Source organism: Dermacentor albipictus, chromosome 2 (genome assembly GCF_038994185.2).
Source record: "Dermacentor albipictus isolate Rhodes 1998 colony chromosome 2, USDA_Dalb.pri_finalv2, whole genome shotgun sequence".
NCBI lineage: Eukaryota > Metazoa > Arthropoda > Arachnida > Ixodida > Ixodidae > Dermacentor > Dermacentor albipictus.
The window spans coordinates 50,199,741-50,471,868 of record NC_091822.1 but is presented as its reverse complement, the minus strand read 5'-3'; the positions used below and the strand labels follow the sequence as shown (position 1 = coordinate 50,471,868).

At 46.5% G+C, this 272,128-nt stretch overlaps 2 protein-coding genes and 1 long non-coding RNA gene across 10 annotated transcripts; 1 reads left to right on the top strand and 2 right to left on the bottom strand.

Moving 5' to 3' along the window:
• The first annotated feature begins 16,950 nt into the window (after positions 1-16,950).
• LOC135904291 (arylsulfatase B-like) lies at positions 16,951-99,258 on the top strand. Of its 2 annotated transcripts, XM_070532865.1 has the most exons (8): positions 16,951-17,050; positions 34,864-34,976; positions 41,278-41,388; positions 42,819-42,944; positions 43,412-43,538; positions 46,293-46,589; positions 98,231-98,664; positions 98,898-99,258. In XM_070532865.1, the coding sequence occupies exons 2-8, from the start codon at positions 34,926-34,928 to the stop codon at positions 99,021-99,023; spliced, it is 1,272 nt and encodes a 423-aa protein (XP_070388966.1). In that variant the 5' UTR covers positions 16,951-17,050; positions 34,864-34,925; the 3' UTR covers positions 99,024-99,258. The 2 variants fall into 2 exon arrangements, with proteins under 2 accessions (XP_070388966.1, XP_070388967.1); XM_070532866.1 differs by lacking the exon at positions 46,293-46,589.
• LOC135904274 (uncharacterized) lies at positions 77,698-81,970 on the bottom strand. Its single transcript, XR_010565076.2, has 4 exons — positions 81,891-81,970; positions 80,641-80,694; positions 79,391-79,581; positions 77,698-78,105 (listed from the first exon to the last, which is right to left on the bottom strand). It is a non-coding gene; the product is annotated as an uncharacterized lncRNA (long non-coding RNA).
• Positions 99,259-136,678: 37,420 nt separating the features above from the next.
• On the bottom strand, positions 136,679-256,147 carry LOC135904311 (monocarboxylate transporter 13-like). 7 transcript variants are annotated; one of them, XM_070532864.1, is made up of 7 exons: positions 256,046-256,120; positions 251,222-251,296; positions 152,896-153,079; positions 152,595-152,738; positions 149,494-149,838; positions 148,424-148,972; positions 136,679-139,012 (listed from the first exon to the last, which is right to left on the bottom strand). In XM_070532864.1, exons 3-7 carry the CDS (start codon positions 152,969-152,971, stop codon positions 138,744-138,746), a joined length of 1,383 nt encoding a protein of 460 aa, XP_070388965.1. In that variant the 5' UTR covers positions 152,972-153,079; positions 251,222-251,296; positions 256,046-256,120; the 3' UTR covers positions 136,679-138,743. The 7 variants fall into 7 exon arrangements, with proteins under 7 accessions (XP_070388965.1, XP_065291008.1, XP_065291006.1 ...); XM_065434936.1 differs by having other exon boundaries at positions 251,232-251,296; XM_065434934.1 differs by lacking the exon at positions 251,222-251,296 and adding an exon at positions 240,205-240,264 and having other exon boundaries at positions 256,046-256,118.
• Between the last annotated feature and the right edge of the window lie 15,981 nt (positions 256,148-272,128).

Sequence of the window (272,128 nt, the reverse complement as noted above, 5' to 3'; positions counted from 1 at the left end):
AAGTATAAAACAAATACCCTAGTAATTTGGAACTAATTACTATACATCACAAGTATTTCAGATCGTTGCCGATTTCCACACTATTTGGAAAGATTTAGAATAAAGGAACACATCACATGCCAGCGCAAAGCAGAAGTAGAATCATTCGATCACTTTTTGGATACATGTCCCATTGTCAATGTTGGAAAAACTAAATTGGAAGGAATAGTTGGAAGGAACCTATCTAAAAGAAAACCAGAAATCATAAAACATGAAAACGACAGCAAGTATACTGGAAAAAATGACAAATATAATCAATAAAAGGATTCCAGATTATTAAACTAAACGAACACTTAATAATTGAATAACTACACAGCTCTTGAAATCCTAAGCGGCAGATTCTCCTTGCTGGCAAGCTAGAGGCGGAGTTTAGATTTGTTACTCAGAAGATCTATCATTAGCAACACAAAAAGGGGAACAAGAAGGAAAACAAACGAGGAAACAAAGAAGTAGCATGGAAGCACAAGCAAGCCCCAAGAAGCAATATTGTTCGTCAAGATTGAACGTCAAATCCCACATAATTTCATTTCCTCTTTTCTTTTCTTTTAAGGTAATCAATAAATGCTACTGCTGGTCCGGTCCCATCACTGTGGTCGCCGATGATGGTAGAATCAATACTTCATTCATTCTCTTTACTCTTACCCCTTTTCTTTCTGATCTCTAATTCGTTATTTCACATTCCCTCCGAAGTCGTTACCTTTTTTTTCTTTTCATTTTAACCTTTGTCACCATTTTTCACCTCTGCCTGCGATACCTTGGTAGTGCAGGCTGGGCATCCTCTTGAATCCCTTTTCACATACTGTTCGTCCGTCTGTCAGTCTGTAACCCATGGCACGATGCGTTCCATAAATATAGATACACCGAGTCCTTTGTGGTTATCTATATGAGAACGCCTTATGACTGTGTATGACCACTGAAATTTATGATTATTGCTTTTCGGGAGTACTGAAGGGCTACAAGGAGTAATCAAAGGTAAAAAAGACAAAAAAATGGCTGTGGCTTAGGTAAGGTTAAGCCCAGGATGCGAAGCATACTAGCCTTTATTTTAGTTGTTGAACCACTGTTTAGCCTGGTGAACTGCTGTTGTTTGGCTATATTTGGTTCGGCTAGACGAAGAAACAACTCATGCATTACTGCTTCGCCTTCAAGAGTGGAACGCGACAGCATTCCCGTCGACACGCCAAGGGGTGTAAGACAATGGGCTACAGGGCAGCGACTACGCGCCCCGCATTGGACGCGGTGAGCGTCGAGCAAAGCAGCGTTCGGCGCGGCAACGAAATGTGCGCCTGAGCAAGAGACGCACGCCTTAGAAAGAGCTCGTTTCTAAGGCAACACCGCGTTCTCTAGAGGCGCTTTTGTACCGCTTTGAAGCATCGTACTCGTGGCTCAGTGGTAGCGTCTCCGTCCCACACTCCGGAGACCCTCGTTCGATTCCCACCCAGCCCGTCTTGCAAGAGTTGAGCCAAAGCCACTTCTCCCCTGTCGTGACGTCACGGTGTCACGTGGTTTCAAGGCGACACCGCCGCGCCTGAGGAGCTGGGTTGAGCTCTCGTAATATGCTTCGCATAAAAATGACGATGACATTAATTAAGCCTCAATAAGACTCCTGCTACTAATGAAGGATAAGGAAGTCGACTGAATATTAGTTAGATCATACGATGAAATTATTTAAGTGTAATGATGTATAATTAAGGGTAATGAACCATATTGAGTCCAATGAAATTGATTTAGTTAATATAAATAGCATAACCAAGAGTGCCTATGTGTAAAGCAATTACGCCTAACCAAATTTGTCAGGAGCCTTAATAATACCTAAGTCTAAATAAGTATAGTTGCCTTGATTCTTTATTTAAATATTATCGATTACTAGAATTAGTTCTTCAAGTATTATTACCAAACAAAAATAAAGTGGAGCAAACGTCGCTACTACACGCCGAGACACGTTAAGATGCGTCAGAGGCGTGTAAGCGCAAGATGAGTGGCTGGAAGGAATGCTAACCAATGTCTGACAAATCCGATTAACGAATTTCGGCTTTAATATTTTGCGGGGACTATTCGGCCTTGTATTCAGTGTGTTCCTCTTTTTCTCCCTACATTGTGACATCTGTTACTGGAAAGGCTGACTGTTTTGTCTGCTAAAATCGCCCTGTAGAAAAAGACGGCTTTCGGCCCGTGGACATGCACTCAAACACTCAAACAACCATGATACACAGCACGTTCCGTCGGAGACCTACTTAGCTGAAATGTCCCAAAGTAGGGTGTTGTTAGGCCCATGCAGGGTGCATGAATGGGCTTACGTGTTTTTCAGACAATATTCTGTCGGAGCGTTTCAGGAAACTCGCCTGGATCTACTCCATAAACCTCGCCGTTCAATAGGTCGTCGCCGGAGGCGAGTCGCAGTGGGACAGCGATGTATTTCTCGAGTACCACTTCAATATCTTGCAGAGCTGCCAGTTGCAGCACCGCGGTCATTATTAAGAAGAATAGTAAACTGGGTGAATTCGTAGCTGGCCATGGAAGCAAGGGTAGCACCTAACTTACACGGCACGAAAGAAAAACGTAATAGGACCGACACAGCGTTGTCCATCCTAGTCTGTATTTTTCTTTTCGTCCCGTGTCAGTTTCTCGCTACCCCTGCAACTCCAGTTATATCCTTCAGAGCCACAGACTTAGAGTTGTTGAATTTTTCAATACTGAATCCGGCCAACTACCTGTATTAAGGCATGCGTCCCGTATACGCTGTATGTTCTTGATTAGTCGGGTCATATAGTTTCATTCTTACGGCTGGATTTTAACTTTGTAGCTTTTCTCTCGCTCGTCAAGGCCAGTACCCAGCAAACAACAAATCTTCATCAGATGTACCACAAAAGACCCAATATTCAAGATATTAAACTACGTCTAGCTCAGATCTATAATGTCTTACACTACTACATGGCAGTCAAAGTTCATCCAAAGGACGTATAATGCCTTTGTGATTGCGCATCTCCTGCGAATCCAAAGCTTTCGCACATTGATTGTACATTGTGTCTTGTGACTAGTTGAAAGCCCCACGCTGCAGAAACACAAGCAAATTTTCTCTAATGCCTAACAATAAGATGCTGGGAAGGTTTCCGCACTGTGGCTCGATATTTACTTTGTTTTTACCCATCAGGTCATGTGGGAGGTCCTACGAGAGGGAGAATGTGTTGTCGAATTGCGAATAATCTATTTGTTCATTTTGAAAAGATTCAACTTGAAGTATGAAGGCCCAGATTTTCAGTTATGACTGCATTTACCTTTTGTAACGTGGTTATGAGTAGCAATTTCACACGACCTCTGCACGCACTGCTGAACACTCCGCGTCAGAAATCAAAACTTTCGGTTTAAGTGACGTAATTTTATTCTCACACATAAACGGTTTCTTTTTCGGCTGTATCTATTAGGACACTGTTAAATATGTGTACTCTTTAGCTTGCAGGTCTATTTGGACAGATTATAAAGAAAAAGAAATCTTGAATTCGCAATGTTTTTGACTTCACATCGCTACGGATATCAAATGAGCACGCGCCTCGGCGCAAGTGCAGGTTAATTTACCGCACGCGAGCAGCATGAAGCGCCCTTGATTGGTGTGTCTTTTCGACTTTCGTTAGGTTGGCCACGGCCCAACTACGTACATACTAGTCGGAACTGTACAGCTGCGCGCGGAAAGTTAGAGCTGTGCTTCTGGCTGCTATTTCTGGTACGGCTGTTCGCCTTGCGGTGCGTTTATAGAAACGTCCTGAGGCCAACGTTGGTAGTTAGTTTTTAGACATGCTTATATTGCTTGCTTTCTAGTGTTCTAGTGTTCTAGTACTCTTCAAGCATCAGATATATTTCTCATTTGCAATGCCTAATCTCTAAGTCTTTAGCAGCAGTATGTTTTGGCAATTTGTGGTGTGACAAGCTGCCAGAGGAAGTAGGCTATTAAGATTAATATTCCAACTCGGAACCCTGCTCGCGTGGATTTTGTTTGTCACTACTTTTGTTTTAGTGAAATTCAAATATCAAGAATTTTTTCACTGACGTTACATGTCTTTTTTTTAGATCGACGTTTAACCTTATTGTATAGAGGTAGAACTTGCAATGAACATCTTGATACATGCACCTGGCTGGGTACTAATGAATTGTATAAATAAAAAGTAACGTTGATGTGGCATTGTGAGTCTCACTTGTATGCTTTAAATAGTGCTTACTGAACTCAGTTTTTTTCATCTCCCCATTGCGGGATTTGTGATTATTCATATTGATCAAAATAGATACCTAGTACTTTGTTATCCAGTCTTCACCTTTTGATGAATGCTAGTACTATATATAAAAGTTGATAAACACCTTAACACACGCTAAAGATGATAAATGTGACAGCCTGGGCATTTATAAGGCATTATTTAAATTAGTAGTCATTATCATTCAAATGCATTTATTATTACTTCTTTTCTCCCACCAAAAGTCATAGGTTCGAATGCCTTATTAGCCCGACCTTATATACCTGCGCCTTCATTAACGTTGCCCTAATTTACACCAACAGTCGTAGGTTCGGCTCCCAGTTTTCGTGCTCTTGAATTTTGGTGCCATAAGGCCGGACATCGGATTTTTCTAGCCATGAGCCATCTAAGAATTTCGCCCTAGTAAGCAAGATTCCTCATCAGTATTGCAATTCATATTTTGCCATTTACGCCGTTAAGAAAACATTTCAAATAAGGCCGACTGCTACTTGCCGAAAATGTAGGTAACTGCGGCCTTAGTACGCTTCAGCAGATGCACCATCGAGGACAAATGAAGTGCGAACAGTGGACCGTGTAGCCAAAGCATAGCTAAAAGTACAGTCCATGTCGTCGGCCAGTCATTGTTCACGTGCGTGGGCATATGTTTATCGCACTGAGTGCAGCGCTGCTCGCTCTACTGGGATAAACGTTAACCGTAGTTTGTCCGCAAGTTGTTTTGTCATCTCTCTGCGGCAGTGCCCTTCCCACCTGGAAGTACACTGTTGTGGTGGCTAGCAAAATCTCCACATTTGTAGCCTGGTATAGCTGGTACACGCCCCGTTTCCTAACATGCGTTACTTTTGTTTTGTTACCATCATCAGAGCAGTCAGCGTCTAATCGTAATTTGAATAACACCAAAAATGTATTGCACTGGAGGAGCAACAACAGTGCTAGCCACATTAACACTAATTTCAGACAGGAATGGCATTGTAATGGAGGAGTGAGAATGCGAGCTTCTAAGAAAAAACAGGTGACGTAACAGCACTAGGGACCAGCAGCTCCGCATTCCGCGTCGAAGTCACATGCGCGTGCATGTAAGCAGTGATGGCTGGCCGACGCCACACGCTGTGCTTTCAGTTATGCTTGTTCCATTTGCTCTACTATTCGCATTTCATTTGTACTCGATAATAAATTTGTCGTGGCACTTGCAGGTATGCCGCTCATTATTGCGGGAACAAGAAAAGTTCATTGATTGCGCTATGGACCTCGTGCATCCCTAAAAGGAACCTTTATTAGAGGTCACTTAGGTCCAGCTGCGACATCCTTTCAACAGCAACGTGATCTGTATGAGACTAAGGTTATCCATAGCACGTTTTGAGATGTTGTTTGGAGAAATACCGATACCTATAGAATGTGTTCCATATCTAAAGCATGACGTTCTATGAACATCTATTGGACATAAATGCTTCACTGCGTATAGGCATGATGGATAAAGCGTTCTAAGCGTTTGGGAGTTGTTCACGTCGCCACATTCAGAAGATGCCCCAATCAGTTTAACAGGTGAGTGACCACGCGCCTTCGCCCTGTTTCGTTTAGAGATTTGACATTACCCTTCTTCGCGGTTGTCTCTATCGGGCAATTCAGGGTGAGTCCATAAAAACCTAATGTTTCACATAATGGCTTGACGTTATGCGTCTAGAAGGCGGCATCGCTTGCACATTTAATGGAGACAGCTGCATGGGGCCAGCAACCCTGCCGGCAAGGAGCTGGAGTGCAGCCGCCGTACTAGGCCTAAAGTAACACTAGATTGACCATACGTCTACTCAACTGAAATAGAAGAAATGAAATGAAAACTTGCGTAACAGGACTCTTTGAGGTCGCTTGATGGCAAATCCAAGGTTGTAGCACACGTTGATGCTGTTTGGCAGAGCGTCTTGAAAGTGCGTGCAAGCTGCTCGTCTGCGCCTCAGAGATGAAGGCAAAAAATTCTGCTCCGTGTGTGATCTCAAGCGGATCCGCGACTGAAGCACATGCTGGAAGCAGAGTACAAGGCCCCAGCAGCATCATCCGATAGGAATGTCGCATCTGGACAGGACCTAGGCGTGGTCATTTCGGCAACATCGTATATCGTCATTTTGGGGGCCGTGAACACCAGAGCGGCCACAGAACGGTGCTGTGCACTGTGCGGGTTTGGGACCGCTTGAGTCGTAGCGACGACACAGGCGTTGTAAGCCGGGGTAGTAGAATTTTTTCCGGAGAGCAGAGTTAGTGGCGCTCATCTACATATGAACCAATCTGGTGCCTTTATACTCATGAGAGCAGCGTTGACAGATAGCACCTTACCGCATGGTGACAGTTCCTGGGGTAGGACTTGGTGGGGAGGGAGGAGAGCAAGAAAAGGCAGGCGACGTTCGTCACTTGCGGCCCGACGGGAATGAGAGAGACACGCTCACCACCAAAGATAGGGCAGACAGCATCGATGATCAGAGTCATGGAAGCTATTCTGTTGACTACGGTAACTTAGAAATCTAGGCCTCCCATGTGCGTAACGCAATGAACCCGAGAGAGGCCAGGTACTCAAGCCGTCGCATCGACTACCATCTAGGGACCAGTCCCCGAGGTACAAAGACATCGAACACAAGGGACATCGATGGAGGCCACCACGTGCCTTGCACCATTGCGTAAGAGTCGGAGGCCTCTCGCCCTCTACACGACGCAGAACCATCAGCAAAGGCTTGCTGTCTTTTTCTTACGGACGGCCGGAATTCACAGGATAGCTTGCAACAGAGCATGTCAACTTCAAAGGGGATGATTAGTGCATGTTGTGTTACCAATGCCAAATAAACATACTCTAATTCTTTGCGACGTTTCATGATTTTAGTTGAAATGTGGCATTGAAAACAAAGAATGCTTTCACAAAGTAAGCAGTCTTACGAGCTCCCAGCTGGCCTCCAATATAAAGTCGGTAAAGGGCGATCTGACAAACGAATATTAGGAATTGTTCCAGAAAAATCATGCAATATGTTTAACTTGTGATGAACAATGCGAAAGTAAATTTTATTGTTATAACCACTGGTACATGCGTTCCGAAACAACAGACAGACAGACAATGAACTTTTATTGAGGTCCTGAGGGACTAGCCGGTGGAGACCCGTTGGGGCCCGGCTCGCCGCTGGCTGCTCCCATGTCGGAATCGGGAGGCCAAGCCTCTCCGCTCTTTCACGAGCCCTCTGGACGGCCATGGACTGGAACTTGAGTTGCGTACTAGATATGGCCTCGTCCCAGTCCCGTTCGCTGGTGAGGGACGTATCCCGTAACGCAGGACACTGCCAGAGCATATGAGGTAGAGTGCTAACCTCCCCACAATCCGGGCACTGTGGGTCAATTTCTGGATAAATCCTGGTTAAGAAACTTCGCGAGGGATATGACCTCGTCTGAAGCATCCTAAGCGTGATCGATTGTGATCTGCATAGATTTGGATGTGGAGGCGGGAAGCGCCTGCGTTCCTCTTTATAATGGGAGACGATCTCGTGAAATGTTGTGATCTCGTATCCAATGTAGCCCTATCGCCGTCGCGGCGCGTTAATTCTCGCGCACGGCGGTGAGCAATTTCATTGGGGTTCGGGCGGCCCGGCAGCACGTTGTCGCCCATGTGAGCTGGGAACCATATAATATAATGCATGGGGTCACAATTAGTTCTGGACTTGTTTTTCAGAATCACCTCCACCTGTCTCGCAACCATTCCCGAAGCGAAAGCCCTGACGGCCGCGCGTGAGTCAGTGTAGATATACGGCCTTTGTGAATCCTGCATCGCCAGCGCCACCGCCACCTGTTCTGCCACGTCGGCCGTCACAGCGCCTACCGAGGCCGCAGATAGGAGCTCGCCCTTTTCGCTGACCGCCGTGACCGTGAATTTACCGGAGCGCCCATATTGAGCTGCATCCACGAAGGCTTCCATGCCGACCGTTTTCTTCAATATCGCCCTGGCAGGAGCTGCTCGCCTGCCCGCATTATGTTGCGGGTGAACGTTTCTAGGGAAGGGACTGACGACGTAGGTCCCTCTGGAGTTCTCGTCCAGCTGAACCACCTCGCTGTGATTGTAACGTGGCTGCAAGCCCGCAGCCTCCAAGAGGCGCCTACCGGCGCTGGAGCCCGAAAGCCTCGTGATCTGCGCCGCTCGTTGCGCCTCTATGAGTTCGAGGGTCGTGTTATGAACGCCGAGCTGCATTAGCCTGTCCGTGCTCGCCGTGATCGGAATACCCAGGACCTTCTTGACGCTTTTCCGCATCAACGTGTCAAGCTTGTCCCTTTCAGTCTTTGTCCACTGCAGGGCCGAGACCACATAGTTGATGTGGCTCATAAGAAAAGCGTGATGCACCCTAAGTAGGTTGTGCTCGCCTAGGCCCCCCTTCTTATTGGAGACTCTCATGATTAATCTGAGAATATTCTCGGTTTTGGCGGTCAGATGCGCAATGGTTTTGGCATTACAGCCTCTGGCATCGAGCAACAATCCTAGAACTCTAATCGAATTCACCCTGGGGATCTTCTGGCCGTCCCGCGTGTATACATCTATGGGGATTCGCTCGAGCGGCACGAGCCCCCGAACCCCCTGCCTTGACGGTCTGTATAACATGAGCTCTGACTTGGTCGGGGAGAGTTGGAGACCCGTGCCCTCCAGGAAGGACTGGGTCACGTCCAAGGCCTCCTGGAGTGCCTGTTCCACGGCTGCCTCCGAGCCTCCCGGAAACCAGATCGTAATGTCATCGGCGTACAGCGCATGTCCCACGTTTGGCACGGCGGCCAGCCGCTTCGAGAGTCCGTGCATTGCAATGTTAAATAGGAGGGGGGAGATCAGCGCCCCCTGTGGCGTGCCTCTGTTTCCTAGCGGGAATGGTTCTGATTTGGTCTGCCCCACCTTGACGACCGCCGTCCTGCCCCTCAGGAAGGACTCCACAAACGCGAAAAATCTACCTCCCAAGTTCAATGCCGAAATCTCATTTAAGATGAAGTCGTGCGACACGGTGTCGAAGGCTTTGGACAAGTCTAGTGTAAGAATGCCCCTGACGTCTCTAGTCCTGTTGTCAATAACCTGTCTCTTTAGCAGTAGCATGACGTCCTGCGTGGAAAGAGATGGTCTAAACCCTACCATATTGTACGAGAAAAACCCCTCCCGCTATATGTGTTTTGAGATCCTGTTATGTATAACGTGTTCGGCAACCTTACCTAAACATGACGTTAGTGAAATGGGCCGGAGGTTGTCCAGGCTTGGGGGCTTTCCAGGCTTAGGAATCAGTACCACCGTCGCCTGCTTCCACGAGTCCGGAACACTACCTTCCTCCCATACCTTGTTGATTTCCTTTGTAATGGTGCTAATGGAGCGGTCGTCCAGGTTCCTCAAAACCCGGTTGGTTAAGCCATCCGGCCCAGGGGCCGACCTACCATTGAGATTGTAGAGCACCTCCCTGATATCTGCCTCAGAAAACGGATCATCGAGCTTTGGGGCGTCCTCCCCCACGTATTGAGGGCATTCCCGTAGTTCATCCTTTCCTACCGGAATATACTTTCTTGCCAGGTCTCGGAGAAGGGACGTATCGGAATGACCTTCCTGTTTTTGCTTATGCACAAGTCTATCTACGGAGAGTCTCTGATTTCCCTTGGTCTGTTTATCATCGAGCAGGTACTTAAGAAGGTTCCATTTTCCCCCCGTGCGCATTCGCCCGTCTGCTGCACAGCAGGCTTCGTTCCATTGTTGCCTGTTGAGCTCCAGACAGTGTGCCTCTATGCTGCGATTAAGCTCCGCGATCTTCTTTCTCAGCCTGCGGTTTAGCCTTTGCGTTTTCCACCTCTCCAGCACAGACTTCTTGGCCTCCAGGAGATGCGCCAGGCGCGCGTCCATCCTGGGGGTCTTAAGGTCTGTGGATATTTCCTTGGTGGCCCTTTCAACGTCTATCTTGACCTGCGTGAGTAGATCCTCCAGTGCACCGCACTCCGACTCATCTTCGTCCCGTATCTTTCGGAAGAGATCCCAATCAACGTACTTAAATATCCTAAGCGGGGCCGCTCTGATCCTGATTGATAACGCCACAATGTGATGGTCGCTCCCTAAATTTTCTTGCAAGTTAGTCCAGGCTGCGTCAGTGTTTCTAACAAAAGCCAGATCTGGCATCGTGTCCCTCGAGACCGAGGTGCCTATCCTCGTGGGAAAGCGGGGGTCCGCCACTAGGGTCAACGCGCAGTCTTCTGCCGTACTCATTAAATTGTAGCATTGCCATTTGTTGGGCGTGTTGGTAAATTGAAAGCATATTTAGCGCCAGCAAACAAGGACGTAAGGGAGACGACAACACAATGCGCTTTGCGTACTCATTAAGTTTACTCCCTTCGCCGTTTGTCTATTATAACCCCAGGCCATGTGCGGGGCATTGAAGTCCCCTGCCACTATCAGAGGGCTGTCACCCGCTATGGCGACTGCCCTGCCTAGGAGTCCGCGAAAACTCTGCCTCTGATCTGTCGGAGGGCTGTACACATTGAGGACGAATATGCTCTGTTTTATCCTGCCACTAAGGATTATCTCAACCAGCTGCGCCTCCAATCTAGTGCTAGCATCAGCTCTGCCTATTGTGATATCGTGCTCCTGGAAGGAAATTGCCTTCTTAACCATAGTGATTACCCCTCTCCTACCGTCTCCTCTCGTCGAGACAACGCGGTAACCCGAGAAGGTCGCTTCCTCACAAAGGGTCTCCTATAGGAGCAGGACATGCGGTTTGTCCGCTTGTGCTTTCACGAACTGTTGTAGCGAGGCCTTGCGCCTCTTGAAGCTGGCACAGTTCCATTGCCACACAAATAATTTGCCTGTGTTGTCCGCCATTGTGTCTCTATATAGTTAGCATCCCCTTGAGCGTGGTGCACTTGCCCGACGCCTCGGAATCCTGATGTGCTTTCTTAACTTTACCGGCCACCTTCAGTCTGCTTACGTCAACAAGCTTAGCCTCCATTATCCCCATTCTGCGGTTGAGGGTAGCAATGGCCTCAGACTGTTTGTTGATGGTCTCGGATTGCTGCTCGATAGCTCCGGACTGTGTCTTAATCGCCTCCGCTAATCGATCGAGGAGTTCTGCAAGCGATCCTTTCGCGATGGTCGCGGCGGGCATGGAAGCCGATACGGACGCCTCCTCCATCAGCTCCACCGCAGCCTCGATCGACTCGGGAGGGGGCGCCTTACGCTTTGCCTGACCCAGCACTGGTTTTTGCGCTGGTGCGGGCGACGTGCTGCCATGAATGTGCTGTGCTTTACGAATCGATTCGAGGTCTGCCCTCAACTTACGCATTTCCGCCTTGAGCTGCGCGTTTTCCTGCTTTAAAGCCGCAAGACGCGGATCCTCCATCTGCTCTGGCAGTGTACCATGCGTTACCTTCTTTACAGTCGTCGTCTCCGTGACCTTGTCCACCCAGGTAGGCCCCTCCTGGATGCGAACACTGGAGCGCGAGCGTCCCCTAGAACGGGAGCGCGCTCTGCTGACGGGACGCCCGCTGGATCGGGAGCGCGCTCTCCTGTCGGCGTGCTCCCTGGATCGGGAGCGCCCTCCCGTTGCCGAAAGGCCCCGGGAAGGGACCGCGCCTGCCACGCTGGCATCACGTGATCCTGCAGCCACTTGCGCCTCCCGGGCGCGCCGCCGGCGCTGCCGCCTCCGACGCACGATGTACGGAACCTGGAAGCGCTGGCTGCACCTGCGGTCGGCCGTCGGGTGCGCGCCTCGACAGATGGCGCACTTTGGGTCGCACTGATGATCTTCTGGTGGGGAAACCATGGCACAACCACGGCATTTCCTTTTGTCCTCGCCGTTAGGGCAGACGTCTGCTCTATGGCCGAGCTCTCCACACGTGTAGCAAACGTCTACTTGCCTGCGATACAGGGCGCAAGGCAACATGACCGTCCCGCAGACCACGTGATTCGGCACCCTTTGTCCTTCAAAGAGCACAACGATCGCGGGGGTCTTCTTGATTCTTCGTACTTCTAATGCCTCGGGGTTTCGGTGGTTGACAATGAGCGCCTTTAGATCGGTGTCGCTGATCTCGGGGTCCACCCCCCCGCACCACTCCCTTGCAGGTGTCATCCGATGCCGCCACGTATGCTGCCACGTCGAAGGGCCCCTCCTTCGTGTGGATCCTCTGGATCTTGGCGTAGGCGCGCGCATTCGCTTCATGCGGCGTGGAAATAACTAGGATGTTCTGGGTGCCATTGGGGCACACCGTGTCATCCCGCACTAGCGTCGGCGCCAGGGCCGCCGCCATGATGCAATGACCGGTCAAGCATTACGGTTTAACATGTTGACAACCATTACGAGGAACGCAGTTTGCAAACACCAGCCTCTGCTGCACGCTATTCTTTCTCAACTCTGCTGTATTTGCATAGCCGTTCTTCGTCTTGACTGCACTGGCCCCCATCGAAAAAGGACTGATCCTGGCGACCTTGTACACTGAGTATCATGATACGGCTAAAACCGCAACCTGTGGACATGACGCGGCTGCCGGATAGCATGTTAAATGGCGGTAAGAGCGCCTCAATAAAATGGTTAACAGGAGAAGTACACTCCATAATACGGTGTGGATCGCCACACTTAGGAAGAGGTTAGGTTTCCGAGTGAGCCCTGTTTTACGGTCAGATACTGACAGCCGCCCAAGGCAGCCCCGGAGGAAAATGCAGAGTTTCCCATATCGAGCTTTGCTGTTTGGTAGTTTTGGTCGGCCGAAGTGAAGCGGCGAGAGAGCCGACGGCATTCTTCTGCACGTCTCGGGGTCTCCAAGATTAGGAGGCAGTCCGCAGAGTCCGCTCAACAGGGCAGAATAGTACTTATTTACAATACCGCCAGTCTCAGTGAGACCAAAGCAGGGGGGCACATTTTTACAGAAAGAAACAAACAGGTCATGTTACATGGTACAGTAAAACAAAGAAAGAAAAAAGAAAAAGTTTTCTTAACTACAACAGAAATCACCAATGATACAATACTTTTGGTTAGTGCAACAATATGGCTATAACAATATAACAATGTAGCTAGTATAACAATGTAGTTGGTACAACAATATGAATTACATGCGAAGAGAAAGAACCACTTTATTCGCCCAAGGCAGAACTGGCCTTGTGACTCATTAAGTACCAGGCGGATTTAAGTACCAGGCGGATGGAAACGGCCGGCGAGGTCGTGGGCATGTCGGATGATTGCGGCCGGGATAAGGGCTGCCGGTTGATCGCAGGTGGCGGTCCTACGCTTCCGGTGAAGCCATCTACGCTTCCTCCGTAGCCGTACATGTTTATTTGGACAGCGTCGCCAGCACAAGTAAGGGATTCTGGAGTTGCCAATAGGCGTTATGACGGCACTGTCGGGAGAGGGCGCATACGCAGCCGTCTTGAAAGTGGGGTCATCCATGCGAAGCTTGCGAATAATAGGGATTTTCAGTTTAGGGGACGCAAGCGGCTTGCGTACGCAAAACCTAGGGGCCCCGGTACTGCGCATGCGCAGAGCCATGTGCGCATGCGCAGTACCGTCGCTCCTAGATCTTGCGTACGCAAGCCGCTTGCGTCCACTAAACTAAAACTCTCTATTGAGATACGCGAGAGCTCGGTGCTCGTTCGGAGTGCTGAGCGTGCAGGTGCTCGCCGGGTGGACCGGTACTTGATCTGCAAATACGTCGTTAGCGTATGGTAGCTGCACACAAAACCGCAACCTGTGGACATGACGCGGCTGCCGGATTGCATGTTAAATGGCGGTAAGAGCGCCTCAATAAAATGGTTAACGGGACAAGTTCACTCCATAATACGGTATGGTTCGTCACACTTCGGAAGATGCATCAGCTGCACAGCGCTGATGCATGGTTCTACTAGGTGGCCCAACCTTGTCGCTGAAGATTCTGTGCGTCCTGGGGCCTGAAGATCATTTTGAAGTTTTCCGCTGGCAAGCGGCTCAAAGGCCGGCGCTTCGAGGTCGGTGGCGATCTTGTCTTGCGGGTCGTTGACTTCCCTCGCGGCGCTGCGTCCTTGGTTTGGGAGGCCGCCGGGCTTTCCGTGGCTGGGTTCCAGTGCGTTTGCTTGGCGCTGGCTTACTTATTCATGGCTTTAGCATCACCAAGGCGGCCACAGCCTATGTTCCATCTTTGAGCTCAGCGTCCGTAACGGGCATGCCCTCCGCAGTGCACTCGGTTGCCCGACGCGGCGGGCGCTGCTGCACTATCTAAGGCTCGCCGCCACCGCCTAGACTCAGGACGGCCCAGTGAGGTGGCATGGGATGAAAGACAAAAGACGACCTTGCAAAGGCGAACATCGACTGGCCCGAGAAAAATGGGGCGTCTTCGGAGAACTTGGAACTTCCAGCCACAGATGGTGATATGCGTGTGGAGAGGTCAAGCACTGGGACGCTGGAAATGCACATAGATTCCGGTGCCAATTTTGACTCGGCAGCTCGCTCCGGCGATGCCGGCGTTCCACTAAATATGGATCAGGGATTGCGGTCGTAAATGAGGGAAAAGTAGACGAAACCGCTGGCTCCTAGAGTAACGGTATTGCTAGCGTAGGTGATAAAAGGAAAAAAAAATATGTCACACTGTTGACTAGCGTAGTGAAGCTTTTCGCTTCAAAAAGGTAGGGCTGCCTCTCCCCAGGCAATGACCTCGAAGACGTGCAAGTTTGCTTGCAGTGCCAGTGCCAGGTTGCGTTCGCGGTCGGTGGCCCTCGTGCCCGACGCATCGCGCATGTTTGCAGTCGCGTCCAACTACACATCAAGATCCGTGGATATGTGTGCAATAGTAGGACCGAGGTAGTCAATGAGGATCTAAAAATGCTTTTCCTGTGTCTATACCTGAGGTCACACCTGCATGTGCTTAGAAACCTTCTTTTCTAGCGATGGTTATGGCGTCTGAGTCGATTTCTTCTCACAATCCTGTAACAAGACGGCATTGACGTGCTGCTATTTCCATGTCTGCGTCTAGGTGGAGTTCTAAAATTTACTAAAGCTTTCCCTCTGTGTCGTAGCTTTGCCTCAATTTGAGGTGCTTTAGCTTTCTGTTGTGTCATTACCAGGAACTTCCCCTGATGACTGTTCTTTTACCTCGTCTTTCTTTCACTCCTTCCATAACGCCGAAAGCAGTGCCCTGCAGACAGTGACAGCCGTGCGTCACGTTGATTTAGTTGGGGTAGTTGACGTCTTCAGTTATGCAGAAATCTTACGTTTCCTTGGAATAACGTGTTGTCAATCCAGATGTATGCGGGCATAAGCCTTTCGAGAGCTGAGGTGTGTGAGCGTCGATTTCGATGCTTGCGGCTGATTCTTTTGACTGGCTTACTTGAGTTATTAGCTTGCGACTTCTCATGGGATTGCGAACGAGTGGTTTGTATTCCTGGTTGTGTTCGTTGTATCCGCTGGTTATTCAACTCATCTAAGGACATCATCTTTGAACATTGCTCGGATGCTTGTACATTCAGAATAATTAGGAAAAGTATATTCTGTTGGTGCTGCTAGGGAGTTTACAGCTGCACATTAAGGAGTTCCGTTTGCTGCACTTGGCATGGTAGTAGACACGGTTTCCCTGATACCACAGGGGGAGGGGGGAGAGGAAGGCAAGCGGCACCTTGTTGTCGTTATTGGTTGGCGCTGGAGGCAGTGCTCTCTCGGCCAAGTTTCTTCACGCAGCGGTGCCCTCGAACAGCATGACCCAACTGCAGGCACCCCTTCCTGGTGGCAGCGCATCTCTGCAGTAGCCATTACCTTTATGCTGTGCAGCTGCGTGGCAAGTGCACATTTTGACATCTTGGTGCATGAGAGTTCGGACGCCCTGTAGATGCGTCACTGCAGAGTTTTGAGTATTGAGTAGTTTGAGCAGACCGGAGATTGTATAAGGCTATTTCCATTGCGCATACAGGTTCATTAAGAAGGCTTGTATTTTATTGAATAATCGAAATTGCTTAAACACTTCCCATACCTGAAGTGTATTTTGTGGTGAGCGATAGCACAAAGGCAATAATTTCGTGAACGCAGTTACCGAGAAAAGTGAAAAATACACTGCCCTTAGCAAGATGATGTTGCAGTTAGCCTACCTACAAACATCGTAATAAAAGGAAATTTTCGCGCAGGACTTCAGTAAAATTACGTAAACGTTTGAGGCCTTACGTGCCAAAAACACAATGTGACCATGAGGCATGACGCAATCGCGGTCTCCGGATTCATTTTGACCACTTGTGGTTCTTCAGCGTCCACGTAAGTATACGATAGTTGTTTGCATTGCGTAGAAATGCTGCCAGCGAGGCCGGATCAAACCCACTACTGACTGTTAACGTAAAATGTGTGTCGAGGTGGCATCGAAAGCGGGAAGCGTGCAGACGTAAAAAAGTACAGTGCCCTACATGCCCTACAATCGCAAAAACTGCCATCCTATTTGAGGTCCCTATGAAACATACGTATAACTACTGTTATCGTTCAATGTAAAATATGTTAGAGTAAGAGTATTCGTTCTACTTTGGTGGTTTAGCCACATCTGATAAAGACTATCTGCAGGGGCACATTGCTGCTTTTACTACTTCTCCCCCTACAGTTACTGCCGTAATAACTGACGCTACACGTACACTGACGTTTCCTGCTACACTGCGGGTGTGGCCTAGAAAACGCAGGGTTATGACAGGACGTCGAGAATTCGAGTGCACACTGATGAAACAAACCGACCAGACGGCAACTGATCTGGCTAGGTGCCCAGCTTTTTAAACGTCACCGCTTTCCAAGCTCTTGGTCTTACACCGCTTTCATACAATGGTAAGCCTTTATAAATTACGTGCGATTTCTCGCTTTGTGGTGCAAGGCTACGTACAAAAGTCAGCAAAGGCAGTGTGAATGCATGAAGCGCTTCTGAAACTAATCTTACGCTTCTTTGTTTCACGAAGCCTATAGGGTAGCAATTTTTAAATTCAGCTAACCTTATGAACGACGACAAATATATCGCAAGAAAGCCATACAATTCCATTGGAGAACGAAAACGCTTTTATTCGCAACTTTGCATTGTTTTACTGTTCCGCTAAGTAAGCCTCGCTTGTGACATCCGCAAAGGCACACGTTTTGTTGGGTGGCCGGTGCCTTGAGTCTACGTACTTTGTTTCATTGGTGGCTTATTAAGAGCTATTTCGTACAACAATACGTTAAGATTTCTAAGCTTTCTATGTAGTATGTGCCATCTGACGTAATTTCTCAGTGTAGAGCTCGTGTACGCTCACCGCTTTATGGTCAACATTACGCGCATACGTACATGAACATAGCTCAGAGCAGGTTTTTGTGCCAGGAAAACGACCAATTTAAGAGAAAATAGCATCTGAACTGCCCGCATTTCTCTAGAACCACTGAAATTACCCGCCACACCCGAAGAGGTTTGAAGTTGCATACGCCATCACCGCCCTTCGGTGCTGTTTGGGAGTAAAATGAGCCCCACAGCCGGCGCAGCAGTTTTTTGCGTAAAACGCGAAAGCGCGTCCAGAAGCCAATACGCAGCAACCATCGTGCCAAAACCAGACATCTACGTTGCATTTCCTCCTTTTTGGAGAAATCTCGCTTGCCACCCATACATATAGGCCCACAGCGAGAAGCTACCGCGCTACCAGGGTCTGTCATAACGGCGGTATTGCATAGCGCACGAATGTAGGAAAAAAGGACCCAGGAGAGTAAAGAACGCTGTGGTCCCCGAAATGTGGAATGAGTAAACACTGGCGTTCTTTACTCTTCTCTGGTCCTTTTTTTTCCTTAAGTACGCCCACTACGCAATGCCGCCTTTATGAACTACGACTAACTAGCGCAAGCTTCTACCCTGATATGCTGCCCGTCACGTCGCGGTCGCTAGAATATCGCGCACATGTGTGTTGGTAAGACGGCCCCGTGGTAGAAGTGCCAGACCTGCATCCACCGGCCACATTTCGCGTACTGGATGCGTTCGATGTCGTCCGAAACCGCCTGGCTGTGCATGATGACGACGTCGCGATGCAGCTACTCACCGAATGTGAAAATCGTGTCATGGTGCTTCTGGGAAGAAAAGGGAAGTAGTCGACACTGGTCAACTTTTGGAAATAAAACTTTGTGGTTTACCAGTTCAGGTATGCTATATTTTTGTGAATTTCACAACCATTCTTTTCGCGTGCGCCGTCAATCTTGTTGTAGCGGTACTCGACTGTAATAGTTCGGCTACCGTGGTGCAGTAATGTATGGTGCAAGTCAGAACAGAATACTGTAGGTGAATCCCCTCTTAGAAAACATCAATTGCCACTATCTTAGCAAATCTCAAGTAAGCCCTTTGTGCATCGATGGACAAAAGTGAAGCCGCAAATTTTGCGCGTAGACGTATCTGTGGTTTTCTTGTGTTGACACGACAGTTTACTGCAATTTGAATCCTGCAAAAAGGCTATGCGAGTTTTCAAATGCAGCTATATATATATATATTTATATATATATATATATATATATATATATATATATATATATATATATATATGTGTGTGTGTGTGTAGTTCAAGGTATAGAAGCACGTAGGAAAAATATCCTGACTTTACTGACGTTTCGGCGGGCGTCCCGCGTTCATGAAGAGTGCGACTGCAAGCTCAGAGAGAGTTGTCTGAGCTTGCATTCGCACTCTTGCTGAAGGCCAACGTCAGTAAAGTCATGTTATTTTCCTGCGCGCTTTTATTAAACGAGGAGGTGGGCTTAACAGGCGAATAATCATACATGATTATCTACATACATACAAAACACGGGGAATGAACTCAGAAATATACGAATACACGCCGAAAAATTATTACTTGTCTTTCTTTCCTCGTTTTTTTACAGCGAAGTCATAATGAAGTCTGTACACTGCACAAGGTGACGCAGAAAATGCGGATATACGCCTGGTCCACTTTCGCGGCACGGGAAATTGTACATGATGGAGCAGCTAGTGACAATATATATTACCATGAACCGCCCTATTGAGGGAAATATGGTTTCATATAATACGTAATTATTTTCGAGCTAGGGGTTGAGATATATTTAGGACGGCTGGACTACGGTCGGAAGATCGGCAAAAGCGGTGCTGGAATACAGTTATGAATTTATTTCGGACGCATTCAACGCGATCAGAATTAAATTTGCAGGTTCCGCACCAAACTACAGAGGCATACTATAGTAGTGGAAGGTGCACAGTTGCACACACCTTCAGAAAACCAACAGTGGAGTGGAAGTCATGCAATGTCCAACAAGCAATACCAAGAGTCCGAAGAGCGTGCTGTTACGCTAATTTAGCGTCTTTAGGGATGTATAGCGTTTTTAAGAATTAGGCGCCAATATCTTTTATTGCATGGATGCTGAACATAGAGCTTCTCGTATGGTGTATGAGAATCGCACATGGTGTATTTTTCGAGTGTAACTTAATACCACAGTTTTGGAAGCCTTTGGAATCCTTTGGACGCCTTGGAAGCCTACCACACTTTGGAAGCCACAGTTTTGGAAGCCTCGGCAGCACTTTGAGAGCGACATCTCCTGTACGTTGTTGCAGTCGTCAAGCCTGTTTACAGTCTCCAATAGTATAAGTTGTCAGCATATAGAAGGAATGAAGAGCGTTGAATTGCTTTCTAAATTTCTGAAAGCTCAACCCATGTTGCTCCGGAAATATGTTGAAATTAAATTACGTGCCATGCTGGATTCAACACGTTCAGCGTGGCTATAGTGATCAACGTTAAACGAAATTCGCAAAGACAAGGAAAGCGCCTTAATTCAAATTTTGGCTTATCCAGGCCTGCTTGCCCGGTTTTTCTTGTCTACGTTCTTCAGGTTTTTTTCGTCTTTTGTATTTATTGAGCGAAGCAATCAGGGCACGGAATCTTTAGAATTTTTTTTAGATATGCGCGTGCCATCTCCAAAGGCTTATGCAAGAACTAACTATAACAGCAACAATAATAATAGTAGTAGTAGTAGTACTACAAGTAGCAGCAGTAGTAGTAGTGATCATTATAATAACAATAGTGATAATGTTAGCTTCGTCGGCCATTGGTAAGCCTTCCCTGAAATCGCATTGGTAGGCGGCCAGCATCTTGCTGGTCTCCCCGAAGTACAGCAGGCGCCGATTTCTTAACCTCTCTGACAGGTTGCGAAGGCACCTCGTCAACGCTAGTATCATTTATTTATTTGTTTACGTTACCCTAAGGCCCCAGGGCATTACAGAGCGGAGTGTTAACACGGGAAGTACAACAATGAAATACAAAAAATAAACAATGCAACAACGTGATAATTCCGGTTAATGCAATGTTAACTAGTGTCATCCTTAATCATTCCTAAGTACGGTAGATAAAATATTACCATGTTAATAATTTCTAATTATAAAACGTTCGCTAATACCTTACGAAACAGTTTGTTACCGACAATGGAGAAAATTTCACCGCAAAGGTGGTTCTACTGTTACAATGATCTGGGAAAAAAATTGTCCGACAGTGTTAGTGCTGCCTGTTTGAAATCCAACATTATGGCAATGATCGATGCAGCTTGATAGGTAATATGACTGAAAAATGAAGTTACTGTGAAGGGAGGAGTGGCAATAACATTTTTGAAACAGGGTCAAACGTGCCAGTGTCTTACGAGATGCAAATGATGGAAGAGATTGTCTTTCATTGATGTTATGTTAGCGCTACGGTTGCCACTTGAAAATATCAATCGGACTGAATTATTTTGAACAAGCTCAAGTGATGAAATATGGTTTTGTGATACGGGTCCGGCATAGAAGCCGCGTATTCTAATTTAGTACTCACTAAAGACTGCTAATGTAGTAGTTTTAAGGATCATGGTGCTTTGAGAAACTTGTCAGGTAAGTAATAAGCCATGCTATTAGCTTTACTTATGCACTCAATGTGAAAATTGCAGGCTAAATTTGTAGTTATAAGAACTCCTAAGTATTTGTACGAGTTTACGTGTTCTGGAAGAATTTTCATCAAATAGTAAGTTGATAGGTTATTGGTGCTCATGTTCACGCGCCCAACTCCACAATTATTAATGTTAAATTGCATTAGTCAAGTGTTAAACCAATCAATCACATAGTCGAAGTCAGACTGAAGAGAATTGGTGTCGTCGCTAGTAATTATTTCCGAGTTGTCACGCAGTCATCAGCAAACAAGTGCACATGAGACGTCAAGGAATATGGTAGGTCATTATTATAAATCAGGAAAAGGCAGGGGCCCTAGTACTGATCCCTGAGGCATACCACAGCAAACCTTTGTCAATGATGAGTCATAATTATTCGCAGTAAGAAATTTGTATCGGTTATTAAGAACATTTTCAGTCAATTTCAGAAGGTTATTGCGATGATTTAAAAGACTCACCTTGTGTAGCAGCATCTTGTATCAAACCTTGCGGAACGCTCTGTTAAAGTCTAAATAAGCACAGTGAACGAAGGAAGTACGATCTGAAATACAAAGTAATCTATGATTAAAAGGCATTAGTTGGGTTTCACATGACAATGTTTTGCGAAAACCATGTTGAGCTATGGTCAACAAGTAGTTTGAGTGAAAAAAGTAAAGGAGATTTGTAAATATTACATGTTCAAGAAGTGTTCAACAGCTGCTGGTAAGCGAAATCTGGCGGTAATTCATAGGGGAGCTTTTTGCTAGCGCACTTACGCATTGGAACCTTCTTCCTTATTTTTCACTGAGAAAGCAGAGTAGAAGTGTTAGTTGATTGTTGGAAAATATTAGCAAGCATAACAAAACTGAATGCGTTAGTGCTTTTTTAAAATTTCCTATTAATACTATCATAACCGGAGGCTGTGTTCAAACGAAAATCATCAATGAGCTTAGCCACACCAGAGGAATACAGATATTCTAGCTGCATAGTGAGATGATAGGTGATGGTGTGCCGATGTGGTGGTGACCGGTGATGGCTGTGCCGATGTGGCAGGGAGGCCGAAAAAATCGTCGAACGAGAAGGGTGGTATTGTGGCTGGCTCATCCCTGAGATATGCATTGGTCAAGCGCAAGGAACAAGGCAGTTTCACAGGCAATAAGCAGGACGACCATCCGAATATGGTCGTAAGCAAAGGATGTATAGCGAAAGCAACACGACTAGAACTGGTGCCGTAAGCACCATTCCCGTGTCCGCTGAAATGTTGGCCAATGGGTCTGCAGCTTAAATCAGCGTCTCCGGTGATGGGTGTGTCGATGCGGCTGGGAGAACGAAAGGATTGTCGAACGAAAGGGCTAATAGGAGTCTGGGGTGCAATGTAACTGGAAGGCAGTTGCATTGCACCGCACACTCCTTGTCACCATTTTAACTACTTCAAAATTACTCGACACAGTGCTGCTATGCTGCTCAAGTCACTATTTAAAATCGTGCTTTTTTGGGGTCTTTTGTGTTACTCGCGCACGGACCGGCTGACCGGCTCTTCCAATGCCACAAAAAACATGCCGCCAACGACACCCCTGAATGCTCCCAGCCATCTCGCTTCCCCAACACCCTAGCATGCCCCCTTTCTTTCTTTTTTTCTTGTTCTTCTTCCTTTTTTTCCTCTTGGTGTCCTCCCGCCCCCCGTTTTTCTCACTTCTTTTGTTTCTTTTCTTTTCTGCCCGCCTTCCCACTCTCCCGCTCTTGTCCACTCGTCTTGGGAACGACGCTGAAAGACGTCAGGCGACAGCGCTCCTTACCTCTGAAGTCTCTCCCTTTCTAACCAAGCGCCACCGAAATAAACTGCACATGACTTCATCGCAGTAACCCTTTAAAACTAACATGCCGAAGGTGACGAGGCCGCCTTTGACGAAAATAGGTCCTCCTATCGAAACGTTGGCCAGCCTTTCTGAAGCAGCTTATCCCTGTTTACAAAATTATTTATACCAGTGAGCTATTTCACCTGTCAGCCCCCTTCTTGATTTGGGAATACCTTGTCCTGTGCACTCTTATTTCGCCTGCACGACACCCATAGCTCAAGGAATCTGAGAACCGCATTCGCTTTCAGTGCACAGCACTGTGGCTGAAGCTCTCAAATGACTATTTTCAGCTTTGCAAAACAATTTTGGAAGCCAGTGATTGCTCGTAAGGATGTTTAATTTTGAGGTGTTGCATACCATCGGCTGCGGTGATTATAATATTACCTCATAAATATTTTCGCGCTTTCTAAAATATTTACGGCGTCCCAGCAATAATCTGAAAATCGCCCCTGACTCTTATAATTGCAAAGACGTTTGAGTTGTTAGAAATAAACGCTCTTTAATATGGGGAGTATTCAGAAAAAAACTCTTTCTGATGCGGATATGGTTTCAGTCTCACTGAAATTAGCCGTGCACTCTACTTAGTGCGAGCGTAATGCATTTTCTGACACCGAAAAGTCTTCAGCATCTGCGTGTGTGCTGTGTTCACCAATACTACTCTCTGGTAGATTATGCTGATCAGAACTTCTGTAGTTTCACAGGAATAATTAAAATGTGCAAATGGGAGTCCGCCAAGAGCAACCAACACGCATCTTCCTCGCGCCCCTTCGTGTATTGTCTCTTTCAATGACATCTTTAAAATGTCTTGTTAGTGGCATAATAAACCGAGATGTTTATAGTTTACGGTATGCTTGGTATGAAGGTATTTCAGTCTAGAGCAACCCGTCCTCGGACCTGCATAAGGAACAAAACACATAGAAAGAGTGCTATGTTCCTTCTCTGGGTCTCTCTACTGGTTGTGCAACACAGAAATACCTTCAAATGACGTGCCAGCGCACCCATATTCCAAGTCTGTGGTCATGAGGTGTCACTTCTATTGCGTGAAGGTTACGTGACTATCCAAGCTAATTCATGTTGCAATCAGCCCCGGCGCTCTTTATAGAAAACTGCGTTGTTCTAAAAACTGTTAAAAACTGTGTTCCTGATCGACGTAACGCACCGTAGCGTTGTAGGGACAGTGGAGAACCAGACAGTAGCAAAAACTCCAGGTCCCGAAGGTGGCGCTCTATTGGGCGAACTTGCTTCCAGAAAAGCGAGTCCCTCGCAAAGCACAATGATAGTGGCGAGGACAGTTGGCGGTCCTCGAAATCTGATCTGTGGGCCTAGCGCGTCGGTTATCTATACATGAGCCATCGTACATTCGAACGCAATCGCTGGTGCACACACAAGAATCCGAACTAGTATTGGCGTCGTACATGCACTCTGATCTCACAATATTAGCCCACCCGACAAGAGAGACAACATATTCACACGTGTACATGTTTATCTTTATCGGGTGACCTCGTTTCACCGCCTAACAAATGTGATCGCAAAGCGCAGGAGGCGCCTGCATGTACAGGAAGTTTGTGAAATCTTACCAATGCTTCGATCTGCTGTGTGTCAACGAATCTCGCCTAATTCGATTGCATGTGTGCGCGACGCGAATAATGTAGAAATTTGTGGAAGGCACGCGGATCTTAGCGATTACTCTGGAACATTCGCCGACTGATGTATAAAAGCCGACACGCTTCACCCTCTGGTAGGATTTTGACTATCGCAGGCTGTGTTCGCCGCTGTTGCCGTTCTTTAAATGTAGCTTGCTCTTGTGGGCACAGGTTCGCTCAATAAAAGTTAATTTCGTCTTTTACAGTATCGCTACTGTGTTCTTTATACGTCACTACCCCGTGACCTCTGGTGGAGGTGCTTTTCGTTCATGTACCAGACTCCTCCGACAAGCCGTGACCAAGCCCAGACCGCAAAAGGGAACACCAACGTAGTCCCGGACCATCGAGCAAACCGCCGGCTACAACAGCTGCCCAGGAGCACGGACTTCTATGTGAGAAGAGCAAGAAGATTGTGGCCAAGACAACTCAAAGGGCAGCCGCAGCGTCCCTCATCATTCTGCAACAGCCCAGAGAGCCACCGGCTTTCCATGGATCATCGTCTGAAGACCCAGAAACATGGTTCGCGACCCATGAACGAATCGTGACTTTCAACAACCGGGACTCGGACGACAAGCTGCGGAATGTATACTTCGCCTTAGAAGACGCTGCCAGAACGTGGTTTGAGAACCGGGAGTCAACCCTAACAGCATGGGACCTGTTCCGTTGCGGATTCCTGGGAAGATTTACGAGCGTTGTGCGCAAGGAAAGGGCCGAAGCTATGCTGGAAGGCCGATTACAACTACCGAACGAGCGATCTTCACCGAGGAGATGACGCCCCTACTCCGGCAAGCCGACCCTGAAATGTTGAAGTTGAAGTTTATTTTCACCACTAACAGTACAGTGTGTTTTACACAGAACAGTTGTGGCGTGGAAAGTGGGAAAAAAGCTGCGCTGATGCAGCTTGACTAGCCCCACCTCCCATCCGTACAAAGCAGCAGAACGACAGCACAGCAAACTTCATACAGTCTGAGCATATCAAAGAAAAATAAGTAAAAACGTGCACAATAATTGTCAAGTATACATAATTATATGCGCCCTTGGGTGCCTACAAGTACATCAATCATTCACGCACAAAATAACAAAAACCAACGACAAGTAAATTATTGCAAGGTAACATAACAGTAAGACATATTGTAAACAGAAAGGAGGGCTTTAGATAGAATTTTTCTAGGCTTGTAGCAGATTATGTAAACATGTTGAATAGCTCCCTGCCTGAAAGGACACGCAAGTGATCTTCTGACTGCTTGAACGTATTGAGTATGTGTGGAATGGTGAATTTTAACATTTGGAGACCGTAGTTCGTTCGTGTTCGGGGAATGTGCCGGTATTCAGAATTTCTGATGGGACGCAATGATATGTTCGGCTGTAATTGCGCTAAACCTCTTAGGTTTTGGCTATTTCTACGAATTTCTGACCTTAACGACAACAATTGATGTTCATAGGCAACACTGAATTTTAAATCTTAAATTTTATAAATAAATGAGATGTATGATCTCTATAGCCTAAATTGGCAACAGCCCCCAAAGCACACTTCTGAAGTGTCTTATTATCTTATTCTTTAATGCTTGAGTTCCAGATGCCCATACCAACTGGCAGTAGCGTAGGTGGGAACTAAGAAGCGCATTAAAAATATGAAGTTTCTGGGGAACCCTGCGTGAAAAGGTGTGCAGCGTTTGAGTCACGTGAACTTCGCTGCCGCTACCGCTGCCAAGTGAAGAACGGAGATGTTCTTCGGTCAATTTGTAGACTCAGGTTGCGGGGTTGGACCAATGCGAAGCGATGATCCAGGCAGCGTCACAATCATACGAGGGCTGACGTATGCTGGCCGTGCTCGATGCAGTTGAAGATTGCTTGACCTATATCAGGGCATCGGAACCGCCACAGCAAGCCGGACACGAAAGATTCCAGTAGCCCTGCGTGAAAAGGTGTGCGGCGTTTGAGTCCCGTGAACTTCGCTGCCGCTACCGCTGCCAAAGTGAAGAGAAAAGACTGTGCTTCTTTATGCGAGGCGTAAAGCAAGAACTTTTTGCCGGACTGATCCGCAACCCGCCGACGACCGTAGCTGAGATCTTGAAAGAGGTAACGACGATTGAGAAAACTCTAAAAATGCCCACTAGGCAGTATAACCGCCAAGTGCTCATGCCGCAGCGCGCCATCCAGCACTGGGCTCCGGTGACCTCCAAGAAGCCATCAGGGCCATTGTGCGCGAAGAACTGAGCAAGATGTTAACTTCGTCGCAATCTCAGGTGTCCTCAGTCACTGACATCATCAAGGATGAACTTCAACGATCACTGGGCGTTACCGAAGTGCAGCCCAAATCGCCGCTTCCCATTCCCGAAGCGATGACTTACGCCGCCGTCGCCCGTCGTCAAGGTCCCCCTCCGCGACCACGCCAGGGCGTTGAAACGCCGCAATTCCGTCGTCCACCGCCGCCGCCGCCAGCACGCCTACCCATCGCCGAGCGCAGCTACGCGAGGAAGACGGTCATTTGGCGAGCCGCCGACCACCACCCGCTCTGCTATCACTGCGGGTAAGCCAGACATGTTTACCGCCGATGCCCATACCGCGAAATGCGACTACGAGGTTTCGCCGTCAACGCTCCGCGCCAGCAGCAAGGTGAACGCCTTCGCGATATCGCCGACTACCTCACCGCTAAGTGGAGCTTTCGACGACGGTCGCGTTCGCCATCACCAGGCCGCTACCTGTCGCCACAGCGCCGTTCATACACTGGCCCAGCTCGGGGCCGCTCTTCGAGCCCAAATCCGGAAAACTAAAAGCAGCTACCGATGGAAGTGCGGTTGCTGTTCGTCGAACTGGCGAACATCCTCCGCCGCCGCCAAGGACACCGAAGCGACTGTCTCGACGATATAACTACGACACGCCGCCATCCCGACGAAATCTAGAAGCAAAGAATACGCCGACAAAAGACGACCTGAATACGCTACGTACCAGCCACAGGTCAACGCAACGCAGCCATGATCCTACGCCAAGACCTTACTGTAGTGCAAGACAAAGAGCCACCGACCTCGACGTATTCACCACTTTAGTGGACACGGGGCCCGATAACTCCGTCGTGAGTGGACACATCGCCGCCCAGTTAAAGAAAGTTAACACTGCATGGGAAGGCCCTCAAATTCGGACCGCTGGAGGACACCTCATTACGCCGACTGGAATCTGCAAGGCAAGAATTACCGTTCGTGACCAGACTTACCCTGCCACCTTCGTTATCTTCCAACAGTGTTCACGAGACGTCATTCTCGTATGGACTCCCTAAACCAACGCGGCGCAGTCATCGACCTGAAGTCTAAATCGATAACGCTGTCGGAAGATAAAGCGTTACCGCCGGAGAGCTCTCATAGTAACCACGCCTTGAGTGTGCTCGAAGATCAAGTTAGCATCCCACCGCACTCTGGCATTTTAATTTCCGTCGGCACCGAAACACCCGCTGACGTAGAAGACCTCAACGAGGGTGACCAACGTCTGCTACTCGACTATGAAATTTGTGCCGCAAGAGGAATCGCAGGACTGCATCGAGGAAAAACGAAGCTGTTGCTGAGAAACTTCAGCCAGGAGTTTAAGCACGTCAACAAAGGTACGACAATCGCGTACATCGAGGAAATTGTGGAAATCAGCAATGTGCTTGTTCTCTCGGATTCTACCGCATCTGCCCTGACGACCATAGTTCGCGAGCCAGACTTCGACATAAATCCAAGTCTCCCCATGAGTAAGCAGCAACAGCTCAGAAGTCGTCTCCAACGATACAAAGACTGCTTTTCGACGTCATCGAGGATTCGACAAACACCAGTCCCAAAGCATCACGTAATAACCGAAGAGTGCACTAGACCACTCCGCCAGAGCCCTTACCGAGTTTCGACCCGAGAACGTGACGCTATAGGCAACAAGTGGACGAAATGCTGCGCGCCGACATCATACAGCCGTCGAAAAGCCCGTGATCATCTGCTGTATTCTTCGCGAAGAAAAAGAACGGATCCCTACGTTTCTGCGGCGATTATCGTCGACTTCACAAGGTCACAAAGAACGATGTATAACCCTTTGCGCCGATTGACGACGCATTGGATCGGCTCAGCAAGGCTAAATACTTCTCATCGGTGTACCTCAGGTCTGGCTACTGGAAAAAAGAAGTCGACGAGAGAGATCGCGAAAACACGGCCTTCATCACCCCAGACGGGGTGATGAAGGCCGTACGTCGACGTCGAGCACAAGACGTCGGACGCGGTCCTGCCTACTGTTACGTTTCGCCTCCGACGTGCAGTATAGCCGGCGCGGATGCAACGGACGCTGGAGCTTCGTTCACAGCGGCGGACATTTTGGCCAGTTCAGCGCTGTCCCAACGCCTGCCAAGCGCGTCCAGGCATGTTTCAATGCCACGTGTCTTCGTGTGTGTCTGTGTGTGTGTGCATGTTGGTGCCCACGCTTGTCAAAGCGCGGCAGCCGGGGAGAGGAACTCCCCAACTGTGAAGCGAGGAGGTCTGATCGGCGCCGGCCGGGCGGATACGTCACTTCTTGTCACAACGTGTCCGTGCGCCGCCATCACGGGCGTCTCTTCCGAGCCGTTCCTTCTTGCCCTCGATTCCAAGAGTATAAAAGCACCTGCCTCAGACGCCAAGAGAGAGGCTTTGATTTCTTCCGTCGAGTAACGTGGTCTCCCATTTCTCCACTTTGGTCGACCTCACCGGCCGCTCTTTTGCGATGCTAGAATAAACAAGTTGTTCTGTTAGCAGTCGACTCATCCTTTGCCAGGACCTTCGGATGCTTCCAGCTGTGCCGTTAACGCATGCAGATCGTTGACCTCCTTAACCAATTTCCGACTTCTTTCGACCTCCAAAAACAATGTTTAGGACGTACCTCCACAGTCGTCCATCACATCGACACCGGCAGCCATGCACCGCTACGCCAACGTCCATACCGTGTGTCCGCGACGGAGCGCGGCGTCATCGATGAGCAATTAGGAGATATGCTTCGACGAGGCGTGATACAGCCATCACACAGTCCCTGGGCTTCCACGGTAGTGCTGGTCAAAAAGAAAGATGGGACTATTCGTTTTTGTGTGGACTATCGGTGTCTAAATAAGATAACCCGGAAAGATGCCTAGCCTCTTCCCAGTATCGACGACGCACTGGACTGCCTTCAAGGCGCTGAATTCTTTTCATCCTTAGAGTTACGATCCGGTTATTGGCAGGTCACCATGGCTGACGCAGACCGCCTGACAACAGCATTTGTTACGCCTGATGGCCTATATGAATTTACCGTGATGCCCTTTGGCCTCTGTAATGCGCCTGCAACATTTAAAAGAATGACGGATAACATCCTCCGGGGCCTCAAATGGCAGACATACCTTTGTTATCTCGATGACATTGTCATCTTTTCCCCAGATTTTCCTTCTCACCTGTTCCGCCGCAAACGCGTGCTCACTTGCCTTGCCGATGCTGGACTCCAGCTTAACTTAAGAAAGTGTCGCTTCGCCACCCGGCAGCAAATCATCCTTGGCCACATTGTTTCGAAAGATGGTGTGCTCCCAGATCCAACCAAACTCCAAGCCGCTGCCGAATTCACACGACCAAAGACCATAAAAGAACTCCGCAGCTTCATCGGATTATGCTCCTATTTTCGTCGTTTCATCCGCAACTTCGCCACCATAATAGCGCCTTTGACGCAGCTTCTCGCGGGTAACCACGACCTCTTGGCCTGGCCGCCAGTTTGCGATGCTGCATTGACGACGCTGCGCCGTCTTCTATCCTCACCCCCCATACTCCGACATTTTGATCCAAGCGCACCGACAGAAATACACATGGATGCCAGTGGCGTCGGCATTAACGCTGTTCTTGCACTACGAAAGACTGGCTTCGATGAATACGTTGTTGCCTTCGCTAGCCGCGCACTCACAAAAGCGGAAGCAAACTATTCCGTTACAGAAAAAGAATGCCTGGTTATCATTTGGACCCTAACTAAGTTTCGTCCTTACCTCTACGGCCGCCCGTTCGACGTCATCACGGACCACCATGCGCTTTGCTGGCTGTCGTCCTTGAAATATCCCTCAGGCCGCCTCGCTCGATGGGCGCTTCGCCTCCAAGAGTATGATATTCGAGTGCTGTACCGCTCTGGCCGCAAACACTCAGACGCGGATGCCTTGTCTCGCTCCCCAGTGCCAGGCCAGCCCAATCATCAGAAAGTACAAATATGCGAGTTCTCCCTCACCGCCACGGATATGCTTTCGGAGCAGCAGAAGGATCCATGGATTGTTGCCATGCTGGCTTTTCTGACAGACCCATCAGGGCCTTCTACTGGCCGTGCATTGCGTCACCAAGCACACCATTTTGCCGTTCGTGACGGGCTCCTATACCGCCATAACTACCTTTTGGATGGGCGCAAATGGCTATATATGCAAACCGATATATGTGCAGCGTTTCACGACGACCCGCAATGCGCACATGCAGGAGTACTCAAAACATACGCGCGCCTTCGAATTCGCCATTACTGGCGCCGGATGTGCCGATTCGTCCACCAATGTGTCCGCTCCCGCCTCGCTTGCCAACGCCGCAAGAATACCTCTCATCCCTTAGCTGCTCCACTGCAACCATTGCCTTGTCCAGGACGGGCCTTTGACAGGGTCGGAGTTGATCTTTATGGGCCCCTTCCGAGTACTTCAGATGGCAACCGCTGGGTGTTAGTGGCGATTTACCATCTCACACGCTACGCCGAAACTTCGCCTCTGCCCAACGCATCTGCGCGCGATGTTGCCTGGTTCCTTCTGCGTAACATCATACTTCGCCATAGAGCCCCCAGAGAGTTGCTGAGCGACAGAGGCCGCGTTTTTCTGTCTGGTGTTATGGAAGCCTTGCTCAAGGAATGCAACGTAATTCCGTACCTCTACTGCATACCGCCTGCAAACCAATGGCATGACTGAGCGCTTTATCCGCACTCTTGGCGATATGATAGCCATGTACGTCGCATCTGACCAAACTAATTGGGACCAAATTCTCCTCTTCGTAACGTACGCTTATAATGCCGCCACACAGACCACTACAGGATTTTCCCCGTTCTTTCTTCTTTACGGACGCGAGCCTGCCTGCACAATGGACACCATCCATCCGTATCGCCCTGACACAACGGAGGCTACTACCCTGTCCGTGGCTGCTGCACACGCGGAAGAGTGCTGGAAGCTCGCCCACACATTTACTTCGGAAGATCAGCAGCGAAAGAAGCACCTTCGGGATATTCCCTCTTCTCCGTCACCCTATGCCCCTGACTCACTAGTCTGGCTTTGGGTTCCCGCTACCAGCCCTGGACTTTCACCCAAGCTTGTGTCCAAGTACCAGGGTCCCTGCCGTGTCATCAGTCAAATGTCTCCTGTGAACTATATGGTAGAACCCCTTGAGCCGCCTTCCGATAAGCGCCGCCGAGGGCGCGAAATCGTGCACGTTCAGCGACTCAAGCCGTACTTTGACCCACCTGTGCTATCTTGCCCGTAGGTCGCCGAGACGGCTCCTCTTCCCCGGGGAGGCAATTGTTCTGAAGAATGAGCAGTAGGCACTGCTTAGAGAAAGACGACGACGACGAGTGTTTGGAAGGCTTGTGCCTGTGTCGCCGAAGCTCTGTGTACTCTCGCTGCGGTGCTCTGCCATCTGAACATTTTAGCAATCGAACGATAACGCCTCTTGACAACATATATATATATATATATATATATATATATAATGCGTGTGTGTGTGTTTGTGTGTGTGTGTGTGTGTGTGTGTGTGTGCGCGTTTATGTACCGAAAGGCAGAGAATGTGTTCTGACTATAGCTGGCTCTGGCCTGCTGCTGTACACTGGGAAAAGAGACAGGGAAAACACAAATAACCAACCGTCGCGATGAACGCCGTTAGGTACAAGGGTCAGCGTGGTCCGCACAGAGTCCTGCGCACATTGGAACATACCGAGACGAAATGTCAGGTGAGGCTGCACTGCGAAGTATGCCGAGTTTAGGAGACGTACACAAGGGCTCTTTGTGCACATGTGTACGCTGTGCAGGCGAGGTGTACATTTGAAGAAAAACAGATAAAAAAATACATGCACATTGACACAAAATCAAAATTCATCATCACAAAAGCTCACGAAGATGTGTATAACTTATATATTAGACAGTAATTGCACATCAATACATATTCTGTAAATGGTCTACAAGACGTAGTCTACCCGATACGCCTTCAAACATTCGGTATACCTGTTTAATAAACAAATGTTCGAGCGCTTTCAATGCTTTTTGCTTTGCTATTTTCGATGGCCAAGTACCAAGCAATGTTTCGAATGACAGAGGTTTGGGATGACCTATTTGCTATGGTGTTAGGCTGCTGAGCACGAGGTCGCGGGATCGAATCCCGGCCACGGCGGCCGCATTTCGATGGGGGCGAAATGCGAAAACACCCGTGTACTTAGATTTAGGTGCACGTTAAAGAACCCCAGGTGGTCAAAATTTCCGGAGTCCCCCACTACGGCGTGCCTCATAATCAGAAAGTGGTTTTGGCACGTAAAACCCCATATATTATTATTATGGGATGACCTGTTTTGCGTGGTTCCTCTTCTACCGCTGCAAATGCATACTGCGTTTTAGGCCACCCATTAGTAGATAGCGAACATCTTAATCGTCATTAGCACTTGAGCAAGCCACATGTGGCACATGTTTTGTGACCCACCGTGATTGCTTAGTGGCTATGATGTTGGGCTGCTAACCACGAGGTCGCGGGAACGAATCCCGGTCACGGCGACCACATTTCGATGGGAGCGAAATGCTAAAACGCCCGTGTACTTAGATTTAGGTGCACGTTAGACAACCCCAGGTGGTAAAAATTTCCGTAGTGCCCCACTATGGTGTGCCTCATAATCAGATCGTGGTTTAGGCACGTAGTACCCCATATATTAAATTTAAGCGCCTGCTTTATGCGATTTAGAAAGTGTTTTGTGCTTGTTGTTCCAATGGGCTTTGTCGAATAATTAGCGTCTTGGTATTGCTCGAAAGGTCAAGAACAAACTGCTATTTCAGATACCGGTCAACTTTGTCAGGCATTGATTCCTTGTTATCATACACGTTTTCACGACATTCTTGCTGATTTCTTTATTTTCATGTTGCTGTTTATCGAAATAGTGTTTGTGTATGTTTTCTGACGTGTGCCAGTGGGAGCATGTTTTGCCTGTACGTGAGCCATTTATGCTGCACTGCATATTTCCTTTTTTATTTGTTTTTTTCTTCTTGCTACTGCCGTTATGCCAACGTGTGTGTAGGGTGGCCAGCTCCTCTCAAGCTATTTCAACAGCTTTTACTCGTGGTCTGCAGTAACATTGTAACAAATAAAGTCAAATTCATTCAGTCGTTCATTCTGAAAGGTTGGTGATTTAGAAATATTGTCCTTAGTGCTTATTATAAACATCGAATATCCTTGTGCCTTACCACAATAACGTGAGTTTCCGCTTTGGAATGGGCCGATTTCGCCCTCCATCCGCTAACAGGTTGCCTCTTACGCCAGCATACCCCGGAACCCGATGCAATACCGTTTCTTGTTTTCTATGAGCAGTATGAGGTGTTAATATAACGCATCATTGGATGATGAGCTATACCGTATCTCACCTAATACGAAGTGCATAGATCAGCTTTAAAGAGTACAAAAGAACACAGACGGTACCTCTGTACACTTGCGAAATGTGAAATTTATGTACGCAATAAACGCAGCCCAGTATGCAAAACAAAATACGTTTCCGCTCTAGAGCCCAAAAGAATAGCCAGCTTTCCTTAAAGGAGTCGCTCGCACAAAACATGCTTTAGAGTGAGGCAGTAAAACGGGAGGGGATCAGATGTTTGTTGTGGGATTCACAGGGTTACTCAGCGGCATGGAAGTTTCTCAGATATTTATACAAATCCACCTACACGTGGTTTGTAAAGTAATTCGATGACCGTGTATTGGCACAACTTTTTTTACACGTCCAGATTCACTTAGGAGGAACCATCCACGTAAAAAGGTGCCAGCCCGCTATATTTAAGATATTTTGATGCACGCAGTTGCTCTACAAGCAAGATAGTGAACCAAGAATACGAGCCAGGCGCTACATTATGCATTATATATAACCAGGTTTTCAGGTTGGAATCCTAGTAAATCTACTCACATTCTTCGGAAAATTACCTTCAAATAGTGGTTATACGGTCCTCAGTCGACCATCTTATCCTTGTACCATGCAGGTCTCCAGAATGGTGTGCTGTATCCCGCACAAGTAGGAGGCTTGCCACTTCAACAGAAGTTAATGCCGGAGTACTTCAAGAACCTTGGATACGAAACGCACATCGTCGGAAAGGTACTGCAGTGAAAAACAGACGTTTTAAAACGCGAGAAATGAGCGTGTAGCATGATCCGCTGGTAAACACAATAAGAGATTCTGATCTTTCAAATACGTGAACACGGTTCCCGAGCAGCGATAATTCACGGTGTAGGTTCCGTTATAATGAAGCTAGTCATGGCTGTGGCAAGTCATTGACAGTTGATAAAAAGTTCCGGCACAACCCATCTCTCAATGAATGTCAATGTAAATGCATTTAGCATGTGATCAATGTAGCGACATGCAGTACTGCTGAAGACATCTTTGTTAAGAATTTGTCGTTCTCGTTCTCAGATTTTAATGGCTTTGGCTCAATGTAACATCAACTGTCTCCGGGATTGGCACACTTTGCAATGGCACCCACTCTGGCGGGTCGGCCGTGACCATGTTGACGACGACGTAGAGAAGACGACAGAGTGACCAAGAAGAAATTGCATCTGTAGAGTATGAATGCGGTATGATGACCATGGCATGAAGACAACGCGATCACGATATCGAAATAATGACGAGACGCTGTAAAGACGACTGCGTGATGACAACAGCATTACCACGACAAGATGACGAAGAATCTGTGACGACTATAGCGTAGCGGCGCCTTTGTGGTAACAATGGCGCAATGACGATGACATCACGAAGGTATGGCGAAAATGGGATGACGAACCTGGAACGACGGCAATGGAATGACTACAGGGCATCACCAAAACGGTATGACAACGACGAGAACTGTATCACGACGACGCCACGGGGATGATCGCATGACAACGGTGGCATAGTCACGATTATATGGCGACGGCTTTATTACGATGGGATGAGAAAGACGGAAGGACGTCAATAGATTAACGAAGGAGGCATGAGAACGACGGCATTCCAATTACGGTTCCAATTACAGTTCCAATTACGGTTGCCCCCTTGCGAATCGGGTCGGGGTGACCGAAGAAACCCAGTTCGAACGCCCGTGCCATTCGTTACTGGAAAGTACCGGGCTCGCAACGTTAAAGAAAGGAAACGCATCAAGGCAGATAACGATTATTGTTGTGTGGCAGAAAGGGCAAGCCAAAGGGTGTAACTTTGCCTAAGAGTGTAGAACGCAGTTGACGAAGACGTGATGATGAAATCGTAACTGACTACAGAAGACATCTTCAAAGCAAGCCATCGAAGGAAGCGAAGACTTGAATGTCAACAAATCAACAGGGATGAAGATCAAGGAAACCAACCAAGACTTTTGTCAGCAACAGAGGCGATAGCACCTTTACGTGATCTGCAGCTGCAGTTCGCGTTACTCGTGCATTTCGCTGCTAAGCATGCAGTGAACATATGTGCAATAAGGATGGTGTCAGGTGCACAATATATCAGGAAAGTGTGCACACGAAAGCGACTTATTTCGCTAAATCTCTTCTTAATTGCTGTCAAATAAAATGTTTGAATTGTTGAACGATCTTAGCCTGCTCTATTGCGAGCGGTACGGTACGCGACCTTTTGAGCAAAGTGTATGTATCTGTATCTGTATCTGTAAGTTACCTGCATGACGAATTATTTTGGACGTCCCGAGTATATTAGTGTAGAGGCCCTCGACTACTACAGTCTTTAGTGTATTGCAATATATTGCAGCTATGAAGCAATGACATTTATAAGTTTTCTTGGTGTTTGTTTGTTCCAATATCTGCTGTTTCGTTGTTCTGAGGTGGGGGAGTGTAAAGGCATGTAAATATGGAAGGTGATTCATAGGGCTTGTTCGTGAACAAAGAAAGCAATATAAAGGATTCTAGGAAAGTTAACGTTCGGCGAGCAATACATAGAGGTGTAGCCAACAGATAGCTCGTGTGCAAACCGAAAAAGACTCACGTAACAGGCGGATTCTGCTGCAGAACACTACATGTTGTTTGTTACGGGTGACTTGCTATACTTTGTTATTAATTTTTTTGCGACTTCCAACCGCATTTTGAAATGGAAAGTGTCTATGGAAAACGAAATCCTAGCTGCACAAAATTTGATTGCACAGGTGGCTCATGTGCTTTGACGAACACAAATTTCGTAAAACAACTAGTCATGAAACACCCTAATAAGAGATTCTTTAAAATACATTTTTGCTATCACTTATGGTATACGGTTACGTTTTAATATTTTAAACGTCAAGACAATCGTTTTTGCCAAGAAATTCTGTCTGTTTCATTCCTTTGGAGTACTTCTGCTCCGAGATCTGCAATCTGACACTCAGTCACGTAATTTCACATTTAGGGCCGTATATGTAGACCGAACGTCAAGCCGTTAGGGAACCTCCACCTGTGGGAAACGAAAAAAAAAAGCAGTTGAGGATCCATTGCACTCTGTGAAGGGGACTTGCCAGCGAATCTGTAGCAAATCAAGCAGGGTGAGGGAAAAAGCCCATGTACTTATTTTCATCATTTGGCAATGCTAGTTACGATAGCTTTGTGGATACTGTGATATATACACTTATTGGTTTGGTTACAACCTCAGGCTAAATCTTTGTCAAATTTAAATCCATACACGATCGTTGCTAAGTAGTGGAGTGGCTTGGGTTGGTGTGGCACTTCAAGCCAAACTCTTCTAGGACAAAATGAGTGAACCATTTCTTGTCAGGCTTTAAAATCTCCCCATTCAAGGGTCAAACGATGATCACAGGGGTAGTGTCACCTCCGCTAAGCCATGCAAAGTGCATGGCCATGAACTTCTTGATATCACACTTGGCTGTGCCTGGAGATATCTACGCTATGGATATCACAATTCGCGATTTTGTTTATACGGCACATACATCCCCACAGCCAGTGGCATTGCCCTCTTGAGAGTCAAAGATAAATGGTTTGCAGATACATTTTTTTTCCTTTGCCTATACGCGCCGTGCACGCCGACGGACACGCCACTGGTTGCGGCCTTGCGCAGAATACGCGGGAGAGGAGCCTGGTACGCCCCGCAGTTTGTTGTGTCGTTGATCGTGCTTCTCTGTCTTATTCATGTATTCGCACGTGTGGGGTGGCCAAAGCTTCAGGGAATGTCGAAGAAAAATTGTTGCAGGGTGGGGGGCTCAAATACCGGCGAAAACGTGCCCGCGATACGGTTCTAATCATTCCCGGCAAAGCCTCATCAGCGGGAGCAATGGTAGCAAAAATGGATCGTCGCTTCGAAAGGAAATTTCTTGTTCTCTTCCTTTCCTTTGTTTCGTCGGTGTTTTTTTTCCACTAGATCATAGACTCGTGAGCAATGAAGTTCGTCTGCAGTACAGCATGAGGTTTAAAGGCATTTTGCTAATGTTCGGTATGCTGTTTGCCGCCTATATTTTTTTCCGCTTCTTTACCGCGTTGCGCTAGCTAGGCAGCACGACTGCACGAGCGCGTTGCGTTGTATGTTAAAGCTGCTGAAGTTTGCAAGAACTGAAATTGTTGGTTTCATGTGGGGCGGCAAATCCTCGCACCAGCTGTCGCGCACTTCATGTTTTTACATATATTTTATGCGTGGCTTCGCCTATGTTTAACTGTTGCTAGTTGCTCCATGCATAACTCTTGTCGATTCTTTTTACCTGCGAGGTTTTCGCCCTGCGCTGTTTGTAAAGCGTATAAATCACGCTGTCTCTTATCGGAATGATACCAAGGAAGTGCTTCTTTAAGATCTTCATTCTTTTCGCCCGAGGGCATCTTAGATATTGTTTGCGTTTTTCTAAATGTGTTTAGAAAATAGGTAGTTCAGGGCGAGAATTGCTAATAGCTGCTGCATATGGTATTTTTGTTCCGTTTCTCGCTGAAAATTTCGCGTCTCGTTTGGGAAGTCATCACACCTCGCTGCTGCCTGAGCAAACTTAACGCGCCGAGTGATTTGTTTGTTTCACAACGTAGTCCCTTCTTGCATGTGAGTTTTGTACTCAACTGAATTCTTTCTTATACTAACGCTGCAGACGACTAAACCGGGCCTTGCCGCCAGCGCTCATCTACTTTGACTGGCGCTGCTCTGCCTTTAAATATATCATGCTGCACCTCTCTCTAGTAATATAAAGAAGTACTGAAACGTTAGTCAGTCTTTAGCTTTGTACGTTTCCAAGCAGCTCCCTTGGGGAATTTAAAATTGCACAAACTGCAGCGGGAACGGTAGTTCATCGGCGTATGCAGCAGAATTGCATTGGCGGTACAGCACTAACATGCGCTTTTATTCACCCCTGTGTTTCGTGACTTCGTTGGCTAGTGTACACGTTACCATCAATAAATTGGCAATTACTCTTCTTGAGGCAACTTCGACTGCACTTATTCGACGATGTCACATGTATTAATCGGCAGAAAAATCACAACGGCATATAGAGCGATTGCACCGTGCGGATTTGTTTGATATAAATTGTGTCTGCACTAACGACGGGTGCTTATTATTCAGGTACAGAAGCAGCATTGCGGCAAGGGTAGAATAAAAAAAAACCATCGAGAGATCGCATCACTCAACAAAATTTACCGGCTAGGGAACATGAGCTCCACGTCATGTAAATGGGGTTCATGGCGTTTTCTGCGGGACACACCTTGCACGTATGTGGGCCATGTTGTCCCAAACACCGGCAACATCATGTTCATACCCGCTCGCACACAGGTCAGCATCTTCCCTACAGCTGTCATCGCAGAAGAAGCAGCCTGGCACCCGAACAAAGGAGAAATCGCAACCGCGAACTTCAGCTAACCTGGCTGCAAAGGGTTGTCGTCTGGTACTGCTCCCGCGTGTACTGTTGGAAGCGTTCGCTAGGTGGCTTTCAGTGGCGCCTCCATAGGCGGTGCACGAGGCGTATATTGCAATGCCTCCTGCAGGTGAGTCAAGGTGCTGTTCACAAAAAAAGTCCAGCATACCCATCGACTTGAAATAATGTATTTTCATTGATTTATTTCATTTATGGGTCAATAATATTAATAATAATAATAATAATAATAATAATAATAATAACACATTTGCATCATCGCTGTAAAAGGACAATCGTTACTTCTTTTCGTCAGCCGATAGAAATAGCTCAGCTGTTACCAGCAAAGCCCAGCTTGCAAATATTAGCCTACACGTAGTAAGCTACTTGACAATAGGGGATAGATGACGTGTCGACATCCATGCCCTATTAGCCGATTGTATTTCGAATTTCGTAATGAAGATCTCTAAAAAGAAGTCCTGAAGGGTGCTATACATACAGTATGGCCCAGGTTTGGCAAAGTTCGGCATCGCCCCGAGCTCTGGCGATGTCCTAAGATGAATGAGCTAGGCGTATCAATACATAAAATTCAACACTGGGCAGCCTCCAGTTTCATGTGATTATCTGAACTCAGCCTTGCGTTATCAGCACGCGGACATTGCCTGATCAGCAGTGGAAAAATTTTCAAGCCCTCTTGCTGCGCAACCTTGACAACCTATTCTTAGGCTAAATGATTGATAATGGATTACAGTCGACGCCGATGAACGCCAAAGACAAGCAGGAATACGACGCCTTGCCGTGGTGATAAAGTGTCTTGGTGTCTTGCTAATTGTTTTTCGTGCTCTGCAGCGCCATTTGAAAGTAATTATTTTGGCAGATTGCGTCACGATCTACGCGAACTAACCAGGAATGACGACGTAGCCCGACAGCCTTCGGCTATGACGATGGCCCTAGAAGATTGTTAGAAAGTCAAAGGTGACCAAGAAACAAAACTTGATAGCAAATACTTGGTATTTGTTATCATGGAAGTACACCTTTGTGTCGCATCATGGGATTCAGCTCCGTCGTCAACTTCACCCATGTATATGTGCTCTCTTATTGGCCGTACGCCCACTGCACGCCAGCAACGATAGCACACCAGAAACAACTGGTAGACATATTTAAAAGTGCTTTAAAGGCTTGTGCGTACATACTGCGGGTTATCTACGCTTAGAAGTCCGTCAGGACATAATTGATGCCTAATTCACGAAGGTGGGCACGAAAGTACCATAGACTTCATCAAATGAGTGCTAGCAACGTAAACCTAATTTCATGCGCATAGAGAGCTAGCATGTTCTTTTGCTTCAAAAATAGCACAGGGAGATTTAGCAATAGCATTCATCCTTGGACTTATTCTGCGATTTTCAGGAATGTTTCTTCGCAGGCGATAACAAATCCAGCAGCGCGCTGTCTTGCGCCATGCCTTCATCTTTAAACTTCACTTGGTCGTAACTTCTGATGAAGGAACGTATCCTGTTCTGTCACTTTCGCAATTATTGCTAATTGTGCATTCTCCTTTAAAGAACCTGAGAATGTATTGGACGGAAAAATATGTGTGTACAGCACAACGACTTTCTATTTCAGTGGCACATTGGATACTCCAGCTTGAAATACACGCCTACCTGCCGAGGCTTCGACAGTTTTCTCGGCTTTTACACCGGCCCGATTGACTACTACAGCCACTTTATGAACTATGTGAGTAACTCGGATCTCCGACTACTGTTCGCATTGCGGTAGCAGTGCATTTGTATATCATAGGAGGAGGGCAATTTGATGCAATGCGTGACGTAAGGCCAACATTATTAAATTTGCAGTAACTACTAGTATGTGTCCACCCCGAGTAGTGTCCGCTAAATTTGCATATAGCAAATGATGAAGTGGTTGTGATGGAAATATTATGGCGCAAATGAGTAATAGATTAGGCAAGCGAGTATAACATCTATTGGAACGCTGAATGCCGACACTGCGAAATTTTTCTTGTGAGTAATGTTCCATAGATAGATAAGATTAACCATGCACAGAGTATAAAAAACTTTAAGAAAAGATCGTATTTTTAAAATTCACAGCTCCTGCTATAAACCGCATGGCAACAATTATACACTAAGCCGCCGAGTAAACCGCCATTGCGACTGCTGAGTTTAGGGGTACTAATGGTTCAAAAATATTTGTTGCGGATGAGACATAGATGCGCAAACAAATACACAAGAGACGAAATTCCCCACGACACGTTGACGTATTGAATAAAATAACAATATGTTAGGCACCCGACCATCCCTTTCCATGTTATAAAAACCACTGCATCGCCTCACTCAGGAAGGAGGGAATAAATCATAGGTCAACTAACACAACATTGGAAAGTGCCGGCTACTATGAAGGTACATTCAACTAGTCTGAGCACCATCAACACGATATCCGAGCGTTTTGGAAGGGCGCATAAGCCGCTCTTCCAAAATGTTAATTCTCACAGCCGCGTTGTCTTTGTGATGTGCGAGTACAGCACAATCGGGAAACAAAGGTGTGAAGCAGCAGTCACGAAAACCTGTACGAAGCCAGCTGTGTGCTGATATTCCTGGCGTTCTTGTTGTGCCACGTAATCAAGACGGGCCATCCAGACGGCAGATAAAGAATATCTTTAAAGCTTGCATTTGATCCCACAAATTATTTTCAAGAAGCGCGCACAGAGACTTATTCGGCGTTCGTTTCTCCGTCTCACTTTTATGTGCTTGAATGCGTTCGATGTTTGCCCAGACATGGAATTTTTCGCTTGTTTTGCCTGTTTGTTTATCAAAGGCAGGTACGCGCTTATACATACTCCAAACGCACTCGCGAATTTCGCCCTGTTAACTTGCACTGGCCATATGAGGCAGTACCATGATAACGAATGCGCACTTCTGCTTCGCTGTAGACATATCTATGTCAATGTCCCGTGGTCGTCAACTGAATAAACGAATGTTGGAAACCAAGCATACATAAGGAATCCCCGCTTCTTACTCTTGAAGACACTGATATTTTCCAGGAGCAAGTTTCTTGCCATACAATTACCTTTAACGAAACCGCTTATTTTGTTCAGAACTGTATTACATTTCTGATGACACTGTTACAAGGTGGTCCTACATGCCGTGCAGAGTGGCTGCAATGGACTGGACTTTTGGAAAAACACGACGCCTATGACATCTGGAAACGGTAATTATGTGACAACACTTTTTACGGAACGCGCAAAGTCTATTATAAAGAACAGAAACAAAGCACAGGTAGGTGACCCATATTTTCTGCAGATACCACTGTCTCTGAAGTTGTCATCAGCATCTTCCGATGGGCACAAGCCTGTGTACACTCACCACTGCAAGCATCTGAATCATCCGTTGTCCAATGAAGCTCATTTCTAAGATGGGCGCAGGGGCAAATCAGAGAAGAATGCTTCAGTGCCGCTAAACGCCTCTTTGTGTTTTTATTTTTACATAAGATGTACGAATAACTGCAGCCCAAGGTCTTTAAAAGTGGCAGACTACCATAGGTTCAGAGAAACATGACTGGCTAAATGCCTATTCGAGGTGTTACAAATTACTAATTATGAGCAATAGAGAGCTGAAAACATTTGTACTTTGCTGATTCATTTCCCTAATGACTAGTTGAAAATTGGCTTCTGCTGAAGCCCATGGAGCAACGACGGCAGTGTTATGCACGCAGTGAACAACTAAAGGTTTGTCTGCGTATGCAGCCTCTATTACTCTATCTGGCGCATCAAGCACCGCACACAAAAGGAGGACCAGAACCGCTTCAAGCCCCTGCAAAGAATGCGGCCAAATTTTCGTACATCGGAGATCACTATCGGACAATCTACGCCGGTAAATATTTACTTGTATAACTTTCTAAACCTGAAGCCTGCCGTGATGCCGTTGTGGGGAAAAAATTCCTAACCCATGAGCCATGCTCCACGTGTTGGAACGAGATGTGCCCAAGGAATGACGCAGCGTTGTTGCGATAGCTAACTTGCTGTCGAAACCCCAATCGTACAGGCACGGCCGCTGCTAACAGGGACACTCCAGCCTTTGACAGCGTTCCGCGGAGCGACAACGGCGCCTCGTTAAGTATTAGCAGATGACTCGCCGGACTTTTTGCCAGTCGATTTGATTGCGCCAGCGCCACAAGTCTTCATGAGGCGCCGCTGGTCGAGCATTGTGCGAAGCTACACAACGCGCTCTTTTTCCCGCCAGTATAGTGGCCGCGCCTGTATAATATAGCTAAGTATGGACAGCTGGGCTAGTTGGTTATGATTAGCATTGTGAAACATAGTTCCAGCGCACTACACAGGGGGAGGGGGTGGGGGACTGCTACTGCGCAGGACCACTCAAAAATTTTTGAGTGGTCCTGCACAGTAGCAGTCCCCCACCCCCTCCCCCTGTGTACATAAAGCCCTGTTTCCAATGAATAAAACTCAGTTGAAGTCCGGCGTTCGTGTTGTCTTTCTCGCCTCGTCCTTGTTCAAATGTGCGCTGGAACTATGTTTCACAATCCTGTATATTATAACGGCCCCAAAAACGCTGTCACTTCTTCCCAAGAAAAAAATCCTTAGCCTATCACTGTGTGCCTCACACATCCCCTGCATAAGTCACAACTACGAAGGCTTGAAAATGTTTGGCGCCATTACATGTTGGTTATTAAAAACCATGAATGCCCAAACTTGGCGATGTGTCAGAATACGGTAAAACTATTATTGCACTTTTAAAAACGCATGTCGCAAATAGCCGTATTAGCATGCATCGCTACTCCCTCATGTAACCTCATTTTGTCCCCTTCATCCACTTTCATGCTACCCTTCTGCAACGCGCGGTCGCGCTTCACCCTCACCTCGCTGCGTGGTGTTAAGAGCTAATAAGGGTAAGGGCGTCCTAGTGATCAAACCCGCGTCTAGTCGTCGCAATTCAATTTGCTCATGTAGAATGTGTCATCAGATTTCCAGAACGAAGTAGATTTTGCCGTATCAACGAGAGCTGTCGATGCTTCGCTTCCTTTGTTTTAATTTTACAAAGAGCCATCCACCAATACGTTTAACGGTGGTTATTTTGGGCAGGGTGTCGCACTGTGAGTAATGGTTGGCGCTCCTCTTACCTCCGTGCCTAACGCGTACGTGGGAGCCAGACGGTACATCGAGCTGTACTTCCGCGAGAACGACTTCGAAACCCTGTGCAGTGTACGTGACCAGACGAGTCGCATCTCGATGAGAGCATCCGAAAACACCAGCTGATCCAAGCGATGCATTCGACAACGTTCCACTTACTACCATGCCACTATGCTGTACCGTACCACCATGCACTTTTTCCTGGTTGTTAAAGTGCGTAATCTTCGGGATCCGAACACATGAACACATGACAGACATGAAATACACAAAAAATTGGTTAGGTCGCAAAGAAAGCGAAATTATTTAAAACCAATTTTATGTGCGGTGCTACCTGTATCCAACAATACAGTTATAACATACTCGGATACACGATCCTGTCAGAGACATTTGCGCATGCGTGAGCCCTCCTTTTGCTGCGGCTGTGACAGTGCCGATGCGGCGAGGTAAGTGCGCATCTTAGGTATATGCTGCTTTAGCGTGCATAATATGAAGCGTATACGTTGATGCAGCTTTAACGGTGCCAAAAAAATGAAATAATGACACGTTGTTACTGTAAATTCTTTTTTTTTGTAAAATACACATTTGCTGCGTATAATACAGCTCTTGTTCACGGCTGGGCAGCTCATACGCGGAGCGTGCCTTCGTGCCACCTGCTCCTCCCGTCACCGACAGCCCTGGCACTGCGAAGCAGCAAACCTAACATTGCCTGTGCTTCAGTTACACGGGTCAGCCACTAACGATGAAAAAGAAACGTACGCTTCACCATTACGAACACTGTCTCGCCTGCAATGGAAGATTAAGCTGCAGTTAAGCCGAGAAACGCGCTTCATGCTAGGCAAAGTATCTAGCAAAATACCCATTTAGTAACAAGATGGTCCAGCAAAAAGTCATAAGGGATTATGTAAAGGAATGTTTAGAAGGAAAATTTCATAGCAAGACGTTTCTAAATTTCTCACATCGTAAGTAACTTAACCACTCGCGCCTAGCAGCGTGGCATCGCGTCGTCTGCATAACTTTCGGGCGCGCCATGCCAGTGGTATGTTGAAGCGGATTTCACTCGCAAGAATAGGACGAATTACTGCGTAGTCAGCCTTGCGTTTGTACGTTTCCTGTTGGTTGGCGGAAGGTTCCTCTCTTAGCCTTACTAATTGCACCGGATTCAGCAAACTTTTTTTTTCTATGAGAGAAAAGGGTTCGTTTAATTCCGTGACCTACTGGGAGCAGTGAGAGAGACCAAAGTGGTTTTCTCCGACAAAAAGATAGCTGGCATCATGTGATTTATTCGCCTCATGACGGAATCTTTGAAGTGTTTAACGATGTGCCAGCTGGCCCAAACAGCTATCCTTGTGGTGACAACAGCATTTCCTATCTTTGCGAATGTCGTTCCAACCTGAGCAGCTTATTAAGTGCCGCCGCACATAGCCACACTGGCATCTCTTCCACCTCCAGCCGCTTAAAGCAGAGCAGGCATTTCAAGCAGGAATGGTGGACGCCCTGGCCCAGTCTGTTGGCGCTGTGCTCGAAGCGCTGGAAGCGGCATTGATGCTGGACGACACCATCATTGTGTTCAGCAGCGACAATGGTGCAGCTATCTTTGATAGCGCCACGGTCAACCTGGGCAGCAACTGGCCTCTGCGCGGGGCGAAGAGCACGCTTTGGGAGGGCCGCGTACGCTCAGCGGCTTTCATGTGGACTCGTCGGCTGTTTCCACACCGCAGGGTATCACACCAGCTGATGCATATCACTGACTGGCTTCCCACGCTTTACTCAGCAGCTGGTATATGCCTAACAAGGTTTCCTATCTACATTACAAATTTCATTTTTTGAAGGTGTCATCTATTCTGCTATTATATGTGTGAGGCATTGCAGCTTAGATAAAACCTATGAATAACCAAATTTGCATATCCTCCCTGGTTTGGCGGGGCTACTGGCGCCTGCTGGGCCAATATCTTGGCGCATATATTGTTACGTGTGGAAAGACACAGATTAAAGAGGCTATATACAGGCTATTTACACTGGAGACAGATCGCCAGGCCGACACTCGCTCGCGCCAAGGGCACAGACCCACTTCGTCATCGTCCTCGCGGCGGCTCGTCCCTTGAGCATCGCTCGATGATATCGTAACAATACCCTCCTGCGGCAAAAGCGCCGTCACGGTGCTGTTAATTATCCAAGGCGCGTGGAGAGCTGTAGGGTTTGAGTCGGGCGACGTGGACAATGTCACTGGTTGTCACAGCGGAGGACGTAGTGGGCGTGGCTAGAGCGATTTCGTAGGTGACATCGGTTACTTGGCGAAGCACGCGATATGGGCCTGTGTAGCAGGAAAGCAGTTTTTCACAAAGGCCAACTTTACGTGATGGTGACCAAAGCAACACGAGGGTGTCGGGCACAAAATGGACATCACGGTGAAGGAGGTCGTAGCGTTGCTTTTGTTTGCCTTGAGAGACTTGTATACGAGTGCGCCCAAGTCGGCGAGCATGGTCAGCATGGGCGATAGCATCACGGGCATAAGCGCCAGTTGAAGCTGTGGTGGACGGAAGCACAGTGTCCAGTGATAGCGTTGGTTCACGGCCATACAAGAGGTAAAAAGGCGAAAAGCCAGCAGTTTCGAGACAGGAAGAGTTATACGCAAATGTAATGTAAGGTAGAGCCTGGTCCCAGTCACGGTGGTCGTCTGAAACATATTTGGAATACCATATCTGCAAGGCTGCGGTTCAAACGCTCAATGAGGCCGTTCGTTTGAGAGTGGTAGGAGGTGGTAAATTTATGCTGTATTGAGCAGGCACGCATGATGTCGTCAATGACTTTGGCTAAGAACGCACGACCACGGTCTGTTAGCAATTGACGCAGAGCACCAAGAATCAAAATGATATCATGCAGGAGGAAGTCCGCAGCATCAGTTGCGCAATTGGTCGGAAGAGCGCGGGTTACGGCATAGCGGGTCGCGTAGTCCACCGCGACTGCAACCCCCTTGTTTCCTGATGTGGATTCCGGAAATGGGCCGAGAAGGTCTAAGCCGACACGATGGAAGGGCTCGGCAGGGATGTCAAGCGGCTGCAGGTAACCAGCGGGGAGCTGGGAAGGTTTCTTGCGTCGTTGGCAAAGTTCACAAGTGGTGACGTAACGTCGTGGTGACGTAACGTAACACTCTAAGCCACCTTCAACGACTTTATTCCACCTTAATTATCCTTAGTATGCCTTAATCCACCTTATTAACTTATATTCATTTTAGTACAATTACTAATCAATCATTACTTTGTTGAGACTGGAACTCTTCCAGATTCTGCTGTTCGGTCGACATCATTAGCTGAATTCCTACGCCACTTAGATAATTTCATTTATGGCACTAGCACAGGGCGATGAGATCAGATTGCTGCTGTATAAGATTGCTGTTCTCATTTCTGAGTGGTGCATTTTTGTTTCTGTTTATGGGTGCATTTATCGAGATGATCTTTTTTTCCCTTTAACTAATGTATAACTACGGTTTTCAATATGCTCTGTACTACTTATTTTGCTGTTCAGTTCCGTTTTTTCCACTCTTGTTATAGCCCCTCAATGAGGCTGACAGTATTAATAAACGAAAAAAAAATGAAATGAAAAAAATGAGTAATAATCTCTTACACACAGCTGCACATACAGCGTGACCTTGAAACATAAATGTCTAAGACTTTCGCCTTAAAAGTGGTAGTTCTTCCCCTCAGTTAATGTGGATTATCAATGGAGCTGTAGAAAAAAAACAAAGCACACCACTGCGTATACCAGTTTACTTATTTTGGGGTCTTTTCCCTCTCGCGTCTGTAGAATACCCTGCGAACACGCACCACTCGCCGTGGTTGCTTAGTCATTAGCGTTGGGCTGTCGAGCACGAGAGCGCGGGACCGAAACTCGGCCACGGCGGCCGCATTTTGGGAGGTGCGAAATGCGAAAATACCCGTGTGCTTAGATTTAGGTGCACGTTAAAGAACCTCAGGTGGTCTAAATTTTTTTACTCCACGCTACGGCACGCATCATAATCAGATCCTGGTTTTGGCATGAAAACCCCATAATTTAATTTTTGCCACACGCGCCATCTGTAATAATAGTGGCTCAACTAGTCAATGTGTCGAAAGGGAATTGGGCGAAGTGTCTCAAGACCCTGATCATCGCATGCGCTTGCTTGCCGCCAAGAATTTCAGAAGAGTGTTCTATGCCACGTGTCAATGCATGCGCCCGTGGTGTGGTGGTTTCAATGTCGGAGTCATGTCCTAGAGGTCCTGTGCTGGAATCCGGCAGGCGTATAATTCAATAATCTTTAGTTTTTTTTCTGAAGGTGACGGATTGGCGATGGTGAAGAGACGTTTAAAGTAAGAATCACGAAGTTTTTGGCAAACTCTTGTGCTTCCTACATTTTCCATGCTGGCTGAAAAGCCCTGATTGCAGCTCCGGTGGACACTAGCGCCAGCGTTCGTTATAGTAATTACTGTATGAAGCTGTCTATTGGGTGGTCTCTAAGCTTTTCGCTTGCTACGCCACGTGTTAGCACGCGCCTTGTTTGTTTTCCCTCCTCATATAGGGCGCAGGAGCTTCTAGTCAGGGAGATTGAAAATGTATGGGAGTGCCGACATATACAGCGCCGCTGTAATAGAGTAGTGGAAAAAAAAAAGAGACAATCGGACCGTCTCCAGGATGCCTGTTTACTTCTGCTTCTTGTTCTGTGCTCGCGACTGTAGTACAAGCACCTGGGTCCGAGTGCATCCCTTTCTTTTCATTAAACGCGATCACGCTGCTGAAGATAGCTCTGGCTGTCAAGAGGGTGCGCTGTTGATGGGAGCGCATTGCAGAAGATACTTAGGAATGCAAATAGTCGTCATTAGGACCGTCCAGTGCGCAAGCAACTTCTGTGACGGCCGGCACTGACTGTTGCAGTCTGGTTGCAGGCCTTGTCGAAAATTATGTCGTCACAGTTAAAAAAGACTGACTCTCCTGTAATCGAGAATAGATGTAAGCACCAAATGTCTTCAGGTGGTAGGAAGTGGTCCTCCAGTGACTTCTCTGGTTATACTACAGCTTGGGTTGCGTAAGCTCTGCTGTGAAAGCCGCTCCTCGGTCAGTAATGCGGAGTTCTGGCGAACCATATAGTGGCAGGATGTTCTTGCCGAAAATTTTTATTACTTCCGCTACACTATCATTTGACAGAGCTTTCGTTTCGATGTAGCGGGTAAGGTAATCGATGGCCACTAACATCCACTTGTTTCCAGACGTTCACGCCAGAAAGGGTCCCAACAAATCCATCCCGATCTGCTGGAACGGTAGACAAGGAGGATCGACCGGCTGTAGTAATCCCAGCGGCCTTGGCGAGGGAGTGTTGCGTCACTGGCAGTCTCGACATGTCTTGACGTAATGCGCCACGTCAGTGGTGAGATGCGGCCAATAGCTCTTCTCTTGTATTCTGGCAAGCGTAAGGGTAATCGGAGGTACCCGGCTGTCTCAGCATCGTGCAGGACGTGCAGAACTTCTGACCAGACTGCTGCGGGTACAACAATAAGGTACTTAGCGCGGGCTGGCGAAAAGGTTTTCTTCACCAGGATGTCGTTTCGTAACAAAGCGAGGACGTTCCGTGCCTAAACACCCTCGGGAAACTTTCGTCTCGCATTGCAAGTACTCATCAAGGCTTCTGAGCTCCGGGTCCGCTCGCTGCTGCTCGGCAAAGTCGTCTGCACTTATTGTACCGAAAAAGGCGTCCTTGTCTTGGTCACCTTGGGGCAGCGTGTCAATGGGAGTGCGAGACCGGCAGTTGGCATCAGTGTTTTCGTCCGAACATGTAGATTACAATTAGGCCGTATTCTTCCAGTCTGAGGCTACGCCATCCAGGCGTCCTGAAGGGTCCTTTAAATTTTCTAGCCAAAACAGTGCGTGATGGCCGCTCACGAGTTTGTACGGCCTGCCATAAGGTAGCGGCGAAATTTTGCTGTAGCTGTAGTGATGGCTAGGCATTCCTTTTCGGTTGCAGAATTATTGCCTTTTGACAGCGACTGGCTAGCATAAGCTTTAACCTCTTCAAGTCCGCCTTTCCCCTGCACTAGGACGGTATCGAGGCCTAGGCGTCTGGCGTCAGTGTGGAATTTTCTTTTGGCGTGCTCCCGAAGCACGCAATTACCGGTGGCGACTTGTTTGAGTTCGTCTAAGTTCATGAAATGCATCGGCCTGTGGCGTTTCCCACTTGAACTCGACATCACATTTAGTTCGAAGTGCCAGAGGATCAACTATGCGCGAACAGTCATTGACAAAGCGCCGGTAGTAGGCACACATGCCGAGAAATCTATGCACTGCGTTCTTGTCGACAGGCAGCTGGAACATTGCGATGGCAGCTGTCTTCTGCGACTGAAGGCGGATTCTAGATTTGCTGATGACGTGGCCCAGGAGTAGAAGCTCGTCGTAAGCGAACCGGCAATTTTTCGGCTTCAGAGTGAGTCCTAATGGCTTCATGGCCTCGAGTACTGTCGCAAGCCACCTAAGGTTAACAAGAAGCTATCCAAGTAAACAAGACGTGTTGTCCACTTCTCTACTCTTCTGTCCTGTCTGCACGCCTCACCTCTTTTTTGCATAATGAATCCTTACCAACTAGCTCAGCTTTCTGTCGTTCTAAACAAGACAGGCCTGCCACTTCAATGCGGCTAACACCGTATCCATTACGCGCTGGAATGCTGCAGGCGTCGAGCTCAGTCCGAATGGGATCCCCTAGGAGTCAAAGAGACCGTCGGGCGTGATGGAGGCGGTCTTTTCGCGATACCTTTCGTCGACTTCTATTTGCCGGTAACCAATCTAGAGATCCATCAATGAGAAATGTTTATCGCTGCCGAGCCGATCCAATGCGTCGTCTATCCGTGTGAGGAGGTATACGTCTTTCTTCGTGATCGTGTTCAGTCGACGATACTTGAAGCAGAAACGTAGGGTTCCGTCCATTTTTTTTCTCCAAGACTACAGAAGATTCCCACAGGCTTTTGGACGGCTGGATGATGTCGTCGCGCAGCATTTCGTTGACATGTTCATAGCATCACGTCACATACCCGACACCCAATTGTCGCTTTTGCCCTGTCGCGATAGCAGATCTCTCCCATATCATGTGTCAATGTCCCACCAAAGCTCCACCCTCCCGCACCTTCAGACCATTAATTAATAGCGAGGAGCTGTGCGGGACTGCCCTGCGCAGCTCCGATGCTACCCATCAGGACCGAGTCCTGAAGTGGGCTGAAGAGGTAGCAGAGGCCTAACACGACTAGTAGACCGACGTCTAGCCACATAATGCGGTGACGGACGCCTGCTGGGACTGGAGTACACAGACCTCCTTTTCTCCTCCTTCGGCCCCTCCCCTCTCTTAAAACGAAAATAAAGTTTATTCATTCATTCATTCCTGTCTTCGCAAAAAACCTCGGTAAGGGCTCTATCGGAGTGGTCGAGCGCACGCTTCGGTTATTATGCGATGCTTTGCATATAGTGCTTGTGAAATCCTCGATGACGTCAAAACGCTGTATTTGTATCGCCGCTGAAGCCTTCTCAGCTATTGGTGCTTACGCATGGGGAGACTCGGATTTATGTCGAAGTCTGGTTCGGGAACTATGGTCATCGGGGTTGGTGCGGCAGAATCCCAAGGGATAAACGCATTGCTGGTTTCGACAATTAACTTGATCTATGCGATCGTTGTGCTTTTGATGATCTACTTGAAATCCTGGCTCAAGTTTGTCAGCACCACTTTCGGATCGTCGGCGGTGGAGGATCTTTATTATTTCGACGTGCAGCAGCCGCACCTACATCGGTTGCTGTGTTTACTTTTCTGGTTAGGGGCCTACTGATCACCCCAGTGTTCCGCCAGTGTGTTGTTGGCACTGCGGCAGCAGGTAGCGTCCTGGCGACGGCGAACGCGAAGGTCGTGGGCGTCTCCACTGCATTGGAACTATGTAGTCGGCGATGTCACGTCGCCGCTCGCCAAGCTGTGGACGTGGCGCGCTGACGGCAAACCCTCGCGGTCCCATCTCCCGCATGGGCATCGGCGGCACACGTGAACATTTTCTTTCATCGAGTGACCACATTTCACCGTCGAACAAATGTTATCGCCCAACACAAGCTGAGCCTGCATGATTGGAACTTACTTCAATGTTATCGATAGTTCTATGTATTGTCTGTTGTCACCAAAGCTGGTGTAATCGCATTGTATACGCGACGTGAATTCTGCAGCAGTTTCGGAAAGATACGGGGCACCAGCGATTGCTCTAGAAACTTCAATTACCTATATCTAAAAGCCGACGCGCTTGACCGGTAGATCAGGTTTTCGACAACCAGCGACTGTGTTCGCTGCTATCGCCGTTCTTTGAGTGCAGCCTGTTTCTCAGGGCCCATGTGTGCCGAATAAAGAATTGGTTTCGGCATTCACAGTTTTGCTACTGTGTCTTTGACAGTCAATACCACGTGACATCTGGTGGAGGTGCTAGTGCTTTCATGTGCCTAACGCCCCCGCAAAGCCATGAGCCAAATCTGACATCCGAAGACAACACCAACGTCGCTAAGGAAGTACCAGCGAGCTTGCCGTAGGCTTCAAGGACTGCTATCGGTCCATGGACCTCTTTCAGAGAAGACATCAGAAATCAAGGACAAGTCAGCCCCAAATGCTACCTCAGCGTCCTTAATCCTACTGCAATAACCTAGGAAGTCACTAACCTTCCGTCGATCCTCGGTTGGAGATCCAGAAACCAGGCTGGAATCCTATGAACGAACTGCGGCTTTCAACACCTGTAACTTCGACTACAAACTGCGGCTTGTATACTTCGCCTTAGAATACGCCGCCAGCATGCGTTTTGGGAACGGGGAGTCGATCCTTAGAGCATGGGACCTGTTGCGTAGCTGCTTCCTGCGGACTTTTATAAGAGTCGCTTGTAAGGAAAGGGCCGAAGCCATGATAGAAGCCCGAACGACACCATCGCGATTTTTACAGAGGGCATGGATGCCAGAAGAGAAAAGAAGTTCGCTTCGTGATGAAGGGTGTCAAGCAAGAGCTCTTCGCCGGATTGATACCCAACCTGCCCTAGACCGTTGGTGCATTTGTTTAGAGACCATAATAATTGAGGAGACGCTCGATATGGGCACAAGGCAATACAACCGCCGATTGCTGACCGCATACTTCACCCATATTCGACCACTCGACAGCGACGACCTGCGCGAGACCACCAGAGTGGTCGTTCGCGAGAAACAGCGGAACCTTTTCCAAGGTCACAAGCTAAGATGGCTACAGTCACCCACGTTGTCGAGGGAGTTAGTCGATCACTTAATGTTCCTGAGGTGCAACCCTAATCGCCGCAACTACAGCCGGAAGCGATGACACACGCCGCCATCGCACGCAGCCAGGGTCCTCCTCCGCGCCCGTGCCACTCCCCCGTAACGCTGAAAGTCCTTCGTCCGCCGGCACCACCAGCACAACCGCCCGTCGCTGCTTTCCCAGGAAGACAGACGTGTGACATGCTCCCGGCCACCGCCCGTTTTGCTTCCACTGCGGAGAGGCCAGTCACATCTACCGCCGATGCCCATACCGCTAAATGGGACTTGGAGGCATTGCCGTGAATGCTCCGCTCCCGCAGCAAAGTGAAGGCCCTTCTTATCAATCCATCAATCAATCAATCGATTCAGTTGATCGGCCAAGTAGTACTGGATATCACTGACTAAGTCGGCGCCACTCAGTGGAGCCCTCGACAACCATCCCGTTCGCCGTTCCCAGGCCGCTACCTGTCACCGCCGCGTCGACCATGCACTGGCCCAGCCGAGGGCCTGTCCGTCATCCCACATCGGGAAAATTAAGAGCAGCAACCGATGGAGCTGCGGTTGTTCGTCGAACTGATGGAGATCCTCCACCGACGATGCAGACACCAAAAAGACTATCTCGACGACATATTAACGAAACGACGCCACCTCGACGACGTCTAAAAGCAACGAATATGTCGACATAAGAACACCGCCGACGCGATCTTCCAGCCACAGGTCAACACGACGTAGCCGTGATCCGACGCCAAGGTCTGCCTCCGATGCCACACAAAAAACCATCGACCACGACGTGCTTCTCGGCGGCCACGCAGTAAACTCCTTAGTGTACACAGGAGCCGACTACTCCGTCATGAGTGGAATATTCGCCGCCAAGTTGAAGAAAGTCAAGACTGCATTGGACGGCCCTCAATTAGGACAGCTGCAGAACACCTAATAACGCCGACTGGAATCTGCACGGCAAGAATTACCGTTCGTGACCGGCCCTATCCTGCCACCTTCCTTATCCTCCAACAGTGTTGATGACACGTCATTCTCGGCATGGACTTGCTTAACCAGCACGGCGCAGTCATCGACCTGAATTCAAACACGATAACGCTATCCGAAGATCAAGCGATAGCGCTGGAGGGCACCCGTAGTACCCATGCCTTCCTTGTGCTCGAAGTTCAAGTCAGCATCCTGCCTCTCCAGCATTGTCATTTCCGTCGGCTCCGAAACACCCGCAGCCGTGCAAAGTGTCATCGAGGGCAACAAATGACTGCTACTCGACCGTGAAATATGCGTCTAGAAAGGTATCGCTCGACTGCATGGATGAAAAGCGAAAGTGATGGTAACAAACTTCAACCAAAAATTCAAGCACATAAACAACAGCACGACGATCGCATACACAGGCAATTGTGTAAACCAGCTACGCGCTTGTCCTTTCAGATTCTAAAGCATCTAGCCCAGTGATCATAGTTCGCGTACCAGACTTCGACAGAAATACAAGTCTCACCATCAGTGAGCAGCAACAGCTCAGAAGTATTCTCCGACGATACAAACACTGCTATTCAACGTCATCGACGACTCGACAAAAACGTGTTGCAAAGCATTGCATAATAAAAGAAGAGTGAACTCAACCACTCTGGTAGAGCCCTTACCGAGTTTTCGTGAGAGAAAGTGAACGTATGAGGCAAGAAGTCGACGGAATGCTGCGCGACGACACCATCCAGCCGTCAAAAAGCCCGTAGGAATATCCTGTAGTGTTGATGATGAAAAAGGACAGAAACCTACGTTTCTGCGTCTATTATCCGCGACGAACACGATCCCGAAGAAGAACGTATACCCTCTCACACGGATAGCCAACGCATTTGATCGACTGTGCAACGCTAAATACTTCTCATCAATGGATGTCAAGAACGTCTACCGGCAAATAGAAGTCGACGACAGGGATTGCAAAAGACCGCCACCATCACACCAGATGGCCTCTACGAGTTCTAGGTGACCCCATTCAGATTGCGCTCGGTGCCTGCAACATTCCCGCGCGTGATGGATACGGCCCAGGCCTGTCTTGTTTACTTGGATACCGTCTTCTTACCTTAAGCGGCTTGCGACAGTAATAGAGGCCATCAAGTCATCAGGACTCACTCTGAAGCCGGAAAAGCGCCACTTCGCTAACGGCGAGCTTCTATTCCTCGACCACCTCATCGGCAAATCTGGTGTCTGCCCCGACTCGCACAAGACAACTGCCATCGCAAGGTTCCAGCTGCCCATCGACAAGAAGACAGTGCATAGAAACCTTGGCATGTGTGCCCTCTACAGGCGCTTTGTCAATGACTTTTCATACATGGCTGTCTTCTTGGCTGAGTTCTTGAAATGCCTCTGGCACATCGAACTAATTGTGATGTCGAGTTCAAGTAGGAGAGGCCGCAGGCGGATGCATTTCAAGAACTCAAACGAGCCATGCAGTCGCCACCGGTACTTGCGCACTTCGACGAGGACGGCAAAAGTGAAATCCACACTGAAGCCAGTGGCCTAGGCCTCGGTATCATCCTAGTGTAGAGGAAAGACAGACTTGAACAGGTTAAAGCTTACGCTAGCCGGTCGCAGTCAAAAGTGCAAGGCAATTATTCCAGAACCAAAAAGGAATGCCTCGCCATCATTTGGGGTACAGCAATATTCCGCCCTTACCTCTATGGCAGGCCGTCCAAAGTCTTCAGCAGCCATCACGCGTTGTGTAGGCTAGTGAAGGTAAAGGACCCTTCAGGACGCGTGGAGTGGTGGAGCCTCAGACTACAAGAACACAAAACTGTAATTTGCAAGTCCTGAAGAAAACACTGTGCTACCAACTGTCTGTGTTGCGCTCCTGTAGACCCACTGCCCCGAGTTGAGAAAGATTAAGAAGCCTTTTTAGGTACTACAAGTGAAGGCGACTTTGCCGAGCAGCAGCGAACGAACCCGGAGCACGGCAGTCTTGCTGAACATTTGCAAGGGAAGACTGACTTTGTCCCGACGGTACATGGATTTTCGTCGTTTTTCTCAGGAAATGACATCCCGGTGAAGAATATTTCGCCAGCTCGCACAAACTAACTTCTATTTGTTCCCACAGCACTTCGGTCAGAAGTCCTGCATGCCCTGCACGATCATAAGACAGTCGGCCGCCTATCTCCACCACCTATCTCCAGCGCACCGAAGAACCCCGACAGATCACCAGTCTGCGCATCAGGAATCAGCAGAGGACCAAAAGCCAGCCGTGTAATCTTGGACGATGCTACGTGGATTATCAGCCCGGCGACCGTGTTTGGTTTTGGACACGGATACGCCAACGAGGACTCAGCGGGAAACTATTGCGGCGCTATTTAGGACCCTACAAGATCATCCGACGTATTGACGCATCGGTCTATGAGGTCGTGCATGACGGTATTTAGCAATTTTTGAACCTCGTCCCAGTGGCGTATTCCGATGCGAAAAACAGATGACGTAGCTTGCCGTCGCTGTCCCAGTTCTTAAATTTAGCGACCCTTTCACCTGTATTCAGCCAGCTTTCAGGCTCCTGAAATTTTGAACCCCGGAACGTTGGCAGCTATCTGGGCTGCTGCAGCACGATCGGTGTTCACGACATTGAGGCTGTCGTAGCTAACGTTGTGGCCGCGCGCTTCCTGGACTTCTCAGTCAAAAGTCCGTGCTGCGGGGGCAATCCTTGCAGCCAGTGGCTAGCTCGCTGGTCCTTGGCGACGTTGGTGTTGTCTTGGTGGCTCGGCCTTGAATAACGTCTCTGCGTGGGAATTCAGTACATGAACGCACTAGCGTCTCCACCAGATGTCACGTAGTAGTGAATAATACAGCCGTAAAACTGCGACTCACGAAACTAACATTTTATTGGGTGAACTTACGCCCACAAAAGCAAGTTACATTCAAAGCACAGCAACAGCGCCGAACGCGGTCGGCGATCGTGCAAATTCGAGCAGTGGGTCAAGCGCGTCGCTCTCTTACTTGAGCCACCGAAGGTTCCACAGTAATGGCTGGTGAAAACGTGTCTTCTTGGAGTAACTACAGATTTCGCGTCACGCATACTTGCAGTCAGATTGCGCGAAGTTTGGTGACAATAGACAGCGGATAGACCCATCGATAGCATTCGAGAAACTGCCGATGCATACAGGCCCGTCATGCGCTGAGCAATAACATTTATTAGACGATGAACCACGGGCAGCCAATAAAGGTAAACAAGTACACGTATACTTGTAATGTATTACACGTGCACTGTATAATGCGCCAGCTTTATTCAAACCGTCACACCTGACCTTAATTTATCCTCTCCCATAAAATATGTACTTTGCCGCTTTGTTATTACAACCCTTGGTCATTAAGTACTGTTTTTGTCTTTATGTTTTGTATTTGGTTTGGTAGTTCGTTTATAGTTTTAAAAAGTAGAATTTATGATCTCACTTTATATCTTATATTGCAGGCCTATTGTGTCAATGTTTGTACTGTCCAGTGTTTCTTAGACGGAAAGAGTTTAAGTTTTTCTTTTAATTTTGAATTGTTAGCTTATTGTGGAAATGTTTGCATTGCCCAGTGGTTCTTGCCGACGAAAGTTTGTAATCAGTTTGCAATATCTTATTTGTTAGTTCGTTGTAGAAATGTTTGTGTTGCCCAGTGTTTCTATCACTTTGAATAAGGGCGTTATGAAAGTATACCAAGAGTTTACGTCGTTTCAGTTTATTTTTTGCATTTATGAATATACTATCTTAAGAACGACGTGGTCATTCCTTTTACCTTTCGCACTCAACTTCAGAAACAAATAAATGTGATGTTTGCATACATTGTCTTAGTAGCGGTTCTGGGTTGCCTTTTTACCAACAAGAACAAGACGTGCTTTCTGCATTGGGACACCGCCGCTGAAGACGCCTTCATTAAGATCAAGGGTGCACTGGCAAGCGCTGAACTTCTTGCACATCCTAACCCACAGCATCACTGGTGCTCGTGGCTGACTGGTCCAGCACATCCGAGGGAGCGGTTCTTCAGCAGTGCATCGAGAATTCATGCAAACCTGTCTCCTGTTTCTCCAAAACGCTCACTCCAATCCAAGCTCGTTACACTAGTTTCGCTCGTGAGTTGCTTGAAATTTACCTCGCCATCCGCCACTTTCGCCATATCTACGAGGGCCGACCTTTAGCACCATCACGGATCACAAATCACTACCGTATCCGCTATGCAGAGAGTCATCGACACATACGACGCTGTAAATCCACCATATCTTGCTTATATCGGGATTCTCCACCGACATCCCACATTGCAGTGGCGACCAGGATGTACCTGGTGAAACTCTGAGATATGTGCACGCCGTGACACCATTTGCACGACCTGCGAAACTCTATGTGCAGACACTCACCACACATCAAGTTAATGATCCTGAGCTTCTTCATGTGCACTCATCCAAAACAGCACAGTGGTCGGACTATATCTTGCTTGATGGTGTCACACTCATCTACGATACTTCTACAGGCACACCAAAACCATTTGTCCCAGCGCGTAACGCAAGCAGCTTTTCGACACACTGCACCAGCTCGCTCACCTCAGTGTTCATGCCACACAACGCCTTAAATGGTTCCTCTACGTATGGCCCCGGATCAATGCCGATGTACGCGACTGGGTTCGTGCATGTACTCCCTGCCAACGGTCGAAAATTCACAGGTATCCCGTTCCCCTGCACGGCAGTTTCTGCAACACGATCATCGTTTTGACGTTGTTGACATTGATAGGGCTACGGAACAATACGTGCGATCACGAAAAGGCGAGCAGTGCGAAGATGACGACGACGATGAGAAGCTAGCGCGGGCTGTTGCCTCTTGGCGAAGCGCAGCGTATTTTCTTGTAAATATACTTGTACATAGCTTTTCGTCTGCGTCTTCCTACGTAACATATCTGGCGGAGGTGGACGTTCCCTGTACCTCGTCACGGAGCTTCGCAGTGGACGGTACGTCGAGCCTTCCTTCATGGCTCCCGGCGATGACAACCGGACTCCCCCGGCGCCAACACCTGCTGCCACTTCGACGACCTATATCACTCTCCCCGCTCCCCGTGATCCTGGCGTATTCTCGGGTAAAGATGGGGAAGACGTCGATGACTGGATCAGCCTGTATGAACACGTCAGCCGCAATAACCGGTGGGACCCTACTATTATGCTCGCGAACGTAGTCTTTTACCTCGGTGGCACACCTAGAGTTTGGTATCGCAGGCACGAAGATGAGCTCACCAGTTGGGATTCACTTAAGACACAGCTTCGGGACTTGTTCGGCAACTCCTACGGTCACCAACTTGCCGCGCAGAAGGCACTTTCCGGCCGTGTGCAGACGTCAACAGAGCCCTATGTCACGTAAATTCAGGACGTCTTGGCTCTGTGCCGCAAAGTTGACAACCACATGACTGAGTCAGACAAGGTTGCCCACATCCTCAAAGGAATGGCCGATGATGCCTTCAACTTGCTCGTTTGCAACAACGTAGCGACTGTGGATGGTGTTATAAAAGAGTGCCGCCGCCTGGAACTCGCTAAAAGCCGACGTATTGACCAGCAGTTTGCCCGTCTGCCCAACACCACGGCGACATCTTCCTGTGCCGACACTCATCGTCCCAACAACACTGCCGATGTTACCAGGATCGTCCGGCGTGAGATCGAAGCCACCTATCCGGCTGCCTTCGACTCCAGTCCCACCAATACATCTGCAGTCACGGTCTCACTGATCCAGGCAGTTGTTCGCCAAGAGTTCGAAAACATGGGTCTTCACACCATCTGCTCAGCCCATCGTCCTGATACCCGCCCGGCTTCTTCGATTCAGCCCGGTCCCGCACCTTCTTACCGACCACGTTTCCGCAACCCATCTGAACGATGCACTGCTGACGACAAGCCCATTTGTTTCCACTGCCATCGAATCGGGCACATTTCTCGGCACTGTCGCAGTCGCTGGAGTACACTTTACCACATCACCTGGGAGTGCGAAGGCAACAAACCATTCCACAAACACGAACACCCGAGTGCGGAGCAATGGGAGAGTCGGCTCACCAGCAGCGAGCTCACGGCCCAAAGGGCCCTAGTGCAGCACGCGAGCGATGCAGCGCGACTCAGTGGAGCCTTGGAATAGGGGCCCACCCTTGCTGAAGAGAAGTCTCCAGTCGCCAGCGCCAAGAAGATGAAGACGACGGAGACCTCATAACCGCGAAACTCTCGAAAGACTGAAAAGCTTTCCCTCCCTCCTTCCCTCCCTCCCTCCCTCCCCGACCCGGCCTACTTATACCGCATACACTCGCCCCCCAATATTGTTGTAACACATCCGCCATGTCAAAGATTTCGTTACCTGCTGACCTCTGTCGATGGCTCCACCCGTTGGCAAGAACCAATGTCACTTGAAGACAGCTCTGTTGCAGCGGCCGTGGCAGCTTTTTAACGCGACAGCGTTAAGGAGCTCGTGTCGCAGAAAAGCGGGTGTCGTCGGTGTCGGCGTCGGCGGCGTTGGCCGTGAGCGATATATCCCAGCAGGCACTTCATGAATAAAAATTGGAGGACGCTTAAGCTTCGCCTTCAAGAGTGGAACGCGACAGCGTTCCCGTCGACACGCCAAGGGGTGTAAGACATTGGGCTACGGCGCAGCGACTACGCGCCCCGCATCGGACGCGGTGAGCGTCGAGCAACGCAGCGTTCGGCGCGGCAACGAAATGTGCGCCTGAGCAAGCGACGCACGCCTGAGCCTTAGAAACAGCTCGTTTCTGTGACAACACCGCATTCACTAGAGGCGCTTTTGTACCGCTTTGAAGCATCGAACTCGTGGCTCAGTAGACGACTTCCGGCCACCGAGAGTGACGGACGTGTGCTTCATGGGCTCCCAAGGAGCGGCTTTAGCGGCCCAGCCGGGTCGCGGTATCAGGAGCACTGAAATGCCTGCCTAGGATTATGAAATGGTTGTTCCGCATCTGCCATCAGGTTCGAGTGTTTTGAACACAGTATTTTTGCATGGTGATGTCACCGCCAGGCCATATCGCGTCGAGCATTTTCGCGACGCCCTAGCGCGTCTGTCATTGCTGCCGGATGTGGTTGCCCTTGGGGCATATCAGATGAACCACCTGTGGGCCGTTACTTTCAACAGCGAAGGAGCGAAGGCAAAGATTCTGCAGGCCGAAGCTTTGAATGTGAAAGACCGCTGCGTGGTTATTGACCCGACCAACCGAGGTGTCAGGCTGAAGCTGTTTTGTCTGCTCCGCGGTGTGCGAGACGACGACGTGCGAGTGGCATTAGCAGCGTTCGGAAAAGTGACTGTAATAACCCGCGATAAATGGAGGGTTAAAGGCTGCGTCGACAAGGTTTCCACAACACGGTTTGTTACACTGAAACTTAAGGTGGGTGTTACCATCGAGGACTTGCCCCATCAGTTGCGTGTTGGTGAGGACGTTGCTCTCGTCCATGTTCCTGGTAGGGCTCCGCTCTGCCTTCGGTGCCGTGGAAAAGGACATATACGCCGTGAGTATCGGGTGCCACGCTGCGGGCTATGCCGGCGTTTCGGCCATGATGAGAGCCAGTGCGTGCGTAGCTACGCTAATGTTACGGGCCAGGCACGAAGTGATGAAGTGGCCGAACACCTCATAGATGAAGCAGACGCAGTCGAAGCAACCCACGGAAGTGAGGGAGATGATGCCATCAAGGAGTCAACATCCAAGGAAACCGCAACCGCACCCTTTGCAGATGCCAGCCAAGCCGGTAAGGACCAAACCCAGCCGGCCGTCACATCAAAGCCAGCGTTCCTTCCGGAAAAAGCGGATAGCGTGACTGCTGTAAGTCCGGTTACGACTGGGCAGCAGGGCGACAACCAGCAAGACGCCGATACCGAGATGCCCGCCGCATCAAGCGTACCAGTGAAGCGGGCTCACGAGGATTCGGATATTCAGGAACCGAGATGGGTCGGTGAACGCGGCGAGCAGCCTCCGCCGAAGGCACCTTCAACGCGCCGCGGACCGTTCAAGCCCAAACCGAAATTGCCACCGGAACGCAGTACTGCGTCTGCTCTTCCTCCGCCTTAGCGGAGGCTACCTTTGCCACAACGGTTGAAGCCCGGTCTTTGATCGGGTCAGTACTAAGCTCAAACGCCTTAATGGATATGGTTTCACCCTGTTTGATGTGTGAGTAGACTGATCGGCGTCTCCCTTTTCCTTAGATGGCTACCAACCTCACTTCCAGCCTACGTGTTGCTACGCTTAATGTAAGGGGCCTGTCGGCGCGTAGAAGGCAACTACAACTGAACCGCCTTCTGCTAGAAAACGAGATTTGCTCGCGGTTCAGGAAACTAAAATTGAAGACGAAAAACAAACAGACAGAATGGTAGCGGTCTATCGTAGCAGATACAGCGTTTGCGTATGTCATGCTGTTGGAAGAGCGGGTGGATGCGTTATTTTTTTAAGAAGTGGTATTGGGGCTGTTGATACTGTGTTCTCGTGTGAAAGTGGGCGCCTTGTAATGTGTGATTTTGAATCGGATGGAGTGGCTTGGAGAGCTGTGTGTGTATACGCTCCGAATGCAATTGCTGAAAGGGAGAGTTTCTTCCGACAGGTGAAGCCTGTCCTGCTTACTGAAAGGCGGGTGATCTTGCTTGGTGATTTCAATTGCGTCTGTAGAGCAGAGGATAGGAAAACAAACCGTTCCTTTCGAGATCGGAGCACCGAGTTACTTTCCGAAATTGTAGGGGAGCACGACCTTGAAGATGTAGACTTGATATCGACGCATGAAGGCCAGGCAATGTACACTCACTTTCAGGGAGGCAGTCATGCTAGATTGGACCGTATATATGTTCCTGTCGAATGTTCGCTGTTATGTTCTGACTACCAGACGATCTATGTCTCTTTTAGTGATCACTGCCTAGTCATGGTCACAATCGGTACGAAGAGAATAGCTGAGAAATTTAATTGGGACCTGTGGAAGTTTAATGATAAATTACTGGAAGATGAAGAGTACGTGACTAAATTCAAGGATTATATAGCGAACATGCTGCGAAGTAACTTCGGAAGTTTTATGCAAGTATGGGAGCAGTTCAAATGTGGTATTAAAATAGCCGCAATTGATAGATCATGTGCACTCCGGCGAAAAGAAAAACAACGAGTTAAAGAGCTGCAGAGTGCCCTAGATTTTATGCTAAGTACGGAGTGCTACGAGCCGGGATTGTTCACAAGGGAAATTAAAGAGACTAAAACTAAGCTCGAGGCAATAGACGAAGAAATGTACCGTGGCGCAGTGATAAGGGCGCGTAACGAGAAACTGTGGTCCGGAGAGACGCCTACCAAACGCGCGCTCAGTGATGAAAAAAGGCACGCTTTGTCGAAAGAGATAACGGAAATATGCTATCAAAACGAAATCCCAAATCGAAGAGAAATAATCAAACAGGCATTCGTCTGACATTACACAGATATTTTCAGCCTTAATACTCCGGACACTGACTACTTCAGAATTCCTATCGCTGATGCCGAGATTAAAGGATGACCTTGTGCACGCTCTAGAAGCCAGTATTACGGCTGAGGAAATTGAATCAGCGATTCTGGAGCTTGGTTCACACAAGTCACCTGGGCCAGATGGTCTCGGTGCATCTCTATATAAAGCCTTTAGAACAGAAATGGCAGTCGCACTTGAAAGACTGATTAGCGAATTCTATGAAACGAAAACAAGTCCTCCATCCTTCCGAGCGTCCCACGTAGTACTAATTCCTAAAACGACTGATCCGATTAGGTTACAGTCTGTGGAATCATACCGTCCCATCAGTCTAACAAACGTGGACTATAAGATATTCATGAAGATTTTAGCTCAACGCCTTCAAAGTGTTATTAAGTCACTTGTAGGGCCACATCAGACATGCGGCATAAAAGGCAGGTCAATATTTACCAATGTTCACACAGCTAGAACTGTCCTTGAATTCTGTGACGGAATGTACGGGCGCATGGCCATGTTGCAATTAGATCTGCACAAGGCGTTCGATAAAATCGTACGCGAAGTTCTGTTCTTGATCCTAGACCATATCAATGTTGGAACTGTTATTACAGAAGGTGTTAAAATGATGTACAGTGGTTGTATAGCGAAGCTGATAATTAATAGGCAATTAAGTGATGGTATTCCTGTGCTGTCGTCTGTGAGACAAGGCTGCCCTTTATCCCCCCTGCTTTTCGCTCTCTACCTCGAGCCCTTTCGTTTGCGGCTGCTGAAGAGCCCAAACATTCGGGGTTACACTTTTCATAAAACTGAAGTTCGAGTTTTAGCATATGCTGATGATGTAGCAGTGTTTTGTACGGACCATGACAGCGTTAAAGCAGTTGTACAAGAGGCTGTAAAATTTTGTACTGCAAGTGGAAGTGCTATTAACTGGAACAAGTGTCGGTTTTTGGCATGGGAATTGGCAATACAAGCCCGAGACTTTTTGTAACATGCAATGGGCGGTAACTCCAGGCACCTACCTAGGTGTCCCCCTCGAACATTATCGAGATAGCAAAGAATATTGGGACAATGAAGTAGTGCGAATGAAAACCCAGACCGGCAAATAGGGAGGGCATACATTTTCAATGCTTGCAAGAGCCACAGTGTGTAATTTGTTTTTAGTCGCGAAAATCTTTTACGTGATGCAAGCGTTATGTCTGACGAGGATGTCTGTGCAAAAGCTACATAGAGTATTTGCGATGTTCATTTGGGCCTCAACATGGGAACGTACAAGTCGTAGTAATCTGTTCTATAGAGTGTTGAATGGGGGGCTGGGGTTGTCACATTTGTTCCTCAAACAGATTGTAAGCAGGTTTCTTTTTTTGCGTGATCAAAAGGATGCTTTTCTGAGAACAATGATTCAAGCTAGGCTGCGTGATTCATTGCCTGATTATCTAGTATCGTCCATGTATACGGGGCCAATGCCTTTAAGTGCTTTTTTGCGTGAAGTGGTCGCGTCTTTCCGAATACTAAAAGCAAGATTTTCCAGTGAATATCTGGCCGTTGTTAGTAGTAAGAAGTTGTACAAAGATCTTGTTGATGTATTCTTGCCTGTACCGTTGTATCGTACAGTATTTGTTTTAGGTTCAGAACGAGATGTTCTTAAGAGAGTTAAACGAATGCCGGTAAGAGCTTCTGTTAAATCTTTCTTTTTTCAACTACATACAGGCACTCTCCCAGTGAAACCGTGGCTGCAAAGCAAAGGCATTTTTGTACCTTAGTCTGTGAATTCCTTTATATGCAAAAAACCGGAGACGATTGAGCGTATCTTTTTGGACTGTCATGACGCAGTGTTTTTGTGGGATATTCTAAAACGTAGTCTTAAAAAGGAATAGCCGTTAGGTGCTTTCGGAATACGCTTCCTGCCATGCGCGGAACCAGAGGGAGTGCCTGTCGATCTGTTAATGCTTTTGCGCATGCACAGTGTGTGGCGAACGCGTATGGATATTAGACATGAGCGCATTGTTCAGGCCCCAGCACATGAATATTTCATTGAAAGTGTGTTATATATACGCGAATTTTTCTGTGCACAGAGTGACCCTCCTGATTGGCTAAGTGCTTTGGACAAAGTGACTAGCCTACATCGTTCTTATCACACCACATTGATCCGCCATTGACTTCAGTGAAAGCTCGTTAATTCGAACTTCAATAACTCGAACTAATGGACAAGTCGAACTGTACGATTTGGTCCGGCCAAGCTCCACAGAAGTCTATGCATAAAAAATTCCGTTAATTCGAACGCGAGAAGGTTCCCTCACGGATAATTCGAACTACGCTCGCCTGGCACACGGCCAGAGAAACGCGCCTACTGCCTACACACAAGGCTGTATTGCCTCCGAAACGGAGAGAACGGCGAGAGAAGGCAAAATCGGAAAAAAATCTAACCGACGCGGGGTCAGCCAGAAGGCAGCGGCGGCTGCCGCCTCTCCGTTCTACGTAACCTCCAAGACTTCTTGCCCGTTGCGAATCTCGGAGGCTTTGCAAATCTTGTACAGCTGCTAATGTTGTGCGGAGATGGCACGGCAAGCGCCAAAACACAGTGAATCAAGTACGTCGCAGCTGCGCTTGCAATCAAGAACCAACGAATCAGGGCCTTCGCCACCTTCACATGCTCAGCATCTTTGTCTCGGCAGTCTTCATCGGTTGTACACCTCTGTTTTCAGCTTAGGAGTTATCGGCCGTCGCGATTCATTGTGATGGTGTTAAGCCTCGGCTAACGTTAGTTTCGGTGGACATCGGTGGTGAGGCACAGTGGGACCCAGAGCATCGACTTGAAGATGGCGTGTGCCCGCGGCATGCGCCATCACTTTCTGACTCGCCAAATTTCTGACTTGCCCTACTACTTCCAAATCGCAGTGTACTGTTGCTCTCCTTCACTTTCGTTAGTTCGAACTTTCGTTAATTCGAACTGAAGCGACTCTCCTTGCGGTTCGAATTACCGAGCTTTTACTGTAGTTGTTTTTATGGACATGTAATACATTGTACCTTCTTTTGCCAAGCCGGTAATAAAAAAAAAGCTCGTGGCTCAGTGGTAGCGTCTCCGTCTCACACTCCGAAGACCCTGGTTGGATTCCCACGCAGCCCATCTTGCAAGTTGTTTTTTATTCATGAAGTGCCTGCTGGGATTTATCGCTCACGGCCAACGCCACCGACACGGATTCCGACGACACCGGCTTTTCTGCGACACGAGCTCCTTAACGCTGTCGCGTTAAAGAACAACTTGCATGATGGGCTGGGTGGGAATCGAACCAGGGTCTGCGGAGTGTGAGACGGAGACGCTACCACTGAGCCACGTGTTTTTTTTTCTTTATTGCCGGCTTTGACACACACAAACAATACAGAAAAAGGAAAAACATGTCAACAAGGATTTTGCTGGCACGACATATCAACATTTTTTTCAATGCTGCAAGTTTATCTAGCATGTCAATCCATGTTGGTTGTTCAGGGAGTGCCCGATGGACATCCCTGAACCGTACTACAGATTCAATGAAGTGATCACGTGTAGGTCGCGAATTGACATCAGCATTGTTGAACTGCGTTCTAGCTTTCTACAAACTGTGGAGGCCCAGGAGCATTATAGCGTCATACGGGAAAGCCTCCGTTTCTACCGGTAAGAATCTTATTCCATGTGGATCTATAGGTAACTCTTTTTTAAAGTCCTTTGTAGCACATCCCAGAAGAGGAGGGGATCCCAGCAATCTAGAAACGCATGCTCTATCGTTTCAGGTTTCTTGCATAAGAAGCAGTTAATGGACCACGGGACAAAAATACCCCTGTTATGCATCCATGTTTTAACTGATAATGTGTTAGTGTGTAGTTTAAAGAAAAAAGTTTTTACCGAAGGGTGTACTGGCATTCTTTTAACGCTTTTGAGGACATCTGCTGGGCCTCCACGGTTTGACATACGGTAAATCGGTACAGGGAGCATAGTGTCAATTAGGTCCTTATACAGTTTTTCCTAGTAATATTGGCGAGGTACTGCACAGAAAACCGCACATGCAACATTCTGTACGCAAGCACGACTTCTCGCAGGTAACCTTTAACGGAACCATGCATTGCTTCACACGAGCACACAACAAATCCTGGAAGCTGGCGGCTTAAAAGCACTTGCATGACTGTGTGAAGGAACACATCATTCTGATCGCGAAGGTACATAAAGCATGACACAACTTGTCGCACAAATAAATGTGCCAACCCAAGGCCCCCTTTCTTTACTGGCAAGAACAAGTTTGTGCGGCTGGTCCTTTCCCAAGTCGATGCCCATATGAAAACGGCGAAGATACGGTGAATTTTTTGGATGTTGATCCGCGAAGCACACAGCACATTCATGACATACCATATCTTGGACGTAAGAAATAGGTTACAGACCGTGGCACGCGAGAAAATTGACAGCTGTCGCCCCTGCCACGCGTTAGTCTTTTCCTTTGCTCTCGCCACTTGTTCATTCCAGTACGGCTCCGGGTCGCGATAAGAGTCGAGAGGCACGCCTAGATAGGTTGTTGCAGTGGTTGACCACCGAAGTCGAGCGAAGCAGTCTGGCGTTTCTTTCCATTCACCATGCCAATACCCATAACTCTTCTCCCAGTTTATTTGCGCCCCGGTGCACTTGCAGAAGGATTCAACTACCGCCACGGCCTCACAAATACTATTTCTATTTGAACAGAATATGGCAATGTCAGCGGTATACGCCAATATTTTCACCTGTGTGGACTGTAACCTGAAGCCAGTTATCCGTTCATTGTGTTGGATGGCCTTGCACAAACGCTCAAGGTAAGCCGCGAATAGCAGGGGCGACAGAGGACATCCCTGCCTGACAGAAGACAGCACTTGCACGCAGTCTGTCAGGTCCCCGTTTACAATGACCAGAGTTGAGCTGTTAGCATAGGCCATCCTGACACCGTCTGTTATTACGCTTCCCACGTTGCAATGCTCTAATATGGCGAAGAGAACATCGTGGGAAACACGGTCGAAGGCTTTAGCGAGATCTAGTTGCATCATAGCCACTCGATCGCCAAATACATCGCAACATTCTAGCACACTTGCAGCTACGTGTATGTTCGTGGCGATGCGTCTACCCTTTATACCACAGGTCTGATGCGTGCCAACCAGCCTCGTTATCACACCTTGCAATCGTTTGGCCAATACCTTCATAAATATCTTGTAGTCTACGTTGGTAAGGCTTATCGGGCGATGAGACCCCACCAACTGACGTTTTTCAGGCGCCTCAGTTTTTGGGATGAGAACGATGTGCGAAGTTGTGAAGGACAGTGGTATATGTTTTTGCTGATACGATTCGGCGATAACTTTGAGTAGAATCTGGGCTATAATTGTTTTGAATGTTTTATAAAATGCTACACCTAGGCCATCAGGGTCGGGTGCCTTGCCGACAGGGAGTGCATCTATTGCATCCTGTATTTCTTTCATGGAAATTGGCTGTTCCAAACGCGTTATTTCTTCTTCTTCCAGCTTTGGCAGTAACGACAGAAATTCCGCTTTAAAGCCCCCTACAATGGTGCGCGGTTGACCGAGCAATTCATGGAAATGATCGGCGACGACGCGTTTGATTACATCGCAGTCCTCCGAAACGTCATTACCGTTTCTTATTTGCCGTATTTCCTTATTGCAAGCGTATTGTTTTTCGTCCGATAACGCACGTTTTGTGGGCGTTTCACCGGCCCACAGCTTCTCGGCCCGTGCACGGATAACCGCCGCTTTGTACTTTTCTGCATCGATTCTCTCTCACTGAATTTTTATGTTTCTTAATTCCTTGGCGTAAGTACCTGGTTGGGAGCATTCTATACCCGTAAGAAATTCAAGTTGCTCACGAAGCAGTGTTTCTTTTCGTTTGTCTTCATAACGCAATGTGCTACTTCTTTCGATGGCTTTCATTTTTACTAATTGATTAAACTCCTCCCACTCTACACCAATACTTAAAGATTGCACTGCGAGTACACACTAAGAAAAAAAAGAGTACCTCTTACTCTTTTTGAAGAGTCTGGACTCGCCACGTATACGACACACTTTGTGGAAGACACCCGAACTCTCTTTTGGCAGAGTCCCGAGACTATCTGTGCTCCATACAAGGTGTTTGCGTGACTCCGCACACAATAGTCATGCATACTCTGTTGTAGTAGTCGCCTATACTCTCTCAAAGGGGTTACAAAACTAGTGCTGAGGGAGTCGGTTAACAATCTAGATGAGTCAGACGACTCAAGATAAAGTGTCACATGAACACTGCAAGAATGATTCCGGTAACTATTCTAGATGAGTCTGATGACTCCAGCAGTGTGTGTCAAGTTACCCTTAGAGCGTGGTGCCGGTCTCTTGCAAATAAAGTAAAGCAACTGATCCATGTAAGTCGTTTCACTCTTGGATGGCAGTGTCGAGCCGCTTTTCAAAATGTGTCCACAACTCTTGCTGTAAGTACACACGACTACGGCTACTTCTCAAGAAGACTACTGTGAAAAGACAACATAGGATAACAAAGAATCCACAGTAAACATGCCAAAAAGCACATGGCAGGCTAGCAAGAAAAAGTTAATATTTCATCAATCTTTGTTATTGTCTTCTGGAAAATTCAAATGTATCAGTCAGCACAGAATCACTATGAAAGCAAGACAGTTCTCATTACTATTAAACTGGAATCAATAGCCAAGCAAGCAAAATGTAGCAAAAGCCAAATCCAATATGTAGCCTGCAGCTGCATATGCATGACACTGCAATGCCACTCAGAACCTTGATGAGACCCCAAAATATTATGTAACTCATGTAGAAGTTGAATTCACCACCGCACAAGTCTCTTATAATATGTCAAAAGATTTATAAGTTCAACCTATTTCCCTGTTCTAAACTTACGACTTAACATTCTAAGCAAGTAAGCTACGCATAACAAATAAGAAAGGCTGCACTTATGTGCAAATGAGACCCACATAAGGAAGTGCAATAAAAACAACATTCCAACTTAGATTAAATTATCTATGCATTATTCTATGCTTGTTAGAAACAACTGGTTGGCAATTGATAATCCAATCTAACAGTAAAAACAGCTGTCTTACCTTATGGTACTCTTGTTGGCACTTTTTCCCCACACAATTTGTGCATGTTAGCGTGAAATGAAAATTGATCTGAAAAACACCACATTAAAAAGTTGTGCATCAATTTTATTCTGTAATACAACATGCAACAGTGTATAAAAACTTCATAACTGACAAAATTACAAAAATAATTACAGCAACACTTATACGGATCATTTATTTATGTTGAGAAACATACTTTAGCAAGACTAATTATAATAGCTGACACAGACAATTTCACAGGTAGAAATAACCGCTAATACAAAACTTTCCATAATGCAAACACATTGACAAAATAAGTAGCACAGGTAGCTGTATTTTGTTACGGCAAAGATGGCGCATGAATTATGAGGACAAGGAAGGAAGCAGAACACAAAAACTATACCCAGCTACATGCACGCAGCTGTAACAATACACATAGTGCACAAAGATCCAGAAGAAAGAAAGAGGAAGATGTGAGGAAGGCTTCTTTTACTCAGTGCAGTGGGATGCAGATTCTTTTACTCAGTGCAGTGGGATCACTGCAGTGGGATGAGCATATCAATGCGATATTACAAAAGTTAGGTGCAATAACGGGAATTCTGAACAGAAACCGCTACTTAATTCCGAAGTCAATAAAATTGTTAATCTATAACGCCCTCTTCGCTTCCTATCTAAACTATTGTCATTTGGTCTGGGGGAATACAACACAATCGAATTTATCGCGGCTATTAGTCATGCAAAAAAGAATTTTGAGAATAATTGAGAATGTGCCACTCCGGCATTCTACTGAGGAGCTCTTTAAAAAATTTAAAATAATTAGAGTACAAGACACATATGAGCATAAATTGTTGCGTGAATATCGCCTTAACTATGACTGTCATAATTCTATCTTCATGGGTTTGGTGAATCTCCATTTGAAGGAAGCATCATATGCCACTAGAACAACAGAAATATGGAATGTTCCATATTGTCACACTGGCTATGGTCGGCAAATGCTCCAAAATAAACTTCCACGTCTACTAAATGAGTTTAATAAAAAACAAATCGATATTCGCGAAGCAACATTATCTGACTTGTACACATTCCTTCTAGCCTAACATTGACCACTAGAGCTGTTTTACGATTGCTATTTAATTATATTGTTTCAATGTCACTATTACTAAGCGTACATTGTTATGAAATGTGCTGTCATTCGATGCTGAGGTGAAGTAAGGTATGTTAACGCATGGTGCCCTACGTAGGACAGTAACTAATGTGTTTAATTTTGTGGTTTCGTCAAGGTTTATGGCAATGTTGTGCTTAATATGTTTTGTAAAAGTGTACGACCATGTGAACAGGACGTGCGTGCCTCTGCTGTTGTCTTTGCCAGCGTGGGGGCGAAGGACTCCCTCAAGCCATCCTTGAATGGCTTTTCCCTTCGCCTCCCATCACATGTATATGTGATAAAGCAATAAAGAATCAATCAATCAATCAATCATCACACGTCATCCTGTACGAGCACATTATGCACTGGCTATAATCTATCGTCAGCCCATACATGAATAAGATACATTAGGTGCCACATTTACAAATCACCCATACAATGTTCTTGTGATTTCCCTTATTCCAATCTTTAACTAAGCAAGCATGACTGAGTTGCATAAAGCCTCCCTACGGCTTGGCACATATACAGAAAGAAGTGTTTCTATAAACAGTGGAGGTCACGGACGGATGACTGACACATACCGCTTTTAATTCTTTTGTCTTTGTCATTACGATTATCTATCACAGTAGTCTTTTGTAGAGTGAAACACTTCCAGATAATACACTGTGTGCAACCAAGTGTGAATACCTGTTCTCGATTTTATTTGTACTTTTTCTGGTGTCCCGCTAAGGTAACAATGGCGCAAAGGATTGTCTTCCCAATGTATGCGTTCCCATACAACAGGAGCAGATGATAAGCCACATTAATGGTGCGTGAAATAAAACATCTGTGCTTAACTTTGCGCTGCCGCTCCAATCTGGAGTGATTTTTTTTTGCTTTCTGTACACTAGCACAGGTGCTACGTAGTCCCCTTGGTGCCCAAAGCAACTCTCACACCCGAGCAGGATGTCCATTTTTTTAAATTCTAAGCAAAACTCTGGTTATGGGGGACAATTGCAAACTTATATTTTTGCTTTTTATCTTAATTATGTTGTTGACCTTTAACTTTAGCCACTTCACTACTTTTCTGCAGGTGCAGACAGGCCATTGCACCAATGCTAGGTTTTGAAAACACCAGAGCAGGGTAAAAAGCAAGAACAGATATTTATAAATTGGGTGCCCACTCTGCATTGCATGGATATGTTTCAATGAACGACAAAACTACTTGGTAGATAAACATATGAAAGATAAGGGAATTAAGCTCGAAGCCTACCATATCAGTAACTGGGAATTTCATGCGGAAATGAAATTTTGCGATTCCCAGTGATGAAGAAAAAGTTTTGACAATATGTGCCAAGGTCACCAACTCACTCATGCTCACAAAGGAAACAAAATAAAAACAAGCAAGATTAAAAGAAGTTCGAACTTGCAACCTAAAGTGAGACACCTCGCATGACTGATTTATGTATTTACTGAACATAAATTACATCTGGCGCATAATCTGCTTGTACAAGATGACAAACAATGAGTTCTGTAAGCCTTGAGGGACAATTCTGTGTGAAAGAGAAATCTATTTGATCATTACCTTTTGGGTATGTGTATCTCAGAACTGGTGCTAGTCTGAGTTCTTACAAAGCAGACGTCATTGAGTACTGTAATTCTAATGCCTGCCACTGCTATAAATTTCTGTTAGTCGCACTGTCATGAAGCAGTTATGTTAAATAATTAGTGGCAGTCACCACTGAAACACTCAGTACAAAACACGAAATAAATATATGCAGTCGGAATGTAAATGTCGAACAGTTATAATCAAGTCTACATTTCACAGAACTGTCTCTTTTTCTGTTAGTGTGCCAATACTATTTCGACATTCACAAACATTTTTGTATTGCTCTCCTGACAAATGCAGGAAAATGTAGTCTTTAACAGAAGCCCTTGGGAAGACAGCCCAGAGTCGCTTTGACAAGAGGACTTCCCTTAAACTTTTGTCGCTATGTTGTAGGTCACTGTAGCAAGGGGAACATTTTGCTGATTGAATATTACTCGCAATATTTTTATTATTTGTACTAGAGGTTTGAAAAGAGAGCCAATTGTAGAGTTCTTCATGCAGATTTTATATATTCCATTAGTTTTTGTTTAGCTGCTTCTCGAGTTATGTCCTACACAACAACAAAATACATAGTCATATTTGCAAGCACTTTCTTGCGTATTAAATTTTCACAAAAAGCAGTGTGCTGGAGCTAACTCAGCTCTTTGTAGACTGCAAAGTGCCAATATCTATTCAAACAGCATGTAAAGTTACTAGAAGTATGCAAGATTAGTAGGCAGGCAGACAGGCCTGCCTACTAATCTTGCATACTTCTCATGCTATTGTGAAAAAAATAGAATATACATCAAAAACTTTTTCTCACAATAGCATGACAATAACCTTATGCACTTATAATTGTCCTATACTAACGAAATTTGGCATACATACTATTCAAGATATGCAGAATGCTGATATCTAATTGAAATTGCAATCTGTAAAATTATTTGATGTGGCCTAATATTTTTTGCACAGTTCCAGTAATTGTACAAGCCGTTTCCATAGGTGTCATCATTTTGCAGTATATAACTAGCTAAATAAGATACAGCATGAAGCTATTTCTGAAAATTTTATACACAAGAAAGTGCCCACAAGAATATTTTGCCACTGTGTAGGACAGTAACTAAAGAACAGCAGCTACACAAAAATCAATGACAATTCAAATCTAATAAAACACTTTATGAATGACAGTATATTCAAATCTCTAGTACAAATATATAAAAAAGTTGTTTTGGGGAGTATTTCCCCTTAATAAGTGGGTGTCAGTGTTTTCTACCAAAGTGTTAGAAAATGCCTTCAGGCATACCATGGGGACGTTTATAAATAGCACACGCACGCATCTGCCTAAAAAGACCCACGCCCTGCTTGCATTCATTAGTCATTTTTGCATTCTGTTGGATGTCACCATTTGTATCCCTTAATATCGAGTGCGCAAAACCAAAAACAACCTAATAGCGTATTTACTCGCATAATGATCGCACTCGCGTAATGATCGCAACCCTAAATTCTGATGTCAAAATTCGATTTTTTTATTTCTCGTGTAAGATTGCACCCCAAACTTGCCGCAGCGATATGTCATGTGCCAAGTCTAGCTAATAATGATCGCGCTTACCATCTGTCAACTGCTATGCGAACAACTCTTCAAGACAAACGAAGCAGTCTGCACGCACCAAACATTCTTAAGCAGATGCCCCATTTCATTCCTTCCATCACTTTCCGCACTTATATGACAAAAAAAGCTACAACCAAACTTGCCTTTACTATGCGTAGGCTTTGTAATGGTTGTGGTCAACAAAAACAACAAAAAAGGCGTCTTTCGTTTCTTCTCGTCTGCACTTGTGGGCACGCAACAAATCGCGAGTGGCAATGATAGCAGCCACGTTTACAGTGATACGTTAGAAGTGTACCCTATTCATTCGCCAACGTTTGTAACGCAGCTAAGATATTCGCCCACCCTTAGCGGAAACGTGCCATATTAGGATAGTGGTGAAGACAAATGCCGCAGTTTCCGCAGCATGCCCGCCATGTGTTCCTATGTCACAGGCAGCTAAGCGCGCCCATCTGTTTCTGTCCCCTTAAAGTGGACATGGCTATGTTATTGCCACAAACTTGCAGATATTATTCATTACTGATACGGAAGAAACTGTTTGAATGCACGTAATGTACTCACGAAAAGAAAAAAAAATCGTGTTCGGCGCGTTCGGCTTGCTCTGCCGGCCACCATGTTTTTTTTCTTTTTTTTTGTCTCCCGCAGTACATACAGAGGCAGCCACCTCTTTGTTGACCTGTTGTCATCCCGTAGCAAATGCCAGAGGATATATTTTTTTCTTTTTGTGGGAAATTTACCCAGCATAATGATCGCACCTCCGAATTTGAGTCAAATTTTTTACAATAAAGTGCGATCATTATGCGAGTAAATAGGGTAACACACTGAATTTTTAGCCTGTAAAGGGGTTATATACAAATGGGGGCAGCCAACTATAGTGCGACAATAAACAAATATTTGTTCTCACAATAATGAAACCAGATATAAGATATATCCTACAAATTTGGAAATGAATGCCCAAAGAACCTTGCTGATTGTCACATTAATTTCTTAAACAAGATATTTTGATGTTTATAATTCCTAGTTTAATTCACTTTCTCTAGTAAATGGGCTCTGACCTAGACTATTCAGTGTAGGAGACTAACCCAGACCTGGAAGCCAATATTTAAATCTGAAACAAAGTCATTCATCCCATGACCACGTCACTGCTATGTCATCAGAAGCGTGCATCCATCGACATATAGTCTGTAAAATAATTTTTACCAGATCTGTACTGTTCCTCTTGCACTAATAAATTAGGAAATACATTTGCTATTTAAAGCACTGCTGTAAACCTTTGTGTTTGAGAAATGGAATACTCAAAAGTGTAACACAACCAATGTGTACATGAAACCTACGATGCCTTTGACATTCGTCAGTATGACAAATAGGCACTGAGAAATGCCAAGGGCATCATAGCTTTCTTGTATCAAACCTTGTATGCGAGTATATTACTGGTATCTTTGCAGTGAAGGGAAGTTACATTATTATCAGACTTATGAGGGGAACTCATGTTTCTCTAGTTTAATATTTTCTTTTTTGTGCTCCTATATTCTTTACTAAAATAATGGGTGTTTGAAATAAGTATTCTATATTGCTCTTAAATTTTTCCTGCACCAGAGCCCACGTTGGGTTGCATTTCTTGAACTCTTTGCAGTGCTGTAGATTATCAAAAGAAAAAAATGTCGTAAGTTTGCATTTTAGCCTTCTGTATAACAAGAAGTATGAACCTATAAATTACATAGACAAGTACAAAAGAACTATGAAAAACTGTGCATAAAGACAGACATACATTATAATAGCAGGAATCGATGGCGAGAATTCTAATAGAAAGGAACCATTAAAAACTAGGCACTAAAGACACATATTAATTATAATAACACAAGTATTTGCTAAGGATTTGAAGAGACAAAAAGAATGTCTCTTCAAATCACTCCACCCCAACATTCATCCATGGTTCGATGAGTGACCACAGCTGGTGATGCGGTTTGGATAGGTGGAAGCTGTGTGCAGCTGTGAAATAGGTGGAACATGTTCAGGGTCACCAAAGGTTGCACGCTGGTTGCACAGCAGGTTGCCTCGATCTCCAGACTCACTCGACATCATGCGTTGAGCCTGGTTATACGTCGTTTGCAAGAGGCCTCGCCCAAGTGTGTGGCACGGCTTGGGTAAAATTTCGAGGCAACCTGAAAAACAAAGATCCATATCTATAAGCAACAAAATATTCTCCATCATAGGGCAAACCTGAAGTTTACCATCGGCACATAGCAGATAATGAAAACAGACACAGGTCACCAGACTTGAGGTATACAGATGTGCAAAAGTGTAAATGAATGTGAAGAGCTGCTTATAGGACAGAATGTTTCATTCCGTCTTTTGTAGATCAATAATAGTATCTTAACATAAAGTCAAGTGTACTGGGCCCTCCCTAAAAATTCAAATAATGGGGTTTTACGTGCCAAAACCACTTTCTGATTATGAGGCACGCCGTAGTGGAGGACACCGGAAAGTTCGACCCCCGAGGTTCTTTAATGTGCACCTTAATCTAAGTACACGGGTGTTTTCGCATTTCGCCCCCCTCGATATGCGGCCGCCGTGGCTTGGGTTCAATCCTGCGACCTCGTGCTCAGCAGCCCAACACCATAGCCACTGAGCAACCACGGCGGGTATGGCCCTCCCTATTTCTGTAAGTAGGCTATTTCATGCGAGTTGTCCCGACCTGGCACACGACCACTTGAAATTTCTTTTCGAAAAACTGGAGGCCCTTCAATATAGGACAAATGTTAATTTCAAGAAATACTTGTGTAACGCACCAAACTATGCATCATAAAAGGCATAGCCGAAAAATTGGTTCCTTCATTAAGGGGGCCAAATTTTTCAGGACAATAAAGAGAGGCCTTACAACAAAAATTGAACTGCTTATTAGCCACTGCTCAGTTTATAATGGGTCATTAAAAATGGACAAAATGGCCTATTAATTTCATTTTCATAGAACTCGCTTACAGCAAAAGCTGCAATCCACATATTTAGGACTTGTGCTGCATGCAAAAACTGGTTTCAGGAAGATAAATTATGCAGCAGTGCACAGAGATGAGGATGAACTAGTGAAAAAAGTCAGTTTTGGTGTAAGTTTATCGGCATACTTACAATTGAGGCAGTCCTAGTAAATTTATGCCCAATAACATGTATGAAAGTACACTGTATTGTTTTTAAAATGCTAAAGCTTTATCAGAGCAGTTTTGTGTCAAGCAAGAAAAAAAATTGTACAAGTGGTCTCCTACTAGTTTCAAAATTTGCATCGCATTTCGTCTAATCCACATAGCCTCTTGGCGGCTAAGGCAAAATGGATGGACTTGAGCATTCCTGCACCGATAGCAGGGAGTCTAAACTGCTTCGAAGTTAATTCTTTCATTGCTGAGTGGCTACAAGCCACTTCACTCAAAAATTTGCCACTTAATTACATGTATTTACCTCGATCTTTCTGTCAGCTTCCAGCCTGCTTGGCATCATCACGAAGGCTGCCAACTCCCTAGTGGACGTAGTCAGGACACGGTGGTGGCAGGACGCAGTGGCAGGAGCCGCCAAAGGCTTCGAACTCCCTAGTGAACATAGTGAGGACACGGTGGTCGTAGGATGCAGGGGCGGGAGCCACCAGAGTGTACCTGCAGCAAATTTGCACAAACGCTCTTAGTCCTACCATGTCATAGTTTACAAGAAAAATTCAGCTGTCTGTGTAACATGGATACCAATACAAATAAATGTAAACAGTTAAGTGCTACAACACAACTAGAACATCGACAAAGAAGAAATGGTACTTATGTTTATGAAAATCCAAGCAATGAAAAAAAAATAAGCATCCGATTTGTGCGTGGAAGATTTATGCGGTAACCTGAGCACATACCATCAAGTGATTTGCTAGTCAACTGGAAGCCTCTTAAAATGTCGTATATTTTTTTACATGCACTATGTTAAGCTGCATTAAACAAGTTCAATATCTCTGAATATAAGTAAATCACGAAGCAATTCAATTAATGAATTCCAGGGGTGATTAATGCAACAAAGTGCAAGCTCTGAATGAAGCTGGCCAAACTGGGTAGTGACAAATAAGAATGTGGTTCTCTACATCTTGTTTTTCTGGCTTTCGCTGTAGCATTAAAATACACAAGAAATTTCACATTCCTGACATTTAACCCTGCAAATTTTTATTCCATAATGCATAATACTTCAGCAAGAGCACTAATGCTGTCTTTTAATCGTAAATAATGATAGGACAAGAAATTTTACTGGAGCCAATGTTTGGCAAGAAAACTTATCTCCTTTTCTTTGTCGAAACATTGGCTCCAGCGATGCTCCTTGTTCTACGGCTCTTATCATTTCAAGTCTCTGTCTTCCTGTGAACCTCTGTACTTTCAATGGTGTACCAATTAAATTGTAATAACGGAGAATTAGTAAATGTAGCTGATGAAGAATTTGTGCTTGTTGGTAGATAATGACAGAGTAACTGCGCAACATAGAGATACGGACAAAGGAGGCTTATGTGTGTCGTCTCCTACAGCCATGTTTCTCTCTTTTGGACGATTACTCTATCTAGATGTAAAAGTATTACACTTTGCACAATAATGCTGAAATGAAAAAGGCCAGGAAAGTGGACACAAAAATTAAAACTAATAGCGTCATATGCTAATGAGATATGCAAAAGTGCCTGCTACGATCTGTCTCACCCATAACGTGCTGGATAAGATGGCGTCTTCTGGATGTTGCCATTCCTTGAATACCTAAAATAAGGTACATTTCAAAATTACAAAGATACACAGAACAACAGCAGTAGCAGAGGAGATAATGCATTGTTTAGTAAAAGAAAGTAAACTAATCTCTGATACACCGGAGACGAAATTTCCTTTATTAAATTAGTAGAAAAATACACCACACCTCATGTCATTCAATGATGTGAGCGTTTCTTGGTACAAGAAAAAAAGGTATTACTGCATGAAAACAGTAAAATAATCATAGCATTCTACTTTTACAAAATACGCTACAGTGACAAAGCCAACTACGGCTGTATATACTTAAAATTTTTATATGCACCTTACAATAGCCAAGACAGGATAAACTTGGGTTCATGTGCAGCTCACCGGGAGATACAACTTTGCAATCAACTCATTTCTGCTTGCCAAATACCTGCACTAACATAAGACTACAAATAAAAAGACCCTCTTTTTCATAAAACACCGGACTCAAAATAGAAAATACAGTAGGAATAGCACAAATTCTCTACACAACACAGCCAGGTTTTGTGCGCCTAGTAGGATTTACTATATAAAGGTTGCAGGAAATTCATGCTTTTAAATATTTACAACCATGAAAATAAAGATGACATAAAAAATAATAGCATTATACATCGGCTTATATTGTAAGCCAATGTGTTTCCGACTTGACGCCAAATGCACATTTAAATTGTTCTGTTTCAGCGCTTTTAAAGGGTTCTGTATGTTCGCTCGTGCATGCAGCCGCCTTACTGCTACGAAAATATCTGTGCTGCCACATCGCCTGACACTGCCATACAGCGTGGTAGCGTGTTTATTATTCGCGGTAATATACCTAAAGCGCTAGTAAATCTTCAGAATAGACTACTGTTTTTTCGACAACCTGTCTTCGCCAGCGAAAGTCACACTGGTCACACTACACTTCAAGTTACGCAGTACTTGGTATTCTACGGATTTTTCGATGCGACAGGCCACTCGTCATTGGAGTCGTTAAGAGCGGTGTTTATCTACGGCAGTACAGCTTTGCTATAATTTCAGATGCTCTCCTGAGGCTTCCGTCTGCCAGTAGTATTTTCGCATACATACGCCCACGCATACTTAAGAAACGTCTGTGAACTGCCAAGAGAAACGTGGCGCAAAATGTAGCTGTGCCAGAAGGGCCGATTACGCGCCGTTTGTAAACTCGGAACAAAAGCTGATATGCTTACCTGAGAGGTTAAGAGAAATATGGCACAGGTCACTCTCCGCTGGTAGTCTCTCGTATGCATCTGGTCGTCTCTGCGTTGCGATCTCCCATATCACAAGGAAAATGCAGTGCAAAACGCAACACCTCCGGCGCTTGTGACGGTCCGGCGTGCCTCACTTGCTCGATGTCGGCAAAGACGAAATTGGCGACACGCCGCTGCTGGCGGTAGTCGTCCTCGTCGCAATCACGCAGCATGGACAGAAGTTCCCACCGTAACTTGCCGCAACGCCTGGTTGCAGTCGCCCCTAACGCAGCGCTTTCAGAACCACTCCATAGAATAAAGAACCACCACTCGACGACAACGTACTCGCGCGAGATGCTACGCAACTGAAAAATGGCGTCATACTATTGACGGCTTCGGCTTTGGATGATTTGAATCCGCAAAACTAGTTTCGGTTTTCTTTCCTTGCGCTGAAACAAAACTGTTTTGCTCACTGATAATTTTACGTCACGTAAGTAATACTCACGAATGAAACAGCCGCGAATTTAACACGCGTCTTGAAATACCAGCTACGTTCACTTCGCAGAAGCAAAATTTGCTCGTCCGAGTGCGGTTACGTTTGAAATATCTATCGTTGGGCTGTCGGAGCGTCCTCGAAGTGGGAAGACGCGGCGTAATTGTTCTTAATTTGCTTAGCTATAACGGTGCGGCTGCCCTTGATCTCTGTCGAGTGCAGTTTGCTCTGCTGTAAGGTATAACTACAAAGCCGCCGACGTTACTGAATAATCTAGTGCACGTGAAGCTGCCAGAACTCCGGTATTTTCTCCACAATTTCTTGCGACTGCGTTCCGCTGTCACCGAATGCGAGCGTAGTGTTTGACGGAGATTTAGCAACACATTTTCCCGAAATATCGTTCACCGCTGTATCACGACGTGGAGAAGCAGCGTCGTTGGTCCTCAGTAAAATTTTCTGTTTATTGCGAATTTTGCGATAGCAGTTATATGGGCACAACCGTCGAAATATATCTGTCGGTTTTACCGCGAGCTTACGTATAAAGTCAAGTGCGATAAGATCCCATCCCGGGCCGTTGACTGTGCGCGTTAAAGGAAGTGTTCGAGGCTGAGGCGGGCTGGATGGGCGCCCCAAGTCAAGTATCTAAGGAGGTCACGTGATAAAACGCGCGCAAGCCGGGAGAGGGAGGCGCTAGTTTAGCGCGCTTCTCCTCCTCTAGCCGTTGCTCTAGCCCGGTCTTGCGCCACCCTCGCTCTGTTGTGTGCTCAGATAGCGCACACGCTCAGAAGGGTGTGCTCAGATAGCGCAAATTTTCGGACACGCTTTGAAGGAAGAGGCAGCAGAAGCGTTCGGTCCGCTCTGCTCGCGCCCTTCATCACGCCAACGCTGTGACAGCGAGTGTTCGCCGTCATTGAGTGAGATCTGTTGATGTTTGCACGTGCGCGCGTGACCCAGTGCTTGCTAATTTCAGGAGTAAGCGAATGTTAACTGCAGTTTACTCAGCCGATGAAACTAAGAACCTTGGTTCGTGCAATAGTTCGTGCAGTGGTTCATGTAGCATTGGGGTGAAACTGCTGTGTTATTGTTTTTATATTTCTAGGGGGTTCCAAAGCAGTGTTGCGTACACTAATATTTGTTTCTGGTCGCGGAACACAGCGCACTGCGGTAGCCCAGTGGCTTTGGTGTTGCGCTGCTGAGCTCGAGGTGACGGGTCCAACCACAACCGCGGCAGTCACATTCCAACGCGGTCAGAATGCGAAAATGCGCGTATACCGTGGATTCCGTACACGTTCAATAACCCGAGCTGCTGAAAATAAATCTGCAGCTTTCCATTACCATGCGCCTCATAACAAGATCTTGATTTTTGAACTTAAATCTTCAAAATTTAATTGTCGCGAAATTACACTTACAATCGACACTGTTGAGGGCGCCTACTGAACTTGTTATCTCGTTGCTCTGCTCTCTTTAGTAGCCAATACTTTTTTTTAGATTTACTTATGGTCAGAATCCAGTGTGGCAAATCCAGGTCTTCTTTAGCATAGGAAACCAGCTATCGCTTAAGCGTGCGAGGTATCAACAAACATGGTCAAGGAAAATCAATATATAGAGTTCGAAGTAATCGCAGAACATGACAAGGATGAAAGAATGATACACCGCATTACAACCAGGACAGGAACCCGAGGGCCTGCGTAAAACAGAAGAGTTTATCTGGTATTTCTTCTCCTGCATTAAAATCTTTCTCTCGCCAGACTCATCTCAAATATCAGAGGAATGGCGATTTTCCACGACTACTCTTCGCGTGCTATTGAGAGTCAAACGACCCATGCGCAAATGTTGACTCTTGTTTTCTGACTCTACTCGCGTAAAAGTGGGTCTTCGGAAGAAAAAAGAGAGTCAAGTTGCCATGACTCACTTTTTACTCTCTTTTTTCTTAGAGTGTATCTTTAGCTTCTCATCTACATCCTTAACGAAACCCTGATCCTCCATTAATTTCGCATTAAGTTTCCAAAGTTCCTACTTGAAGTACTTGTTTTCTTTTATGCGAAGCATATTACGAGAGCCCAACCCAGCTCCTCAGGCGCGGCGGTGTCGCCTTCAATACCACGTGACACTGTGACGTCACGACAAAGGAGAAACGGGGCTCCAACTCGCGCCGTCGCTCGCGGCGTCGCGGCGGTATATAAGCAGCTGCGCTTGCCTCTGCTAGACACTCACGAGGTGAGGTGCCTCCTGGAGACAGAGCTGCTCGTTGGAATGAGAAGCGAAGGTTGCGGCGTGCTACAGAGACTGATTTTCTAGGTGCTCTTGCAAGATGGGCTGGGTGGGAATCGAACCAGGGTCTGCGGAGTGTGAGACGGAGACGCTACCACTGAGCCACGAGAACGATGCTTCAAAGCGGTACAAAAGCGTCTCTAGTGAATGCGGTGTTGCCTTAGACACGAGCTGTTTCTAAGGCTCAGGCGTGCGTCGCTTGCTCAGGCGCACATTTCGTTGCCGCGCCGAACGCTGCGTTGCTCGACGCTCACCGCGTCCAGCGCCGTAGCCCATTAGACAGTTTTAGTACTGCGTCATGACGATACGTACGCAGCACGCAAGGGCTTTGCGAAACGTAGGAGCGCGTGTCGCGTTGGGGCTTTTAGTACTGCGAAATGCCTACGTACGTAAGAGGGCGAGCGTTAGACGCCGGGCGCGTCGGAGCGTATGGCCGTGTCCGCCAGTACGTCAAACCGTCGGCCAAACTAGACGCTGTTGATCTCGCTAACGTGATGTAACGTGTGGGCGCGTTACCGCTTCGTCGGACTATATTTAGGCCTTTAAGAGACTCTACTTTTAATGCGGATATAATGCACGAATCATATCGAGAAAAATAAAAAAACGAGTACTTGCTTTCTCAGGCTAGCACGGTCATTTGCGACAAACTGCGCCAAAAGCAGGTCGAGCCTTTCGCGCAAACAGCACACACTGAACACTTCCTCAAAAACAAAGTTCCTATTTTTGCTATGCATTCCCAATATCAAAGTACAGGGTCTGGGAATGGCTTCTGCGCGTTCACTTCACGCAGCAAAGCCAAATCGTAGGCCATTGAAAAATACAGCCTTCCGCTAGTCGCCTCTGACGCTGCCATTTTGGGAAACTCCTTTGTCTCGCGCTCTCCCGAACAAACGAGAACCACGAGAGCAGCACGCAAGGCTCCCTACGTACGCACGCAAGAATCGGATGCGTGCGTACGCAGCGGCCGCGTACGCATCTCGTAGCGTTTGTGTTGCGTTCTGCACATGCGCAGTTTGCAGAACGCAGCAATCTTACGTACGCAACGCCGTTGCGTACGCTACGTACGCAGTACTAAAACTGCCTATTGTCTTACACCCCTTGGCAGGTCGACGGGAACGCTCTCGCGTTGCACTCTTGAAGGCGAAGGAGAGTAACGCATGAGTTGTTTCTTCGTCTAGCCGAACCAAATATAGCCAAGCAACACAGTTCACCAGGCTAAACAGTGGTTCAACAAGTAAAATAAAGGCTAGTATGCTTCGCATCCTGGGCTTAACCTTAGCTAAGCCACAGCCATTTTTTTTTAAAAAGCTTGCAATAACTAGACAATGGTCACTGAAAGACACTGGCTTAACCTCGTACGATGTGCATAGTGGCGCAAGTTCAAGCGACACATACAGCCTGTCCAATCGTGCATGGCTATCGCCTTGAAAATGTGTGAATTGCGGACGCGCACCATTTGTGACAACACTTCCGATATCTTCTAAGTTGTGGTCGTGAACTACAACATTAAAGACCTCAGAACTCTTATCTCGCACTGGCAAACCTTTTACACGGTCTACCGAACGACAAACAGAATTGAAGTCACCCAACAAAACTAGTACTTTTGTACAATCGAGATACATCTGAAAACGCTCAAAAAACTCTTTTATCTCCGCCTCTACATTTGGAGCGTAAGCACAAATGACTCGGAAATTCAGACCATATTGGAAAAAAATCGACAACCAGGAGGCGTCCACTTTGGCACGAAAAGAGCGATTGCACAGTTATACCGACACTATTGCGGATGAAAAGGGCACAACCACCAGAGGCACCGACAGAATGACACACACAAACATCATAATGCTGACTGAAAGTGGACACCATTCGATCAGTCGCTTCCTGGCTATCAATTTTGGTTTCTTGGATTGCCACCACGTGTAGATTTTTTTCTAAGAGAAGGCGACTAAGTTGACACTGTCGCCTTCTTGCTCCAAGACCGCGTACATTCAGAGTCGCTACACGTAGTGCTTCAGGAAGGTGGATCGCCATATCGCGAGCAATGAAACCCTACCTTATGGTGTCTACCCTCACGACAACATCGCACGCCCCCATAACCCATTTCGGGATCTACATCACGAAACTACGGAGGCGGTTTCCCGCCTGCCGTGATTCGGCCGGAATGTTCGGCCGCAGTTTCCAGGACGCTCGCCTCACACCTGCGGCTTTAAAAGGAGGCTCATCACAGCCTATTTCCTCCGGTTGCGACACCTTGCTCACGGCCTCATCGTGCGACCGCTTTCCGGCCATGTGGCTGGACCCTTCAGTAGAAAAGTCCATGGGCTCCGCCACTGGTTCGGTGGCGTTCTCCGAAGACGCGTCAGGCGTTTCCGCTGCGTTCTTTGACGCCGCCTCGGCGTCCTGTGGCGGAGGTAGAGGCGTCTGTCTAGGAGATGCGCAAGCCTTGGATTGCGCGTCCAACTGATGCGCCCTAGGAGCAACCGACGTGGTCTTCTGCACCGCTGATCCGCTAGCTTCTTTCGATGCTTCCTCCGCGTCAGCCTCATCCATGAGAAGTGCTGACGTCTCATCACTGCTCACTGGCCCGGCGACGCTGGCGTACGTCCGTGCGCAGGGGCCCTCGTCGTGTCCAAAGCGACGGCACGAACCACACCGTGGAATTTGACAGTCACGCCGAATATGACCTGTGCCACGGCAGCGAAGGCACAGGGGTGGCCGGCCCGATACGACAACAAGCGCCAGCTCTCCAGCAACGTTCACCTGGTGCGGCAGGTCGTCGAGCTTCACGCTAGCGTTCAACTACAAGGTCACCATCCTCGTAGTTGACCCCTTATCAGACACGCCGTGAGTGCGCCACAGCTCTCTTGAGACGTGCGTCACCTTCCCAAATGGCGAGAAGGCAAGACGCACGTCCTCGTCTGGTACGCTGTGAAGGAGCCAGTGCAGCTTCATTCGAACATCCCGGTTTGCAGGGTCGATCACGAGGCATCTCGCATTTTTCACTTTCAACTCGCCGATGTTGAGAATCTTCTTCGCGGCGTCGGCATCTTTGAATGTAACCGCCCACACATGACTCATGCGGTACGCGCCTAAGGCGATAACTTCCGGCAGGAGCGAAAGTGGAGTGAGCGCATCACGAAAATTTTCCACCCGGTATGAGTGGGCACTGATGTCCCCGTGCAGGAAAACTGTATTTAAGACAAGACGACCTGTAGGCAAAGTAGGCAGTATGACCTGATATTCGTTGTCCGATGCAATAGCCCTGTTTCCGCAACCAGGCATGGATGCTGTAGCCGCTCCGACGGAGCCCGTCATCGCACGTCCGTCACGCTCGGTGGCCGGAAGTAGACTTAGCCACGAGTTCGATGCTTCAAAGCGGTACAAAAGCGCCTCTAGTGAATGCGGTGTTGCCTTAGAAACGAGCTGTTTCGAAGGCTCAGGCGTGCGTTGCTTGCTCACGCGCACATTTCGTTGCCGCGCCGAACGCTGCGTTGCTCGACGCTCACCGCGTCCCATGCGGGCCGCGTAGTCGCTGCGCCGTAGCCCATTGTCTTACACCCCTTGGCGGGTCGACGGGAACGCTGTCGCGTTCCACTCTTGAAGGCGAAGCTTAAGCGTCCTCCAATTTTTGCTACAACATTGGTTGCCCGCTTCGGTTTTGCTATCAAAATTGTTACTGACAGAAGACAGCAATTCTAGACCGCTCTTTTTCGAAAGCTCCTCCGCTTATGACACAAATCGTGTGTGCACGGCTACCTACCATTCCAACACCAATGGCCTCATGGACCGCTTTCATCGACATGCCAAATTAGCGCCCATTGCTCACGGCACGACATCGCAATGGCTTCAACGTCTACAAGTAGTTTTTCTGGGTCTCCAGTGTGCCTGAATATCGGACATAGGGTGCTCGAGCGCAGAACTCGTCTACGCTACTACGCTCCGCCTACCCAACACTTTATTTTCACTACAACCACCCTAGACTGACCTGCCTGCTAACGAATACGTGCACTTTCTTCACGACCTCTTCTGAGATCTTAAACACCGTCCGACGCGCCTAGTTTCAGCACACACACCTTACGTTTCAACTGACCTTGCCAACGCAGCCCACGTCTTCCGCGCTATGAACCCGTTTGGCCTGCAGTCCACGCACACCCTTTCCCGTCATGGAGAGACGCGATTCAAAATACATGGTGGACATCCATGGCAAACCCGCCACTATCGCACTTGACCGGCGGAAGCCCCGATACTGTGAGGCGAATCCCACAGTCGCATCCCTCAATTCAGTCTCGGATGTCTCATTTCCACTCGGTAGTCACGCTACTTCAGTCCGCCGAATTTCATGGACTTGTTGACAGCAGATCGTGCTGCCCTCTGGAGGGGGAGCTCGGCCGGGTCACCAATTGCAGAGCAGATGAGAGAAATACAACTAGACGTTGTTCCAGCACCAAGCTCAAAGTGAATTGATGTTTCTTTTTTTGTTTCCCAGCCAAGTAAGCTCCCGCGCCACTCATGGCATCGGCTTACCTTGTCTTCTTTTCTAGGTCAATCGCATCGATCTCGCTGCTGCTACACCTCTCCGCATGTTGTATACATCTTGCCAAGGAGCACACGCGCAGGAGGGAGGGTGGGGGGGGGGGGGGGTGGAGGTGAACGAGTGAAAATAGCGAAGGTGCAGATTAGGCCTCCTCCAACCCCACGGCAGATTGAAAATTCAGCGCCTATCCGCGCCAAGACATTTGCCGATTGTCGCGAAACGATGATGCACGGTGGGAGGGATCGGGGGGGAGAGGTATTCTGCGAGAGTCCACCTATTGGACTGTCCATTTCCGCCGCTGCTGATTGGATGAAGTTGTACGAGTGAGGAGGAGACAAGTGGCCCTAGCCAATCCGCTGCCGCCAAAATGGACAATGCACTAGGTGGACTCTTATATCTTCAGCAGTCCTGGGCGGGGGTTAACCTCCCTCCCCCCCAGGACTGCTTGCGCGGTAAAAATTTTCAGCGCTTTCCTAGGCCTTGCATACTTATGTATCGCCGCTCTTTTAAGGCACTGCCTGCTGATGTGAGAAGAACCATCATTACTTTTGAAGCAAAATTGGATGTGCGCAATTCCATACTCCAATATTTACAAAACAATGCTACTTGTACTGAATGCCGTACTGACATGGTTAGTAGCCTTGTGATGAAACGTTTTACAACTGCACTGGGCATATGCCACTCTTGAACGAACCTTTCGCCGACTTCGATCACTGAGGCAATGAGTATGCGGCAAGTGATGGAACAATTCTCAGCGCTTGCAGGCACCGGTTCGCCATGGTTCTTGTCTCGGAGGCCATGTGCAAACTTCTCGCCAGCGCAACCACCTGGTGCAGCGTGTCATGGAAGAACTGCGAGACTGGCGCCCGGCTGCCGCATGACGCATTTCGCAGCAATTTGCACGCACCGGCACCTCGTGCATTTCGGAGGCCACGAGCAGGCTTCGGGGCGGCACTTCCGCTAGATGGCGCCAAATTTTGTTAGGGAAGCGGGAAAGAGGAGTCCCGCTGCAGTTCACGCCTCATATGTTGTTTCGACGGTGGGAATACGTTGTGCCGCTATATTTATTCAAGGCTAAACTCATTACCATCGACATTCACCGTGAAATGGTTTCTGCCGATTTTTATGCGATTAACATTCTTTACCTACGTAACCGTTTTCAGCATATCTATCTATCTCGTCGATACAATTATGCATAGTACGTTTTTAAGAATAATACGTTTTACGCCCTTTTTCCCGGCCAACCGGCCATAGGAGCAATTTATTTGCATTAGCCTCCGTGGTTGCTCAGTGGCTATGGTGTTGGGCTGCTGAGCACGAGGTCGCGGGGTCGAATCGCGGCCACGGCGGCCGCATTTCGATGGGGGCGAGATGCGACTCTTGGTACTTAGATTTACGTGCATGTGAAAGAACCACAGACGGTCAAAATTTCCGGAGTCCTCCACTACCCCATAATTTATTTTCATTGAGTTACCGAGATCGTGTTTTTACCGGAAATTGGAACATACCACTGCAGAATTTGCCTTTTAGTGGTACCTTTAGAGCTCATAGCTTTACAGTCCAGTGTACTACAGGTTTTCCCGCTCAATTTAATCCAAGCGCCAGTCAATTTAATCCGAGCGCCAGTCAATTTAATCTAAGTGCCAGTCAATTTAATCCAAGTGCCAGTGATTTTAATCCGAGCGCCACTCAATTTAATCCGAACGCCAACCGAAATAATCCAAACGCCAGTGAATTTAATCCAGACACAACGGAATTCAAGAACCTTTGGATTTCAAGACTTCTGAAAATTTTTGGACATATTATGAGTTAACACCTTGAAAATGAAAGAGCGAGGTGGTAGACCAGTAGCTATCCTGCCACGGGACGAACAGCAACTTTTGGAGGTTTTGAAGTGAAAAGCTTCAGCCGGCGTATGTCTGAATTGGCTCCGTAAGCATGTTCGGAGTCGAATTGGCTCCGTAAGCATGTTCGGAGTCGAATTGGCTCCGTAGGCGGGTTCGGAGTCTGCGCAGGTGGCCCCTGCCGCGCGCTTTGCGTCATCGTATGACGTTCGCCGCAAGCGCGTGTTTATCGCAGAGGCGGACTATATAACCGCTTGCCGGAGAATAGACGTGCGCATTCAACATGGAAGGAAAAGAGAGTGATACTACCGATACAGAAAGCTGTGTTTATCGCTGTACAGAAATCGCAAGAGAATGTGCCCAACAATGATGAATAAAGAAGTTTAATAATCTTGCATAACTTATGGTTTATATCATTGATATCATAGCATAAACATAAGCTAACCAAAGTATATACATAAGTGAAACCGTGAGCATAACCATAAGCTAAATCATAAAGCATAACCATAAGCTAAACCGTAAGCATATCCATAACTTTAGCCTTAAGCATATTCATAAGTTAAACCGTAAGCATATCCATAGGTAAAATCATAAAGCATAGCCATAAGCTAAACCGCTAGCATAACCATAGGCTAAATCATAAAGCATAACCATAAGCTAAACCATAAGCATCAGCGAACGTTTTCCCTTCAAGATATCTAGGCTTCACCTTAACTAAGCCCCAGCCAATTTTTTTTTAATTTTCAACTTCGTTATGGAGCGACTCAGCAGATGACAATTCTCGAAATTAATTGAGAGGAAACGTCAGCATGAGTACGTCGAGTTAACCGTACACATGCGATTTGGTCATGGCTATCAAACGAAAGAATAAAGGTTGATTCGATGATAATCACTAGGCCCTCGCCAGGAGGCTTCGGTCGCTAGCGAATACGATTCACTATTCTACTGCGGTGTCCGCAGCCTCCAATCAAAGACCTTGTCATCAGTACCGCTAAAACAGTCATGAATACCATTTAATTGCATAACTGATATGGTCGAGTCACTAGTGATCACAAGTGAAATACAATGCGCAGTTCGGGGTTCTTGGTGTTTTGCGCAACATAACGTCACTAGTCGCTAGTGATCACTAGTGGCACAACATTGTGTCGCTAGTGATCGCAAATCACTCTGCACTATCAGGTAGCAATGGTAGCAGACGATATGCTCACTGATCGTAAATGATCATAATTGGATTATTGCTTAAAAGTTTCATTTGACATGCATGGCGCTATGCATCATAAAGTGCACGAACACGGAACAGCTTATCGCTAGTGATCATTAATGGCTCTGCAATGTCAGTTAGCAATGTTGACTGATTAAAACTATCATTTATTGAAACTTTAATTTATACTATTGACGGCGTGCATGAATGATGGCTGTGACCATCAAACTACACAAAGTAATTATTTATCACTAGAGTGAATCAATCTTAGTATCTCCTATAGTCATTAAAATATAGTTAGTGAATAGCCGTCTGAATGACATTTCATTTGATATCTCTGATGCTATTCGGCATGAAAATTCGAGAACATCGCAATGAGCGCATCACTAGTGATGATAAAAACTCGGCGGTATCAGTTGGCAGTGGTAACGCAAAAATGCTTATCCTTCTGCAGCTTCATTGATACTACTGACAGCACTCACGAGGGAAAGTTGTCTCAGGGATAGTAAAATAGGCGAATAATATTCACCAGTGACTTAAGAATACGAGTTTATAGTAGGCACAGTGAGTCACTCGATTCATGGTATTTCATTGCATGTGTATGACGTTATGTTGCGCGAAACACCAAGTACCCCGAACTGCACATTGTATTTCACTTATCACTAGTGACTCGACCATATCAGGTATGCAATTAAATGGTATTCATGGCTGTCTTAACGGTACTGCTGACTAGGTCTTTGATTGGAGGCTGCGGATATGGCAGTAGAATAGCGAATCATATTCGCTAGCGATCGCGAAGCCTCCTGGCGAGGTCCTAGTGATTATCATCGAATCAACCTTTATTGTTTCGTTTAATAGCCATGACCAAATCTCATGTGTACCATTAACTCGACGTGCTCATGCTGACGTTTCCTCTCAATTAATTTCGACAATTGTCGTCTGCTGTGTCGCTCTCATAACTAAGTACAAAATACACAAAAAAATGGCTGGGGCTTAGCTAAGGTTAAGCCTGGATATCTCAAAGGGAAAAGGTTCGCTGATGCTAATGATTTAGCTTACAGTTATGCTTTATGATTTAGCCTATGGATATGTTTACGGTTTAACTTATGAATATGCTTATGGTTTAAGTTATGGATATGCTTACGCTTTAGCTTATGGTTATGCTCACGGTTCCACTTATGTATATACTTTGGTTAGCTTATGTTTATGCTATACATGTGCCTTGTGCAGTTAAGCAAATTGCTTATCAATGATATAAACCATAAGTTATGCAAGATTATTAAACTTCTTTATTCATCATTGTTGGGCACATTCTCTTGCGATTTCTGTACAGCGATAAACACAGCTTTCTGTATCGGTAGTATCACTCTCTTTTCCTTCCATGTTGAATGCGCACGTCTATTCTCCGGCAAGCGGTTATATAGTCCGCCTCTGCGATAAACACGCGCTTGCGGCGAACGTCAAACGATGACGCAAAGCGCGCGGCAGAGGCCACCTGCGCAGACTCCAAACATGCTTACGGAGCCAATTCGACTCCGAACATGCTTACGGAGCCAATTCAGACATACGCCGGCTGAAGCTTTTTACTTCAACACCTCCAAAAGTTGCTGTTAGTCCCGTGGCCGGATAGCTACTGGTCTACCACCTCGTTCTTTCATTTTCAAGGTGTAACTCATAATATGTCCAATAATTTTCAGAAGTCTTGAAATCCAAAGGTTCTTGAATTCCGTTGTGTCTGGATTAAATTCACTGGCGTTTGGATTATTTCGGCTGGCGTTCGGATTAAATTGAGTGGCGTTTGGATTAAATTGAGTGGCGCTCGGATTAAAATCACTGGCACTTGGATTAAATTGACTGGCGCTTAGATTAAATTGAATGGCGCTCAGATTAAATTGACTGGCGCTTGGATTAAATTGAGCGGGAAAACCTGTAGTTCGAATAACAATCAAATGACCCGCGAACAACGTGTTAAGCCCCAGCCACACTGGAGGAAATACGCAGGTGATCATTATATATTTGTAGAAAAGTTAAAAAATATACACGATTAGACAATTAAAAATAACTTGAAAACAACCTACATAATGTCGTTAAATTGAAAATAAGGCGGTGTTCTATAATATACTTCGACTGTTATGCGTTGTCAAGTAAGTAGTTACGCAGTAGAGAGTTCAAACCGGGATCCTATGTGGACATTTATTTCTCGGCTCAAATTCCTGCTGCGGACACCATTGGTTGTACGATGGCGATGTATTCTCTGATAGCCGCTATAGCTACCATGCACATAGGCTGCCAGAGAAAGGGGGGGTGGCTGTTTTTGAATTGGAAAGGAGGACAAATATATCGTTGGAAAGTGGCCTATTGGCGTCTTGCGCTGGAGTTTGAGGCATAGCGCGTGGTGGCGGCGCGCGAAACGTTATCTGGGTAGTACCGGCTTGGTTAGTATTGAGCCCTGGCTGTGGCGAACCACGGTTCTAGTCCGAGTTGTACGTCGATTCGCACTTTTTTTTCTGCCCTGTTGCGAGTGCTAAAAGGCTCGTCACTTCTCACAGACCCCGCCGACCACGCTGCGAGCTAGCCGCAACCTATAGTTTAACGAAAACGGACTTTCCGCGAGACGAAATGCTCGAAGCAGAAGGAATCGGTTATGGCGATCCGGAGAGACCTAGCTCAGCATCGAAAAAGCATCACCGTCGTTACTTCTGCGTCGTGGGCTGCCATGAACTAGAAGGCCTGAATCCCAACATCTGATTCTAGTTCTAGTTCAGAACTACATGTTTTCCCGCTCAATTTAATCCAAGCGCCAGTCAATTTAATCCGAGCGCCAGCCAATTTAATCTAAGTGCCAGTCAATTTAATCCAAGTTCCAGTGATTTTAATCCGAGCGCCACTCAATTTAATCCAAACGCCACTCAATTTAATCCGAACGCCAGCCGAAATAATCCAAACGCCGGTGAATTTAATCCCGACACAACGGAATTCAAGAACCTTTGGATTTCAAGACTTCTGAAAATTTGTGGACATATTATGAGTTAACACCTTGAAAATGAAAGAGCGAGGTGATAGACCAGTAGATATCCTGCCACGGGACTAACGACAACTTTTGGAGGTTTTGAAGCGAAAAGCTTCAGCCGGCGTATGTCGGAATTGGCTCCGTAAGCATGTTCGGAGTCAAATTGGCTCCGTATGCGTGTTCGGAGTCGGCGCAGGTGGCCCCTGCCGCACGCTTGGCGTCATCGTTTGACGTTCGCCGCAAGCGCGTGTTTATCGCAGAGGCCGACTATAGAACCGCTTGCCGGAGAATAGACGTGCGCATTCAACATGGAAGGAAAAGGGAGTGATACTACCTATACGGAAAGCTGTGTTTATGGCTGTACAGAAATCGCTAGACAATGTGCCCAACAATGATGAATAAAGTTTAATAATCCTGCATAACTTATGGTATATATCATTGATAAGCAATTTGCATAACTACACAAGGCAAATGTATAGCATGAACATAAACTGCGCATTGTATTTCACTTGTGATCACTAGTGACTCGACCATATCAGTTGTGCAAATGAATGGTATTCATGACTGTTTTAGCGGTACTTATGACAAGGTCTTTGATTGGAGGCTGCGGACATCGCAGTAGAATAGTGAATCGTATTCGCTAGCGACCGAAGCCTCCTGGCGAGGGCCTAGTGATTATCATCGAATCAACCTTTATTGTTTGGTTTGATAGCCATGACCAAATCGCATGTGTACCATTAACTCGACGTGCTCATGCTGACATTTCCTCTCAATTAATTTCGAGAACTGTCATCTGCTGTTTCGCTCTCATAACTAAGTAGAAAATAAAAAAAATTGGCTGGGGCTTAGCTAAGGTTAAGCCTGGATATCTCAAAGGGAAAAGTTTCGGTGATGCTAATGATTTAGCTTACGGTTATGCTTTATGATTTAGCCTTTATGCTAAAGGTTTAGCTTATGGTTATCCTTTATGATTGAGCCTATGGATATGCTTACGGTTTAACTTATGAATATGCTTATGGCTTGAGTTATGGATATGCTTACGGTTTAGCTTATGGTTATGCTCACGGTTTCACTTATGGATATGCTTTGGTTAGCTTATGGTTATGCTATACGTGTGCCTTGTCTAGTTATGCAAATTGCTTATCAATGATATATACCATAAGGCATGCAGGATTATTAAACTTCTTTATTCATCATTGTTGGGCACATTCTCTAGCGATTTCTGTACAGCCATAAACACAGCTTTCCGTATAGGTAGTGTCACTCCCTTTTCCTTCCATGTTGAATGCGCACGTCTATTCTCCGGCAAGCGGTTCTATAGTCGGCCTCTGCGATAAACACGCGCTTGCGGCGAACGTCAAACGATGACGCCAAGCGTGCGGCAGTGGCCACCTGCGCCGACACCGAACACGCATACGGAGCCAATTTGACTCCCAACATGCTTACGGAGCCAATTCCGACATACGCCGGCTGAAGCTTTTCGCTTCAAGACCTCCAAAAGTTGTCGTTAGTCCCGTGGGAGGATAGCTACTGGTCTATCACCTCGCTCTTTCATTTTCAAGGTGTTAACTCATAACATGTTCACAAATTTTCAGAAGTCTTGAAATCCAAAGGTTCTTGAATTCCGTTGTGTCTGGATTAAATTAACTGGCGTTTGGATTATTTCGGCTGGCGTTTGGATTAAATTGAGTGGCGTTTGGATTAAATTGAGTGGCGCTAGGATTAAAATCACTGGCACTTGGATTAAATTGACTGGCGCTTAGATTAAATTGACTGGCGCTCAGATTAAATTGACTGGCGCTTGGATTAAATTGAGCGGGAAAACCTGTAGTTCGTCGCGCTGGGTAATCGAAACATCGCGCCAGGCTGACTGCTTCGCCTGTCAGCTTGCTTGATTATCTGCGTTCTAAAATTCAGTCTTTTGCACCTACAGTCCCGACGGCAGACCGACATAGCAGTAGGCATGGCTGGTGATTCACGACTCGAGACCCGGTCACAGCGACAATTAACAATCCGACTGGTGCTAAGTGGTGGAGTAACCACGTGTGCGCAAATGACCACAAATGGTCGGGCTGATTCGGTGACAATTCACTACCCCACTACGAGCAGCATAGGTTAGAGAGTTAAATGTGCTCATGCTTGACCTCAATCCAGCACGTTGAGGCAGCGCAGCAAGGTAGTATTGATTGCAGCACGTGGATGTTCGAGCGCTGTCATTAAAAGCTACATCAAGCGAGCAGCGAACGAGCTCGCGCTGTAGCGCGATTTGCACGTACGTTTCTGCGAGCTCATATATGCATTGCATCAGTTATTTATCAGTTGCTAAAGGGACAGATGGCCGCTACTGCAGTGCAGGCATAACTACTTGCCTAGCGGCATGCAGTCAACAAAGATTGCAGGAGGCCCGCCGCTTCGCGACATGTCGAAAGACCGCTGCCTTAGCGGCGCGTACAATCGTGCGCTCGAGCAGTTCCGTACACGTGATGTCTGCTTATCGCTGCTGTGAATTAATTTATAGCAAGCACTTCCTCGCGTTTGTGCGCCTGAATTACAGCGTGCAAACCTTACCTGAAGTTCAACTTCGTACATGACTCCCTTCATTTAGGGTTGACACCGCGCTAAAACTTCACCGCTTATTTCTTGAACGGTGTACACGTATTCGGCCTTGTATAATTTATTGCCTTTACGCAGCATGCGACCCCTGAAAAAATCATAGGCGCCCGATATTCGCTGCAAGCCGTGGTAGAACAAAACCGAAAGTGGCGGGTCCATATGGTAAACGTGCTTTCCGAAGCAGACGACCGAGCTTGGCACTACCGAGTTCAGGACACAGGGCACTTTTTAGCGCCATTTTCGCAGCGCCCCCTGGGCAATGCAACAGCCCCATGCCCAGGACATACACGTTTTGCTAGGACGGCCTTCTGCACACATTACAGCTTCACTCCTAGTCAAGAAAAGCACTGTCTGAAATCTCTCCATGCTCTACGCAGGAGGCGACGTGAACGATCTAGGCTCGCTGGACGGCTTGGACATGTGGGAAGCACTTAACGTCGGAACACCGTCCCCGCGGACGGAAATCTTACTCAACATCAACCAAGCGAGGAGCAACGCTGCCTTTCGCTACCGAGGGTTTAAGCTGCTCGTGGGCGACCTGTCCAAAGCTAACGAACGCTACGAACGAATTGGAGGAAGCCGCCCCTGTGAAGATCTGGACGTTCTGCTACGGCAGTCCCGCGCCGCCGCAGCTCTCAGACGCATTTACAATCAGGACGTTTTCAAGCACGGGGGATGCTGGAGGAACGAGGCGACTGTCAAGTGTCAAGGTATCTCCAACTCAAACTTTGTGTCGGGTCGCAGTTACTACCTGTACGACATCACCAACGATCCATGTGAGCTTCACGACATTTCCCAGGAACGACCACGGGTAAGCTTACGTCAGTACAGATGATGTTAGATCCCTGTAAACAAATACAGAGCGTCGAACATTTTCTGCGACTAAAGAAAACGTGTTTCATGGGTTTTTATTAAATCGGCTAATTGTTCACCTGGCACTTTGGCGTAAGAATAAAAATAAAATAATTTTTCTCTATGTACAAACAGATTTTCGACATTGCTGTATCAGCATTATATCATAATTATTCACATTTTTATGCGCAGCTCGTCGCCATGTTGATGGACAAGTTGGCCGCCTACAATAAAACCGTCGCGCCTCCTGTGGACACTACAATAGACCCAAGGGGTTATTCAGAATACAACGGTGGTACATGGGCACCCTGGATGTGAGGTTTGCAGTCCGGTGACCAGCGATTCGTCAAAAAAAAAAAGAAATGTCAGCGCACGCGCTCGGAGGGCAGCTAATTTTGTGCAATGTGCAAACCCATTTGGAACTTGGCGACCAGCGTTCCCAAGACTTCGACGCTGGCACTAAATTTCACCATCACATCGGCACTCCTAGTGACGATAAACAATAACGATGACTCTCAATCCTTCCTAATAAAAAGTACAGGTCGAATTCAAATTCGTCTGCACTGGACGTCTTTCTGTTAAGGCGTAGAGATGTGCCTGCATGTAATAATTACGATGGACGACACTGATACACTGTAACAACCACCATTCTGGCAGCGTTTTATCTGTGAATTGATGTATCATCACCCGTAAGAAAACCGTGTGGTAGGTGTTGTAAGCTGCGGTGTCTACGTGTATATTTTTCGGTGGGGTAAAACAGAGGGGAGAAAATCGCCGTCCTCAGAAGCGTGTGAAGCCTATAAAACACCACGTTTGTATATCAGTCATCGGTTATGTCTAACTAGGAATAGGAATTTCTAGATTACGGTAGCTAGTTGGACAAGTCGGTACTTCTTCATAACTATTACACACAGCACACACAAAAAAACCACGGACGAAGGATGATAAACACGAGCGCTGACTCACGACTAAAAGTGTATTGTGTTTAAACAATTATATATAGGAAAATTCAGACATGCGTACACCCGCGCACCAATATTCCCCAAACCAAAAGCAAAGCGAGAAATGCAGTAATAAAGCGACAGGTGACAGGGTGACACGTGCGGAAGCCAGGCGTCACTCGCACTACACAACAAAGAAAAAGCTTTTTTAGACTCATCTAATCGTTAAAATTAACGGACTTCTTGCTTTAGCGCTGCCTTTCTTGCTTAGGTTTTGGTTTGGGGAATGTTGGTGCGCGGGTGTACGCGTGTCGGAGTTTTCCTATCTCTCTCTCTCTCTCTCTCTCTCTCTCTATATATATATATATATATATATATATATATATACATATATATATGTATATATATATATATATATATATATATATATATTTATATATATATATATATATATATATATATATATATATATATATATATATATATATATAAGTTCATCCCCAATAAACCTTTAGTCGTGAGTCAGCGCTCGCATTTGTCTACGCTTTGTCCGTGTTTTTTAGTACGTCCGGTGTGTAATAGTTATGAGGACTCTCTAGAGCCGCATAGTCAATATATTAATACTAATCGAGAAAAACAGTTCGGGATTTAGGTTACTACGCCAATCACGGGTGCATTTATATACACTTCTATGCTGATTTAACAAGAATAATTTATTTCTCAAAATGGGTATGGCACTAGGCAAACGCACCGTCTGTCAAACTTCGTCCGCACAAGGAAAAATTCTTTAATGTGTTCTTTTTTATTCCACGATCTTTTCCAGAGTGTAATAAACTAAACGACAGGAAATTTTTCGGCCCTACAGTGACATGCCTTACGTTTACTTTGATTTGACTAGTTGGGCTTCTGCGTTCAATTGTTTTTTGTTTTTGCATCATAAATGCAGCAACTTGTATTTAAGTCTTTTGTGTATATTGTAAATATCTAACTGTTCCATACTGCCACTTTTGATGAAATAAGGTAACGCCCGCTATCCGCATCGCCATCTAAGAATTCGAGCAGGTACGCTGTAATTAAGAGTGCACTGCATCTGCTTGTCGAGCCGCGCATTCAGTCCGACACCTCCAAATTAATTAAGACGAAATATTTCGAGAAAAAGTGCGCACTCCCAAGAAAGCCTGGAACCGGGGATCGACATATAGGATCAGAAACTTGTCCCTTGATTACTATGTCGCCATCACTTCCTCGCCAGTAATAATACCTCAGGACAGCTACTCTTCGTTTCAAAGAGAGCGTTGAGAGAAGCGCTACAGACATAGAGGAAGCGATAACATAACATTGTTAGTTCCTGCTAAACTCAGTCAGATAATGACTCCAGTGCCGGATTTTGGAGGAAGTGCTCATTTTAGAAGCTGTAAATATTGTCATCACGATGGTTTTCCGCATATTCTCACTATAAAAAACAAAAAAACAAGAAAGACATGTAAATTGAAGCTTCCACATATTCCAAGCCCCACGTAAACGTGACACTGGTATTAGAGGTTTTCTTTTTAAGGGCATGCATTCACAGTTTCGGGCACCAAGATATATTAGAAGTAACATGGAGCGTGCGTGTCATTGTTATGCTCACCAGAGCAAAGCAAACCGTTCCTAAGAAGATAAATATTAGGAACGCGGCGTCCCGACTTTTCATATCAAATCGTTTGTACAACTCCGTACGGACAGGTACCCGGAATGAGGTTCTTTTTGCAGGAAAGCACAACTTCTGCCTTTGTTGCTGCCGGTCCCACGTGACGCCTTTGCAGAGTTCGAGCATTACGTAGATCTTGTTAGGTACAGGACGATCTGCGTAATATTTGCTGGCGCCGTACCTTAAAACAACGCCGGCACCTGATGAAAAGCGCCTTGTTTTCGACGGCAGTGCTGCCAGTGCGGGGAAAGCACAAGAAGAACGCTGTTTCACCACTCCAGACGTTAGCAAAGTGTATACAGGACTTGTCTGCTATCCCGTAACGTAGACGTGTACAGTCCTACCACTTGGAGATATTTCAGACGCTTGCTGTGGCTTTCTCGACATTATTTAAAAGGAGGTCAGCTAATCGCTTACAGTGGCGTTTTTTTTTTGTCAGATATCGCATACGAGTAGGAAAGTTTAGCTTCCTCGGTTCCGAGGTAGTTATGGGCAATCAGAAGTTACTAAAATATGCCACTGAAGTGTATATCAGAGCTCACGAGTAAAACGTGCAACAAAGAGACTAAGCAAAATACTACGCTAAACAAAATACATAGACTAAACAAGTGACGAGCACGTAGCGTAAACCTCAGCTTAGCGCATTCGTTCTGCGCTAGCCAACACGCCTGCCACCCCGTGGTCTCATCGCAGCCTGGCGCTCCTTCCCTTGGCGGGAGCGAGATGGCGCCACAGGTATCATATGGGTAAAGCCCATGTAGGCGATATGTTTTTTGTTGTTGTTGTTGTTCGTCGTCGCTGCAGACAATGCGAATTCCGGTTCATTCGGCCAGAATTGGCCAAATATGTGGCTCAAAACTTCGTATAAACGACAAATTACTGGCAAACGTCACCTCTGCACAAGGCTTCAACGTGAACAAGCCAGTCGTTCACGTGAGAAGCATTCACGAGAGGAACGCCAGATAGTAACGCTGCTTGCTGTTTTCATCATGGGCATGCGAAAAGGGGAAACAAAACCACAATCCTCTTTTCTCCTTCTCTTTTCAAACGCGCCTCTGCCGCTTTGTTACTCGCGAATTGGACGGTCGAACATCAGAGCAAACTCGTCGCAGCAAACGTGAAACTCGCACGTTCGCGCGCTCAGTGCGGGCGATCGCTCCGGGAAGCCGTGAGACAGGTAAGTCTGGCGCGACATCCGGTTTTGCCAGAGCCTTCACAGGAGGCCGCTAGTGTGGCCATTTGAGAAATATTCATTAAAATCACTACTTTTCGCTCTTTTCTGCTCAGACAGAGTATTGTTTTGGTCACTCTCGGTGTGATAGCTATCATTGGAGCCAGAAATTTCAGCGACATATTTTTTTATTCCGTGGCCCTTTAAGTGGCCAAACAAAACCGAATATTTAGCGCTAGAGCCGGAGACTTCTCTGTTCCGAAAGGAATAGAAGGTTGCTGCCCGCCGATCGCTCTGACACAGGTTAATCGAAGCTGCTGTGGAGAATAGATTTATCTCGGTGTAACAAAAATTCGAGGACGCTTAAGCTTCGCCTTCAAGAGTGGAAAGCGACAGCGTTCCCGTCGACCCGCCAAGGTTGTAAGACAATGCGCTACGGCGCAGCGATCACTAGCGGCGTTTACATGAATACGACAGTAGCGTATCATATTAACTTTCAAGCGTATCGCATCTCATGTAAACGATGTAATTCGCTAGGAAGACGTATCGCATTCAATGCGCCAAACAGGGGTAGTTTGAGATGGAGAATGCGCATTTCAGCGGCGCATGTAAACAGAAGCGTATCGCATCAGGAATTATGGGAAAGCATTCGCTGCGGGATTACAATTGGCCAACCAACCAGCTCCGCGGCCGCTGCCGCACTGCGAGACATCAAAGCAAAATGGCGGCTGAAGGAGCAGGTGCGTTGCACGGTCTTGTTGCTCGCGAGGAAGCGTCAACTCGCGTTTCCTTTACACGCGAGGAAACAGCATCCTTTTTAACTATAGTTAGTGAGATGAATATAAGTGAATTGTTGGATTCCCGGCGTGAGCGAAATCAGGCACACTTTCAAAAAATACAAACCGAGATGGCCGCGCTCGGCTGCCATTGAACTTGGCAGCAACTGCGGACTCACTGAAAAACCTGAAGTCCAGGTACAATAAGGTATGTTTCCAATTTTAGTTGTTCCCCTTCTCGGCCTGTGCCATAGTGTTGGTCGCTTAGAACACTTTTCCTTTGACATGCCCTAGGAGCTGCTAGAGCAAAGCAAGAGCGGCGTGGGAAAATCCACTTGGCAGTGGTTTTGTGAAATGAATGCTCTACTCGCACATCGTCCTATGAGCCAAGCGCTGCATTACGGGATCTACAGCAACGAGCCGGACGAAAGTGAAGACTCCCGAGCCGGTAAGCGAATACAGCATAACATTCGCGTACTTTGCGGACTGCGCGAAAGCAACGACGTATGTGGGTACGAAGCGCGTAAAACTTCGCGTGAACGTTGCGTACACACGGCAGCTCGCAGCTGTGAAGAGGCGCGGCCAGAAGGTGCGAGAACACAAACCGCAGGGGGCAAGGGTTATGTAGACAAGCTCCCCGCGAAAACGATTAAGAACTGCGATTGCAACCGAAGATATCGATATCCCTATGTGTACCGCCCGATGCTGCCCGCAGATCCCACTGCGGTGGGCATCTGGCGAATTCACGAACTTATTTTCCTAGCGTTGTAGGCTCGCGTCTAGGAGTATGGTCGTCGCAAAAGAATATGTGGTCATTTGCATGCCTGGCGTTCGTCACTTTGTTGGAAAACCCTAGCTCTGTTTGCGCCAGTAAAATAAGATGTGCCACTGCGGACATATTCACCATAACTGGAGACGCAAGCACATTGAATGTAATGGTGCCTTTGCAGGTAATACCTGATATGTATTTGTTCCGCCTTATTTTTGTAATTAAACGTGAAAACTAGCAGAAGACTCTGCGTAATGTGCACTTACTTATAGGGCTGTTTGTATTTATTTTTTTTTCGCAGACACGTGTGCAAGTGAAGCTGATGACGCCGAAACGCTCCTAAGTACACAGTCCTGTAAGTCACTGGTTCCTTTCTGTCTAATCACATACGCCCGTTAAGAAACCTTTAAAATTATGGGATTTTACGTGCCAAAGCACTTTCTGATTATAAGGCACGCCGTAGTGGCGGACACTAAAAATTTAGACCACGTGGGGTTCGTAACGTGCACATAAATCTAAGTACACGGGTGTTTTTGCATTTTGGCCCCACCGAAATGCGGCCGCCATGGCCGGGATTCGATCCCGCGACCTTGAGCTTAGCAGCCGAACACCATAGCCACTAAACAACGACGGCGGGTTTTAAGAAACCTTTTTCGTGCTCACCTGCGCAAGAAATGAAAAACGTCGGAAACATTCTCTGAACGTTAACTTGGGCAATGCGACTGTGCTGTGCATAAAAAACGTTTGCTAAGAAATATATACAATTTTGGGTAAATTAGCACTACAATTCGAGGTCACAAGATCTGCGATGCTGAAATTGCAGAATATTAGGGAAAACCAAAGTGCTCCTTTTCCTCGCAAGCAAGTCTTAAAATTTCCATGACGTGACAAGCGAAAAGAACAAACGGTTCTGTACTGGAATAGGTTTCCTATGACAAAGTTAAACTGTCCAACTGCTTGTCTTTGCGTGCAGCCCCAGAAGCCAGCTGTTCACAGCCACCAAGAAAGCGCTCCGGATACAGCAAGCACTCGGAGCTGCGTGAACTGTTCGCTGATCAGCAAAGCAGAAGTGCTGAGCTCTTAAGACAGCACACAGACATGATACTTCAACAGCAGCGGCAGCTTTTGCAGGAGGAGCGGAATAACATGAATCAACTCATGGCAAACATTACAACTTCCTTCCTTCAAGGCACTCAAGCCCTTTTGTCACAAGTGTTCAGCCAACAGATGCAAATGACAGGCCACCAGCCAGCAGTGTTCAGCTTTCCTGCACAAGGACCTTTTGTCACAACGGGGGTGGCCTACAACCTCACAAGCTTCCAACCATCTCACCCGTCAAACTCGACGCAAGAAATGCCAGTGCAACCGAACTTTTCTGGCTCAACCACGTCAAGGTCGCCTCGCTCATAGGCGACTCATATTATGTGTGTTTCATTGAGTGCTAGAAACAGCTGGTGCTTTCTGATGTTCCTTTGAAAAAATTGCTCACAGGCACTGTAGCACTCTAGTCACTTTCGTTGTTTTTCTGTGGGTCTGTGGTGCTGTCTCACTCACATTTTGTTTTTCTCGACCCATACTAACTTTTTTTTTGCACATTTTATCTCAGTAAGGGATCTGTGGTGTCTAGCCATTGGTTATTTTTTGCTCTGGGTCGGCTAATTTGTAGGTGGCTCATGTTCAGTGTGCTATGCTAAGTGCTGGAAACAGCTGGTGCTGTCCGACATTCTTTGTACTCTAGTCACTCTTGCTATTTTTGGTTGTAGGTCATGTTATTGTATTGCCTGCATTTCTTACTATTTCATCAGATATGAAAAGCTGGGTTGTCTCGCCCGTCTGGTCATTTTTTGCTGCCTGCCAGTCAGTTTATGTTGTACCTACATTTTTTGTATTTTATCTATTTTATCACTGGTAACAGAGCTGTGTTGTCTATTCACTCCTTTGTTTTGTTGGACCAAATACATTGCCTGCATTTTTTGTGTACTGTCTCAGATAAGAAAAGCTATGTTGTCCAGCCTCTGGTGAGATTTTGCCTACATACAGTGCCTACATTTGTTGTATTTTGTGATAGAGCTGTGGTGTCTAGCCACAGGATTTTGCTGTGTGACACTCTGTCAATTGCCTACATCATTTATGACTTTTATTATAGTCAAGAGGACCTGTGATGTCTAGCCAGTCTGGCAATTTTTTTGTTGTGAACGACACTTTATACAGTGCCTGTATATTTTGTGTACATTTTCTCACGGATAAAAGGTGCTGTGGCGCCTAGTCACTCTGGGTATTTTTGCTGCGGGTCGCACTCGATTGTGCCCACATTTTTGGGGGGATGTCCTATCACAGTTAAGCAAAATTTGTTTTTTGTCCCATGTGTAACAAACATGTTTACCAATTGTTGTACACAAAGACAATGTATTCCACTAGTCTTGCATTTACTGTTTAAATTTTTTGTATATATTACATGGAAGTATTGGCCACTTTCATTGCTTAATGAGAAGCAATGCTGCCTTCTTACTGTTGTGTACAAAGTGTAAGCTGAATTTAGCAGACAAGACGGTGCTTCCAGTTCATAATAAACGTTTTATTTTCACACTTTGTTGCATTTTATCTGTGATATGTTGAAGGTGGAATGAACACCTTGAGCTTAGGAACTTATGTTCCTCACAACCACCTTATAATTTGAACATATAGCATGTGATCTCCAAACAGGTTGCAAGTTCATGAATGAGTAGCTGCTTCTTACTTTTATAGGCGTATTGCAGTTCATCGTCTAAGACAGGGCCAGTGTACTTATGCTTAGGTACATGTTCAAGATGTGTTAACAATTGCCATGTTAACTTCGTGACCTTTATTAACGTTCTACCATGAAGCAGAGCGCAAAAGGAATTCTTCTGCCATGTACTGCTTCAAAAAGACTCTCATAGCATAGACGGCATTCCGGTCCTGAGGACTGTTAGACGGCTGCACATAGATGTTTTGCTCCGTATCTTGAACAGCTGACAGCCACGCATCTATGATGCTTTTTCGCCTTCGTTCATAGAAATTGTGCAGTACACACGTCGCTGGTATTACCGTTGGCATAAACTTATAGCTGGTATCTGCACGTTTTAAAAGTATGCGCCATCGTCCCTTTAGCCGCCCAAATGCGTGTTCCACTACATTGCGCCCTGAAATATGGTAAACGTTAAATGACTCCTGTTCCTTAGAGAGTGCCCCTGTATAGCCTTTTAATATCAGTGGCAAGCATAGGTACGCAGGGTCGCCAAGCAGCGTAAATGGTATCTGGAAGCCGCGCAAGGTTCTTTCTCCCTGTGGCAGCAAGTCGTTGCTCCTCCGGTACAAGTTGGACAGCTTGTGGCATCATGCGCTGATCCAGGCGCGTTGCAAGTGATGCTGCGAAACCTGAAAAATTAGGCATCATTTAGATCATGCTTTTTTTTTTGCAGAAGAGGTTTCAAGATATGCCAGGCTTTGTGTTGTTATCTAATCTCGCTAACATGGGGAGGTGTTCAGCTATGCATGAGAAAAAGTAAGGCAAGAATGCACCATATGAAACACGCAACGGTTGCACAACTTTGTACAGAAATCACTGAGGAAATATCGCACTTAGTGTAGCAGAAGTCCTTAGCTGTAAATTAAATGAAGATGCAAGTCCTGGTCATCTACAGCAGCCTTCATGGTATAAAAGCATAATTATAGTAAACAAGGTCGTCAAGCCCTTTCTTCAGAACATGGGTGCAGTGACTTGCACACAAATGTGAGCTAAATGGCATCATGCTGCATAACTCTTAGCATTATATGTTGACTTTGAGCTGAACTATGAATAACTACAGCTCTGGAAAACTATATTTTGTTGTCTAGGTGTCTTAGGTTTAGAAAGCATAGCTAAAACACACTTACAGGCCTCTGTCATCCACTACGGCTTGTACATTGTGCGATGTCCAGGCGTTCCTGCTTACGAAGTCTCTGTAGCCTTTTTTCGGGGCAGTTATTGGAATGTGAGTCCCATCAATCGCCCCGAAAATTTGAGGCAAGTGGCACCTGAGCTCAAAGTTTCTGGCTATTGCTGTGGCTTCTTGTGCTGATGGTAGCATTATGAATGTGTTCAAGTAATGCTTGGTAAGTGCACGACAGAACATGTAAAAGCACTTTTTTAGAGTACTTTTGTGCACGCCAAATTGGTTTGCAACATTCCTGTACTCGCAGCAACTAGCTAGCTTGTACAGTGCAGTGGCCACTCTCTTTTCCAGGGGCAAGGGAGCTCTCACCCAGCCAGATTTGGGTGACATATAATCTCCCATGAGAGACAAGCTCATAAAATGAAGCCCGGCTCATGCGGAAATTTTCCTTCCAGTCGCTGTCCGGGAATTCTTCTAAGACGATGCGACACCACATACATCAGATCTTGTTTTTGCCTAGAAAGACCGCTTGCGCCACTCCTTTCATAAGCGATCTGTAATATAATGCACGAATAAATTAGCGGGAACACTGCAAGCATTTTTATATATTTCTACCTAAAACATGCAGTATTCTCCCCAGGGAAGTACAGTGGATTGTTACTTCATATTCAATTTTTTTGTTAACCACAGCCAAAGCTTGTGGGACATATAAAAGCACGCACAGAAAGCTAACGTTTCCTAACAATTTCTTAGTAGTGAAACGTGTTAACGAAACATCATGTCCTACAAAACGCGGCTAGTACTTGGCAAAGAAATAATAATAAAGAAAATAATACCATGTTGCAATAAATGCGGTTCACATAGATGGAGGAGCAATGCCAGTAGATCATTAACAAAATTGCTGTTTTCACAGCACCGTAAAAGTGTGACAAACCATTTTTTAAGTTTTTTTTTAACAATATAACGCTCGCTTTCCTTTCAGTGCATCAAATCGATCACGGTACGTGCAGATTACAAAACAATCATATTTCCAACTCATGATGTTATAAGTCGTTTCTTTTTTTTAAAGAACACGCAATTCGCGTAAACAAGAGTGGGCCACATAATTAGGACGTTTTTCTTACCTTGCATCAGCCCCAATCCGCTGAGAGTCGACTCCGTTGTGGCACTGGCGCCAAGTTGCAAAGCTTGAGTGTGCAGCAGCCGTATTTGTCGGCAACGCTCTTGGTAGCGGATAAGTGCTAATGCAAACCAAACTACATCCAAATTCATCCACGCAGACAAGAGAAGCAGACTAGTGAGACATAGCTCACTTGGTGCGTATGGTATAGCTTTAGGATTGTTCGCGCGGGACAGCGGAAGCATGCTTACCGGAAGTAGGGGGGCTCATTTTCGAATGTGACACTAGACGGCGCTAGCTTGCCAGCCAGAGAGATGCGCATACATGTAAACGGAGGTGCATCCGCGGAATGCGATACGGCAAAATAATACGATACGCTTCTACCGTATTCATCTAAACGCGGCCACTTACGAGGCGCCCGGCATCGGACTTTGCACCCACCAATCACGCGGTGAGCGTCGAGCAACGCAGCGTTCGGCGCGGCAACGAAACGTGCGCCTGAGCAAGCGGAACGAACCAAAGAACTCGGTGTCTCGAACGGGGAAACGATGTACGCCAGCCAAACGTCGTGATAGCCACGGGCAGAGAGATAGACAGATAGTGATCTAAAGAAAGGAAGGACGCTTGATTCTGCAACCCGTGAGGGAGCATGTCGAAGCGTCGTCAGGGGAGAGGGAGTCCGGGCCGCGACGCGCCTCGCACCGGTCCTCGCACAGCCCCAATGCGCGCGTGGCCGACACCTCCTAGGCAACAAGGCCTGAGTGCTCGGCGAGTGAAGTCACGGAGAGGAGGCCATCGGCACGCTCGGGGATACGGGTTGAATGAAGGGATCGCGGCTTGGTTCACCTAGCAGCCGTATGCTTTTATTGACCACTCCACACTTTTTCTTCAGCCTAAACGGCGGAATGAGCAGCAGGCACCTTATAAAGCATTTATTTAAAGGCAAAGATACAAAACAGCTTTGTAAAACATGTGCATGTATTGATTCCAGCAGCTTTTTATAGCGTCGTGCTTTGTAGTCCTTGTAATGTACGTTGTTTGTGCATTATAATAATTATTTATTATACCCCACACTTCATACCTATTACTTCAAATAAATTGACTCCATAAAAACTTTTCCTTCCGTATTTTTGCACCTATGGTTTTTATGGCGGGGCAATGATGAATGCAACGCACTCTATTAGCTTCACAATTGCGTATGAACAATATTTTTGGGGACACATGTACTTATTGCAATCTAGATTATGCCTAAACAAATAATTTCGCTGTCGAAGCAACAATTACCCCAGTGCGCTAATTTACAACAACTCAAATAACTATAGAAACGGAATATAAAACATTCGTGCAGCTATTTACAAGGAAACAGCTTCCTTATTGCGCAGAGTTTCAGCTTTTCTCTTCCTTGCCTTAGCATTGGCATCCAATATTTTGTCATTCATCTTGCAACAATAGTTCTTCAATAAAATATTCGTGCTACACCGCAAAAGGTGCCTAAACACAAATTGACATTTGTGTCCATCCTCGCAAGCGTCGAACCCTGAGGAATCATCACTGACGAGCAGTTCAAGCGTGAGGTCAGTGACTAAACGACGTTGGTTTGGCAGATTAGTAAATTCCTCTTCCTGAACGTAGACTTTTGCTTGTTATTAATTGCGTCAGGTCTTCTAGGTTTAGGATCTTATCCGCTTCCTTCTCCTTGCGGAATGCTTCAGCAGACGCTTCACACGCTTTCTTCAAAGAAACAGCTTCAAGACGCATGCGCTTGGAATCAGAATCCCCCCTCGAGGTGCTTGGCTTCGAAAGATAAGGTTGACATTGAGGGAACTTTGATGGGACTGCGCCTGGGCGAAGACGCAGGCGTGAGAGTGGTGCAGTGGCGGCGTGCCTTGTAAGGTAGTCGAGGTGAGAGAACTAGCGCACGATATCGGCCTCAATGAAGTGAAGTTCAGAAACCTAGAAGGAAGTTGAAAGTTGCTTTAATTTTTTTGTAACATTTCTGATTTAAAGGAACTTTCTGTAACTGAGCAATTAATCTTCCCGTATTTTTCAAAAGTAACTATTTATAGTGCTGAACATGTTACCCTGGAGTGTGGTAATACAATGAAATCTGCACGCGGTATCGCCCTAATCCAGGCGCTCTGAGCTTCTTCATCTTGCGGAAACTTGAAGACGTGATTTTTCTCCCTCGATTTGTAATTGCTCCGGCAGTTGGGCACGCAGCACTTATTCGGCATATCTTGGCATGGCACTCCACATTCCGGGGCAATGAAGACTCGCGGTACACACAATCGCAAGCACAGCACAAGTGTTGAGACTGCATGCGCTGGTCACGTCTTGAAAAATAAATGTGCGTTCGGAAGCATGTGGCAGCATGGCCGAGCATGCCGGGACTTGTTTAAGCGCGAAGCTATTCGAGGAGGGGCACGGCTCCTGGAACTAATCGAATTGTTGTCGCCGCTGTCGTCGCCTCGGTCTTCTCCGAATAGCCGGGATTAACTATTGTATATCTTCCGCGCTTCATTTTCAACACAGGTACGCCGCTAGTAGCTTCGCAGCGCGCTGCACGGAACTTCTATGTTGGCCTCTTCTGCGTGACGTAGCTTAAGGGGAGAGGGTCAGCCAGAAGGCCTTAAGTTCTCTAGAGGGTACCCGCCGTGGTTGCTCAGTGGCTATGGTGTTGGGCTGCTGAGCACGAGGTCGCGGTATCGAATCCCGGCCACGGCGGCCGCATTCGATGGGGGCGAAATGCGAAAACACCCGTGTACTTAGATTTAGGCGCACGTTAAAGAACCCCAGGTGGTCTAAATTTCCGGAGTCCTCCACTACGGCGTGCCTCATAATCAGAAAGTGGTTTTGGCACGTAAAACCCCATACTTTAATTTTTTCTCTAGAGGGTGTTGGCGGGGCGCGCCACCTGTCGGGGCAGCGCCGTACATTGAGAGGAGGGGGTCTTCTGTGCTTGCCGCAAGATGGCTCTGCGTGGGCGCAGAGCGCAGAAGAAATGTAGCGGAAACGTACCTCGCTACTCGTGTAACCGCGACTTCTGTAAGTTACGTGTTCATAATTACCTATAAACACCGCAGTATAACTTTCTACGGCTCGTTTCTAAGGCAATACCGCATTCACTAGAGGCGCATTTGTACCGCTTTGAAGCCTCGAACTCGTGGCTGAGTGGGTCATTCTGTCGGTGCCTCTGGTGGTTGTGCCCTTTTCATCCGCAATAGTGTCGGTATAACTGTGCAATCGCTCTTTTCGTGCCAAAGTGGACGCCTCCTGGTTGTCGATTTTTTCCAATATGGTCTGAATTTCCGTGTCATTTGTGCTTACGCTCCAAATGTAGAGGCGGAGAGCAAAGAGTTTTTTGAGCGTTTTCAGATGTATCTCGATTGTACAAAAGTAATAGTTTTGTTGGGTGACTTCAATTCTGTTTGTCGTTCGGTAGACCGTGTAAAAGGTTTGCGAGTGCGAGATAAGACTTCTGAGGTCTTGAATGTTGTAGTTCACGACCACAACTTAGAAGATATTGGAAGTGTTGTCACAAATGGTGCGCGTCCGCAATTCACGCATTTTCAAGGCGATAGCCATGCACGATTTGACAGGCTGTATGTGTCGCTTGAACTTGTGCCACTATGCACATCGTACGAGGTTAAGCCAGTGTCTTTCAGTGACCATTGTCTAGTTATTGCAACCTTTGGTAAAAAAGAAAACAAAAAGTACTTCAAGTGGGAACTTTGGAAACTTAATGCGAAATTGATGGAGGATCAGGTTTTCGTTAAAGATGTAGATGAGAAGCTAAAGAAGCTACTCGCAGTGCAATCTTTAAGTATTGGCGTAGAGTGGGAGGAGTTTAAGCAATTAGTAAAAATGAAAGCCATCGAAAGAAGTAGCACATTGCGTTATGAAGACAAACGAAACGAAAGACTGCTTCGTGAGCAACTTGAATTTCTTACGAGTATAGAATGCTCCCAACCAGGTACTTACACCAACGAAATAAGAAACATAAAAATTCAGTTAGAGAGAATCGATGCAGAAAAGTACAGACCGGCGGTTATCCGTGCACGGGCCGAGAAGCTGTGGGCCGGTGAAACGCCCACAAAACGTGCGTTATCGGACGAAAAACAATACGCTTGCAATAAGGAAATACGGCAAATAAGAAACGGTAATGACGTTTCGGAGGACCACAGAGTAATCAAACGCGTCGTCGCTGATCATTTCAAAGAATTGCTAGGTCAACCACGCACCATTATAGGGGGCTTTAAAGCGGAATTCCTGTTGTTACTGCCAAAGCTGGAAGAAGAAGAAAGAACGCGTTTGGAACAGCCAATTTCCATGAAAGAAATAGAGGATGCAATAGATGCACTACCTGTCGGCAAGGCAACCGGCCCTGATGGCCTAGGTGTAGCATTTTATAAAACATTCAAAACAATTATAGCCCAGATTCTACTCAAAGTTGTCGCCGAATCGTATCAGCAAAAACATATACCACTGTCCTTCACAACTTCGCACATCGTTCTCATCCCAAAAACTGAGGCACCTGAAGAACGTCAGTTGATGGGGTCTTATCGCCCGATAAGCCTTACCAACGTCGACTACAAGATATTTATGAAGGTATTGGCCAAACGATTGCAGGGTGTGATAACGAGGCTGGTTGGCACGCATCAGACCTGTGGTATAAAGGGTAGAAGCATCGCCAAGAACATACACGTAGCTCCAAGCGTGCTAGAATGTTGCGATGTATTTGGCGATCGAGTGGCAATGATGCAACTAGATCTCGCTAAAGCCTTCGACCGTGTTTCCCACGATGTTCTCTTCGCCATATTAGAGCATTGCAACGTGGGAAGCGTAATAACAGATGGCGCAGGATGGCGTATGCTAACTGCTCAACTCGGGTCATTGTGAACGGGGACCTGACAGACAGCGTGCAAGTGCTGTCTTCTGTCAGGCAGGAATGTCCGCTGTCGCCCCTGCTATTCGCGGCTTACCTTGAGCCTTTGTGCAAGGCCATCCAAAACAATGAACGGATAACTGGCTTCAGGTTACAGTCCACACAGGTTAAAATATTGGCGTATGCCGATGACATCGCCATATTCTGTTCAAATAGAAATAGTATTTGTGAGGCCGTGGCGGTAGTAGAATCCTTCTTCAAGTGCACCGGGGCGCAAATAAACTGGGAGAAGAGTTGTGGGTTTTGGCATGGTGAATGGGAAGAAACGCCAGACTGCTTCGCTCGACTTCGGTGGTCAACCACTGCAACAACCTATCTAGGCGTGCCTCTCGACTCTTATCGCGACCCGGAGCCGTACTGGAATGAACAAGTGGCGAGAGCAAAGGAAAAGACTAACGCGTGGCAGGGGCGACAGCTGTCAATGTTCTCGCCTGCCACGGTCTGTAACCTATTTCTTACGTCCAAGATATGGTATGTCATGAATGTGTTGTGTGCTTCGCGGATCAACATCCAAAAAATTCACCGTATCTTCGCCGTTTTCATATGGGCATCGACTTGGGAAAGGTCCAGCCGCACAAACTTGTTCTTGCCAGTAAAGAAAGGGGGCCTTGGGTTGGCACATTTATTTGTGCGACAAGTTGTGTCGCGCTTTATGTACCTTCGCGACCAGAATGATGTGTTCCTTCGCACAGTCATGCAAGTGCTTTTATGTCGTCACCTTCCAGGATTTCTTGTATGCTCGTGTGAAGCAATGCATGGTTCCGTTAAAGGTTACCTGCGAATAGTCGTGCTTGCATACAGAATGTTGCATGTGCGGTTTTCTGTGCAGTATCTGGCCAATATTACTAGGAAAAAACTGTATAAGGACCTAATTGATACTATGCTCCCTGTACCGATTTACCGTATGTCTAACCGTGGAGGCCCAGGAGACGTCCTCAAAAGGGTTAAAAGAATGCCAGTACACGCTTCGGTAAAAACACTTTTCTTTAAACTACACACTAACACATTATCAGTTAAAACATGGATGCATAACAGGGGTATTTTTGTCCCGTGGTCCATTAACTGCTTCTTATGCAAGAAACCTGAAACGATAGAGCATGCGTTTCTAGATTGCTGGGATCCCATCTTTTTCTGGGATGTGCTACAAAGACTTTAAAAAAAAGAGTTACCTTTAGATCCACATGGAATAAGATTCTTACCGGTAGAAACGGAGGCTTTTCCGTATGACGCTATAATGCTGCTGGGTCTCCACAGTCTGTGGAAAGCTAGAGCGCAGTTCAACAATGCTGATGTCAATTCGCGGCCTACACGTGATCACTTCATTGAATCTGTAGTACGGTTCAGGGATGTCCATCGGGCACTCCCTGAACAACCAACATGGATTGACATGCTAGATAAACTTGCAGCATTGAAAAAATTTTGATATGTCGTGCCAGCAAAATCCTTGTTGACATATTTTTCCTTTTCTGTATTGTTTGTGTATGTCAAAGCCGGCAATAAAGAAAGAAAAAAAAAAGACTCGTGGCTGAGTGGTAACGTCTCCGTCCCACACTCTGGAGACCCTGGTTCGATTCCCACCCAGCCATTTGGCAAGTTGTTTTTATTCATGAAGTGCCTCCCTGGATTTATCGCTTACGGCTAACGCCGCCGACGACACCAGCGTTTCTGCGACACGAGCTCCTTAACGCAGTCAAGTTAATATAAAAATTGCGTGGCAGCGTAATGCTTTCGAGCCCTTTCGGCACGTATACGACGTCACTCTGCGAACTATTCATCACGCTGCGATCTTCGACGAGCCACCGCAAGCTAGGCCAGAAGAAGCGGGCCAACCTACGAAAGTTATCTCACCTATCTCCACTACAATTGTTTCGACCCTCTTATATGAGAGATACTTATGACTGCAGTTAGAATTCATGGATGCCATGTTAGAGCGAGAGTGCTGAACGGGCTTTGGTAGCTGTACGGTTAGTCGCACGTACTTCGTGCAATGTGCGTGGGCACTTCTCAGCGCTTCGGTACCCCCTCGGTCTTAAATGTATCCCCCTAAGAACTCCCGCCGCAAGCAACTAAGGTGTTTCTCGATTACAATTAAGTGTGTAACCGCAGGTGCGTAACGTAGACAATGCTTGGGAGGTGACAGAGCTTCCGATGCTCTATGCAGGTACTGCGTCGTGAATCATTTTGTAAACGTTGTTGCTTTTGAAATTTCCTATTTCATTCCGATTTGTACATTGCTGAGCCCTTATCAGCTGCTTGCAAATGTTTTCTTTACAATGTAACGTTACGTACTTGAAGAAACTGCAAAATTTAATCGTAACGAATGAAGCGCCTTTGAAAGGAATTACTTTTCTTTTTGCGGTGATTAGATGAACAGTGATTTGGTTCAGTTCGCATATAAATGAGAAGAAAAAATACAACAAATAAACGCCCTACATTCCTATCGGAAACACCAAACACTTTTTACACTACGTTTTTGTCGGTACAAGGGGCTGCCATTCGACATCCCGAAATACACACGTCTAATCGGGTAGCCAGTTAATATGATGTGCTGCGTTGGTGCCACAGCACGACCTATTTCGCAGTGCGTTGCTTGCAAGTTCGTTAGCCCTCCACCTAGCGTGTGCCATGGAATATGATTTTCCATTCGAAAGAAAATTTCAAGTTACCTTTGCGGCTTCACAACGCACTACGTGCCGTGACGTTGGTGTAGGAACAGTTTGTCACACCCCTTGAATATCGGCATCAATTTTCCCTACCAACATTCGCATGTCCCTGTTAAGGCGGAGAGAAATGGCGAGCTCTGCGTATATTTATTATTTTAACAGTTAGACCCAGTTTTGTTTCCACTTTGTTTTTTATTTGTGTGCTATTATTATTATTTTATTATTAATTATTATTTTGTGTGTTATTTTTACACAACGATAAACTGCTACCAAGGCTACTGTGTATTCAGCGAAGTAAAGAGTGAAAGACGTCCTGCGTAAGGCTCCGTTGCTTCTGATTCACTGATTCGTAATAATATTTTTATCCATTAGAGATGCAATTGACTGCCCTTGCGTATGTATTTGTCATCTTGCTCTGTAATTCGTACTCTTCAGCATTGCTTTCTAGGATTTTTAATTGAGAAAAGGATGTCATCTTGCATTGAATACAGTTATGCATTTTCGTTATGTCCGTACACTGATTTGACAAGGGTAATTTGTTTGAGATTTCTCGCTGCACAATTACCCGAAGCAGAAATCTAGCAACGTACTGTCGCTTCAGCCACAAGGAGTGTCGCCCTTATAGAGTGCGAAAAAGAATGCCATCTAAGCGTTTATATTCAATAAAACTCACTCAAATTAAAAGTCACCGGTATTAATATTTGCGACGGTTCCTGTTTGGCTGCCTTAAATGAAGCCACTTACATGGTAGTTAAGACAATTATCGTAAAGGTAATATTATATTACACTATTACTACAGTTACAGAGCTAGCGTGTATTTACATATGTTACTATATACAAGGTCACAACAGCCACAAACAGCCGCGAATGATCCAAGCCTTTCGCATTTGCCACTGGCCACTTCGTCGCCGTCGTCCGACCGACAGTAATAGCCCGTTCAATGTCACGTGGCAGTGCCCCTTATCGGGGCGAGAGCGCCTACCCGGTGCTTGTTATGACGGGATCAGAGGGGAGTGTTACGTACGGCCTAAGTCTCGCTACGGGCACAATTTCGACAGATTCCATTTTGAATGTAACGCCGGTGACTTGGAAGGACCATCGTGCCGGGACAATAGGTTTGCAGAGATACCGATGTGGTGGGACGGATATCACAGACAGCGCGAGGGCACCTCTGGAGTAACGAATGTCTCTCTGGCGACTGTCATGCGGAGCTTTTGGGAAACTTGCGACACTAAGCTGTTAGCGAGCGATCTGCGGAGCTGTGTCTGCGCGCATTATGGCATCGAGAATATGTGTAGTGGATTAGCTTAGAGCAGCAGGAAGTAAAGTATCGAAAGGCAGAGAAGGTTCGCGTCCATACAGAATATAAAAAAAAACAGAAGACACTTTGTCGAGACTAAAGTGTGAAACGGCGGACGCCTGACACAATTGTCAATGGCGATTTGTTACGTCGGAAGCACCACGGAGGCACACAACTCGTACATTGTTATGTGAATGTTTGTTTATTAAATGCCGGCAACGTCGTTCTGGACGAAGTGTCTGTTAAAGTAGTTTGTGGCCGCCTGGAACTGTTGCAGCGGCGTTTGTGGATCAGGAGGGGACGCGTCTTCCATGGTGGTGTCGGGGTGTAGTTGGCCATCCTCAACGTCCACTTCGCTCGATTGACTTGTACTTGCTCGGTTTGCCGCGGCAAGATGGCGGTTACGGCGCTTCCGAACTACATTTGCCTTGATACCCGCAGCTGCAGCGAATGGCGGCAAACGCATTGCCTCTCTTGCGTAGGCCCGTCGCGTCCCTGGACTCTGTGCTGTCGGACGGGCCTCGCCGCCCAGATGCGTGGCATGTATACGCTCAGCCTCTCTTGAACGCCGCTTGCGTTCAGCGGCTGCCGCACGTCGTTTGGCACTGGTTTGGCGAGACGAGGCATCCTTTCCACACGATACCGCCCTGTGACTCGGAGGGAGCACTTCTCTTTCCGGCAGCCCACCCTTCCATTGTCAAGAAAGTGCTTCCTGCCCTATTTGACATTTGCTGTGACACGCAGCTGGGAGCGCAGCTGTAAGCCCCGCATTGCTTCTTCACCCTTCTTGTTATTTATTTTTCTTTTTCGCCTTCTTTTCCTTCTCTCCCTTATCTTTTTCTCCCCACTCCCCTTTCCCTGTGCAGTGCTGTTGAGGTGTCCTCCTCTGAGAGACAGTTACGGCCCTGCACTTCTCTCTTCCTCTCCTTCAATAGTCACTACACACACACAAACCACACGATACCGCAAAGTAAACTGCCGCCACCGCCTTAGCCACACCACAACCAAGCAGACGGTCGCCACGCGCGCCTCGCGACAGTGACATCAGGCCACACAGCGCCTAATCGGGAGGCCGCCTCAAGCGCCTGATCACAGTGAGGTCAGGGTGCACCGTCGAACACACGGCCGCCACGCGTGCCGATGTGATGAGTTATCCCACGCGGCGCCGAACCACCCCGACACCCGCCCTTGACGACAGTGACGTCACGCACGCGAGCCAATCAGGAGGCGCACACCTGTGCCTAGCGACAGTGACGTCACGACACAGAGGAGACCAATCAGGAGACCGGAAAGCTGTGACAGTTTCTGCTAACGACCGATGACCTTGACTATGAGCAATTAATGCCTTCCGCCTTAAAACGGGGGTAGCCCGCGATGTCGTGCCAGGACGAATTTTAGGCGAAGGTAACATACGGCAAAGTAGCGTCGCAATCGCGGTGGTGGGTGGATACGTATATTGACAGCGTATCCCTCAGAGTTCGGTTCTAGTGCTCTGGGGCTCCATTAGTTTTTGGGTGACAAGCAGTTGTGAGCTTGAGGCGGGTAGAGCATGAAAAAGGGATATCCTCGATGACCGATGGGTATCGGCCTTGAGGAATCAGGAGCTGTCGAGGAGCACCATGATGAAAGACAGTGGCGTAGCCAGAAATTTCGTTGGGGGGGGGGGGCTCACTTTACAGCTCGGCCTGCTCCTTATAGAATTAGTCGAGGGATCAACACACACACACACACACACACACACACACACACAGACACACACACACACACACACACACACACACACATATATATATATATATATATATATATATATATATATATATATATATATATATATATATATATATATATATATATGTCATGCCACAACCTTGTTTACATTATTGTACATATGCATCGACCAGGGGAAAATCTCAATAACGCTTTTCTTTGTTAGAATGTATTGCGCAGCAGCAGCTGTCACCGGTTGTGCATTGAGAGTAATTGCTCCGATATTATAGTCGCAACAGAGAGCATCAAATAAACAGCATGAGTTCTGCAACATATACGAGGGCGAGTCAAATCAAAGTGAGCCAATGCGAATATATGACAAATGGGGTACTTTATTTAAAAGTAGTCACCATGAGTACTTAGACACTTGTCCTACTAACGAGTCGCGTAATTCCCGTCTCATAAAACTCCTTGAGTTGCTGCCCCGAAAATCTGTAAATGACTACACGTCATCCTCCGACATGAATCTGGTTCCCTTGAGCAGTTTCTTCAAATTTTACCAAATGTGGAAGACGCAAGGCAACAGGTATGGGCTGCATGAAGGATGTTGCAGCATTTCCCACTTGAACTTTGCCAGTTTTGTATTAACCACATCAGCGACGTGGGAACGGGCAATGTCGTGAAGCAAGATGTCCCCAATGCTCAATTTTCCACGTCGTTTGTTCTTAATTGCGACACGCAGCCGATCCGATCTTTCACAATATCTGAAACGATTTAGTCTCTCCAGGTTTAGAAAATTCGATCAATAGTGGCCCCTAACGATCTAAAAAAAAGTCAGCGCTTTTCCGCCATAAATGGCGGCTTTTGTTTTCCTTGGGAGTGGTGAATTCAAATGTTTCCACTGTAAGCTTTGCCGTAGTGTTTCAGGCTAGTAGTAGCGGCACCATGAGTCATCCCCGGTCACAATTGCAGACAAAAAGTCGTCACCCTCATCTGGGGTTCTTTGACATGCACTTAAATGCACTTAAAGTACACGGGTGTTTTCGCATTTCGCCTCCATCGAAATGCAGCCGCCGTGACCGGGATTCTATTCCCCCGACCTCGTGCTCAGCAGCCGAACACCATAGCCACTGAGCAACCACGGCCTTTTCAACTGTGTTGGGGGTGATTGCACGGTGGCTTTGGCCCGACCATGGATCGTCTTTCTAACTTTCATGTGCTTCTTTGAACAGTTTGCTAGAACGCTTCACAGTGGCCAATGACACGCAATGTTCAACGCATACAGCAGCCATACGGCGAATAATTTCTTTTTGGGAAACATCTTCATCTGTCAAAAACCTCACGACACCACGCTGTTCAACTTTTGAAGTGTCCATCATGTCACGCAACCATGTTCAACCCCGTGTATGAGAGCATTAAAGAACATTTAACCTCACCTCTGCATGTCACTTGTAAATGAGATGCGTATGTGCTACGCGCATGCCTCGAAAATAATGAACCGAACCATTATTGCGCGGGGTTGATTGTCTCACTTTCATTTGATTCGCCTTCGCACATTATAAATGAGAAGATACAATGGAATATACAAATGTGAAGATACAGCTTGATACAGGGCAAAACATTGTCACTGGAAACAATGTTCACTGCGCATATGCACAAAACCTCGCAACAAGATATTTAAATATACGCATAAGTCACCAATAAATCTACGTACCTAAGAAAAAGTCACTATATATAATGCGTCAAACAAGGCAAATAAACAGTTTGCGCAACCATAGATTCACAGATCACAGCACCCCCCCCCCCCTCCCTCCACTCCCAAAATGTATCGCGTGCGACGGAAGGCGGCGCGCTTCCTCCCCGCTTTTCTCCCTTGCGCACACAAGACTCAGCCACCATCGCCGGCTCAACCCCTTCCCTTCCCCCCCGCACGCTTTCACTCGCACATAGAGCATGCGGCGCGCGGTCACGATGTTATCGCCCTTGGCCGTTATTTATACGGAACATGAGGGCAACGACAGGAATGCGCCTGGATTCTTCATAGAGCTGCTATCGCAATAATAAAATAGTATCCGACAACTGAAGCGTGCCGTCGCCCATTACTTTCCGCAAAAGAAGTAACAAAATCGAACTTTCACCATGTGAAAATTCGCTGCGCCACAACAATGTCTTCTTTTTTGTGTGGGCGGGGGGCGGCGAAATAGAATAACGCAAAGGAAAGCATGTTGGCTACAATCGAATGCCTACTTTGGGCACCCTAGTGTGGCTACCGAAGGAATATCGAAGAAAACGTGTGACGCTTGGTCCACAGAAAACCATACGCGTACTGCTCGGTATCCTACACCGGCGAGACAAAATTTTCCGGAGAGGTTGCGCTCAAGCAAACGCGTTGCAATCCATCGAGTCCCCGCAGTGCTGGCGGCGAGCGACTATGCATTGTTTCTTTTTCTCGTCTGCTAGCCAGAAAGCGTCCAAAACTCTGCTAAGCGAAAATGCAGTCGGCCAGAGAAAAACAAACGCGCATCCAAGTGGGCCGCGAGGTTATCGATGCAGCAGGAGAAAAACGCATGCGCTCTGGCTGGATCGGCAGCCCGCGGGTTGCGAGAAAAAAAAAGAAAAAGAAATGTGAAAGAGGCTCAATATATCCTCGCGAATAAAAGTCTAGGTAGAAAAATAAATAAGAACTTAGTTACAATGGTGGCTTTAGTGTCTTGACATGGATGCTTTGACGTAGGGGAAAAAAATATTTATATTCTTTTCTGTGACCTGAGGGCACAAATCAACCACCACAACGCTTTGTCTCATCGGACCTCGCTGCGTACTTTGTCAACTTGTCTGATAGTATGTTGATTTGGCTTGTTTCGTTGTATGGCCCGATGTACGACATTAGAAATGTCGATGCACCTTTGGCGTCAAATGTTTACAACAGCATTAAACCCAAAAAGTTCCGGAATTGAAAATCTATAGTACGACTTTGCAAATGTCAATGGAACTTTCGCATCAAAATGTTATGAGAACTTTATACCCACAACGTTTCAGAATTGAAATCCAAGCGCTCCGTAGATTCCGCGGCCTCCGCGAGATGCCGACACGAGCCCGCTCGCCTTCAAAACGCCCTTGAAATTTTGTGCCTGTGGGGCTCCTTGCGTTGCGATATGTGACTCCCGATGCATGGGCGTTGCCCCGAAATCCAGCACGATTTAGCAATGTTCGCGCTAAAATGTCTTTTCGAGCGTGAATTAAGGACATTCTATACAAAATCGAGCATGATTTCTGGCGCCGGGAGTTGTTTTGGTCGGCGGCACATGACAGCACAAAAAAATTTCGGGGGGGGGGAGCTGAGCCCCATAAGCCCCTCCCCCCCTGGCTACGCCCCTGATGAACGATAATGTCACGAAGAAGGAAGTCGAAGACATCCGTAGCACAGCTGATTGGGATGGCGCTGTTAATGGCTGATCGCATCGTGTAGTCGGTCGCGATGGTGACCCACCTGTTGCCTGTTGCGAAGGTTGCAAAGGGACCAAGAACTTCGGACCCAACACGAAAGAACGGCTCAGCGGGAATGTCGATAGGATGAAGAAGACCGGCAGGTAGCATAGCTCGTCGCTTGCAGCGCTAGCTTTGGTCGCAGCATGCGACGTATCGTTGCACGGCCAGAAGACATGGTGTCTGACGCAATCATAAGTACGGGTGACACAAAGGTGACCAGCAGTGGGCTCATCATGAAGCTGGCCGAGGACTGCTGAGTGCAAATGGACAGGCGCGACGAGGAGGCGTTCAGGGCCTTCAGAAACATTTGTGGCAGCATAAGGTGCCGTTTTGAAGGCAGAACAAGCGGAGTGAAGGGCCGGGTGTGGCAGAGCTAAGATTTCGATAACAACGTACAGCCGAGTCGCGGCTTTGTTCGTTCTGTATATTAAGGAGGTCCGAGATAGACAAGGCGCACACGTCGGCGGCTTGCTCGGGGACATCAAGAAAATCAACGGAATGCTGTGACAGGCACTGGGCATCTTGATGAAGGTGACCAGACTTCTGTACTACCGAAAACGGGTATTCTTGCAGGCGAAGAGCCCAATGACCAAGGCGATTGTAGGGTGTTTGAGCGAAGGAAGACACCAAAGGGAATGCTCATCAGTTAGGACGGTAAAGGTGCGACCAAACAGGTAGGGGCAAAATTTGGCGAAAGCCCAGACAAGCGAAAGACAGTCTCGTTCTGTGACTGAGTAATTCTTCGGAGCAGACAGGAGGCGGCTAGCACAAGCAATAACGCGGTCATGTCCACTCTGACGCGGCGCGATTATGGCACCGTTTCCATGGTCGCTGGTATCTGGACGAAGTTCCGTCGGCGCAGTCGGGCCAAAATGCGCAAAAATAGGAGAAGTGGTGAGGGCTTCGACAAGCACCCAAAAGGCAGCACCTTGGGGCAATCCCCATAGAAAAGCAACGTCGTTTTTTGAGGAGCGCAGTAAGGGGACGCGCTATGTCGGCGAAATTACGCATGAAACGGTGATAATAAGAGCACAATCCAATGAAGCTTCGTACGTCTTCATCCAAACAATGGACAGGAAAATTGTTCATGGCGCTAACTTTTACAGGATCGAGCTGGACACACGCCAGGTTGATGAGATCGCCAAGTACGATCATTTCACTGCTTCCGAAATGGCATTTTGAGGCGTTGAGCTGAAGGCCGGCATCGCGGAATACCTCGAGAATCGCGAAGAGGCGTTGAAGATGGCTGTCAACTGTTGGCAAATAAAAAACGATGGCATTGTCAAGGTAGCACAAGCAGGTTGACCATTTCAAGCCACGAAGAAGCGAATCCATCATGCGCTTAAATGTTTCCGGCGCACTGCACAGACCGAAAGGCACGACTTTAAAATAGTAGAGGTCATTGGAATTTACGAATGCACTTTTTTCGCAGAGAGTGTGGCTTCAACAATCTGCCAATAACATGAGCGATGGTCAATAGATGAGAAATCTTGGGCGCCGTGAAGACAGTCGAGTGCTTACAGGGCAAGGAATAAACTTCTTTCTTCGTTATCTTGTTGAAATGATGATACTCAACGCAAAAGCGCCAAGTGTTGCCCTTCTTCTTGACCAGCACTACAGTAATGGTCCATGGACTAGAGAAAGGTTCAGTGACACCCTTCGCCAACATTTTTCGACTTCCTTTTGGATTATTGCGCATTCCGCAGCGGAAACGCGATAAGGGCGCCGGTGAACCAGTTTAGCATCGCCAGTGTGTATGATATGCTGGACCACTGATATGTGGACTAAAGGGCGATTTTCGAGATCAATGATATCGGAATAGGACAGCAAGACCCAATGAAAATTGTCTGCTTGCGTAAGCGGAAGATCTGCAGATATCATTTTCATCGAAATCGGCACTGGCGGCACGATGGCCGATAGTCGGAAAGGCTCCTCACCTGAGGAGCCGTAAGGAATGGCTGCACACCTGAGGAGCAGTCGATAGTGCACCGAGAGAAAATCTAGGCTGATGATGACGTCGTGGGGATGCTGCTCAAGCACAGCAAGCAAAACAGTGGCCTGACATGTAGTAATGCGAATTCGGGCTTTGCACATTCCAACAGAACACGTGCAGTCATCAGTGACTGCTACGCCTGCTCTGAATAGCAGGTGTAATAACTTTGCGGAGGGGATACGGAGAGCTGCATTCATTACTGAAATCTGCGCCCCAGTGTCTATGAGGGCCGTCATGGTAACGTCGTCCACTTGAATGCTTAGAAGGTTTTTATACGGGGTCACTGATGAAGCGCCACCTCCGGGAGCTGCACGGCTTAGTTTTCTTTAGTGTAGTTACCAGGTGGTGCAGGACAGGAGGACAGGCATTGACGTGATGATAGAGATCGACGGTCTTGTGGGAGCTGTGATTGGCGAAACCTGGAGTTTGGAGCGGTCGCATCGCAAGAATGTCAGCGAGAGCGAGGAGAAAAATGTCCAATGTTGCCACCAGGATGATATCAAGATTCAGTGGTCCAGTTTAAGGCGACGACCAGCTACTGTAGCAGTGACGGAAAATGTGTCCAACGCGTGAGCAGTTGAAACATGTGGGTCGGTCGTCTGCCGTCCTCCAATCAGTGCGAAGGGTAGACCTTGTTGTAGGTGGCATTTGCAGGAGGACGTTCACGTGCACGGAAAGAATATACTGTGGATGAGAAATCGAGGTTCGTGAACTCCTGGCGAACTGCTGTACCTATAAGCGACAAGGTGGACGGGTGGGCTGACTGAACGTCTTGGAGGACAGCCGTACGAGCTATTTTTTCTAGCTTTCAGTGGACAATCCGAGTTACATCTTCCGATGCTGTAGACTGCGCAGACATTGGTGGGTCCTCGCCTGATGATGTGGCGGCGGTGTTAGGCAGCCGAAGGAACTGGCGAGTGATGCGGTGGTTCTTCGCTTGTTAAAAGAGAGGACATTCCTTAACTATGGCGTCTACCGTGCTACAGTCCCCGAACACAAGTAGATTAAACGCGTCGTTGGCTCTTCTCTTCAATGTGTGCGAAATCTTGTGAGCTTCGGTAATTTTGTGTCAGCTTTTCGACAAAGGCCCAGTACCTTTTGCATATACGAATTGTGCAATTCAGCCGTAGTCTAAACGAGAGATCCCAGCTCCATTTTAGCGGCCTGCTGACATTCAAATGGTCTGACGATGAACTTTCGCAGTTTCACCTTGCAAGCATCTTAACTAATGAGATCTTCGTGCCTCTGGTGCCACACGTGTGCCGCTCCTTTCAGGTAAAAATCAGGTTGGATAATACCAGTCACGGATCCCACCTATTGTGGCCTCTGACGCGCTCGTACATACCGATCCATTCTTCGATGTCCAAGCCATCCGTGCCAGAAAAGGTTCCCCGGTCTCGTGGGTATAACAGAATCACGGGAGGTGGTGGCTCCTGCGTCGTCGTCACTTGCCTGGTCATCGCGGAGCAACCAAGGACAGCGACCGTTAAGAAGTTCCAAGCTTGATTCGGAGCCAGTACGCCGTCAGCTTTGTCCCACACTTCAATCAAAGAGATGTTACGGGGATAACGTGTATTCACAAATGAATATTATATTCAAGGTTACAACACCCACAAGCAGCGGCGACTGATGCAAGGCGTTTGCTCATGCCTCCGGTCACTTCATTGCCGTCGTCTGCATCCGACCGACAGTAACAGCCCATTCACTGTCTCGTGGCAGTATAAAATTCATATATAATAACATATTACATCTACAGATACGTTCCCCTAAGATAAGCGTAAATGATCTTAACGCAAACATCTAATTTATTCGTCAGATGTAGAGTGAAATGTCGTGGTCATTGAGCGCTTTCGGCGTTACGCAGCTTAGCACGGGAAGAGACGTTTCATTCTCGGCTTCAGCAATGACATTCTGACAGGCGTCCGATCTATGTAAGCCTTTGTGCGTGCTAATTATGCATAGGAGGCCTGAAGTAGCCAGAAACCTTCAACTCTATGCTTACAGCAGCCGTTGTGTTGTTCTGGGGCATTAAAACGCAAATCCAGTATAACCAAGTGACACAGTCAAAATGTGCGGTCCCACCATCAACCAACTGCAACCTTGTTAAGATACCACGGTGTTAAACATTATCTCATGACCGTTCTAACTACGCAATGGCCAGCAATGAACAGTGGAACATTACTGGACACCCCATACAGAACTCCTAAGCAGCCCTGTACGCACTCTTCTGTCGGTGCTTATTTCGCCTGTTGGAGACACCCAATTTCTTCAACTGAGCGTGTCAACACAGTGGTCAAGCGCTAACATGCACTTTTGCACTTAAAAAGGTTGAGCTGAGGCCTACACGGAGAAGTCTAAGGAAGCATCGCGCTTTCATCTTCTCAATTTCACTTATACGAAAATTGAGATATTTGTTAATTATTACCAAGGTATACCAGAAGAAAGAGGATAGTGGAGCAATTCCGGATAACATATATTTACGTCCAACATACTCTAATAATCAGAGCAATGAAAGAAATAGGCTTTTCAGGGGGGTTTGCACTTTTAGCGGAGTAACTTTGCCGAGCTCAGCCACCAGCAAAGAACCAGTTGCAAAGCAGTGTAATCGCTACTGCACCTTTATGACAAAATTTTGTTTAACTTTAATCAGGGCACCCCATTGGACAATGGGTGTCACATTTATGTCTCCTCACTGGTCACGGCGGATGCAGGCAGCAGTGCGCTTCCACCCCATGATACCATGGTACGCAGCATCCTCGAGCCACCGCCATTCCCGGAGTTCTGACTGGGAAGCCCGACCATCTGGCTCCTCAAGCTCGAGGCAGGCATTTGCCTCTGTCGCATGACGTCGTATCTGGAGTGGTACCATAAACCGCAGCTATGCCTCGTCCTGCTCTCGTCTGGGGTGTGTTGTCTCCTGGGCCGCAAGCTGATGACGCACTCCGGGTCATTCGTTATAGTCTTACCTCAGTTGGCAGTGTCATGTAAGAGGGTGGTTGCTGTGAAACAGGAAAGCCGTGCAACCTCGCCCACCATAATGGCTGCCCTTTGGTCAGCCGCGTCGAGTCCTCGCCAATCACCAGTCACTTCTCGTGGCACGCCACTTGCCAAACCTTTGGCTTCGACGCGTAATCCGCTACCCGGCGTTTGTGTAGCTCCCGTTTCGTGTCGCGCCCTTCCTGACGGCACGTCCTACCTCCTCAGCTTCAGCCCCTGCTGGTGCGGCACCAGGTGTGAGGCATTAAATCAATGTTGTCCACCAGCCACATCTGTTATCCTCCGACATGCATGAAGCACTAGCGCTTAAGCTTAGAATTCCGGCTCCCGAAGCCGCAGTCAATTACATGGCTGTGGGTATCATACCACTCGAGGACGGCATATTTGTGCGATGTGAGACGCTTCAGACACTGTTGATTGCACCTTAGTTTCATAATTGCGATCGACGACACCATGCGCATTCTCGACTTTCCTGAGCGAAGATGCCATTCGTGTTACTTAGGCTCGGGAACTATTTTCTTCTGTATGAAACGACGCATATCGCGGGGCGATTTACCGGTGGCGCCGCAACAGCCTCCGGGAACCGCCCCACTCCCGCACAGGCGTATACAACACGTGGCTCACCCCCCCCCCCCCCTTCCCCTGGCCCAATGCTCAGCTGCAGTACATGCTTCTTCTGTGACTGGTACAAAGAAGGGGAAGCACAGTTCCCAATCGGTTTCTTTTCAGGCTGCAACGGCGAGGCTAACCCGGATAAACGTTAGCCACCGGCCTAAGCGCGGCCATCCAGCCCCTCTGATGAGCCGTGCAAGTCGGTAGCGGTGCCTCTGGCAGGGATGCGTAGTTTTGTACTGTGGCCCAGGGAAAACCCCGTATGCCGTATTCCGCCTAGCGCTCTTCTTATTTATTGCGGGCATTAACCAAGCTCTTATAATTACATGAAGTTGTCGCGTCTTGATGCAAAATATGGATGATCTACCAGAAATTCCAGAAATGTAACAAAGAGCAACAATGTCTTCCTAACAAACGAACCAAAAGAACGCGACACAAACCCTTTGGCTAAACATGAATTATACCTGGAATACCGCGACACTTGTAGGCTTGCTGCAGATGCAGTAACCACTCTTTGGGACGAATATAGCAGTTGTCTCTGTACGCGCACAAATTAAGAAGTTACAATAGGTTTTCTATGCTATTCCTTCGGCTAGAGAAGTCTGTTTGCACAATATAAATGCTGTGTTTGGCAATTACTTTGCCCATGTCACAGCGTTAGAATTCTTAGGGTACTTGATGTACTTCGCAATGGCCATTTATGTTTGCATCTATGCATATTTGTATCAATACGGAGAGAGACGTTGAAGAGTTGAATAAACGAATGGCCATTAGCTTGCTTGCTGTATTTTATATAATATTCACCAAGATAATTTTCAGTAGAATCAGGGCAACACTTCAAGCGACCAAGAGGTTTCGGGAAAGAACAGTCTTCAATTAATCACATCCATGTAATCAATGAGTTAATTGAAAAACCTGCTCAGTACACTCAGTCTTTCTATGTGGCTTTCATAGTTTATGAAAAGGTATTTGATTCTGTTGAGATACCAGCAGTTATGGAGCCATTGCGTAATCAAGAAACACAGGAGACATACGTAAATATTGTTACGGTGAAGTGAAGGAAGACGTTGAGTTGGACTAGAGAAAGACGAAGTCTGGCGGTTGCCTGAACGCCATATCCATCATTTGTAAATATAAGTTATTTTACACTCGTGGGCCTGCTTTCTTCCCGCAACATTTTGGTGGAAGGTGCGGGGTACCACCACGGAACTTCGCAGCGGACGTCATCTACCTGCTGCCACAATGGCAAATCAACCGACACAAGCGACAACGCCTCGGCAGCCCGTGCCCACGGTCATCCTCACTCACCCACGGGACCCGGGAACATTTTGTGGCACGGACAACGTCGACGTCGAGGACTGGCTTACGATGTACGAGCGAGTGTGCGACAACAACAGGTGGGATCCTACAATGATGCTTGCAAACGTAATATTTTATCTGAAGGGAACTGCGAAGCAATGGTATGACACACATGAAGCTGACCTAACGAGCTGGGATGTTTGCAAAGAAAAAATGCGAGACCTGTTCGGCAGACCTGTCGGTCGTCAGCTGGCAGCTAAAAAAGAACTTGCGTGCCGCGCTCAGACGTCCACAGAATCCTATGTCGTGTACATACAGGATGTGCTGGCCCTCTGTCGCAAGGCTGATGACAACATGACCGAGGCAGACAAGATTGGCCATATATTGAAAGGTATTGCAGACGATGCCTTCAATCTCTTGATGTGTAAGGATTGTGCCACTGTGGATGCAATTATTAAGGAGTGCCGGCGCTTCGAACAAGCGAAGGGCCGCCGCGTCACTCAAACTTTCGACCGGTTGCCCAATACCGCCGCGACATCTTCTTGCGAAGACCCGCCGCGGTTCGTTCAGCCCGCAGGACCGGAAGAAATAACGCGCATCGTTCGCCGTGAGCTTGAGGCCATGGCCCCGGCTCCCGTTCGTTCAGACTGTCGGGAAAGCGTACCTGCTATCTCCCTTATACAAGCGGTCGTTCGGGAGGAAATAGCAAGTTTGGGCATTCCATCTCTCTGCTCAGTCCGCCATACCAACACCTACCAAATTTCTCCGACCGCTCGCTCCCGGACGCAAAGCTTTCCACCACTCCGTCGCAACCCAGCTGAATGGCGCACAGCGGATGATAAACCCATCTGTTTTAATTGTTCCGGTATTGGACACATCGCCCGTCATTGCCGCAACCACTGGTCGTCGCCTCCTCGGTGGTCGTCTCCGAGTCACTACAGCCAAGTACCCGACAATCGCACTTTCTCGCCCTATACGCCGACTAGGAACATCAACGCCGACAGTGCTCCACCAAGATCCAGCCGATCCCCGTCTCCGCAAGGTCGTAGGTCCCGTTCGCCTCTCGTTCACCGCTCTTCGTCCCCTTCTGCAACCGGTCGCTTCGCTTCGGGAAACTAGGCGGTGCAGCTCCCGGAGGTGAAGCTGCAACTCCGACCCGGCCCACAAATCCTCTATTGACCCTGCCTACATGTGGAAACCTGCTGGACATTGAAGTCGATGGCGTTCCTGTTAGATCTCTCGTTGATACAGGAGCGCAGCTTTCAGTTATGAGCGCTGCTCTCCGCCGCCGGCTCAAAAAGGTTCTGACCCCCGCCGTACCGTGCACCGTGCGAGTCGCCGATGGGAGTACGTCACCTGTCCTTGGAATGTGCACAGCACGTGTGACCATTGGGGGCCATTATACCGTTGTTCTATTTATCGTCCTTGAACACTGCCCACACGACCTAATTCTCGGCCTCGACTTCCTTTCGAAACACTCTGCCCAAATTGACTGCTCCGCAGGTGTTGTACAGTTGGACCTGCCGCTTCCTGCCGACGCAACCACTTGTGCTCCACACCGCTTATGTGCTGCTGAATTTGCAAGGCTGTCTCCACAGGCTGCTACAAATGTCCTGCTGACGCCCTGTCCTCCCGTACCTGATGGCGAGTACGTCCTGTCGCCGCTTACTGACGTGGTTTTGTCGCGTAATATTGCCCTACCGAGCACCTTAATTCGGATCCGCGAAAACTGCGCTCGCGTGCCCATCCTCAATTTTGGGTTCTCGTCACATGTTTTGCCACACGGTATCGCCATAGCGCATATCACTCCTTTGGAAGAATTTCAGATTTCTTTTTTGACCTCTGAATCCTTCATCAGTACGAACGGACCTTTGTCATCCACTCCTTCGTACTCGACGCCTGCGGACGATGTTTCTAAGATGATCGCCCCCGACCTTCCTTCCGAGCAAACAACAGCTCTTCGTCATCTCCTGTCATCTTATCGGGACATCTTTGATTTGGACGACCGTCCACTTGGCCAGACATCTGTTGTCACGCATCGCATCAACACCGGTGACGCCAGCCCCATTCATAGGCGGCCATATCGTGTCTCGGCAACAGAAAGGGCCATCATACAGAAAGAAGTAGACAGGATGATGGACAAGGACATCATTGAACCCTCCAGTAGCCCGTGGGCATCACCGGTTGTCTTAGTAAAGAAAAAAGATAACTCGTGGCGCTTCTGCGTTGACTACCGTCACCTCAACCGGATAACAAAGAAGGATGTTTATCCCTTGCCTCGCATTGATGACGCTCTTGACTGCCTTCACGGATCCCAATACTTTTCATCAATTGACCTCCGCTCCGGCTATTGGCAGATTAGCGTCGATGAGATGGACCGCGAGAAAACCGCCTTTGTCACACCGGACGGTCTGTACCAATTTAAAGTCATGCCCTTTGGATTATGCAATGCGCCAGCTACATTCGAGCGCATGATGGACTCTCTCTTGCGCGGCTTGAAGTGGTCTACATGCCTGTGTTACCTCGACGATGTGATTGTGTTTTCGCCGAACTTTGAGAGCCACCTGCGGCGCCTCACAACCATACTCTCCGTGTTTCGCAGGGCTGGCCTTCAGCTAAACTCCTCCAAGTGCCATTTCGGTCGCCGTGAAATTAACATGCTTGGTCATCTCGTCAACGCCGCCGGAATCCAACCTGATCCACAGAAAGTTCACGCCGTGCGAAATTTTCCTGTACCTTGTTCAACGAACGATGTCCGTAGTTTTCTGGGCTTATGCTCTTATTTTCGGCGATTTGTGAAAAATTTTGCGGACATCGCTCACCCTCTCACTGACCTTCTTAAGAAAGACGCCTCTTTCTCTTGGGGACCGCTACAGGAGAAAGCCTTCTCTACCCTGATTGAGCGGCTTACCACTTCCCCGATTCTCTCCCACTTTGACCCTTCTGCGCCCACTGAAGTACGAACTGACGCGAGTGGTCATGGCATCGGCGCTGTCCTCGCTCAGCGTCAACAGGGCCAAGACCGTGTCATCGCTTACGCTAGCCGCCGCCTTTCCACGCCCGAGCGAAATTACTCCATTACTGAGAGAGAATGTCTCGCGCTCGTATGGGCGGTCGCGAAATTTCGCCCGTACCTTTTCGGTCGGAGCTTCTGCGTTGTCACCGACCATCACGCCCTCTGCTGGCTCTCCTCTTTGAAGGACCCAACTGGACGACTTGCACGTTGGGCATTGCGCCTACAAGAATATACATTTTCTATTATATATAAGTCAGGACGCCTGCATAAAGACGCTGACTGCCTGTCCCGCAATCCCGTGGATCAACCGGACGATACCGATGCAGACTCGGACATCAGTATTCTGTCCCTCTCCGGCTTCCTCCACATTGGCGACGAGCAGCGCAAGGATCCTGTTCTTCGAACACTTATGGACCGCCTAAGCTCCTCGCCCAATGACCCGTCCCTTCGGATGTTCACCTTGCGCGATGGAACTTTATACCGTCGTAGCGTTCGTCCTGACGGCCCGGAGCTCCTCCTAGTCGTCCCCAAGCACCTTCGACTCACCGTGCTCCAGCAGCTTCATGACGCTCCTACTGCTGGACATCTGGGCGTCACTCGTACTTACGACCACCTGCGGCGCCGCTTCTTCTGGCCTGGCATTTATCGCTCTGTGCGCCGTTATGTCGCTTCTTGCGACCTGTGTCAGCGCCGGAAGACGCCTGCTATGCCTCCCGCTGGTTTGCTTCAACCCATTGATATACCTACAGAGCCCTTCTTCCGTGTGGGCCTCGACCTCCTTGGTCCGTTTCCAATTTCCATCAAAGGAAACAAATGGATTGCTGTAGCAACCGATTATGCCACTAGATATGCCATCGCACGAGCCCTGCCAACCAGCTGCGCTACAGATGTCGCCGACTTCTTACTAAAAGACGTCATCCTGCACCACGGCGCCCCTCGCCAGTTGCTGACGGATCGCGGCCGCTACTTTCTATCGAAGGTCGTTGATGATCTGCTCCGCTCCTGTTCTACAGAACATCGGATTGCTACCGCGTACCACCCTCAAACGAACGGCCTCACCGAGCGACTCAACCGCACACTCACTGAAATGCTCGCCATGTACGTCTCCAACGATCACCGCGACTGGGACGTCGCTTTACCATACGTCACTTTCGCATACAACTCGTCCCGTCACGACACTGCCGGATTTTCACCATTTTTCCTTTTGTACGGCCGCGACCCCACCTTGCCTTTTGACACGTTGCTACCTTCCGCAGTACAGTCACCCAGCACTGCTTACGCTCGCGAGGCTATTGACTTAGCCGCCCAGGCCCGAGATGTCGCCCGTCATCGCCTCACAGTCTCGCAAGCTTCTCAAAAGCGACGCTACGACCTTCGGCACCGAGACCACCATTTTTCACCTGGTTCCCTTGTCCTTCTCTGGACGCCTTCACGTCGTGTCGGCTTGTCGGAAAAATTACTGTCCCGTTTTTCTGGTCCGTACCAGATCTTACGCCAACTGTCCGACGTGACCTACGAGATCGCCCCACTCGGTCAGCCTTCCGTGCCTCCCAACTTAACCAGTGATGTTGTTCACGTCACCAGGCTCAAGCCCTATGTCCCCCCAATAAGTGAGGCTGTTTAACTTGCACCGGGACGGAGCTCCCCCACCGGGAGGGTGATGTTACGGTGAAGTGAAGGAAGACGTTGAGTTGGACTAGAGAAAGACGAAGTCTGGCGGTTGCCTGAACGCCATATCCATCATTTGTAAATATAAGTTATTTTACACTCGTGGGCCTGCTTTCTTCCCGCAACAATATCTTTGGAAATTTCCACAAAGATTCCGCAGCTGCCTTGGTTCTCTACAAAAAGAAGCAGAAAATTGCTTATCAAGAAAGGATTCAGGCTATTGTAATGGGAAGGCTTAGGAGTACGGATCGACCGTGAATGTCTCAGTCACCTTCGTGCTGTTGAGCTACACTGAAGATGAATTGCAACGCATGATTCACGGCCTTAATCGAGAAAGTGCAAGAGTGCAACATTCAGAAGACAAATGTGATGTTTAGCAGCCCGGCAAGAAAACAAGAATTCATGATCGCCAGTTAGTCTATAGAGTCTGTACACTAGTGATATGAGCGCAAAATTACGTCCAGTACTTAGTGGCTGAAGTGAAATTTTATTTGTGTTTTATTTGTGAGATGCTTGAGTTGTAGGTGTAGTTACGTGAGATAAACCTTGCGGCCTTATTTTGAATTGATTCTAATAAGCTGATTAGGTTGTTATGATGGGGGGACCGTTTATCTAGATCAATTACTCACATGGGACCTGGAACATGAGAAGAAAATTTGCAGAAGAATAAATATCGGTTGGAGTATATACGGAAGGAATTACCAAATAGTGACTGGGAGCCTACCACTGTCGTTGAAAAGTGTGCAATCATTGCACTCTACTGGTGCTAAAGCGTGGGGCAGAGACTTGGAGGTGAAGAAAGAAACGAGGGAACTTAAGAATCACGCAAAGGGCGATAGGGCAAAAATGTTAGGCGTAACGTTAAGAGACAGGAAGATGATGGTGTGGACAGAGCGCAAGCGGGGATAGCCGATATTCTAGTCGACATTCAGAGAAAGTAAATGAAGCTGAGCAGGTCATGCAATCCGTAGAGCAGATAACCGTTGGACAATTAGAGTTACAGAATCGGTGCGAAGAAAACGGATGTGCAGTCGAGGACGGCAAAAAATTAGGTGGTTTGCTAAAATTAGGAAAGTCGCAGGCGAAAGTTGAAAGCATCTAGTGCAAGACAGGGGGATTGGCCATCATTGGGAGTGGCCTTCGTACTGCACGGGATATCACAACAGGCTGCTGCTGTTGCTGCTACTGATAATGATGATGCTGATCATGATGATGATGATGATGACGAGGACGACGTTCGTATGTAACCATTTTTCAGCCTACTTTGGTCACTGGGTAGTCTGTGGTCGAATGGTTACCGCTGGTTAAATAATTAAATGAGACCACTTTTTTAGATTATGCATTTGTTGGCAGATTTGTATCACCCTTCTAACTTTCTTCAGCTCCTTCAATGTGCTGAGCAGGTCAATGTACATATTAGGTTCCGTAAGCTTTCGCAACGTGCCGACAGCTTGATGGCATCTTGAATGGCTTGTAGTTATATCAGCAAAGAATCCGGCGTTTCGTTGGCATAGGTGCGTGCTTACACACTTCCGCAATGGCTGCGGCTTAACACAAAGGCCCGATTTACTTAGGGAATGCGCTTCGGAAATTATTAAAAGGCTTCGATTCTTAAGATAAGAGTTGTGGGACTAATAGCCTCCAGAAAAGCAGGTTAGTTGTGGAAATATCGGTCCTCATAATAAAATCTCCTGCATAGATTAAGAAAAGCTTTTCGATTCGTAATAGAAGTGTTATCTGACGAATAACTTCTCATTGGGCATGGTAGGTGTGAAGGACTGCTGCGCTGGCTACGATGACTTAGGGACGAAGTCACAGTAGAAACTCAGAAAAGCAGACTATGCTGAAAACGATGACGAATATACGAGTAGGCATATGTATTGCTCTTTTTGTGCAAAGGTATGGAGCCAGTGCATTTCAAGAAACATTTATTCAAAAGAACTATCCACAGCACTTATTCATTCTGACAGTTGAGTGACGCACTTCCAAAATGATTGCGGGGCCAATGACGCAGCATTTACAGGATGCAGACCTGCTTGCCTTTCGTTTCATTGTTCTTACCTTGAAGATGTACGCTGAAGAATTTCCACCTGGCAAGTACTTGATTCACAGGTAAAATGTCTGTTATAATCGCGCTGTCATTCCAAGAAACAGTAGTTGGCACAGTTATCGCGCCCTGAATACTGTGCCAGAAATGACAGTCACGCAAGCTGAAACAATTGCCCCAGGAGATATGGGATTGACGCATTGTTAAGTACACTTGTGCGTTGCGCGTATTTCATAAACTTTTGACACACTTGTCGGGTATCTATGATGTATGCCGTGATTGCAGACGAAAGGAACGAGCGCTAAAAACGGGCGAATTATAGGGGGACGTGACTGAATGTACTGCACAAGGCATGCCTTCTAATTTGTTCATGGTGCGTAATACATTTTTAGTGTTCATTGCATACATTCTCCCGCAGAACCCCTCCAGTCCACCCCTCTACCAATTGAGCTTTCGACGGGACTATTGTGCATACATTCCTGTTGTTGTCCATGAAGATTACTACGCTAGAAATCTGGACAGTAACAGATTCTTGCCGTTGAAGGGGCACAGACATAATCATGAAAAGTAACCTGGAACTCACGTACTGGGGCAATCGGTTTAAGCAGAGCTGTCTTCAGTCTTTGCGCTGATTCACGCTACTTGGGGTAGGTTTTGACGCCTAAATTTGAGGCTGCCGAACGCTAGGTACAATGTGGTGAACTTCAACTGGTATTTATTATTATCTTTGTTCGAGCGCTTGTTTTTATCGACGCAGTGCATAGAAAAGAAGAAGCAATACTTGTTTGCTTACAGCGTTCCTAGTGTCATTGCTCGTGGCCGGCGGGATGGTTTGCACGGTCACTGCCTTACAGAGCGTATCGCTTGGACGCGCTGGGCCGCCGCTTTCGTAGTGCCATGTTCACGCTGGAGTGGGGGAAGAAATGTTGAGCAAGGCCGCGTGAAAGCAGAAGTATGAAGCCTGCTGCCTCACGTTTACACTTGTGGTGGCATTTTGTATGAAATCTAGCAAAGATACCGTGCAATGCGGCGCCACCCTGCAAGCTGCCGAGAGCAAAGAATACGTGACGTTTGTATGCAATCTCGCGGCCCTGAAACCCTGGCGTGGCAAACTTTTTGCTGTTACCGTTTCTTGAGTAAAACACGTTGTGAGGCTAGTTGGTGCATAGCTTTCAGTAGGTGAAGCGCCAATAGTGACGGCACACAAGAAGAAATAAAGACGCCTACATTAGTGTCCCCTTCATAATGTTGGACAGCTGTGGTGTAAAGAGCCAGCCTTGAAATTTCGGTGGAATATATGTTACCTTCTAACATGCACACGTCATCGTTTTAGACCTCCCTCTACGTCTACCCAGAACGCTCTTCAGTGGCCTTCATGAATTAGTCGGAATTGCAAATTCTCCATATTCACGCAGGAGAAGAAAGTTGAAAAGGTAAAAGTTTATACGCTTCGGACGAACACAGATACGTGAAACAAGTAAAAATAACGGGTGTGATAATGAAGGAGTATATATGTACACAAGAAGATGGAGGCCTGAAGTAACTAGCCGTGGTAGAACGAGGAATGTCGCTGAACCAGCGTTTGGTGACTCGTCATCGTCGACGAGCATTTAACACATAGCTGTTCAGGACGGACAAAGACAAGTCGTGTTGTCGAAATTCTGGCTCAATTGACATTTCTTGTTCTACCACTGTTAACTGCCTATGTTACAAATGACTTTGTGAACAACAATACATTTTGCACCTCTGAATATATAGATGGTCAACACTGTACCAGCATTTGTTTCATTTCAACACTGCACCACAATAGCGTTTGTCCCGATTCGTGTGCCTGCCTTTCCTGTTGGCACGGGACCAAGCACAGGCTATTTGACGAAACCCGCCTGTCGGTGTAAGTAGAGGCACGGTGCACAGACGCTGAGCACGGCAGTCCACATTATCAATACAAGACTGTTATGGTGCTGGATGTCCTCGACTTCCGCGTCTCCATGTACCTGCCATCGCCGATGTAGATTAGCCGAGGGTAATAGGAGAACCTTCCAGAGCCTGCCTCTGATTTTCCTCCGATGACTGTGTCAGGAGTCCATGTGCTACGCTTCCGCCACATGACAAAGCTGACGAGGACCCATGCCGCAGACGTGGTTATGGCCACCGTGCCGCACGCCACAAACAAGAGGTCATAGGAGCCCAGCGTATCACGAAAGAATCCTGCGAGAAATAAAAGACGAGAGGCACGTGGTAAGCAGAGCTGGCATTGTATCTCGCCAGCTCGAAAAAAAAAGAAGTATAAGTTTGCGTGCTACTGGGATGTCAGCGTGCGTGAGAATACCTTAATATAAGCTGACGTCCCCAAAAGAAACGGTAAATATAGGTGTTCATCACAGGGGACTAATTAGGCGCTATAAGAAAGAATGGCAGCATCAGCACGCAATGCGTTCATCGACTCCAGCATCTTTACAGAACAAATAATGGGAACGCCATAAAACGAAAAGAAAAGCAGGTAATTGTGGGGAGTTGACCTTTCGAATTCAAGAAGGGAGTACAAGAGGGGCTGTAGAAGGGAAGCAGGGCGGAGTGTGGCACCGTAGTAGCTAGTTGTTTTTCATCATGAAACTGAATTCTTAGTCAAGACGCGTTTTTCATGTTCCTCCATCAGAATATGAGCGCCATCGGCAGCGATCTAACTGGAAACATCGTTCTCAGGAGCAGAAGACCTTGCCCCTAAATCATAATGCATAAAGCTCGTTGCATAAATATACAAATGCATAAATACTACGACATCACACTACATGTGACACCCGTATAAGACGGCCTACTAATAAGCAGAATAGCTTACTTAGTTACCCTTACATGAGCGTTGTACAGAGAAGCCAAGCTTCAATATATTTGATAGTATCGTAAGCTACACAGCGGGCTAGGAAAAACGCCGTAGCGAAGCCGAGCTGATTATATTGAATAAAACTGGTTTGTGTAGAAAGTTCCCTAACCGAAGTTCACAAGAACAGCCCGTTCGCATTGGAACTCATGTGTCGATCCACGCATTCAAGCATGCGAGTATGACCTGACTATGACAACGCCATATCTGCGTTGTGCCTCTGTTGTCTACCCTTTTATCACGCCCGCATGTTCTTTTTTACACTGCTTTGTTCTAAAGCATCAATTTCAACTTCCCGCCTTGCTTTCAGCCTTGCTGAACTCGCAGCACGTTGGGCGGCGTTAGCTGACAAGCCTCTTAACTAGTCCATGAATACTTTGTTTAGCGCAAAACAACAGTGTCTGTTGTTTTGTGCTAAACAAAGTATTCATGGATTCGCACCAACTAGCCCGCCAATGCATTGTGCTGAACTATCTCTTAACTAGTGTTCAATTAAACCGACATAGTCAATTTAAATGAAAGGACGAGGAAAATGATGTCTCTACAGCTAAGGAAAAAATAATGGCTACAGGTGCACCAAGAGCATGATATATCTATCTTTATCACTTAACTAATAACTAAGTGGTCGGCCGAAATGAAATGCGGCTGACGTAATGCAGCAGTTCCTGTGATTTGATTGAAGGCATTATTTTTTTTTCATGCAGTGCTGAGGACGAACGGCAAATTTTGCTAATAACTCATATCCGGGCCTGAGTGCCGCTCAGGCCAATGACAAAGTACAGTGCGAAGATGGTTTGGAATAGAATAATCTTTTTGTGCCTGCCTGGAGTGTGAGAAAGGCCCCGCGAGCCGGACAACTGAACAAAATGCCAAGCTCGTGGGTATGAAGGTGGCTAAAAGTTTTGTGCACGGCTGTAAATTCGCTGCAGCGAATTGAACTTACGCCTCATTGGCATTATATATAATACAAACAGTTCCGCCTTGGTATTGATATCGTGAGCCCGTAATAATCAAAGAACTTATGCTACATTTCTTTATCACAGCCAGTTAGGGCTAACATTGATGCTCGACATATTATTAGCGAAGAAAGTCGTCCAATGGCAAGGACCCCTTACAAGCGAGATCTTTGGCATCTGTGCTCCTAGTGTTTATTTGAAATGTGCTATGTGCACCTGATGTTCACAAAGGAATTTCCAAAAGCACGAGAGCAATCGGCTATTATGGATGCTCACACATGCTATAAGACGTCGCAATGAAATTTGGAAATACTGGTAATAACAGGATTGAAGTACCGATCGGTATGTACCACTATCATTTGCAGTGCCAATGAGTGTTGCTAACGGGAACGTTGGGCGAGTTGAGCTGTAATATCGCCCGCTCTTCACAAATGCGCGTATCAGCAGGGCTAGATGTTAGGCACTGGCGTCACATTAGAGTTTTCGAAAATCAAGCGCCACAAGCTTCACTCCGAGAGTGCACGACAAAGACAGGCCACCTGTACGCGATAAACTATGTTTTGCGATATTGCACAAGAATAGCAAACTTCTCACAAGCACCATGACAAAATAAGAACCCCGCATTTGAAGAGATGGCCCTAAAAGAAACCATAAAAGACACCGCCGAACGACAACTCTACAGCAATGAAAGAGCTGTACTTTTTCCTATAAAGCCATGGTTTCCGCTTCGTCGAGCGACCAGTGCATGCTATAAAGATGGAGGGGAGAAAGCACAAAGACGTAAACATAGAACCTGTCAAGCGCCCCAGAGTATAGTCGGATTCATTCAGTAGCCTGATTGAGTGGCTGTTCATACAAATATAAGCTCAGGAGAACTTGCTGTCTTTTTATTGCGTGTATTTCGTGCCGCAGCAGTTCCTGTAGTGCCTTGCGTGTTGCACTCGAGGAAACTACGTTGGCTGCGGCTTTCGCATGACTGGGCGACGATTCGCCTAGGGTAGACGCGGTTTGTAATCTCTCAGTGCAACGTGTATAACATGCGTTCCCTTATAACATTTTTGGTAATGTTAGTGAGAGGCGAAATAGATAATTATAGGAAACAGGTTCAAGAGTTTTATTAGGGTACAAATGTTCAAATCTTATTTTTTTTCAGCGGAGTTACCCGGAATACAAGATGTCGCCCTCGCCGCGTCCATTCTTTTTTCTGCCTTGTCAGCTCCTTTGCAGATGTCATTGTTCGTTGGGAAGGCAGCGCTCTTTCGAGTGGCAATATAAAAGGCTGCACTCTCTAATAGAGCGAGCATCCGGACGTTAACGTGCCGCCCTTCACAAAAACTGCGAACCGATATGCCATCCACGATAACAAGATCATTATTATCGGCTCATCCAGACTGCTAGAAACCCTGAGATAGAAGGTTCGATGTTACCCTCATCCGATCTTGAAGTGAAATAGCGCCTTCGGAAAGATGAAGCTACATGTCGCAGTGGCTCAGCGAGGCACTCGTTGTAGTTTGCGGCACAGTAGACGAGACAGTCATCAGAGACAGCTTTAAATCAGGAACTGCTATCGAAATACGTGGACATGGAGTAATCGCTCTGCTGGGCATCAACAATATCGAGTTCCATAAAGTGTGCTACATTAAAAATATATTGCCGTTGTAGGAAGTTAATTTTTTATCGAGGCTTTACACATATTGTCGAAAATGACAAAAAGAAAGCATGGATCGTTGTTCTGTGAACTCCACCTATTGTGACATCTACAGAGAAATCACAAAATTGATGTGTCTTACACTGGTCCGAAATATCCATAAATTTCCGAGTAGGGCTTTTGAAGAAAGCTTCCTAGAGGCTGTACCAATTTTGCGTAAGCTGTGGACACATACATTGACCTATATGCTTAAAGTTCTGCAGATGAAGGTTACAGAACTGCGAAGGCTGGTTTTAGGAGTGGAGTTACGGATGTGCAATCTCTGTACATCGCTTCTTTTTGCACTTGTCGACAGTCAGAAGCTTTTGTCAAAAATTATGTTTAATAAAGACTCTGCATCGTAGAATCAGCAGAACCCGGCTTGTACTCTTAGTCGTAACAAATTTCAATCAAGTTGTTCTTTTGGCTGCCTAGGAACCGCATTTCAGTGTTTTAACTTGTACTGGAACTGGGAAATCCGAGTTCGTATGCGTTGAAGATTACTGTTTGCGTGAAATAGATTCTTCTATGTGCACCTCGACACAAACTTGAATTTTCTGTTGACTTGGAAAAATAAAAATGCGCTTCAAGCTAGCCTGCTATTCGCGAATGTTACATAAAAGAAAGCCTCGCACGTTAGGAGCGTGTAGTGCACCCAACGATATTAATTTGTCTATTGACAACATACAACCCAGTACTTTTTTTATAGGATTCCATTTTCATGTGTAGATATTCTCGGCAATGCGGTACCGAGCCGAACCTGCAATCTCCTGTCACTGAGGAAATTCAGTACAACAGCAAACTCGTTTCATCATGTGACATATTCTAAAAGACCTTCTGAAAGACAACTTGTTCAGGAAGTACCACAGGCCTGTTTCACTAATCAGCCCTTCAATGAAGCCTATGGCTTTCACAATTTATTGACTAAGATAGTAAGGATGAGTGAGATGCAGGAAAGGACGCAAGGGTGCATTCCAGTTTTCTTTCAGAAGCATATTCTTTCATTTATTAAAGCTAAGAAAAGCTAAGATCAATTGCTGCCATGATGTATCACCTTCGAGGCAGGGCTCCATTTAAAGTAAAGCTTACTGTATTTAAGGCGCTAGCTGAGTCTTTGCTTATGTATGGCATTACATTATACGGCACTTGCTCTGAAAACAAAAAACAAGAAATTAATCGCGTAATTCATAAAATAGTCAAGAGCATAACCTACGGAACAGCGTTAGATAGCGCAGGTACAAGGGAAAAATACCAAGCCCTGGGTATACTACCAGTGAAAGAACTATTTAATTATGTAGTTTTGAAGAATCACTACTTCAGCAAAGAATTCAGGGTTGCCGTAAAAAAGAACGTGACATTGCGACAAACTGAGAGGTACGTGAAACCACGTGTCTACACTCACTATGGAAAAAGAACACGGAATTACTATGTCCCTTCGGTATTTAATCAATTGAGTGATGAATTATGTACAATAAACACGAAACGAAAAATAAATAAAGCGATCAGAAATTGGTGTGCAAGCTCAATAAACATTTAGTAGGTAAAGCCAGTTGACTCGTACGGAATTGTTTACCGGCTTTGTTTTTCAACTTTTGTTTGTTCTTGCTTCGATACCTGTGTATAATTTTGAATTCAGCAGTTTAAAGAATTGAGTTGTAGTCCTGTAAGTGACTGGTGTATTTGTGTATCGCTTTGATGTTTTGACTTTGTTTTGACTTTGATGTTTTTCTTGACAACATTGTGTAATGAAACAGGAACTCAATGTATTTTTGTTTGTTTGTTTGTTTTTGTTTACTGCATTGGACGGTGTTCAGTGTATAGATGCGAGAGAATGTATTAATTGTGGTAATATGAATTTAATAAGTTGTTTCACCAACTGCCTGGTCATTTTACAATCACTGCGTGCTTAGATTGACCAGTAAATCCACCCTGTACAAAGAAATTTGGATAAATAAATGACTGACTGACTGACTGACTGATTTAATGTGGTATGTAGCAGTAAAGCATGCCATGAAGAAACGTACGCTAAGGGTGTATGTAGGTACAGTAGACAGCCAAAAACGCGCTTTAATTAAATTAAATTAGGCGGCTTCCCATGGTAAAACCGCGATATTACTATGAGAGACGCCGCAGATCGAGGGGGACTCAGGAGTAATTTGGACCACCTGAGGTTCTTTAACGTGCACCGAAATCTAAATAGAATGGTGTTTTCGCCTTTCACCCCCATCGAAATTGCGTCCTCCGTGACGGGGATGCGATCCCACGACCTCGTGCTTAGCAACCCAATACCATAGCCACGAAGCAACCACAGCGGGTTGCCCGCCCTAGAGTCAGTCATTGTACTTGTTCGTAAGAATGTGCCACGACTCATTAAAATTTCTGAACCCATAGCACTTATTTTTTATCTTTTCCTTTCATTCAATAGCTCCTTTAGAAGACGAAGGGTTTCAAGCTGTTACTTGGAGGCTTGGATCCCATGCATCAGCCTTGTCTAAGACCACGTGCCTAATGGGAGTGAAGACCACTTTCTTCGTTGCGCAAGGATACATCTCAAGCCGCAGATTGGAACATTGCATGAGTTTGCCAGATGTGTTATTATTTTCGTCCAGTAAACTGCAACACTTTATTACGAAATGTGGAGAATTATTAATTCGCACAGGCATACTTCTATGCGGTAGGTTATAGCCTAGAACTGGCACCCCAACGTTTAGGTGTCAGGGGCACTAGGTACAGTGATGGATTGTGGAGAGTTTGCCAAGGATTATCGAAATATATGCCCAATTTGGGAACAATGAAGCGATAAATTGCCGTGGCAAATGTTAGTGTTCTTCTTCTCGTGACTTAATGCGCAGTGTCCATGTGCACATTAATCTATCAGTTCAAGAAGGTACCACGCTAAAGACAACCCCTACTTTGTGTGCTCTGCTAAACGCACGGCTTTTCTCTGAAACGTAGAGCCTTGGGATATATCGTGTGCGAGCACGCGAATAGCAGGTCTGTAGCAAACGGCTAAGCGCTGGCCTTGGAAACGAAGAGCTGAGTAAGAAGTTGGACAGCGGAGAGATTCATCATGCCCGTTCCGCACACGTATAATCCTTTCTTGTGGCGTCTGCTTGTTTAGTAAGAACTGCCTTGCCGCATGATTGCACGTTTCGAAACGTTCCGAGTGACGTCATTTTGAAAGCCGAGTAGGCTCTGTCTCGCATTTCTCTAGCAAACGTGGCATGGTTTCTCGAGAATCAGCTTTTGTGATGCCTCATTTTTTTTAGTACATCAGAATATTGCAGCTATATCTAGGGTGTCGAAAGTTAGTTAATGCGTAGTCAAGGCAGGCTCGCATTCGCAGACTTTCAAACAACGCGTGTGAACTCCGAGTAAGAGAAATATGAATTTTATGTTATGGGAGAGCGAACAGTAAAAATTAATTCTTGAATAAGCGCTGAAACGGGAAACGAAAGTTGGCGCAGAGGGTGCGGGGGAGGTGCAGGGGGTTGTGAATTGCTTTGCCGAAATTGTTTCACTGCTTGATGCGAGGGCGACATTTTCCGCGGCAGACGTAACCGCTAAACTTATTTGTGGAACTTTTGTTATGAACCACAGATGAATGAAAAGAAAATGTCTTCAACCGAAGAGTAGAAAAAAGCTAAAATGAAAACACATTCTCTTTCAAACAGCTTCGTGCCGACATCGGATGGATGTCGATATTTCTCTGTCATGGAACATGAATAATTACTTTGCTAATTGGCTAATTGGACGTTGTCCTACTCCCTGCTCTACACGTAGGTAGAGGCAAAGAAAACAAAGAAGAGAGAGAAGACACTAGTAGATATCAATCGGGCGCAACAGCAGATGCGCTTGGTCTTGATCAGCAGGAAAAGCTGGCGTCAGCACGGCGTTGGCGCGTACATTTCCTGCGGGCGTCTCGCAGCGCTACTCCGATTTTGTCGATAGATTCTAACCATAGAATGACTTCAACGTCGAGCAAATTAGTGGGATTTTACGATATACGGAGTCTAGTGCATCTTGTCCTCACCTTTTATCTCTGTATTTTAGTTGGCATAAAGCTCTATGCCAACTAAAATGCTCTAGACATTTTTGACCTATGATGTTCTCTTTGTTTAAAATACTTTTCTGATTATCATAACTATTATGCAAAAAGTACTAGCCATCACAATTACACGGTGACTAAGCCCCTTTATCATTTTTATTTCTATAATAAAACGCAAGAAGAGCATTCGTTCTTCTTCTTTATATCTTTCGTACGCCTGAATTTCCTTATGTCACGAATTTTAACCAGTTTGCTAAGAGCAAACGCTATTTATAGAACCTCGGGTAGGCCATGAACGATTTGACAGGACGTCGACTGAGTTTAGTCATGATGTCATTCTTGGGAGCCGTAAGATTTCCTGTTCGTTTCCACGGCGCCAGTGATTTCTGCATCATCTCATCTTGCCAGCGCTTGCAATTTCCTCGCGCCAGCGACACCCGCATTACAGGCAGCATTACAAACTGCGACAGTGGGGCTAATGCTCCATGGTGTCCAAGACGCGCGACTTCCACCAGAGAATTCTGCTCGCCCAGTACCCGTAGCCGTCACTAATCCTGGTGGATGTTTTTTTTTAAACACTTTTTTGCTTCCTCAATGGTTTACAAGGTATGAATCAGCGATTGCTGTTTTTCGGCGCCGCGCCACCTACTTAAAGAAGGGGGAAAATGAACAAATGATTGCTTAGGAGAGCGAGTTTTACGAAGTAAACAAGCATTTCCAGGAAGTGGTCTCGTAATAACCAGGTGCGGCTTCTCCATCGTTTAAACCAACTTGTTGTAATAAGCACTCACGTTTGCGTGCCCATCCCAGTCAGTGGCTGCTACAAGAAGCATAACAGAGAGAAATGCTGTGCTGGCAAATGGATAACCACGCATGCTCGAAACATAGTTGAAGTAAACGCGTAGTTATTCGTAGCTGCCGTCTTCTGACGCTCAATATTGCCCACTATGCAGTGGTGAGACGCAGCCTCTACGATCAGGAATATGTGGAAACTTTACATTTTTCCAGAGGAGCCGACTTTAAGCAAACCTAACGAACGACCACGGTATGTAGTTGAGGTGTCGAGTAAAGTTGGAAAGGCCGCATTTAATCTCAACATGACGTTCACATAAAGTACTCTATTTCCTGTATTCCTGCGTCACGAGGGAGAAGCCATACTGCGCCTGCCTAGTTCGGCAAACTAAATAGAAGAGAACATTCTAAGGAACGAGGAGATTGAAAACAGCTTCCGAAGGCTCATTTAGAACTCGGTAATGGCCGCAGTTACTCCCGCGTCTGGTCGTTTACTTCCACACTTCCGTACTTCCGCTCCCCTAACATGCGCGCACACACTCATCTAAGCCATTTTTTGTGTCAGGACGAGACGCTGGCGCCAAGCAGTGACGTCGGCTTCTCTTTCCCATGTGACCAAATGTAAATACGTGAGAGACGATCCTTAAATTAGGAAGAGAAAGTATGCCCATAAAAACTGGAGCAATGTAGAAAAGACCGGAAGCGACACGCGAAAAAAAAAACTTAGATGTGCAAAAAAATACCTGTTTACATCTAGAGTTTTGCATTCAAGAACAGACTGATGTAAGTGACAGTTGGGCGTATTTGGAGGATTTATTTCAAGATCGAGCCTTATTACACCAACATTGAAATCACATAAGCAGTGTAGAATTCATTTCGAAGTAACAGGCAATTGTGGTGTATTCCACCACAGTACAGTCAGGGCCCACCCTGCTTTGGCCAGCTGACAAAATATACAGGCCGTTGACATCAACAAAACATTTCTGACAGGTTTTGAATGCGCGAAGTATATCTGGCACATTGTAGCAGATGTTAAAACTATGTATGGGATTCCTTACACGATTGCGTCGTGATTGCTCGGATGAATCCTGTAAGCAACCACAAAATATATCTCTGTTCTCTCGTATAGATGCGTTTTAGTCTACAAAATGCAATGACAAATGAGCATACTAGTTCGTGCGTTTTGAATTGTACTCTTTCAGCTAAATATTAAGCAAAAGCAGACATTCCATCTAATTCTCCAGCTTAAGGATATTCTTACCTATGAGAGATGGCTTGGCGAAGGAGAATGTGGCGGACAGCGCGGTCAGCAGACCCGTCGCCATGGCGATTCTGTCGAGCCCCACGCAGTCAACGAGTATCACGGGAAACAGGACGACGCCACTGCCCAGCAGAAAAGCGATAGCCGCGGCCAGCGCGAACAAGGACACGTACTGCGTACACTGGGGCAGCAGCACGTACATGACTCCGACCAGCGCCAGCACCATGGCCATGAGCGTACGTCTGGTGAACAGCCGCCGGTCGGCAAGCACGGGCAGCCCCAGCCGGCCCACGAGGTCGGCCAGAGAGCTGAGCGACGTCATGGTGATGGCGCTGCTTTGCGCGATGCCTCTGTCGACGGCGAAGTCGACAAGCAGCGAGTTGTAGCAGTCGTAGCCGAGGTTGAAGGCCACGGAGGAGAACATGACTAGGTACAACATGGGAATCCGCAGCACATCCAAACCGCACAGCAGGCAGGTATTTCTGCGGCGGCTTTGCGCGATGGTGATGTCTGGGTGTAACGCTGGTCCCGCTTCAGGAACCTTGGATGCTGCGGGTAACCGTTGAGTTAGACTCGGAAGCATGGGCGGCTTTCCGGCGATAGGGCCACTTTTTCTATTTGAGGCTCGGGCGGTCTCACATTACAGAGCCTTAGAAGGAGACACATCTACGGCCGCAGTGTTCTGTGCACTTCATGTCTGGTTTCGACAGCGCGACAACACGAGGACAGAGGTGCATGCAAAGGACAGCGCGTGTAAAAAGCTGAAAAGAAGAGCCCATTGAAAAGAGGTAGCAGAGAATACGGGCCTCGTGCTTAACCAGGTGCTCGTTGTGCATACAAGCGCTATATCTTTATTAGTGCGAGTAGAATGTTTCGTGCTGGCAATTTTCCTGATTAGGCAAACGTTTGAGCGGATTATGACGCCGTATTATTTTGTATTGTGCGAAGCTACGTGCAGAGGCTACATTTCTGGCATTTCGTATGTATCTTTTCAAACGGATATATCAGGTACGTTTTCGTCGATTGAGTGATAGAACCTAATACACGTCCTTGAACAAACATAATCTTACCGTTGTCAAGACGCACTGGAATGATGTACGGCAACTGTAAGGATGACTTCTCGTCAGCGCTGGCCACTGTGATGAGTGATTCCACCGAGGTGCCGCATCGCTTGAGCCACCGGGGCTGACGCAGGAAAAGGCTGAACGGAACCGCATTCAGGATCATCGCTCCGAAGAGGAGCATTGCCTCTTGGAAGCCGTACCAAGCGATGAGTTTCTCAATGAGCTTCGGGAACACGAAGCTGCCTAGCGTAGAGCCGGCAAAACAGACACCCGTGGCAATCGTCTGGTACTTCACAAAGTGCTCGCTGATCAGCACCGGGTTCATGGCGTAGACGATGCCTGAGCCAAAACCTGCCCAAACAAGCAACCCACGAATAAGCTTCGCCAGAAATTTATCTGGCACCATTATTTTTCCGCCTACTACTATAAGTCGTAATCGCTGGGCTACAGGCAGATTTATTGGTAGTATATTTTACCTGAAAACTTGTGTTAATTTTGTGTGACGAGAGGCTGTGCATATCGTGGCAAACTTAAGAGAAAAACAGCTCCCAAAAAATGGAAAAACAAGCATATCGTAACCACCTCCATTTTCCTAGAGCAATGTTTGCAAGAAGAAATTCATCGAGGTTTTTATTTTTACCGCAAGCCGATAGACCGTTAACGAAGGTTTCCATTGTCCATATATGTATTGCTTTGCCAAATCCTTATTATTATGCTGCATTCTGTAACGCCCTCCCTGCTTAAACAGAAGAGTATTTCCGCTGAATATCTTGACAAATAAATAAATGAAATCTAGCAACTCGTGAGCAATATACTTTAGTAAAAAAACAAGAAATAAAGATGCAAAGAAAAACCAAGCTAACTCGAAAGCTTCCTCTGTACCTGCTACGTACACTCACTGCGGCGTTGCTCATAACTTCCTGCGAAGTTTCAGGACTGTGACCCCCCAATCCAATTTTTTAGCTGTGAGCAGTGCATAGTTAACTTGTGTGCCAGTACACAGCTGTGCACTGTAGCATGTGCCGGCGCTCCTACGTTCTCAGAAAATTCAAGATTGACAATGAATCATTGTAAACAGCATCTTTTTTTCGGAGGAGCGGGGGTGGCGGAAGGGGCGAGGGTATGCACTAATCCTTTTGGTATATTTCTTAAGATAGCATTTTATTTAGAGATGCCTGACAATATTTAAAGGAAAACTGTGGGACATAGGCAAAATGAGCGAGCGAAATGGGCAATATTATCAAGGAATGCTCTTCTGTTGCAGCCAAACTTTAGGGACATGCTTAATGTTACGCATATCACAAACTAGCATTGCTTTTATAATGACAAGCTTTTTGATATCTTTCACCGATGCGGTAAGAAGCAGCGGAAAGGTGTCATTTCACTGATGGGCTCTACAATGTAGCTGCCACTAATTTCTTTCCGGCTACTGTACTGAATCTGAGAGCTTGCGGATTTTTTAAATATGACAGCTTGTCGTTTTGGGGCGGCGAACTAAGTCAGCGTGCGGGCGGCCCCATGCGATGGCGCAGTTAGTAGTTAACCGTAGTCAAGAAGCCGCCTTAATTGGACGTCTATATCTTTCAGATCTAACTGTTAAGGGGCCGAACTCACAAAGCCAGAGTTCGTTCGTAAATCTTGTTCGCCATTGGCATTCAGACTTCGTGAATTACACGTCCGGCATCACGATTGGCCGACATTGGCAATTACGAACAATTCTAACATAAGAATTCATTTCTAAATATCAACCAGATGCGATATTATCGTGCATCAGCCCTACATATGTCGGAATAGAAGATTCGCTTGTTTGTCTTCTTCCGATATGACATTATGTTTATTTTTTACGCAAACGTACGACAACATACATAACACGGCACTGTAGATTATGCGATCTATGCTCTGTTTGGGGTGATTTCACCTTTGGCGTCATAATACTATTGTAGTTTTCCATTTTCATACCTGGTCGCGGAATGAAGTAAGGGTACAAATCCACTGACTCACCATAGTGGTGCAACTTAAAAAAGTTCAAATTTTGTGTCAAACATATGAATCATATCTCTAATATTTCCCAATGTAAACACAGTATATTCACTCCTAAGTGACTACCACTGCAAGCTCAGTATGATTTGTGTGGTCATCCAGTGACAGAGGGGACGGAAGCAAAATATTCAGGAATTACGTTCGCTGCAGATTTAACGTGAAACATTCATGTTGAGTGCGTAACTATAAAAGTAGGGCGACCTCGAAACATTATTAGAAGGAACTTTAGGCACGAGTAACGAGATGTTAAAAAAATGTTACATTTAGCCAAAGGGAGCCCAATATTAGAATATGGGAGCATTGTATGGGAACCACACAGGAGCAAACTCTTCAGAATGCTTCGGAGGCAATTCAAAAGTGTGCTGGGCGATTTGTATGGGGATGCTACTCATTGGAAAGTAGCATTATTGGCATAAAACGCCATGTGGACATTTTACATGATATACTCTTTATGATTTATCAGGTGATTGTCCTGTGGAATAAAGGACATCGGCGGCGAGGGCTTCCTCCTATAAGAAATTTTTTTTTCTGCGCTGAATCGGTCAGTGACATATGCTCCGCCGTGATGTAACAGAAATTGGCTCTAACCCACGGTTTGCCCATGCTCTTATGCGTCATCCAAAATTATTATATTGTTTTTTTCTCTCTCAGCTTGACATCAATTTACTCTCCCGGTGCTGGCATTACTGCAACCGTTGCAGCGTGACGCTCTGAGCGTTATTTCCTCACGATGTCGTTTCTGCTGCTGTTACTGTTGCTACAATTGCTGTTAATCTTTGTTTTATCAGGCTTTGAGTTGTTTTCTTGAGAGTTTTCTTGGGTTCTACTTTTATGGCGATAACTTCGGCTTCAAGGCTCTCGCGTAATTACATATTTGGAAGCACTTTGCTGTCGCGTAGTCTGCCCCAGGTGTCGCTATGTAATTACGTTCTTGCGCGTCAGTTTTTTTATTGTGTGTGCTCCAATAATCGCTGCACCTAACAGTATTTCAGGCTCCCCTATTGTAGTGTGCACTGGGCTGTATGCAGGTATTTCAATCAATCAATAAATATACTTATTATATTCACCGTGAACAATGCCTAGCGTAAGGTGAAGGCTCCACATGTTTGTGGCAAAGTAGGCCAGCATGACGCCTCCAGCCGAGATGACGCTGCCAAGGATGATGACGGGTCTCGTCGTGAAACGCTGCGCAAGCGGACCGGCCAACAGACCTGCGAGGTCACAGCATGCAGTCCACGCACATACAGGCGCACGCACTCGCACACACATGCGTGAGTGTGTTGGGCGTCTCTCATGTACACTTTGCAGATGTGTGAGAACTGCTTGTAATGCATCTTGCATGGCCTGCATGCAATGAAGGTTGCTCACCCGACAGCACCCTGGCACCGCCCAGCAGCATGAGTGTCCACGAGGCCTCTTCCCTGTTGGCGCCGAACTCCTGCATGATGGCCACGAAGAGGACACCGAAGGCACGCAGCGGGGCCAGCGCGAAGAAGACCGAGAAGGCACAGGCGCCCGCCGTGAACCAGCTGTGAACGCTGTCTGGCCCATGCTGCGAGACAAATTTGAAGAAAGCAAGGTGACTCTCGGTGTCGCCCATTAAGTACTCGCCGCCACTAGCAGATATACTTGTTTCAAGTCAAGTCAAGCCATGGTTGATCACCAATATCGAGTTGGTGGTCGCTAGGGGAAATGATATCGCAGGCACCTTTACAGACACCAGTCGACGGCAGTTTTGAGCTCTAAACTCACAAGTGGCATATGTAGGTGCAGATACCAAAATCAGACGTGAATGAAATCAATTAAACGGCGGATAGAACACGAGAAAAAAAATAACAAGAGAAGGCGCTTATGAAGGGCAATGTGAATGCAGGTACAAACACGGAATGATGTGAAACACTTTCGTATGAGAAGCATACAATGTTTGACTGGTTAACATCCCTGCCTTCCTGTATTCTTCTCTCTCTCTCTCTCGACACCATGTCAGCTAAAAAAGGCTATTTTACAGTTCGTGTACACTGAGCCACTAACATCGTCAGGACGAAACAATTCATTAAAAATAATTAATCTTTTACGACGTTCGCAGATTGCAGTGGTTCCACCTGTTACGCATATGCTTTGACTAAATATATGATTCAGGGAATCTCTTATTCTAGGAGTCACGAAACTGGAAGGAGTAGCAAATTTTGAAACTCACTCTTTGAAGCGCTAGAATGTCGGACGCTGAAGCGTAAATGTAACCACTTCAATGATCTGATCGCGTAAAAGCATTTCCAATAAAGAATATAACTACAAAGAACGAACGAAAACTTTTCACTGAATACATGCGATAGAGCATGGAGAGTTGGAGACTGAGAACTGACACTGGGCAAAGTGAAAATATTAAATATGAGCAATCAAGTATTACTCTGCCTAATATCACGGCTGTGAACCTAGCTAGGCAAAAACGGAGTACGAAACATTAGCGTACATGACTAGAAATAACAAATATGACTGAACAGAAAACTATACTAAAAAAAGATGCGCATTCATGACGAAACTATACGTGCGTTCAAATCAAACTGAATATACGCCAAAACTTATCCGATCCTTGAACAGGTCTCAAGTTTACCTTGCTCACAATACAAAACGCCACAAAATGTAAAATTGCTGCTGAACACTCATCCACTTTAATCTGCGCTTCATGAAATCAGCAAGTCCCTCGCCTGAGTGCTACACTGTGAAAGCAGTCAAACTTCGTCTGCCTCTGTTTGTCTGGACTTCCCAGTTTTCTGCTCATGCTTACAAAATAAATCTTACTGTGCTTCCGCGGCGCCGCTATAAAAATTATCACGTGCATTGACAGATCATCGAAGGAAGTTGGTGCTTCTTTTCGAAATTCCTTGAATACCTTATAGGGTAGGTGCTTTTTTGCTTAGCAAGATAACATAGTTGTAGCCTCTTATTCTCACTCAACAACTGCAACCGCGCTCAATTAGGTCTGTGTAATGCAAACTTCTCTAAGCAAATGCTCGCAATACTTTCAGATAGTAAAGCTTTAAGACATTAGCCAGCACGGACTATATTTAAAAGGGTTTTACATTGACACGCTCAGGCGGAGTCACGTCAAAGAACAAGTGCTCAACATAGTCGCATGGCCTTGTTTAACCTGCCTTTATGGCTTTGCCAAAATACAACGAGCAATCACTGCAAGTCAATCTCATGTAAAGATCAGTAAGCTATCGATCTTAACTTTTTACCGAAATCATAGCAGAGATCAATGGCTCGTCTTGCGCGAAGAAGCACTACGGTGCCTTCTACCGAAAAAAGACACCCGCATCTGTCGAAGACTGCAAGTCGCCTCAGCCCAACTGAAGGCGCAGAAGCCCTAAGCTGCTCAAGAGGTGCACGAGACATCACCAGGAAGGCTCCGTCAATACCGGTTTATATACACAACTCCCAAACACTCCGCTGCGAGTACAAGGCTGACGCGCGCACTCTTCGTAATGCTCAGACGGCTGAGCAAAGAGCCTTGTTTGTTGGCGAACGTGGTTCACTGTCTGGCTTCCTTGCTTCTTTAGTGCAGAGAAAGAAAAAAATCGCTTACTTCACTTTGCAGACTGCGTGCTTATACAGCACCACGACTTCTTGCGCTATTTTGCAATGAGCATTTGTTTCATGCTTTCGCAGCGACTCCTTTTTTTTTTCGTTGCTAAGCCGCCTTTCCTGGCACCGTCAAATGGTTCAGCAATTCAGAGCCGCGAACAGCTGACTCACGCCTGCTGGAAATATGCTGACATTCTCGTTGGCCTGCGCGCTCCAAGACGAGAAACGGCAATAAGCCACCACAGTGTGCGATGCCTGTCTGCAATAGTTCGTCGAAACGAGTGCACTGTTGGGAATATACTGAACGGGTTAAACAGAGGAGGTAAGCACGTGAGTCTCTTGCGGTTAAGTGATCACTCTTCAATTCTCGCGGCCGCTGACGCAGGCTGCGGTGTGGGTATACTCTTCGGGCACATCGTTCGCCTTCGCTGTCAGACCACTTCGTCATTGTACAGTACAATATTGAGTATTCATTCAAATGAAGAGCAAAAAGGTTTGCAAAAACTAACAGGACGATGATGTGTAACATACCTGCCGAATAGTCGCAGGCAGCTTCCTTGAATTCATAAGCGTAAACATAAGTAAAACGTGTGGTTGGGTAAAGTGAACACACTGTATCGGTCACTGTCAGGAAAAAAAAAACTAGGCCGAACAGCAAAAATGTTTGACTGTACACATAAACGGCAAATACAAAAGAGAGTAAGTGAAGTGCATAAGAAAGTAGGAATTCAAACTCAACAGCAATCTAAATATTTCGCAATGGAAGGCTGAAATCCACCTGCCCAGTTCGAAGCTCCAGTAGACATCATTGCGACGAGTCAGAAACAAAGGATACTTAAATGAAGTTTGGATTAAATGTCCTGCTCAACTTGCCTAAAAAAGAAATAGCCGTTCCCTCGACAGCGCATCTATCGTAAATTGAATAACAGTCCCTTCTGTACACAACGTTACACTGCAACAGTGTCATTTCACCTGCTCCACATCACGCTTCGCCGCCTGCCTAAACGCGTCACGCTTGTTCGCCGGTGTAAATGCAATCACTCGCGTCTGTTAAGCTGCTTTCCGTTTCCTGGGTATGCAATGCCGCCTTCTAGTAAAAGCACTCGAGTGGCTTCCTGAATTATATTTATGACAATGTTGATGTCCCACCTTTCAACAGGGTTTTCGTCAAAAGCTGCCGGAAGGTTCGCTTTCCCCTCATGCCTTGTGTAAGTCATGTCCAGCGAAATGGACCTCGTACCACTTGAAGGCCAGTCCTGTCAGAAAGAGACGCATTTTCCTGATGCACTCACCGGGCGCGTGTCAGGGGCGCTCCTCGGAATCTTGCTCGTACAACTGTATACAAGTATCTAGGCTTCAGCTCTTACCATGAAATTAATCGGGCTTTATAATCTTCTCCTTGCGAATTTGCTGCGCTTGGGTGACAGCGATAAGCTTCTCCGTAATTTGCTGTAGTCCATCAGTAGGCTGCTGCTGGTGTAGTATTGCTCGAAGGCACTGCTTCGTGGAAAAGCCGTCATTCGGTAAAGTCCTGCATTAACTTCTGCAAAAACGGCGTTCGAATATCTCCCTAAATCTCAGAGTGACTCTGTTTTGGCTCCGCTTTTGCTTTTCTGCTTAACCTCCTCCAGCGTCTTCCCAACTTTCTGAGCGACGAATTCGCGAAGTTAAAGAGTCACGATGTCTTGCGGTAAATTATACTTGTTATCGTCATCCGTTTCATAAATCGAAAAATGTGGCTTATTGTGCAAAATTCTGGATATAGTGAGCGTTATTTACATAGCTGCTGTCTCTATCCTGTCAACGACTGCGCCAATCTCCAATTCTTCGACTGGACTGATCAGAACACAAGCACATCCACGTAAAGCAGAGGATGTGGTGTCGGCTACCACCGTCGGCAAGTTGTCTTTCCGTCTCCTTCCAGTTTCATTTACCTTATTACTTCTACAATTGAAATAAAAACAAGAAATAATTGTCACAATGCCTCCCTTGGCTTCGTTACCATGTTTTCTTGTTACGCAGTGACTAACAAAAACTGGACCCCTAGATTTCCCTTCTTCTTGTTCATTCTGAGAGCGAGCAGCAATTTAAAAGTAACAGCAAGCTAAAGGTGTCACAGGAATGCACAAAGCCACCTGCCCTGTTCGGTAGTCCGGTAGACATGCTTGCACCGAGTCAGAAACGGCTGATCTCTAACGGCGAGTGGTGTTGGATGTCCCGCTCAGCATACCTAGAAATATATCGCTCTTCTTGCCACTGCATCAGTTGCAGATCGAATAACAAACACTTTTGTGTACACCACCGAGTGCAACTTCCCCCTATCACCTCTTTTGTTTCACGCTTCACCGGCTGCCGGTACACGCGTCACGCTTGCTCGCCGGCATGATTGTATTCACTAGCGTCTCTCACGTTGCTTTCTCTTTCCGGAGCGACCAGATTTCTGGAGCAGGGAGGAACCTGCTTATTCAGGACACAATTCCTCTTCCCAGAAGCGACCTTTTATGACGCATTGCCTGCGATGTTGCGGTGCCAATGTCAGCAGCAAGGACGGAAGAGAAAATGAGAGAGCGAACGAGAAAGGGGAAGGCGAGCCTGAGGTAAACGTTGAGTTCATCACTGCTAACTGAGGATGAGGGAGAGGATGAAAAAGCCAATGTCATTTGGGAGAAGGAAGACACGTAGACGGGAAGCATAACGTATTCATGGACCTACTTTCACATGAAATTATGTGCGGTGGAGTGTGAATGGCTTTTCCCGCTGCGGTTGCCTCAGTTGCTATTACGGAGCACTGCTAAGCACGAGGTTGCGGTTAGGATTCCCGACCATGACCGGCGCATTCCAGTGCGAACGAGATGCAAAATAGAAGATTCTGTATTGTGCACTTGGTACAATGTAACTAAGCCCACTTCTTCAAAATTAATCCTAGGCCCTCCACAAGGTCATTCTTCAAACCCTCTGTGCAGTTTCAGGACGCCAAACCCCGTCAGACCTAAAAAGACAGTTCAGAGACTGGCTATAGACAAATTCGGTAGAACCATTTCTCTCTGTCACCACGGAAACCTGTGAAAGGTGAGTAGTTGAGTTCGCAGCTCCTCTGAAAGCCGGTCGACATGGTAGTGAACGAGCAGGCATTTCTCTGCGCTGTACACAGCAGAGTGACAGAGAATGCTTTTTTTTAATAGATACACTGCCGGTCACAAAAAAGCAATCGGAAGACCTTATTCCAAGAAGATAAAAAGACTAGTCAAACTTACGCTTAGCGTTTCCACTTAGAAGGATCGTTTACCTGGTGTTCAAAATTAAGCTTTATGCTTTACTTAAAATTAGGCACTAGGATGCATGCGAAGACCACCTGTGCAAATAAGTTATGTGGTCAGGGGGACACAGAGCGAGATGATAATTATCGCAGTCCGCAGCCCAATCGTGTAAAATTGAATAATTATCTCTTTTTTACTGCAGTAAATGGATATGTTGGTATTGACAAAGTAAAAGCAGTCGTGTTTCTACACAGTATCAGCGGGAAGAATTCTTGTAGCGTGTCTGTGCCCTGACATATCCGACTCGAAATTTTAATTGTCGTTCGCACGATTACGCATGCAAGAGACTTAGTATTGGCGCAAAGCTTCTCCCTTATGTGACGCGGCTTTTACGTGCGGCGTTCAGTCTAGGCCGAGAGGAGAAGGGGAAAGTTATCATCTTTGCCAATGTCTCCGTCCCGTTGTCAGGCTAAACACGTCACGCCACAGCCGCGTCCCATCAGGGAGGAGAGTTGCGCCGACCTTAACTGCAAGTCCGAAACAGCACGGTGCCTTATAATGAACATCGTGGTGGAAGACGCCGGAACAATTGTGGTGGCTGCGAGCAATTTAAAGGCCAACTGCAACAAAATTTTCGGCCCTGGAGAAAGCCTAGTTCAGATAGCGTCCATATAAAAACATCTGCGTCAAATTTTACATTTGATACATCAGTGGCCGCATCACGAAAGCCTCACCGGGGTAGATGTTTTAAATGTCTGAACTAAAAAACCACAGCAAAAATACAAGAACAAGAAAACCGTCACGATTACTAGTACCCGAAAGTAAAATTGGGCGTATGGTTCAACACGAGGGTCTGCTCGTTGAGATTGAGCACCACCAGTGGCGTAGTGACGGGGCGGGCGGGGGGGGGGGGTTGCCAGGTACCAGATAGGGCAGGGGTGTAATATAGGTCTCAACCCCCCCCCCTCCTTCCGCAGGCTTGACAGGGCGCAAATGGTAAACAATGATCCGGTAACTGGCAGCTCGAGCTTATGTACTAGATGTGCACTGACGGAGAATTGTCGGCTGCAGTTTTGTCAACATTCCACGTAATAATTCCACGAATGAGCGGGCTAAAAAGTTTTATTCGGGAAGTGGTCGTAAAACTACTCGCCTTGGCAGAACGTTTCAGGTGCGGTACGCTCGTGCGGTGCTCTTTTGAACTATGGTTTCTGTCGTAAGTATGTATAGTGTTCTATTTATCAGTTTTGTATCGTTTGTATTAGTTGTGTATCAGTTTCGCGATGCTGAATAAAAACACGTCTCGCAGTCATAGGTAACCGTCATTTTGGCATTTTGTTGCTCTCACGATGGCGTCCCATAGGGCGAGGTATTGAGCCCTATTCTCTTTAACTTAACTATCGTTGACTTTACTGAAATATCACCCAAGACAATTTACTTATCAATGTGTGCTGATGATATTCGTCTTTGGTCTTCTGCGGTAACTGGTCTTCAAGTTCCTGATTCCTGATTCCTGATTCGGCGGGCAGCTACCCGAACTTACTTGTATGTCCGCAAACAATGCCTGAGTGTGTCCATCGAATAATGCGCGTTAATCGCGTTTACGGGCAAACCCATGGCACCGTACCCTGTTTCTATCAATGGCCAAGGTATCACATACCAGAAGTCTCACCGCTTCTTAGGTGTGATTACTGAGACCTTTTGTGGAGCCTCCCTGCATATACCTGAAGTGGAGACTAATTTCAATTGTATGTGAAATGAGGTTCCTGTGCGGAAAACATGGGACACGTCAGTACTATGTATGCCGCAGCTATATAGAGCACGGTTTCTGGTCTTTTTACGATACAGCTTGGCGGTTTTGGCGAACATATGTAAAACAAACATTCGTACCCTCGAAAGTTTGCAAAGCCTGGCTCTACGGACATGTCTTAGACTGCTTTATTAAACTTGTCAGAATGTTTATGCTTGTTGCGACACATCACGGTTACCTTCCGTCGGGCTTTACACCAGCAGCAAGACCACTGTTACCCTTTTGCTTCCAACGACAGCCGCAGTACTCGACACGTTCTAGGAATGAGGAAGAAGGCCCGTGAATCTTATAAGGGGCTCTACGTCAGTTCACACTGACATTATTGAACGAAGTATGTGAACGAAGAACACTGATGTATCTGTCTCAGCCACCAGCTCCACAGGCGCCGTTATCACCCCGGCCTTATAAGTTACAATTACTTTTAAAGTGTCACATATAACGATCTCTACGGCAACAGAACTTGACACTCTACGTGCACCCGTTAATTACATCGCCCAACCCAAACCTCGAAAGTGGGTAGTTTTTTGTGGCTCCATACCAGCTGCCCTTCAGTGTCTGCAGTCAGCCTTACGACGCAAGACTTATGAACAACTAGTGTTTGAGACCAAAGAGGTTCTCCGTCAAGCCCTCATAAACGGACATGACGTCATCTTCCAATGGCGTCTGGGACACTAGCATCGTCGGAAATTACCCTCCTGATGATGCCGCCCGGTCGGTCCATAAGGAACCCGACACTTCCTATACCTTTATCAACGACAGACGCTGAGAGGGGTCGTTTACTTGCTCAAGCCAAGGCTGAAACTTTGTGGAACACCGCGATTTTCTCCAACTGCCGTCCCAACTGGCTGGATCCTACATTGAAGCTGCAGATTTCATCAAACTGCACCCGCCGTTATGCAACTTTACTGTGCCGCCTCTGGTTAGCGGTCGCTTTTACGAAAGCCTACTCGGAATGACCCACACACCAACTTGTGACTCGTGCAAATGTGAAGAGACAATCGAGCACGTGTTGCGTTCTTGTAATCTCTATGAGATCGAACGCGTCATTCTTCGGAGGTTGTTAAACCGATTAGATAGCAGATCATTTTCAGAGACAAAGATTCTCGGACCAGGGCCCCAAGCGTCGCAGGCTTACAAAGCGACGCGGGCACTGCTACGTTTAATGAAATCGACTGGCCTCACTGACCGATTATAGGCGTGAAGTTAGGGACAACCGCACGTATTCACCCCTATAGTACCTTATTCCCTCCCTCTACATTATCTTTTCATTAAACTCCTTCGTCTGTGTAGCGTAGCAAACCGCACGTGTGTCTGGTTGACCTCCCCACCATTCCTTCCTTCGTTTCGTCCTCCTACACATGCTCCTGTTGTTGTGCGACTTCATGCCACAAATGCAGTGTCCGGTTTCAGCTGCACGGAATTTTACAAAAGGGTGAATTTTGTGAGGATATCGTGCTATATTCTATAAGGTTATGTGTCTTTGTGACCACTAGAAACTCAATATAGTGGAGAATATGGCAGATAATTAATAAGGATATCTTAAATAATGCGTAATTAGCCAATAAAGAGAAAACATTTCAATTCGGGAATTGAGGACCCCACGTTATATTATCAACTTAACAAAACTTCGTTAAACAAAATGTTCTTGGGTGGTACAGCCTGCAGTACTTTGGCACTGAGGGCGGCTCAGTACGGCAGTAGCGAAATAAATATGAAATAGTGCACCTCAGAAGTGGAGCTCTCCATCATCTTCATTGCGTGTGCAGACCAGAAGTAGCGCAAGCTTTCGCTGGCACTGGCTTCATTGTGGCCTTCTCGTTTTTTTGCATGGTTACCCCAGGAATCGACAGGGAGCATGTTCTGTTTCCAATCTTGTGGCACTACCGCAGCTCGTATGATCACGTTTGCCAATCGCAGCAAATAAAGAAAGGCTTTATGAATCAGAATGAAGAGAACTCGTATTTGCCATAGCATTGGTGCCCGCGCAGCAAAGAAGCAGGTGGCATTTTCTGATAGGGTGGGGAGATCAGCGTCACTGACACGCTATTTAATTTTCGTTTGGGTTCAGGGCTAGCGAAAGCCAAGATACTGCACGCAGTAGTACCTACGACAATTTTTGTAAAGTTGTTGGGAAACATATGACTGACGGGCTTGAATTTTGTAAATGCAATATTTCCTCTAAAAACGCTAATTAAAATTTTCTCTTTATTGACTGCCAAGCCTTACAGCATACGTGGTAATGCGCTGATCACATGTTATCCGTGCAGTACCCTGTGCTGTTTTGTTTAGAATATAAAACAGCCTGTATACCTGCTACATTAGCGATCTCTGGGTACGAAAGCTAGGGGGGGGGAGGGGGTGACCAAGACGGCTATGTTGCGCAAACTGCACAACCCCTCCCCCCCCCCACCCTACTCACAGGAAAATTTGGGTGCCAGACGACCTAGCTATGCCACTGAGCACCACCCACCGCGCACTACCCCCAGCGAGGTGCTCTAAAAAACAGACGCTTGTCTAAGAAAAGCATCCCCACTAGGTTGCTAGGCTTATTCTTCTTGAAACCCACCGACCAGCAAACTATCATCTCGAATGAGTGTGGTGGTCACATTGTTGTCATTGAGCACCAGTATCCTGAAGGTTGTATTGTGAATGCACTTGGCTCAGCTGAGGCCTTGGAGAGGGAAATCGTGGTGAAGCATCTCGCAGTGAGTGGTTCACCACGGAGTGGTCCTCTGCTGCTCTGCTCGACATATTTGGAATTTAAGCTAAGCGTAACATAGAGGTTGCCCGCGAAGTAGTCAAAGTCATAATCGAGTCCCTATTCCAGAAACCATCATCGTTGCACCGGCAGATTTGCCTTGCTTGTATTAGAATAACACTATGCTTGTTACGTCCTTCAATTATATACATGTATTTCTTGGGTGTTGCGCTTATTTCAAGCCAGTCTCTTATGTAAACGTTTGAGGCTTGCTTGAAATGCTTGCTTGTTTGAGACTCGCTTGTTTGAAGGCGACGTTTTGGGGCTCACGTCATAATCGCTAACAACGAGGTGAGCGCGTCGTCTGCTTGCGTGGTAGTTAAAGACTAAGAAGAAAAAAATTTCGCAATTAGCCGTCATCCGTTCCTGCCAAAATTGATTCAGTACTATACACTAGTTATTTACAAACAATTTGGTCAAAGGGAAATATTGTTGCATGCGGTCTTTATCGTGAACCCAATAGCGCGGTACACGAGCACTTTTTCATTACATCACAATAATGGAGGGGGAGGGGGCAGGCACCGAACCCGACACTTATTCCTTAGCAGGAGAGCGTCAAAGCTACTGAAGAACCGCGTGAAACAAATCACTAGGATAGGTTTGAAACACAAACAAAAGAAGGCGAAATTGTTAGATGATATCTTCAGCAGCAATCGCTAAGCGCGTGTATACAACATGGCTGAAGAATTCGTAGGTGCAGTGAGGTGTTCGCTGCACAAGTATGCAAAAGGAAATCATTCAGCTAAAGCATACAGTTCAATAAGAAAATACGATAATCATCATCAGCATCAGCATCATCACCATCAGCCTGGTTACGCCCACTGCAGGGCAAAGGCCTCTCCCATACTTTTCCAACAACCCCGGTCATGTACTAATTGTGGCCATGTCGTCCCTGAAAACTTCTTAATCTCATTCGCCCACCTAACTTTCTGCCGCCCCCTGCTACGCTTCTCTTCCCTTGGAATCCAGTCCATAACCCTTAATGACCATCGGTTACCTTCCCTCCTCATTACATGTCCTGCCCATGCCCATTTCGTTTTTCTTGATTTCAACTAAGGTGTCATTACCTCGCGTTTCTAACCTCACCCAATCTGCTATTTTCTTATCCCTCAACGTTACACCCATCATTCTTCTTTCCATAGCTCGTTGCGTCGTCCTCAATTTAAGTAGAACCCTTTTCGTAAGCCTCCAAGTTTCTGCCTCGTACGTGAGTATTGGTTACACACTTTTCTCTTGAGGGATAATGGCAACCTGCTGTTCAGGATCTGAGAATGCCTGCCAAACACGGCCCAGCCCATTCTTATTCTTCTGATTATTTCTGTCTCATGATCTGGATCCGCCGTTACTATCTGCTCTAAGTAGATGTATTCCCTTACCACTTCCAGTGCCTTGCTACCTAGTGTAAATTGGTGTTCTCTTCCGAGAGTGTTAAACATTACTTTAGTTTTCTGCAGAATAATTTTTAGACCAACTCTTATGCTTCGCATCTCCAGGTCGGTGAGCATACATTGCAATTGGTCCCCTGAGTTACTAAGCAAGGCAATATCATCAGCGAATCGCAAGTTACTAAGGTATTCTCCATTAACTTTTATCCCCAATTCTTCCCAATCCAGGTCTCTGATTAAGTCCTGTAAACACGCTGTGAATAGCATTGGAGAGATCGTATTTCCCTGCCTGACACCTTCCTTTATTGGGATTTCGTTGCTTTCTTTATGGAGGACTTCGGTGGCTCGGGAGCCGCTATAGATATCTTTCAGTATATTTACATACGGCTCGTCTACACCCTGATTCCGTAATGCCTCCATGACTGCTAAGGTTTCGACAGAATCAAACGCTTTCTCGTAACCAATGGAAGCTATATATAAGGGTGGGTTATATTCCGCACATTTCTCTATCACCTGATTGATAGTGCGAATATGGTCTATTGTTGAGTAGCCTTTACGTAATCCTGCCTGGTCCTTTGCTGGAGAGAAGTCTAAGGCGTTGCTGATTCTATTTAAAAATATTCTAAAATACGATAGATGGGACGTAACCGAGACGCCGCACCTCTGGGGCGGTATAACGTAAAACTATTCCAATATGTTTTTATTCCAATCTCCTGACATCAAATTTGCGCAACCGCCCACGCAAACATAGGGCGGTCACCCGCAGAGTTGTCTGAACAAACGAATCAAGTGCTCCCCTCGTTCATAGGAGGTCACATTTGTTTGCATAAAAACCGAATAACATTGCTTGCACTGAGCTTCTTGTCTTATCTAATTAACTCACAACAGGTGAGGGGCATGCTCAAGTGGAGAGGGATTCGATGGGACCGAGCCACTGCACTGAATATTGATAACCGGATGAAGAGGGTGGTGCCGGCGTCTGCGATTGGTCGGCTTTGTCTTACTTAGCTTGCGGTGGCTCGTCGACAATCGTGGCGGCGTGCAACGGAAACTTAAGAATGACGCTAAAACCGATCCTCAGCAAAGAAGAGTTGGCAGATTGAGATTGTAAACGTGCCCAAGGTTCTTGAAAACCTTACACGGCCACGCAAGAAGTTTTATTACATGCAAATAAACCCATGCTCTCCAGCAGGGGCGAGTGCCAGTGTTGGAGTGATTGGCGGCAGCCATCTTTTATTCCTTTCGGAACGGGGCAGCCTACGGCTATTCAGAAGGAAATTAAGTTTTGTTCGTCATATTAATGCACCTTTAACGCGTACACGTAACTTTGACGCGGTAAGTGTTTGCGGTTTTGTGACGTCGCGTCACAGGCAGGTGAAGTGGGTGCAGCCCCAAAGCTTTTGACCAATAGCCGAGGGCTAATGGCAAAAAGGCGTCGAATGAGAAATGACTATTTTTTTGTTTTGTTCGGTCAAATTATGCATAATCAGTGTGTCACGTCATATCAGATGGGGAGCTATCGCGGTTTTCATGACGTCGCGTGACAGATAGGTGAAGTGGGGGTGGCCCAAAGAGTTTTTGACCAATCGCGGTGGGCTGATTGCAGAATCGGAATAGAAAAGTTTGTAATAGTTTTACCTTATAGCGCCCCTAGAAAATTCACTTTCTTTAGAGCTCATGTTGTCACATGGTTCGCATTTGTGATGCTTATTTGCAAAGACTCTGAGCAATAGCGTTCACCTCATTGTTAGCACGTGGTAACCGGGCGTAATTCCACAGCCCGTCATATACCGACAAGGTATCCCACCATATATTTTTTTTCCTAGAAGGAAATGCCCCCTTGTCTGTGCGAGCTCACCAAAACTTGTCTACATTTGCAACTACTTTGTTGCAACTACTTCAGCTCTGATGAGGAACTAACGAATATAGTGGCTAATAATAATACTTTCTGTATTGTGACAGGCGCTCGTCATGTGTGGCAGAAAGCATGGGTCTTGGGTAACGTGAAAATGCGATCTTCTGTTTATGGACTCTTTATCTCGAGTTAGTTCGGCGCATAAAAACGTTATAGCGTGCGGTTCTGCGATTGTTTCAGATGAATAAATTTACGGGATTCAAGAGGAAAAAGTATTTTTTGCTGACCAAGTTTCATAGCAGCAGTGGACGTCATCATTTGCGGTATGTCAAATACGAATAGTAAATAACGAAATTTCCGTATATATCTGCTTATAATTGTTGGATTTATGGCGAATGCCGAAGTTGGGCAATAAAAGTTCGCCAGCACCAAAAGCGTAACATTATGCTAGAAAGCCTGTGAGTGGCACCATTTTCCATAAATACCGACTCACCGTCTGCTGTGAAATGCATTGCTCTTCCGAACAGCGTGTTTCGGTGCTGAATTTTTACATAGTGCAGAAGCGTATTTACAGAAAGAGTAATGCACTTCGCAGGAGATATTAAGTAATTATGAGGGCAATATTCACCGTATGTTGACCACGAATGCATTTGAGCACCTCTTTGCGCAATCTTAAATGTTTTATGGTTTATTCCTTGAGGACCACCCTGCATGCAACACCCTCTCGTGGGTGTTGCATAAATGAAAAATAAATAAATGAAATGAAATAAAAACAAAAATTACAAGCACAAGAAGTCCTTGTAAGACGTGAATGCATATTTGTGTTTCTGAATCTAGCTAAACTTCCAACGTCAACCACTGCTCCGAATCAAAGATAACATATATTATCATTGGCATGGGTTCCTATTTTTAATAATCAGAGATAGTCGTTGGCACAGAGACTGCACCAAATTGCCGAAATATCAGGCCCGTTGGGTTGGTACATGCACAATCATTGAGAGCGAGGCTTCTAAAAGTACGATTAGCTTTGACTTCGATTAAAACTGCAGTCACAAGGATCTGTGAAAAGGTTGCGTGTCCGGTTTCTCTTAGTTTTCTGCCTTCGGGTCTGTAAGCGCTGCGCAGAATAATCACATTAGCAAATTCGAATAAATTCCGTTTGTTAATTACGTACAAAGTGCAAAATTCTGGCAAACTTACGGATTTAGCGATGCGACGTTCACGGGTCCCAAATTCTGTCTTGCAAACAATCACACGTTTTGAACTTGCGTTGTGGCACACAGACTTCTGCAATCTTCGCGACTGTGGCATCCCATATTACGCTAAAAAAGGCGAGACAGCCTGAAATCTCGTGAGTAAAACTGGGCAAAGTTGGACGGAATACACTTTCATACCGAAGACGCTGTAACACATGCCCTGCGCACGAACCGAGAACAGGCTTCTGCTGTGATCTTTTCTACTTCGGCCGTCGCGGTGGCAAGGGAAGCGATCAAGTGTGCACAAAGAGGCACTTGTTTTGAGTTCGTACGACGTTTCAGCATAATTCGAGAAAGAGAAAAAAAAAGAGGCGACAGCGTAAACCGCCCAACTTTTATTCTCAGCGTTCACCACACGCACGATGCTCCGCGGCGTGTACGTGTGGAGAGCTTGCATAACGAATGGAGGGTGCGGCAAACACAGCTGTCGATCGGCTATCAGCGCCGTTGTCCCACATTGCGCACGAAAGAGTCGTTGTTATTCAGCAAAAAAATAAAAAAATAAAGAGCAGATCGCATAGTGGCGTGTGTTTCTGCCACAGGCCCCGGCCGATTTTCCTTTCAGAACCACGGTTTTGAATCCCACGTGTTGCGCTTGGTTAAGGGACGCTTCGCTTCACCACGGATTTGCCGCATAATGCTGGTGCCTGTGGGTGTGTGGGGTTCAATTGAAGCGCTGATAGGCACTTGCGGTAGTGATGAAGACCATAAATTTTTTGAAGATTGCGCTCTCCTGGCGCTATGAACACACCCTAAAAACGTTTACACGCCTAGGGGCGTAGCTTGTCGCCAAACAATACTCCTCATTGGTCATGCCGGACCCTTTAGGAGCGTTCGAAACAATTAGGAACGTGAAAACCTAAGAGGGTTCTGGGTAAGGCAAGATAGCGACATTAGGGCCTTGAGTTCACAAGGCTACAAAACTTTTTAAAACCTATGTACGGGGGTCACATATGGCATTTCACCTTTACCGCAGCAAACACCGTTGTGATACAGCTCATGACAACATACTTATGAGACTGAGTCATAAACTGAGCTATTCATATTTAAATAAAAATATTGCCACAGAGCCAGAGTAATTTCGCACGGCCCTGCAATGCCGCCCTTCTAAATTTCAATGTGATAACAACTCTATGGACATTCCAGGCGCAATTCTGCCATTGGCCTTGCCGTGATTTTCCGTAAGAAGTCCAAGGCGAAAAAAAAAAGAACGACGCTGCGCGCTGTACGTGCGAGTGACAGTGTGCGAGGGCAAGCCGACGGCAGTGGCCCCGATTTCGCGCGCGCAAGCGAGGAAGGAGGGGAGGAAGCGCGCTGTCTTGCATCGCGCCCAAGGCACCGGCGGGGCGGCTGCGCACTCTGGCGGCGATTACGAATGGCGCGGCCGAGCGCGGATGCGTGGGCCCCGTTTTGAAAGCGATCTGCAATGAGCTGAGAGTCTCGGTGCGCTGGGGGACTCATAGCTCTGTGTGCGGTGTGTTCTCGCGGCTCAGTTTGCGTTGAAGCGAGAGGCATCACGAAGGTCATTTCGCTCGCTCTTGCTGCCGCTCTTACTCACGCCAGCGTTTTGACAGCGCGTGTCAGTGTTCATTAACTGAGATGCGTTTATGTTAGCCCGTGCGTACGCGACAACATCTTTGTTAATTTAGTAGGGGTGTGAGAATATTCGAAATTTCGAATACGAATCGAATATTTTCTTTATTTGAAGCGTATTCGATTCGAGAAATGCGTATTCGGAAATTCTCGTATATTCGAAGAGGGCCGAATAATGGTTGAAACGGTGAATCTTCTGACAGACGGAATAACTGAGCAAGTAACGAATTATGTGCGTGCTCCGCATTTTCCTCGGAGCATGTTTATTCACTGAGAACTTCTCATGACCGTATGCTCATTATTTTCTCATTAGTCTAACTTTTTATTAACTTCTAACTTTTTGTATGCTCTGTTTCAGTCTATCTGCATGACACCTGTGAGACACGATCAGTTTCAGTTTCTTTTTACCGAGGTTTATTCTATGCCTCTTTCATAACCATATATCATGTCCTCTAGGGTTCTGTAACTATATGCGATGAAATATGTATCCCCAAAGTGTTACCTGGACAATCTTTAGATGTTTGGAAATTAAAAAGAAAAAAAAATATGTCCGAGGAGAGCGTTGCATCGTCATCGACGACTCCCGCCTTGTGTTCCTGCTTTTCTAATTTAATCGCCGGCTCTTTGCTACCAGCTGCGCTGCTTCTCCGTAAGACAAACGCAAAATACGCTAACTTCCCCACTGCGCTATTGGCAACTATCTCAGTGCTTATACAGCCCTCGATCAGGCGTTTTCTCCAAGAATGGCATCAACTGCAGATGACAAGCTACGGAGCAAGCAAGCAAAGAAAGCCGGAAGAAGTTTCCTTTGGCGGCACTACACAAAGCTCTCAGCGTCGACAGCTCGGTGCAAGTCGTGCGAACATGCTCTTAAAATGCCAAAATCGCAATCGCAAAAAACACATGAAACAGCACCCTTTGTTGATGGAAGAGTACAAAAAAGAGGCCGGCGCAAACGCTCCGCTGAAGAATCAACCGACACTGGATGATGCACTTCAGCAGAGACAGCAGTCGTCATTCTCTCAGAAGAAAGAAAACGCACTTCACCAGAATGTGGCAGCCATTCATTTCTTCACGGCTTCTTCCACATCAGTTCAAAGCACTGCTCGAAGCAGCTGTATACAGTCGTGCTGCAGTGAGCCTTATCGAATAATATTGTCGCGTGTGCTCCTCCCGCGCATGTGCAACGACACAAGAGGAAAGGTACGGCACGAGCTGTGAATAGCGCTGTAACCCGGAACAAGCACTCTCGCTATTACGAGCGATATCTGGATGTCGCGTGCCAATGCGGGTTTTGTAAGCTTCACGCGTCATTATCCTGCGGTGAAGTTCGACATGAAAAAGTTCACTTTGAACACGCGACATATGCCGGAGAGTCGCACGGCTGTGAACATTGCTGCGTCATTGGAGCAGCTATGCACCAACTGGGAGATACCAATGGACTGCGTGAAGTACATCGTGACGAACAGCGGTCGCAATATCCGAGCGGCTGGCGGGAGACAGCCTTGGCTCTAGCGAGCCTGCTTTGCGCACACTCTGCACCTAGTGATCAGCAATGAAATGTCGTGTACTCCGGCAATCAACAGACTCTGCAAGGAGGCGAAAGCGATCGTAGGGCACTACAAGCATAGCTCTAGTGCACAGAAAAAATTGAACGATCTGCAGACGTAGCTGAACAAAGACGTGCTCTATGTTGTGCAGGATTTTCACACAAGATGAAACAGGCAGTACATCATGCTCTCAGGGCTCCTTGAACTCTAAGAGTTCATCAGACTTGAGCTCACCCTTTCAGACACGCGCTTAGATACATTTAACTCTGCAAAGTGACGAGATGCAGTGGAGTTCTTGGAGGCATTGAATACCTTATTTCACGCAAATGTGATCTTAAGTGCTGGAAGGTACCCGTCATTGTCCTGTCAAATTCCAACTATTTTTGGAATGCTGCATTTCCTCGAAGATTGCAATGGGAACCCAGAGTTTGCTAACAATATTGAAAATGTTTCAAGACTCGTTTTGCTGAGTGCGAGTTTGACGAAGTGGCCAACCTGGCCATGCTTCTTGATCCACGCTTTAAGGACACAGTTCGTCAGGCATCTGGTTAGATAATTGGCTGAAAGACATTTTAACAAGGTAGCTCCATGTAGCTGGCGTAGAACGCAGTGAGGACACTGCCATGCCAGCGTCGAGTTCGTGTCCGCTGGTGCTATCCACTGTATGGAAAGTTTTTGACGGTCTAGTGAGGAACAGGGAGAACGTACGTTTGGTATCTGCCTCTGAGAGGGAAGTTACAGATTATACGGAAAAGCATCTTCTCGAGAGGCGCAATGATCCTGGTGAGTGGTGGCACTCCATTGGCCGCCTCACGTACCCGCTTTTAAGTCCACTCGCCCAGAAGCACTTCGCCATCGCTGCCACCTCAGTTCCAAGTGAAAGTCGTTTCTACCATTTGAAATGTTGTCACAGTGCATACAGAGCGTTTGCTTTCCGAACATGTTGAGCAGGTAATTTTCCTTCATGATAAGCATTAAAAGGGCATTACTTGACGGACAGCATTATTTTTCATTACCTGAACGCATTTTCTGTAATGAGTGTCTTTTTAACCTGCAGCAAGCAACCTTGTAAAATGCAATTGTATTTTTAACAAGAGTTATAAAGCTATTGTTACCACATTTTGCAACTTTTTATGCTACCTACATATTCGATATTCGATTCGATATTCGAAGAGAGTTTTTTGCCTTATTCGTGTTCGATTCGTATTCGAAAATTTCAATATTCGCACACCGCTATAATTTAGTTATTAAGCGAATGTTTGCGAGCACACACGGATGCCGAAGTTACTATCCGTACTTAGTATAGAGATGCACTCATTTGATATCGCAATCGATGCTTCACCTTTAAGGCAAAACCGCAACTTTTTTGGGCTGTTGGTTATTCAGAGAAGTCCAACCAGGACGTCCTGAGTTCTAGTCAGTCCATAAAGGGTATGATGAAAGAACAACGGTAATGCTTTCCCTTCAAGTATTTCGGTAAAAGAGAATTTTGTGGAGCAAAATACCTTCCGAAAATTCAGAGTCAACCGTTAGGAAGGGTAAGGGAGAGCACAACGCTTGAAGTGTTGCACAGTTTTCACTTTCGAGTGTAATGGTTATGTTCCGAATCTCAACTAAGAAGAACAAAGACAATTCTTTGGGCATACACAGAGGCTGGCTGACAAACGTAAATATACGTTCTTCACATACGACAATATAAAAATTAATAATTGAGTGTTGTACATCTAAAAAAGCTCTTCATAATAAAATAGATTTAAAAGAAATCGTGGTGTAAGATACGATCTCAAAACCTACAGCGTTCAGTCGTCACACCTCCGACCACCGAGCACCACATGATTCATTATTGTACACTGCACATCTTTTTTAAACCTTTTCTTTCATTGAACAACTTGAATAACATTAGCTGAAACAGACGATATAAAAATCCTACGCGGAAGCGGTAGGCGGAACGATGGCGCGGGCGCGTACGTATTCTTTTACACGCAATCAACGGCATCGTCACACATGATATGTTATTTCTGTCTGCAAAGGCGGCAGAAGCGTAGCTAGGTCGTCTGCCGCTCGGGGCCCATAGGTCATCTCTCCCCTGCCTCCCTTCGTGTGTAGCCAGGAAGGCAGGGATATGGAAAAAGAGTGAGGGGGGGGAGGGGGGATGTTTCAGCCCCAGCACAGCCGCCCTGAACACCCTAACCCCCTTCGCTTTCGTGCGCAGAGATCGCTAATGTAGCAGGCATGCAGGCTGTTTTATTTTTTGCACCAAACAACCAAGGGTGCTGCACTGATAACTTGTGATAAATGCATTTGCACATCTCCTGTCAGAATATAAGGCTTCGCAGCCAATACAGATAATGTATTAATTAGCGTTTTTAGAGGCAATATTGCATTTACGAAATTCAAGCCAGTCAGTCATATGTTGCCCAACAAAAACCACAAAAATCGCCATAGGTACTACGGCGTGCAGTATTTTGGCTTTCGCTAGCCCTGAGCCCAAACGAAAATTATATAGCGTGTCAGTGACGCTAATCTCCCCACCCTATCATAAAATGCCACCTGCTTCCTTGCTGCGCGAGCACCAATGCTATGACAATTGCGAGTTCTCTTCATTCTGATCCATAAAGCCTTTCTTCATTTGCTGCTATTTGCAAACGTGATCATCCGAGCTGCGGTACCGCCACGAGATTAGAAATGGAATAGAACGCGCTACCGGAATAGGGTGGGGGGGGGGGGGGGGGGGCTTGTTTTCTGGCGTCACCTTGCGAAAAGCGAGAAGGCCGCAATTACGCCCGTGCCAGCGAAAGCTTGCGCTACTGTTGGTCTGTACATGCAACGGAGAGGATACTGGGATCGACGTCAAGGGTGCACTATTTCATATTTCTTTCAGTACTCTCATACTGAGCCTCCCGCAGTGCCAAAGCCTTGCAGGCTCTAGCACCCAGGCATATTTTGTTTAGAGAAGTTTTTGTTTAGGTAATAATATGGCTTCGGGCCCTCCATTCTCGAGTTGCAATGTTTCCTCTATAATTGCTGATTAAGCACTTATTTAATATATCCTTATTATCTGCCATATTTTGCACTATATTCAATTTCTAGTCGTCACAAAGACACATAATCTGATAAAATATATGTAGACATCCTCACAAAATTCGTCATTTTGTAAAATTCCGTGCAGCTGAAACAGGACATTCTATTTGTGACATGAAGTCACACAAGAACAACAGCAGGAGGAGGTGAAGGAGGAGGAAAAGAAGGAAGGAAAGGTAGGTAGGTCAACCAGGCGCACGTCCACTTTGCTGCCCTACGCCAGGGAAGGGGTTTAGGGAAAGAAAAGTAAGGAGGAGAAGGGAAGAAGTTACTATCGGTGTGAATACGTGCGGTTCTCCATAACCTCACGGCTATAATTGGTCAGTGAGGCCAGTCGATTTCATTAAACGTAGCAGTGCCCGCGTAGCTTTGTAAGCCTGCGACGTTTGCGGCCATATTCCGAGAATCTTAGTCTCTGAAAATGATCTGCTATCTAATCAGTTTAACAACTTCTGAAGAGCGTCGCGTTCGATCTCACAGAGGTTACAATAACGCTACGCGCTCGATCGCCTCCTCACATTTGCACGAGACGAAAATCGGCATGTCGGTTATTTTGTTATTACAAAGACGGCGCCGAATAAAACAACACATGAAGAAGGGGCACACGAGACAGCACCTGTCTAGTGTCCCCCTTCTTCGTCTGTTGTTTTATTCGGCGCCGTCTTTGTAATCATGCTTAACCAACTAGCCCGCCAACACATGCTCAGTTATGTCGGTTATTCCAATAAGGAATGAGTAGGCTTTTGTAAAAGCCACACCTACCCAAAAGCGGCACAGTAAAGTTGCATCACACCGGGTGAAGTTCGATGAAATCTGCAGCTTCAATGTACGATCCAGTGAGCGGGGACGGCAGTTAGAGAAAATCGGGATGTCCCACAGAGCTTCAGTCTTGGTTTCAGCAAGTAAACAACCCCTCTCAGCGTCTGTCGCTGATAAGGGTACAGACAATGTTGGGTTGCTTTATGGACTGACCGGGTGGTATCATCAGCAAGGTCATTTCCGACGATGCCACAGTACCCCGGGGGCCATTCAAAGATTATGTCATGTCCGTTTATGAGGGCTTGACCAAGAGCGTCTTCGGTCTCAAACACCAGTTGTTCATGGGTCTTGCGTCGTAATGTTAACTGCATACTCTGAAGGGCAGCGCTGGAATCACACAAAACGACCCACTTTCGAGGTTTAGCTTGTGCGATGTAAATAGCGGCGGCACGTAGTTCATCAAATTTTGTTGCCATAGAGGGCGTTATATAAGCTACTTTGAAAGTAATTGTAACTTGTAAGGCCGGGATCATAACAGAGCCTGTGGAGCTGGTGTGTGAGACAGATTCATCGGTTTAAGTGTGCCTTCTTTGTTCACATGCTTAGTTGAATTATGACAGGGTGAACTTATGTAGAGAGACTGTAGATTTAAGGTCTTCTTCGTAATTCCCAGAAGCGTGAGTCGTACTTGAGGCTGTCGTAGGATTCACAGGGGTAATAGTGGTCTTGCTGCTGGTGTAAAGCCCGACGGAATGTAGCCTTGGTGTGTCGCCAGAAGTTTCAAAAATCTGGTTCGAGGTCTTTGTGCTGGCAAAGCAGCAATATACTGACTGGGTACGCGGCACAGATGCCGAGTGCGTGCTCTGAGGTTGTCAATCGTTATATTTGTCGGAACCAAGTAGTCTCTAGCAGCGATGATTGTTGCGTGAGCCGAGGCACGTCGTTGTAGTCTAAGGCATGTCCGTAGGGCCTGGCCTTGCGAACTTTCGAGGGTATGAATGCTTCTTTTAGGTGTGTTCGCGAAAACCAGCAAGGTGTACCGTAAAAAGACCAGAAACAGTGCTCTATACAACTGTTGCATGGACCGTACCGACGTGCCTCAGGTTTCGCCGCACATGAACCTCATTAAATGCACGATCGCAATTAGTCCCCACTTTGGTTGGATGCAGGGAGGCTCCATAAAAGGTGTCAGTAATCAAACCTAAGAAGCGGTGACACTTGTGGTATTCGATACCCTGGCCATTGAGAGAAACAGGGTATGGTACCATGGGTTTCCGCGTAAAGACGATTAACGCGCCTTTTTCGACGCACACACTCAGGCAGTGGTTGTGGAGATGAGAGCAAGTTCGGATGACTGCCCACTGAATTCTTGTTCGCACTTGAAGACGAGTCAACGCAGAAAGCCCCACACAAGTATCATCGGCGCACATTAATAGGTAAATTGTCTTGGGTAATGTTTCAGACGGTCAACGATAGTTAGGTTAAAGAGAACAAGGCTCAATACCCCGTCCTGTGGGAAGCCACCGTGACAACAACTAAATGACAAAGAGACGCTTAGCTATGACTTCGAGACGTACTTTTATTCAACACCGCGAAACTGACACAAAACTAATACAAACGATACAAAACTGATAAATGGGACACTATACATACTGACGACACACAATCCATAGTGGGAGATGAGCGCACTGTACGAGCGCACCGCCCGTGGAACGTCCCGCCAAGGCGAGTAGTTTAGCGACCACTTAACGCATTGAGCTTTCCAGCCCGAACATTGATGCAATTATTACCCAGGATGTTCATAAAGCTCCAGCCGACAATTCTGAGGCACTACTCGCCTGGTACATAAGCTCATGCTTCTTATTACCGGATTATTCTTTACCATTACGCCCAGTCAAGCCTGCGGCAAGAGAGGACGTCTTCAGACAAATGTGGCACTCCGCGCCCCCCACCAGGCAACTGGCACCCGGGGCTCACGGCCCCCCGGCCCCCATCACTACGCCACTGAAAGGTCGCCTGCGAAATTCCGGTCAGGGTCGAAAGAGCGGCTCAGGCAGGGGAAAGTGTCAAGGTGGAGGCTGTCGAAACGCACACAGACAGTCATTTCGAAGCGCAAACCATATCTCGGGCGGAATGTTGACATCCCCTCTGGATGCCGACTATCGGCGCCGCGCAGTGGATGAAACATGAAGGTCGTCGTTAATAAGGTCACTGCCGCAGGCCATGAGCCTTATTCAGAGCGAAACGGAGAGCAAGTGGAGAAAGTTGTTTTGCAGTCGCAACTACTGTATAAACGTCCATATTGCATGCGTCCATTACAAACTTTTCTTTCCTGCACACCTAAATCTATGGCCCTTTTCGTTCCTTCAATTTACATTTTCTCATACTTACATCACTTGCAGCATAGTGAAGCGAGACGAATATCGGTAAATCCAAGATGTGTAGTAGGCTGCTGCTTAAGGGATTTTCTTTTTCGAAGTATGATTAGAGAAAGTAAATGCGCTCGGGCTTCCAGTAACATTCCGTATACGTATGAAGGTGGTATGCAGATATCATGTTATCTCGGCGCGTTTGAGGGTTTTGTGAAGTAGGATAAGAAAAGATCAGGTATCTAATCTGTTAAGGTAAGGTTAAGTGAAGGTGTCAGTACATGTTCATGTTTAATTTTCCAGCGGAAAAGAAAAAAATACACAGGAACGGAAGGGAGGCCACACGGCACGATCGTTGACCATCAACTGAACGTTTATTTTGAAGGAAAGCTTAAAGTAAACAACAACAACAACACAGGATGAACAGTTGTGTTTTGCGAAGTTCTCTCCATTCGCGTTTCCACACCCTCACAGGAAACGACGCCCGTGCTGAAATATACATGAAGCGAATGCGTTGGTCAAAAAGTTAAGCGGATGCTTTAGCTCTGGGGTTCCTATCTGAATGCTTCAGAATGGAGAAATAGTTTCTTTTTCGGCAACCATTGGAAGGAATTGATTAGGTTTCTTGTATTTGAATGAAAATGTTATGATATACTGACAGTTAAAAGCGGATTTTACATTTAGACTATCAAGACTTTAATAAACATTGTTGAAAATCACCAAACTATAAAAAAAGGATCAATGACATTCCCAACTCTGTAACTATGCAATGAAACACATTAACACGATTCTGTGAACTATACATATAAAGCGGACAAACCTGATGTGTATTACACCACTGTGAAATAAATCGTTATGTCAACACGACGTTCGGAGGGTACCCGTGAACATGGTAAGAGAGAGAGAGAGAGAGGTCTCTTTATTAGTAAAACAGAGAATTTTGCCGGCGCGTATATAACCGCTGGCATGCTACTCTGTATAGGGATGGGGAATGGGATTAAAAGGTTCCAGATAAGAGTGGGAGAAAAAAAAGGATAAAAATAAATATGAAATGTCCGACTGGACCTGATACTAATTTGTACAGGTGACATGGCGGGTAAATTTAGGCTTTTGTATAGGAAGGATGCAATTCTTAAAGCTTTCCTATTTGACCAATTTCTGTCAGGTATTTGAACAATAAATCCAAAACCCGCCGCTGTTTTGAAGGGCCGGGCATTGGACCTAAGATGGTCGGTAACGTTAACGGTTCGGGGCAAATCATGTCCATTTTGTGCTAAAAAAATTGTCTCTCGTCGCGGTACGCGGGGCATTTTAGTAATACGTGCTCAATTGTCTCTAAGTTGCGACAGTTATCACAGTATGGGCTAGTGGTAAGTCCTATGCGGTACAGATAATTGTTCGTGTATGCCACGTTCAGTCGAAGACGATGGTACAATGTCTCTAAGTGTCGAGGAAGTGGTCGTGGAATTTTCGGTCTCATTTCTGGGTCAATGTAACGTAGGAAGTTGTCTTGGTGAAGCGGCAGATTCAAGATTCGGTCTTTTTCTTGATAGGCATATTTTTTTGCCATGGTTGAAGCGTCGGCTTTTGTAAAATATGTTCTTCTGAATTTGCGGTATTGGAGTCCATTTCTGGCAGCTTCGTCCGCTCTTTCATTTCCCGAAATGCCGGCATGGCCAGGTATCCACTGAAACTTTATGCAATGCCCAGCAATCTTAGCCCTGTGGTGAAGATATGCAATGTCAAATGCTGCTGGTTGATTATTGCAACGCTTGTGCCTGTTCCACATACTTTGTAGGGCTGCTTTTGAGTCTGTGAAAATCACCCATGTCTTTGGCGGCTGCTGTCGAAGTACATACACAAGGGCCTCCTTAATGCCATATAGCTCCGCTGAAGTAGATGATGTCGCTCGCTCAAGACGAAACGAGAATCGTTGCCCTGTAGGGGGAACAAAAAGTCCGCATGATGAACGATGTGGGGTTGTAGAGCCATCTGTGAAAATGTGCGTTGCGGCTGCGTATTCTTTGTGCATATATTCTAAAGCTATCTGATAAGTCGCTGCTTGAGGCATTTTCTTTTTCGCACTGATTCCAGGTATGTATGGCACGATTTCCAGTGGGGACAGTGTCCATGGTGAAATGTTTCGCGGCATAATTTGTGACGCCTGAGCAGGAATCGAAATAGATATGCTTCCGACGGCCTGCCCAAAGCTAGATGTAGCACAGGTTCTGGAAATATCCTTTAAAAAGTAAGTCTTCGTATGAATGACGTGGCGGAGGTGTATCCGAAGTGTCTCCTGCGAACAGAGCACTTCCAGAGGCAGGCATCCGGCTTCTGCTACTGTCCCTGAGCGGGACGACCCCTTCGGAAGGCCAAGACACACACGAAGGCAGTTGTTTCGTGCTGCCTCAAGTTTTCTCTTGCTTGTGGGAGACACTTTGTGCAGGATCGGGAGGTAATATCGTAGTGTTCCGTCGACGTAGGCCTTATGGAGGAGCACCATTGATCGACAGTTGCTGCCCCACTGTGATCCGGCTAAAAATCGGAATACGTGCGACGCCGAGGAAATCTTCTCACTCAATTTTTTCACTTGGGGCGACCATGTGAGGTTCCTATCGATCGTCACTCCAAGAAACCTTTGCGTCTTGACGTATGGAAGGGTGCGACCCCCCAACACTAGTGGGTATTTTTCCATACGCCTCCGCGTGAAAGCCATGGCAACGCTTTTGTCGGGGGACAATTTCAGACCCCTTGGATTTAGGTAGGCCGATATATTTGCTAGCGCTCTCTGGAGGCGTTGTTGGGTGGTACTGCGGGAACGCGCCGCACTCCAAATGCAGATGTCCGCATACAGTGTGATTTTGACGCCAGGGGGCAGGTTTCTTTTCAGATGGATGAGGACTAAATTAAATAATACCGGGCTTAACACAGCTCCTTGTGGCACTCCCTTCTCGATGGCATAAAGCGCTGTGGGGCCATCCGGGGTACACATGAAAAGTTGGCGTCCTTGAAGATAGTCTGCAATCCATGCGTAGAGCCGTCCTCCAAGACCAAGAGTTTCCAAAGCGTCAAGTATCGCTGTATGATAGACCGAATCATATGCTGCCTGAATGTCTAAAAATAATGCAGTAGGTATGTTTCCAGAGACCAATTCCTCTTCAAGTGATGAAACCAAGGCAATGACATTATCAATTGCGGATCTATTTTGCCGGAAGCCATTCATTTCCTCCGGGTAAACTTTTGCAGTTTCCAGGAACCAATTTAGTCGTTTGTAGATCATTTTTTCGAATAGCTTCCCTACGCAGCTAAGCAGAGATATGGGTCTGAAGGAGGTGTAATTCGTTGGCTGCTTTGATGGTTTCAATATAGGAATGACTTTCGCAAGCTTCCATTCCGTAGGAACCTCCCCAGTTATCCATGAGGCGTTGTAGTATTCCAGAAGGCGTAGGCGAGATGTGTGGCATAGTTTTGCGAGCGCTTCATAACTCACGCCGTCATGGCCAGGTGATGATCGCTTGTTTACGTCGCTGATTGCTGCCGTGAGCTCTTCGATGGTGAATGGTAATTCTAAGTCAGGTAGGGTAGCTCGAGGTGGACTAGGCTGACGACTTGGAATTTGCCGCAAAGGTTATGCCCCGTTGGAAAGGAGCCTGCAGTACTGCTCTGCCACCTCTTTCAGGGATGCGCGCTCATGTAATGAGAGGGCGATAAAAGGATAAAGCTATTGCGGCTCTTTGCGAATGCCTCTGACGACTCGCCAGATTTTGCTCAGCGGTTGTCGTATGTCCAGTGTCCCACAAAAGTCCCTCCACCTTTTTCGGTCCAGTTTGGTGAGGTAACGTCGTATATGCCTTTGTGCCCGTCGACAAGTTCTGAGGTCTTCGATATTCGTAGTACGTAGAGCCTTCCTTTCGGCACGCCTTCGAATGGCACATAACCTTTCAAATTCCTCGTCGTTTGTTGGTACATTACAATGCTTAGTGGCAGAGCGGGCACTTTGTTTGAGGCAATGAGCTATTGTCGGTATTATTTCTGTATTTGTAGTCGAGGCTGTGATTCCTTTGTCTACGGCTGCTGTGTAAGCTTCCCAGTCTACCGACTTCAGTTTCACTTTTCTGGGCGAAGTCCGAAAATGAAGGGCAGAGATTAGGATCGGGTAGTGATCACTACCTCGAGTCTCGAAATCTGTACACCATCCGAACATCGGGGCCACTTGACTTGATACGAATGTGATGTCAATGCAGCTAACAGTCGTCGGATTTTTCAGGTACGTTATGCTGCCATCGTTCAAGGGCTCTATATTGTATTTTGCAAAAAGCTTCGCCAGCTTGGCACCCCGACCACATGTATGTGAACTGCCCCGGATCTCGTTATGTGCGTTGAAATCGCCACAAATAATATGTGGCGACTGAGTGTTTGTCAACAAGTTTTCCAATGTGGTCACGTCGAAAGGTGATCCTGGTTCCAAGTAGACGCCGATCAGGGTAAACACTTTGGATGCAATCACTGTGGTTGCGCAAATATATTCGTTCTTGTCATGTGGTGTTACGTCAATCGCAGAGGTAGGTATGTCGTTGCGAAATCCAACGAGCAGTCGGCTAATTACATTTTGTCGCCTTGAATGATGAAAATAATACCCCTTTATCCTAAAGTGCTCGTCGACGCGAGACTCGGAAATGACTAAAAAAGGGAATCGGTACACTCGCGTAAGATGCTTAAAGTCGGCTAACTTCGAGCGCAATCCGCGAGCGTTCCACTGGAATATAGTACATGTGCGGAAGTGTTTGTTGGTGGACACCGCTTGCGAGACGATTGTTGGCGAAGCCATCGTTGCTACTGCGAAGAATCACGGCTTTGCGCCGTGAAAGAAGACGACACTAGCGGTTCCAAAGCCAGGATGGCCTCTACTTCAGGGATGCTCTTAAACGATGGGCTGGCACGGAGAATAGCCTTGAGTGCGGCGAACATCATGGGAATCAGCACACTTGATATCTAATTTGCAGTGCTACCATCTAACAACCTTTCTTGGTTCTTCCTGTTCTTCTGCTGCGACCTTGAGGACACTTGTTGCTGTCGTGGGGTTGAGGTTATATCACTTGAGGGCATTGATGGATTCGTTGCAGTTGAAGGCCTTTGCTGGTTTCCTTTCACGACTGAGGCGTAGGACTTTTTCAAAGCCGTGTCGCTGCGCTGCACCGTGTCGTGTTGCTTTTGGTTTGTAGATGTATACATCATATCCGGATTCGGTGGTGGTTCTCGTCGTTTCCGTACTTTTCCTTGGATTTGCTCCACAGTCCGTGCAAGAGTGGCTGATTTCTTTTTAGGACACCCTCCGTATGACGCAGCATGCTCAGCTCCACAGTTTGCACACCGAGGCTGGGAACGTGACGTGCACTCCTTATGCGTATGTGGACCAGCGCATATCTTGCAGCGGATGGGGCCTTTACAATATTTCGCTATATGTCCGTGTCTTTGACATCTGAAACATTGAGTAGCAGACCCCATGTATTCCGTCACGGGATAACTGCAGAATCCAAGCGACACTCGGTTTGGTAAAGGGGCGTCCTTAGCGAATTCCAGGATGACCGAGCGTCTTCGGGTTTCCGTTACTACGCCATCTTCGTTAGGGACGTAGAAAACTTGCCTTTTAGCAGATATGACGCCTTGTTCGCTCAAATACTCCTTGAGGTTGTCATCTGCGTACTCAACAGGAACGTCCTGTATCCTCCCGTACGTGGCAGAGTAGGAGTATGGAACTCGAGCTTCTACAGGAATGCCCGATAGATCTGTCACTGTGAGGAGACGATTGGCTGCGGGAAGTGTAGACACTGTCACCATGAGGCTTCCATCTTTGTTGAGACGGTGGCTGAGTATCTTTTCTTGGGCTGTTGTCACGACCGCAGAAGCCAGAAGATTCGGGTTTACTTTACATAAGCTGCTGTCAGGCTGAGTTGGCTTGAATATAACAGGAACACCTGCGGCTCTTTTCTTTTTGTAAGAGACAACAGTGAAGGCTGTCTGATCCATCTCTTCGTTGTCTCCTGCAGATTCTCTTGTGTCGATGTCATCTTCACGTAGCCTTTTCCTTGCTTGCTCATCTTCTCCGTGGCCTACAGAAGCAACGTGCTGACCTGATTGCTGATTGCTTGCGACGGATGCCATCAGAGCATCACGAAGGGCGGCCGACGGCGGAGGCTCGCCTCGCTGCTTCGGTCCAGTGCGCTTCGGGAGCCGCTTGCTGTGCTTCTCTCGCAGGACGGTGACCCCCAGACCGGCGTTCGGTGAAAGAGGTGCACAAAGAGTAAAAATGAGCATTACACTTGCTAAAAAAGTCTTAAAATTACAGACGGGCGTTCGGAAGCGAGCCTATCACTCGTCGTCTTCGTCTTCCTTCCGCGAACATGGTAACAAATTTATATAAGCTATGAATTCCTATATGAATTCCGTCAGATTTAGATGATTTAACAGATAGAATTTACAGAACAGTGGCAGCTGCTTTTGTAGTACTAATGGGAAGTATTTGTAGAGCTGGTCCACCTATTTCTTTTAAAGCATGCCAACTTTCGGCGGTCCTTCGAAAAATTTCAGGACCTAAGTCAAGATTGGGCTTCGAACAGTCACTGGCAATTACTTGTTTTTCTGAAACGCAACAAATTTATTTGAAATTGGTCCAGGGCACCCGGCAGTCCAGGTCCAATTAGGAGCGTTTCCACGTTTTGCATGAATTTGAATGGGCGGCATCATAGCTGATCCCGAGCTAAAGCTTCCTCTCGATACAGAGTTAGAAAGAAACAGGTGGCCGGAGTGAATGCGCACGTGAGACTGCGGACAACAAGCTCTGAGTCAGAGTGATTTCAACCATACCATCTGGTGAACTATAGTAGCAACACGAAAAAAAAAGTCGACGAAAAGTACACATTTTTATGCTATACCTGCGTTGCGACTTCCTGTTCACTATGCTACCCTTGAAAGTGACGTCATCATTACGGACGGTAACAGGCAGAGAACCAGATGCTGAACAACTGAACGTACTAAACCATGCGAGGCTTGACTTGCGCATGAGGATCAACTTGTTCGCTAGTTTTGTTGGAAATGGATGCAGAATGAATTCGTTCAGCATATGGTGATGCCACGTGAGCTACTTCAAGTGTACAGAACAGTTTCCGAGTTCACAGAAAGAAACCTCTTATGTTACAGTTATTGTTGAGACAAAATTCAGGCCAATCCGGATGCTGGGTGGACGAACAATGGGAAAAAGCAATTATGAACATCAAACTTTGTTTGTTTCGGCGAGGTTATCTGGCCTTCTATACTCGGTTGCTTTGCTTCAGTACTCGTATTAATAGGTAAACAACAAGGTTCTAAGCGATGCAAATATACAGTGAATAGAAAGAGTCATGTCATAAACGAAAGAAGGAAAGTGAGAGCCGGCGGCGAAAAAAGCTCAAGCGTTCAAATAGAAATCTGCGGCTTTGCACATCGGCATCTCTAACCACCCATTTGATCTAAAGCCACCCAACCAATTCAGGAAAAAAGTGAAGGTATCTCATATAAAGCGTCGGAGATCAATTATCATCATTATCCTTACAATAATTATCACCATCAACCTATTATTGCCCACTGCCGGACGAACGCCTCCCCCCTTCCAGCGATCTTCAAGTACCTGTGTTTTGTGCCAGCTGATTCCATCTCATGTGTGCATATCTCACGATTGCATCACATTATCCTTCTCTGCCGTAATTTACTACCCTTGCCTTTCCTTAGCACCAGGGTTGCCATATTAGAGTTTGGTCGCTAGATTTAGCGACTTCTTGATCTGTTTATCGACAAAGTTTTCTGTGTAGCGACAAGCGACTTTTTTAACGCGCGCAATATATACTGCAGACAATTAGGTGAGATGACTGCCTAGAAAGCGCTTTGTTGTTCAAAAGCTACGAACAGTCATTAGAAGTCGGTTATACGGCACCAGGGTGATAGGACCAAGACGGAGCAATGATGGTCGGCGTTCATGTGTGCCCCCGCCCTTCTTGTTAGTTGCGCTGCGGGAAACAGAATTCGCATTGTGCGCACAAAATTCACATTCTTTTTTGTTTGTTTTGGTTTGATTTGCTTATAAACCCATTACAGTAGGTCTTACAGGATGCCGCGGTTTCGCTAGGTACTTTAGATGAACCGGCGTTTCACAAGCGCAGCCGCAAGTTAAATTACCAGAATGTGTTGCAATAAACCTCGTCGTGAGGTTAGAACGTAGTAGCTAAATATTAGGACAGACCTACTGTATGCACAATGTTGCAGATATTGGAGTGGCGGGGATCGACCACGCGCAGCCTTTGTTTCTCACGGTTTTCGGGCAGATGAATATTGCGCAGAGCATTCAGGCGGATGAAGGGTACGGCAACTTAGTATTTAAGTTGTTAAAAAAGGTCACGTATTTGTTATTGCCCTGTTAACAACGTGACGTACATCGGGTCGCACAACTGAGTTCTCCTTTCACGAGGACTAAAAAGTAGGAAACTCGCTGGCTTAAGGTGAACCAAACGCGTGTTTATGCAAAGCAGTTCTGGTGAGCCAATGTTCTTTTGAACCGTGATAGATCTGTACATTTAAAATCCGAAAACAAATGTATGAGCTTAGCTGTTATTATGCATTGTTATAAATTAATTACGAAAAATAAAAAATTTGCTTCAACCTACTTGTAAATTGTGTGTTTATGCCTTATAGGCGATGACACAAGACGAAAGTGAAATGTTTTGGCAAACGCGTTACATTTGCTAGCGTAAATTATAGCGTTCTAGAACCGCCTACCGTATGAGAAATTCAGTCTACCGTGTTGGCGCCAACTTTAGCAATATTACAGGAACATTTTTAGCAATTTTATCGAATGATTGGGTCAGTTTAACGACCCGCTCGAACAAAAGTTGGCCACACAGATTGGGACCCATCCTATAGGTGTGAGAGCGCACCGATTACATTACTCACGAATTATTTCGCCTACCCATGTCCATTTCTTTGTCTTATACTGTGAACTAAAACATAGGCTACCGCCGTTCCCTATCTGATCCACACAGCTGACTGCATGTCTTTAAGCCTCCCATTTCTCTTTCTATCTTTGGTTGCACGGTTGTTTTCTCTAGCTGTTAAAAGGACCATGTCACAAAGTCTGTGAGCGCGCAATCATTATTGAATGCTAAACCATTCGTGCTCCACAACAAACTGACAGAATTTTAGCGCTGTGTGTAATTTGTGCAATTTGTGTTCGTTTTTGTTTGTTAACATTTCAGTTGAACCGTATGGAAGTTTTGCAATGCTAAATGGTGACTAAGTGAAATTTACCGCAGCAACAGCGCTATAGAGGTAACAGAATGCAATGTCGAAAGCTACGCCAAGGTATATGTAAACTGGTAGCGAAGCATCCATAGAAGCCCACATATCAAGAAAATGGTGGCTCGTTGCAACCTTCGCCATCTACGTATAGGGGCAGAACTAACAGCAAGTAAAAAATAAATAATACAAATTGACGTTACAACCAAAAATGGCTATGATGAAAATTCCTTATGCTGCTTGGCCCATATGTTTGAGTTTATTTAACGTCCGTCATTTCGACCACTTCGTCAGCAGCTATTTTTCTTTGCGCAGCTTCTTATTAAACTATAGGAGTGCCGTATATCTTAATGTGAACATGATTAGGCTCTTATTCGGCAATTGCTCCAGTAGGTTTCTTTGGAAGGTGAGCGAATAGGATGGAAATAAGTGATAGTGCCACAGAGGCTTCAAAAGCAACTTCACTTTTATTCGTGTAGAATAATGCAACGAGTATAATTGAACAGAGAAAACATGTCTCAATGGATGAAAACTACTATGGGCAGCACAGAGTTGTAATGTATAGCAAGATATGCGAACCCGTTTTGCTGAATAATTCGCAATTCTGTGCCACAACATGTATTTATATCCAACAGTTATCAGAGAAAACAACATTGGCCCAAATTAACACTTAGAAAACATTTGACTTATTAATTTGTACCCTGTCGGATACTTATAGCCTCTGTTACGGAGAGTGAACAAACTTAGCGCGACATTTCTTCGCTGAACGTTTCGCATTTATCACCACGACGAAACACAGCGCTTCGGATGCCTCAGCGTGAACTTGCACTATAACAAAGAAAAAACTTGTATGATAACAAAAAACATGCACTCACACCCTTCGCCAATGAATGCCGTGCGCTAGATCACGCAAAGTTTGAAGTGAAGCGCAAGCCATGCTTGGAACAAACACTCAAGGAAATAATAAAAAAAAAACTCGGATGATACCGCCGCGTTCGAGTGAGCAGCGCCATTCCGCACGACATAATAGGTGGTTTGGATAGTCTTGCCAGGCCTTGCGCCAAAATCACTGGTTGGTAGGGGTCACCAAAAACGAACTAATAAATTCTGAAACAGAAAAAATTGCGCTTGTTGTTTTAGTACAGGAAAAATATTTGAAGCGGAATATTTACTCGTATGAAAATATTCTGATTAAAAAGTTTCTAACATTCTTTTTCTCTTACGTTTTCTAGTTTCGGTGTTTGCCCTTTCCTCACGTAGTCGCGCTTGAATCGTGCGCCACCAACTGGTATCTATAGCGTTAGGCTTTAGCAGGCTCTTCGTTCGAAGCTTCGCGGCCATTTTAGATGGACCTTGATCACGCTTTGTGTACGGCAGCCACGCAAGCCGGAAATACCTGAAGTATACATGCGTTGTCGGTAGACAGCTAGAGATAGTTTTTGCAGGCGTTGTGAGGCGTGTGCTTTTTTGCAGTGCAGCTGTTAGAACCTCGCTGGGTTTCTCTTGACGTTCGCAGCTTCGTCCAGCTGAGGGAGACAGAGCTCACAGAGAGTGAAAGCAGAGTAGGAAAATAGCATCGCGCATCATAGCGGCGCGGCGAGGGTGGGTGGAGCCTAGCGGTGACATAGATGGTCGAGGTCATTGCTCTCCGATAAAAACCGGCGCGCTCGCTTCGGCGGCCCTCTTCCTCGCAGGGGAAAAAAATTATGCGTGACTCTGCTATCGAAAACACCAGACACCAGCTGAGCTGGGGGAAGCCCAGCGAAAGTTAAACTAAGTGTGCGGCTTGACATTGCCCCCAGCTCCACTTGTCTCTGGTCTTTTGCGATAGCAGAGCCCCACATAATTTTTTTTATGCACCAGGGAAAGAATTGGGCACACAAATCAACGTTAACGTCCTTGCTGCGCCGTTGTTTGGCAGAGCGTACGGAGCAAGACGTCCGATGTGGTTTCAAGCTGTTTCAGAGCAGGTGACACAGTGATGTCCCCACACTTCCTGATATCACACAATTGAGTCCAAAATCGCGGTACTTGTCAATCAATCAATCAATCAATCAATCAATCAATCAATCAATCAATCAATCAATCAATCAATCATTTTATTTCCTTAAAGAAATAAAATTTTAAATAATAATAAAATAAATCCTTTATTTCCTGTCGGTGGGAGGGACAAGCGTACAGCAATTCCAAATTGAAATTTTTGGTTAGAATGTGAGTCGACAGGTGAGTCTATTATTTTTTTGTGTGTGTGTAAAACAGTATGAACCTCTTCGCTCGTAGTTACAATCATAAATTAAGAATAGTAGGACAAGCGTGTGATGGCAACCTTACCATCCCGAAGTTACTTCCCTGTGTGTTATTGCTGATATATACAATGATTGTACGCTTTTCTCTTCAACCATAGCAGTGAACAGCCGGTCATGAGGTGCAGTCTGAGGTGAAGGCTATACTTAAGAATGTTTCTTGTCGCTCTTGTCATTCGATAAAAAATCTGGCCTCTCAAACCCAATTATTTTCCCAAGGATGGAACGACGCCCGATGTACTTAACTAGCTCGCCGCCGTAACCAATCTGTCTAGTGTTTTAATTTTTTGCACAGCGACAACAGTGGATTAGGGTTTAAGAATCATCCTAAAAAGAAAAGTGCAATATTTGCACAATAACATACTTGATTAGTAGTTAATTTATGAGCTAAAATAAAATAGTTTGTTGTTTATCAAGGCCTCGCTAGATTTGGAGCGTACAAGACAGCTTGAGCGGCAGTTTCCGTCAGCAATAAATATCGTAACTTCAGTCGATCCAAAAAGGCCATGCACCGTGCAAAAGACATGTAAGAGAACATATTCCTATTGGTTGGCCGCACAACCCGGACGAAGGACAAAAGGAAGTAGGCCAAACTTCCCTTCGACCTTCGTTCGGGTTGCGCTACCGACGCCCTAGGTATATGTTCAATCACCAATCCTCCCACCTAGCTGTGTTAATGCATGTAGGACAGGCGACCCATAGCTCCACTCAATTTGCCATGTACGTGAAGCGCGCCTTCAAACCATAATTTCTTATCGGCTAGCTTTTGAATAAGAATGAGTAATGCTACAGCTGGCACATTTAGAATTGCGCTGGGAACGTGAATCCAATGGTTCGTAGGTGACCACATTTTGACGCCAGAAATGGCAACAGCCAGCAAACGGCTAACCTTGGCGAAGCTGAAGCAAGACGCCTGTCTGCAAAGGAAGACCTTATTCGCCTAACATATTTGTTAAACAGATGCTTTAAAATTGTTACCGCCTACGCAATATCGCTTTTCATATTTACCGCGTTTTTTCTAGGCCGCAGGAAAAATGATTACATAACAAGTAGGAAATAAGAAGCTACTGAATTAAATCTTCCCTGAGACGTACTATGATTCCTTCATTTGCAGTTCTTTTCCGAAATTTTCTATTCGCGGAGAGGAGTAAATAATAGCTATATAGTCACGTTTTAGGCAGAATGGACGAAAAATAGTATGACTTGCTCCAAAAAAAAAACAGCCAATATCACGCATTTAGCCTCGTCTTTCAAGAGTGATTCGGCATATTTTTGAACGTCAAAAAAGTGAACTAGGATGCTACGTATATATACGCGAATGTTACGGCCACCCAGGCGGTCCGAAATGATGCGGAGCCGACTAGTATGGCACCGTTCATATAACCGATCTACTATTTTAGGACATTTATATGCACGTATACTTAAGTACTTAATTATTCCACGGTCCACCACTCTGACCTCATGAAATGCCATCTGTCGATTGTTGGTACCAAAAAAAAGTCGCAGTTTCGCACGAACGGCGAAGCATCAATTGCGACACTAAATTAGTAGACTCCTATACGAAGTAAGAGCTATATGGGCCGTATAAACATGGAAACATTCGCTTACTAACTGAATTAACGAGCATGGCGCTAGCGCGCGCTAAGCAAACGTGAACACATCACACTCGATGAGCGCGGACACGCGCTGTCAAAACGCTTTTGTGTGTTATCAAGCGTCGCAGCTGCAACGAGCGAAGTGACCTTTGGCTATTGCTGCAACGCAAGAGCGGCGAGAACACGGCGCGCGCATAGGTATGAGCCGTCTACGGATGGCTTGCAAGGTACGGCGCCCGCGACCGTGCAAAGTGCCCACTTGGCGGAATCAAATCTCCCTCCTGCGCTGCCCCCCCCCCCCCCCCCCCACCTCATTCGTCCCTTGCCTGCGCGAGATTGAGCCGCGATCGTCACTTCCCTTTCCGCCCGGTTGCAAAATGCGCAGTTGCTGCAGGAGCACAACGCCGCCACCCCTCCGCCCTCCCTACCATCCCTGCACGGCCTTTCGCGCGGGGACTGTGCGTTTGCCCTCCGCCTTCCTCCCGCAAGCGCACCAGATTGAGCCTCGATCGTCGGCTCTGCTCGCGTACTTTCACTTACACATGCAGCATACGGCACGCGGAGAATATGTTATCGCCCTTGGACTTTATGAGGAAACGCAGTGGACGACCCCGCACGTCTGCCGGTGACGGCGGCGTCAGCGGCGGCCGCCTCCAGGAAGCGGATCGGTCAGCAGAGCGACACCGACAGCGAGGACACCCATGTCTACTCTCTCAGCAGTGAGGACACTTCCGATGACGACTTCCAGCTTGTGCAGTGCCGCAGAGCGAAGAGACGGAACACCAGGACGTCCTCATCGTCAAGCACGCAAACAGTGAGACAGACGCAGAGGCCGGACGCCACTACCATCATATTTGTGCCCCTGCTTCCCAACGTCAGCATGAAGCTACTTAACAGGCAATCTGTGTCGATGTCACTGGAAGCCTGGCGCCAAATGAAATATCGGGCATTCGACTGAACGCCCGAAAAAATCTTCTGGCGGTTGATGTCCAGCATGCGGCTGCTTTGACCACTCTACGCAGCGTAACGGGCCTCGATGGCATTCAGGTGCGCTCCTACATCTCTCTGGGATCTGACGTAGTCACCGGCGTTATCTACGACGTAGACGTCGACATCCTTGCCGATTCTTATCAAGCCAGCCAATCATGAGGTCATCGTTGATGTTAAGCGGCTAGGCAGTTCACGCTGCGTGAAAATAGCATGCAAGGGTAAATACATAGCCTCGCATGCTAAGGTTGGACACTTCAGACATGCAGTGCGGCCTTTCATGGCGAAACCTCTTCAGTGCCGCAAATGCATGAAACTGGGACACGTGAGCAGCGTCTGCGAAAATCAGCGTCTGCGTCTGCGGCTGCGGAGAGCCCCATGCTGCAGATAAATGTGGCGCGACTGTGGTGACGTGTTCAAACTGCGGAGGATCACATGAAGCTTCATCGAAGAAATGCGCACATATTAAGAAGGAAATGGCCATCTTGAAAGAGATGACGAGAGATCATTCATCTCATCGCGAAGCCGCCGAAAAAATCAGGAAGCGACGTTCACGTCGCCGGCGCTCCTCAAGAAAGGCTCCTCAAGGAAGGCGCGTGCCACTACCTACGACACCACCTCCTCCTCCACCGCCTAGGCCAGACAATGTGGAAAGGACCGTGAAGAGAAAGTCCACTGAGAAGGCCACATCTGCCGAATCTTGGCCGGCTCTACCGAAACGACAATATTCACCAACAGAATCACAGCAAACTTTCGCTGGACAACCCCCGACGTCTACTGTCGGCGATGTGTGCGACCAAGACAGGCAGGTGGCTGATATGCTGCAATCGCTAATTAATACAATGCGCATTATACTGAACAAGCTGCAAACACCAGCAGCTCGAAGCGCTCTGCAAATACTGGATGCACTAAATCCAGTGCTTGCTAGCATCGTTTAAGCATCATGGCTCGACCAATAGTTCCCTTCCGCACTGAACTTAAAAGTGCGTCGATCTTTCAATGGAATGCCAGGGGTCTAAGGACCCGTATATCAGACTTTCGCCAATTCATTTTCACAAATCGCTTCGCCATACTGGTCATTTGCGAACCAAATACATCAACTCCACTCAGACTGTAGGGTTATGAATCTTTCGTCTCGTCCACATGCGGTGCGAGCACGGAAGTTATCATCTACATCCACACGGAATTAACATATGTCGCTAACGCGATAGAGCCTCATGACGACAACCAATATGTCTGCCTAAATGTCCAAAAGAAGAATGTGTCATTTACACTAATTGGAGCCTACATATCCCCAGCGGGTCACTTTGACGGTGAACGACTTAAGAAAATATTACTAATGAACAATGGCCCCTGGGTTATCACAGGTGACTTCAACGCGCATCACCAGCTATGGGGAAGCACTAAAATTGACTCCAAAGACAGGAGCCTTGCCTCCTTTGCTGCCGACCATGATTTGTGCTGTGTGAATGACGGCAGCCCTAAATTTCTGCGAGGCGCGACCTACAGTAGCTGCTTGGACTTGAATTTGGTGTCACGGCGCCTTGCCTCGAGCGTCCCATGGTTTACAGACATAGAAACACATGGAAGCGACCATATTTTAACATACATAAAGATTAGAGGAGTTGAGCAACGCTCCTCTACTGTGTTGCGTGCCGTTGATTGGACAAACTTTAAGAAGGATATGGATGACACATGTCGGGAAGGCCTCTCACACACTATCGAAGAAGCAATAGCAGAGCCATTGAAAACATCCATCGGCTCGCTTACAAGGTCAGCAAGGCGAACAGACTTGGACATGGAACTGGATAGGCTGCGTGCGGCACGCCGACAGGCGGAGAGGAGGTATCGGCGCGCGAAGTCCGTCTTGGATCTGAGGGCTTCACGACGCATACAAAAGAAAGTCCAGCGTCGTATGGATAAATTGGAAGATAAGCGATAGAAAACATTCTGTCAGTCGCTTGATCCCAGAAAATCGGTCTCGCACATATGGAGAACGGTTAGGGGTCTTCGCTCATCTCCGCATCAAAGGAAGCCCTTCGCTGCTCTGGCCCTCTACCAACTCCGCTCGGAACTTCAAGTGGCTGAAGAGTTCTGTGCGCGGGTTGCTGGGTCCGTGGCCATCATTACTGACGCAGCATTGAATGACATCCCTGAGGCATATGTACCAGAAATGAACGTGCTATTTTCACTCGAAGAGCTCGATACTGCGTTGGCGACCTGCAGACGTTCTTCGTCACCAGGACCTGATGGCATCAGGTATGCTGCCCTATGTCACCTTGGACATGACGCGCGTGATGAGCTTCTCAACTACTACAATGAGTCTTGGCAGAACGGCGCCGTTCCTAAACAATGGAAATCGGGCCGCTTGATCCCCATTCTGAAACCTGGAAAGTCACCGCTTGAGATCTCATCATATCATCCGATTGCGCTTTCGAGCTGCGTCGGCAAAGTGATGGAAATAATGATTCTTGCCCGATTGGAATGGTACCTAGAACGATTCAAAATCTATTCAAACGCCATGACAGTCCTTCGTCGAGGTCGCACGTCCATCGACAACGTCAGTGACATCGTAACGTGGGTCCAAAATAAAAAAAAGCCTCAAGCGCCTGTCTGCGGCACTTTTTCTGGATATAAAAGGAGCATACGACAACGTCGCCCATGAGGCCATACTAAACCCACTTGAGGCTGCTAGAGTTGGTGGCCGGGTGTATCAATGGATTGGGGACTATTTGACTGAAAGGCGTTTTTTCTTACAGACCGAAGACGGCCCAACTTCAGACAATTACATCTGCCGTGGTGTGCCGCAGGGTGGAGTGTTGAGCCCTATTTTGTTCAGCCTCGTTCTGGTAGGAGTAGCGGATTACCTACCGCAGATAGTACATGTCTCAATATACGCCGACGACATTTGCATCTGGGCATCTGCGGTGATTCGCCCCCAGCTAAGAGCCAGGCTTCAGCGGGCGGCAACCATGACGGCTTCTTATCTCCGAGAACAAGGCCCGAGTGTGTCTACTGTAAAGTGCGCATTACTTGGTTTTACGCGGAAGCAAATGTCATCGTATCCTGTTACCATCAGTCGTCAAGCTGTATTCTATGTTAAGACGCGTCGCTTTCTGGGCGTCATCATTGACCGCAACCTCTCGTGGAACCCTCACTGCGTCTATCTGAAGAAGAAGCTAGTCGCGATTGCTCAGGTCTTCAAATTTCTATGCGGGAAAAACTGGGGTACACCAGTCCATTCTATGTTGCAGCTGTACAGGGTTTTGTTTCTCGGACTCCTACGTTACAGCCTACCAGTGCTGTCAAATGCATGCAAGACGAACTTTCGCGCCTTGGAACGCATACAAGGTCAAGCCCTAATCACGTGTTTGGGGCTGCCTCGGTACACGTCAACAGCAGCAACAAGTGCCATCGCAGGAGGCCATACATTCCACACACATGTAGCTGTCGACTCTCTCAGAGCGCACATTCGTCATCTGTCAAGGATCCCAGACCACCATTTGGCCTCCCTACCAGCCGAGAGACCTCAAGCGACCTTTTCACGAGTGATTAACGCTCATCAAGAGTACATGCCAGCATCTTTTACACCGGCGGCGAAGCCTTCCTCCCCCCTGTGGTGCCTGCGACGGCCTCAAGTGAATTTTGCTATTCCTGGAATTACAAAAAAGTCCAATCATCCATCGTCGGCTCTGAAGCAACTTACACTCCTATTACTGCAGCAGACGTATCAAGACCACATACATATGTATACCGATGGTTCGACCCCACCTACCAGCTCAACTGCCGCATTCGTCGTTCCAGCCAAGAACGTTTCTACTTAAATTCAAATTCTACATCGGCAGAACTTGCAGCTCACCATGCCACTAAGATGTACATCACCGAAGAGCCAACAGAGAAATGGGTCGTATCTTGTGACACTAAGGCAGCCCTTCATAGTATCAAGTCCGCTATTACGTCACAGAACTTACGAGCAAATGACATCTGAAACAGGGAACTGCACCGCCATGCTCTGGAAAGAGGACACCACATTATATTTCAGTGGATTCCTGCTCACTGTGGCATCGTCGGTAACAATCTAGCTGACAAGGCTGCCCGGTGTGCACACGAAGATATCAAGACGCGTCCAACACCTTTGGCGAGGTCGGACGCTGCCAGAGAATTTCGCCTACTTGCGCGCAAGAAGTCCCAAGATCTCTGGATTTCAAGTGGCTTCAATTGCAGATTACGTAAACTGGACCCAACGCTACAGCTACAACTGCCATCTAGCCTTTCCCGCGGCGAAGCAACCTTGTTGTGTCTCTTGTGGTTGGGAGTGGCATTCACGAACGCATACTCCTACCGTATGGGAATGGCTGAGAGCCCGATGTGCGACTCCTGTGGGTGCGAGGAGACCATCGAGCACCTATTGTGTACCTGCCCTCGCTACGATGTCCAACGCCTCTTTCTGCGGGCAACTTTACGCAGACTAGACTCGAGACCGTTCACCGAGTCAAAGATACTCGGACCGTGGCCACAACCGTCACTGGCTCGAAAAGCGATTCGTGCACTAATGGGGCACTTGAAGTGCACGGGCTTAAGAGACCGCTTATAGTGTCATTGTATAAGGTGTCCCTCCCACACGTACTCAGTGCTTACTTTCTCCCTTTCTTCCTCTTTCTATTTCCCTTTCCCCCACCCCCAGTGTAGGGTAGCAAACCGGATGCTGTTCTGGTTGACCTCCCTGCCTTTCCTACCCTTGCTTTCACTCTCTCTCTCTCTCTCTCTCTCTCTCTCTCTCTCACTGCGACGGCATTAGCGAGCCTGAATTATCCATATAATTGTTATCGCAACAAATGCATGGAAAACCTCCGCTGGAGCTGTCTAACTATGCGTGAGCATTCCCCCCCAGTTTTAGTTGGCGCACCTTCAAAATTAAGTTGGCCCACACCCACATTACAAATTCATCCGCCACCAAATTTAAGTTGACCCCCCCCCACGCAAAATTTCGCTTCGCTGACCCTCAAATTTCAGTTGGGCCAGCGCTACATTTTATGTTATCCCACCCGAAAATGTGGGTTTGGCCACCCTCAAATTGAAGTTCGCCCGCACTCAGGAATTAGTTGACCAACCCTCAAAGTTCAAGTTGGCGCACCCTCAAAATTCAGTTTGCCAACCCCTACTATAAAGCTTCGCAACGCATATTTTATGAAGCCCTATGTATCGCACTGAGAACTTTCTCAGAAGAATTTGATTTATTTTATTTGCTTTCGTTTGTTTATATGGCCTATACTGCTTCTAATGATCCACATTTATATTATACTAACGAATAAATCTATTTACATCGCAAATTGCGCATTTCTCTGCAGATAGAAGACATGACAGTTTTCGCGTGACAGAACTGGTGTATTCGCGAAAGGACGCTTACAAATTCAAACGAAAACCGCCAGTACACGCCAATCAACCTGATTTTACATTTGTAACCTTTCTTGTATAGAAATAAATGTGTAGACTAATTTTCGCTGCCCTAAACCTGGCAGGTAATCTCTCTTGTCTTAAGTTATTCTGCCTCATTGCATCGATTTTACGCGCCGCGCTTGCTTAGTGGTTGTCGCGTTTTGCTGCTATCTGAGAGGTCACCAGATGGATTAGCAGCCGCGGCGGCGGCATTTCCACTGGGGCGTAGAGCAAGAATGCTCGCTATACTGTGCTTTGGAGCCCCAGATCATCAAGAACGCCAAATGGTCAAAATAAGTCCGGAGCGCCTTACTACAGCATCCATAAGAAAGCACTGTTGACTTCCGGGAGGTTAAACATCAGCATTTAATTTTCATATTTCATTTTCACTTTTGTGTACCAACGGTGCCGTCCATAAAATACGATTGCTCGCTGTGCGATTTCTTTGCCGCAAGCGGGGGACGTCTACAAAAAAATTGGGGAAACGGCCTACGAATCGACCGGCTCCACTCACGCTTCGACTCGATCCTCCGGCCGCGGCGTCTCGACGGGACTTCAGCGTGACTTCGTGCGATCGACGTTAAGCGGCGCCACAAGGTGAACTGCAGGCAGCCGATTCGAGTCTCCGAAGACGAGCTGCGCGTCTCGACGTTCGTGAAGCGGAGATACCACACTTACGGAGCCGCGCCGAATGCGAAGCCTTTGCTCCGAACGTCCAGCGACTGCGGCGGCGGCAGGTGCCGTGTCTGACGACGACGTTCGGGGCTCCCGGCAGATGCTCCCCAACTGGGCCACCGAGAGATCCGGGACTTCCGCCACGCATGTGGCGCGGGGTGCCTCGTCTGGGCCCTGCTTCGGATCGTGCGCCTCCCGCTCGCTCGCGCAGCCTGCGCCTTTTGCTGGTGTTTGAAGCGCGCGGCGATGCATGGCGAGCGCCACCGGCTTCCCAATTCAAATGCGCTCGAATGTGCGCCGCAAACGTGCCCGGTTGCCTCGAGAGGAACAGAAACACTGCGACTGTGCTAGCGACGGGTGTGGCGCACGGCAAAATTTGTGCCCCTGGCTGCCTCTCGATTGAAAGGAAGCACCGACCTAATGTAACTAACCTGGGTGCTGTCAGTGCATTTTGAACAACACTGCTGTGCTCGTGAAGAGAGAAAAGAAGAACTTTGATTGGAATTCATTCCACAACTCGAGGACATAATCTAAATTAGAGTGTGGTTTCTCGAATTATAAATTTATACTATGCAATAGAGGTGGGCACAACGTTGATATAGGGGAAATTGCGAAAGTAATTGGAGCCTGGTAAATTCCAATAATGAGCGCATGAGAATTATAGCAAAACTACAGATGAGCTACTAACACAGTGGCCACTACCTATACCATGTAAAGATACATAAACACGTGGCAAAGTTATAGATGATCCATCGATTTTAAAGGAAAAGGCGGAATAGAGAAGCATAATACAACATGCAATTATCGGCGGTGTCATGTGGCATCTCAGCATGTACGTAAAAAGCCAACCCTTTGTTTCGTTATGAAGGTGTCTTTTTTTAAATGTTAGCTGCACCAACTTTTTAAAAGTTGCCTGTTGCAGAGATCACAAGTATCACCCGTTAATTAAATTACGCGATGAAGTGGCCTTTACTTCAACAAGAAATCACAACGAATATTTCTAACTAACGCAATTGAACTAATTGATTTCTTGTATAGTCTGAGGGCTCCTAAGCACTTCTTATGAATTGTGAATGCGAAAGGATTAATGTCCGACTGAACGGCCCTGAGCGGTCCTTCGATCACTGCGAACAATGTACCGTAGCAGTACGTGCTGCCTGTGCAAGCAAGCAGCCGCGGGCTACGGTACCAACGCCGCAGACCACCGACGTGACGGCGCCCTCTTCCTTCACGGAATCTCTTGCAGGTGTACAGCAAGTGTGTGTACCCCTTCGCATGCTCTTCCGCTCAGCTTCATCGACGGGCGCTCGTGCCGAGGGCGACAGCGAGGGTGACGTGCGCGTCACGGTGATGCCCTGTCCTCTCGTGTGACACCTGGCGCGCTATGGCGGCAGCAGGTGTCGTCTTTAGCCCGCTCTGCTCTGTCGAGGCGTAGCTCGGGATGTGGCATCGCAGCCAATGGCAATGTGAGTTTAGGTGCCGTCTTACTGTTATAGAGAACAGGCGCAGGCTTTTTTTCGCTCAAGGGGCCATGTGACGCATTCGCATCATAAACTTTACGGCCCATATTGCAATCTATGAGTTGTAGCTAGTGCTTTTGCTACGTGTATCGTCTGGGGAACAAATTTGAGAACAGAGCCGCTTTCTATCGTTGGGACATTTGTGGTAAAGATGAACTGTACCACTTTTCACGAAAATGTTGTTACATGCAACTAAGGACTGAAGTAATTAAAACGTCAATGCATTTCATTCGCATTTCTAGAATAAGATCTCGAAAGTACTGTAGTCCTCAGAATTCGTTCGATATAATTGGATAGGCCTTGTGAACTTACTGACTACAATTTGTATATTGAAACTTGTGCCGTAAATAATTGCTTCGCAACTTCAGTAACATAATTGCGGTCATTAGTCAATTAAGTTTACTAATTTCTCGCAGAGGTAATGGCCACCCCGCTGTGCAGTTTAGCTCAAGGGTTAGCATTGTGCCATCTGCCATAGGCATTATTTTTTAATTTGGCGCAGCTAAAGAAAGTAGACCTAGTATTGCCAGTATATTTGCTGTGTTCCTCTGTACACTCTGGGTTTCATAAAGTAAGTTAAATAAAACGACTTTCCACTATGCTTCACCGAGTTTTCCTCATCGACATGTCGTATGCACGATTGAGTTCACATTGATGGTGAGTACAACTATTATTATTATTATTATTATTATTATTATTATTATTATTATTATTATTATTATTATTATTATTAAACATGAAAATGTAAACGCACACAATATGACGCGACCAGAACAGGCACCTCTCACAGGAGAATCAAAGGTACGAATATTTCAGCCTACTATCGCACTGCTAAGGAGGAGGGGGAATAAGCTTTATTTGTAGAAAAGAGCCGAAGGTGGAATCATCCGAGGTGGGTGGCATGCCTAGCCGATAGCTTTGCACTGCTCACCAGAAGATACCGCTCTTCAGGGCTCGGGCTTGTCAGCTGGGCCACCCACTGCTCGATGGTTGGTGCGGTGATGAGTGATGTCGATGGGTTGGGCCCGCAAATCTCAATACCATGCAGTAGTCGGTATTGGGCGCAGAGTAGAACTTGCAATTGTGGCTGTAGCTCGCAGGATACATGGCGTGCTACAGGGTGCCGTGCGGGAATGTGCCAGTCTGTAGCTTCAGGGACATCACCGCCTCTTGTCTGGTCAGCTTGGCATGCGGGGGTGGGCAGGTCCTGCTGCCCAGTCTTTAGCGGCTCAGAATGTGGGCATTTAGGGCAGGAGGGCCGCCATCACGTGGGCCTTCGGGGGCTCGGGAAGCCGGTAGGATGCCCTGGAGATTGTGATCTCTGGCGGCGGCGTGAGTCGCTAGACTAGCCCCCGGGGAACTGGTGTCCTGCGCCCCAGACAACGTACAGTCAACCGCAAAAGCTTGCGGGATGCAGGATATGCCAAAAAGCTGAATTCTCGCGAAGCGTGGTCAGGCAGCCTCGAAATAAATGTTCCAGCATGTAGTAGGCTTCGCCACCTACGCAGTGATTCATTAAATACGAAGTGGCATGCCTTAACAGTGCAGGAATTCACATGTGAAGGGGAAACCGCATCCTGCATACTTTTGCTGTTGACTGTACATTTCTTGAAAACTGCCCAGTTTGTCGAGGATGCTCAGGGTTTGTTTGGAAATTTCTGCATGCGGTCTGCGACTTCCTCATGACTTTATGTACTCTTTCTCTCGTTTCTCGTCGTGGTTGCCAGATCTACAGCCGTTTCTTCGATGAAGCAGACGTCTGGATTGTTCATTGAGGACGCTGCTACCTCTTTTCCGTTGCCGCCCACTGTGCTCTTGTACTTTGCGGCATCGGTTTATCTGAATTATCCCCTCCTTGCTCCCTCGTGGGCCATACGTAGAGCTTGTATTCTCGTTTACTTCGTTCCTTGTTGCATTCCGGGTAGATGTTTCTCAAAACTCTGGCTACTGTGATCTTCTCTCGCAGAGCACAGGGACGCGCTGTTTACTGGATTCATATTCGACTGGGCAGCCCAGTCTTCTTATCGCGTGGCACCGCTGTGGTCTCTCAAAGCCACTGAAAAGTTGGAGCTCCTAATCCCCAAAAGGTGGACAAGAGGGTGGCCTCTCAAGGAGGCACCAGACCCAATAACTGAACCGCAACGCAGAGCCAACATACCCAAGGTGGACATACTCCGTATCCTGCGCGTCACTTTACACAAGGACGACGGTGCCATTCTCGCCGCCATTAAAAACCCGCAGAATCTGTTACCCAAGTCGCGCACCTGTTGCGAAGAGGGTCTAACAGAAAGCACGGCTGGAAGGAGGAGGACATGATCAATAAATACAAAGTCTATGCTGGCGACCTTGAGTCGCTCTATATGGCTCGTCTTGTGGGCCCCTGCTAGTATCCCAGGTATTGTGGATGCCCAGGCTGAGCAGGAGAGTATTCACCTTGTTGCTCTCTCTGTTCTTGTGACCCAGGCACAGGGTGCCCTAAGTGACAAGGGTTTGTATTAATTGATCGTGTCCTCCTCCTTCAGAAGAAGCGTTCTGCTAGTCACCCTTCGCACTAGGTGCACGACCTTGGTTCTACAGCTTTTAACGTGGTAGCGATGAAGGCCCCGTGTCGGGAAAAGTCCGCCTGGCATCAAGCGTCGGACGTCGTCTCGGCGAAAAGAATTGCGAAGCACATATACCCAGGCCATGTTGCGCAAGTAAGCTACTGAACTAATAAAATTTACCAAGCTAAAATATGTAGAACAATCGTAAAGTACGATTTACACACAACCGACAGACATAATAGCATCCGACTATAGTTTGTCACGGTGCGGCATTATTTGATTCGGCGAAGTACCCATCAACGGGCGCCAAAAGGTAGTAGAAATAGGCACCGGCGAGCAAGACGGTTCTTGCTGGCAACTCGGGCAAGCGGCCGAAACAAGTCGGAGGCAGGTTTAGAGATTACTTGTTTGTCGTCGGCGCATGATGCACCGACAGCTTCGTGTAGGAATCCCTGTGTTGTCGGCGCGACCGTGACGCCCCGACAGCTTTTTGATAGGAACCCCTGTGTGTTCTCCGCCCTGCACGTGCATTGACGCGCTTGCTAAGAACGCAGGAGTGCGAATACTCCTTAGTATCTGGTGTCGCTGTGTAATCTTGTGTCGAGTTGCTGACAGTGTATGTGTGCCGACAGCGCCGTATGGCCGGCTGCCGTCGCTTCTTCTGTGTTTGTGAACGAACAATAGAGGCCCGCCACGGACTCAAAGGTGTGCGTGTGTGCCGCAATACAAATGCGGTACCTCTTACACCAGCGGGCAATCTCCCGTTCCCTCCCCCTAATTGAAAGGGGCGCGGCCAAGGCCTTCGGAGGAGCCGGGATACAACTGGGTGAACTTCATTGGATTGTCATCAATATCTGCAAATCTCCAACACAGGGAACTAGGGAAAGAAAATTTTATTTAAACGCAGGTTTTAGACCAAGCTAGCCAGTCTAGAAGCTGAGCCTACAATCTGCTGAAGAGCGTCAAGGTGCTAGTGCCGTCCAGTATCACCTGGGCCGCCTAGCCACGTCTGAACTGCGAGTTACTAGTTGACGTAAGATAGGACAAACCAACGTCTTCAGCGAAGCTCAGGGCAGTTCCCTCAAGTTAGCTCAACCTGCTCGAAGGAAGTCACACCTAGATTCCCTGAAAACCCAGCCCAGAAATAGCATCCACCCGCAACGAAATCGGCTGGCCAGCGTTCGTCGAGAAAGCTCTACCGTCGACTCCACGCTTTATGAACTTGTTGCTGCTGCCCGGTCATGCGTATGCTATTATTCGTTTTACTTTGAGGTCTTTAGTTGGCCACCGTTAAGTGTGTTCTATGTAGGGTTACTTTCTATATCCAGTGTTAAGTGTTGGTTGTACTTTTTTTGTTTTCATCGTTGATCTAGATAAAGTGCATGTGTGTTAGTATTCTGTTTCTTGTGTTTCGTTTAGATTGTGTGCCTTTGTCAGTCTATAAGTATTTTTCTTTCTCTCTCTCTCCCGAGTCTGACCCCTTCGCTGTGTTCGCTTGAATATGGAACGGCCAAACGACTTTTATACCCCATCGACGACTTCGTGCCGACGACGAACGGGTGACAAGCCGTGACATAGTTAAAATATACGATAAAACATAATTCTGTGACGTGAAAACTCAAACAAGCCCTTTTCCAGCGTTTCTACCAATCATAAACCGGCCACGGCGTCCGCCATTTGCGTGCGCGAATCTAGGGGGCCATGGAGCGGCGCACCCGGTTCCTTGCAGCATCTTCAGATGGCGCTCACCTCCGCCGCATCGCGGCCAACGCAAGAGGCGGCGTTTCTGCCAGAAAGCCCGCCTTCGTGCACAGCGGTCACCGCCAAGGTTTCCCGGTAAATATTAGGGTTGCATATGCTGAAGTTGCCGGTAAGCGTGAGAACCCCACAGCTATCTTCGAATGCTATTGCGTTCACTCTTAAAGGTGAAGCTGAAGCGTCCTAAAATATTTTTAACGTCAGCGAGACAGGCACCGCCGTGCTTCTTTAAAGTGACGCTTAGGATGTGGAGTACGCTCACCTTGCGTATGGTGACTCCGCATAGAGTCCATTTGGGGTCCAGTGTATCCTTGAGAGGCCACCCACTCGACTTCTCTTTGAGGATTAAGAGATCCTACTTTACCGGGCGTATGAGAGACCGCAGCGGTGCAGATACCACTCAGTGCTGTCGATGGCTTCTTGTAAGGCGTCTTGCTCGTGCGCCGATATCGTGCACGTCCACACAGTTTGGTAGTCCACGTATATTGCGTGACGGAGACCCCTGATGTTCTCCAGGTGGTTCGGCAATCCCCTTATCGCTATATTGAACAGCAATGGGGAAATCAGCAGCCCCTGGACCCTTCCCTTCAGCGGTATTTAGATCTTGCTGTGCATGAGGTTCCCTAGGCCTATGGTCACCATTCAACACATCAGACACTCGTGGACGTAGTTGCACGTCCACCGTGCGCAGTTGGGATGTCGTAGGCTATTTACCACTGCTTTGTACGAGATGTCGTATGCGGGGATTGCACTCCTACGGCCTTCGCTGAGGCCGGCGATGAGTTCTTTTAGCTGAAGTGGAATGTCCTGGGTGGAGGTTAGGCCGCAAACCGAACACAGTGTTCGGCAGGTGCCCTTCGTCTTCCTGATAGGCAGGCAGACTATTGTGGACCATGGGCTCAGAGTTTACCCGCGTACATGAGCAAGATCGGGTGCAGGCCCTGTAGCTTGATGGGCTTAGGGATTATGGTTACGTCTGCGTGGTTTCAATGAGCCGGTATACTGCCCGTTTCCCAGTTTTGATTAATGTACTTTAGTAAGCTCTCCGTTGTCCGGTCTTCTAGATTGAGTTGGGGGGTCTTGTTAATTCTGTTCCGTCCGGGCGTCCTGTTTCTCGTGAGGTTTCTTAAGGCTGACACGATCTCTGAATCACTGAAAGGTTAGCCTAGATCCGATATGGGCTCTCCCTCGTACTCCGGCTGAATGATGGGCTCCGCGTCGATCGTTGGTCGTCTCCGAGGTATTTCTACATGACGGCTTCGAAGGCCTCTTGCTCAGTGTAGCTCTAGAAATTGTGTATAAGTCTGTATGTGTTGCATTGGGAGGGTTTATTATTCCATCGTGGCCAGGAAAGTCACTCGAATGAGCCGGGTTGGTCGGTTGCTTAGGGTTTCCTTTAATTCGTCGCACACTGGATTCCAGGGGTCCTATGCAGGATGCGCCGAGTTCGGGAAAATTCGGGATCTTCACACGAGCACTGGCAACGCCCCAAGATGAAAGAACTAATGCTACCAAGACCCTCCAATAGTCTGACTGCAACAGTCAATTTCCGGTACGTGATATTTTGCGTGCAAGTTGTAGAGAAATTGGACATATGTCTTATTCATTTGCAGTTGACCGTTTTTTTATGGGCTAGCACAACTGTACTAGCCGATCCATTATTGACTGCAAACATTTTTCCTCTCTGTGACTAAACATATACAATAAGCGAAATTACATTGTGGTATGTGCTACTGCAAACTCGTGGTAACCAGTAACAAGCGTGCGTGTAACATACGACACCGTGTTCCTTGTTCGTTTTTCTGCTCTTTATATACCACAGTGCCCCACACAAACACAACAGCAAGGAGCTGCACGGCAGGCTCGCTGACAGAAGAAGCTCGCTGAGGCAGTTGACACTGCACAGGCATGTATATTCTTGAATTGCAATTCATTCCGCAACCACACTATGCGCTTGGTGTTTGAAACCATGAGACAAGGCCTTTATGCAGCTTGAGGGCTGCAGGTATTTCTGTATTTCTTTATCGCAAGCACTGCGCACCAAAAAGTTGTAACCTCTTTCGCCGTTCGAAGTCTCATTTCATAACTGCACACAAGAGCCCTCAGATGCCAAAATGCGATTGCTGCGCCATCGTTACGATATCCGTCTGCGATCGCTGTTAGCCCCAGCAGAGGCAATCCGCAAGCACCTTGGAGTGCAGATCAGACTCAAATACTGCGTGCGCGCAGTAACACCTTGACTGGCAGAACCATGCCAAGCGATGAATTGTGTCGCTGGGCAGGAGGCTCTTCGCAATGCATCGCGGAGGCTTCGCGCGCAGATATGAACTGCTACATTGTAACTTTGCTGCGTCACTACGGACCCTAGAATACCGTACTGACATTTTACAGTGACACATGTTGCTCTCGTCTCTATGGATAAAGTGTCATATTACAGTGAAGCTGTATTTATCTTTCCCACTGCGGTGGTTGATGTCCGTCCGTCTACGTGCCGCATCGACCCCAAAAAATTGTCTCCAATTCCTCGCGAACGCTCCGGAGCTCTCAATCTTATGTAAGTATCTTGAAAAAAAATTGTACTGAAGTTGGCGCCTAAAATGGCTTTATCATCACGCCGTGTTTTACTTACTAGCACGCACTGCAACAGTCATGCAGTGCAGTCGTGCAGTGCAGTCAGTCATGATGAAAGTCTCTGAAAAACGAACCAGTTGCAAACGAAGGTTACGGCACTAAGCAGACGACGAAGTGAGACGCAAAAGATATACAGGGTGTTCCACGTAACTTAGACAAGATTTCAAAAATGAAAGGCGCGTCGAAAGTGGCTTCAACCGAATGCATACTATTCGCACTGGCCCATAGTAACTCTTTTTTCCACTACCTCCATGCTGGTTCCGGGGGGGGGCTTCCTGGCCTTCTGCCCTCGTCTACGAGGTCCCCTTTCGGCGCCTTCTTGCTTTTTCTCGCCTTCATTGCTTACCACCATGGGCGAACTTGACTCAAGAGTCGTGCCGCCGTTCTCGTCGAATTCCGTATTACTCTGTATGGCGCTCGAGTCCTGGCCATTGTTCCCTATTTCCATTTCGTCGCCTTTGCCGCTCGCCTACCCTGCCATTCCCGATGCTTGCGAGGCCACGTTGGCCCTCTCCATGTCCACGTGGCATTCGGAGAACGCTGTTTGAATGCCGAACGGTGCTAGGTGTGTCAAGGTGAAGACATCGCCTCACCGCTAAAATTCTTATATCCTTCGATGCCGCTTGCCTTGCGGAGTTGAATGATAGAAAAATTTTGAATTTTTGTAAAGGTTAATCACACTGTCTCTCGAAAAATGCAGCAGCCTATGTGGAGCGCATCCATTGCACTCGGTCCGCCGGTGGCTTATGAAAATCAAAATATAGCAAATCACGTATGACAAAAGGAGAATGGCTAATATGTAGATCTTTACCAGAAAAAAATCAGATGCTTCAGGATTTATAAGATTCTGTCCTTCGATGTTCAACTAATGAAATGAAATTGGTCTCTTAAAGAGGAGTTCAGAAAGAAATAAGTAGATAATAAATGCAGTGTGCATCCCCAACGAGTTTGCCAGTAGGATCGAACGCCATGTATAATTCGTACTGATAAAATCCTGGTCACCGTGTAATTGTAAAATACTACAAAAGGCGTACCGACTCGAGCATATCGTCACGGCTATGTGACGGGAAAACCCGTCCGGGACCTCCTGCGTGAACTCAGTAACAAGATTGAGTTAAATGAAGGCGCATATTTGGCCGTTCCTTGCGGTAAATGTGAGGGCGGGGCTTCCTTTCGCAAGGCGCCGATAGTGCGCAGCGACCGTGGCTTGTGGCTTCGCAAAATGCACGAGCGCTGTGGCGTGCACGGCAGAGGACCCCCGTGTGTCAACTCGACAACAACAGCTCTGACGTTCAGATGGAATGTCTACCTCCGTGGAGAAGTGATAGCGCGCCCTTATTTCGTTGTGCTCAAGGATTTTTTGTACGCACGTGCGATGTATTTTTTGTTCTTTCCGTTAATACTTCTCTTGTTATGCTCATGCCGTCTTTCTCTTTGCTTGAGAGGACATATTATGTTGGCATCCCTTGCGTTGATAACGTATGCTTTGTTCTGTCTGTTCTTTCTTGTCCTCTTTATTGCACTGCTTTAGTCGTCTATGCTGCGCGCATGTGTAGTCCAAAATCCGCACGCACACGTACACACACACACACACACACACGCAGAGAGAGAGAGAAAGAGAGAACGTATCACGCCTCAATATCAAGGGTGACGGCGGCCGACACAGATAGGGCTCTACTCTACGCATGAAAGAGGGAAAACAGGTTTCACCTTAACAGCAGTAGCATAATATAATCACTCCATATCATTAAATTATGCGCACATACGCCCTTATGGCACATAAATAGGGGCACTTCACTCATCTCTGTCCCTAGTGGAGACCTTACTAAAAGCAGCTTCATTATTTTAGAGCTTTGCGCCAGGCACTACAGCAGTGCTTGTTGCAGTGGCGTAGCCAGGAATTTTGTTCGGGGGGGGGGGGTGGGGCTACGCCACTGGCCCCATATATATATATATATATATATATATATATATATATATATATATATATATATATATATATATATATATATATATATATATATATATGGGGCCAGTGGCGTAGCCAGAAATTTTGTTGGAGGAAGCTTTAGCTCGGGTGCTCCTATTTAAATACATGTAGCAGGTGAATTCGTTTTTCCCTGCCACCACTTCACCAAATTTGAGGAGGTTTGTTGCATTTAAAAGAAAAGTTTAGTTCTAGTGACTACTGTTTCGTATTTTCGTAGTGACTACTGGTTTCGTTTCGTGCCAAAAATTTTGCCCAAAATTACTGATATCAATGCTTCCATATTTTTGTCTTTTTATTAAGTAAAGAAAATATCACACGCACTTTAGAACTATATCAGTTCGAAACCAGGAAAGCAGTGCATGCCGCTGACATGAAAATTAAAAGGCAATGAACTGAACAAGTTGAGGACAAATATGTTAATGAAACTTTGTCACTCAAGAACCGTGCTTACATTCTTGTATATATGCAATGGCCAGTGAAAAATCTCAATGACGCTGTAATTTGCTTTAATGTATTACGCAGGAGCAGCTGTCACCGGTCGTGTATCGTGAGTAATTGCACCGAAATTATAGTCGCAACAGAGGGCACGTATAAAAAGCAGGAATTCTGCAAGATACACGAGGGCAAGTCAAATGAATGTGAGCCAACAACGGGGTACATTATTTAAAAGTAGTCTTCATGAGAATGTAGACATTTGTCCCATTGACTAACGAGTCGCGTGATTCCCGTCTTATAAAACTCCTTGGGTTGCTGCTTCAAAAAATCTGTATCTGGTTCCCTTGAGCTGTTTTTTCGGTTGCCCCAAAATGTAGAAGTCGCAAGGTGACAGGTCTGAGCTGTATGGCGGATGCTGCAGCGTTTCCCACTTCAACTTTGCCAGTTTTGTAATAACCACATAAGCGACGGGGGGCAGGCATTGTCGTGGAACAAGATGACCCCATTCGTCAATTTTCCACGTTGTTCATTCTTGATTGCGACACGCTGCCGTTCTGGCGTTTCACAATATCGGAAAAAATTGATTGCCTCTCAAGATTTAGCAAATTCTATCAGTAATGGACCCTGACGACCGAAAAATGTCAACAACACCTTTCCAGTGGAAATGATGGCCTTTGCGTTCTCTGGGCGTGGTAAATTCGAATGTTTCCACTGTAAGCTTTGCCGTCGTGTTTCAGGCTCGTAGTAGTGGCACCAAGGTTCGTTCCCGATCACAATTGAAAACAAGAAGTCGTCATCCTCATTGTGATACCCGATGAGATGAGTCAAGGCAGCGCGAAACTTCTCCGTCTTCTCGCGATGGATAAAAATTTGGGGATCCATTGCGCACCAAAGAGCCGATAACCGAGAAGCTCATGAATTATGGCGTGAACCGAACCGTGACTGATGTTCAGACCGTCTGCCAGTTCATCGATGCTTATCCTCCGTTCTTGTTTCATCAGCTCATGAACCTTTGAAATTGTGTGGGGGGTGATTGCACGATGGTTTTGGCCCGGTCTTGGAATGTCTTTACAACGTCCTTTAAACCGTTTGCTCCAACGCTTCACAGTGGTCAATGAGATGCCGTGTTCAACGTAAACGGCAGCTATACGGCGAATAATTTCTGTTTTGGAAACACCTTTAGCTGTCAAAAACTTCGCGACACCGAGCTGTTCAACTTTTGAAGCGTCCATTATGTGACGCAACCATATTCGACCCAGTGTATGAGCGCATTAACGAACATTTATCCTCACACCTGCGTGTCACTTTTGTAAATGAGAGATGCCTGTGTGCTACGCGCATGCCTCGCAGATAATGAGCCGAACCATTATTGCGCGGTTAGGGTAGGCTCACTTTCATTTGACTCGCCCTCGTACATTAGAAATGCAAAGATACAATGGGATATACAAATGCGAAAATACGGCTTGATAAAGGACAAAAAGTGTCACTGGAAACAAAGTTCACTGTATGTGTACACAAAACCTCGCAACAAGATATTTAAGTATACGTATAAGTCTCCAATGAGTCTATGTATGTAAGAAAAAGTAACTGTATATAATGCGTCAAACAAGGCAAATGAACATGTTGCACAATCATAGGTTCACAGAATCTCCTAGATTCCGCCCCCATTCCATCCACTCCCCCCGATGTATTGCGCGCGATGGAAGGCGGCGCGCTTCCTCCCCGCTTTTCTCCTTTGCGCACACAAGACTGAGCCACCATCGTAGGCTCACCCATTCCACCTCCCCTCCTACGCTTTCACTCGCACATACAGCATCACCCTTGGACTTTATACGAAACATGAGGGCGACGGCGACGGCAGGAATGCGCCTGGAGTGTCCATATAATTCCTTTCGCAATAATATAATAAACGTATCCGGCAACGGAAGCGTCCCGTCGCCCATTACTTTCCGCAAAAGAAGTATCAAAATCGAACTCTCACCATGCGACAATTCGCTGCGCCGCAACAACGAATTTTTTTTTCTGTGGGGCGGAGGCACAGAAATGAAAAAAAAAACGCATAGGAAAGTATGTTGGACAGAATCGAATGCCTACTTCGGGCACCTAATGGGGCAACGGAATTAATACCGAAGAAAACATGAGACTGTTGGCCCACTGTGAAGCATACGCATTCTGCTCAGTATCCTACAGCGGCGAAACAAGACTTTCCGGAAAGGTTCCGCTCAAGGAACGCGGCGCAATCCTTCGAGTCCCCACAGTGATGGCGGTGAGCGACCATTCTTTTTTTTCTTGTCTGCTAGCCAGAAAGCTTCCAAAACTCTGTCAGGTCAAAATCCACTCGGCCAAAGCAATCCGAACGCCCACCGAAGTGCACCGCGCGGTGGTCGGGGCCACACGAGAAAAACATATGCGCTCTGGCTCGCTCTGGCAGCCCGCGGGTAGGGTAGCGAGAACAAAAAAAAATTGAAGAGGCTCAATGTGTCCTCCGCGAATAAAAGTCAAAGTAGAAAAAATAAATAAGAACGTAGTTACTTTGGCTGGCTTTAGTGTCTTGACATGGATGTTGTGGCGTAGGTTAAAAAAAATGTTGATATTTTTTTATGTGACATGACGGCACAAATGAACCACCTCAACGCATCGTCTCATTGGACCTCGCTGCGTGCTTTGTCAACTCGTCTGCTAGTGTGTTGATTTGGTTTGTCTCGTTGTATGTTCCGATGTAAGACTTTAGAAAAGTCAATGGGCCTTTGGCGTCAAATGTTTATAACAACATTAAACCCACAAAGTTCCGCAATTTAAAATTTAAAGCACAACTTTGGAAATGTCAATGCGCGTTTCACACCAAGAGCTTATGAGATTTATACCCATAAAGTTTCGCAATTGATATCCATGCGCTCCATAGATTCCGTGGTCTCAGTGAGATGCCGCGGCGAGCCCGCTCACCATCAAAGCGCCCTTGAAACTTTGTGCTCGGATGGCACTGCTTGGCGTTATGTGACTGCCGGTGTATGGGCGTTGCCACGAAATCCAGCCCGAGTTCACAATCTTCGCGGTTAAATGTCTTTTCGAGCGTCAAAAAGACATTCTAGACAAAATCCAGAATGATTTCCGGCGCCGGGGGTCGCTTTGGTTGGCGGTGCATGGACAGCACGAAAAAATTTCAGGGGGGGGGGGGGGGCTCAAGCCCCATAAGCCCCCCTCCCCCCCCCCCTCGCTACGCCCCTGGCTTGTTGGTACGTTGAGTCCGTTTCCTTCTTCTTTCTGTTGGGGGCTTATTTCGCTGCGAAATATGTACAGCGAACTGCATACCTCCTTAGAAATTGGTTTATATACGGCTGATGGCGGTATTTTAAAACAACATAGGTTGCCATTCTAAATATTTACCCTGAACAAATATATTGAGTGGGCAAAATAGAATAATAAAAATAGCTAGCCATAAATAAAGTAATATCAAGCCGCATGTTTGCTGAAATGGGGAAACGATAGAAAAACCCCGTTAACTTTCACAATATCTCCACAGTGAAACTATTGGCTAAAAGAACAAGGTTATAATGCATGTAAGGCACCTGAAGGAAAAACTATGAAGTGTTACGCAATCGCGGTACACATGGAACGCGCCGTGCTTTCGATATTTTGCGAACACTCCGAAAGAGGCAGGTCCCAGAAGAATCAAGGCGGGTAAAAAGTGTAAGAAAATCAATCACATTACTGTATCTACAGGAGTGTAACACGTACCATATTTTCATGTCGGCAAAATCCAGTGCCTTCGACTGTAACACGCACCCCAACATTCATGCGTAAAAATATTATACATGCAGTGGTGTTTACTTTTCACTTACAAGTTTTTCACTGTAAGAGATGCAATAATAGCTATTTTGATTTTGATTGGAAAAGAGCAAATATTGCATCCTACCTACAGTGCACGGGGTATCATTGAGCATCTCACAACGTTTACGGTCTACGGCATCATAGGTGCCGCATTTCTTCAACGCACACATACAAATGGAGCCTAAAAAATTTGCGAATACATGCCGCTGCTCCCTCAACTACAGCCATATGTGGATCAGATTGGATTACATAAAAGCAATGCACGTAAAATTGTGCTGTGGTTATGCATGAGGGAATGATACGTAATATATAAGGACAAATTAAAATCGCGAAACGAAAACATTTGATTATAATACTATATATTACTATGATATTTTACCAAGGGTGGCTCACCAGCTCTATTTTGCTGATTCGAACGTGTTTCGCAAAAACACGCCTTGGGATGCTAGGGGTCGAGGAGTTCTTAATGGTGCAGAATATCATCTAAAAGGCCTACCGGTGAATATATTACTTCCCTTGTAAATGGAGTACGTTTTTGGTACCGCCACAATGACACTTCCTGTGTGCTCTTGCTCCACGAGGCACTACTACAGCTATCAACGTTCTATTATAGAAGCCTCGTTCTGTTTTTCAGGGAATATCATCCCATCCATTCCTTAAATGAACAGTCTAACTGACTACTGTCGAATATGCTGGCCTATACCTACTTCCATAGACGTTTGCATCCTTCAGCATGACTTGCAATTGTCTGGTGCAGTAAATTGCTTATGTCGCTTTAAGTTAACAGAACAATACTAATATCATTTCACTGTCGGCGTAACTGTATACTGTTAATTACTTTCTCAACGACACTGCTTGACGCTGTTAAATACTTAGGCGCTAGTATCTCCCGTGATTTATCTTGGCCTTACCAGATCATTCGGATTACTAATTCTGATACTTGTACTCTCGGTTTGTTACGTTGCAAATAGGAATTTCTCCACATCATTTAAGGCTACTCACTCACGAAAACTCCGTCACGCCTACACTTGAGTGTGCATGTTTGTTTTACAATTCGTACCAGGCAAACTTATTCAAGATTAACGAATACACCCAGAATAGACCTACTAGGCTGATCTATTCTGACTACTTTTTTATTACTAGCATGCGGCATCGAAATCCCGGCTCAACAACTGAGCCTCGCCTCTTACGTAAAATCGCCCATCTTGGTCTTTTGCAAACGTTCCATCATTCCCTGCTACTAAAAAACACGCTCATCTGGTCTGCCCACGTCATCACCAGGATCAGCCATACGAATTCACTCTGCCCATCACGTGCTCACATTAAATTTCTGCGTTCCTTCTTCGTCCACATAGCAGGTGACTGAAATTATCTGTCCCCTTTCATCGCCACGTCGACTTGAAGCTGCTTCAAATCACTCTGTGCCACTTATTTGTTACAAACTAATTATTATATTCGAACACTATTCGTATGCACACCTTTCGTGTAATGTACTATGCTCTAAATTTGAGGTATCATAAAGGAAGCCACAACTAAAAGCTCCATTTAAAACTTCTCACTACACTATTGCAGTACTAAGACTGGAACAACTCTTACGGACTGCTGGTGTAGTTCTGCTGGAACACTTGAGCCAGCGAGAGGTGAAGAAGGCAGTGGAGAATGCTTTTTAGGGGAGCATGTCAATATGCAATTGTGAATCACCCTATGAGGGGTAGGGGGTCAATTCACTAGGCTCTCAGTTCTTAAGCGCTCTTGGTAATTAGCTCGAGGGCCTGTTGTGTGTCGTTTTCACGGGCTCCTGAGGTTGTGTTTATAAAGAGAGGGGAAGCTGTTTTTGCAGCTCACACGCTAGTTGGCATAGCATCACGCGATCAAGTTTCGAGCTCTTTAGGCAAAGAATGGAGTCTGCGGCTACACCTCTTCTCTCTCTAGGTGCTTGTGCGTTTGTTTTTTCTGGTCCAGACGGACTTCGCCACTCAAGGCCTTAAGGACTTTGGTGAAGTGTTTAAGGACATGCGAAATGTGCGACCGTCTTTGAGTGTTGTAGTGCGTAGGATAGCGTTATTGCGTGAATTTTCCGGTTTCCTTTTTCCCCTCTTCTTCTTTCTCCCTTTATTCCCTTTACTCCTTTCCACAGCACAGGGCAGCCAATCGGTACTTACATTGGCTAACCTCCCTGTTTTTCCTCCCCTTTGTTTCCTCCTCCTCCTTTTTCTCATATAGGTCTTCAAGCATGATAAAGTTAGCAAGACTTTTCACTACGTGTATGCCTTTGTTCGGTGAGTAACCTTCTGTATTGTGCGGTAAAGGCAAATCATACCGCACAATACCTTGGACACAAGTACAGCAGCTCTCATTTTCATAGTATCCGCTCGTTCATTTCTCTGCCCCCCCCTCCACGATTTTGAGATTATTTTTTTTTCAGCAGATGCGGAATTTGTGTCCAGACGTGGCATAATGGTTTAACCCACGTGCTGGCTCTGTTGTCTTGGGCTTTCACTAGCTAGGGATTCGGAGGTGTTGTCTTGCGGGAATATCTCTCTAGCTATGTGAAGCACAACGTGCAACCTACGGTAGCTCTTCATTGACGTCTTATTTTCGACGTCGATGTGAGCTGATTTATCAGAAAGCGAGAGGCCCGACTGGCTAACAAATTCTGCATTGTTGCCGAGAACTCGCTGCGTCATTCTTAATTTCTATGTGGGATAACTAACTTACCATAGACTCTACTACTCAATAGACTGTAGTGCTTTTTTAGTATGCCCGTAATATTGATGTGGGTCGGCTCAATGCAGCGGCGTCGCTAGGGCGTCTGGCACCCGGGGCCCGTGGTCTTCTGTTACCTCCCCCCCTCCCTCCTCTTGGGTGTTGTAAGGTAGACGAGGATATCGAAAATTTCCGTGGAAGGTGAGGGAGGTGTCATTTCAGCACCAGCACAGCCGCCTTAGATACTGCGCATGCCCCCCCCCCCTCCCCGTCACGTTCGTTCCCAGAGAACGCTAATGTAGCAGGTATACAGGCTGTTTTATTTTCTGCACCAAACAACACAGGGTGCTGCACTGATAACTTGTGATAAGTGCATTTGCACGCCTGCTCTGTCAGACTGTAAGGCTTGGCTGCCACTACAGATAAAGTTTTAATTAGCGTTTTTAGAGGCAATATTGCATTTGCAAAATTGAAGCCCGACAGTCATCTGTTGCGCAACGACAACTTTCCAAAAATCATCGTAGGCACTAAGGCATGCAGTATTTTGGCTGTGACCCGGCCCTGAACCCAAACGAAAATTAAATAGCGTGTCAGTGACGCTGATCTCCCCACGCTATCAGAAGATGCCACCTGCTTCTTTGCTGCGCGGGCACCAATGCTACGAGAACTGCTAGTTCTCTTCATCCTGATCCATAACGCCTGCCTTTATTTGCTGCTATTGGCCAACGCGATCATCCGAGCTACGGTACCGCCACAAGATCGGAAACGGAATAGAGCACGCTCCGCGTCAATTCCTGGCGTCACCATGCAAAAATCGAGACGGCCTCAACGAAGCCCGTGCCAGTGAGAGCTTGCGCTACTGTTGGTCTGCACACGCAATGAAGAGAATAGAGAGCTCCACTTTTGAGGTGTACTATTTCATACTTATTTCGCTACTGCCATGCTGGACCACCCGCAGTGCCATAATAGTGAAGGCTCTAGCTCCGAAGACGATTTTGTTTAGAAAAGTTTTTATTAAGTTAATAATGCGACTTTGGATCCTCAATTCCCGCATTTCTTCCATAATTGCTAATTAAGCAGGTATTTAGGATATACTAATTGATTATCTGCCATATTTTGCACGATACCGAGTTTCTAGTGTTCACAAACACACAAAGATTGATATAATATCAGGAAATTTCCTCACAAATTCACTTTTTTGTAAAATTCATGCAGCTAAAACACGACACCCTATTACTGACATGAAGTAACACAACAAAACAAAATTTTAAAGAGATGGTTAGCTAGGACTAGGAGAAATTGATTTTATTCAATACCGCGAAACTGATACAACGCTAATACAAACGATACGAAATTGATAAACAGAACGCTGTATATACCGGGTGTCCCAGCTGACATTAGCCAGAGTTTAAAAATGTGCGAATGCCACGTAGCTGGACAGAATTAAGTTAATGCTGCAGCCATTGTAACGGTAAGGCAATACTGTAAGGTAAAGCAAAGTGCATCGAGCGGCCAGTCACACGGCGATCTTGCGTGTATTCGCGGGCTTCCTTCACGCTCGGAAACATACTTTCATGTAGGACCTATTGAGAAACATAAAGCTATATCGGGAGTTTTTCGTGTTGCTCTACAGTTTTATCTTTGACGCTTTTCAAATAATTTTAATATTTGAGAAGTTGAATAATTACTGAAGAGTAATTACCCGATTAGAGGGAAAGAAAAAATATAATTGGTGTATCTCCAAGCCACGACAAACTACATTACCTTAATTAGGTGCAGCTACGTGGCACTCACACATATTTTTAAGCTTTGCCAAAAGTTAGCTGGGAAACCCTGTATATAGTGACGACACACAAACCATGATCGGAGATGAGCGCAATGCACAAGCGCATTGAAACGTTCCGCTAGTGCTAGTAGTTTAGCGACCATTTAGCCAATCTAATTTTTTTAGCCCGCACATTCGTGCAATTATCACGTAAGATGCTAAAAAAGCTGCAGCTGACAATTCAGCGACACTACACATCTGCTACATCGTGTACACGAGCTCGGGCTGCTGGCTACTGGATCACTCTTTACCATTTACGCCCAATCAAGCTGGCGGAAAGAGGGGCGTCTTCATACATATGTGACAAGCCCCGCGCCCGCTTCCCTCCCCCGAACTGGCACCTGGCACCCGAGGCCCACGGCCCCACGGCTCTCCCGTTACTACGCCACTGGACCAATGTACTTATAACTCTCACCTGGAATTATATGTCTTTCAAAAAGTTATTGTTGAACTTAAGTGTTCTACTAAAAATTTTCGTTCTCATCGTTCCTCCTATCAGAGTAACATTATGTACTCCATTAAACGCTTTTGTGATATCGATATAAGTGATTTGCAACGCATTTACATGTAGTGCACAGCACTAGTAAATTCAAGTTCCCTAGCAACCTGGGGCTAGAAAGTCGGTCAGGGGACTTGTCTGGTTTTTGCAGTGGTACTACTATACCTGTTTTAATTTTCAGCTAGATAATATCAAGTTTGCCATATCATTCTTGCAAACTATGATGTTAGAATGTATTCTTTCACTCAAGTGTAATGAGTCAGTTATCCAATAATTATTTATTAGTGGACCAGCATGGCTTCTAGTGGAACTTGCGAAACACAGTTATATCATCTTATTACTGACTTACGTTCTAGCACACATTGTATTGTACACGTCTACACAATATATGCTGTGTTAAAGCCTACGACAACGTGCAGCAAAATGCTTCATATCTGGAATGAGAGAGATGACCATTGATTCCTCTGTGATCAGCTGGACAGCAGCGTTTATAGAAGTCATTTTCAACAGAATCTAAGTAGCACCGGAGCATTCCCTCGTGGTCCATTGTATTAAGGAGTTCCTACGGCAGTAATGCCTATTACTTGGCCTTATATATGTATGATCCTCCCGATGGCATTTCGACTACTGTGAAGCAGTTTACCGATGATTGTGTGATATATACAAAGTTCGTGGTGCAAATGAATATCATGTAATGCTCATTAGTTTTGAGATTATTGTATGATATGTGGGTATGTTTCCATTGGCGGTGAATTACAGCACAACGTCGGTAAACTTAGTTCATGGTACACTACATAGCTTATAAGTATGCATTCTTGGACGAGCAAGCACACATCTCAATTGCTACCAGGAAAAGCTCTCCAGCGCTACTGTATCAATTGTGTTTCTTTTATAAATATTTGGGTATTCATCTCTATCATATGATACTTAACAGCTTGTCAGCTTTACATTGGATTCCCTTAGCTATACTTTGTGTTCCTCTTATCAGTGTGAGTTGCTTACAAAATTTAATTAGCTCCAATATGCACCGATAATAATGGTACTCGTCGAATCGCCCTGACAAATCCTTTGGTATCTTTAGAAAAGAAAGAAGCTCGTCTTATTGTTCAATAAAAAGTAATTTAAATTCTGGGGCCTTACGTGTCAGAACCATGATCTCATTATGAGGCACGCCAAAGTGAGGGGCTCTCGAGCAATTATGGCAACCTGGGGTTCTGGGGTTTTTTGACGTGCACTATAGGCACAGTACACAGGTGCTTTTGCAGTTTACTCTAATAGGTACTCTGTGCATTCTGTCATAAGCGGTATTGCACAATGCCCTCCGATAAAGTTTTTGCTACTTACCGCCCACTCATATCTGCTACAAGGGAGAACTTGAAAAAGTTTCCTTTCTGCTGGCCGCTTGGTGTAGTATGAGCATTCAGGTGTTCTGATATTTCTGCATCTGTAGATTCAGCTACGCGATAGATTACTCAGTAAGCCTGATCATGATTATTTGTGCAGTGCTGTTGAACAAGCCTTATGACGCAATTGATGTGTCGCTCATTCAAAGTGCTGGAAAGATGCTCGTTTTAGAATCATGCCATTTGCTTTCGGTTAATTGCTGTAAGTATTGCTCGTTAGATATTGCATGTGCACGCCCCCATTGCGCAAAAGCCTTTGGAATGTAAAGGGTTACGTACAGGATAATGAACTTTACCTTTGACTTTCTTTACCTATGACTCTCATCAAAATGGGACTACCGCTGCTGGCAATTAAACCCCTCACTTTTTGTTTGTGGTAGAATGCCATAGCCACAGTGTCAGGTGAATAACTTGAATAACAGTTTTGTTGTCGACAAATTTGTGCTTTTTTTCTTGCTTAAATGCAGGAAAAAATGTGAAAGTATTTGAGTGTGCCATTGGAAAAAACTTATTTGTGGCCCTTTATTGAATAAACGGCATATTGTTTACGCTTGAACTGCAGAAATTTTTTTTTAATATCCCAGTGTGTAATGTTGTCGCAAGTGGCATGGTACTTCCTTACTTATAAAGGTAGTAATGACAGAGGTTAGGGTATACGGGTTTACAGAATAATGTGATCCCAAACATATTTGAAACTGTTATTAGAGACATGTTAGGCATGGATATTCATGCACATTTAATTAGCTGTCTATGTGAAACAACCGTTTATACTCAAATAATGCGTTCGTTCACAGGAAGGTATGCAACTGGTTCGCTCCACTGCAAAGTTTCGATTTGCTCTTCAAGAAGTCCTCTTCTAATGTTTGAGGTAAGTAACAAAAGGCTGTTTACCTGCTTTTCACATTGTTGCACGAGTTTTATATGACGATGCAGGAGGGGGCGTTGCCACTGTGCCACTATAGTAAGCCAATAATGTTATGTAATTGAATAATGCATTAATTATCGTTCAAACAAGAGTTCATACAGCTGGAGCAAGGATATAAAATCCTCGACATATTGAAGGCTTATTGGTTTCTCTGTAGGAACAAAAAAGATTCTCCACCAGAGAACACATACAACTTAACGTGCATAAAATATTCGAAAGCAAATTGATGACGCTGTTTACTCATGCCACGGCCTTCAATATCGTGTCGTAGAAAACTCATCACTATAGTCAAATTTAATGTGTAAGTCAGGCAAGATAACCACTGAAGATGTACGGGGAAGTTTACGCGTCAAAACCGACAGGAAAAAAATGCAAAAAAAACGGTCGTGCGTTCAGTGCAACGCTGAAACTTCGTGTACTTTGCTGCAACTTCGTATACATTACTGTCGTGTCATTTGATTTTGACGAAGTTGCAATTACTTAAACTGCTCCGTACGCGTGATTTTTGTATACTACTCAAGAATTCAGAAAATTGTGACGACCCTAAAAGGCCACTCCTCTAGTGGGGTTCGAACACATCGCAGTATTGGCAACTCGCAAAGCTGTGTGTATAGCATGCAAAGCAAACGTGTCAATGCACTTCATTTGCTACGTAGCTATCAACGCATGCATAGAAAAGGGAGAACGGAATCTGCGGTGCATGTTCTTTAATCTACCTTCGCGTACGTACAGGATTCGGCTATCCATATCTCCGTGCATTACACTTGCTGAGCGAGACGCCATTTCCCAAAACATACCACGAATTAACTCAAAGCGCAATTTCAATGGAAAATAGCAGCGCTTGTTGTGATTGGTGCGACGTGCGACCAGCTGGTTCGTCGCAGTCGATAAGTGAGGAAGATGCGTGCACAGCGACTGCGATTTCCGTAGCAAGCACCGAAATCGCACTTCCGGTGCGATGAAAATCGCATTATGTGAAAGAGGCTTTGCACTGTCTCCAGGATCGGCCCACTTATCATGACGTCGTTGTAATCTGCTATTGCGCAACCTCCGGGATCAGCCCACCTTAGTTGGCAAGAATCCGACCAAGCAAACGCGCCAATTTTTGCTTTAAAACTAATAATAGTAATAATAAAAATAGCAAATTATGCTTTAAAGAAGATACTATGCACTTGAAGGCCTTTTTTTAGCGATGATATTAAGGCGTCATTTGTTTTTTCATTGGACAATTTCATAGGAGAAACACAGCGGCAAGTGGCATGTATGACGGGGTAATACATATCGGGCTACATCAAATTTAATTATGAGGTCATAGGCAGCCGTAGTGGGGAACTTTGGAAATTTAGGCCGCCTGGGGTTCTTTAACGCGCACCTAAATTGAAGTAAACGGGTGTTTTGGCATTTCTCTCAAATCGAAAGGCATCCGCCGTGGCCGGGAAACATCCTACATATTAACCGATTTGCTAGGTGAGTGCTGTCCTGCGTGTGAGACATTCAGCAAGACAGCAGCAGCAAGCAACAGCCAGTAGCAGCACGCCAGCCCCCGACTGCCAACCGCTTCACGCACACGATAGTCCTGAAAGCGCCTGGTCATTTTTGATAAAGTGGAGTAGCACATAATGGCGCAATACATATATCGCAGATCGGAATAAAAGCGAATGCTCCTGCTGCGCATTTCCTTCTTATCACCCTTGTGCCCTATTTATCAGGCCCTATTTATCATGAAAAGCAGATAAGCTGAGGCCCATTGCTTCAGCTGAGTCGTTTTGGTTGTTCTATCAGGGCATATTCCCGTGTGTGGGTGTTTTTAAGGGGAAAGCCATAAGTGGCTCGTTGCGCGATGACCTTGAGAGAGACACGGCAGGCGCCAAAAGTGGTACAAACTTCCACGTGACCTCCTCCGAGCGAGGGGCGGGTGCAGAGGGTAACGAGCGACGCGCGCAGACAGAAAAGCAAGTGTTGCATCGCTGACGTCACGCGGCGGCTGTTGCGGCGACAGTAGACTGTGAAGCGAGACAGACGGCGATGGAGGACGCTCGCCCGGGGCCTAGCAGATTGCGCGGTAGGCATCGGAAGTACGCTACGACTGAAGATGCTCTCCAAGGGAAAAACGAGGCGCGACTTGCGAAGCGGCGGGAGCAAGGCGCTCGACCGCGAGTGCTGTTTTCCCTTGCTGAGAGGATGCAACGTAAATGTGTTCTGCTTCTGTTACACATTTGTAACACTTAGTGGCGACAAGAATGCTGCACCTTGAGGTAGCGCAGTAAGTGCTCGCGTGTGTCGTTGCGAAGGTCGACCTAAAGGCGGCACGCGCGTATATCACACTTCGGCTCGTTATGTCTTGCAAGAAGGCTGGTCCCCGATTGTATAACCTAATGCATTACCAAGCGTGTAGCAGGCTTTCTCCGTCTCAGGCTACAAAGAGTGTAAGATGCTGCCGAGCTTTCTTTTCCAGACACCAAAGTAGCGCAAGAGGAAACCGCACAGTACTTGGCGTGATACAAATGGCTGATGCAAAATTATGTACGAAATTAATCCGCTGCGACTCTCAATAGCCTCTCAGATGCTTAACAAAACAGCGTTCTCCGAATACACCCCTTCCAGCAAGCAACCATCTATGTCATTCTTTTAAAGTTGGTTCTATATGGTGTAGGTATTTTAATCAGCACCGTTTTAAACTTGTAATGTTTTCTGTTCGAACAACCAAGCTTAGATACGCTTAGCCTATGGACGACTAAGGCCATTTCTTGAAGGTTATGTATCCTGCAATTCCATTCATTCACACAAAACTTTATTAGTATCCTGAAGATCCTGCAATGGCACGCACTATTTTCGCTCCTCATTATCGTACCTCAGAACAGGGCGACTAAAGTGAGTGAAGCGACGGTAGATTGACATCAACTAAAACTGCATGGCATGTAGAGGTAATATAGAGCACCTAGAAAAGCGGTCATGGGGTCATGCTAGAACTGTGCCGAGGACGAAGTCACTATCATCGTAGGAAGCGCACCAGCGTCGCCATGTCTGAAATTCTTGATTGTTCGATCGCAACAACCTCGCGTGTTAGTACAATAGGTGTAATTAACGTTATGAAATTCTGACACCTTAGACCGACATATAGTTAGGGAAATGTTTCACAAGGAAGTAATCCCTTTTTCACTGATTTATGGGATTCGACGTCTCGAAGCAGCACTCTTGCCTTTCAAGGATGCCGAAGTTCTACATATGTTTTCACCGGTTTGTGTTCTTGTGTTCTAAGCAGAAGCTTGTCAGTTTATCACCTCGAAAATCTTCTTCCTGGGTCAAGAGCCGGATCCACGATCTCGTGCCGGAGCGGAGTTATATATAGGCAGGCGCTCATGATCAGGAAATTGTGAATATCGGCCCCTTATGTACGAAACCTAGCTCCTATACGTGGAAGTTACTCAGTGGCACATTTCACTAATGGGTCTTTGGGAATTCACACTCATCACAGTTATTTCCTCTGTATATACTGGCGAGATCCGTCACTTGACATCGGTCAAACACAAGTTCAATTCCGTTTTAAAGCCATATTAACCCCAGCTGGGCCTCCTTGAACGTTCGGAGCCACTCAAGTCTTAGAGTTTTATGCTTCCGAACTGTAGAAATCTTGAAGCTTCTAAGTTGGGAGGGGATCGGAGCGTACGCCTCCAACTTTCCGTCGTTTAACTAAAGAAAAAGTTATGTTCAAAATAAAACGGAAAAAGGTCACTGTTCATGTTAACTACTGAGATTCAGCAACAATAGCATAAGCACCCTTTGACACGATTCTTAGGCGGCACTGCGTTGACTTTAAGGCAGCACTATTCCTCGACTCTCTGGGGTACTTTAGTGAAGATCTTTGGCAATTTTGTAGATAAGGAGCTGCTCCGTGAGCCTCACTACTTGGAGTAGACTTTAACTGCCTGGTCGCCATCATAAAGCACGGGAATCACCTTTAAACAATGGTCAGTGAATAAACTTAAAAGCGGAGCTGCGTTTTAGTAATTGTATTTGTACAGGAGTTTCATGTCGAACCACCCTTGTAAATGCGACTTGATGTTGCGATGAGGAATTTGCTGAGCCATGGTCACGTAGTTCGAATCGAAACCTGGGCGGTCAGGAACAGCAAGACATCTCGTACCATAAGTAGTCGCTGATTGCCGAAGCAGTGCGGCGGAAGTGATGGCAAAGCATATCACGCCCCCCCCCCCAAAAAAAAAATTAAATCGTGAGTTCACAGTAAAAACTTGTCCCTTAAGTATCCTTACTTGATTTGATGGCAAAAGCATGAGGACGTGTCTATATTAGCACCTTAAATCAAAACTCCACCTTAACTAAACTGGCTTCAATTTGAACCAACCTTAATCTACCTTGCGCTTAATTGTGCCAACGTCAATCCCAGCCGCGTAGTACAGTGTTGCTGCCGGAGCATAACGCCGCCTCTCCTCTCTCCGCCACACCCTCTCCATATCCCCTGGGCGCCTCGCGCTGCGGATAACAGCGCGCCTGCTCTCCGTTTTTCCTCCTTGGCGCGCGCCGGATTGAGCCACGATGGTCAGCTTCCCTCGCTTGCTTTCACTTGCAGATACAGCATACGACACGTGGCGACGGTGTTACCACTCTTGGACTTTATAGGGCGCATCACGGCGGCGGGGAAAATGTGCCTGTAGTGTCCATATTCTTGATGTCGCAATAAGGAGTTTAACTGTTTGAGGAAACTTACATTCTAAAACATAAAGAAAGTTCACGTAAGAACTCATGTGTAAGCATAGTGCCACTTGCTGATCTCACACAGCCCGGTGTCATTATCAGTATTACGCAACTTGATCGGGCCAATACAAAAGACAGCGCTGCGGTGACACGAACTAGTGCGGACGGCGGCGCAAGGTGCATTGATAACGCAAGCAAAGTACAGCAGTTGGCGGCGCCAGGCGCGCTTATAATGTTCTCATCATTATAAGCCGTTATCACTCTTTAGCGTGTTATGCATCCGCGTCGGAACATAATGAAACTTCATCAAAGGTACTCCACCAGCGGCTGCGTATGGCAGCCCGCGCGGACCGTATCTTGAAAGTGATCTACGATGCGGACAGACAGTGCCGACTGCTGATAGTTCCGTGCGCTGTGTTTGCGTCGTTTCGCGTTGAATAGAAACGCGTGGTCCCGTTGTCTTCAAAGCGATCTGCGAAAAGTGCAGGGTGCGGCGTGTGCTCAGAGCTTTGTGAGTGCTGTGTTCTCACTGTTTCGTTCGCGTTGAAGCGACAGGCAGCAGGAACGTAGAGACGCTCGCTGCTGCGGGCTCTATCTTCAACGTCATTGTCATACGTGAACGACGGACGGACGGACGGACGTTTTTTTTTATTTGGTAACCATAGAAATGCGTACGGATTGGCAAAACATTTTCACTTAAGTGTCCTCACGTGATTTGGATACCAAAGCATTGGGGGTTGTGTAAGTTATTACCTTAAATTAAGGGTTCAGCCTAATCCAACTTACTGCACCTTGTTCTAATTTGCGCCAAACTTAATCCACGTTGCTCCAATTTGTGCCAACTCTAATCCACCTTAATCGACCTTTATCCACTTTAACACGCTTTTATAAACTTTATTCCACCTTTATCCAATTCAGGAACCCCTTAGACTTCTGTGAACCAAAGGACCAGGCAGTATTCCGTAAAGGCTACTGAACAATAGACCATATTCAAACTATCAATCAGGTGATAGAGAAATGTGCGGAATATAACCAACCCTTATATATAACCTTCACTGATTACGAGAAACCGTTTGATTCAGTCGAAACATCAGCAGTCACGGAGGCATTACGGAATCAGGTTGTAGACGAGCCATGTGTAAAAATACTGAAGGATATCTATAGCGGCTCCACAACTACCGTAGTCCTACATAAAGAAAGCAACAAAATCCCAATAATGAAAGGCGTCAGACAGGGAGATACGATCTCTCCAATGCTAGTCACAGCGTGTGTACAGTAGGTATTCAGAGATCCGGATTGGGAAGAATCGGGGATAAGAATTAATGGAGAATACCTTAGTAACTTGCCATTCGCTGATGATATTGCCTTGCTTAGTAACTCAGGAGACCAACTGCAATGCATGCTCACTGACCTGGAGAGGTAAAGCCGAAGGCTGGGTCTAAAAATTAATCTGCAGAAAACTAAAGTAGTGTTTAACAGTCTCGGAACAGAACAGCAGTTTACGATAGGTAGCGAGGCACTGGAAGTGGTAAGGGAATACATCTACTTAGGACAGGTAGTGACTGCGGATCCGGATCATGAGACGGAAATAATCAGGAGAATAAGAATGGGCTGGGGTGCGTTTGGCAGGCATTCTCAGATCATGAACAGCAGGTTCCCATTATCCCTCAAGATAAAAGTGTTTAATAGCTGTCTTACCAGTACTCACCTACGGGGCAGAAACCTGGAGGCTTACGAAAAGGGTTCTACTCAAATTGAGGACGACGCAACGAGCTATGGAAAGAAGAATGATGGGTGTAACGTTAAGGGATAAAAAAAGAGCAGATTGGGTAAGGGAAGAAACGTGAGTCAATGACATATCAGTTGAAATCAATAAAAAGAAATGGCGTGGGCAGGACATGTAATGAGGTGGGAAGATAACCCATGGTCATTAAAGGTTACCGACTGGATTCCAAGGGAAGGGAAGCGTAGCAGGAGGCGGCAGAAGGTTAGGTGGGTGGATAAGATTAAGAAGTTTGCAGGGACAACATGGCCACAATTAGTACATGAGCGGGGTAGTCGGAGAAGCATGGGAGAGGCCTTTGTCCTGCTGTGGGGGTAACCAGGCTGGCGATGACGGTATCCAATTGAGGGAGTGGGCCGCGGTGTCCCCTTGACGCCGTAGCTGTTCACCGTGGGATTTAGCAGTGTGAGCCGCGGTCCAGCGCCTCCAACGTGACGTTATCTCTTGGTCACGTGGGATTTCTTGGCAACCTATGTTAACGCAGCATGCTCACAGGATTCATGGGGCGGCATATAAGCCTTTTGCCTTAAAAGGAACTCTCGCCACGCAAGAAGGCATGGAGAGCCAGAAAACACGCAACAAAAAAACATGGGTGGCGACATCGCCTCAATTTTCCCGCACCAGCACACCGTGACATCATGAATCTTGAGGATGTTTGCTCAATCTTGGTTCATTACTTACGGGCAAAAATAGAACACCGTGTACTCTATAGAATAGCCAAAAATAAAACTCTAAGAGTTTCGAGAACATTTACTTAACCACAACGGCCAAAATACAAAAGAATACTCCGGAATCTTTGAAGTCACACTTGCCTAAGGATGCTGTCGAATCGGCGCGAAGTTCGAGAAATAGAACATCGACCTGTGTACGTCTTTTATTTATTAGGCTATTACTGTGAAATTAACAATGAAGAACAGACATAATAACAATTATTGGTAATTTAAAATTATCTACTGTTTCATTTTAGTGTTCCTTTAAGGATTAAAATTATTGATGTGAATACTTTTCGCACCAAGCTCTCAAAACCAGTATGGGCCGTGAAACAATCCTTCCATTTATCCTTGCTTTTGACAAAAACCGCAAAATTCTCATCATGAAATATTAAGAAACTTTGAAAACTGACAATTTCGTTGAGCCTAATTCACTAGATTACTTGAATCGGTTGCGCAAAATTTATAGACTGGCTAGCGCAATAGTCCTCATTGTTTCTTTCTGAAGCACTGACTTAGTTCCTTGGTCTAAAAACGTTATGTTGAGGTGATTAAACTGGAAGGAAACTGCATCCTTCAGTGAAGTGTCGCGTCCTTTTCACTGCTCTGAAATTTGCATTGAGTATAATTGAATAAGGTTTCACAGCGAAGAATTTATCCGCCTGCATAGTAACTTTAACAAATCATTCGTACCCGTTTCGAATAAGATTCATATATTGACAAAATTTCATTAGTGTTTCGCATTCGAGTGCAAAGTTTTCTATTTAGAACTGTCCAATATTTTCCCCGTTTAAGAATGAGGGATAACAACACTTTATTAGACACTGCATGGAGGGAGATAGATGCAAGTCAACATTGTTCCGACTGTTCCTGCTCAGGAAGGTTGCGATTGCTGAGCAAAGACACCATTTGTTTGAGCGAATCCACAAGGTACGCAACTATTGCTTCCTAATTTGCACTCATTGAAGAATGCGTAGTTTTTAGGCACCCTATGTACGAAGTTGTCCTGGTTCAGGCGCAGCAATTTAATATTTCACCATGGTACCCATACATTCGTCCCTTAGAAGGAGTAATGACAGAAAATTGCCGCGTCGTCTTTATTGCTTTATTGAGTGGGCATCCGCCCAGTAATTATGGTTTGGAGCCTCATTGTAAAGTGGTATAAGCGCGACTGTACGAGGACGTAGGAAGAAACAGATACGCAGACACAGCGCTTCTGTTTCTTCCTAGGGATCCTCGTACAGTCGCGCTTATACCACTCTACAATGGATTCTAACCACCTAGCCCGCCAATGTGTTTTTACCAAGTTTTGGAGCCTCAATTCCGCGAGAGCACAAAAAATGGTTATTCTACTTTTCAATATGACCAGTTGAAAGCGCACACATAGTGTGTGGCCGTGGCGGCAATAAATTTGCCCGCTCAGCTCTCGAGGAGTCAAGGTGGGAGATCTTGCGCCATTCCCCGTGTTTTTAAGAGAAGCGAACAATTGGAACAGCCAATTTGGCAGCTTCCGGTGACACGGTCATTGTTTTATGGCCTTGAGGCACCCTACAGCGCTGTCTGGCAGTCTCTTAAGTGGTTTGTGATTCTGCAAAACCGCCTTCTCCCCTTGCGATGACGTGATTCGCACTTTAAATATTGCTAGAGCCCTGGCCTAAGTGAATATTGAATTTCTTCAATCCGCAGAAGGCTCTTTCAGGCCCAAAGCCGCACTGCGCTTGACGTGCGTTTAGAAGCGGCTGTGTGAAACGTGCTGTATTTCATTATGATGGCACTCTCGTGGAATTGAGGCCCGTAACGTAGCATTCCTTATAGGTTTGGCTGCGCCGGCGCATTTTGTTTTACCTACTCAGGTTAAGAAATAAAGTAGATTCCTTAATACAGCATCTTTCAGAGAAAGTGATCAGGAAGCTTCTTAGGGTATGTGTAACTATGGCATGATAATAGAACTGCACTACTGCTGATAATCTTTATGCTTGAAATACGGCTCTACATGAAAGTGTAAGGTATGAAAATGTTTAAGTTGAACGGGATAGGTTCTGACAACCCTACCATTTGAATTGACCGGGAGCTTGAATATTGCAAGTAATTGCTGGATATTTAGTTGTAGCGCCGGCATAATTGCCTCTTGTATTCATTAATTCCGCGGAGCGTGTCACGCATAAACAAAAGTGGCATATGCTTATTTTTTTGGGAGGATTTGCAGCAATGCAGGAAGAAGAAAAGAAACGTAAACAATAGCTTTCAAGTTTACGTCGTGCAAGAACTGCAGCAGTGTCATCTCCAACATGCCTTTGCATCTTTTTTTTTACTCATAACAAAGAAAATTAGAAATTGAAGTGAAGCGCAGCTCTCACTGTCATGTGAGAGCTGGTGCCGTTGATGTTTTCTAGAAACTTTCTTCTTTACTGACTCACGCACTGCCTGAATTCATGACAGCCTTCATTTCTTTTTCGAAGTTTTGTCTCCGCTCCTCCGTTAAACATTTAAACTTCCGGCTTTTGAACAACCTCCCGTAGTGGCTAAGCGAATTGGTATCAGCTGCAAGTAAGCTGCCACTTCAAGCAGGGCCTGGCGTATGTGCTTTGAAGAATGTCACACGCAAACTTAATGCAACCTAGTTTGTCATGAGGCAACACTAGGGTTAGGTAAGCAGCGATGAGCTTGGGACTGGCGTCAACAAAACAAATGGCGGTCGCATTTTCACAGTTTATCGCGCTCTTGCCGCTTCCGCTCGCAAGTTGAGGCCCTTGCTTTTTGCGTATCCACGCCCACCAAGGTCTAATGGCTGCAACGGCATGAGCACCCACTTCAGAGCGCACGCATTTCTGTTCGAGCATTTATTGTGCACCTCTTTAGGTTTGACAAGCAATTGATGTTATCTCGCGCTTAGTTTGTACTGCTGACGGCTTCCGAAACACCTCGCTCACAGATTACGTATACAATAACTCTAGTGCTCTACGATTACGCCAGGAATACGTGTAGCACGTGAGTTTGTTTCTTTCTGACTGAGCTGTTTCAACAGGACATTAGAAATATCCGGCTTAACATATTGTCCTTGCCGGTTGACAAGGTAAAAAGGCGTGCGATAAGCTGCGCATCCCTGCTTGTGCGTTCGTATCCGCTTGGCTCATATCTAACTTATGTGACACATTACTCAGCTAGGCACTCGCACCTGTCACGACTCTTCTGAATGTGTATCGCGCTCCTGTTTGCTTTGCGTGCAATGTAATAAGCTGTTCGGGTGGAAACTCTACAGTGCATCCTGGATGATAGCATGCCATAATATCGTCAGAATGTGTTTCAGGTCACCTTCGTCATACATCTTACTACAAAAATTTGTGCACGGTACTGTGGTGCTGCGGTTGTTCAGCTTCCACTCGAATGACGTTTAGTACACGCATCTGTATAAACTCCGAGCTTGTGGCTTCAGACGTTCTTTTGTCGTTATTGAATGGCGCTTTAAACTGCGAAATAAAAAAATACAATTTTGTAAACACCAAGTCGATGAATTTCGGCACACATCTATGGTCACGGCGAATGGTTGAGTTTATACCACAGTTTTTTTGCCATAAAAGATCAACCTGCAATGTGTTAAAGCCATTTGAAGCCAGAAGGACAAAGTTTTGGCAAATCATTGCACTACCAATTATTCCCATTTTGGGATAGCCTCAATACTTGCAGCTCTCTTCGAAAATATATACTGCAGCTATCCCCGCCCCCATCCACCTACCTATATTGAAGAACAAAAAGTCTCTATGGCGTTCATATGCTTGTTTAAATTAAACTTACATCTTAAATTTACATTAAAAGAGAATGCGCGCAAAAAGCTACAGTACTGAGCTTCCTAATGAAACAAAACTTGAGGTCTAAAGTTTGTTGAGAACAAGACTGCACATATACAAAAGGATTGCGAAATTTTAATGCCACTTTTGTCTCAGGTATTAGAGCGAAGTGTTCCATGCTGTTTTTACAGTACCTGTATAAAATATATTTCATTACCCAGAAAAATATGTACAAGTTAAGGAAGTGTTTTAGAAGTTTTCATTGTCTAGTTTCTTTCCTGGTTAGGCCATTCTTCCCACACATGCCGGGTCGTTTGCTTTGATTTATTCGTGATTAGCATTTTCTCCTCATTTCGCACAAATGTTATCTCAGCCGTTTTTGGAAACTAACAAGAATTTTTGCTTTGTCAATGACTGAGAATAATTGGTGCTCCTTCTATATGCAATAATTAATTTGCCGCAGAGATTCAGTTATAATTTTCGTTATTCAAGTATTCCGAAGCGTATAATGCACTATCATACCGGTATTCAAGACAAACATTAGAGAAGGCGGAGCCGGGGTATTCGGCTTAGCGGCCATGAAAAACAAGCAGAAATGACGTTTTAGTCCCCTTATAACCGAAAATCTTGCTTCTTTTGCCCGCATTTCATCTCACGCAATCATGTATTTGCGAATTGTTTTTCTTGAAGATGAACCGCGCAACACGTGTCATGAATACCGAAATGCAGAAGACAAAGTTGGGTAACGATAATTAACGATCACTATTTTAAGGTATCACTACAGCTTTCAATTGTACCACTGATCGTATTGCCATAAAAACAAAATAAACTAAACAGATTAAGCTAAATTGATTCTTTCTTGCCACAAGGATCAGAAAATATTTAACCCATGAATGTCGTGGGAGTTCTTCGCCCAAGCAGCGCAGCCAGGGACACGTCACCAGAAAGGGAAGGAAAGACCACCTCGCCTGTATGAAAATTAAAGCGCCAAATACAGGCGCACCAGAGTTGGCCGGGCGCCCTAGTTGGCGCGGCCAGTGACCATCAAGATCTCTCCTCTCACGTCAGTAACGCCGAGACAGCGCTCCGTGTCCCACCCTGAAGATCGGGGCTCTGCCAAATCACACCTGGGTGATTGTCCACCGTGTGATTATACTCAGGTCAAATCATGCGCAAATCAAATGGCCAGTGCCTGGCCGTGCAGCGTGACATTCGCGTCTTTGCATTGGTAGCTCGTCTCGGTTCGGTGCGCGATTCAACCTGCCGTGTGCCGTATGCGTTCTTGTCATGATCCCGTAGCATGTGGGAAGTGCAGCAGATGAGATCGAAACGCCTAGTGGTGCTGCGTTAGTACACGTAACATATGTCGGTGGCTGACTGATAACGGTGCCTTAGTAGTACAGTTTTTGTGATGCACTGCAGGCGGCCACTATCGCAGAGAGAGCGTGGCAGAACGCAAGACTGGAATCATAAACAAGAAAAAATAATCTAATTTTTTATTTACATTATCACTGTAAGTTGGATACTCTTTCATTTAATGAACATATATTGTGCGTTAAAATGCAACATTCACCACCGGGTAAATGCAGCTTCTGTAGTCGCCCGTTGAGGACAACACCTGCACATACCGTCGAACATGGCTGACGTACTTTCTATTTCTTCTGCATGACAACTACAATATGAACATTGTATAGAACGTCAGCTACCGCTCGTATACTTTCTGAAAGCGCCTTCCCTTGTTAGGCAAAACGTGCGGAGGGCCGTCAGAGAAGCACTTACAAACTAATTTATTGCTGCACCCGCCCGACTCTAAGGTTCGCATGATAATTCCCACCTACTGCAGCTGCTTATGCATGAACGCTAAGATCATTATATAATGCAGCCATTTTAGGCTACTACCTCCATCTCCATCCTTTGAGTGAAAAACAGTGAGACATGTACTTCTCGGAAGGGTGTTGAAGAAAACCATGGATCTTTCATCTGTATTGCAAATACCAGGCTCTTTCAGTGCCTTCCAATGTGAAAGCGCGCTTTATGACACTGGATTCTACTGGGGACGCTGGAGCTCGCTGGGAGTCAGTAGGACACCAATGAGAATGCTGGATAAGAGCTGGGTCACACTGGACGAGACGCTGGTTTCACTGCCATGACGCTTGACGCTGGGGCGCACTAGATTGTGTTGTACACGCGCTGGTTCTCGCTGCATTTCGGTGGCTCGCAATGGAAACTGCGCTGGTTGTGTTTGTACGCAAGGAAGAGCATTGCTGAATAATAAATGTTTTATACAATTTCATCGCTGTATACTCGTCTGTTGTCCTGAATAACGCTATGTCTTGTGGTCATAACAGTCTATCTCGTGTTGCAGTTTACAATTAAGGTGCGTGAGCTGCCCTGTTTATGCATGCACATTGGACACTGAAGATCACTTTCGCTTTTTGCATTTTCCCTTTTCACTGGGCGGATAGCTAAATTCTTGTATGAAACCATGCAAATGCAGAGGACGCCGCGTTTTTTTTTTTTAGCAGTTTGCAGATAACCTATGACTGGGAGTTCTCGCTGTTGTCGCTGTGTTGTGGAGTCGACAAGAAACACAGAAAACCTTCAGACGCGCTCTGACGGACCCCGAGGTCGAAGCCTATCGCTGATTGATATTATCGCACTCATAACAAAGGTGAGGCAATTCATGCTCTTGCAATTTTCTTAGTGTACTAAAAAATTACCGACGATTACGTTACTTCCTAATGCGTAATTTGAGCGCAGCAAATAAGCTGTTTCACCTTCTCGATAGATTGAGGCAAACAAATCGAGCAACACATGTATGCGCTATCACAGAATTTTTTTTTATTTTTCACACGTATTCCTTTAACAAAGACTCCACTAACAGTTCTTGACAGTCATGAAGGAAGCTTTGTGGTCGGAGAAATAGACTGATATATGTTTGACTTGGTACACCAATGCTTGATTCTCAAAGACGAGATCTATACAAGTGCCTCGCGAGGTTGTCACAGCCGTGGGACGCGTTACGAGCGAGAGGAACGGGATGTTCTCCGGCATAAGTGTTAGGAAATTGCTGTTTGTCTTTATGTCAACATTAAAGTCCCCCACTACTAACATCGGTGTGGATCGATGGACGGTTAATGCGAGTTGCAGGAAGTGCACGACGTCTTTCGTGAGTGCGGTAGCGGACTCACGAAAGCGGTATCAGTCAGTCGCTGCTAGCGCTGGGGGGATGAAAGGGGGGCGGAGCTGGTTATGAGGCCGACGATAACGCCGACGACGACGCGAAACCCAGGAACGGACGCCAAAGAGCCATTTGTGTAGCCAGCCCTCCTCCACAGTCTCTCCTCCTCCCTTCCATCATCCTCCCTCGCCCGGAGAGCCGACAGCGCGCATGCGCGGCGGCGGAGCAGATTCGTCGGCGAGCTACGACGCGAAACCCAGGAACGGACGCCAAAGAGCCATTTGTGTAGCCAGCCCTCCTCCACAGTCTCTCCTCCTCCCTTCCATCATCCTCCCTCGCCCGGAGAGCCGACAGCGCGCATGCGCGGCGGCGGAGCAGCAGATTCGTCGGCGAGCTGGTTACGAGGCCGACGACAACGCCGACAACGCCGACGACGACGACGACGACGACGCGAAACCCAGGAACGGACGCCAAAGAGCTGCGCTCTAAAAACGGTTATGAGGCTGAAATACTGGCAGTTTAGCTTTCGTCAGCTACCCGCGCCGAGATCGGTCCCCACCAAAGCTTAGACCTAGCGTATACGGAAAGTCCGTCTACACGCTATCGAAGCGTCTGGGCTCAAGAATCAACAAGTCTAACAAGGATAAATCACTATATTGCAGCTTTCGCATCGGTGTTTAAATAAATAAACCATTTTTTCGTTTCTACGGAGTCAACACCAGAACGAATGAGCGCCGATGTGACGCGTCATAAACACAGGTATATGAGCTGTCGCCGAAGGCTGCCAGGACTAGCCTACGCTTCGCTGATGGCGATATATGACTAGCCAGATGTGTCGATTCAAATGCACCACTGAACTAAGAAAACGTTGCATATACCTTGCGTGAAGAACAAGAAACGACGATCGAAATCGGCGCTAACAGCCCATACAGCGTCCCGGGTCGGTGGTTCATTTAGGACTTTTTCCAACTTAATATACCAATCGGATGCGAAAATTGATATTGTGGCACTCCAAAGCATACTACTGAATACAGAGAGCAACTATACAAACAGACTATATACAATTATACAGAATACAGATAGCACTGGCTATTCGCACTTGTCGGAGAGCAAGGATTTACTTTGCATAGAATAAACCTTTTTGCGTGACTGTGTAGCATTTTCAAGCACTTTCGGCACGTTTACAACCTCGCTCTGCGAACTCTTCTTTGCTGAGAATCCGTTTTAGCGGCATTCTTAGCCTTCCGTTGCATGCCGCCGCGATTTTCGACCAGCCGCCTCAAGCCAAGTAAGCGAAAGCGGACCAATTGCAGACACCGGCGCCACCCTCTCCATCCGGTTATCGATTTTAAGTGCACTGGCTCAGCCCCATCGAATTCCTGTACACTTGAGCGTGCCCCTCGTACCTTGTGAGCCAATTAGATAAGACAAGCCGCTCACTGTAGGCAATGTTATTCGTTTCTAAAGCAGGAAGAAAGTTAACTCCCATAAACGAGGAGAGCGCTTGATTCGTCTCTTCAGACAACCTTGCTGGGCACCGCCGGGTGCTGGCGTCGGAGGCTACGCAAATTTGACGTCAGAAAATTGTAATAAAAACATATTGGAATAGTTTTACCTTATAGGGCTCCATTTATGTGCTTATGTAAACATTCGGCCGAAAGAAAGACGTAATCGATTTACCAGAGGTTAATCTAGATCCAACTAGACAAAACAATTACAGCTTTGCTGAGTGCTCTCGTTACGCTTGGTGCAAGGAAAACAGAAAAGGAGAAGGAGCGATCGTGTTTAGGAGCGATAGCTTGTTGCTGTGTGGAATTCACGTATCCATAGAGAACGCAGAAATGGCGGTTACATCAAGATGCAAGATGGATGCAACTTATACTCCATGTGCAATATACAGACCCCCCATCAAGAACATTACTTTGTCCCTCGAAAAACACACTTCACTCCTAAAATGTATATGAAAGAGAAGCACCTAATTTTAGCTAAAGATCTAACTATAGATATAATGCAAGGCTCAAAGAGGGTAGTTAGACTACATAGACTTATTGGTTGGGATTGTTTTAGTTAACCATATTAACACCCCTACAATAGAGGAATGTTTAGGTTCCAAGATAACTACATCGTGCATCGACCATATAACCATCCGCATAAGAAACGAACACTGTTCATCAGGAGTCGTTAAATTGATGCTCGCAGTACTAGTAACCGTGAAAGAAGTATGCAAACACGAAGACAATGGGAGCCTCATACCTAGAATCGGGAACATTTCAGACAACAGGAATTTAGACAAAGCTATTCAGAAGACAAACTGGAATGCTTTGGATCACAAGAGGCCATATAATAAATTTCTATAAAACTTGCACCTCATATACGTGACGTCGGCCAAAGCCATCAAAATTAAGGAAATAAAACACGCAACAATTGGATAACGCAGGATATCATGGAGTTGTGCTACTTAAAGAATAAAGGTATGCATAACTGTAGAAAGGACATTGAAAATACCGCCGTTAGGAATTTCGCATATCGCGAAGTCTTGAAACAGCCAAAACACGACAGGTTAAAAGAAGACACCAATCCAAGCTGTTTGCACTGAGCAGGAATGATGAAACAGTGGCATGGAAATTGAGAAACGGTTGATGAGATGAGCGAAACAGGCTATGATTGAAGTCATCGACAGAAAAACTTCGAAGGAAGAAACACAGTAGTTGTGTGAACTGCTTAACGAAATTTTCATTCACGCAACAGATAAACTGCGCATTGCTCAGGGTTCAATCTCGTCTCGAATATAAGCCGATACTTTCAAACCCACAGACTGCGTACCTTACTGAGATAACAGAAGCAGAGCTATGGAATATAATAGGTAGAGTGAAGACCTTCAAACCGCCACGTATTGGTAAGATGCGTGCAGGTGATCTGTATCTGTGTCTCCGAACTAGGCTTTCTGAAGTTAAGATCCAGAGTCTTCCAATATGCAGATGACACAGCATTAGCACTAGAATTCAATCATATTGATCTTGGGTGCAAATCGTTGCAACAGGATATATGCAGGGTTGTAGACTGGTTGACACAAAATTCAATATAGGTAAATCGGCAAAAAACAAAACTTATCTCTTGTAAAAGTATGCACGAACGAATGGTCCTAAATAAGTCGCTCTTTTTACATGGCTCACATTCTGATCCGTGCACATGTTATGTAATATCAATAGAACATGGGGATAAAGCATCCCACCTCCACCAAGTATCGCACCTCCACCAAATGCAACGGGGGTGTTCGCCTAGCAGCACTAGCTCTAGGTTGCTGCGGTAGGCTTAAAACAGGTCGGTGCTATATCGAAACGGGTAAGCAAGCACTCCTCGTCGTCTTCTCCTCATTCACTAGCACCATGCCCACTGCCCAGTGCCTTCAGTACAATCGGAATAACATTTGATGAACGTATAACATGAAATGATCATATGCAGTATATATGTAACCGGATTAAAGCTATGTCTGCGATGATGTAGCACAGGTAAAGCTTCGATGTACTTGAGGCGCATTATATACATGGCACTGGGTAAACCTATTATAACCTAGGGTATTACATTGTATGGAACCTGTTGTGATCGCAAGAAGGGAGCCATAAATTGCATAATTAAAAGAATAGTAATCTGAATAGCGTGTGTAACTACACTGCAGCAGGTCGACAAGGAATAACAATACAATAGGCTAGGAATACTGGAAATGCGTGAACGATGTTATTACAATGCCCCCACGTCATTATTATCCAAAGCTTTTCAAGGTACCTGCAGAGAAAAACGTCGCATTAAGAACGAAAGAAACGTACAGTAAGCCAAGATGCTTCACACATTATGGGAAACCGATAAGAGGATATCACGTCCCGCAGATATTTATTCAACTTGGCGAAGCGTTTGCGAAATTCAAACCTAAACGAAAAAATGACTAAATCAATGGGGAAATGGTGCTCAACTTTGCGAATAAGTTACTGATGGCCTCTTGCATGTGGAAGGTGGCTTTTTTTATTTGCTCTTTACACTTTTTGTGAATTGTTATGATATCGCTCATTACAAGCTGTTATGATGTCCTTTATTTATTTATTTGCTTATCTTAATTTCCGCTCGAATTGTATTCACAATTACTCATTATGTGTACATCGTTCTGTATATTATGCATAGTATGTGCAAGTGCGCCCTAATTCATTGTGTTTGTTTTTTGGTACACATTCGGTGATTCACCGTGCTGCCTGAACAACCAACAAGCACACTGTGCTTAGGTTGGACAGGACATGGAAACTCATGTATCAAGTGAATATGAATAAATTTTGATTTGATCTGAACGTTTCCTTTGTTTCATGACGCGAGAAGCGTTCCTTTCTGCATTGGTCATTAGTCAAACACTACTTGACGCCTGAGCTTTCGTTGATGCTCTACATCTGTCAGCATGGCTTGGAGTGACGTGGTCTCATATCTCCAGCACATACCCATACGTACATGTTACACAATCGCACAGAAAGTGGAAGGAGACCGAGCCGTCGTAGTAGACCGATTAGCCAAGCATTGCACATGTGCAGCGTAGTTGCGATTCCTGCTCCTAATAGTCGGAAAAAGAATGTTCGGGCTTTAGGTGATGTTTTATTAAGAATATGAACTTTATTTTGAACTGATTCATCTTGTGTGCTCGATTATTCTGTACAGCAAAACAACAGGTTATTTTCCCCTTGACGTTTGTTGGCTTCATTGTCTGTAGGCATGGCATTGTTTCGGCTAGAAACTTTTGTTACAGTCCCGCGCTATCGTCACCCTAAAGAAGAGGTCCGTCTAGTGGGTGATGAAGCGCTTGGAGACACGGAGATGGACGCCTGTCGCCGTGTTACGTGTATATGAATGGGAAAGATAACGACACCGTACGCATTACGCTTTGAGGTAGAAATACTTCCGTCCAAACGTCGATTACAAATTCGATAACAATGTTCAAGTCTACAAGCAGCAGAGCGTGTCAGACACAGGGGATAGCGAACAGCCATTGAAATTACATTGTGCTAAATGCCAGAACGGAACATAGCGAAAGTTTCTGCGAGCTAAGCTAAAAACAAAATCTCCTCTGGAAAGTAAAAAAAAAAGGCGAAACCGGCCGGCTAACACAAGTGGCAGTTTGAAGAGTAACAGAAAGTAAAAGAACGGTGCTTATATTTATCATTACCAATTATTATCCTCTATTTGTCATGAACCATCGGGGCTAAACAATATACTTACATCTGATATGTATTAAATAAGAAACATAATAAAATATATTCAGGCCCATACATATGTAATCGTCTGACAGCTGCGTTAGTTGAAAGGCAATGTTTCTGTGTGTTCTCGACTAAGCTTCAGCAGTAGCGAAAGGAGAAGGGGCGCTGTGGCATGCCCTAATTCGGAAGAATGAGCGACGCGCGATATTAACGTACGCTCAAGCAATGCATCGAGGCACTCCTCGCCCCCGTGCTTGTGTGCATATTTTGCGTGTAGATTTCATCCTTACAAAAGAGGGCTGATATTAGGGTGCTGAAGTTGCAATCTGCTGCTTGTATGCGTTCGATAGCCAAGCATCGGTTTGTATTCTAACTTCACAGGGTTGACGGGGCACTCGGCTGTCCTCTGGCACTCGTGCGGTCACGCAGTGCGGAATATTCGGTAGGGAAACTTGTTGCTTCATTGCAAAAGTTGGATTTCCGTAGTATTCGCGAGTTTGATAAACAAGCGCAAATTAAAAGTTTACAGTGAGGAAAGAAATAAATTGCGGCTTCGAAAACTGTCTCTATAAAAGAGTAGCTGGAATTTTTTTTTGGTGTGTCTCACTTTTTATTATATGCCCCCTGCGCACCAAAGCATTTGGGACCCATTGTAGCCATACTTTATCATGAAGTTTTTCTATTTATGTTATGTCAGCTTGCTTGTAGCGTGTAATAAAATCACTCACTCCGAAAAAGTTTGATGTCTGAGAATCGCTTAGAATTACCCATTGACGTTCGCAGTGGTAACTAATGTAAATATGTGAAGATGTTGAAGATTTGGCGTTCATTATGGGTAGGTTGAATTTGCATACAATGTTCGGTATCTGAATTTATATAACTAGGATGTTAAGAAACCAAGGGGGACGACAAACGGGATGTCATTGACACTGCATTTGTCAACGATTCCGATTTGATCCAAACAATCACTCACGACAGGAGACGCATACTGTACTCCCGTAGCGGATAGGGGTTTCTCATTTGACATCTGATTGAGCATCCATTAGCCCCGTTTCTGTTTTAAACACCTTGGAAAGGTAATGGTTTTCAGGAGGCCTGTTATACGAAAAGAGTCAGGGCTCTTTTCTACAAGCCTCAGTGCTTGAGAAAAGAGCTGGCAGCGCACAACAATTACAAAGCAGCGGGCGATGCCCGTGGAACCCACAAACGCATTCCGAGGTTTTGTTCAAAAGCTTTCTTTTGAACTACGGGAGAGACGATGAGGTGCTGGAGCCGAGTATGTAATCATTTCACTTTTAAGTGCGCAGGGTAAACTGGTCAATGATGATGTCGTACGTCCCCTTATATTGCATGCGAATTGCAAGCCATCGAAAACGAATTTCTTTCCTCCTCGCTTACAGTGTCCGACAATTCGATTTCTCCGTTTAAGGCATGTAGTACCTGAATGTCCCATCCTGCCTCAAGTGATTCTTCGTGTTATAAAAGTATAATGCAGCCGATTGAGTGTACTAAGCTACGTCGCTAAATTGGGATAAAATAAACCGCTCAAGTTGTGGGCTACTTCATTGGAGCTGAAAAGAATGAGAACTGCTTTTCTAACAAACCGAATTACCGAAGGAAAAATGGACTCGTAACCTACCTTTTTTGGTGCCTGTGCCATTGCGAAGGGTTATTGCCGTACATCTGGCACGTCCAATCACTATGGGCAGAAAATATACTTATATCAATTGCTATTGACCAACGAAGCCTTACGCATGCCGTACAAGAGGCATAGCGTGTGGAAAGGCAAATCTCAAAAACTCTGAAACGACACTATATTGCCATTAGGCAGGAACTTTTTTGCAGGGATATTGGGATGTTCTTAGTGCTAATGCTGAACACGCTAATGTAAGATACGTAGGCAATTCTTTTACGTCGTATGAAGGTTCCACGTCGGAGCTGCCAACAATAAGAAAAAAAAAACTGGATAGGAAATGGGCAATCATGCAGCTAAGTTTACTGAACAGAATGATCAGAGCAGCTTGGCGAACATCAGAACGTTTCTGCTGGTAATAATGGTTCAATTTCGTTAAAACACGTTGGCGGGCTAGTTGGTTAGAATCCATGGTAGAGTGTATAAGCGCGACTGGACGAGGATGAAGAAAGAAACAGATACACAGACACGGCGCTTCGCTTTCGACTATAGATTTTATTTTCGCACGCATCATATACCGTGCGAGCGGAAACAAACGTGACAGCGAAAAAGAACATTGAGTGGTACATTTCGTTGAACCGGACACGTGTGCAAGGCAAGGGAAAAAAAGAAAAAAAACATATACTACAATCGTCACAAAGACAACATTACCTTAGTGACCTCACTAAGGTAATCTCGGGACACTTGGGTATTCACTGCCGAGATTGTTCCTGCAAGCCCATGTTTGAAAGCACTTCCGTTCTGTATAAGGCTCATAGCAGGATGACGAGGGAGACTGTAGAGGCCTACGAGATAGCAAAATTAGAGCAAAAGTGCGTAAGCAAGCCTTCGGTATCACTATCGGAAAAGAAGATACGATTCCTTGGTTTGTCTTTGTGACGACTGTACTACACGTTTTTTTCTCTTTTTTAGAGTCTCCCATAGAGCCCAGCAGCCGAATTGACTGTAGCGCACTAAGCTGGTGGGATTAGCATCTTCCGGTTTCGGTTTCGGGCGCGCGCGTTTTGAACGCCAGCTGGTACACGCCACGCCAGCTCTGATGATCGGCGCGGCATTTATTTTTTTTTTCGCTTCTACTGCTGAACCAGTGGTGGCCTTCGCGCGGAATCGTTTTATTATTTAGTAAACATCCTTCAGAACGATCTTTAGAAGCCTCCACCGAATGTGTGCCACGTGAAATTTCACAAAGTAAACGCAAGACGTCTTCTGAAATGATGAAATGTTTATTTCGCTCTATATAAATGCTCGTTCCGGGATTTTTGTGCATTCGTCCAAAGTTGTGGCACCAGGTGAGCAGCAGTCGTCTCCGTACAAAGCTCCACCGGATGCCATCAGCAGAAAAAAAGTTAATTACAAGCCTGTATCTAAGTGGCATATTGACCTAACAGGGATGTTGCGTCTAGAGGCGAAACGTGCGTCAGTGGTGAATGGGCGCCATTAGAGATAACAAGTCACCATCCGGAACAGAGGGATCAAAGAAGAAGACGCACTGCGCCTGGTGCAGGCATTCATCGTGTCACGCGTAGCGTACTCCGCCCCGTACCTCCAGCTTATGCAGGTGAAACGCGACACGCTGAACACGACGACAAGGAAAGCAGTCAAGCTCGCCATGGGCATCCCAGTCTACTCGTCAACGCAGAAGCTGCTGGACATGGGTGCCCACAACACGGTGGAAGAGCTGGTGGAAGCACACTTATCCCACCAGAGAGTAAGGCTGAGCCGGACAAAGCACGGCCGGGCCGTCCTACTCAATATAGGATGACAAATTGAACGGCCACCGACAACGGAACCGCTCCCCACAACGTGGAGAGATATTATCAAGACCAAGCCCCTCCCCCGGAGCATGTAGCCTAGGAGGAACGACGAGAGACGCTATGCGCGGGCCAAGGGACTGGCTCGACGGTTGGAAGAGGACCCCGAGGTTCTCTACGCGGACGCGTCGCTTCCCAAGCACGGCACCAGTGCCACGGCGGTCGTCAACACCACCGATAAATTGGTCACACGCGCATCGATACGGACGACGAATACAGCCGAAGCAGAAGTGGCCGTGACCTTCGCACTTGCACGACCGGGAGTGAGGACCGTGGTCACAGACTCCCAGACCGCCTACGCAAGCTACCGCAAGGAGAACATCTCTCCCGCGGCAATAGCGATCCTCACCAAACGCAAATCACCGGGACGGGTTGTTGAGATCGTGTGGGTCCCGGCTCACTCGCAAGTGGAAGGCAACGCACTCGCCGACCACTATGCCCGAGAACTGTCGATCGGGGCCGAGGACGAGTCAGAGCTACCGCACTCCATGACAAATTACAAAGACATCACCCAAATGTACAGAGGCGGCAGATGTAGGGCTCCCCGTCCGCACCCGCAACTCAGCCGAAGGCAGCAAACGATCGTGCGACGCACGCAAGCGGGGTCGCTAGCGTGCGTGTTGGGAAAGAGCATGACACTTCATGCCCGTTTTGCACACGATCAGATGGCACTCTAGCACACATCCTTGCAGAGTCCACTAAGTTCAGCCATGAGTTCGATTCTTCAAAGCGGAATAAAAACGCCTCTAGTGAATGCGGTGTTGCCTTAGAAACGTGCCGTAGAAATTTATGCTGCGGTGTAGATCGGTAATTATGAGCATGTATATTACAGAAGTCGCAGTTAAATGCGTAGCGAAGTACGTTTCCGCTACATTTCTTCTGCGCTTGGCGCGCACGCAGAGCCATCTTGCGGCAAACACAGAAGTTGGAGTTTGAGGTTCTGCTGAAGAAAGAGTCTGAGGTTCTGCTGTATTGTCGGACAGGAAGAAGCAAAGCATATCAGTAAGGGTTAAAAATATGCTTCGGTTCTTCCTGTCTGACGATATAGAAGAGCTCATGAATGCACCAGGTGCCCATAGAATACCATCATCTGGTCTAGGAACAACCACATTCACAATTGTTAATAGATAGCTGTCGTTACGAAAATGCACGTTTAAGGGCTATTTACGATATTACCTACCTTATGGTTCTTTCTGGATACTGTAATACTGAAAGCTAAGTGTTATAAAAGTGTCCGCTCTTTATTCTAGCCATGTTTGCTTGCAAAAGCCTCACATTCAGCGGCAAATTGCTATTTTATCCCAACTTGGTAATTTAGTTAGGAATCTACTCAACTACATGGGCGACCCCCGAAATTCCACTACACCCCATGCTCACACACAAATCATTGAATGGAAGCTTTCAAGCACGCTCTCACTTGTACTCCAAATAAGCTTAGAGTCCCTCATTCTTATTTGACGTTTGCGAGCACAAAGACAGGACGTCGAACAACGAAGGGACAAAAGTCTAATAAGAACAATGTACAACCAACTCGCCCAAAACGTAACGCTTTTGAACATAACTGATTCCTTTCGTAGTAAAGAGTTCCTTTAAAAAGACCTTTAAGGAAATGATTTTGTGGTGCCTTCCTTTAGCACCACAATTTTTTTATTCATTATGAATTGGCCTTTCTGTTTTAGTCTCACATTACTGTGGTCGTATCAGATGCGAATATGGTCGGTGATATCAGTCCCTGCGCCACTGCATGATATACTTTTTCGCGGTGGGAGCATGTATGGCCATGATACATTTTTACCAACTCCTCAGCCACTATCACTTTGGAATGAAACGTAAACGGGAAATAATAAATAGCACCCCACATGGCGTCCGACTGCTTCAAAATCAGATGTGGGCTCACTGTGTAGCCGGACGTTATTGCACTGTTGTCCCAAAACTAAGCCTGCGTAAATGAATAAACCCCGCTGTCGTACACAGCGGCTAACGTGGAAAGTAAAGTTTGGCTTCATTTCATTGCAGTCTAACTATACAAGTCAGCAACCCATAAAAGATTGAAAATCTCTATGACGCGAAAACTCCTGACGCCTCTCCGCTCAAAAGATGAGGGTGGCATTGGTGCGTCGACAACGCATGCCCAGCATGCGTTGCAACTCCCGATGCAGCTTTCTCTTGCTAAATACGGACTACATAAAAGTGTTTTTGCGAGCGTGAAGGAAGCCGACAAATTCACGCGAAAATGCCACGAGACTGGCCGCTCGGGCCAGTCTCGCAGGTTGTAAGTTTGGACCTCACGGTGGACAATGTGGTAAAAATTAGACGTGATACCCCCCCACACACACACTACAGTGTGCTTCAATATCGTACCGTGGTTTCGGCATTTAAAACATCATATTTAATTGTTCTTGCAATTGTAACAGAGAAACACATCGCCATGTTGAAGAAACACGTCTAAATTGAAAATACGGACCCCAAAACGATGTTTATGATTGCATAAATGCAGTTTGTTGGCACCCTTTTAAGTTGAACCTGACGTCCCCAAAATATGCAAACACACACGTATACATACACACGGCCATATGCTGAAACAGAGCCCTCTGCAATACCCACGTATTGAGTGGTGATTTGAAACCGCCCCTCTAGGTTCCGTAATCTCTAGAGTGACAACAAGCTGCTGTAGTTTCCCCATGCGTCATCGCTAAACCAAGGCACAATTGTTTGTGTCATTGTTCAACGTTTCGTCGTCGCGTGGCTAGTGCCGGAATGCCGATACGCGATAAAGCAGATTGCTTCTGCCACGACTCTTGCCAGAACGAGCGATTTTATTGTGCATTGCGAAGAACGCCTCAAGTCCCAGGTCCGCTCGAATATACGTCCCTAAGAGAAGGCCGAAATGCAGTATGGAAGGGGCAGCAACTTCCTATGGGCGATTGCAACGCGACTACATCTGCGTAGCAGAACAGGAGTTATGGAATTTCAGGTATATACGTGGAAAAGTGCGGGAGATGAACATAGGTTGGTGATATGACTCATTAGTCTGGTAAATTAGGCTCACTCACATTCACACAAACCGGCAATTCTGCTTTTTGTGGACTTTGAGCTCCAGTCAGCATGACTATGGGCGTGACTTTGGTAAGTTTATTGTCCAAAGGTGCAGCATCTGTTAGGTATAGCGCGAACAACATGGCAGGCGTCTGGCACGGGATAGGTCTACTATAGCGTTGCAGAAATGTTACCTGCCCCGGTAAACCTTGCCAAGTTTGCGCGTTCCAGCGAAAGCAGCAAATACACTAACGTATTGCAGCTGCACAGCCTGTAGTCCAACTGCAGGCCGTACTGTGGTGGGACAGCACATGGCGGCTTTTGGAAAGCAACCATCGGGAAGAACGACAAGGTAAAAGAAATACAGACACAGCGGGTTCGCTTCTACACGCATCCCGACGCAGTTGATATTATGACCTTCTCATCTCGAGAGCACTTCGATTCATTGAGAGTAAAAATAATGCTTGTGTGATGAATTTCTCGAAAACCAACGAATTATACTACTGTATAAAATAGAATATATATATATATATATATATATATATATATATATATATATATATATATATATATATATATATATATATATATATATATATATATATATATATATATATATATATGTATATATATATATATATATATATATTTATATGCATACATATATGTATAGCTGCATTTGAAAACTCGCATAGCCTTTTTGCAGGATTCAAATTGCAGTAAACTGTCGTGTCAACACAAGACAACCACAGATACGTCTACGCGCAAAATTTGCGGCTTCACTTTTGTCCATCGATGCACAAAGGGCTTGCTTGAGACTTGCTAAGATAGTGGCAATTGATGTTTTCTAAGAGTGGACTCACCTACAGTATTCTGTTCTGACTTGCTCCATATATTACTGCACCACGGTAGCCGAACTATTACAGTCGAGTACCGCTACAACGAAATTGACGGCGCACGCGAAAAGAATTGTTGTGAAATTCACAAAAATATGGCATACTTGAACTGGTAAGCCACAAACTTTTATTTCCAAAAGTCGACCAGTGTCGACTACTTCCCTTTTCTTCCCAGAAGCATCATGACACGATTTTCACATTCGGTGAGTAGCTGCATCGCGACGTCGTCATCAAGCATAGCCAGGCGGTTTCGGACGACATCGAACGCATCCAGTACGCGAAATGTAGCCGGTGGATGCAGGTCTGGCACTTCGTCGTCATCCGACTGCCCCCCGTCATCGCGGACACTTTTATAATGTCCTCATCGCTCACTTCCTCATGGGCGATCACACTAATGTCAGCGTCGATGAAGTCGACCAGCTCGACAACGGATGGCACACTTCCAACACCTTGAAGGGCCACCCAGGACGCAATTGCGCCTGCCGGCGGATGCACTGCTCCAGTGCAATCAGCGGGATCCTCAGCGGAGTCGGTGTCAGGGTTTCCGAGCTTGAAGCCCGCGTGCGTGAAGCAGTTCGCGATAACTGGCCGCCCAGTTGCAGCCCAGGCAGCAGCCATCCCCTGCAGCGCCATGTAGAGGTCTACCTGCATGTCGCGACCGCTCTCCACGTTCAATAGGAGACGCTACATCACTCGCTGGCAGTAGGCGCATTTCAGACTTCTAACGACACCTTGGTCAAGTGGCTGTATTATCGAAGTGCAGTTCAGCGGAAACTACTTTAGCTCCACATTTGTGAGCTCCGCATCCGGAATATGATGGGCGGAGCAATTGTCCAGCAACAAGCAGACCCGCCGGCCCTGCGTCCTAATGCCGCAATCAAATGACGCGACCCACTCGGAGAAAATGGCCCGCGTCATCCAAGAGCTGCTGTTGGCGACGTATTTTACGGGAAGGCTCCTATTACCTTTCAAGCAACGGGGCCTTGCACTCTTCCCAATAACTAGAGGCGGGCGCTTGTCGGACCCGCCCGCGTTGGCGCACAGCGACACGATCACGCGCTTCTTACTGTGTTTCCCTCCATGGCAACGCTGACTTTTCATTTCAACGGCTTCGACGGCAGCATCTCATAAAACAGGCCTGCCTCGTTAGCGTTGTAAATGTCACACATGGCATAGTCTATGCGCTGCCTGTGTCTGCCGATGCCGACTCCCCAGAAAGCGTCTTGCCGACAATGTCATGGCAGGCCTTGAATCTGCTGAGGCAGCCTGTGCTTGTCCTAGAATCGTCGATTCCCAGCAGGCAACCGTAATTCGGGGTCTCCTGCTGCACGGCGCTTCCACTGATGGGTATGTTTTTGGCCCTCGTCTCGACAAACCACATTTACATAACCTTGCCGATGTCTTCGTGCGCCGACGGCGTCAGCTTCTTCTGCTTGGCCGATGTGCCCGATGCAAGAGCTTGCGCAATTGCCTCTTTGGACTTGAATATGGTGGACAGCGAACTGGGAGAAATCCCAAACTTTTCCGCAACGTCACCTTTCTTCTGCTCACTTGCGACTTCGGCCAGGATCCAAGCTTTATCCTCCAAGGATAACACATTTCGACATGGCTCAACCATGTCGAAAAGCACGCTAAAACAGAACGGCTTCTCTGAGCACATCGAATACCGCTACATGTGTACAACACGAACTGTCAATTGAACTAGTAGCGCTAACTACGCACCGATGGCGCCGAGAGGCAGCATGGACTGACGAGACGACTGAGCTTCCGCTTTGGATTATCTGCGGCTAAAAAGTTTCAAGCCACGTTCCCAAAGGTAGGGCAGTCTCATCGCCGTCGAGCAATGGCGGCAATGGCGGCCTCCATGCTAGGTAATCAGCGGCAGTTAATTGAGGTGCCAACACGCGATGATAACTTTGTAGACGCATTTCTATGCACGGCAAACTAAATGTCGAGCCTGGAATTACTTCGTCAGATTTCGTTGAAGCGGAACGGCGTAAGAAACGGTGTTCGTTGTGGTGAGGATATTTATGCATTGACTCCTTTGGGCAGCTTACGGGGAACCGAGAATTATTCATTGTACCGGTAATTTCGTTGAAGCGGCGTTCGTTGTAGCGGGGTTTGACTGTACAGCCATGTTGATGGCCCACTGGCTCGAGTGTAGACACGGCAGCGACAAGCTCTCACCAAAATACAAATCCTACTTTAAAAATAACGCTTCGTGCTGTCTGGAATGTGCCGGACACAACGCAGTGGTTCAGCGCCGCATCAGAATTAGGCGCCCTGGTGACACCCTGGATGACGTCAAAACTGTCTTCGTCAATCACAGCGGGTTAAGCAGTATTACGTTAGCCTCGTAGAAACTGAAAAGAAAGGCGGGGTTAAATGTAAAATATAGATATGGCTTTTTTTGCCTACCTTGGCATTAAAGTCACCCATTAGTATAGTATATTTAGTTTGCACTCTACCCATCGCCGATTCCACGTCTTCATAGAAGCTTTAGACTTCCTGGTCATCATGACTGGATGTAGGGGCGTAGACCTGTACAATCTTCATTTTGTACCTCTTGTTAAGCTTCACAACAAGACCTGCCACCCTCTCGTTAATGCTATAGAATTCCTGTATGTTACCAGCTATACTCTTATTAATCAGGAATCCGACACCTAGTTCCCTTCTCTCTGCTAAGCCCCGGTAGCACAGGACGTGCCCGCTTTTTAGCACTTTATATGCTTCTTTTGGCCTCCTAACTTCACTGAGCCCTATTATATCCCATTTACTGCCCTCTAATTCATCCAATAGCACTGCTAGACTCGCCTTACTAGATAACGTTCTAGCGTTAAACGTTACCAGTTTCATATTCCAATGGCGGCCTGTCCGGAGACAGTGATTCTTAGCACCCTCTGCAGCGTCGCAGGTGTGACCGCCGCCGTGGTCAGTTGCTTCGCAGCTGCTGGGGACTGAGGGCCGGGGTTTGATTGTGTTGTTCATATAGGAGGTTATATATACCTCCTATAGGCAGTTATATATACAAGGCAGTGGGGGAATATGGCATAGGCACTAGGAATATCAGGGGGGAGTTATTAGTAGAGTTTGCGGAACAGAATAATATGAGGATAATGAATACCTTCTTCCGCAAGCGGGATAGCCGAAAGTGGACGTGGAGGGGCCCGAACGGCGAGACTAGAAATGAAATAGACTTCATACTCTGCGCTAACCCTGGCATCATACAAGATGTGGATGTGCTCGGCAAGGTGCGCTGCAGTGACCACAGGATGGTAAGAACTCGAATTAGCCTAGACCTGAGAAGAGAATGGAAGAAACTGGTACATAAGAAGCCGATCAATGAGTTAACGGTAAGAGGGAAAATAGAGGAATTCCAGATCAAGCTTCAGAACAGGTATTCGGCTTTAACTCAGGAAGAAGACCTCAGTGTTGAAGCAATGAACGACAATCTTGTGGACATCATTAAGGAGTGTGCAATGGAAGTCGGTGGTAACTCCGTTAGGCAGGATACCAGTAAACTATCGCAGGAGACGAAAGATCTCATCAAGAAACGCCAATGTATGAAAGCCTCTAACCCTACAGCTAGAATAGAACTGGCAGAACTTTCGAAGTTAATCAACAAGCGTAAGACAGCTGACATAAGGAAGTATAATATGGATAGAATTGAACATGCTCTCAGGAAAGGAGGAAGCCTAAAAACAGTGAAGAAGAAACTAGGAATTGGCAAGAATCAGATGTATGCGTTAAGAGACAAAGCCGGCAATATCATTACTAATATGGATGAGATAGTACAAGTGGCTGAGGAGTTCTATAGAGATTTATACAGTACCAGTGCCACCCACGACAATAATGAAAGAGAAAATAGTCTAGAGGAATTCGAAATCCCACAGGTAACGCCGGAAGAAGTAAAGAAAGCCTTGGGAGATATGCAAAGGGGCAAGGCAGCTGGGGAGGATCAGGTAACAGCAGATTTACTGAAGGATGGTGGGCAGATTGTTCTAGAGAAACTGGCCACCCTGTATATGCAATGCCTCATAACGTCGAGCGTACCGGAATCTTGGAAAAACGCTAACATAATCCTAATCCATAAGAAAGGGGACGCCAAAGACTTGAAAAATTATAGACTGATCAGCTTACTGTCCGTTGCCTACAAACTATATACTAAGGTAATCGCAAATAGAATCAGGAACACCTTAGACTTCAGTCAAGCAAAGGACCAGGCAGGATTCCGTAAAGGCTACTCAACAATAGATCATCTTCACACTATTAATCAGGTGATAGACACCCGCCGTGGTTGCTCAGTGGCTATGGTGTTGGGCTGCTGAGCACGAGGTCGCGGGATCGAATCCCGGCCACGGCGGCCGCATTTCGATGGGGGCGAAATGCGAAAACACCCGTGTGCTTAGATTTAGGTGCACGTTAAAGAACCCCAGGTGGCCAAAATTTCCGGAGTCCTCCACTACGGCGTGCCTCATAATCAGAAAGTGGTTTTGGCACGTAAAACCCCAAATATTATTAATCAGGTGATAGAGAAATGTGCGGAATATAACCAACCCTTATATATAGCTTTCATTGATTACGAGAAAGCATTTGATTCTGTCGAAACCTCAGCAGTCATGGAGGCATTACGGAATCAGGGTGTAGACGAGTCATATGTAAAAATACTGAAAAATATCTATAGCGGCTCCACAGCCACCGTAGTCCTCCATAAAGAAAGCAATAAAATCCCAATAAAGAAAAGAGTCAGGCAGGGAGATACGATCTCTCCAATGCTATTCACAGCGTGTTTACAGGAGGTATTCAGAGACCTGGATTGGGAAGAAATGGGGATAAAAGTTAATGGAGAATACCTTAGTAACTTGCGATTCGCTGACGATATTGCCTTGCTTAGTAACTCAGGGGACCAACTGCAATGCATGCTCACTGACCTGGAGAGGCAAAGCAGAAGAGTGGGTCTAAAAATTAATCTGCAGAAAACTAAAGTAATGTTTAACAGTCTTGGAAGAGAACAGCAGTTTACAATAGGCAGTGAGGCACTGGAGGTCGTAAGGGAATACATCTACTTAGGGCAGGTAGTGACTGCGGATCCGGATCATGAGACAGAAATAATCAGAAGAATAAGAATGGGCTGGGGTGCGTTTGGCAGGCATTCTCAGATCATGAACAGCAGGTTGCCATTATCCCTCAAGAGAAAAGTGTATAATAGCTGTGTCTTACCAGTACTCACCTACGGGGCAGAAACCTGGAGGCTTACGAAAAGGGTTCCACTCAAATTGAGGACGACGCAACGAGCTATGGAAAGAAGAATGATAGGTGTAACGTTAAGGGATAAGAAAAGAGCAGATTGGGTGAGGGAACAAACGCGAGTTAATGACATCTTAGTTGAAATCAAGAAAAAGAAATGGGCATGGGCAGGACATGTAATGAGGAGAGAAGATAACCGATGGTCATTAAGGGTTACGGACTGGATTCCAAGGGAAGGGAAGCGTAGCAGGGGACGGCAGAAAGTTAGGTGGGCGGATGAGATTAAGAAATTTGCGGGGACGGCATGGCCACAATTAGTACATGACCGGGGTTGTTGGAGAAATATGGGAGAGGCCTTTGCCCTGCAGTGGGCGTAACCAGGCTGATGATGATAGATATGGAGAAAGCACACAATGGATGTGCATGTACAGTCGCGGAGAGAATATTACGGGCCATGAAATCTAAGAAAAAGTTGAATATCTCCGCAACCTCACAACGCAACCTGGTATTTGCATTTTGGACCTCGACTAGAGTATGCTAACAACGTTGTCGTGGGCAGTTTTACTGGTTACTGCTACAGGCTGCTCGGGAATTGAACGTTTTCGGAGATCCCTTGGTCCATATTATTCTGTCCGCGACTGTACACACTGGATAGAGCCATGCGTTGTGGCCCCAACCAAACGGCGACATACATGATACTCGCAATTGATAAAAAAGCCAGTGACGGGTACATACCAAACACAACAGACTGAAGTCAAAAAGAAAGGCGTTGTGATAAATTGAAAGGACAATGTTGCACTGTTAGAAGCAAGTTCATGATGAGTGAGAACAGGCTGTTAGTTATTATAGGATAATATTTACCGATAGCGACAATCATGGGTAGCGTGCGATAACAGCCCAATATTTGTTATTACGTCGCAGTATCAATGCAGAGGTAACAGGGCACGTAGTTACTTCGCTGCGGATTTGTGCTTCACCTATAATCGACGAACCATTCGTATGCTCTGGCGAATAGTAAAAGACAGCCGGAGTATTGCGATTGGACAGGCAGAGAAAATACGGAATGTGAAGACCAGAGTATGTGCATCAATGAATTTTCATCAGGCTCGGAAGTTTGTTAACGCGAACCCTGGGTCCTATGGGCCAATAAGAAGTAATTTGAGTTATTTATGTACCAATGCCGTGATTTAAAGTTGACTGTGTCATAATCCATAGTTCCTGAAGAATAATTTTGACCACCTGTGGCTCTTTGACGCACACCCAACACATGCTTCCAGAGCATTTATTTATTTACATATTTATTTATTTTGCTCTCCATACGATCGGAATGAGTCTGAAGCAGAGAGGATCGAGCTCACAAATTCGTACTCAGCAGCACAACGCCACAGCCACGGAGCTACTTCGGCGAGTAAGGGCCGATAATAAGCGCAGAATGGAGTTAAAATAAAAGAACTAGGCCGAAATTTAGCAACGAAAACTCTCGGATTCTGCGACTGAAGGCTTGCAAAGCGATGAAGTCTCGACAGGTGCGCGGCGCCAGTTCGGTCACATTCCTTTACGAGACCGACGTTTCCATTTCCTTAATTCTTTTACGAAAATGCGATGTTATGAACACTGTCACGCGTTCACTGAACACACTTGCGTGTTTTCCATCAGGCACCTCCAAAGTGAGTGATTTGGGCCTGTCATGCTATAAAGAAATGCGTGACAGGTAGCGGAGTTGAACCTGTGTCATTGAGCACGGCAGCCCTGTGTTTCGACCATTTGGCCACGATATTTTTTTTTTATTGCCGTCCACGATGTCACGCATGCTTCTTCCGTGACACTAAAGCATATGGCACCTGCGCCGCACACCTGTTTCTCGCGTCCTTCTCTCGTGACACCTAGCGCTTACAAACACTATGTTGGGCTGCATGGCCTTCAGGATCGGCCGATGCTCTTCGTTAGACAGATACCTGCACAAGCGATTCGGTAAATATGGTTTAACGGCGCTAAAGCAGCTCAGGCCATGCTGCGCCAGAACTACAAAGTGGTTGAAGTCCGCCGACAATGCTAATGTTATATTATGCAGTTCGCATGCACTTGGGGAATCAGTGCAGGCAAAGGTTCGTTGAACCGGGAATACGAAAAGACGCATACGACGCATCACGATGAGATAGAGGGACAGAGAGAGAGAGACTCGCTGTGGCTTTCGTCGACAAAGGCGATCCGAAACCATCTTCAGCAACGCCGTTGCGGCGGTTCTAAAATTTGTGGCTGTATAACCTGATAATTTAGCTGTTTAAACATATGAAGTTCTTGCTTTAAAATTAAACTATGTTAGATCTGATGCAGATCCTACCAAATCACGTTCCACAGAGGCTCACGAACAAAACGTGCAGGGCTCTGACTGCTACACAGTAAGAACCGCGGTTACATCTCCACCTTTTGAATCTTAGAGAAAAAAAAATTGTTTCAGCCGCAACGAGAAGGGGTGTTGCGACAGCTGGCGAAATGAAATGAGCACTTAGCATTAGACTGCTTTGTGCGCTGTTTGTTGGAGTGAATATTCGCAGTTGGGGCAAGCGAGCAATCTCCTATCTGTAATTTGCGGAAGTTGTGGCTCCCGGCGGTGAAGAGCACAGAGTCGGCTTTTCTCCGTCTTACGTGCTGAATTCTCCCTCTCCTGTAGTTTTTATTTGTTTTTCGCCAAGCTTGTATTTTAGCTACCCACGTATTGGGCCCCAGGTTATCCTTGAATAAAACAAGACGTCAGCGCCATCCAGTAACCACAAGGATCAGCAGATGCACTCGACCATTCTGATTATATACAGAAGGAAACCATTCAGGATTCCCTCTGCAACTGTACAGGCGACAGGCTAGAGCACGAAGACGCTAACGTCAGCTCTATCTAGCACACAGATGGTAAAGACATAGACAACCATTCAGACCATGAGTCGAGATAATTCCTCTGAAGGAAATATGGTGTCTCGTATCGACTGAAACGACCACTATTGTCCTCATTAAACGACAATCGGTATTCTTAATTCTTCACAACAAATTATCAAAAATCACCTTTGGCACCCTAACGCCGCATAACCATGACAAAATGTAGGACGCCCTATCATGTGACCTTCCATTAGGGAGCGCGGTTCCTGGGCACTCTATGATTATTGAAATGCAATGAATATTTTTCTGTTATAAGTTGCTTTTCCATTACTTGCAATGTTGAGATAAACCTTCCACTGTAAGCAGAATAGTGGAGCTATTACCTCCGAAGTTAGATGGCGCGTGCTGTACTGCGTCCCTGGAGGCCATAGTAACGCGCTCACGGGCTAAAGGGAGACTAGGATTTGCAACAGCTACATATGCAGCAAATTATTACAACATCCATTTGTTTTTGACAGAGGTGAAACGTTCAAGTGCGGATGGTTATTGAAAGTTACACTCCCGCGTAGTCAAGCCTTCGTTACATGTTTTTTCTTTAGTTTGCCAGGCAGGCTATGTACGTCGCTCTCATTTTTCGTTGTTGCTGGCGTTTGGACTCCCATTATTCTGGAGAGCGCTCATATAAAAAAAAAAAATTCCGCTTGCACATTTTCTACGCGCTTTTTGAAGTAACCGTTGCAAGTATAAACACTATCGAGCATGAGCGGTTTCAATGTGTCATTAAAATCTGGGTCGTAAAAAATCGGCTCTTGGAGGTTAGGCAATCGTAAGAGTGTGCCGATGCACCCATGGCAGCTGCTGACGTGATCATCAGCGTCCTGTAGGATCAGTAAACTCGCCTGCAGTACCATGGGCAGACTGGCTAACAGGCAGTATCCCAGCCTGCCAATTTGCTGATTGTAAATTGAGTCCTCGTGGCGCCATGAAAATTTTCCACTCTTGAGAATTTCCTATCAAAATAAAATGACATTCCAGGGACGGAGACCAGCACGCATGAATACGACCAAGAGAGAACCCACAAGTGTTGTCGCTGTCAAAAAATAAAAATAAAAAGATTGTCATGACCAGCTTACAGATTAAATAACTTGGCAGGAAAAGTTTGATGGGATTCACCATCAGTCCAATACCAGCGCACTATATCGCATGCAAGTAATGCGCTGATGCCATCCCGGAGATAGCGCCCAGCGATTAACGCCCAGCGTTAATCTAGGAATCTAATCGGTGGCACGCACTCGTGGAGCAACTGAAAACGGTGCGACACATTCCTAACAGTGTCGAACAGTAACAGTATTGCTCACGTAAGAAGGTGGAGATATTGGTAATCTGATTGATAATATTGCTAACAGTAAGGAGGTTGAGAGTTATCGTGGGCTCGCAATTCATATCATTTCTGTAGAGTACCTATGAGCGACAGGTGGGTCTTCACAGTCGAATTAGATTACGCAAGAAGAGTTCAGACAGACGACTGAAGAATGTTAACCATACGGGAATTCTGAAACTGAAAGTGCTCCTGAAAGGTCGTGCTTGTGGAGATTGGTGTGTGTTACTCTTTTTTCTAACTACCGAACACCTACGCACGGCAGCTTATAAAGGCTTATCTTTTTAGTCTGTTACCAAAGCCTTTATTTTGCATGCAGTTACTCCGCAAATATTGCTGTTGACGCCAGGAGAATGGTGTTCCCTTAAGAGGCAATGCAAAATGCTGTGCTTGCAAGTAATTATTGGACTCGATAATTGCTTGCATTGCGTCCTCGGAAGCACGTATTTAGCTTCTCGCTGGAAGGTGTGGCCTGAATGAAAGCTCGCGGACACTAAGCTGCACATGTTCATATCTTAGCTCAAACGACAAAATACTAACCACACACTTACCCCACTGATGAATGCGACGTGACATGAACCAACACGGTATTCACCACAACGTAGCTGGACAAACGGATTGATGAGGTTGCTCGGCATTCTGCCAGTGTATAGTTGGCCATATATACGGCATTCCGCTAGCGAGACACCCAACACATGCGCACGCGCACGACAAACAATTTAGGAGCAAGCTACGTCTCCATTGAAACGACAAAATAGAACACACGGATTGGAGAAAGCAGTAAATATTGCGGGCCATGACCTGTCCGACGTAGTCAGAGGTGTCCAAACACATGTTCGTTATTTGTTATCTTCCCTCGGGAATTCGCGGCGGTAGGCTTAGAGCAAATGTTTCTGTTGCTCTTCAACTCTTTGTGCTGCGAAACGTTTAGTGACGTGCACGAAGTCATGCACTCACGAAAACAGAGGCACGCGAGCGAACGCGCATGGAATGGACACGTGGATACTCCTTTCCTCTTTACGTTTTCCTCCCCTCCTTCCTATCCTCTATTTCTGTGTTGCTGTCACCTCCCTTCCGAAGAGTAGGCAGGCGTTGTGCCCCTTCCGGTGGCAGTTGCCAGCCTGCCCCTCGCTTTCCCTTTCCTAATACCTGTGTATATGTGTATATGTGTTCAAAACAAATAATAATAATAATAATACAGTGCCGAAAAATATCATCGGCTGAGCCGCGGTATAAATTCTCGAAAATAAATAATCTGAACTTAAGCGTTAGCAATAGCACTATAGAAAAAGCCAACGTAGTAAATCACTTATTTTTGATACAGCGTTGGAAAACTGTGTTCTCCTACATTATTAATCGCAAGGCGAGGTACCGTGGAAACGGAAATATAGATGTGACGGCAAGAGTCAGTCTTTTTTTCTGCACCTACAAACGAGGTGAGGAGTGGAGAGCGTTTCGGTCTGTCCGAGATAGCGCAGTGAAAGCAGATAACCGGAAGAGGAGGGTGTGCCAGCGGCTGCGATTGGTCCGCTTCCCGTCGGTTAGCTGACGTGGGGATCCTGGGCAATGAAGAGGCGGACACCCTTGCAAAAAGTGCCCGCCACTTAAGCGTCCCCCTCAGCCCTGCTGTAACAGCCGCAGACTTCTCGAGACATAGGCTGCGCCGGCACATCATCGCCTGCCATCCGGACAAACGGGTATCCCTGGGCCGGCCTCCACGGCGTCTTCCACAGCACGGGCTCCTACGAAGGGATGCCTCGTTGCTGCTCCGACTGTGAATTGGCTGCTACTGGACGGCAGCCCGCCGGCACCACCTTGGGAAAGCCACCTCCCTCGCCACCCTGTGGCTCTTGTGGTGAACCAGAGAATTTGGAGCACCTCCTGCTGGCCTGCCCTGCTCATCTGCAGCACCGCGGCCGACTTCTGCAAGAGTTCCACCGCCTGGGGTTTCCATGTTCACGACAGAAAGATATCCTCTTCCCCTGTCGTAATCAGCTACCGGCTTCCTAAGTATCGTCGAGTACCTCGACTCGTCGGGGCTCTCGGCGAGACTATAGGACATTTCTACAAAGACGGATGGCCTCACGGCCATCCCACCACCTCGGGCAACCTGATCCGCCACTACTTCACTTCCACTGGGCCACCTCCTATACGGTCTACCTCCAGCCTACTCCTTCGGTCGAATCCACTGAGCCCTCCCTCCTACCCCCTCTTTCTTTTAATCCCATCTCCCCCACCCAGCAGGCGCTGAGACGTGCTCCTGCATGGGTTTCAAAACATAGTGCCACTCTTTCCTCCTTTGCCACAAGAACTACTTCTCTCTCGGTTAGCTTGTGGTGGCTGGTTAAAGATAGCGGCAGCGTGCAACGGAAAGTCAGTGGTGTCGCTAAAAATGGATCAGCGGCGACGAAGAGTTAGCAGATCGATGTCATATACGTGCGAAAGCGCTCGCCAACTTTTTACTGACAGGCAAAACATTTTTATTATACGCTGAGAAATCAATCCTCCCGTCAGCTACAAGTATCCAGTGCTCGAGTGATCAGTCGATAGCCACCCTTAATTCCTTTCGGAATGAGCCAGTCTCCAGCTACTCAAAAAAAAAGCTCTCTTTGGCATGTTAAGGCATCTTTAGTGCATACTCATCACATCGAAGTGGTGATTTTTTGCGGATATATGACGTCACGTGATAAACAGGCGAAGTAGGTGCAGCGCGAAAATATTTGACCATTAGCGGAAGGATAAAGACGACAAAGGCGTAGAATTATAAATATGTTTTGTTCGGTCTAATCATGCATAATCAGTGTGAATACGTCATATCAGATACTTATTCTTCGTGGTTCCAGTGACGTCGCCTTGCAAAGAAGTGAAGCAGAGGTGACCCGAAAAACCTTTGACCAATAGTGGCAGGCTACTGACAGGAATGAAATAGAAGAAGACCGGAATAGGGGCCGTACAACATAAAATTATACCAATATGTTTTTATTCCAATCTCCTGACGTCAAATTCTCGTAACCGCCGACGCAAACATCGGGCGGTCACCCGCATTGTTGTCTGAACAAACCAATCAAATGCTCCCCTCGTTCATAGGAGGTCACTTTTGTTTGCTTGAAAAACGAATAACATTGCCTCCACTGAGCGGCTTGTCTTATCTAATTGGCTCACAAGAGGCGAGGAGAACGCTCAAGTGGAGAGGGGCTCGATGAGGCCGAGCCACTGCACTGAATATCGATAACCGAATGAGGAGGGTGGTGCCGGCGTCTGCGATTGATCCGCTTTCTCTTCGTGAGGTCGTGTGACGGACAGGTGAAGTGGCGGTGGCCAAAAAAAGTCTTTGACCAATCCCGGTGGGCTGTTTGCACAATTGGAAAAGAAAAATTTGGAATAGTTTTATGTTATAGAGCCCTAGGTTTACGTTTTAGCACTTTTGGCCCTCTTTCCGGCACGCCGGTATCAACGCTGCAATAGGTTACTTGGTGCTATGCTTGAGAACAGAATAAACTAGGAAAATTAGGCAGAACGCGACAACATAGGGCCAATTTGTTGCTGTGTGTTCTAAAAGCACAAAATCAAATAATTAATGAACACTTATTGTCAGTTATTATAAATTAAAGATCAATTAGCCAATATGCGTATTGCGTTGTATGTACGATTTACCCCGCACAATTGTCCGCAATTTTGTCTAGAGCGTTTAATCGGCGTACTGTGGTCAACGAAATCGGCGTCTTTGCCTTTCTGGACGGATCAAGAGAAAATGCTTGCGATTAGGGAAAATTACGAGGACCCCGAGCAACACAGTATTAAGCCTGGTAGATGGAACTTAGCAACTACTCAACGTGGTTGCTCAGTGGCTATAGTGTTGGGCTCCTAAGCACGAAGTCGCGGGATCGGATCCCTGCCACGGCGGCTGGATTTTAATGGGGGCGCAATGGGAAAAAAAACCCGTGTCCTTAGATTTATGTGCAGGTTAAAGGAACCCAGGTGACCAACATTGATCCAGAATCTCCCACTGCAGCGTGCCCCAAAATTAGATCGTGATTTTGGCGCATAAAAACCCCATAATTTGTTCTTTTAAACTTATCAACTGCTACATAATGAACCCGCCATGGTTGCTCAGTGGCTATGGTGTTAGGCTGCTGAGCACACGAGGTCGCGGGATCGAATCCCGGCCACTGCGGCCGCATTTCGATGGGGGCGAAATGCGAAAACACCCGTGTACTTAGATTTAGGCACTTGTTAAAGAACCCCAGGTGGTCGAAATTTCCGGAGTCCCCCACTACGGCGTGCCTCATAATCAGAAAGTGGTTTTGGCACGTAAAATCCCATAATTTTTTTTGCTACATAATGAGTCGTTGCTTTAGGCCAACACTTGAGCGCTTCATGCAAAAGTGTTCCTGTTTCTTTTGTGAACTGTTCCTTTTGCGATCACTTTGGAACACGTTACAGAGGCATAATTTCCCCCGGCGGCAAACGCGACAGGCATGTTCCTTAAAAGTCGCATTAAATAACGCGGTGTACGCTCGGTTTTCTGTTTTAGGGGCGCTGCAAATTCTAGATGACCTGATCACTATCGTAACAGCTCCAAAAGCTGCTACACGCATCGGAAAGGTGTGATAAGATGGGCGTACCTTACTAGAAGCCTGCTAAAGGTAGGTACCGCTAACACGCAGTAACGTTTAGTCATCATCAGCTTATCCGGTGCGAGAATATAATTGCAATAGAGCTGCATGACAACGCGCACTAAGTGCGGAAAACACTCGGTTAGTAAGCCGTATCAGTAAGCAGTAAACGCTCGTACTCCTCTTCAGACATATACCAACCAGATAAAGTTAGCATGTTATATCAGTAAGTAGTATAAGAAAAAGGATCATCGAAGTCCAAAATTCCTTTTCTTGTTTAGTTTACGTAAGAACGCACTGATTTCAAAGCACGACATGAAGACAGAAGCACACGTTGACAGGACAAAGCGCGACTAACAACAGCATATTCTTGTGTGTTTGGTCAAACTTATACGGGTCCATGATAGGCAAAATATCGATACAGCATCAAACACGCCTACAACGTATCGTTCTTCCGCGCTCTGGCTATTAAACCATTGTCCACTTGCGATAAACGGAGAGATGGCGCGTTCACACAATTTTCTTCTCCCAGTGAAACCCATGATTGAGGAGTCCAAAATTGTTCTTTCCTTGTATTTTATTCGCTCTAAGATTTTTGTGCTAGAAACCTGCGTTGTGCATGATCATCGATTGCACAGCGTAGCTGGGTTTGCATACGGCTTTCATCGTCATCATCATCACTATAATTAACACTGTTAGTCCATTTTTATGCCCACTGCAGGACGAAGGCCACTCTGTGCGATCACCAATTACTCCGGTCTTGCGCTAGCTGATACCAAGTTGCGTCTGCTGATTTCCCAATTTCATCAACACTCAGGCACGTACCCAGGGGGGGGCCCGGGGGGGCCCGCCCCTCCCCCCCCCCCCGCAATCAAGCGGCATACCTCCCCGCCCCCCCCCCCCCCACCCACGCCACCACTCCTCACACATTCCGAAAGCGCCGCCAGATCTATGTTGAGACTTGGCAGCTGTTCCTCGGTCAGCATTATGCTGCCTTTTTCACTGCTTTTAGATGGCGGTAGTTATCGGCATCTCTTGTAATGTGAAGGACAGTTTTCTCATAGATTCCGCACCCGCGCGATTAACTCGAGATGCGTTCAGTTGTCACCATCTATTGAAGCGTCACGCGCATAGCTGTTGCTTTTGTTAGTTCAACCTTCTTTGTTTAGGCTGATCCTGGGACCAGGAGAGGGATGCGGCTGTTACTCAGCTGGTCTGAACTCTTATGGAACGAGCTGCGGCCGGAGAAAACGCCAATTGCGTTTAACTTATCCGTTTGCTTCATTATTTCCTTGAGTTACGGCTCGCCGCGACGCTGGCAGATGCCCGGTACCATGTACACGTGATATGGGTTAGATAAGGTGGGAAATAAAATGATGCGAAAGAGCGTCCATCATGAAACCCTGCAATAACCCTTAAACCCATTAGCAAGGTGACTGTCGCCCGTTACCTCGTCGGTTTTTCCTTAATTGTATAGCAGTTTTCGTGCAAAATTGCCAACTGGAAACAAAAATCGCAAGGAGCTGAGAAATTAAGCGAGCTGCTAAGGGAGAGAGCCAAGGCAACGACCAAACTGCAAGCAAAAGCGAACAATAAAAAAGTTGACCGCTGTTTATGAGAATATTCATGGATCAGCATCTATTTATTTAAAAAGGAAGTAGGGAAAACGCTGCCGGAAGTGGAGGACAATTACTTCTTTTGAATGACGCTCCTACAGTTATCGGTGGAACCGCCTCACGTAGTCACTTCTCTGCTGTACTTATGTGGGTGTTTTTCTAACCTTTCGCGGTGAGCGCAGTACGCCTAGAATCGCAGAGTCCTGCGCTATACGCGGTTGTATGGGACTGGCGGCCGCACAGCGTTACGCAATTTGCGGAACTGTCAAAACTGATCAACAAGGCGAAAATAACTGATATTCGAAACTATAACATGACAAAGACTCAAGAAGCCGTAAGAAATGAACGCAGCCTGAAATCAGTAAAAAAGAAACCTGGCATAGGACAAACCATCATGTATGCACTAAAAGATAAGAAGGATAATATCATCAGTAATCTCGAAGATATAGTAAAAGCAGGTTAAAAATTCTAAGCGGACCTGTATACAGTACCTAGAGGAGTCACGATACCTCACTTAGAAACAGTAGTGAGCAGGATACAGAAACTCTCCTATAACTATCGATGAGGTCAGAAGGGCCCTGCAAGACATGAAACGATGAAGAGCGGGAGGACAAGGTGGAATAACAGTTGACTTAATCAAAGATGGAGAAGACATAATGCTTGGAAAACTGGCGGATCTTTATACGAAGTGTCTATCGACTGCAAGGGTCCTAGAAAACTGGAAGAATGCAGACATTATACTTATCCACAAACGAGGAGACGTTAAAGAATTGAAACATTATGGGACCATTAGCTTGCTCCTAGTATTATATAAAATATTTACCAAAATAATCTCCAATAGAATAAGGGCAACACTTGATTTTGTCAACCAAGGGAACATGCTGGCTTCAGGAAGAGATACTTTACAATGGATCACATCCATGTCATCAATCAGGTTATCGCGAAATCTGCAGAGTACAATAAGCCTCTCTATGTGGCTTATATAGATTACGAAAAGGCATTTGATTCAGTAGAGATACCAGCAATCACAGAGGCACTACGTAATCAAGGAGTACAGAACGCTTACGTAAAAAGCTTGGAAAATATTGCTACACGCGTGTGGTATATGTTTGTTTGAACGAGGTGCGTGGGCGCCATCACTCCAGAAAAGAGGAGGAAGAACGAACTGGGCTCGCGCTGTGAATCTAACCGGTCAGCACTGCAACCGTTGTTGTAAATATAATCTGTAATTAGTTTCTCGTCTTATTGACTCGTCCTTCGCGTAAGAATATATACAGAGGTTCTACAGCTACCTTAATTCTACACAAGATAAGCAGGGAGATATCTATAGGGAAATGGGTCAGACAGGGAGACACAATTTCTCCATAGCTATTCACTGCGTGCTTAGAAGAATTCAAGCTATTAAACTGGGAAGGCTTAGGAGTAAAGATCGACGGCAAATATCTCAGCAACCGTCGGTTTGCCGATAACATTGTTTTGTTCAACAACAATGCAGACGAGTTGCAACAAATGATTGGAGACCTTAACAGAGAGAGAGTAAGAGTGGGGTTGAATATTAATATGCAGAAGATGAAGGTAATGATAAATAGCCGGGCAAAGAAACAAGAGATCAGTATCACCAGTCGGCCACTAGAGACTGTGAAGGAATACGTTTACCTAGGTCAGTTAATGACAGGGAACCCTGATCATGAGAAGGATCATGAGATCCTTCTCATGATCAAGAAAAAGAAGGATCATGAGAAAGAATAAAACTAGGTTGGATCGTATACGGCAGACATTGCCAGCTCCTGACTGGAAGCTTACCATTATTATTGAAAAGTAAGGTGTGCAATCAGTGCATTTTGCCAGTATGACATATGGGGCAGAGAATTGAGAGCAAGTTAAAGACCGCGCAAAGAGCGATCGAACGAAGATTGCTAGGCATAACGTTAAGAGAGAGAAAGAGAGCGGTTTGGATCAGAGAGCGAACGGGTATAGACGATATTCTAATTTACATCAAGAGGAAAAAATGTAGCTGGGCAGGTCATGTAATGCGCTGGTTAGATAACCGTTGGACCATTAGGGTTACAGTATGGGTACCAAGAGAAGGGAAACACAATAGAGGACGACAAAACACTAGGTGGACCGATGAAATTAGGGAATTCATGGGTGCTAGTTGGAATCGGTTGGCGCAGGACAGGGGTAATTGGAGATCGCAGGGAGAGGCCTTTGTCCTGCAATGGTCATAAAACAGGCTGATGATGATGATGATAATGATGATGATGATGGAGGTGGTGGGCCCCCCCCTGAAAAAAAATCCTGGGTACGTGCCTGTCAACACTAGTAGTTTTCTACCGTCCTCGAGTGCGCTTGACTTACATCGGCACTTATTCTGTAACTCTAATGGTCCACCTGTTATCTATCCTACGTGTTAGCTGGCATGCCCAGCTTCATTTCTTTCTCCTAATCTCAACTATGATATAGGCTACCTCCGTTTGCTCTCTGCTCCACACCACTCCCTTCCTGTCTCTTAACGTTATACCTAATGATTTCGTTCCATTGTTCTGTGGTTGTTGACGAGGTTCTTTGTCAAACTCGAAGTTTGGCCCCATAGGTTAGCTCGGCTGGAATGCAATGATTGTACAGATTTTTACAGCGAAGCCGTCCATGAACGCCCTCCGGAAAAATCGTGGCGGCGAACAGAAAACGCCATGCTGCAAAGACAACTTTCTCTCTAATGCTCTGTAGTTTTCAGTCAAATGTAGGTATCCTGACAAAAATTATACTGAGCTTGGCCGCCAAGACGGTTCTATAATTACACCCATTTTACATTACTTGTCATAATTAATTAGTGAAGTTGTAAACGTTACATAGGTCCCGTCTGCTGTCAATACACGGGCATCTAAGGAGGGAGAAAATGGCTGTAACTCTTGTTTTATAGAAACTATTAAGAAATAAATTACATGACAATTAGCCGATACGACGATTCTGACATTACGACGAGTTTCATTTACTTTTCATAATTACATAGTTCACAGTAACGTTGTAAATATTGTGGAATTGTCTTCTGTTCTCAAAGCATGGACGTCTACTGGAGGGAAGGGGACAGCCGCGTGTTTGTCCGCTGGAATAAAACTCAGGTCCTGCCAGATGTCATTTAACTAGGAAGTATGTTCAATCACAAATTGCTTACAAACGTTTTTTTGTTTCGTGCACTCCTTTAGACTGCGACCCGGTCAACGAATATCGTCGCTCATGTCGAGGCTCGGTTTAACGGCCACCTGCGCCTAAACGGCGCGCCGTCGCAACTGCGTGGAAAACAGCTGCGTCTTTGTAGCGGCGGCGTAAACGCTTTTCGGCGGTAGCTCTGCGTATATATGAAGTAGCGCGTGACGTAGTGGGCGCCTGACATTTCTCTCTATTTCTCATAAATGACAAATACCTAATTATATGTTCAATCACACACCAACACAATTTATACGATAGCAGCTTCGCTGGTCAACCACCTTCACAGGGTGGAATAGCTCCTCGATGTTTTTTTTTCTTTAACGCAGTGGTGAACTCTCACTCAGCATTTGCTAGCGCCTGCTGTATGCACTCTAACACATGTTTATTATTCTGGCCATTTCCTTCTCGCAATCAGGGTCCCCTGTAATTGATCTAGACAAACATACTCTGTACAGAAGCTAAAGGTTGACTGGCCATCCAGAACTCTTATTCATTTGCCAGGCTATTGAACACTACCTATGTCTTGTGCATGACAACCTTCAAACCCAGTCTTACACTTTCGCGGTTATAGTCCTGAATGATTTGCTGTAATTCGCCCCCGTGTTCTTGAACAGGACAATGTCATCTGCAACCTAAGGCTGCTGCGATATTCGCTGTTTATCCTCATTCCTAAGCCTTCCCAGTCTAATAGCTTGAATACTTCTTGTAAGCGCGCAGTGAATAGCATTGGAGATATTGTGTCTCGTTGGCTGACCTCTTTCTTCATAAGTAATTTTCTACTTATTTGGTGAAGAACCGAGGTAGCTGCCAAATCTATGTAGATACTTCCGAGATGTTCACGTATGCTTCATGTACTCTTTCATTACGCAATGATTTTGTTGGCGCTGGCACCTCAATGGAATCTAATGCCTTTTCGTAATCCATGAAAGGCATACAGAATGGTTTATTGTACACCGTATATTCTCAATTACCTGATTGATGACGTGGATGTGATCCACTGTAGAATATCCCTTCCTGAAGCTAGCCTGTTCTCTTGGTTGATGGAAGGCTAGTGTTGCCATGATTATATTGGAAACGATCTCCTAAATATTTTTTTACAATACTGTAAGCAAGCTAATCGGCGTATAACTCTCTTGCTCTTTAAGGTCTCCCTTCTGACAAAATTGTATAATGTCAGCATTGTCCCAGCTCTCTTGTACATTTGAAGTCGTGAGGCTTTTCTTATAAAGTGTCGCAAGCTGTTCAAGGATGTAGGAAGAAACAGACACAGCGTCACACACACTCTACTGTGGATTCTAACCAACTAGCCCGCCAACGTATTTTAGCCAAGCTGTTCAAGTATATGTGCTCCATTTTTGATAAAATCTACTGTTTTTTCATCTTCTACTGATGGATTTCCCCAAATCATGTCATGAAAAGCCCTTCCAATTTCATCGCTAGTTATACAAGGAGCCCCTGTACCCTGTTCATCACTACCTTGTATGAAGGCAGCGTGAATTTACTGGGCAGTGCACAGACCGGCATAGAATTGTTCAGCCCCTTTTACTATATGATGGAAATTGCTGATGACCTTACCCTGCTTATCATTCGCGCCACATGTCTTGTCTTGTCCCATGCCAAGTTTTCTACTCACTGATTTTGTGTTCCGGCTATTTTTACTGCTTCCTCCAGCCTTCCCGTTTTATAACTTCCACAATCGCCTACTTTCTCTTCTTGATCAGTATTGACAGTTTAGCAAATTCTATCTGATATCCTGAGGTTGGCGCATTTATGCTTTGTTGTTTCTTTATGAGGTCCTCTGTTACTTGGGAAAGCTTACATACTGGTTTGCTTGTCTTGGTGCCTTTCGTCGCACTTCCATTGCTGCTTCTGAAATCAGCCTAGTTTTGGCTTCATTCCCTACCTCTATTTCATCTTCATCTTCCTATTCTAAAGCTGCATATACGTTCGCGAGCACCAGCCTGAATATGTCTGCTTTACCCTTACTTCGTCTAGTTTTATTCGATTTAGAATAACTTCGTTCTTTATTTCTTCAAATTGGGAAAAATCAAAGGTCATTGTACTCTACACAACCTAACACTTCTACATCCGGCAATAAGCTGGGATTGGAAGAGAGTGTGAAATATGTTTCATTTATTCTTTCTCCAATATGGCTTTTCAAGGTCCCCTTCCTGTTACTGCGCATCCTGAAGAAGGCATTCATTATTCAGAGCCTATTTGTTTCCGTGAATTCTGGCAACACCTCTCCTCTAATGTTTGTAGAATCGATGCTGTATTTGCCAAGTGCGGGTTTCCCAGCCTGCTTTCTCCGAACTTTTGCGTTGAAGTCGACCATCACTACAGTATAGCTAGTGTGAACCTTTTCGCCAATTCGACAACTTCCTAAAACATCTATTTCTTCATCATCGTGACGGGAGGTTGGAGCGTAGGCTTGTGCTACCTTCATTCTACACCCCATATTCAGCTTTTATATGACGACTGCTACCCTCTCATTATTGCTGTAAAATTCACCAATATTGCCCGCTATGTCCTTATGGATTGGATATACCAACCCACATTCTCTCATCTGTAAGAACTCTGCAGCAGAGGACGTGGCCATTGGTCAGCACTGTATAACCCTCACGTGTTCTTCTAACCTCACTAAGGCCGATAATATCCCAGGTAATGCCTAATAATTCGTGAAAGGGCCCGGCGAAGCTAGCCTCGTTCGAGATGGTTTGCGTGTTGAAGGTCGCCAGCTTCATTTTCCAGTGGGGCCTGTCCGGCTCCAGAGGCTGTTAGCACCATCTCCCGCGTCGCAGGTCTGACGGACGCGTTGGTCAGGTGCTCTGCAGCCACTGGGGACTGAAGGCCAATAATCAATCACAGGAGTCATGCGGGAGATAGTGGCTGAATGCTGCACCAGGGAGCCCAATTTCTTGAAGCTTTCTTGAAGCTTAGTGGGCCTTTGCAATTCGGTTGCACCTAGGCTAGTATAACGCTACTAGCTATCGGTTAGTTTTTAGCCGTTTCAGGCGCCACTCCAAGCCTAAAAATGTATTGGACTAGAGGAGCATTCCAATTGCGACCTTCAGACTAGAAGCCCGCTGTTCTACTCTGTTCAACTTCCATGACCACGTTGGGTTACTCGTTTGTAATATTTTTTTTATGTTCCCTAAGTCTGGTATTACTGCATTTTAACATTTCTCCGATATACTGCCTTCCATATACTAGTTCTATGCTGTACACCCTTTTCTTCTTTGTACAACAGTATGTTGATATGAAGAAAATGTAGACTCAAGTGCCATTCCTAGGTGTTCTGAATAGACGAAAAAAGTTTTTAATGTGCCATACTGTTTCATAAAAACGCGCTAAAAGCGTTTTCCAAGACGCTCAGTGTTGTCACTGCTGTTGTCTTTCTCAATCCAAGCAGGACATTACTTACAGCAAACCCAGAGGGAGGCTCCGCAAAAATGCGGTGCGTTGACACCTGTATCAAATCAGGTTTTCAGTTGACGTGCTATAGAAACTCGAGAAAATAAACTTGAGGACACGTAAGCACTTACTATCAGTTGTGAATCCGAAACCATTAATGTCTAATTTGTGGGGATGCGCGACCCTCGCGCCTCCCCTGATGTTTTTCCCGCATAGCGCGTTTCCTTTAGTGCGGCTTCGCCGCACTCGCGGCGGTTGGAATGGTACAGGCGCAGTCCGAGAGATGGCGCGAGTGTTGCGCGGCTAACGCCGCGAGGTTACTTGGGCGCCGCAAGGAAGGCGCTTGCTCTCTTGGGTTAGAGGCAGCGAGCGGGAGAGACGTGCCGTGCCGCACGTGCAGCGGCCCTCTTTCCCGGCGGGTCAGCGCGCGGCGGGGGACGACTCCCGCGTGCGCGCCGACCGATGCTTCGGCGAGACCCTCTCGCCTGGCCGCCTTCGAACGCGCCACGATTCGCGTGACTATACACGCGAACGACCAGGCGTTGGGATCCAGCATGGAGCGAACATATTCGCTCACGAGGACGCGGTGAGTCGGACTTCTAGATTTGTCGCGCGCCCATCGGCATGTTTTGTGGATAGCAACTCGGCTAGCAGGCATTGATGTATGAAAGCTGCAATAAATGCCCTTGTAATTGTTTGCACTACTGTGTTGTCGTTCCTTTGTCCCAAGAGTACGGTGTGAGAATCCCACATCAGACCCCACAAATTTAACACCGCTAAGCGGTCCTTCGAGTCTTGCACTGCGAGCAATGTACGCAGCGGTACGTGCTGCCCGAGCTACCAAGCAGCAGCAGCCCTCGGTGCCAACGCCGCATGCCAACGACGTCCTGCGAGAGGAGAGACCGAGGGAGCAGCAGTGACCACCAAGGCCAGCGGGCACGCTCAGCAGCTAAGCCCAGTAGCTAAGGCTACTGTCCTTACTTTTCGAAGCGATGTCGCGATGCCTTAGGACGCGTAGTTATAAAGCAAGGTACACCAAGAAAGAATCATGCATTTGCTGCGGTAAAGCAAGGGAAACGACGGAACACGTTTTATTACAATGTGAAAATATCTACCTGCCGATTTAGGCTACTCCGGCCTCCTTGAAGCCCTTGAGTTCAGGGACAGGAGAGCGAAAGCAAACATGTCCCCAATAGAGATTAGTAAGAGGCGATTGGAGGCTTGATGGGGAGAAAAGTTGGGAGACCACGAAAAGCTGAAGCGCAAAAAAAGAAAGTTCCCACTAGTGGTTCAGAAAGTTTATGGCTACAAATTCTTTGTCTGTGTTTTTTAACGAGAAGGGTAGGACATTAGGCAAAATAATAACAGCTTTGCGGCGCAGGTCACCACACTATTTCGAAGGAAACGCTCATAGTATTCATCCATATATCTAGGGAGAACGATAAGATAGGGAGGTATGGACCACGCGCCGGCTTCCGAGAGAGAGAGAGAGAGAGAGCGGTAGCCGTGGCGTCGCGGCGATGCTTTCTGCCCTCACTCAACGCCTGGCGCAATATCGCTGCACACGTTCCCTTTTGCCCGCACTGCACCATGACGTGGTGACTTCTGACGTTGTGTCGCAGCCAATGTTAACTGCCTCGAGAAATGCTTGTGACGCGGCGTCGCAACTAATGGCAATGCGAATTTTGGTGCCGCTTCGCTGCCACTGACGAGCGGCACCGGCTTTTGCGCTCAATGGGCCATTTGGCGCTTTGGTATCAATAATGATTCCGCTGACTGCATGCACTACGCACAGACTACAACAGACGAAGAAGTTCTTTTGAGCTGGGCTGCTACACAAACACACGCAACAAAAAAAAAAATCATGACCCATTCCACTGTGTGAAGGTGGCTCACCAGCGAAGCTGTGTAGCACACGACACGGAGGTGACACATAGTCTTGATCAAAGGTACAAAATCATGTATTGCCTTGAACGGTGGTCATTATTTCACTCGCAACTGCAATCAAATTCTTTGGCACTGTCAAGTCAATGGACGTACGCCGCTCGTTGTGGCATCGTAAGGGATGCCACAACCACCGCTTTTTCGTTCAAAAACCGCTCCCTATTCGTTACCGACCCATCCACATTGAAATCACCGACAACGACAACAGGCGTAATGTCACCGCAACTAATTCACGCAAAGTGAGTAGCCATAAACTTTACGGGACTATGAGTTAATTCATTTTTAGCTTGCCCACGGGGGTATGAGCAATTGATGACGACAGTTTTCGACATGCTGTTCTGTACGTTGTATGCCTTATTCGAAGAAAATTTAAGCACTGCTCGCTTTTTTTTTTTTGCTGAATGCTTGTAGCCTCTGCCTTATAAGGCTATCAGCCATTCCATTTTTTTTTGCTAGCTTAGGGGAGTATGAATGCTTAAGGGAGTATGAGCCATTGATGATGATAGTTTTTCTTCACGGACAACAAAAATGCACGGAAACCTAGCCATATACAGCTCCGCTGTAAAAATACACGTGATATATCTCTTGTGGGTGGCCTGTGAAAGTTTGGAGGCGTGACTGCGATTTAACTTGGCAAGGATACGTGGCACAATGAGTAGCTTTGTTACGTTATTGACCAGGTGACATTCGCCTATTCAAGCTGAACTCGAGAGAAGTAAGATTCCGCATTTCTCTTCTACCTTAAGGCTACCACCAATTGAACCCTCGACCTGGTGACAGACAACGTAGGCAGATTGCCACCAGGGAACTGCCGACTATTTCTGTATGTTAAGGCTACGATACGGACTCCTCCTAGGTAACGCCTTTCTAAAGATCAAAATTTTCAAGCTTAGAGCCGGACGTGGGGTGATTTGAAATTGGAAAGAGTAAAACTTTGAATGACACAGCGCATTACATGAGCTTCTGTTGCCGATCGGCATAATGTAAATTGAAACTAAATGGTGGGAAGAGGCTCGCTTCATGGAGATACGACAAGAGTGACTGTTCATGAGTCATCGTTCATAGTCTTCAGATTGGTCACTTCTTAGCTTGCACCCCTGATTACACTTTCGCGGAGGGTCTTTGTCTCATGGCCCCACCAAACGTAGATGTGTCTTTGGGATCCATAATTTCTTTAGCTCACATAGGATTCATCTTATGTGCCCTATAGCATTAGCTTCGCGACACTTCAGTCGTAAAATTTTGGAGCGGCTCATTATGGTTGCATTAAACAATGAAAGTATACTCGCATTCATTGACTGAAGCGTCGTACACGATAAGTATGATGATTAAGGTGCATCAAATATTAACTTGGAGCAAGAAACGTGAACCTCGAGTTTTTCCAATGATTCTCTACTTATCTCGGTATAGCCAAAGCCGGTTAGTTCTGCAGCCCCGCTTTGTCACCGTCCACCTATGATATTCTATGATTACGAAAACGAAACTGCTCTACCCGCAACGACTAACATTTTATGTTCAAGCAGTTATGGCCGAAGCGCAAGTGAAACGCCTCTTTGCTGGGTATTGAGAAGTCCCCAGCCTCTTAATATATCCAACAGAGCAGCAGCCAACGCTTTTGTGCTCAATGCTTGCATTGGCAAAACATGGCTTTCATAGCGCAGTTCTCACACGCATCAACGTTTTGCTCATATCAACGAGCGATGTGCTCATGCAAGGTTATCAGCCTTGCTGGGCTTAACGTGGCATAAACAAAAAGACGCTCTAAACTACTGACATAAAAAGAAGCAATCAAAAGTAAACCACAATATGTGAAGCACACTGACAGGTAAATAAATTT

Bases quoted from the DNA above. Each gene is read 5' to 3' on its own strand.
- LOC135904311 (XM_065434932.1), bottom strand. From the start codon at position 167,488: ATGCCACAGTCGCGAAGATTGCAGAAGTCTGTGTGCCACAACGCAAGT. The intron at 153,080-167,377 runs GTAAGTTTGCCA...TTTGTCTCGCAG, and splicing joins AACGTCGCATCGCTAAATCC to CATGGGCCAGACAGCGTTCA. The intron at 149,839-152,594 runs GTGAATATAATA...TTGTTTGGGCAG, and splicing joins TACGCTAGGCATTGTTCACG to GTTTTGGCTCAGGCATCGTC.
- LOC135904291 (XM_070532865.1), top strand. From the start codon at position 34,926: ATGCCGGAGTACTTCAAGAACCTTGGATACGAAACGCACATCGTCGGA. The intron at 41,389-42,818 runs GTGAGTAACTCG...CATGCCGTGCAG, and splicing joins ACAGCCACTTTATGAACTAT to AGTGGCTGCAATGGACTGGA. The intron at 43,539-46,292 runs GTAAATATTTAC...CATTTCAAGCAG, and splicing joins CTATCGGACAATCTACGCCG to GAATGGTGGACGCCCTGGCC.